Below are 288,358 nucleotides of genomic sequence, written 5' to 3' on the forward strand. Positions count from 1 at the left end.
TTATAAGCATACATGGATCAGATAACATATATAAAATAAATCTTCAAGAAACATTAGAACGCATCTGCTTGTTTATTTAACTAAACAAGCTAAGAGATTAGCTTGCTACCTAATTAACATTGTAACGCTTTGACACAAATTTCACGAATATTGTAATGTTACGGAATGCTGGCAATCGCACTGGACTGATTTCTCCACGGTAAAAGTGTGGCAGATCCTCACCCAGTCTGAACGTTCAGGCACCATTTTTAAATAAATAAAAATCAACACACTTCTATTACATATAACTATGGATCTATCAATCTGACAAGTTCAGCTTTCTATCTAAATATAATGAAAAGATTTGATTTTCCTGGCCTGCATTGCCTGGACTGTATGTGGTATCTGTGTTTTGTACAGTTTGCCTGTCACATCAGTCTTAATTCTGAATTTTTCAATATAGTTTTCAGATGCCCTGTTTCCTGAAAGTATGTAGCTGCAATGACAGTTTTCACATTTTGATCAACCAGCTAACTCATATTAATCCACTTTCCCCCCAAAACAAATGATTTTCTGTGACATTTTAATTTTTTGTTGGAAATGAAATGTTTGGAAATATAAAATATTTTTGTACTGACTGAATAATGCAGACGTCATCAAATAAACATGTAAAACAAAATTTGTACTAAAAATAGGATATCTAAGACTTAGACAGTACTGTAACATCAGTACTGAAACCTGCACTCATGACTCACAGTCCTCAGGATTTAGTCATCATATTTTATAAAAAGAAAGAGCGAGCTCACAAACACGGTGAGTGGATTTTTTCTCAGCTTTTTACTAAAACATGTAGAATGAGTGTGTATGTGTGTATGATATGCAGTATAATTTATTCTGTTGTATTTGCTTGTTTGGTTTTTATAAAGAATGGTCATGCTCTCATTCTGTCTAGTGTGTGTGCAGGAGACTAAATACCTAAAAATAATCGAATTTACAAATAAAAAAAATTCTTACATTTGTCTGGTCAAGCCTAAACTTGTTTGTTTAGGGGGTGAAAGCAAAATGCGTTATCCACCATGTTATTTTAATAATTTAACAATGCTTCAGATCATTTTGATCCAAAAAAAAAAATGAATGTTTATGGCTTAAGAGTTATTGGATCATACTTCATTGTGGACAAAATAAGGCTAAATTGCATTCTAAAAAAATAATATTAAAAGTTTTAGCAATACGTGTTAGCAGATGTGTGTCCTTACACATACCTGTACTTAAATACATTTAAAAGATATGATATAGCCAGTATTAAAAATCCTTAATTGCCAAAATTGCCAAGAAATTAGGAATTTGGAATGACATTCAGGCATAGACAATGAACCACAGCTGCCAAGGCCTCTTGTTTCTATGGCAACCAGTGGCACTGTCTTTCAAAAGGCCATCATGTATGTGTGCTTTGTTCTGTCATCTAGAATGAATCATTCAAGAACCAGAGAGAGAGAGCGAGAGAGAGAGAGAGAGAGAGAGAGAGGTTACGCATTAGGGGTTTCTAATGCTGTAAATGGAGTCTTGACAAATCTGTCATCTTCTCCCTTCGGTTCACAACTGCAGCACCTTTTCTCACATGAACTGCTTATCTACTGTAAACACGAGGGGTGTCGAGGAAATGAAATGTGACTTGTTATTGTGATACATTGCATAATATGCTCACATATACAATTCACTGGGACCTGTGTGCAGGTAAACACACATGCACATCCACCCACCCAACCATCCACACACACACACACACACACACACACACACACAGAGAGTCTATTTAGCGTATTAATTGGTGTCTATTGCTGTCAGCAGTGCAGTTGTAAAACCATTATCTTCAACACTACTGAAAAGGACAAGGCTGGTTGCCAGGAAACAACATGTCCCTGCTTTTCTCGAGTGACACTGGGTCAGCATTACTGATGCACCAACTGCTTGCTAAGAACATTTGTATTATTGCAACACAGGGTGTTACTGAGAACTTAAGATTTCACTCAGTACTAAAGCTTCTTGACATTCATAGATAGTGAATATCTCACAATTTCAGAGAATCAAGAGAAATGAAATATGTACACGATTGCACTGCGTACTTGCTCATAAAACTCATTGACAATGCCCTCTGTCCACTGCAGGTGAAGATCTTTGTGCTTCAGCGGCCCGTTAACATCAGCTAGCTTGATACACATCTGGCAGACCAGAAGTCGGTCATTCTCATGGGACCAGTCAATACCTGAGCAACCTTCATGCCCCACCTGCATGCAAATGACAAGTTTAAGTTAAAATGTAGTATATTATTTATGATTAATCTGTGTTATGGAAGTAAGATATCACCTTAGCGTTGAACTCAGCCAAAAAGTCAAAGTGCTTTTTCAGGTCAGTGGCTAGAATGGCCTCGATAACCAAAAAGCGAAAGCGCTTGAAATCCACGTGGTCTAGGTTGGCCAGAAAGTTGTACTCAGGCTGGGACATGAATAGATTCCAGGCAGAGGCAGCATGGTGATTCTCCAGAACTGAGCGGTCGTTGTACAGCACCGCCTGCAGAAGCATTCATACGAGCAGTTAACTGCAAGAGCATTTAAACATAACTGGTCCATGCAGTTATTACTAGTAGGGAAGCAGTGTGAGTTTTATGTTTAATGCAATAGGATATAATTAACAGATCATCAGGTTACAGCATGATAGTAATGTTTGTTTAATGGTAAATAAAAGTGTCACTAAAAATGTTATTAATGTGTTAATTTTTCAGGTTTCATAATGATGCTTTGTTTTTATTTTTCTTTATAAAGTTGCTGACCTTAATAAGAAATTGTTTATAAAATAATTTAAAAATTGAAATCTTAGGTGATATACTGTATACATACAGTGGGTTTGGAATGTATTTAGACCCCTTCAGTTTTTGCACTCTTTAATGTTAAGGATTTAATTTAAAATTACATTTATTTTTTTGCCCATCAGTCTCCATACTGTATCCCATAATGACAAAGAGAAAACAAGTTTTTAGAAACCAAAGCTCAAAACCTGACATCTCTCTTTTAGATAATATTTCTGATCCTTTATTCAGTACTTTGTAGAAGCACCTCTGGCAGCAATTACAGCTTTGAATCTTCTTGGAAAGTCTCTACAAGCTTTGCACACATGGATTTGGGCAGTTTCTCCCTTTACTCCAGTCTGAGGTCACGTGCAGGTTCAAGGACCTCTCTGTATTTTGCTGCATTCTTCCTTTCCTCAATTCTGACCAGTCTCCCTGTCCCTGCCTCTGAGGAGCATCATCACAGCATGATGCTGCCATCACCATGCTTCACCATAGGGATGATATAACCAGTTGATGAACAGTACCTGGTTTTTGCCAGACATAACGCTTGGAGTTCAGCCCAAACAGTTCAATTCTTGTTTCATTAGGGCAGAGAATTTTTTTTTGCTTTCAGAGTCCTTTAAGTGCCTGCTGTCTGCCTTTTACTCAGCAGTGGCTTGTGTCTAGCCACTCTACCATAAAGGCCTGACTGACTGAGTATCTCTGAGATGGTTGTCCTTCTGGCAAATTCTCTGTTGAGGACTTCTGAAGCTCTGTTAGAGTGGCCATTGTGTTCTTGGTCACTTCCCTCACTACGTCCATGCTGAAAGGCTGGAATCGCATAATTGCAAGTTGCAACTGATTTTGATTTTATTTTCCATTTAATTTTTTAATTTGCAGTTTGTCAGATATGTAGCCCAATGTTATAAAAAAGAAGAGATAAAGTATGTATTGCATTTTCATTTTAATTTTGGCACTCATTTTGCAGTTCATCAAGAAAATGAAAAGCCCAAATGTACCTTGTCTTTTCTGTTTCTTATTAGCATTTCAATTATAATTATGGCCACAAAATAGCAATATTATTAAGAAGAAAGAAAAGAAAAGGCAAATTGGGCATTGCATTTTAATATTTCAGTTTTAATTTTAACTGAACAGACTACATTCATGCTTGCTGTCATGCCTAACACCCACACCCATGATAAAAAGTGCCTTTGTCTTTTGCACACACAGTATTCTATACAGGAAATGTGTAATACATTTAAATACTAATGTGTATATCTATTATGATTTAGAAATTCATTGTGCTCAGGAAAAAAAAAATTGTTTCTCAATTTTAATAATACTCAGTCTAATAAGAATCAATCTATAATACACACAGATAGTAGATAGATAGAAATAGACTGCACCAGTTGCTGTGACGTACTGTAACTATTAATATTTTCCTTCACTGAGCAGTTCTACCTGTGGAGCACTGGTGGCCACCAGAAAGGCGTTGGTTCTGCCAGGATGGTCGTAGTCATGCATGGCTGCTGCCACATACAGTGCCATCAGCTCCAAGGCAGGAATAAGCCCTGAAAGACAGCCATAGCCATCCTCCATTTTTGGGTAGGTTTTAGAGAACAGATAATCTGTATTACCGTGACTGATCCCACTGACAGCGTCTACACAAATAAGGAGAAAGAAAAGACCATTAAAAGGTAAAGCCACACATACACACAATAGGCCTCATTTATCAAGCTGGATATAAATGGATTTTTTCATAAATCACTTGTAAAATCTTTACAGAAGAAATTTGGTATTCATGAAAATCTCATAAATTCAGAAAAAATGTTCATATCCTACTCATGCTGGATCATTGGATCATTTTTTATGTTTACAGCATTTAGCCGATGTCCTTTTCCAGAGCGACATATACAAGTGCTTCGGAGTCTCTACACAAAAACACATCCTCGTACTAGTTCACGAGGAACACCAGCCTTTAACCTCAGTGTTCATTTTGTGCTCCGCCTGCCTGTGAGCTTGAACTTTTATGGAGTTTTGTGGGCGTCACTAAACGCAAATGAGCTGCGTTGGGAACGCACTTGCACTTTATGGGTGATCGACACATGCACGCAAAAGTATGAAGAAAATCAGCGTTTGTAAATCCAGCCCGAAAAATTTGTTCAGTTTGGGTTACACAAACATTTACACACAACTTTAAACGATTGTTAAATGAGGCCCAATATTCCTAAATATATGGCTTTAAAGCATTGAAAGTTGATGTTTCCAAAATGTCCTGTACAGGGAACTTGCTCTACTTTGCCTTAAAATGGCATTAACAAGTCACATCATGCTAAAGTACTAATTATTCTTACCTGAGTCACTGACTGATATAGAGCCGTGAGCCAGCAAAGGTAAGCCTGGCACAGGCTGTGTGGTAAGATACCAGACAGCATGGAGGACATCTGTTGCATGGATCCTGTTATGATCTGAAGTGAAAGAGAGACACAGTACTGAAAAAAGCTACTGGTGGGCAATACAGTGGTTCAGCAGAAGAAAAGCTGTAGCTTGCAAAAACACAATATTTTCTTATGGACAAGAGTCTATACATCATCTGCTGTTGAAATACTAGAAATATACACTGAAGGTAATTCAGTTCCACTTATTTTCCTAATATTATTAATAATAACAACAAAATTAAATTTGCTATAATCAGCTCTAGAATGACAGTTCATGCTAAATGAACCAACCAATGGACCTAACTCATGCAGATTCCTGTATTGCTCTCCATACTTACATGGGATGTCCCTGTAACCATTCTCCAAGGCATGGAAGTAATTCATGAATTCCTTCACTGGGATCTTGAAGAGTTTGAAGAGGCCAGTGTCTTCAAATAGCCTGTAAGACATCTAGATAATGCAGTTGGAGATTAGAGACTTCAACAAATCATAAACAGCTATTGTTGTTGATATAAATATTAGAGGATAATTTGATATGATTTTAATGCCAAGATAGACAAATAAAGAGCACTGAAAGCTTAAGGTATTGAGCTTACGTTATACCCTTAACAGAAAAAACTGATACATGAAAAACTTGTGTTATTAAATTTTTTTATATCAAGGTTGATGACTCTATCTAAGAATGACACATTGATGAAATGGTTCCTTTCCCACATGCATCATATCTCCCACCTCCTAAATACAAATTTACTGAACTGTACAATAACACTACCACTGACAAGGTATTACTTGGGTAGTATGCTATTTTCAGCACATCTGTGGCATTGCAGTGAGTGCCATGCTGATATCTGTGTATCAGAAACAGCACGTTTGTTGTTTTTTTACACTGTGTGCAATTAATGGCACACACAACTACCTTGTTAGTGCACACTGTAGGGGTACGGTAATAATAGCACTTTTCCATCAGAAGGCGCAGCATGGCATGGCTCTCTAACAAAGCTGAGGCCAGAACTATCACAATATCCATCTATCCACAAGATCTGCAAGTGCATGTTGTGTCTCAAGGACAGTTATTAGATGCTCATGCTCAGCAACACATTTCTTTCATCATGTAAAAACTCTACTTTTTTGGCTAGCAATCTACATACTATATCCCATAATGACAAAGAGAAAACGAGTTTTTAGAAACCAAAAAATCTGAAACCTGAAATCTCTCTTTTAGATAATATTTCTGATCCTTTATTCAGTACTTTGTAGAAGCACCTCTGGCAGCAATTACAGCTTTGAATCTTCTTGGAAAGTCTCTACAAGCTTTGCACACATGGATTTGGGCAGTTTCTCCCTTTACTCCAGTCTGAGGTCACGTGCAGGTTCAAGGACCTCTCTGTATTTTGCTGCATTCTTCCTTTCCTTAATTCTGACCAGTCTCCCTGTCCCTGCCTCTGAGGAGCACCATCACAGCATGATGCTGCCATCACCATGCTTCACCATAGGGATGATATAACCAGTTGATGAACAGTACCTGGTTTTTGCCAGACATAACGCTTGGAGTTCAGCCCAAACAGTTCAATTCTTGTTTCATTAGGGCAGAGAATTTTTTTTTGCTTTCAGAGTCCTTTAAGTGCCTGCTGTCTGCCTTTTACTCAGCAGTGGCTTGTGTCTAGCCACTCTACCATAAAGGCCTGACTGACTGAGTATCTCTGAGATGGTTGTCCTTCTGGCAAATTCTCTGTTGAGGACTTCTGAAGCTCTGTTAGAGTGGCCACTGTGTTCTTGGTCACTTCTCTCACTACGTCCATGCTGAAACGCTGGAATCGCATACTTGCAAGTTGCAACTGATTTTGATTTTATTTTCCATTTAATTTTTTGTCAGATATGTAGCCCAGTGTCATGAAAAAGAAAAGACCTGTCACCTGTCAGTGGTTTTAATGTTATGGCTAATCAGTGTGCGTGTGTATATATATATATATATATATATGTATTAGATCTAAGTTTATGTAGTTTATCTCTATAGTAATGAAATGTGTGTTTTAAATGCTACTCACAAATTATGTAGCTCCTGATACTAGCCACCTCTTTGCCTTCACTACTGCATCAAAATCAGATGACGAGCCCTGAGCAGTTGACAATTTCATTATGTCACTTAAGTGCTTGTGTGTGAGTCTGGAACACAGTTTTGTTTTGTTGATGTTCATTACAGAGAAACCTTGTTCACAAAGATATGTAGTTCTGAACAGGCATAAATCCTTTCCAGCCAAGGCTGTCAGTTTGTGGTATGCAGACATACCACAGCATACCAAAGCATATTAAATATGCTCACATTCACCGAGGGAAATTTGTTTCTCAACTCTAACTCACACTGCAAATCAATAATATTGAGTTGCAATTCCACGGACGATTTGCAATTTATGGACATTCCCTCTCATCCTGTCTATGCTCAGCTCTGAGGCGGCTTAGGAGCACGTTCACCCACAGATTCATCCAGCCATGTCTGGGGGGCTCTTTCACCATCAGCCATCAGACTCCACAGTACAACAGTACCTAGTACCTCCTACTCCACTGAGTCTCAATAAACACACACTCAACAGCTGATTGTCATTCCACAGATATTGCACACGTATCTATACAAATAAAACTTTAGCATTTGTATATACTGATGAACAGGTATTTATAGAAATTCTTTTCTTTTCTTTGATGTTACTCCTCATACTTGTACTGCGGTATCAACTGAATTTCCCATACAGGGGATCAATAAAGGTACATCTTATCTTATCTTATCTTATCAAGTATAAATCTGAAGCCTTGACGGTGAAAGACGATTGAAAAATGGGAATCTCTGTTCACAAAAAAAAAAATGAAATTGTTGGCAAAATTAATATTGTATCCCCGCAGTTTTATCTTTGTTTTGACTCCAGTCAGCATTTTGGTTAGCATGCACATCATTCGGACAGAGAAAATTAGCAGCATCACTGTTTAACAGCTGTGACTCCCTCAAAGCTAACTTCACCTTGAAGGCACAAATGGCATCATAATACTGGCTGATAACATTGTTCTGGCCTTGCATGATTTTGTTCAGAACATTCGGATAATATGTAATTACGCATTTGGTGGTGTTCTGTCGGTCATTAGTACCAGCCTGACCAATCCTTCAGGGGTCAATCTGGCTTCAATAGCTACTAAAAAGCAATAAATGACTTAAGGTTGTCCTTCAACTGGTTGTTAATGTTTTCAGAGACAGTTGAAATTCTCTCTTCAGACTGATGTTGGTGAAAGCTTGCCGCATGTCAGAGAGCATGATTTTGATGCTTTGCTATTTCATTAGCAATGCAGTAGCTAGCTTTAACAGCTGCATCACTGGTGCCTTGGCTACAATTAAAAAGTGACCGCTTATTTTATCCTTTCTCAGTTGCCCTTGCGTATCATTGTATGTTTGAACATGATGAGACTGATAATGGTGCCAAAATATTATATTCTTTCAGGGGTGCTACTAGCTTTGAACAAAGCAAACACGTTTGTTTTCCACTTGAAGAAGTGGCCTGTTTCTCTTGGAAAACTCGACACTCTGTGTGTACTTTTCTTCTTTTTGAAAGAGCCATGTTTACAGTATCATTTTGTAGCTTGCTAATGGACAGTTACATTCATTATCACATAATATCAGCAGGGGCATTTATTGCTCTATTCTGCCCCCTAGTGGAATAAAAGAAACTAGCTCTTTTTCAAATATTTCAATTCAATCATAGTCCACAAGATGATTGTAATTTATAACATGGCTTCTGCAATCGTTTGGTTGGCCAGATTAGAACATTCACTGGGCTGTGTTTGATACACCTGCTCTGTTCTCTGTGCAAGTTCTTCATCTACTTATCAGGGATGTGCACATGATAAGGCTGGTTATATCACTGCTAACCAGAAGAGTGCTCACATGTGATCCATAATGATCCATTAACTTTCAGAGAGTTCGGAACGGAATTTCGAGAAGACACCCTGTCTCTGGAAAAGATGCAGGTGAGAGAAAACTTATACAGTGGACACACACTGCTCAACTCTGGACATTCTGGAACATGACACACATAATGTAAAAGTGAGCAACGAATTCTAGCACCCTTCCTGCTGTTTCATGCCTCTGCCAGAGCCCCCTATGGAAGGCCTTTTATCAACAACTTAACAGTCTGTCATCACGTTATCGCCCTCAGTGCAATGGGCAAGTGGAACTTCTGAAACAAGAAATTGGAAAATTTCTCAGGTCCTACTGCAGCAGCAATCAGCAAGGCTGGAAAAGTAACCTCCCCTGGGATAAAAATGCACAAAACGTCCTCACACACTCTTCCACCGAACTCACCCCAATTCAGTGCATTCTTTGATATCAACCTCTGCTGTTTCCACAAACTGGAGAGCCCACAGGAGTCCCATCAGTCAGTTAGTAGATGAAAAGAAGTGAGCACACCTGGGAAGCTGAGCAAGGTCACTTGCAGAGACAGAAAATCCAGGCTAACAAGCACTGCTGTCCAAACTCAGAGGCATGCCCTATCACTAGGGTGGGTAGGTTTCAGGAGCTGCCCATGGGGTAGATTTTTTTGTTAAATAAAAAACAATGACACAGTAGAAACTGTTATGTTGCATTTATTACAGATGATTTCTTTGAGATTCTGGTCCATGTTGACATGATTGCATCACACCATTGCTGCAGGTTTATCAACCACACATTCATAATGTGAATCTCTCTCGCAGCAGAAACTGAGATTCATCAATCTTCATGTCTGATGTCCAGTTTTGGTGATCCTGTGCCCACTGTAGTCTCAGATTCAATTACAGTGTGCAGTGGTGATGGCAGTGGCAGCTTCACCATCAATTGCAGACATACTGGCTACAGCAGTGGTGGGCTCTGGCATCACTGCACAGGAATTTCAGCAGGCCCAGAAAAATGACAGTGAGCTGGTGCAGCTGCTCATTCAGCTCCATGGGGCCAGAGGCTGGACCTGTCAGTTATTGTCATTCATGGGCCACTCAGAAGCAGAAGGTACACAACTTGGTAGTCTGAGACAGCCTTGTGGATTGCTGCTGGGAAGATGCTGTTCCTGGTCCTGTGTTTTGTCGTCTGTCCCACTCCAGACCGTCAGAGGTGCACCATCAAACCCCCGGCCAAAGACCTGACCCATGACAGAGGGCTTAGGCAGGGCCTCTCAATGCGATTACTGGTCAGTCCAGCTGCACAGTAGTGGGTCAGTGTTATGGTCACTGTTTTGTTATGAGGAGTGTTGTGCTATGAAGGTGCTTGCCTTGCCTCTGCTGTAGGCTGTAAGTGCAAGACGCCTAAATAAAGAACAGCCAGAATAGCCATATTCCCTTTCTCAGGGAACAACTCCACTAATTTGACAACGCAATATTTTTACCTGTCAAATAGTGCATTTTGAGATGGCAATACTGAGATGGCAATGTTGATGGCAAAGATAAGCATACACAAGATGACCATCCGAAAAAAAATAAACAATAAATAAGGTAAATTAATTTATAAAATAGCGTATACAGAATAAGCAGTAAAAGGTAAAGAAAATAAGAAGATAAAAATGACATAAAATAAGCATAATAAAAACAGAATTAAGACAGTTAAGACAATTAAGACAATTAATTAATTTAAAACCTCACTAATATATTCTGGGGCAAGACCATGTAATGTTTTGTAAGTTATTAAAAGAAGTTTCGAATCAAGTCTATAGCTCACAATTAGCCAATGTAAGGAGGCCAAATTACTGAAGCCCACGGGAGAAGACAAGATCAAAAGTTTATTCCCTGTTATGAATTATGAGAACTAGATTACACAACTCAGGTGCATTATGTAATGTTTATTTTACACAATCTTGAAATGTGGCAATAATTCTAGTGTTTTGTTTTCATTTTTAGAAATCTCTTTACCCAGTGTCTTCTGCGATGATTCATTATGGCCCATTTAAATATTTTAAAAATATTTGCCCATGTTTTTTGCCAAAAGCCTAATAACCTATTACTTTTATTGTGGTTATTCAGTTTTTCCTTGCATATCTTTTCCTTTATAATGGTAATGTAATAGACTTTGTAGGATGAATAGTGTCTTTCTGCATTATATTTCCCCTTTGCAGGGCAGTGTACCTCTACTGTTCCAGTCCCTCACCTGGCTTAGGATGCGTCCACACTTTCCCTCAGTTTTCTCCACCAGGCTGAATATTGGGAAGTTCCAATTGTTGATCTGACTCATTAGAGGCTCCAGGCCCTCCATCACCAGCGGTTCAGGGGCTAGAATAGGTTTGTTCTTAAAAAGGGAAGAGAGTTTTTGGGTTATTCATTCAACACTCTTATAACAGTCGTAAGCTGTAAGTAAACAACAATTATTTATCTTTGGGCTAATTTAAGAAATGTGTTCAAAATGTGATCATTAGCACAAATTGCACAGATGTAAAGGAAAAAGCTAAAAACGCTGTATTTTGTGTTCTCTAAAAACGTTATATAAGAATATATATACATGTGTGTGTTTTACACAAGCTAGCTTTTCCAAGAGTCACCTCTGATGGTAGTAAGGGATGTAAGAGAAGGGTATCTGCTTGCAATGTCCTGCAAAGCTCCTGCATGTTGTAGGGCTGTCTTCGAGCCCCTCCATCCTCCTCATTCTGTGCAAAATCACTGCTGTCACTGTGATTTGTTTCATAGGTACTGTCGCAGTCAGAAGACACCAGCACTGGATCATCTGATTAATGACAACACCAAGAGAAATCACTGTTTTTAAAGAGATTACTGGTTATGTAACGGCATATCAGCATTATGAACAGAATTAAGTACAAGCACTTATTGTTGGCGGACTCTTGTTTTTAATGGGACTTTTAGGCATCCAATCACATGTAAGAAGAAAATGTCCAGAAATGTCCAGAAATTATTAGAATTGTTCCACAAGGGCTGTACACACACTAACCCAGTTGATTGCTAGGGTGTAGCTATACTGTAGTTGGTAGCTAGTCAGTTGCTAAGGAAACTCAGCTGGTTGCTAAGGTGTTGCTAGGTGGCTGGGGTCCCAGGTGTTTGCTATAGTGTTTCTGTAAGGTTTTAATATGATCCCAGTTGGATGCAAGGTTGTAGCTAGTCGGTTGCTAAGGAAACTCAGCCGGTTGCTAGGGTGTCAATTGGTTGCTATCATGGTCCGGCTGGTTGCAAGGGTGTTGTTAGGTGGCTGTTATGGGACTAGGATGTTGCTATGGCGTTTCTAGGAGGTTTCAATATGATCCCAGTTGGTTGCAAGGTTGTAGCTAGTCGGTTGCTAAGGAAGCTCATCCGGTCGCTAGGGTGTCATTTGGTGGAACAATGCCAGGTGGATGCTAGCGTTTCAGGAGCTGGAACAATGCCGTTTTATTTGTCTTCAGTATAGCTGAATGAAGAAAGGCTTAAATCCTGTGAAAGCATGATCAGCAAAACATTTTCAATGTATTCCTGTGGGGGGAAAATGTGATTTGGAGGATTGCTGCATGGCAACTGTTCCGATCCTTCCTAAGTCCGATCCTTCCCAAAAGCACAAGCACTCTATTCCCGTATAAGATCTACAATCCTGCGGAATTTTGTGGCTCTACTTCATAAATTGCGATCCATGAAAAGGGAAGAAATTTGCAGAGAGAAGAAGAAGAAGAAGAAGAAGATGAAGAAGAAGAAGAAGAATAGGATGTTGTCTGTCAACTAAACATAATTATGAAGCCCAGTAAGCGTACGTATCATGAAAAGTGCAGCATCAGAGTGAACAGTTTATTTTCATTTTATTCTAATTTTTTGGTAGAGTACTAATAAAGAGAAACAGTTAAACTTTTGGAATTTTTTAAAATATATAACAATTTGATGTTATACAGGATAAAATATTTATTTTAATTATTATTATTTTCTTTTCTGTAATTCTCAAATGTTTGCAAAAAAAAAACTAAGAAAAAAGTAGAACTCAACACCAAAGGCACTGACAGTGATCCTTCAAACAGGAAGGAAGCTATTGAAGAAAAAATGATTTCAGATGTTTGACCTTGCTGAACCTTTTGGATCACTTCCAAAAGCTGTTCATCTGCTGGTTACAATGATAATTCCATATAAGTGCTACAAACGTTCAACTACCTGTTCTTGAGCTATCGCGCTAGAAAAAAATGTAGCTACTACACATGTGTTTCTCTATAACAAGTGGGGTAAGGGCTTGGTGACACCATCTTTCTTTTATGACGGCATGGTGATCGTCAGACCAGAAAATAGGATGCGTCCCAAATGGCATCCTGCTTCATATATACATACATGCACTACACGGGGAACACTCTGTGTAGCGCGCTATATGGCTGATAGGAAGCCATAGCCCCATAGCTAGCTCCCCTAAACGTTAGCTAATCTTGCGTTTACAATTTATTTCCATTAGAATTCACAAATGAATCCTTTCTCAACAAGAAAATTGGCTCTTTTTTTATCAAAGGATGGGACTCATAGAATACAGCCAACACATGCTGCCCCATTGATATTTTAACCCCTGAACTATCTCTACTCGTACAGTAGGTAACTGTACTGAGTGTGGAAGAAATGTGCAGGTAGGATGGATTAGCGATGTAGGTATTCACAGAGTGGTTCTATATTCACGTCAGTACCTGATCCAATATCACACTTCCTATTCCAGTGCATAGTAAAACTGCCTATTACTTCCTTTCAACACACTTAGTACTGTTTGCCTTATCTCTTTATAACTGTATGCTGTAATGCACAGAATTTAGCATCTAGTGTCACCCAGAAGACGGATTCCCTTTCGAGTCTGGTTTCTCTCAAGGTTTTTTTTCCCTCATGTCTTCTCAAGGAGTTCTTCCTTGACACTGTCACCATTGGCTTCTTCATTAGGACTCTATATCTACTTCTGGATATCTGTAAAGCTGCTTTGCGACAATGTTTATTTGTTAGAAATACTCCAGAAATAAAATCACATTTTATTAAACTCTGTTATCAGGGTTAGCATGTATAAAACTACTCCGACTAAAATTTTGGTCTTCGGTGATCAAAAATTCTTAGAAATCCTTATGTCTTAGAATGGGAGCTATGTACAAAAATACTTTAGCCTTTTATAAATGGCTGAGTATTTAGGAGCCACTGAAAGGTTTATTAGACTATTAAGTGGCAGCACTGAGAAAAGACATGCACTAATTTCTGCACTAGTAATGATGTATTGCAGTTGACACAGTTGCTCTTTTCATTGATCTAAAAAGCAAGACATAATCTAATATGAGTATTGTAAATACGAATAAGTTCATAGCTGATTACTTAGTGTTAACCTGCATGCTAACCACATAACGATATATCATACAGTAGCACTAGCTTTAGTTGTTATACTTTCTGGAGTGATTAGTTGTTAGAATGTGTGTGTTTTATGTATGGGTTTTAATACAGTCAGTTGTTACATGTGGAAATAATTTCTCACACTCTTAGTTGGCATCACAGACATATCCCGAGAATCAGTCTCAAGATCCACTCCCTAACCAAATATGTGGTTTCAGGTACCATTACACTAAACCAGGGAACAAGATGGCCTTGGCTCCTGAGGCCAAATCAAAAACTGCCTTCACTACTGGCTCTGTACTTTATGCTAGTCATGTTGTGTAGTGTACCAGATACATTCCGAGGGCAATGGAGTGAGTTCTTCAGGGCATTTCTAAAGATGTGTGATTGGTATATCTGGATAATGTATTGGTACATGATCCAAAGTTCCAGGCTACACTCACTCCACTTCATGACACTGTCATGTTACGGGAAGCTGAGTCCAGATAGAATTTACACCTAGAAAGGGAGTGGCCACTGAGGACAGCTGCAGGGGAGAGAAACTGACCAGTTTCAGCTCCAGGAGTTTCAGTTTGAGATCCAACATCATAAAGAAGTGGGTCATTAAAATGCTCATGGGCTGCCACGTCAAGCTACCATAAGCCTCAGAGATGCAGGGAACCGAACCTCTGGGAAAGCAAATAAATTCATAGAGACCTCACTTAAAAGGAATTAATATCTTTAATTTACCTCAAATGTGCTGATGTGTATGATACATATTATACGTCTCACACACACCACGGACATTTCACCACCACGCCACGAGAGGGCACCCTCTCCCAACTTACAGAACTCTTCCTCACTGGTTCCTCATTTGCTGTTTCATACATACATAAAGAACATGGACATGTAGTCACATTGCGAAGTCTTTCCATCTGTGTGTATTTGAGTAAGGTCTGAGCTTTTGTTAACCAGATTGATCTTTACCTACGACCGGTCTTTTTTTTCTGGGTTTCTTGTCTGGGATTTTGCTGTATTCTGGTTACTCTGTGTTACGACCCCTGCGACTTTGGATTGTGCGATATTGTGCTTATTCTGTGTATGACCCCTGACTGTCTCAGCTTTATGATCTTTGGTTTGTGGAAATATTTGTTCACATTTAATGTCATATGGATCCTAATTATCCCTCTGAGTCCTGTTAGATACAATAAGAAATAAAAAAGCTTTTATCTTGAACAATGATCTACAGCTTTTACTGCTGCAGTAAAATAGTTGTCTGCTGCAAAAAAAAAATTATTATTATTATTAGTAATATAATAATAATAATAATAATAATAATAATAGTTGTTGTTTCTTTCGTTCTTTCATATTATACTAACTTATAATAATAATAATAATAATAATAACAACAACAATAGTTGTTGTATCTTGTATCTTTAGTTGTATAGTAGTATCTTTCTTTCTTTTCAATTTTTTTGGACTAAGCCCTGGAGATTTTCAAATCCTATGAATCCTATGTGCCTCTGACAACAACTGTGTTTTTGTTAAAATAAACTTAATTACTGATGCATGTTGGTTTTTTTGTATTTATGTGTTATAATGACTGATAAAATATATATATATATATATATATATATATATATATATATATATATATATATATATATATATAACATGCTACTATGTTAACAGTGGCACAATGTTAGCAACACTGCTGTAAATCATGAAGACTTTGTGTGATTATCATAGAACATTTTGACCAAGTCAAGTGTCTATGACAAATCATAGCAGATTTCCACTGTTAGTGTTATAATTACGAAAAACTATCAGCCTTTACACCACCGTTTATAAAGAATACCTTGCCCTTGTTCAGTCACTTCTAGATAATGTGCCTTTATCTGACTTTAGCCACTAGATGACACTATTAACTAAACACCTACATGTACATCATGTTCAGTCTCTACAAACACCAACCTTTACACACTTCTCTGTATGCTTCTTAAGAAACTAACAGAGTTTGGTAGATTTACAGCGGACCATAATGTTGGTATGTAATTCTATTTAACATCGCCAAGTTATAAATACAAATGCACTGTATGTTCTCTCCAAAATAACAAAGTATTATTAACGGTCTAATGATGGAATGAACTAATTTTAACTTAATTTTAAATGAATTTTAATTTTAACTTTAGACTTCTTAAAAAATGTAACAAAGAAACACAGAAAAACAAAATATAAATATATAATATTTAATATATAAATGCAAATACCTAGCCAGAGATGCAGGCAACGTTACATGTGAAATACTTCACTTCATTAAGTACCTACATTAATACCTTGTATTACTTCAGAAAATTCACATTTGTAACATTTTTCTGTATGGGTGTTGTAATAATGCACAAGAAAGGTTATTAAAAAAAAAAAAGACTACCTGATAGCTGTGTTTTGTCAACTTTGTCTGGAGAATCCTGTCCATGCCACGTTTTGCTATATGGCCTTCCACAGCTGTAAGAGAGCATAACAGATACATAGGTGGATTGTAATAGCACAAAGACACATTTTGGAGGAATAAAAGCAAACACCAAATCGAGCACATTTATTTATACATTGTGGTCTATTAATAAATGATCATTAATGCTTGCTAAGTAATATTTTGCACTGAAACTTAGCTATATCCTCTCTGGCTAACTGATCACATTCTTTTCTCCTGTGACATGTTGTACTCCTCTTATCTGCACTAGGCATTGCCACTGCTCATTAGGTCTGCTATGTAAATCAGCAGCGCTGACAGAACTGTTCCTTTGTACCCAAGATTCATTACAGGTCAAGGGCACTGATATCTTTAAACAAACACAGGCACACACAAAGAAGAGAGAGAGAGAGAGAGAAAGAAAGAAAGAAAGAAATGGGAGATGAGAGATGAACTTATTCACTCGTGATTAACAGTGTGAAATATTTACATTAAGTACAGTCTTATAAATAATTATAAGACTGCTTATTAGAATGCTTCCTACTTTATATATAGTTGATGTAATTATGTTCAATCACTTTCAGGAGAATGAGGTAGACCTCAGTTTTGTCTCTCACTGGAGTGTTCTGGTGATCTTACCTGCTACAGAGTAATGGGAGAGCCCAGTGTGAGGTTCTGGAACTGGGGGAGTTGCAGGTTAAGGCTCGGGGAGACGACCCTGGTGAGAGGTAATTGCCCTGAAGGGCCCCAGAATCGGGCAGGTCCATTGAGGGCACCTTACTGGTGGGGCTGTTCACTGAGGTTCCCTGGACTGGAGGCGAGTGGCAAGGTGAGGCCATTGGTGAGTTGCTGAAGGGATGGTAACCTACTGATCAAATGAACACACTGTCTTAAATATAACACACACCCACACACACACATGCACACATACACAATGGTTACCTTGCCTGACTTTGTTGTAGAGGTAGTTGGGGGCTGAGGTGATGTGGGAAGCAGACATGGACCTGCAATCGGAGACAGTGAGCAACACACAAGAGTTCCACAAATGACTGTTCACCGTATTACTGACCGAGGAACACAAAATCAAGACTGACAATCAGACACACATATACATAGTACCCAATGAATTAATTGTTATAACACGCAATTTATAGTGCCCAAGATTACAGAATATGAGTAACTTCAACCTGTGACAGTGTCACACATTGTCACACACTCACAAACATCAACACATACCGTAGATGAGCTCTGTTTATACTGAAAAACTGCTCTGCTCTAGACATTTTTTTATTGAGAGAATGATCACACACACACACACGCACACACACACGCACACACACACACACACACACACACACACACACTCAAACAATAAAAACAGCCTGAACATGGAGCTTTCATTTTCCTCCAGGCTTTTATTCTGCAAGCAGCGAGACAAGTACCAATAACCCCCAAATCTCTGACTCCATGTTTTGCCTTCACACTAATTGTAGTATTATTGAATAGAGCATCATTGATTCATCCTTCTACGTGAGGGCAGAGGAAAGAAAGAAGGTTGTAGAGAAATAGCACATAATAAAATGAGTTAAGCTTATTTTTTAATGAATAGTCTTGTCTGACATTCCATGCAGTGGAATAAAACTCAGACAAATAAAAATACAAACTTGCTTAGAAAAAAATCAGTACAGAAGTTTATAAGCTCTATTTTCGTGCAGGTGTAACCTAGTGGCATATCTGCAGTGTATTGCTAATTTGGTTGGGTGAAAACGGTGTCCCTGGTCTTACTCAGTTACTATTTTTGTGGTCAAAAATGAATGTTGATGTGGGTGGTTTGGCACTCAGAATCTGCCAGTGCAGAACTCAGGTTCTGAAACTGCCTTTATGTTGGTGCCTCTGTTAGTGTAGATGCAAGGCCAAATGGTATTTTCTGACCTCAGACCATGTCCCATTTCTTACAACCCACTTTTGTGGCTGTAAAGTATTTATGTCACCACACTTCAATATAAATAACTACTTCAACAAGCCATATTTTCATAACAAATTAGAACGTACATCTCTTTAGTAGCTACTGCACTAAACTACCAGCACATGCTTGGTTTGCTGAAGGGAATGAGAGGAGCTGATTTGACCGGATATCACAGCAGCATGGCTAAGCTAACCCAACTCCTTCTGACAAGAAGGCTGTTCTTGTCAGGTTAGCACCTCCATTAATGGCCATGAAAATATAAAGAGTGTACACAGATTGGACCTTTAGCAGATTAGCAGATCCACCATGGAATAGAAGAATGGCCTTTGACTTAGGACATGTGTCTGGAGTTTGACTTTGGCACATTTGAAATAAAACCTGGACTTGGATCCAATTCCTGGATCTAAATCTTAGTCACAACTGTTTAGGATGGTCTTCCTACAAATTGCAGATTTCCCTATTTCCCTTAACTTGGCGACTTTAGCCATTAATATAAACACTTTAAGGTATGAGTCTCGTCTGTATCATCAATTTGGTAGACATTCTTATTTTTTTTTTGTAAACATTGGGAATATTTTCCACCTTAGGTTTGCCTAGTAGTCTTAGTAGCCCTTTATGGTCAGTAAAGACCAAAGGAAGTTGCAAGCAGAAGTCTTATATGATAGTAACATATAGGAGAACAAGGCTGGAAAAGTTAAGGTTGATTCAGTAGGAGATAATGAGGGTAATGTCAAATGCGATTGTCAGCAAAACTATGTCCACAATGCACCAACGAGTAAGGCTATGTGACTGAAGATAATGGCAAGAAACACTCCTGATCAGACATATGGAATGATCAGACATGTCTTGGATTCCTCCAGGCAGTCAGTCAAACCTCTCCACCTGGGAAATACAAGATGCCTGAATAGGCACAGTGCTTGGGAAAAGACACTTTGGATCATATCTGTTTTCCAAGAGCACAAGGTGAAAGGCAGAGAACATGAACTAAAACCACCACACAGACTTCAAGTGAGAGAATTCAAGGTGTACTGAAGTTCCTGGGTGAAGCCCATTGCATTTACCAGAGCAGGAGAGCAGACCAAGCATGTGGTATTGAGGCTTTAGTTGTATAGTAAAAGGAGCTTTTACTTGTTTTATATATAAAACAAGTGAATGTTGTGAACTGTAACAAGAAACAAGAGTCATATTCACATTTAAGGCATCTCTTTTGCTGAAGACTGCAACAGGACATTTCATATAGGTACATTTACAGTAACTTTGCCTGCACGGCTGTCAAAGGACTTTTGTCTGAAACATCTTGCTTTAAATGAAATGTTGCGTAACATGCATTGCATTGTAAATTCTATATCTGTACTGTATACATTTTGCCTCATATTGTCTCACTGCCACACTACCAGTGAGCCACTTTCTGCTAAATAACATCTTAATTCGTGAACTGTACTCAGTGTAGTACCTGCAGGAGGGATTGTCATGAACGGGTTTGTTGATGGTGGAATTGTGGTCTCGCCTGACCAGGCTTGGCTCAATGGTGGGAAGCCCTGTGGCAGAGGTGGTAGTTGTCCAGGAAGAGGAAATGCGCCGAAGAGGCCCAGAAGGCAAACTCCGTCGCAAACGGTGCTGGAAGAGAAACAAGTCAAACTTATCCAGCAGTTGCTTGGTACATGTAACAAAGTTCTTAACCTCTGACCTGCTCCTGTTCCTCCAGGGAGGTTAATGAACAAATTAAAGCCTGAATGAAAAAAAAGAAAAGTATACGTAGGATGCATTTTACACAACAAACTTATTTTAGAGCAAGAAATTCCGGTTATGGAGGGTATGTTTCTCCTCATCTAACACACTGAATTTAAACCACAACACCAGTTGTGTGAAATGAGGTAGAACACTAAAATGTGTATGCAAAACATAAGACTCTCCACAACTGGGGTCTAACACACTTAAGCAGAATTAAAAGATGGCCATACAAATGATTTTTATCCTTTTAACAAATCAGTTTTTTAAATGTGCATTCATTATATTGCTATTAACTTTCCTAAATGGTGATTTTATCTTTCTCGTTGCTACCTTGCCAAGGTTTTGATGCTCCTCACACACTGAATATTGTTCATGAACAGACTTTTGGACATTAAGTTGTAGCTATAAGAGTATACCCCTTCGCTGTTATAATGAGCTCCACTCTTCTGGGAAGCTTTCCACTAGATGTTGGAGCGTGGCTGTGGGGATTTGTGTTCATTCAGCTACAAGAGCATTAGTGAGATCAGGCGCTGATGTTGGGATGTCGAGGAGGTCTGGAGTGCAGTCGGTGTTCCAGTTCATCCCAAAGATGTTCAGTGAGGTTGATGCCAGAGCTCTGCCTGATCCAACCTGATATTATTTATACTCGCACTATCCAGTGTCACCCAGATGAGGATGGGTTCCCTTTTGAGTCTGGTTCTTCTCAAGGTTTCTTCCTCTTGTCATCTCAGGGAGTTTTTCCATGCCACCGTCGCCTCTGGTTTACTCAGTAGGGATATATATATTAAATTTTATTCATTTCAAATGTTTAATTTTATTTTACTGGATTTCTGTGAAGCTGCTTTGTTACAATGTGTATTGTTAAAAGTGCTATATAAATACATTATTTAGACTATATATACTAATACTAATACACTTAAACTAATACACTGTTAAAGGACCTTTTGATTATATACACCACTCAGTCTTTCTGGCTAAGAGTCTATCAGCGTGTCTTGACTTGGCAATATTTTCTCACTCTTTCTTGCAACAACATTCTAGATCCATCAAATTGTAAGGGCATCTCCTGTGCACAGGTCACTTCAGGTCACCCCACAGATTTTTAGTTGGATTCAGGTCTGAGCTCTGGCTCGGCCATACAGAAACACTGATCTTCTTTTGGTTAAGCCGTTCCTTTGTTGATTTGGATGTATGATTTGGGCCATTGTCGTGCTAAAAGGGGAAATTCCTTTTCATCTTCAGCTTATTAGTGGACACTAGAAAGATTTTGCACTAAAATTGACTGGTATTTGTAGCTATTCATGATTCCCTCCACCTTGATAAAAGCCCCAGTTCTCCACCTTGGGGATGGTGTTCTTGTGGTGATGTGCTTTTCTTTGCACCAAACATATCTTTTGGAATTATGGAATTATTATACCTTTTGGAATTGGTCTCATCAGACCATAACACATTTTGCCACATGGTTTGGGGTGATTTAGTTGAGCTTGGATGTTTTTTGTGAGAAAGGGCTTCTGTCTAGCCGCCCTACCCCACAGCCCAGACATGAAGAATATGAGAGATTGTTGTCACATGCAGAGAGTAATCAGTACTTGTCAGATATTCCTGCAGCTCCTTTAATGTTGCCGTAGGTCTCTTGGCAGCTTCCCTGTAACGTTTTTGTCTTGTCCTTTTGTAAGTTTTGGAGGGACGTCCTGTTCTTGGTGATGTCACTGTGGTGCTCCATTTTCTCCACTTGTTGATGATGGCCTTCACTGTGTTCCATGGTACATCCAATGTTTTGGAAATTCTTTGTACCTCTTTCCTGATCTATATCTTTCCACAGTAAGACCCTGTACAGGCTTTGTAAGCTCTTTGGCTACAGCAGTCAGATGAAACCAAAAAGATGTGAAGAACATCTTACAGAAACAGCTGGTCTTTATTTGGGGTTAATCAGAGTAATGATAATTACTTTTGAACATGAGATTGAATGTGATTGGTTCATTCTGAACACAGCCATATCCCCGATTATAACAGGGTGTACATACTTATGCAACCAGGTAAGGGTTTTTTTTCCCTATTTTCCCCTAAAATGTTTCTGACTGTTTTTCACTTAATTATACATTGTAATTTCACATTCTGACATCATTTATCTTGGTTTCATTTTTTTACTTCACAAAAACCTGCCATTTTAACAGGAGTGTGTATATATACATACACACACACACACAGTCAGGTCCATAAGTATTTGAACAGTGATACAATTTTGGTAATTTTGCCTCTGTACACCACCACAATGGATTTGAAATGAAGAAACCAAGATTCAAAGGGTTTAACAACAATATTGCATTAACCGTTTAGGAATTACTGCCATCTTTTACAGAGTCCCTCCATACAGGCTCAAAAGTAAGTGGACAAACTAACAATCATAAATATTAAGATAATATCATCCTTACTGTGTTTAACAGAAACGTGGATTAAACCAAATGAGTATGTAGCATTAAATGAAGCTAGTCCTCCCGGATACAGTTATAGACATCAGCCCCGTCTAACTGGCAGAGGAGGTTATTTATAATGATAATCTAGAAGTCACACAAAAACCTAGTCATAAATTCAATGCATTTGAAGTTCTTTATACTAAAATAATAAATGTAGCCACAAAAAATGTCTACCCAGTCGATTCCACAAACTATTATTTACAGACCCCCAGGGCCATATTCAGAATTTCTATGTGAATTTGCGGATTTCAGCTCAAACCTGGTTGTTTCTTTAGACAAAGCATTAATTGTTGGAGACTTTAATATTCATTTTGATAACCCAGATGACCTTCTAAGAACAGCACTTGTGTCCATTCTAGATTCAGTAGGGGTTAATCAGAACGTTATAGGACCCACTCATAGTGGTGGTCACACTCTTGATCTAATACTAACATTTGGATTAAATATAGAAAATATAGTCACATTTCCACAGTCTGAAGCTATCTCAGATCATTACCTCATCTCATTAAAATGTGTCTTAATCATAATATATGCACCTTGCCACGTCACCGTGTCAAACGTACTTTCACGTCAACAACTGCACAGAGTTTTATCAGTAATCTCCCAGATTTATCAACCATGAACCAGAACTTGACCAGGGAACTGAATGCTTAGAATCAATGTTCTGCAACTCACTAGATAAGGGAGCTCCACTTAAAAGAAAAATAATTAGGGAGAAAAGGCTAGCACCCTGGTATAGCGATCACACACGAACTTTAAAACAGACCACTCGAAAACTAGAACGTAAATGGCGTCAAACTAAATCGGTAGTATTTCAAATAGTATGGAAGGAGAGCCTCCTGAGCTATAGGAAAGCTCTTAGTGCTGCTTGATCAGTGTATCTCTCCATCCTAATAGAAGATCATAAAAATAATCCTAGATTTTTATTTAATACTGTAGCAAAATTAACTAGGGATAAGACCACAACAGAAGCATACACACCATCAATATGTAGTAGCAAAATTTAAAATATCAGGCAAAAAAATCTGACTATAAATATAAAACTAGACAATTTGATAACTAACCCTGTAAATAATAATGTAACAGTATCAGATCAGCCATTAGAATCTTTTACTCCCCCTCGAGAGACCGAAATAATTTCATTAATAATAATAAATCATTAATTTCCTCATCGAAATCATCAACTTGTGTACTAGATTCCTTACCTACATGTTTCTTCAAACAGATAATTCCAGAAGCAATCAAACCTCTTCTAAAAATAACTATATTCCAACTACAGGCCAATATCAAACCTCCCCTTTATCTCCAAGATCCTAGAAAAGGTTGTAGCACAGCAGTTATGCTCATACCTACATAGGAATAATATTCATGAAATGTATCAGTCAGGATTTAGAGCTCATTATAGCACAGAGACAGCGCTGGTTAAAGTGGTAAATGACCTACTACTGGCCTCTGATCAGGGTTGTGTCTCCTTGCTTGTGTTGCTTGACCTTAGTGCAGCTTTTGATACCATTGATCATGCGATTCTCCTCAACAGACTAGAAAATATTGTTGGCGTTCCGGGAATGGCACTTTCCTATCAGGTCTTATTTGACTGATCGTTATCAGTTTGTAGATGTAAATGGTGACTTCTCTTCTCATACTAAGGTAAAGTTTAGTGTTCCACAAGGCTCTGGGTAAAATTATTCATAAACATGGTATTAGCTTCCACTGTTACGCTGATGACACACAGTTGTATGTTTCAGCAAAGCCAGATGACAGACATCAGTTTACTAAAGTTGAGGAATGTATCTTTCATTTGAAGCTCATGTAGATAATATTACTAGGATAACCTGCTTTCATCTCAGAAATATTGCTACAATAAGAAATATGTCAGTACACAATGCAGAAAAACTAGTTCATGCTTTTGTTACCTCTATGTTGGATTATTGTAATGCCTTACTGTCTGGATGCTCCAGTAGGAGCATAAACAAGCTCCAGTTAGTCCAGAATGCAGCAGCGAGAGTCCTTACTAGAACCAGAAGATATGACCACATCACCCCTATCTTATCCCCACTGCACTGGCTCCCAATCAAATTTCACACTGATTATAAAATACTACTATTGAGCTATAAAGCACTGAATGGTCTCGCATGCCTACTTCAATCAAAAGGTGCAAGCTCTTTGCTGGTATCTCGAATAGTGAAGGCTACAGCAGGGGGTAGAGCTTTCTCTTACAAAGTCCCTTCCAATTAGTGTTCGGAACTCAGTATTTAAGTCTAGGCTGAAAACATATTTGTTTATTTAAGCCTTTTGTGAATAGTGTTTTCTTAGATAAAGTAGGAGATCTGGAGGGTTCACAGGCATAGAGTGTTGTGGGGAACTGGGATGTTTGGATGCTGTTTGGATTACCTTCTGGCTCTCCTTTTTAGTTATGCTGTCATAGCTAGTCTTCTGGAGTCCCTGCTTGCACTCTGCACACAATGTACATTGTCCTTAACCATTTCGTCACAATTAGCATACCTAACAATATCTCTCTCTCTCTCCCCCCTCCCTCCCTCTCTGGCTCTCTCTCTGTCAAGCTACACATCCATCCTGATGCCCTATTTCTGGTTGGAGTTCTCATCATTTGGAAACCACTCTCAGCTGCTGAGGATGGCCCCACACATACAGTCTGAAGATCATTGAGATTACTGTGGACAGTGCCATTTAGAGACCATGAAGATGGCTTTGGACCGCAATTGATACGAACAGTTTTGCTATGATGGCTTTAGGACTGCAATTCCCACGAGGTTTTGCACTCAAGTCTCCATCAGTGAACAGTTGATCACTTCAACAAAATAGACTTCATGTGAAAACTATAATGAATTTTCCTGGTTAAGCAATTGCATGATTTGCCCATGTAGTACACAGTTACAGAAGGGATTTATTTATAATTGCACTATCCGGTGTCACCCAGATGAGGATGGTTCCCTTCTGAGTCTCTCATGGTTTCTTCTTCATATCGTCCTAGGTGAGTTTTTTCCTCACCGCCATCTCCTCTGGCTTCCTCATTAGGGATAAATTTATACATTTACAATTTATTTCCTGAATTTATATATTTCTGTAAAGCCGCTCTGTGACAATGTCCGTTGTTAAAAGCACTATACAAATAAAATTGAATTGAATTTTATGCATTTTTAAAAATTTCTTATTTGTCACATTTAGGTCTCCAATCCCAGTTCCAGACTCCCAATATCCTCATCATACATTAATAATACAGATATTATAGCAAGGATATTATTTTGATTCCTATACATTCAGTAGTTTAGTAATTTTGATGCGTTCTTCGTCTAGTAGGCGTACTGATCTAGAATGGCAGAATGAAAATTAGCTAAAGTAGTTAGAGATGAATATTTACAGCAGTGCTCCTATTGTTGAATACATGCTGACATAATGTGGGACAACAATAGATGCAGATCATTTTACAGGACAGATTGCTCCAGAACTGAGGTCAAATGTCATGCCTCCCATACATCTAAAGTTTACAGAGATTGAAACTTTCACTTAGCAACACTTTCACTTCCGACATGCTGCTTGTGCTCGTAGCTAGGAGACCTAGGTTGTGAGATATAACAAAAGCTATGTATATTATACAGACTATTAGTATTCTATAAGAAGTATCCCATAAAATAACAGCGGAATACTATGCATGTAGTAGAACTGACTGATATTAATCCAGTTTAAACTACTGTCATGTGTTCCTGCTCCCTGGCTCTCAAAGACTGTAAGCAGTTCTGAATTCGAATCCATTTTTTTCAAAACGTTGAGGCAGTGGATAGAAGAGTTTTAAGCCTTGAGATGCATTATATACAGTATACAGAGAAATTTCAGCGAGTTTCTTTAAAATCCAATTCATGCCTTTAATACTTCTGTTTTCCAGAGGCATTAGTATGATTCCACTCTCGCTGCAGTGAGAAAGCCAACAAGGATGCCAAATTTCTATAGTCTGTCACATTTGTAATTACGGGCGAATTGAACTTTTATGTTGATATAAATGTGAAATTAAATGCAAAAATAAGTTTTCCCCACCCCATTGGATTAGCTTTATCAATAGCTACTACAGTACAGGAACATTCATTTCATTACATTCCATTTTAAAGTACATTTTGAAGTACATATATGTATATGTATCTAATAAGCAATTTTAATGGAAAAAGGAATAAATAAAATTATCACTAGTAATTTATTATATCAAGTGTATTTTTTAATGACAGTCAAGTGTAATTTATTATCTTTTATTAATTTATTATCTGTTTTAGTAGCAGAAAAAAGATCAGATGTATAATAATGATGATAATGATAATAATGTATATAATGATATAAGCACTCATGTTAAATATAACCCATAACTACAAACTATAATAATTTGGCATCCTTGTTGGCTTTTGCACTGCAGATTGGATTCATACTAATACCCCTGGAAATAGACAACTGGCAGGACAGCACTAAAGTCCTAATATAATACGTGCAAATGTCTTGGCACCTTTTTTTTTTTAGTACAAACTTTGTTATAGATTTTTATTTTCTGACTTCTACATTATCGACTCAGTACAAAAACATTTTAGATTCCAGACATTAGTTTTCCAGCAAAAAATTAAATGTAACAGCAAAATATTTGTATGTCAGTAAAGAAAGCAGCAGATTACGTAAGAGACACTTTTCAGATAAAAACATAATGAAGGCTGCTGGGTTTCACTGCAAAAATAAGAAGCGTCAAAGTCTCCAGAAGAACTGTGGCTGCTTCTGCAAGATGCTCAGTAAAATGTACCAGCTTTACTGGTAAATATTGAATTTGTTTAATTTATTACTTGTTTACTGCCCTTTATAGTATTTTTAATACAGAATATAATAATAATAATAATTATTTTAACGTCATCTCTCATCTCTCTGTCGTCGTGCGCCATCAACGTTACTTTTTTCAGTATATTTGTTGGTCAGTGTGAAAATGTTGAGTAGTAGGCCAATGTACTACGAGACAATTCAATATTATTTTTTTGAAATTATTTGCTGGAATGAATAAACCCTTCCAATATGCAGCTCAACAAACACTTCTTTCGTAGTGCTACCTGCATTTCACATTTCAAGCTGTAAGCCACACAGGTCTGTAACTGGAGTGTAAAAACAGCTTCTGCTCTTTGCAACGTTTTGTGAATTGTGTTAGCATTACTGTAGTTTTCAAGTACACCGATTCCAAATTTTCACCCTGTCTCCTTCCAAGATGTCCATGTTGACACAGCTGCAGAGATGACAGATAAAACAGTTCTTAGGAAACCAGGCTTGTTCATGTTTTTCTTCACTTCGACTGCCAAAACATCACCTTAAATTCATCCTAGATTTAAAAGCTCAACTGTCGGAGGACTCTGGGAAGCCGGATGACTAGCAGTGGTCTGTTTAAGATCAGTGTTCCGTGTTGTGTGACACACTTAAAGGCCTGGTTTAATGAAAGGGGTTTAATAAACATCTTTGTTTGCTAATTTTACTGTAGCATGGGACCAGAGCTTGAGAGCCGTTTGGTCACGCTGTACTTCATGTGTGTTTTTCCTGGTAAAATCTTTTTAAGGGTCTGAATTCTTTTCTACACACCAGCTCTAGCTTCTCTGAGAATGTATGTCACTGTCTGCTTCATTAGAGACTATATTATTTCTCTGATGAGAAATGGGACGTGTGTGTGTGTGTGTGTGTGTGTGTGTGCATGTGCTTGTCTGAGAGAGGTGGTGTAAGTTAGCTGTAGCTGTGTTTTTTTTCCCCCCATTTTGCTCCAATTTGGTCATCTTCAAATTCCCAACCACCAGCCAGCTCTCCCCTATCACACGACAGCTACCAGTCAGGGAGGGTGAAGGCTAATCCGTGCTTCCTCAGAGACACGTGAAGCCAGCCAACCGCTTCTTTTCAAAGTGCTGATCAGAGGAAAGCACCAACTGCCCTCTTCTGGGCTTCATGAGCTCACAGATGCCCGTGACTGGCCAATGTTGCTGTGATGACAGGGCAATCACTGTTCATTTTCAGGCACTCAGGAGCCCCCAGCTGTAAACACTGTAACTATTTCCACCAAGATGGAAACTATCATTTACAAAATAAATGCAGTGCAGTAGAAAAACAGCGTTTCAGATTCTTTGATGCATACACAGCTCGGCCACTTCAAGATGCTGCATTTACTAAAGTACAGAATGAGGCCCTACCTTAGGGATAGCCAGTCTATCACTCTTCTCAAGACCCTCCTCGAAGTCAGTGCAGGGGTATCCATCGGTGGAAACCAGCAGAGGGTTGATGCGTGCCCGGTGGTGCAGGGGCTGAAATGTGAGTTGGGTATTGAGCAGTTTACTAACAGCTCTCAATGAGCTGCAGGTGTTGGGAGGCAGTGATGGGTCAGCTAGGAGGTCTGAGATTAGTCCATGGGCTTCACCCATCACTGCAATGTCCACCATAACACTGGTGCCTGAGGACTGCAGAGAGAGAGAGAGAGAGAGAGAGAGAGAGAGAGAGAACAAAAGAACAATGTGTGAGCTAAACAACTCCTTAGTGTTAATCAGCACCTCAGTTGTGATGCATTTCAGGGCTGATGCAAACGCTGATTGATGCAGCATAATGTTAAGTGAGAAAGTAAGAAAAAGAGAAAGAGAAATCACTTATGCCACGGTTCATAAAAAAGGAGACAAGGAAGCAACTTCTGAGTCTAAATCAGGGAAAGAACTCCACTGCTGAATATGCTTTCTGGCCACTGAAAGCTGAGAGAAAACACCATGAAAAAATGTTTATTGCCATTGTATCAACACTTCCCTCGAGTCAGAACTCACCTGAGGGTCTCTCTCTCTCTCTCTCTCTCAACCAGTACATCCAACAATCCATTAAAACTGACAACCTGCTCTGGGCCCAACTGTCATGACCCTCAGTCAGATTTCTATCATCTGTCTCCTGGGGTATCAGCCACCCCTGGTGAACCGTCCATGGTCCTGGTGGTGGATAAGTGAATGCAGAGGAGTAAACACACAGGGGAAACCATTCATCACCAAAATATCAATTTACCAGGCATCACAGCCCAAACCCACATTTGGCTGTCGACCTCTGACCTCTGACAAGGACTTCCTTTGAAAAAGCCAAGTCTGAGGTTTATTAGCCCTTTCAGGATATTAGGACAGTTAAACCATGTATCATGTACACTACAGTGCCCACACCAGTTAAGAGCAGTACTCCTCCCAGCCACTAGAGGTCTCAGTCTCCTGAATATCTCCTGATTTTCCCTGAATCTTGATTGTGTGTCTTGAATCTTTTGTGTGTGACCCTTGCCTGTTTCCTGATTTCAAGCGTTGGATAACGTTAATGAGTTTTCAAATAAACTCCAGTACATGAATCCGTACCTAAACCCTCAGTCTTGCTCCTTGTTACAAATGCTTTCTTCTTGTCTATTATATGTATATACAGTTAAAAAAAAAAGTTTGGTTATAATGGGCCATACAAAACAACAACAACAACAACAACAATATATCACACCGCAGCACCACAGAAATACACACGGGTCCTATTGTCCCTTCTATCAGCACTCAGCCACATGGGCTTCCTAATGCCTGATGTCTGTCTGACTCTGATACGCTCTGTCCGAACCTATTCCTCCTGACAGCTGAAAGACATCCTGATAAAGAGGTTTAGCTTAATGCATATGCTCTGGCCTACAGTAGGCTCTTGGTCTTTATCTTCTACAGTGGCTAGCATTTTATATCCAAATGATGCCATATTTGCATGTGCTACATACATACATATATACATACATAATATCCAGTATGAAAAATAAATTAGGGCAAGCCCTGTTATGGTAATTTTTAGGCCAAAACATCAATTAAATAAAATCATTAATATTAAACTAAGATTAAGAGAGAAAGACAGAAGAAGATTTTCGAAGAGAATCCCCCTCCACACACACACACACACACACCATCCAAAGCATTATCATAAGTTATACATATCCATGTATCTCAGTAAAAAATGGAGGAAGGAGCACACACGTAGTGTCTGAGCTATCTAGAGCAACTTTTGACCTGTGCTGCAATGTTGAAATAACTTCACACCAATAACGTCACAGCAACATCAATGAGAAAGAGGAAAGCTGGCACGGGAGCTTATCCTAACAACATTTTTCTCCGCTTGAACCAAGTAAGTGCAGTAATAAATATTTTATCTGTAATATTTGTGTTGATATAGCCAGTCTCAGACCTGTCAGTTCACTGGAACGCTATGTGACCTGGTACTGTCAGCCAGCGCTGTAGCCAAATAGCTGCAATTGGAAAACAAATGAACCAAATAACACATGCACCACTGGGTTGCTTGTGCACAACACACACAGCCCTCTAATACGGCATAACAGAGGGCAGATTATAACAAAAAAATAGTTTACTGAAACTGCCAATGCTGATAAAAAGTGAGTTGACTGTCATAAATAATTCATTTATACAAGATAAGGCTGATCCTTATTTTCTCCCGTGATTTTTTTCTGGATCAGGACTCCACCAACAGGGCCTTACCACCTTATATTACATAATCCTTCACATCTGTCAGCCAAACTCTATCAGCTACATAATGCAAACTCAGTAATACACAGAGAAAGCACTGTATTCTGCCTTCGAACTGTAGCGCCCCCTATTGGTCTTGGTCGGATCTTTTCTACACCTCCTTTTATGCAATAATGCATGTCTCTTACTGTCTCTTGCTTTTTTGTCATCATTATCTGCCGCTAGTCTCTAATTCATACAGCCACTACTGTGGAATCATTGTTTTCTAGCAAATCACTGCTACAGTGGTTGTGTTCAAAAAATAAACACAGGATTCATGTAGTTTGCTAAATGTTACCCAGTTCTCTTTAATATCCATTTTTATCTGAGAAAGTTAGACAGCTAACAAAGTACACATCTCAGCTAAATAATGCTAACACCACTGGTCAAGGGGTTCACAGGTAATGGCGAAATAGTCGACTCTTAAAAGTTTTTCGCTAAAAGCAGAGAAAGCCTAAACGAGACAGTGAGGAACATGTTGAGATCACGGAGACATTTCATCCTGGTCCATCTGTAAAGAAGCAGAAATGTTGTACATTTGAGAACATGTGCTGCAAGGTAACGTTTGGGTGCTTGTTTAAATATATCACATTAAAACAAAGAGGAAGAAAATGTTATTAGCAGCCATGTCATAAAGTAATATTTTTCGTTAATGGTAAATTGTGGCACATGGTCAGCAACAATACTCAAATAGTCTGTGGCATTCAAGCCGTGATTGATTGGTATTAACAGGCCCAAAGAGTGCCAATAAAAAAAAACATTCCCCACACCATCACACCACCTCCACCAGCCTGGACTGCTGACACAAGGCAGGTTGGGGTCATGGATTCATGCTGTTGGTGCCAAATTCTGACCCTACATCTGTGTTCCTCAGCAGAAATGGAGATTCATCAGACCAGGCTACGGTTCTCCAGTCTTCAGCTGTCTAGTGTTGGTGAGCCCGTGCCCACTGCAGCCTCAGCTGTTCTTGGCTGACAGAAGTGGAACCCAACATGGTCTTCTGCTGCTGTAGCCCATCCACCTCAAGGTTCAATGTGTTGTGCATTCTGAGACAGTTACACAGAGAACAATAAACAATGAACTGCGCTGCAATCATCTCCAGCCCTACACCTCACGCAAATCTCCTCTGCTAAAAGCACAGAGATCTAAAAGTAATGAAGAAGTAAATAGTGATAATAATTGACATGTGGCAAGTGATCATAATAAAATGACAGTCAGTAAAATGTGCGTCAGTGAGGACATGGCAGATGACAAAGGGGGCAGGAACTTGAGCACAGACAGTACGGCTATACTTCTACTAGCAGGCGTTTTAATGTCATACCTTCCTAAGTACCTTTGCAACTTTCCCATTACCTTTCTCAATTTTGTTTTGAATGATTAAAAAGCATAGTGATGCTTTTCATTCTGATGCTTTTTGCATGCTTTATATAAGGGCGGCACAAAAACACCTTATCGTCTTTGAGGAAAAGCCTTTCGCTTTGCCACAATCCTGCAACGTAATCTCTGGTATTGGTGTAGAGGACAATCAGCATCTCGCCTTGTGTACAGTCGTTTCCGAATACGTTCCAAAGCCATACCTAAAGCTAGCTAAGAGTCATAGGCATACTGACTGGCTTTGATCTAATGATTTATGGCCCAACTGTAGTGACAACTACAGGTTTCACTTAAACAGATTAGTTTTCTGTTTTAGTTTGTTTACAGTTTCATTTTTTGAGCAAAAGAAGCACAAGCCTTTATTCTTCTTCGTCTTATTATTATTATTGTATCTGGTATTTATGACAATAAAAATGAAAAATAACTTTCAACTTTTTTTTGTTTCTCCTGCCTTGATTTTGAAACAGTAATGAAATAACCATTCATGTTTATTTTTAAATTTCTGTTACTGACATGAAAATGGAATGACAAGTACAAGAACAAGGACCACTTCTTTTCCTCTCTATGTGATGCTCTAAAGCGTGCTACTAAAAATCTTGCAATTTAGTTTCACATTTTATTATTATCATTATTATTATTATTCATACTTTTTAATGTTATATCACTGTTAACATTTAACATCTGTGAGAAACACCCAGGAACATAAATAAAGATAAGCTTCACTGATATAATGTCTGAGTGAACTGATGCTGGAGTAAACAAAGACCATTTACAGACCATGAACAGATCCATATTTCACACTAAGGCAGTACGCCTCTCTGAATGCTTTTACATGGTATTTTGAAGAATAATTTCTTCCTTAAAGAAACCCCTGATCGTACATGACTGGATTGGTTTAAACGACTGAACGCTGACTGACTCTATTGCTTGAAAACTTTCAAAATACATCACATACTGTGTTTTCTGATACAGTATATAGTCCTCGTAATGTCATATGATGAAATGCTGCTTTAATTTTGGATGAATGAGACGCTGCCATTGGCCCTGCTTCCACCACTGCTACTGTCTCTTAATCTCAGTCAGTTGATAGATCTGGGTGATCTTGGTTAGCTTATAGTCATTCATCCTTGACTACCTGACTGGCTGGTCAGGGTCGTGGTGGTTTTTAAGTAGGCTACTTGTTTATTTAGGCCTACATTTTGGGAAATAGGACCAAATAAATTTGTTTAAAAATGTCATTGGAGAGTTACAAAAAAAATAATAACTGTGAAAGGATTTTAAAAAATAGTCCTACTCACATCTCTGTTTCAAAAAAACAAAAAAAAAACATATATAGATAGATAGATAGAGAGATAGATAGATAGATAGATTGTGGTACACCCTTGTTGCACGCTTCCACTATATGGCCAAAAATACGTGGATGCCTGACCATGACCCCCATATGTGGTCCTTCCCCAATCATTTGTCACAAAGTTGGAGGCACACAATTGTCTAGGATGTCTTTGTATGCTGTTGCATTATGACTTCCCTTCACTGGAACTAATGGACCTAGCCCAAACCTGTTCCAGCATGACAATGCCTCTGTCCATAAAGACATGGTTTGCCAAGATTGGTCTGGAAGCACTCAAGTGGCCTGCACAGAGCCCTAACCTGAGCACCTTTGAGTTGGCATGATGGAATGCTGACTGCATGCCAGGCCTCCTTGCCTGACTTCAGTGCCCAACCTCACTAATGCGCTTGTGGCTGAATGGGCACAAATCCCCACAGCCACCTTCCAAAATCTAGTGGAAAGCCATCCAGATGTCCACATACTTTTGACCATATATATCGGCCAATCAGGTGGCGTAAGTCATAAAATCCTGCAGATACACGTCCAGAACTTCAGTTCATGCTCACATTAAGTATCAGAATGGAGAAAAAATGTGATTTCAGTGACTTTGACCTTAGTATGGCTGTTAGTGCCAGACAGATTGGCTTGAGTATTTCAGAAATTGCTGACCTTCCGGAATTTTCATGCAATCAACATTCCCTAGAGTTTACGTAGAATGGTGTGAAAAAAACATCCAGTGTAGGTGGAAATGCCTTGTTGGTGAGAGAGGTCACAGGAGAATGGAAAGACTGGCTCAGGCTGACAGGAAGGGTACAGTAGCTTACATAGCTACTCTTTAAACCTGTGGTGACAAGAAAACCTCAAAGCAGATGGGCTACAAGGGCAGAAGACCACACTGGGCTCTTCTCCTGTCAGCCAAGAACAGGAATCTGAAGCTATTCTACTGTCCAATTTTGGTGAATCTGTGCTCACTGTAGATGCAGATTCCTATATACAGTATACAGTATAACTAGTTTTGCATTGTGTATACAGTCTACATATACACACTGAAAATTAGTGGGCTCCTGGTAGCCTGGTTTTAAACAGTTTTATAACAATTTATTTCAGTTAATTGTTAGTGAATGGCTGATGTTTGACTTTTTTCCTGATCGGTTCGTTCAACTGCTATACCTCTAGCGTCCTGCAGGAGGAGGTGTTCTCATGAGAAGCACACTGGTGTGGGTCTGAATCCTGCTGCAGCTGTAATGCAGGCAAAGCATGAAGTATCTTTAGGGCTACACTTTTCATCTGTTCAGTAGTAAAAACTGTGACACAATTATTCCTTCCTGTTTTGATTAACTTTACTAAAAACAACAAGGAATCAAGCAGCATGTCTATTACATCTAAAAGACTATGAACGAAGACTCATCCTTTAATACAACATTAAAATATTAATCATTTTGCTACAGTACTATGTAATACAATAGAAAACATGGCCAAACACATTACATAAATTAACAGCTAGAACACACGACCCAAAACACTAAAAAATGAATCAATAAACAAAACTAAGAGTGTTTAATTGAATAAATGTAAAACATTGGGCCTTGTTTCATTTTAGACTTGCTCTAACACCTTTTGGTCGTTGTTTTGAACTTGGTTACTCTGATTTTCCTTTGCATTGAAAAATGGGTCTGCTAAAGATCTCCATTAGGAATAGGAAATCCATGCCTGACATGTCCACAACCTTTGACTTGCTTAGCTGAGCCATTGTTTTCACCGAGCTTGAACAGAGCAGCGCAGACCATACCATCTGGTGTGCATATGCAAGGGTAACAAGTAGAATAAGGCTCTTAGCACCCTTAGCGGTCATTATGAATATTTAGTGATATTTGGCTTGTCCGACAGTCCTATAGTTTTTCATGCTGTTGTGCATGGTTTTGATAGACACTATCAACAGAATTTTGTTTTTGTATATCTCAATCATCAAACATCTTGATTTTTTTTTTCTAAGAGCCTCCAGGAGCACATCCCACATGTCTGCTGCATGCTGCACTGGCTGAATGTCAAGGGAGAGAAGTGCTCCAGAGCTCAAACACCTTTTCAAATCTCCCCTGAGGAGGTGTCTTTGGATCCAGAGACAGGGTTGAGCTTCACAGTTAAATTGTGATGTAGGGGACAGGGAACTACTCGCCATCAAGCTGGTATTGAAAGAGTGGAGACACTGGGAGCAGCCAATCCATTTCAAGCACCTCCTGTATCTAACACACAGCAAGGCACATGGGCTCTGTTTTTCAATTAGTTTCATCTGACCAGCACTTACTGTCATGGGTAAAAAAATAAATAAAAACTGGTGCTCTTTCAGGCCTCGGATGCATATACATGCACACACGTACCACTCGTGCAACTCCATTCTCTTCCAGTCCTCTACAGGCCCTGGCCTCACATAGCAGTGGACATGCTTGCCAGTCTCCAAAGGTAACCCTTGATACTGATGCTAGTAGATTGTAGATGATAGTAGTTTTTCCAAAGCTCTTACACTGTCCTGAAGACGACCCTGGTGGTAGTCCCGATCGGTAAATGGTAGTCCATTTAATTTATAAAGGTCAGTTTACAGAGGTATATACTTGAGCCATAAATTTGATTGAGGGATTGATGATTTTGGCTCTAAAATACCACAGAATTTCAGCACCACAATCATGAAAATTGTATTCTGACCATAGTCTCGCACACTTTAAATTGATATGTGCTGGTTTCACGGACTACAAATTTGAAAGGATAATTTTAGAGGTATAAATTGAGTTGAATGATTTTATGATTTTTTGGCGCATCTGTTTTTTTTTTTTTCTCTTTTAAGTGCTATAGTAAAACCACTTATTTTACTACTTTGTATAAGAACATGGAGTGCATTTGTATGTGACATATTCAGAAAGGGGAAATTCTTAACAGTAGTGGTATTCTCAACCCCAGGTTAGGATTTTATTTTATTACAATCTAAATTAGTATTGGTTGCTAATTATCATTGGTGTAAATTGCAATCACATAATGACAGTGCTGTTGTGACTTTCAAATGAAAGCATTTTAATAATCATTACACCATAATACAACAGCATGTGTATGTTAATATCATCAAACTGTGGCGAAATTGAAATTCTTCAAATTTTTAGCATGGATGACAGACAGGAAGCGATAATGTGCTAGATGGGACAAAAACTAAAACAGACCCAGTAGATCTTTTCCCCCAGTAGTTCCTGTTAGACAGCTAGCGTAGCCATGAATGGGTCAGGGTGAACCTGTGCCACCTAAAGCTGCATCTGACACGCCCAAATCTGTGCCTGACAAAAATACAGTTTTGACCAAAATTACTTTTTACCGTTCATGAAATTACATTATTTTACATACGAACATTTAAAATATTACCGTCAATGCACTGACACACACACACTGGGCTTAGTAGAAAAATCACCAAAATTTTCAAGATGTTTCCCAGCCGTTTGTAGCCTTAAGCACTAAAATCTCACATTTTATTTGTCATGGTGAGCAAAACAAATGGTTTAACAGGATAAGTATTTTTCTTGAACTGATCTGGTTACCTGCAGAGAGTCCTGATTTAGTCATTAGGTTTTAAAAGTATGTGGCACACTCATGAGTGAATAGAAAGGGGATGCAACATAGAGCGCAACAGGCTTAATGCCTTTATATATATGTGTGTGTGTGTGTGTGTGTGTGTGTGTATATATATATATATATATATATATATATATATATTTTTCTCATGTGGTAGCAGTGTGAATAGTCAACGATTTTAGGCTTGGGCTTTAAACCTAATTTGGTTGTTCTACTTGTATCTTTGTGCTACAGTTCGAGCACATCTTGTTTTTCTATAGAAACAAATATATAATACTGACTACACTACACTTGCTTTAGAGGCAGTACAAACATAAAAATAAAAATGCCTTTAATCTTAATACGAGGTGTACATTGTAGGACTGGGTGATATTTAAAACTAATTGTATTGATATATTTTTGTAAAAATAAATTGCAATAACTGATGACATCATCCATGCCCCTCCATACAGCCATCTGTATGTGTAAGAGAGTTTACAGCAGGATTTTCACAGTAACCTGCTTCTCACTGATATCACTACTATTTTTTTTTCCTGCCACAAAAGCTGTGCCCCAATATAACACACTATATATAAGTGGCTTTAAAACTAGAAAAGCCAGAAGTCCACAATCAGAACACCCCCACCCCATTGAGTCCTATGATTTCTTGTTATTGATGAAAATGGACCTTTTTTCACAATGTCTGTGTTGTCATATGGGGTAATAAATAGGTGCCACTGTAAACACTGTTTAGAATGAAATGGATGAATGAGAGCGAATTTGAACAGTCCATTAATGGTAGGAGCTGGTCCCACACACACACACACACACACACACACACACTGCTGGCTTTTCTGAGTTTGTCAAAAACATTTTGCTGGACAACAGATCTGTCCATTTGAATCAAAAGGGTGTAGCCCCATGTTTAGATGTTTACAGCCAGTGGTTTTCAAGTAGTCAGACTGAAATTCTGGCTACAGAGTGTGTGCTGCCTCTTAAAATGCTCACCCTCATCCCGGCGAATAGCGCAAAGCCATTACGTTCTCACAAGTATATTGGTGAAATTAGTAGAAGCTAATTATTTGCAGTGCAGTGATTGCAAGCTGTATTTGCTGGCAGTATTCACTACCACATCGGAGGTTTTGAAACACTGCCGCCTTCGTAAACACAGATATGTGAAACAGAAAGCAGAGAAGACGCTGATGAGGAACTACACAGTTCAACTATTTTCATATTGTTACATTTTACTGGTCAACAAATTAAAACCACTTTGTCTTGTTTTTTTTTAATTTTTTATATGTAAGCACTTTGTGCAGAATGTATTTAAACTATTTTATTACGCCAATCTCTAGCTTTTAGTTTTCTGATTTGTAGGACAAGTAAATGTAAGTAAACTGTAATATTTTTGATATTTGATATTTAATATGTTTGCTATTGGCAATATATGATCACATCGTCCTAGTGTTCAGTCCTAGTGCATTGGTGCAAAATATTGTATAAAATAAACTATAAAATATAATAGTGACGTTTCTCTCAAAAGAGATAATACATGCGGTTAGTCATGTACTCTGGCAAGAATGTAGCAGTATTTGTCAGGCATTTAACTGCCTTTAGCTAGACTACACATTCATACTGAGCATATTATAAATACAGTCAGCTATTAAATAAAAATCTTCTACTTCTTACTTCCCAGTATTCTCTGCACTTCTTTGCTGGTTTGGGGAAAGATGTTAGCAAAGTTTAAAGAAACCACCGGAAATTTTATTGCTAAAAAGTAAAAAGTTTAGACAAAGACCTTAAAAGGTTGCAAACATCCACAAGCCAATGAATATTAAGAGTGATGAAACCTTGTGAAGGTGAGAGCAGAGCTAAAGCAAAACCAGTCACACGGGGCTATTGACTTCCATACAACTGTCTTTTCTCACCCCTTCACACAGTCCTAGGTGAACATATGGTCGTAAACATTCTTTTAAAACTGCTGGCTCTCTCAAACCCATGCTGGACCACCCAGCATTGTATATCGACATCACTACGATCTCAGACCATAAATATGGCAGGCTACGTTGACACGTTTGCTTCATGCTTGTGAAAAGGTGAATTGTTGGAGCTTCAGCTCCTTGTGTTTCCATGTGTGCCCATTTAAGACTCTTTAATCTAAACAACTCCAACACCTCCCTTCACTTGGCTTGCTATTAAAATGTCAAGAAAAACAGCAATTCCTTCAAGCTGGACAAGGGTAGACCAGAACCTATCAAATAATGCATCACATTTATTCTTTCCCTAACAACATGACCCTTTACAAATCAAGTAAGGACAACATGTTCAGTCAAACTGCTCTTAGTCTATTAAAAGACTTTGCCTCTTTTCTTTCACTCTTACTCACTCTGTGCCTCAATAGTTCTCTCTCTCTCCCCTCCCTCCCCTTGCCCTTGTTTCTCTCTAGGCTGCTTTGAGGTGGTGAGTGAGAGGGGGCGTGGACAACAGCATCAACTCATGCAGTGTACATGCTCCTGCAGCAGGGCCTTGTAAGGAATAGAAGCTTTGGAGAGCCTGGATGAGAAGAGACTGCCAGTCACATTAGAGTCATGTTTGACAACTAAGTGGCTGTGGGGCAAGCAAGTGCAGTCTGTGGATCTAAAGAAGGTCCTGACCTTATTAGTATAATAAAAGCCATGCACAGTGTTTTAATCAACCCCAAAACCAACAACCAGGCAGTCTTACACAACACTGCACATTTGCATGATCCAATATTTAAACAACCATACACTCACGCCTTATGTGTAAAGGGGTACATCATATTGTCGATTAAATTCGGTAGAATTTTGACTAGTTTCTGTCAACAAAGATAAACTCATCATATTTTTGTCCATTTTAGTCAATTACCACATGCAACAAACAAATGTTTCTTCAGGAAGTTTTTAAGATTTTCATTCAACCAGTGCACCCTACCTTCACATCTCGCCAATCAACACAGGATAACCTGTGAAACATGCTAGTGAAACGCTCTGCTTCTTCTGTGCTTCATCTCTCCTGTTTCATTTCTCAGGCTGCACAAAGGCAGCTCAAATGAACCATATTATTTCTGAAATGATCTAAAATATCAGAGGTGAAAAATTATAGAAATAAAGAATTATTTCAATTTCTCTAAAAACATATTCATAATGTTTTTGTCACGTTGCAGAGTTTGTCATTTCCATATTGCTGATTACTGACTTACCGTCTAGCAGGAAGGGTGTACTTGCATTTCTTGAAAAGTCAGGACTTGCTGTTGAAAGGTCACATCTCTTTCCGCTGTCACGTCCAGCTTTGAACGATAACTAAAAAATACAGTCTAGGAGACTGTGACTAGACTGTAGTAGTGTAGAGGGTACAGATGAAACCAAGTTCAGGGATGACCTTTTCCACAGCTGCGCAAGGAATAAAACAGGCTGGGGCATGTTGTTAAAGGAAAATAATCCACACCAGGGTGGTGTGACACACAAGACGTGAAGCAGAGCAGCCTGGTTTATACTTGATGCTTGACACTGTGTGTGCTTGCAGAAACAGTGGCAATGCAAGTGGCATTTTTGACACACTCGCATCCCTGTCCATCAGCTTTCCAAGTCAAACTGTTAAATGTTTGGTGATTTTATGCACTGTGAAACTGACTGACAAGCTGTTTCTCTTTAAAACCTTCCACCGTTGTCATGACTGTTGTCATGAGCTGCATCTAAAATCTAAAACTCCTTACATTCAAAAGTATTTACTAATCTAGAAAATCCAGAAGACTAATACACAAACCAGATATTTCAGTAGGGTTGAAGGCTGAAGGTTTGAAGTTGAAGCTTGCTAAATCTTCAAGACACATTTGACAAGAGATCATGTTTCTAAATCCAGAATTTATTTAATCTCAAACACAAAAGTTTCTGGCTTTGATCTTCCTTTGGAGAACACAAGGAGAAAACACTTTGAAAAGATCAGTGGGTCAAAGCTGAATTTGAGTAAACTTTAAGCACAGTGCCACACTGTGGCAAAGCAGTACTGCTCTCTCCACAGGGAAACGACTTCGCCAGCAGTTTTGCAGATGACCATCTGCAGCCTAATTGTAATAGGAAAGTCGGTTACTGTTAATGCTCAATAACGATTTGATATGGGACTCAGAGCTAGGTTATCACAGGTAGATGGACAGGGATTTTGTCTATTTTTATTGCTCAATTCCTACACTAGTACAGTGTGTCCAGATAGTGAAAAGACTAAAACTCTTCATTTAAATGTGGCTTGTTTGAATGTGACTCTCAGTAACATTTCAAAACAGTACCACACAAAATCTGACTTCATAGTAAGATATTTCTAATATAATTTGGAAAATAATGAAGAAAACAAAAGAGGAGATTATGAGTCTCTCTCGTGACCCCATTTGTAAATCAAGATGCTCTCTTTCTCCCTCTGAAGCATTGCAGACTCCAAGGGATCGGAGTGTCTATCCCTGAAGGATCGCGGATGCTCTTTCTCCCCCTTGGAAGCATAGAAGATGCTCTTTCTCCATCTGTAGGATCACAGATGCTCTCTCTCTCTTCCTCTGAAGCATTAGAAACTCTCTCTCTCTCACTCACTCACTCTCTCGTCCTCTGAACGATCGCAGATGTTCTCTTTCTTATTCTGAAGCATCATAGAATCCTGTCTCTCTCTGCAGCATCTCAGACACTTTTGTCCTCTGTAGCATTGCAGACACTGTCTCTCCCTGTGAAGCATCACAGATGCTCTCTCCCAAGGATCACAGATACTCTCTCTCTCCTCAGGATCACAGACACTCTCACTCAGACTTACTCAAAGTCTGTGGACACTCCCAATCAGACTCTCTCCCTTTTCTGAAAACAACCTTTTACTTACGCTGTCCAGGTTACCACACACTCTCCTATTCATCCCAACCCCCTTCCCCTAATCATTCTAAACCCCTCCCTCATTCACCTATTCCTCTTCACTCATCCCAACGTCATCCATCATTCATCTCAAACCTCAAAACATATGAATTATTAAATGTATTGGAAAATTACACATCTGCAGATAGACAGTGCTCCTCGCAGCTCTGTGTGGCTCTCCAGTCAGTCATCCTTCCTTCGCAGGGAAAAGGATAAATAAGGGCCTCACTCCGGAGGCCTTGAAATCCCTTCTGCAGCAGCATCAAATGCAGGGATTCCCAAGAAGCACTCATTTAGAAAATTAGAACACCATTTGCAATGTTGTATGACCCATTCATGACCCACATGACACAAGTAATATTAATTTTCTTAGCTTTTTTTATACCATGGACCACTATCTGCTAGCTGAATATCTGCCTTCTCTGCCATTAATTCCATAAGAAAAAAGTTACCAATAACTTTGCTGTGATTTGTGTGACTTTTTTAACTTGGTCCACAGGATAAGACAAGAAAAAGCACAGTCTAAGACAGTAGAAGGGCATTACAGAAATTTTAACTGTATTGGATCAAGAGAAGAAAATGCTGGACAGTACACGGCAGGAAAGGAATTTGTACTCCAGTGTCACACAGAAGTGTGTACCACTTCATTTTGGATGAATAGTAAATACTTGGCTTGTGTACTAGGGGCCTGGCACGAATAAGTGGCAGTGAAGGAATCCTGCTGTTTGTTTCCATTGGAGAGATGGCCACTGGCAGCATTTCCCAAACCCCATAGCCACAACACAAGGAGCTAACACTGATTTCCCCTACTTTTGTGAGTATCAAATAAACTATATGCATGGAACTACCAGTTAAGTGTTGTAGCAGGACAGTAATGTCTGCATGAGGTATGATTACAACAGATGAGGGTGCAAAAAGACAAAAACAGTTTCTGTCTATCGAAAACTATCTACACTAAGTTTATTTTCCACTGTCACTGTAAGCTGTTGCTATTTTAAACTGATATACACAATTACTCAGACTAATCTAGGGCTGCTCTTGGCCTATATTGAACATGCTACACATAGTCTTTTGTGCTGCTGGGAATATCAAAGGGCCTCAAAGTTAGACAGATGACTTCTGTCTTTCATAAATGGATATAGGTCCCATCAGTCATGTGTGTCACTGCTAATTAGACAATCCGCCATAGCATTTGGCAATATGGGGGAAAATGTGTTAGAACACACCTCACCGATAAATGACACCAATAATTAGGATAAATTCACGTGTTTACATATGAAATAAACATAGAAATTAAACATATTACATTTTTTTGCAATGGTGAAGAGGATTTTCTAGTATTGAGCTAACTTTTTCAAAACCTTTCACACAGTTACTACAACAGTGCTCTATGTGGGGTACACAATAAATATGTTTTTCATCATGTTAACACAAAAGTTCACACAGTGGACACAGATTTGAGAATTTTTGTATTAGTTTCTCAGTTGGGCTCTGCCACCAGCTATGTAGATCAATGTACTTGATGGATAGACATTTCCCAACTAACAAATGCTATACTGATTTACAGTAAAAAAAAAAAAAAAGAAAATCATGTTCAGAGAGACAATAAGACAGTAAGGGCCTCACTAACCGAGTGCCACATGCCTTGCTCCCACCTCTGGTTACTCACTGAATAATGAGGACAGCAGCTTATTTCATTTATGGATTATCTCTATACAACATGAAAAATTTTCCATTTCTCTTATATTGTAGTCAGCCTTTTGTCATGTACTTTACATTTGTCCATGTTTACATCCAAATGACCACTAAAGACACATTTGTAACACCTGAAAACACCATGTTTTAAATGGCAGTGGCAAATGGCCATCAGTCTCAGCTAGCCATTTGTGATTAGGAAACCCGGAATGGATCTTATACCAACTCAGAGAGAGAGAGAGAGAGAGAGAGAGAGAGAGAGAAGAAATCAGAGAGGAAGAAAGTCAGAGACAGGAGTGTGTGTATGTGTGTGTGTGCATTGTGAGAGAGAGAGAGAGAGAGAGAGATTGATGTACAAAGAATAATCAAATCAAGAAATATGTATCTTTTTATTAAAATCTAATATGCTCGCCAAACAAATAAAGATATGCTGTGTTCTTTAGCATTCTTGTAAAGACAAAAACCAATCTGAAACATACCTAGACACATACCTAACCACAGTTAAGTGTTTTTTTTTTTCAAATATAGGAAACTTGTAAAAAAAAAAAAAAAAAAAAAAAAAAAACTGCACAAGCCACACACTATTTAGGTGAATGAGTCTTTGGCCTGGTGTGCAGTTTTCCCCCATACCTCAAAAACAGCTGAAACTGGGTTAATTTCTCAGGCCCATATATAAGCATATTTAGCATACTAGTGTCTAAATGATGCTTGCGAAAATCCAGAATATGAGATCTTAACTCACAGAATAATCATCTCAGGATTGAGCTGAGTCATAGTACAAAATAGACCTCAAATGATTAGATGTAACAGTGTACATCGAAACATAAATCAGGGTGAATAATGGCTGTATACTTTTCCAGGGCCACACAGAGTTCTGCCAATGAGGTGAATGAGTGGTGTTTTTTCCACTCGTCTTAGTGAGGGTGACATCAGTGCCAGGCTAAGTGGGAGCTCTGGCCAGGATGTGATTGGGTTATAGAGCTTTAATGGCCTGGCCTGTGGAGAGGCTACATTAACCCCACATGCTGCAATCCACACAGCCACAGGGCTTATTATATCCCCAGCACTAATAAGAGCGTGTCTGGTGTCCCAAAGCAGGATAATAGAGAACACCAGAAACCCAAGCAGAGATGTGTTCATACAAAGCAAACATATACAAATGTTATAATTGGCTTACATTGCTATCCAGATTTACACTACAAGACAGTAAACTAACTAACTAACTAATGTACATTCTCAAAATACAGCAATTCAAATGATATCACCATCTGGGAGCAAGTCCCATGTATGAAAATAATGATTTGCTATGGATACATTTATAATACATTATGATGAAAACCCTGCGCAGCTTCTAAGTAGTTCTAAATAGCTTTTTCAGTCACCTGAAGAAATTATAGACAAGCGTTTCTCAACACAGTCCTCAGAGTGAGAACATGCTCGCTCTCGTCTAATGCTTAACATACCTGTATCAGGAAGCATCTCGTATTCTTGATTGCTTGGTACAGATGTGTTAGGAGCTGAGAGTAAGCAAAAATGTGGACTGTTTGAAGTCTCTGAATAATTGGCTGAGAAACACTGTCATAGATCATTTTAAATCAAAGTAACATTTTCATAGTAATTAATACGGTATCAGAAAATACTGAAATTCAACTGATCCATGAATAAAGGAATGGACACCAATATGTGTTTAAGGTTAGAGGGAACACTTTGGGGCCTATAATACGTGCCAGCTGTGCTTTAACCAAATCCTGCTGAAAATCATGCAGGAAAAGCTTACCCTCTCATGCAGCTGCTCCAGTCCAAAGATCTCAACATATGGGTTTCAGTTTAAAAATTAAAGTTGATGATAGTAAAGAAGTTATAAAATAAAAATAATAAGAAGAATTTTATATATATATATATATTTATATATATATATATATATATATATATATATATATATATATATATATATATAAATATATATAAGTTATGTAGTGAAATATGGCTAATTAAATACTGTTTAGGTCTCTTTTTGTTTGGGATTGAGGAAAGAGCTGGATTGTCCATCTTCATGCATCTGTGCAGAAACTGTGTCCTGCTAGAATTCATCTGCCTGACTGCTGTCCGGTGTAACCATGGAGACATGAAAAGGTAATGACGCAGTTGAGCACTCCTTCAGGTATTGCTAAGCGCATAGACGTTGCATTATTTACTGGTGTTATTTCATTTAATTTCTGTCTATCAAATTTGGTGGGTAGTATCGGCTATAATGGTTGGCTCACGGAAAATCTGAACAACATAATCCTATTTGCAGGAACATCAGAGCTTACATCAACCTACTGTATAGGTGATTGACTATCTCTCTACTCCTGTGAATTAAGGATTGTTTGACCCCAATACTTATTAACTCATGTATGGCCTTGATAGCATGGGAAACACACATGCTGAGAATGGCCAGTAAAGAGATTACTTCAATACTCTTCTATAAAACAATGATAAACATTAAAAAGTAAAACTGCCTATCATAAATTAAAAAGTTGTGTGTGTGTGTGTATATACAGACAGAGTTGGCATTTTTTTTAGGTACAGCTTTCATGGGCCGTATTCATTTATACCTCAAACATAACTATGGACTTCAGCGCATTTTTCTTGTGCAATATCAGCTTGAGCGAGGAACAGTATTAAGTCCAGCACCACTGTCTGACAGTTTGAATTTTTATGGATACGTTTTTATGGATAAAATTAGGAGCAACCCATAAAGTGTGTTGTCACTGTAGTAGATGAGTGCTTGATCAGATTATCCATCAAACGGCCTGCATATTTTTTTTTTCAAATTAACATCAAATTAATTAATTGGGCAAATCAAAACAAATTAAAAGCTTGATAAAATATATTGTGTCTTGCAAACACATTACCATTTCATGACCTCGATTTGGTATCTTGTGGCTTCATTAAGTGCGCAGTAACTTTTGGAGCATGATAGCTATAAAAAAAAAAAAAAAATCAAATCAAGTGCTATTTTGTAAGCATTCAAATAATGAGGGTGGATTTTTTCTCACATCATATTACATTTGACAGGAAAGAAAACAAAACTTAAGCCAGTGCATAGCCAAAGTCTAAATACGTGCAAATTTCTCCGCATAAATATTGACATAACATTTAGACTTAAGTCATCAATTCTCAGTATGGCCCCGTGTACATGGAGCATTTTAGAATGTACCTCTCATTTGGAGCTTAACTGTTGCTATGGACAGTTTGCCAGACTCCTTTTACCCTGTCCATCCATGGAAAGGAACCACCAGCACAATATCACCGCTGAGCAGATAATATTTGGGAGGTGGATCTTTCTCATTACAGCTGACATAGTAGTGACACTTACAGTACATAGTGTTGATACAGGAATGAAGGTATCAGGTGCCATGTGACCATCTACACATACACCAACCTTATTAGACACACTTGTCATGTTGCTGTACCTTGTAGGTGGATGGGTAGGGACTATAGCTTTAACTTTTTCTATGTACAGTGTTAATTGTTTTCAACGCTGTCAGAGACAGTGGCCAGTTTCTCACCACTGCACTGCTGTTGGCGGGATATTTTTAGTTAGCAGTCGACATTGAAATGTTTAAAAATGCAAGCGACACTGCACATGATTCGCTTTTACCAGCACCACACACTACCATGCCCATGTCACTGCTGTGACTTGGACACCAGTGTGACATTTTACATATAATATAATGTATGATCGAACAAGATAATGCTTTGGCAGTCAACAATAGGTGGTAAACATTATAGTAGATTGTGACATAGCAAGGACATGGTTATATAATAGTTATGCAACAGTGAGCACTGAAATGGATAGTGCTGAATAACACCCGTTTTTCTAAGCAGATGAGATTATGAGATAATAATAATAATAATAATAATGATAATAATTCTACAGCCTTGTACTACAGTCTTCTGAGTAGGGTGACTATCTTAACCTTCTTTGTTGAGCTGAAAAGTGAAATTATGTGTTTTTTTTTTTTTTTTTTTTTTTTTTGGTTTACCAGGCTACATTGCGTATGCATTTCTGTGGATATGTAGCTCAACATTCCATGGCTTTGTGCCCGTTCACAAACTTCTTTTTGCTTAAGTTACTCATGTTGCTTTTGGCTCCCACAGTATCGGGCCGATTCAAATGGCCTGCATCACTGCTCTCATAAATACTCTGTAATCTGTACTGTCTGCTCATTTATACATATATAAGCGATTTTATAATTAGATTTTGAATATATACTACGATGGGATCAAGTCTCAGACCTTAGTTTAAACCCTATGTGTAGTTTTCCAAGTCACAATGCTGTTGTCTGTATGTAGAGATTTTAACATACAGTCTCCTCCGAAAGTATTGGAATGGCAAGGCCAATTCAAAAGTTGGATGTTTCTGCCACCAAAGGTGCCATGTTCTAAGATGGTTAACACATCTAGATGTAAATATCCGGACATGAAAGATGAAACTCATTTTCTCATATTCATATTTTAATCTCACACCCAACCTGTTTACTGCAAAAACAAAAGATTTGGCCTTGCTGTTCCAATACTTTCAGAGTGGACTGTACGTCATCCAGTTTCCATAAATGCTAGACAAACTATCTTTCTAAAAACTTTATTGATTACTGATTCATTTTTATTAGGATATTAGGATTCGAACCTATTTATGCAGACTCTCAAAAACAAAACATAAAAAAAATACCTCATTGCAAAACAAAAATTATAAAATTATCTGTAAAATGGAATGCTCAAGTCATTTTTATAAAAAAGCACTGCAAGCTATAAACTCATGTCTCATATTAGGACATCAGCTATTCACTGGCAAAGGAGTTGTACTGAAATAACAAATTTATCAGTCTCCTTCCTGCACTGTATTTTCGAAGAATGTGATTTACGGTGCTGATTTTTATACACAGCATGCTTACAATATGTGAGCAGATTTATTGGATTTATTGGAATAGTTCAATTTGAGCTTTTTTTATACACAACATATGTATAGGTTATGTATGCCAAATCAAATTCCGTCACCAGAACATGTACCAGAAATGCTTTTTTTTGGTTTTAATATTTATATGTATAACCATACAGTTACAAAGTAAAGAAAAATATCATACATGATGACACATTAGTGTCTTCCACATTTGTTAACATTGCTGTGACCTTGACCTTTGCTGTGGATCACATCCAGAATCTAATCAGTTCATCTGGTGGTTAGAAGGATAATTCCTTTTACATCCTGCAATCATGTAACCGCTCGTTCTTGAGATATCATGCTACTGAGAATCTCAGACAGACATCAGACGGACAACCCAAAAACATAATGCCTCCACCCCCTAGTGGTTTAAACATAAAAATAGGAAGACAACAATTTATTGGATATCATCCATTAATGGGTACATATTGTATTCTATGCTGTATGTCCAAAAGTACATGGACACCTGATCATCACACCCATATCTGAGTCTTCCTCAAACTGTTGCCACAAAGTTAGAAGCACACAATTGTCTAGAATGTCTTTGTTCCCTTCACTGGAACTAAGAGGCTCAAACCTGTTCTAGCATGACAATGCCCCTGTGCACAAAGCGAGCTCCATGAAGACATGGTGTGTGAAGGTTGGAGTGGAAGAACTCGAGTGTCCTGCACAGAGCCCTGACCTCAACCCCACTGAACACCTTTGGGATAAACTGGAACACCGACTGAACCCCAGACCTCCTCGACATCCCAACATCAGCGCCTGACCTCACTAATGCTCTTGTAGCTGAATGAACACAAATCCTCACAGCCACGCTCCAACATCTAGTGGAAAGCTTCCCAGAAGAGTGGAGCTCATTATAACAGCAAACACACGGGGAATAAATCTGGAATGGGATGTTCAACACGAACATATGGCTGTGCTTGGTCAGGTGTCCACATACTTTTGGCCACATAGTCTATAATTGTATGTTTAGTTACAGCATGTCTTTATTTTATCTATGTATTTAGTAGAGTAAATATATCCATATGGCTTTCTATATGAGTCTATTGTATTCATATGTCAGTCTCCCATATTAATGTGTGTAGTGTACTCAGATGCACACAAGGACTGATCTGTTCTCTAAATTCACTCCCCTGAACAATAAGCTAAGTTTTAAAGAACACAAATTTCTGTTGCACTGACTCAGTATGTGGTTCAGTCACATTGTGAAACACCACAGTCCTCACACAGCCTGCTGCAGCCTTTGTGTACTTAGCTTACATAAAGATGTATGAAGTACTGGGGGCTGTTTTAAGCCAAAACCCTGGTCGCCTCTGTCTCAAGGTTAAGATTTGGATTTTGAGGATTTTAAACAAATATGAACATGAAACTCAGCACAGAAACGGATCCAAGAACCCAAAAATCAGTGTTTTGTCATGGCCATCTCAGGCTCCAGATTTGTAGCCTATTTAATTCTGAACTGAACTGAAGCAGACAGTCCACATGCACAAACCTAGAATATAAAGGAGCTTGAAATATTCGGCATGAAGGAGTTGGAGATTATTAGACATTGCAGAAAGAGGCTCAGTGCTGTTATTCTCTCCATGGGAGGATTCACCAAAGACTGATTGTGCAAATATTTCTTTATGAAATATTGCATTAAATCTCTTTGGCCCTCTGGATATAGCAAAGTGATCAAATTACTGACATGGGTGATAACAGAAGTTTGGCTCAGGGTTACTTTATACTAGACTGTGTGCTGGTAAGGAAATGCTTCCTCCAGTACAATTGGTGATGTTTTTTTTTTGTTTTTAATTGGTAATAAAAATCACTCACGGTAATACAGGCCATATGGGAGGTGAGAAGACCTATAACTATGTTTTGTGCCATTTTTACTGACCCAGTTTAAAACAAAACATTCAGTATACATTAAGACTTGCCATACACGTCAGTCAGAACCTCAGAATTTGTCAGTTTATGTGGATGGGTTTGGCCAATAAACAATAAGCTGGATATTTGGCTTGTTGTACTGCTCCCAGGGGAAAATGAAACGTTTGCTCGGTCATCATGCTAAACATCATACTTTTAGCCCTGGAGATCAAGTTTTGTTTTTTTTTTGACAGTGGTAAATTCTGTCATGTAAATTTGATAAAGCCCTAGGCTAAGACCATGGCTTTGCTAGTTTGGTTAAGTTGGGGATGCTAGCCCACATCTCTGTGCTAACCACAGAGGCACTGCATGTTATGGATATTCCACTGAAAATGCGATGCACCAGCACGCAGGTTTCTCTGCAGCCTGCCCTCTTTCCCTCTTTCCCCCTCTCTCTCTTTCTTTCCCTCTCTCTTCCAAATGAGGCCGTATTTTTTGGAGTCGTAAGAGTTGATGGAGGTCCTGAGCGAATCTCTGTTCGCTTAACTTGTTATTATTCTGGACGTCTTGGATTCCTTGCTCAAATGGTTTACAAAAAGTTTTAGCAGTTTGATGCAGACATATACAACAATTCTGGCTGTGAACTCCCCTCATTGCCTCCCTTCTTTGTTCATGAACTGGTTGAAAGTCATTTCATAACAAAAGTATATAGCATCTCCATATTTTCATATTCAAAATTGCATCTATAATTCATTTTATATATCATTTTTGCTCTTTTTCTATGAATGATGCCAATAGTAATGGAGCTGATTGTATGTACCAGTGGTTCACTCTATACATTTATTCTTTCTGTTCTTTTGGTAAATTTCCTGATCTTCTTTCTGTCCAATCTGAATGAAATCTCTGCATCATCACTGTATTTTTTGGCCCCCAGTCTTCTGGGACATTTTCAGTGTTGTCTTTATTTCTGCTGTTGAAGTCTCTGATAAACAGTAGATTATTCGTGCAACTTGAAGGCTGACAGTGATTTCAGCCATTGCTTTCTAACACTGACCACAGCTGTCCTCAGCCAAGGTACACACACACATAAATACATATATACATATATACATATAGTCTTCATAATGTCTTCACAATTCCACTTTTTCTCTTTGTAACAAAAAGGTGTTTAAGTCATTTATTAGGCTTAAATTATGTAGCATGCTCATACAAGTTACTTAACTGAAACAACAACATATTAGAACGAGTACATTGTTAAAATCCTTGCAGCCAGCACTATTGTCACAGCTGTACTGTTATGGAAAGTGAAGGAGGAAGGAGTGCAAAAAGAATAAAAAGACGAAATCACAGACGTGAATTTCCTGGAGTGAGACGAGAACCTAGTTATTCTGTTCTTCTGAGCAAAATCACATCAGCAACTGCTTAGGGCTGAATGAACACAGCTTAGACAGAACAGGGCCAATCTGACGTTAAAACACTTAATGAGATTTAGGGCTCCATTTTTGTGCAGTGCAATTTAGTGGTACAACAACAGTATGTGTCTAATTTGACTGGGTGTAAGCCATTTTTTTTCCCTAGTTCTTGGTCTTCTGTTTTCACGGTCAGGCATGAACACACTAATGCTGATGTGGGCGGAGCAGCACAAGAGGGGGTCGGACAAAATTCAGGATTATGGAGGGATTTTTTGAACCAACTATGGTCCAAAATTGTGCAAACTACATTACAGCTGCCCTGGACACCCTTTAACCCAGATGCAAGGCTAAAACATAAAGTAAGAAAACAAAATAAAACAAAACAAAGCAAAAAACCTCAGTCCTGGCTGCTAAAAGTGAATCAGACAGTTGATTAAAATTAAATATGAACCTCACTAGGATTATTGCTATTATAGTGAAAAGAATACTGTGTGCTAGAGTGCTTGCACATAAGTGAACACCAAGAAGGGCACCCAAGACAGAAAATGCATTTGTTGAAAGTTTTGAAAGTTTTGTCACTTAAATATATCAACATCTGTATGTGAAATCTAGTTTTGGTTGTTAAAGATCATTTTTCCTGTTGTCACACCCCTGTGTTTGAAGGCCATATGCTGTTGTGACCCTGATATTATCCAGTAGAATCTATATAGAGAAGTCACAAGTTAAATACTTAACAGACAAAATGAGCGAGTCTATTAATTCCCAGGGGCTGAACACAACAAAAGCCAGTTGTGTTTGCATCCTCAACAAACCTTAATGGCAGACTTAGGCTCTTATCTGTATAACACAGACCCCCAATTACAATCGCACTCATTTCAGTTTGGTTACTGCCTGCAACAATGGACACCAAAATAGAAAGAATATATTCCCATACATGCCCATGCAGCCCTTTTGTGCATTAATTACTTTATGCATTTGTGTTAGGATCATGGAAATGTGATTGATAAAAATGTCAATAAATTTGAAGCCAATTAATAAATGTGTTTGTGTGACAAGATTATCTGCTGTGCGAGCTCCCATGTTTGTATGAAATGTCAGCTGTTCAGTTACAACAGAGGCATGAACCGGGGAAATGGAGGTGGGGCAAACAGTGGGGGATGGGGTCAGCCCCCAGCATATTTTTAAATGGAACACAAAGCCCACAGCTGGAAAGACTGCATACTTCTGCTGGCTTTCTCATGAATTTCACAGAGCGCTTGTAGCTCTTCATTAGTTACGAATATGACGTCACCAACTTAACTAAGCACATACATTAACTAATTTAAACACAAATGAGAAACAAAACAACAAGACTAGTAAAGCAGAAGAAAGAATGAAGAAAAGAGGATAAAATTCTATTTTTTTCTATTATCAAACTATAGACATAATCAATAAATATATCATTACATGTGACAAGGATGTCTTAGGGCTCCATTGACAACATGACAACAAAATTCTCAAATGCAAATATATATTTGGGTTGAAGACAAGAATGCTTGCTTAAAAATGCATAATAAGACATAATACATACACAATATTGCCAAAAGTTTGTGGACAACTGACCATCACACTGACCATATATATGATTGTTGAACATCCCATTACAGATTTATTCCCTGTGTCTGCTGTTATAATGAGCTCCACTCTTCTGAGAAGGCTTTCCACTAGATGTTGGAGCGTGGCTGTGGGGATTTGTGTTCATTCAGCCACAAGAGCATTAGTGAGGTCAGGCGCTGATGTTGAGTGAGGGGTTGAACGAGGTTGAGGTGAGTGAGGGGTTGAACGGGGTTGAGGTGTTCAGTGGGGTTGAGGTCAGGGCTCTGTGCAGGCCAATCAAGTTGTGGTAAGAATCATACACCCACATTTATTAGAAGATTCAAAATATCTGATCAATGGTGCAGTTCTTAAAACTTATTTGAAACTTACTGAAATTTGGAAACTTTCACCTTTTTAAGTACTGTTCTGTAGTAATACATATGGCTGTCATGTGGTATGACCTGAAGAAAACAATAAAAAATTAAATTGTTTTTGTAAATCTATATTTACATTCTATATATTATTATTATATTATTATAAATGGTATAAAGATATTTGGTGACATGAAGACCTGTTTGCTTTGGTGCTTAGTTCTGTTCCTGTTAAATTTGAGTGAACTTAAAAATATCATATGGTGCAACCACAGTCTGTGATAGTTACATGTCTACAATTGGCTATTTCTGTGCTTTTATACTCTATTCATGATATATATACGTACAGTTCTTCATTACAGTTTAATGACTTGTACACTGCCTGATTGTATTTCTAATTAAGAATTTGTTTAACATGCTTAAAGTGGTCATATTCTACATTTTCCCCTAACATCCACATATAATGCATTAGTGTGTGGTTTTATAAACCAACAACAGTTGTAATTCCTTTTACATGACCATTTTCCAATCTCTCTTTATCCCATGGCCTGTACTACACTTCATTAAAATTAGTCTCATGATGATGAACCATTCCTTATCACTTGGGTGGGTCTAAACTGAATAGTGGTGATATGTAAATGTGAGTCACAACTGTGAATAATCAAAAGGCTGTTTTTTTTCAGCTGTGGACTGTCTGGATTAGGAGTGAACGAAACTTTTGACAGTGTTTCCATGGTACAACCTCTTATTTCAAAAAGCAAGAAAAAAAATTGGTTTTCCATCACACGGGCACTTTAACCTTCTGTTCTTATCTATCATATATCTTTCATCGTGCATTTAAAATTTCCTATTTACAATCTATTGTTTATCAATGGAGAAAAGAGCCAGGCAAGATGACATATGTCTTCAATTGACCTACTAAAGACAGACAGAAAGAAACAAAGAAATGGAAGGCTGTGTTATAGCTCCATCCATGTCAAGTTTTGTACAAAGAAATTTTAACATGCATTGCATGCTTTATAAAACATTTTAAAGAAAGGATTAATAAGTTCTGTAAAAATTTGACTGCAAGCAAACTGTTAAGATTTTAAGCATTTATGCAATATTATAGCTTTTATGCAATGCCATAATATAATACTGGGACAGAAACTGCAGATAGCAAGAGTGCTGTTCCAGCTACTGTATGATAGCTATCAGAGAAGAGCAGTGAGCAAGAAACAGGTAATCTCTAATTTATCCTATTTGTTTGCATGAAAAAAACATGAGCCCAGTATGCAATTTCAGAGTTTTTTTATTGGTGGTGTGTGGTTTGTAGCTTCCCTTACACTTTCGCTTTGGCAGAACTATCCATCGCACATTACTCTCTATGTCTCATAGGCAAGCACATTTGAGAAATGTTCATCTCATCTTACATGCAATAGTCTATAACATACCGGCTCACATTACTCTCTACCGCCCAGAAGAAACCAGTATTTAAAGATTTCCATAGAATTTTAGCACTTTGTTGCGTGCTGCCTTTTATCCCTGCATGATCAGATAACTTCCATGTATGACCACATTCATCCTGCTCCACTCATGATTACAACTAATATGAATTGTAGGTCTATACTGTAGGCTGGGTTGCACATAGAGCAGCAGTTATCCATACAACTTTAGGTAAATGTGTGATGGTGGTTCCGTGTAGGTTCAGTGGAAAGGACACATCTGGTCCCTTTCCGGCCTGGAAAACAACTACCGAAGCTGTCCCTGCTTGCCAGTGTCCACTGCACTTTTTGTTTCTTACATTTCTTTGCTTTCCTTATAACAACAAACTCAGCAGATTAATGGATATGTCTGTGCAAAATGACGTCCTACATTTTACAGTTCAGCTTATCTTCATAAACCATTTATACAGATAGTGACTAATGACTGTGTTATACATAGCAAAGACAAAAAAAAAAAAAAAGACTCAGTAAAAACATTGTGCATACATTTTTTTCTGATGGTATCACCAGGGTTTTTGGACACATACAATAATTGGTTAAATGGTTTTATAATACATTTAACACACAATGAGTGCTAATAGGGCTTATATATAAAGCACACCCTTGGCTGGCACACTTGTTAAATTGCATAGAACTATTTCCAGCCTAGAGGTTAAGTGTAGCTCTGGAGTCAGTCGTAGTGGTATGCAATGGTAACAATTTAAACCACAGACATAATTCTCATTCAGAGATTAGACTGAGTCGGTGTCCAAGCACTTATTCAAGCCTAGTCAAGTACTGTACACTGTATTTATTCTACATGTGTGTGAAGGCATTCAAATAATTTTTTTATTTATATTTTTATGTCATAAAGGAAAAAAAATCACATCTACTGCATTGAGTAGGGAAAATATAGAGAAAGCTCTGTAAGACAACTCTGTAAGACAAAGTCCACACTATTCCTCCTACTAAGTTCCTATGCATAACACACAACTGACAATAGGATCTGGTCTTAAAGTTAGCTTAGTTAGCTGTATCACACAGGGAATGGCTTTTTTTTTTTTTTTTGGCCTTTTCTGTTTCTATTAACATGTAGAAGGGGGAGCAGTTTGCTATTCTGGTTCTTCTAGTAGAAATAGTCTGATTTACTGGTTGTGGTTTGTGGGTGTCTTTGGGGAGTATCACTGGGGTTGAATCACCGAGCGCTCCTTTACTTCCTCGCACTATTCAGTGCTCCTAGATCACACGAGCTGCACTATCACACACCGGGCAAAATCCCCAATGTATAATTAACACCTTGCGTCAGGGTGCTATTTGTTAACAAAACAGAGGGGAGGACATTTTCGGAATTTTAATGACACTGATATTTATATCATATCAATTTATATCATATCAAAATGAACCTAAGACCTAAGATAAAATGCCATTTTCCTCATTACTAGCAACATATTTTATTCATTTTCAGTGGAAATGTCATAAAGGTATTTTATGGCAACATTATTCATATGTCAATGTTGGTTGATGGTAGATTGTGCCTTAAATGATTAACATAACATATTTGCATCCTCATCGCTCCTTCTACTGTGTGAGAGCCACTAGAACACATCAGCACATCACACTTATCAATAAAATAGTACAGATCACGTGGTGACTTTATTTAGTATATTTCCTTATCCCACCCTGAAATTAATTCTTTGCTAGACTATTGACTTAAGGAGCGGGGGTGAACTGGGAAAAAAATTCAGAGCTGGCATTTAATGCTCCGGGGAACGTTGCATTTTGCTTCATTTCAAATTGAACAAAATACAATAGAAAAAAATGACAGGCTCACTCACCTAATTTGTGGCTGGTGTGGGTGGGGTTGCTAGTGCTTCGGAGTATGCTAGCATCATCACTGCTAGGTTTTAGGCAAACATATATCTGTCACCTTTACACAACTAGATGTGTCTGCCTCAATTCTTTTCTGTTTCTTTTCTCATAGTTTTTGGGCACCACCTTTTCTTTTTATTGTGAAAATCTCTCATCGAACAGTAGGTTTCTATGCCTAGGATCTCACAGAACTCTGAGCGTTCATTTTGAAGGCATACAAGTCTCTTGATGCTTACAGCTTTCAAGTTTAATGTTGTAAAACGACAACATCGAGGATATAGTGGCACTGAGAGCCAAGGTGCTGCCCAACCAAATGCCATTTGTATGCTGACCAAAGTTAACTAGCTAAACGTGTCCATTACAGGCAATTCCTCAGTAACGATGTGACCTAGCTATGTAGTGTTAGCTAGCTACTTTCTTGACTTAGATTTTAGGTGAGCTACGTAAGTTTATTGAAGCAATAAGAATTAGGTATGAGCTAACTAGCAAGTCTGTTAAATTCTTGTATAGAAAGCCAACTTTACTATTTAATTAACTTAACTGTTTAACTGAGATCACTGCAAAGACAGATAAATGTGTTTACAAACATTTTCTGACACAAAACAGCACCGCATGACATTTAAAAACCTAATTCTGGCTTGTTCTTAAAAAAATCACTATAGGCAGCCATGAGGGGCAGCTGATGTTCAAACTACAATACAATGTGCTACTACTGTAAACATATTACAGTAATTACCTGGCAAATCTGCTGTGCTACGAACGTACTGCAAATTTCCCAGATATTCTTTACAGTGCACTGTAAGAGTTAATCGGGGATATTGTTGTGCGTTGTTAGGTATTCAGATAGCCCTATTGACCTACTTACCATTAAGAAGTAAAGATTACATGACTCTCAGGACCTTCACCACACCACCATTATTCATATATGAGAAAGGTATACATAATACATTCTAAGTTCTGCTCAGAGTATAATGTAATAGTATGACTTAATAATGAGCCCCTTAAATAATCCAATTGAACTTCCATTTAAGGCCCTTTCTCATATGAAATAACCTAACACAAATCTTAACAGTTAGCACTCTTCTTCTTAAATATGCTCTTTCAAATAAAAGGTATTGCACATAGGCTGAGTAAATGACTGAGAAAAAATTGCACTATGACAAATTCTAAACAAACACATGCACCTCTGTGCCAACTTACACACCATGTCTGACAGTTTTGCCAGTGTGTAATTTTAACAATTAAACCATGTTCATTCTCTGCATTTTAAAGATGCATTAATAACTCACTGACAATAAAAAAACAGGATAATCACATGATCTTCAGTTAAAAATCGGAGTCTAAAGTTTCCTTGCAGTTTCCTTTTTCTCTAAGGTGGGGTGCCAGCATTTTCGGCAGCAATGCAGATTGTTCTACTGACATACAGAAAAGTGTCAGCCAAGTCTAAGCTTTTAAATGAGCAGATGGAATTCACCACACTTGCTTCTGTGCTCCAAAATTGGGTGGGACCAGTAACAGCATTTTCTCCTTCTTTAACATTCTGACGTTATATTTTCAGGGATCTGTTGTGTAGTTTTTTTTCTGAATGACATCCTTGCATACCATATCGCATGTATTTTTCACAAGGTTTGCACATCTGTTGGTGCGTGAAGTCTCTACACTTTAAAAATTAAAAACTTTCCCTTCTGTGAAATTAAAGAAAGAAAATAAACCATCCGTCAACCATTTAAACCCTTTTAAACAGTGAAGCAGAGAGCCACTTATAGACAAATGTACAGACATACTTTTTGCTTTTGGCTAGACCTCGAACCCGCTCCCTGGCCCCCTCTTCATCTGCCTGATATATTCTTGAAAGTAAAACACACCATTGAGTGGCGTAACAAGACGGGCCTTGTCTAGGGAATGGAGCTCATATGGACAGCTAGCAGGGGACCTATGAGAGAAAGGCATGCTGGGCCAAAGCCAGCCCAGGTTAAAATAACAAGCTCCCTCTCAGCAGCCATGGGCCATGGAGCTTACATGTGGCACACATGCACACACACACTTACACATACACACATATTCCAGCTGAGTATGCAGTATGCACATGCAAACATGAATTGAAACACAGTTAAGTTAGGTTAATGATTTACTTGTGCTTAACGTAGTGGAAAAACTGTGCATCTTGCCTATTTCTTTAAGAAACTGAAGTGCCAGTAGCTGTTAGTGAGGAAAAAGGGAACTGGAGGATTAGGACAGTAGCTGTAAAACTTATCTGTGAGTTGGTCTGACCAGCACGTCGGATTTTTTTTATTGATTTGATTGAATTAACGTCACTGAATCAGCTGTACTGCTGGTTCTTGGCTTTCTATGACCAGGCGTACCTGTGAAATTACAGGTTTAGAGAGGTTCTGGCTGGATGAGGTTTTTGGCAGGCAGCTGGCCGTGCACGCAAGACAGCTGAAGCTACATATTCCAAGCTAGGCACGGTCTGGCTAGCCGAAGACCCCTTACAAAACACTGAGAGTAAAAAACACTGAGTGTTGGCTCTCTGTTGGCATCTCTGTCTTTCGCAACAATGTAAATAAGGCCAATTAAACAGTAGGGGTGAGAAACCGAGAAAGTGCAAATGAAAAGCAAGCAAGAGACAGAGTGAGCGAGTGAGAGAGAGCGAGAAAGAAAGAGAGAGAGATGAAAAAACGTAGTCCTGCATCTCTTTTTAAAACATTTATAAGGAGACCTTATAAAACGTGTCACCGAAATATACCCAGTCTCCATGGATCTCCATTTGCGTCAATGAGAGAATATTGTTCTTCCTCATTTTTCCTCAAATAGATCTAGGCACACCCTCATGTCTCCTTAAAACCGTAATCCATTATCTTTTCCAAAGCACAATCTAAAAGAACCTGAAGGTACTGCCAATTCCATGGTCCTTTTGCTAGGAAAAAACAACTTCAGGCACACATTAGGGAAAATAGGTAATGAATGTAAAATCAGCAATAGAGTCAACTCTTTAAAAACAGTCTGAAGCTTAGTGCTTAGTTCAAAAGTTTGGATTAGGATGATTTGTTGCCTCTCCTGGGACAATCACAAAAGCTAAAGGCAGAGAGGAGCTGGGATTGAAGATGGCCCTTTCGTCCAGTACAGAAGAGGTTCTATCAAAAAACACTCGTTTTTTTTCAACAGAAACAACTGAAATATGTAGTAGTGTCTTTCCAGCTAAACACTCCTACTAATCTTAGGAAACCATCTAAGTTAGCTGTTGAACCGAGGTCAAGAAAGACCATTGACAAATACAAAATACAAAGAAAGAAAGAAAGAAAGAAAGAAAGAAAGTCTTTTTTTTCAGTACTGTTTTTTGGCACAGGGTTCATTCAAAGAGGCTTATGTAATGCACATCACGTGGCTGCAATGTTCATAACAGACCAATTTTATCTCTGTCATTGACAGAGGCATGTGTTCTGCAGAGTGGGTGACAGATAATGTCCCAGTCAGCGCAGCTATATTCCCGAGTTAATTTCCTCATCTCCTGAGCACCAGGTTAATGAAGAACTGAGCAGCTCAAAACGAGATGGTCACTCATGCACGCTGCTCGTCACACACAGAAAAACTAACCTCCAACATCTGTATTAACCACATACCACAGTGTGTGTGTGTGTGTGTGTGTGTGTGTGTGTGTGTGTGTGTGTGTGTGGTGGTGTACTTTGCAACTCCATTGAGCAGCACTGGAAAAGCTCAGAGCCAGAGAAGAATGACTCATACATGGGTTATACTATGATGTATTTACCTGGCTAGACTTCACACACACGAGACCAACTAAACATGCATGTATTATATAAGCGTATCATATATAATATTAATGTTCGAAATAGTCAGTCACTAGAGGGCGCAACTTCTACAACAAGCTGTCAAGAAAAATAGAGACAACTAGTAACTACATATTACTCATCAATTAAAACAAAATCTTATAAACAAAGTAAACCTTGAATTATATACCTCACTGACACATAAAGAATGATCAGTGTTGTGGCCACTGAAACACACGGACACATGAGTGCAGGTTTTACAGTATGATCATTTGTGCCTTTACTGTAAAACCAAAAGACTCGGCAAAAGATTTGTCCAATATCCGGAAAAGAAATCAATACTCTAATAACATAAACCAGAATACAGTTCAAAACATATTATAACTTTCTGCCATATTACTGTTATAGTTACTGCCATACGCAGTGCAGTGTGGATCATGATCGGAAAACAATCTTTGGAAGTTATTGTTTTTATCTGAGTATTTTAGATTTGAGTAAATGTAAAGCCATAGGAATGAATGGCTTTTGTGAATTATGTGAATAAGGTTTGAATACTAAAAAATCCTGTTTGCTGTATAATTCACTTTTCACCACTGATCCAAATGATGTTTTTACAATTCAGATACTTGCTTCATATGATCATTTTTCTTTTGGTGCATAGAAGGAAAAATGAAAGCCATCTGAGTTGCCTCAGCTAGGTGAACATTTCACAAAGAGTATTAAATAAATAAGTGCCAGGAGGCAATGTGGAAATGGTGGAACACACTGGAACAATTTCCTAATCATTCTGAAAACACACACACACACACACACAGTGAGAGAGAGAGAGAGAGAGAGAGAGAGAGAGAAAGGAGTAAAACATTCCCTTTAATTCTTCTCTGCAGACAAACACACCTTTTTAGTAAGAGACATAATAATTTGTTGTAATGTGAGTAGTAATATTCAGGGGCTGCTAGGCCACTGAGTTCTGTTTGACATCAATATAGTGGACAGATTATTATTATTATTATTATTATTGTTATTATTATTATTGTTATTATTTTGCCTGCCACCACTCCATGAGAAGCATCGCGCTCTTGAGGTGCTATTAATGCAGAAGAGAAGTTGTACCTGGTCTTTCCGGATGCATGGCAGGGAGGTTCTCCTGTGCGACTTGCTGCTGGCCTCGAAGCCGTGCTGTGCCATGTCTGAAGATACGACGGAGCTGGATCTCCTGCGCCTTTTAAACACGAGAAGGTCCTCTCTAGACCCTGTCACGGAGGTGCAGCCCTCCAGTTGGCTTGCCTGATTCGGAAGCAGCCTGTCAGCATACCTCGCCAGCAGGACGCCCAGGACCCCCACCAGGTACGCCAAGTAGGGTCTCCAGCTCGCGCGCACTCTGTGCAGAGAAATAAGCGAGGCGGCTCTGATGATGCTGATGAAGACGATGACGGAGATGCCCTGGCCCAGTCGCATCACCATGAGTGCCCCGCTTGCCAAGCAGCCGAGCACCACCACGCTAGCCGTCAGAGAGTGCAGCTGCTCGTCCGAGCCATGCAAGAACGCCTGCGCCGCCGCTTCTCCCAAGTGACACAGGGTGAGCAGGAAGACGATGGTTCGGTCCAGCACTCCGCAGCGGATCAAGTAAAGGCCGGCCCAGAAGAAGGCACTCACCAGTGTGAAAATAGGTGCGATCAGATGCCACAAGGCGAAGGAGAACTCCACCACACCTCTGTTCACGAAGAGGAAAGAAGATCCCGAGTCAGCCTGGAGAGCACTGTTACAGCTGGAGCTGGGCTCCACATCCCAGTCAACAAATCTAAGCAGCAAGGCAAGACAAAACGACACGGAGCCGACGCACGCCGCAGACGACAGTTTACCACACCTCCAGCTTGCGTTCGGACAAAACCACTGGCAACCGCTGTCCTGATACAGAGGGGACACACACGCTTTCACATAGGCGCTGCGCTCCCCAGCGCGCGGGTTACTCTCGTGCACAGCTCTCGATATTCCTCTACAGATGTCTGACTCTGCCCCCGCTGCCATCAGTCAACGAAAGATGTGCAGTGGAAAAAAAAAAAAAAACAGAAGTTGCTTAGGCTATGCATTGATGTGAAGGGTGTACATGGAAGGCTGCGCGTGATTTATGGCAGAAGAACGAGCGCCGCCGGAATCACATGCTTAAGTCAACAGAAAGTAAGGCTGAGTGGTAAAGAGAGCAGGGGAGAGTCGGAATCCGCTGCTTTTCAGCGCACAAACCTCAGTCAGTTCCATTCCCCTCGCCCGCCATCCCGTGCTGTGTGTGTGTGTGTGTGTGTGTGTGTGGAGGCAGGCTTACGCGCACTGAGGCAGAAAGAAAGGCTCCTGACGTTCTTCACAAGGCCATTGCTTCCTTCCACAGCGCGAATCCTTCTTCCTCCCTCTCTCCACCTCTCTGTTTACAACCGAGCTAGTATTTTCTCTCATTTACACTTTCTTTGCCTCCACTAGCCCTCACATAGCCGTCATCCCTGCTCATGAAAACAGCCATCATTCCCGCCTTGCAGTTCGGCAGGCTTGCTGAGCTCCAGGCCAGGGGTCCGCTGCTCGCGAGGCGGGCCGTAACGCAGGCGCAGGGCCGAGCCGAGCCGAGCCGAGCCAGACCCTGTCACACACGCGAACAATGCAGCTTCTAGGCTTTTACCTTACTCCAGCTGCTCATTCTTAGCTCTTGCACTTGGATCTTCTGAACCCAACTTTTGCATTGGTCTGGAGAAAGAAATATGTGCAAGAATGTACAAGAAACACTCATAAACTCCTATCGAAACACAAGGTTGTTTCTGCTGACTTGTATTTAAAGTTTTAAAAAAGCAAACAGACACTTTATTAGGAGGTGTACAAAAACTCTCATTGGAATAAGTTGATGCCTTCTCACAACCCTTGCCTTTGTATTATGTGCCATATTGATGAGAAGCCTTTTTCTGTCAATACCATGAGCACTGGCTGTGTACACACAGACACATTAGTCTTTCTGCATGACACCATAAATCAGCACTCTTACACACAGTGGCAAAAGACTTTCTGATCCACACAGTTGTGTGAATCCTAAGTTCTCTACACTTCTTCAGGCTTTCCTACACAAATTTCATGTGTGCATTATGTTTCTTGTATTTCCACAAGTGAAACTATCCACTTGGTTATTAAATCAAGTAGATAATTTCCTAAGTAACAAATCATCTGCTCAACTACAATCAAAATCCTGAAAAAAAAAAAAAAGTTATAATAGTTACAGAGAAAGGAAATGTAATTTCCAGGCCGGAGGGTGTGCGCCAATATCATCCAATGGATTGCTGTAACGCAAATACCAAATCAGGCTACGCGGTACCCAGTGTCTAATTTCATATTGGGTGACCTCTATAGAAGGGTTGAGCTTGTTAGAAAAGGAGGCATATGGGGGCAATTCATGAAGAAGTTTGTAACCGCATGGGAAAATGTGGCATCTTGCCTCTTCATCAGTGCCAAAGAAGAACTTTCTTGCTCATGGAGTCAAACATTTAAAAACAGATTGGTCTCTTGGGTGGTCAGTTAAAGTTTGATGCCACTGATGAGGCGTTGATGCTAAGAGACGATATAAGGTATGATGTTTAAGAGAACATGTAACCTGATAAAATACATTAGGTAGACTAAAGAAATTACAAATAAATACTGTAGCTCTGAGTATTTCACATGAAATTCCTTCTTGCTGTTATATGGACAGTGCTGCATTCTATACAGTAAAGATGTGCTGTCCAGTAAACTAAAATGATAATTAAAATAAATTGAAAGTGTTTTCATTAAAAAAGTGTATCTCCTGTAATCCTACCTGTTGTTTGTGGTTCTTATAGGGCCTGCAATTTGGACATTAAAAATTAAATGTTGTTAATTAAGCGTAAAATAAAAAAAAAACTGATCCAAATCAAGCTAATAATAAACATTGTAATAATGTTCATATTAATTGAATTAATCATCAACAGTGCTTTTCAATTGTATTATTTAATTTAATTATTTAAACCTATATAAACATAAATCCCATTTTTAACATATACATTTACACTGATCAGCCATAACATTAAAACCACCTGCCTAATATTGTGTTGGTCCCCCTTTTGCTGCCAAAACAGCTCTGACCCATCGAGGCCTGGACCCACTGACCTCTGAAGGTGTGTGTGGTATCTGGCACAAAGACATTAGCAGCAGATCCTTTAAATCCTGTAAGTTGTGAGGTGGAGCTTCCATGGATCGGACTTGATGGCCAGCACACCCCACAGATGTTCGATTGGATTGAGATCTGGGGAATTTGGAGGCCAAGTCAACACCTTGAACTCTTTGTCATGTTCCCCGAACCATTCCTGAACAGTTTCTGCAGTGTGGCAGGGAGCATTATCCTGCTGAAAGAGGTCACTTCCATTAGGGAACATCGTTGCCATGAAGGCGTGTACCTGGTCTGCAACAATGTTTAGGTAGGTGGTGCGTGTCAAAGTAACATCCACATGAAGGCCAGGACCTAAAGTTTCCCAGCAGAACATTGTCCAGAGCATCACACTGCCTCCACCGGCTTGCCTTCTTCCCATAGTGCATCCTGGTGCCATCTCTTCCCCAGGTAAGTGACGCATGATGTAAAAGAAAATGTGATTTATCGGACCAGGCCACCTTCTTCCATTGTTCCATGGTGCAGTTCTGATGCTCACCTGTCCATTGTAGGCACTTTTGGCAGTGGACAGGGTCAGCATGGGCTCTCTGACCGGTCTGTGGCTACGCAGCCCCATAAGCAGCAAGCTGCGCTGCACTGTGTGTCTGATACCTTTCTGTCATAGCCAGCTTTAACTTTTCAGCAATTTGTGCTACAGTAGCTCTTCTGTGGGATCAGACCAGACGGCCTAGCCTTCACTCCCCACGCACATCAGTGAGCCTTGGGCGTCCATGACCCTGTCGCTGGTCACTGGTTGTCCTTCCTTGGACCACTTTTGGTAGGTACTAACCACTGTCAGATGCTCTGACCCAGTCGTCTAGCCGTCACAATTTGGCCGTTGTCAAAGTCTCTCTAATCCTTACTCTTGCCCATTTTTCCTTTTTCCAACACATCAACTTCGAGAACTGACTGGTCACTTGCTGCCTAATATATCTCAACCCTTGACAGGTGCTATTGTAACGAGATAATCAATATTATTCACTTCACCTGTCAGTGGTCATAATGTTATAGCTGATCGGTGTACATATTACAAGTAATTTTTTAAAATAATAATTTTCCAAATTGCATACTTACATTGTCATTAAAGCTTACATAATAATGTGTTATCCATATAACAATACTTAACCAACTCATCCTCCTACAGAATTTCAACATTAGATAACTTATTATATTAATTAATATTTATTACATGTAAATGTTTTTGTTTTTTTTTACCAAATGTAAGTTATTTGGAAATTGATAATGTTATTTACATTTATTTATACACACACAGAGAGAGAGAGAGATGTTAAAATATCTTAAAGTAGATGTGATACTGCTGTGTTTTCTCTCTCAAGCCACAATCACACTAGATTTTCACCTTGTGAATTCCTTCTCTAGATTGGAGCAAAATCAGGTGATTAAGGGCCGTCCTGATGTGACGTGTTTCTGCGAAAGTAGTGGTTCGGCGAACAGCTAACCATAGCCAGCTAGCTTGTTGCTAGCGATGCTGTGTTGAATCTACAGACTGCTAAGTGCTGCTAGTGTGTTAAGCAGATAAATAGAATAGTATTAGCAGGTTCAGAGGTAGCATGTTAGGTCCTGCTAAAGAATGATGAAAATACATGCTAAAGTACATACTGCTGTTGTATTAACAGGGAGTTCTGAAACCATAATAGCAAGCAGGTGCGCCATGTTGAGTCTTCAAGAAAGATGTGACCCCAGCCCATCTTGTTTTCTGTTGGCCTGTGCTTCATCAGTTGGCAGATTTGTGAGGTTACAGTTAATCTAGATTAATTTGGTGTGAAGCAAAGTCTGAGAAGGGAAATGTGAAATTAACCACTGTTATTGCGTACTGTCAGGTTCACGTGGACCACGTTTCATGAACATTGTTCCGGATTTGTTTGGCAGCTTCATTAATAAAACTTCTAACTGCATTTGCATCTGTCTTTGCCTCCCTCTCATGACACATACATGCTTTTTCACCCATTTTATTTGCATACAGTGTGACTGCAGCTTCATAGTGAAAGCTAGCATGAAACACAGTGAGTTGTTTTAATAGCAGTATGGGAATATGACAGTGCACTGTTTAGTGTAAATAAAGAGGAGAAAAATTCACTTAATGACTACCCTCACATCCAACCACACGTGTGCCAATACGTTAATCTTTAGTGAAATACAGAGGCGTTTGCATGCAAACCTTAGCTACCAAATGATGCTGAAACACACACATACTCTCTCTCTCTTACACACACACACACACACACACACACATACCCACATGCGCACCCGCACACACACACACACACACACACACAGGCACACATGCAGGCACATACACACACACACACACACACACAGAAAGCCTGGGACTGGGAGTAAATCATTCTCCTTAATTCTTCCCTGCAGACAAACACACCTTTTTAGTAAGAGACATAATACTTTGTTGTAATGTGAGTAGTAATATTCAGGGGCTGCTAGGCCACTGAGTTCTGTTTGATATCGATATAGTGGACAGATTATTATTATTATTATTATTATTATTATTATTATTAATACACACACACTCAGCAGCTCCATTATGATATCCTATTTAGGGTGCAAATTAAGTGAAGAAAAAATTTCAGTGATCTGACACATTCAATTTCTGTTTAAGATTGTTACATCAATTTAATTACTGGCCTCTCAAATCTCATATATACTTTTTTAAGGTGTGAAAAACATTTTGCAGACAATAGACTAGCCGACTACTGAACATTTTTGTGCTGGTAAAGAAACAATTCCATTCAGAGACATTAATCAGGATGTCTGTGACTGTGTTCAGTCGATGGTCTGCACTACTGGATTGGCTTGGAAGGACGGTAACTAGATTCATCATGGATACTTAAGTATAATACCATTTGTATGAAAAGTGCTATAAGAACACTCTCACTTCAGGGCCTCTCTTCAACAAAGAAAACTACAGCCAACATTTCAACAGTCTACCCATTTTTACACATTCTCAAGTTATTCAAGCTCATGTTTGGAAATCTGCAAATGGCAGAAACTCGTTTTGGGTTGTGTAAAGAACAGAAGCAAAAAAAATAAAATATATAAAACAGATATCACCCATAAGAGCAAACAAAATGTTAGGTTCTCAGCCTTCTGGTCCTCTATTGTGAGTAAATATTGTTGCTGGTCTCCAACTATTATAGAGAACTGGCTGATTCTGAGTACATTCTTTTGCTTGTACTGTGTTCGCACTAGTTAATGGAGTCATGCCATCACTTTAGGGTCATTCAGTCGAGTCAACACCCACAAAACAACCGGGCCAGATGGCATCCCTGGCCGTTTGCTTTGAGCATGCACAGATCAGTCAGCTGGTGTACTGACAGATATTTTCTGTCTCTCATTCTGTCTACCATTCCTGCCTGCTTCAAGAAGTCTACCATTGTGCTTGTTTCTAAGCATAACAAGGCAACATGTCTTAATGAGTGGAGACCTGTAGAAGTGTTAACCTTGAGCATGTCAGAAACCTGATCTACAAAATGCTTCCTACCACCTTAGACCCTCTGCAATATGCCTAACATTACAGTGTATTTCTTTTGCAATCTGCATCACCCTCACATGGAAAAGATGAAGGCCTATGTGAGAATGTTGTGTGTAGATTACAGCTTAGCGTTCAACACCATACAGCCCCCTGGACTGGATGCCAAGCTCAGACTTGGGCCTGAACCTATCATTGTGCAGCTGGATCTTCAGCTTCCTGACAGGGCCACACCAGGTGGTGGGGATACGTTCAAACACTTCCTCACCAGTAACATGCAGCACACTTGCACCCCATAGATGCATGTTAAGCCCTCCCCTCGACTCACTGTACACCTGTGTGTCCGTCTGGCCACAAGAAGCTCAACATCAAATTTGTGGATGACACAACATTACAGGATTTATATCCAACTATGATTAGGAGGCCTACAGAGAAGATGTCAGAACCCTAGGACTGTGAAGCCAGGAAAACAACTTCTCCCTGAATGTGGACAAGACCAAGGAACTGACTGTGGACTACAGAAAACAGGCAGGACCACGCACATTGCTCACCCTAAACGGAGATGCAAGGGAGAAGGTCAGCAGCATCAAATTCCTTGGTGTTCACATCACTGAGGATATCTTTAGTGCTGGGTTTATTTTCATGTCAAGGCTGGAAATGGTGTCCAACTACAACATCCAGAACACAACGCAGCCTACAAACGTGGGTGCTAAGGACTACAACACCCCACTGTCATGTTCATATTCACTGGCTTAATGACCACACACGCCTGAACACTATCACTCAGTCAGTCATACAGTATATAAGGACTCTCAGAACAACTATTCAAAGCAAAGCATACGCTCTGTGTTGCATACCAGTCAATACCAAAGAAATTGTGCTATTACTGTGGCAGCCCTCGGCATCAGCTAGCACTCTGCTCCTCTAGGCCAGCAACCAAGGCACCACAGCTGAATCTTGAGCGAGCACCCTCTACCTCTCGGTTCCACATGGTGAGTCACTCCAAATTCTACTTTCTTGAAAATTTTGTACTCGCCATTCAGATTACGCACTCAGAGAATGTCTGTTAAGTTACAGTGATGAATGACTCTGGTGCTGCTATAAACTTCATAGACAGCACCCTCACCAAGAAGCTCCAGCTACCCATTCAGCCACTGGAACACCACCTCTACATCCAAGCACTGGACGGAGACCGAGCTGAGGGGGGTCCATCACCCACTGCACGGAACTCACAACCCTCCACGTCAGCACAATGCACCAGGAACGGATATCCCTCTTTGCCACAGTCACTACCAGAATCTCTGTGGTGCTCGTGTTCCCCTAGATACAGATCCATGACCCACAAATTTCCTGGAAGGAGCAGATCACACACTGGTCAGTGTAAGAGAAGTGTCTCCAAGTTCCTTCACTCTGCGTCCACAACCAATGAAAGCCTTGAAACCCAGTCCCAAGTGGAAAATCCCCCGAATACCACAAATTCAAGGAGATCTTCAGCAAGACCAAAGCTAGTGGACTACCACTACACTACGATACACTAAGATTGTGCCATCAAGCTCCTGGCCAGAGCCACATCATCGCATAACTGCATTTATCCCTTGTCAGCCAAAGAAACTCAAACCATGAAAGAGTGCCTCGAGGAGGCTCTGAAACAGGGCTACCTTTGCGAAGTGACCAGCATCTGTTGGTTTCTTTTTCATGGAGAAGAAAGGGGGTGGACTACAACTATGTATTTACTATTAAGGTACTATTATTGTATGGTATTTTATTCTATCTTACCTTTTAGAGTTGTTGTGTAAGGGTCTTTTATTGTATTGGTCTTGTTATAATGTGTTGTGAAGCCAAAGACAAATTTCCATTTGTGGAATATAAAGGAAAGTAAGTAAGTAAGTAAGGCCTCAACCAAGTCACAGTAAAATATTGCTAGCCTCTGCCACTAGTTCCCTCGGCACTCGAACAGCTACAGGAGGCCAAAATCTTCATGAAGTTGGATGTGAGGAGTGTATACAACCTGGTACAGATCCGCGAAGGGGACGAGTGGCCTTTAGCACCACCTCTGGCCACTTTGAATACTGCGTCATGTCGTATGGGCTATCTTCAGCGCCAGCAGTGTTCCAATGTTTGATTAACGACATCCTAAGGGATATGCTTGGGAAATTCGTCATCGCCTACATAGATGGCATCCTCATCTATTCCCCAGACAAGTTGACACATTAATTATGTCAAACAGGGTACATGGGCATAGAGTGTTTTGGTAAACTGGGATGTTTGGATGTCCCCCACACTCATGAATTCACTCAGGTTTATTGACGTGGCTGGCTGCTTTATTTCCCAGGGCGCACTCATGTCTGTGTTACCTTCTGGCTCTCCCTTTTAGTTGCACTGTCATAGCTAGTCCCTGCTTAAGAATCTGTGTTTTCTCTCTCTCTCCCCAACATGGTCCCACATGGCTAGCCTAATGTGTGCCATGAGATTGCTGTGTATAATACGGATATTCTACAGCTGTAGATGTTCTTACTTGGGTAGACTGCACTTGCTAAAAACAATTTATGCTCAAGACCCAATCATTGAACAGTGGATTACTTCACTCTGATACCATAGAAGTTAAAACTCTAATGAAATCAGAAATGTCCCTGATGCTTGTTCTCAAGATCATTTCAACATACTAACTCGATAGTATATAGCTGTGGTTGAGAAAGGACTCATAATTGCACTATTTGGTGTCATTCAGAAGAGGATGGGTTCCCTTTTGAGTCTGGCTCCTCTCATGTCATCTCAGTGAGCTTTCCTTGCTCACTGGGGACATATTTAAATCTATATACAGATTTGTGTAAAGCTGCTTTGTTGCAGTGTCAATTGTTAAAAGCGCTATATATATAAAAAAAAATTTAATTGCATTTAATATAGTGTATAGTATAGTATTATAATGCACAGACTCAATTTACACAAATGTTTATGTTTGCTGGTGCTAACCTAGGGTTTACATTGCTATTATGCACATACTTGATTGTATCTTCAGTGGAATAAATAATTATATATAGTTTATATTAGTGATATAGCATCTTGTTCTAATAGATATAGTCCTTTTAAGTAATCTACCTAAAATTGATATTGAACTATTGTGAATCAAATCACAATAGTTAAAAAAATTAAAACAACTAAGACTAATTAAAACTATGACATAGTATTCAGCAGATAAGCTTATCCCATATATTGACATAGCGGTTATTGGGGTTGCGTGGGGTCACCTACAATGCTGGTGGCTTGCGATCCGAGATGGTGCAATTTTCAAACCAGGCAGTGATGCAGCTGCTCAGGATGCTCTCAATAGTCCCTCTGTAGAATGTGGTGAGGATGGGGGTGTGGGAGATGGGCTTTTCTCAGCCTTTGCAGAAAGTAGAGACACTGCTGGGCCAGGTGAAAACCAAGGAATTTGATGCTCTCGACGATCTCCACAGAGGAGCCGTCGATGTTCAGCAGAGAGTGGTCGCTCCGTGCTCTCCTGAAGTCAACAACCATGTCTTTAGTTTTGTCCACATTCTGAAACAGATTTGTAGGCTCTGCACCAGTCTGTTAGCTGCTGCACCTCCTCTCTGTATGCTAACTTGTCATTCTTGCTGATGAGACCCACCATGTTCGTGTTATCGGCAAACTTGAAGATGTGGTTCGAGCTGTGCATTGCGACACAGTTGTGAGTCAGCAGAGTGAAGAGCAGTGGAGTGAGCACACAGCCCTGGGGGCCCCATTGCTCAGTGTGGTGGTGTTGGAGATGCTGTTCCCAATCCGGACTGACTGAAGTCAGGAAGTACAGGATCCAGTTGCAGAGGGAGGTGTTCAGGCCCAGCAGGTTCAGCTTTCCAATCAGGTGGTGAGGAATGATTATGTCGAATGCTGAACTGAAGTCTATGAACAGCATTTGAACATATGTGTCCTTTTTGTCTAGATGGGTGATGGAGGGTGGTGGTGAAGTCATCATCTGTTGAGCAGTTGGGACGATACACGAATTTCAGGGGATACAGTGAGGGGAGCAGCAGGGTCTTGATGTGCCTAATGATGAGTCTCTTGAAGCACTTCATGATGATGGGTGTGAGTGCAATGGGATGGTAGTTGTTGAGGCAGGACACTGAAGACTTATTTGGCATGGGGACCATGGTAGTGGCCTTGAAGCACATTGGAATGGCATTGCTGCTCAGGAAGATGTCAGGGAAAACATCCACCAGCTGGTCTGTACATCCTCTGATCACGCTGCCAGGAATGTCTGGTCCAGCAGCCTTCTGTGGGTTAACTCTGTGTAGAGTTTTTCTCACATCAGCCGTGGTTAGACACAGCACCTGGTCGTTGGCAGGGGGGTGGTCTTCCTCACCGCCACGTCATTCTTAGCCTCAAACCAAGCGTAGAAGTTATTCAGCGCATCTGGAAGGGAGGCATCACTGTCACAGGCAGGTGATGTTTTCCTGTAGTTGGTGATGGCCTGGATGCCCTGCCACATGCGCTGCGGGTTGGTGCTGTAATGGAAGTGGCTGTGGATTCTCTGTGCGTGTGCGTGCTTTGCCTCTCTGATGGTCTGGGACAGTTCGACCGTCGCTGTTGTTGCCTGCTCTGAAGGCAGAGTCTCGGTTGATCAACAGTGCACACGCCTCTGCGGACATCCGCCATCTTGTATATGTACCAGTTGGGAGACAAAGTATGTCAAGACAATGTCTGAAAGAAAAATGCAACCATATGTAAACTGGAAAATGAGTTAAATACGTTAAATTAAATCACAGTGGTGGTGCAGTGGGTAAAGTTGCTGTCTCATAGCTCCTCAGAGTCTTGGATTGGATTCTGAAATCAGATTATTATTGGTGTGAAGTTTCCACTGTGGTCCTGATCTTTAGTTATCGCTCAAGTATTAGAATAAAATGTGAATGTTTAACATGGAAAGTGATTCAGACAGTGATGCATTCACTTTTTTCCCTCTAATTTATTCTGTGGCATCATTGGAATTTGAACTCGCAATCTCTGGATGATATAATGAACATTTTTCTGTTGTGCCCCTCGGGAGTCAAGACAGTGATGCATCTGCATTTTTATTTACAGCATTTATCAGATGTCCTTATCCAGAGCAATTTACAAAAGTGCTTTGTGGTCTCCATCAAAAACATGTCCTCAGTCTAGGACAAATATTTCAGAGTGTAAGTATACAATCAAGTTTACCCCAGTTAGGGAAGAGTAAGTGCACATTTAAGTGCTTAGTGAAGCAGTAGGTCTTCAGTCATCATTTGAAGAAGGGTAGTTCATTCCACCACCTGGATTCCAGGACAGAGAAGAGCCTCAATGCAGGTTTTCATTGTATCTTGAGGATTGAGTGGAGCCATGTCAGAGGCTCAAAGGGAACGAGGCTGCAGGTTTGGGTTTGTCCGGGTAGGTGGTGTCTGGTCCATTTTTACCATTGTAGGCAAGCATACGTGTTTTAAATCTACAGGAAGCCAGTGAAGGAAACGCAGCAATGGGGTGATGTGGGAGGACTTGGGGAGGTTGAACACAAGTCAGCTGTGCAGCTGTATTCTGGATCACTTACAGGGGGCTGATGGCATGCAGGAGAAGACCTGCCAGGAGTGAGTTTCAGTAGTCCAAACTCAAGATGACAATGTACTGAACAAGTGAAAAATAGACAGATCCTCCTGATGCTGAAATCTGGCTGGAAGAATTAGTGGAAGAACCCACATTAAAAGCAGTCTATGATAGGCGACTAAATAAAACACAAACAGCTTACTCTATCCCAATTTATTCAACTCTCTTTCTCACACATATCACTTGTCAAGGGGTGGGATATATTAGGCAGCAAATGACCAGTCAGTTCTCGAAGTTGATGTGTTGGAAGCAGGAAAAATGGGCAAGCGTAAGGATCCGAGCAACTTTGACAAGGGCCAAGTTGTGATAGCTAGACGAGTGGGTCAGAGCATCTCCAAAACAGCCAGTCTTGTGGGGTGTTCCCGGTGTGCAGTGGTTAGTAGCTACCAAAAGTGGTCCAAGGAAGGACTACTGGTGTACCCAAGGCACTGTGATGTTCTGGGCAATGTTCTGCTGGGAAACCTTGGATCCTGGCATTCATGTGGATTCATCTGTCATGTTCCACCTACCTATTGTTGCAGACCAAGTACACCCCTTCAGTGGGACGGTATTCCTGTCATGGTCCGGGCCAAGGATCCTGTTTATTTCCCTGTTTCCTTGTGTTTCTCTATTTTCCCCTTTCCTTGTGTTTTCTGTGTTTGTCTCTCCCTCAGTTCCTGTTTGTGTGTATTTGTGTGGATAGAGTATCTGGTTCCTATGCCACCGGCATGAGTTCAAGCCCCATCCTTGACAGTAACACCAGCCATGCTTGCACTCCGCAACTCCCAGCCTTGCTTCACCTTCCCCATGGCTCCCGGACAGAGCATCTGACTCCCACACCACTGACCTGAGTTTGAGCCCCATCTTTGCCAATGACACTAAGCTAAGCTAAGACACTAAGTTTGTCTTTAAACAGGATAATTTGTCATGTTCATCAAACCATTCCTGAATACTTTTTGCACCCTGCCACACTGCAATAATTATTCAGGAATGATTTGATGAATATGACAAAGACTTCAAGGTGTTGAACTGGCCTTCAAATTCACAAGATCTCAATCTGATTGAGCATTTGTGGACAAATAAGTCTGATCAGTGGAGGCCCCACCTCACAACTTACAGTACTTAAAGGATCTGCTGCAAATGTCTTGGTGCCAGATACCACAGCACAACTTCAGAAGTCTTGTCGAGTCATGCCTCGACGGGTCAGAGCTGTTTTGGCGGCTCAAGGAGGACCTACATAATATTAGGCAGGTGGTTTTAATGTTATGGCTGATTGGTGTACATGTCTTTCAGCACTGATTGACTCATCAGCAGCAAGTGGTTCTGTTGACCTTTATCCAGCCAAGCATCTGTTGGAAAAATCACTGAAATAAATGATATCTTAGCAAATGAAGGTATCTTATATAAAGGAAAAGTTATCTAATATTTCTCACTATGAGATTACATAAAATATGATCATTAAGGCTTTTTCTAGGCATATTTACTAATTTCAAGCTTAAAATTATCCTACTGAAAGATAACTTTGCTTCTTTATAGGAATAAAGCTTGAGAATAGAATAAGACAATTTAAATCTTGAAATCAGTAAAAATATTTAGATATTGCCTTAATAATTTTATATTTGTTCAAATCAAATATAATAAAGAGGAATATTAGCTGAATTTGCTTATATTTAAGATATATATACTTGATAAAATATCATCTTTGGCAGTGCACTCTCCCAGTGCGCACTGGTTAATATCATACTGAGACCATTTCCCTTCTGTTCACTCAGTCCCCTGACAGTCTCATAATATTAAGCTCCGTAACCCCATCTTCTCTTGATATAAAGTCACATTAGAATCCTGGACTCCTTGATGTCATTTTCTGTGTTTAACTGTGTTTCCCTGTTGTACCACACATAAAATGCTACAGAGAAATCTCTCAGAGGTATGAACTGCACACAGCTAATGTATATAATCTAAATGGGCCACCCAGAAAATCAGCTTAAGCAACTGCATTCGAATTCATTTATGCTCCTTATATCCATGTATGCTGTGTATTTATTATACAACTTTTAGTTCCAGTCCACTAATGTAATTGGTTGAGCAGTATTCCAAGAGTGCCTATATTTCCTCTAACCTCACTGGGATGTTCCACTGTGTGTATCACTCGGCTCATCTGTGTTTGCCATATAAATTTCCACTTCCTAGTTCTAAATGGTTACTACAGTTGTCATCAGCAGACATGGCAAACAATACTTTTCAGGAACATACTGCAACTTTTGGCTTGAAACATGAAAGCTCGTCAGATGAAGAAGAAAAAGAAGAAGGGAAGCCAATTTCATCGGAAGCACTTTTAACGGGAATGTACATATCATTGGGTGATTTCACCCTGGATAGACGCCAGTCCATCTCAGTTAGCTCCTGCTATCGCTTATGTTATAGCAGCTAAACAGTTGTTTCCTCACGAGCCTTAAACACCTCATTTTCACTGCTGGGTTGAACGAACATGGACAATCATCAGCGGTTCAGCTGACACTGATGAAGGACTAGGGGTGGATTAATGCAAATCTAAAAGTCAAAACCCACAAGATACACCAACAAGGTAGGTTTGTTTAATAAAGTAGTCATTAACCATGTCTAAAAACCGGGCACCACACACGCTGCCGTGTCACCACCATGTCAGTGTCACTGCTGAGCTGAGAATTCTCCATCACCAGCTAATATCTGGTCAATGGTGGGCTTCAGTCTTTATATTTTTTCACCTATGTGGTAGTTTTACCTTATACTTTACTTACCACTAGAGTCTTCAGAGTCAAATGAGAATGTTCGAAAACAGCCTCTGATATTGTTGATGATCAGTTTTTGGTTCCCACTAATTTGCATGATTCATACTCATAATGTTTCATTGAGGGTCAATAAGTAGCGTACTTTGAATAAGGCCTTTATTACTTTCTGGGTGCTGAACCACACACTCACTGTGGGGAGAACAGGGAAATGAGTAAAACACACGTTTTAACTAACCAATCCCTGCTCTCCATTGTTTTATGGGACAAGATGGCCTCTGACACAGACTCTGGACACATGGGCCACAGCTGTTGACCTAACCAACTCAGGCTCAGTGTCCTAGCTGCTATCCATGGAAACAAAAAACAATCCTCATTTATGAAGTTAAAAATAAATCACTGAATAATTAGAAGTAAACTCTGGGGAAAACACTGCAAAAAAAATGAGCTCCCTAGAATTCAACAAGTGCTTTTTCAATTTGATTTGTGAATATACTCTCATTTGGGCTTGCCTGTGGTATGGAAAGTGTGGCATTGCTGTTTTTAAAATGGATAAGCAAAAAACACTTTATTTAAATCTTAAATGGACTTAAAGGGAGAGGAGCCCCCTGTACCATATTTACCTTGGAGCTCGGAGGTCTGACCTCAGCTACCTATTGCCCATAACAAGCGAGAAAATGCAAACTTATTATCAGAAATGTAAACTAATAATAAACAGACCTGAAATATTACAGCAAAAAAGTATTAGGACTTCAATAAAGTAGTTGGAGTCATATAATGAAAGTCATTAACCAATAATTCTTATATCAAATGTTTTGTCTCCATAAACAGCCCATTAAAAAAAAAAAAAAAAAGCAAATAACCCATAAGGAATAATGCAGTGTATTAGTATCCATCCTAAATGGTGAGTATTGTATCCTAAACTCTAACTAATTTTAGATGGATATAACCTTTCTAATTCATGATAATAGTATGCTTTTCATATCCTTTAAAGTATGATTAAATGTGCCCATAAAAGTATCATTTTCCAGTTCACTTCCATTTGTTTCCCTTCATTCTATTCTTTGACTAGCACTTCTTTTATCTAATTGATCTGACACACCTTTAAAAAATAACAAACAGTCTATAGACTTCCCCACATTATGTTTGTCAGCTATTAAGAACGATGCAGAACAGCTGGAGTACAGGCTGTTTGCTTTAAGGCCACATCGCACATACCCTTAAAAATGATTTACTCATTCATCGTTCACTTCCCCTTTTTGGGCCCCAACAGAATGGCTATTTATTTCCGTAATTTTAGCTGATAATACCAAATAAAGCTATGCATCATACATTTTGATGCAGGGGTTAGTGTGCAATGTAATTGCTTTATGTTTGTCTAAGGGCTGCCAGAAAAAACAGTCTGGATCCACTTCAGCACGAGGAACAGGAGCTCAAGCACAAAAGTGTGCTTTCACATGGCTAAGCCTGAGGGGAAGCACACAGCCCAGGGCCGGGAGGATGACTACTCACTTTCAGCTCTTCCTCATACCTTATGGACATAACTTTGTAAAACACCAGGAATGTTGGTAAAAGTTGAAAAATGACAGGCAGCACTAGGAGAATTCCAGTGTATGAGTGCATCATGTACAGGGAAGTGCAGCAGGAAAACGCTTTGTTACTCAATTAGTAAATAACATGTCGATAGTTATTAACGATTCATTCATAAACCTGGCTGGACTATTTTATGTGCAGTTATGTATATTAACTATTAGTCACGCTTTACATTAAGTTTTCATTTAACTGACATTATTTAACACGACATTATTAACATGAACAAACCATGTACTTTAAAAAAGTAAGACAAAAGTAACACTTTTTTTTTTTTCAAAATAATAAACCAAATAATAAACCATTTTAACCTGGTTTCTGAGTTGCTCTCTCTCTCTCTCTGTGTGTGTGTGTGTGTGTGTGTTCCTGATGGATGGCAATACATATTAAAAACTATATCCAGCAAACTATTGAAAACCAAAGAAGAACTAAACATGTCACAAAGTATTTAATTGTGATTGAATGCCAGTTTCCAGGGCATCTATTTAACATCTATTCAGTGTTAAAAATAAATAAATAAATAAATAAAAAGGCTGCATGCACCTCTCCCGAGTTAGTCTATACCATTTCAAAAGGAATGGTGGATGATGCGTAATTAAGTGGCAGGTTTGGAAGTAAGCTAAGAAATATCACTAACATTAAAGCTAATCCCGCTTCTGCAGCTCTTGCTAATTTGCCCAGCTGTTTTTTGTCACATTAGGCAAACCTCATTGTGGTGTCTTGTTTCCATGTAACAGACTCGTCCCCTGAGCATTGGTTTTCCTCTCTGTCTCCAGTCAAGAGGTTCTCAGACCAGCCAATCTTGTTCCCCAATCTAATCTGCAAGTCCAGGAAGTCCATCAGAAATGTGCTATTCCCTCCATGTGAAAACACACTCCATCCAACTCCTTTTGCATCGGCATGCTGATAAGCTTAAAGCTGCTAGCCTTTCAGGAATTTACAGTTCAGGATTTTTTTTTCTTTAAATTTCCAGGTGAATACTAGCCCACTCAGCATTAAGCTATTTTCCATTATCCCTTCCAGGTGTGAGAGACTGATTGTTCAAGCAGTACTCAGGCCACTTGAAAGAACAGGGGTTTTCTAACCTATAAGAGAAGAATTTAAAAATATGTAAAGAACTGAAATAAAACCATACGGAGAAGACAAACACTAAACTCAAGCACAGTAGGTTATTAAAGGTTCACATTCCCTACGGAGAAGATAAAGACTGCCAACAAAGCAAATCAAATTAAAACCATGTGTATGGGTTTGTAATGAGTTGGCAAAGGTTTGAGAAATAACAGTGTAATGAATTTTTAGCACCTTCAAATGGCAAATTCCATCTAGGATTTGTTGTGGAATGCTGGATTATCACTGAATAGCAAGCTCCAGCATTCTGAGTTTATTAATGGAGACAGTATTAAGCATTAAGGTGGACAATCTTGTGTAATGATTGCTCTATTAAATCGGTATATATTAAGTACTGTACTTTAAATATGGCTTGGTATATTCACAGTTCTCATACTAAAGAAAAGAAATTTAAAAAATGCATACTCTTATGAAAACAAAACATATTTTTAAATGCATAAATAGCATGGAAAGAATAATAAAAGTACAGCTTTAATTTCATGTACTTTCTGGAAATACACCTAAAATATGCTTTTCTGGATTTTTAAATTAGTATCTTTTAAGTAACATACTTTTTAAAATTATACCACTATGCCATAAGGCACTACACATTAATAAATGTATTTCTTCATATACTGTAGCATACTTAAGCAAAAGGATATTTCATTGTTTTTTTTTTTTTTTTATCCTGAAAGCATCTCATCAGATCAGAGACTAACTGCAGGGCTAGACACATTAGGCCAGAAAAAAAAGAAGGTTTACACATACTTTAGCAGATTTTTCATTTTAATTACCCTTTACTGTCATAGCGAACTGACGACATGGATTGTTTTTTTTTTAAAGAAAAATTGACAAGGAGACAGAATTGATAGGTACATATGTGTTTTTGGTAACATGAAGCACTACAGTAAACCAAAACATAACCACTACAAATTGTCTTATTTATAGCCTTAAACCATTAACAGTCATTTAATTGTGCATCAAGTTCAGTGTAATATGGAAAAGAGCTCGAGAATACACTGTAAGTACTATATGTACTGTATATTTTAGGATACCTTCAAAAAATATGCTTCAGTGAGATTATTTTAACATACTTAAATAAAAGTATGAATGATTATGAAATTAAGCCTATTATATTACTAAAAGGTTTTTTAAAGCCATGGAATATTAATTCCTGCTTCAATAAACATATTCTTGGTAATCTCTTTTTAAAACTTTTGCATTTTTCTGATGTTGGCACCAGTATAGTGACTTTGTTTACTGACTGAGTGATTTTCAGACATTCACAGCTTTCATCTAAGTGTGTATTGGTGCTATTATTGTGATGTGTAAATATCATTGTACTGTATATCCATGCATTTTAGTTTAACTCAAATACATAACTCAAACTACGTGGCAAGTTAGTGTATCAAATATGAGTAAGTGTATTAGAATGTGTGTCTTAGTTATGCATACTGAACTGCTCCAGAACAGAGCACACGTCAGCAATGTTGGCTCGGTATACAATCCTCGGTCGCCATGTTCCACTCAGTTTGGGGAAGTGGAGCTCAGTGGATAATGCTTTGTGTTACTGATCTGAACGTTGTGATTCGTGCTTTTTAGAAAAGTACACTTAAATGCATGTTTGGATTTGATTAAATGTATTCAGGTCTATTTAGTGGCATTGAAATACATTTTAAAATGTACTTAAGCACATTTTATTTACACTACTGAAGTACACGTGACATATGCATCAGTACATCCAGTAGTATATTTATAAATGTACTTCAAGTGTAATAACAATTGTGTCTATGAATTACACTCTTAAATCTACTGGAGTACATTCAAAAGCACAACCAAATACATTTAAGATATATTTAAACATAGCTGACTTAATTACTATTTAAATAGAGTTGTCGTAAGTTGTTCCAAAATAATACATTTAGTATGTTTTAAAGAGATACAGTAAGTCTAAAGGTAGGAACTTTTCATATTAATTATATTTTTTAAAAGTACACTAAAATACACTTTTCTTTTACAAGGGTACAAACAACAGTGGTCTGCTGAGGTCACCCTCGACCCAAATAGCAGGCAACTCTTGCTACCCACAAGGAAATACTTCATTTTTCAAATCTCCACTATCAACTTGGTGAAGTGCGGGGGAAAGAGTTGAGGGAGTCCATGAACATGAGAAAAGCCAGACATTTCGTATGTGAGTTTTGGAGTGGGTAGTTTGTCACTTCTCCGACAGGGTTAGGCTGACTTTAAGCTCAGATCTCATTTGTTTTCCTTCGCATAAGACCAAGAAAGGTCACAATTATAATGTTCATATATTTGAAATCACACAGCAGAGAAAAAACAGTAGCTTTTTTTTTTAAACAGTCTACTCCATGTCTAGTAAATACTTAAGTACATAAAATCTTTCGCAAAAACCATTTGAAAAGGTTTAGCCATATTATCATTTAAATCTCTTATTTGTTATTTGTGGATAGGTATTATCTGTGTTTCATCTACGTGTCGCTAGTTACGCCTCTGTTCTGCATACAGAAAACAATGATCAAATAATCACAGCTTCCAAGGAATCTTAAAGAATTCTTCCATCCTGTAATTGGTCACATCTATGTACAAGACAGTATAAAGGTTTACAACATCAAACAGCTGAGATCCAGCTCAATCCAGCTCCATAACAACAGACATTTACAGCTGTGACTTATTTTACAGGAGGTCAGATACAGAGTAAGCAAAGACACCTTGACAAAATATGCCCATAAAATTTCAATGACACTAAGAGTCTACACATAGGCAAATCCTTTAGTAAGTTTACTCTTTAGACAATAAGACAAATGTAAGAATAATATTGATGAGGTGTCTGTAATGTGTTTAATGTGTTACTATCTTTATGGAAAATAAAATATATTCCAGAGTTTAGAGAAATGCAAAAAAGGAGGAAGTTATTAACCATGCAGTGTGAGTACAAAGAGGACCATAAAACAATGTTTGTGTTTCACGAGCCATCAAGTTCCCACGAGGTCACCAACTTATGTATCATATACAAGAAGAAATAATAATAATTATTATAATAATAATAATAATAATAATAATAATCTGCACTCAGGATAATTTCTGTATCCATCAATGCTAAAACTATGCCATCAGGTAGTTTCAGTCTACTAGAATTAATAGTCTCATGTTTAGGTATCTCCATGGCAACAATAATCAAGAAGCAACTGAATGGATTGCATGCGATTGACATCACATTAACAAGTTTTATTATATATTCTGACAGCCAAATGATAACGTGATTTAGGGGTTAATTAATAAAATTGATGAAATAGTACACTGCATATATTTAGAATATTTTATTTACAGGTGGGTTATATGATGTTGAGATCCATCTTTTCACACTGAGGACAACTGAGGGACTCATACACTGATGCAAACATTCACCGATGCTCAAGAGGGCAACATGATACATTAAGAGCCAGGGGGGGGGTGTAAACTTTTGAACAGGATGATCATTGTAATTATAATTTTTTTAAAGATCTTATTTTTTTCATTTAGTATTGACTTTCAGAAGCTACGTAAGATATTTACATGTTTCCCAGAAGACAAAATAATAACATTTTACACTTATCATCCTGTTCATGTTGCCTTCTTGAGCATCAGTGAATGTTTGCACCTTTTGCAAGGTGCAAATCAATGCAATCAATCTATCTCTCCACCCTAAATGAAGATAACAAAAATGATCCTAAATTCTTATTTAAGACTGTACTAAAATTAACTAGGAATAAGATCACTACAAAAATATGCACATAATCATTATATAGCAGTGATGACATCATGAATTTTTTCAATGCCAAAATTGAAGATATCAGGCAAAAAAATCAGACTATTAATTTAAAAGCAGACAGTTTTATAACTAGCCATGTAGATAATAATATAATGATATCAGATCAACCATTAGAATGTTTTACTCCCCTTCGAGAGACCGAACTACTTTGACTAATTTCCTTATCAAAATCAACTTGTATACTAGATCCCTTACCTACATGTTTCTTCAAACAGATAATTCCAGAAACAATCAAACCTCTTCTAAAGATAATCATTTCTTCCCTTAGCACTGGCTATGTACCTAAATCCTTTGAACTAGCAGTTATCAAACCCCTGGTTAAAAAACTGACCTTGACCCCTGTCAATTGTCCAAGTATAGGCCAATATCAAACCTCCCCTTTATCTCGTAAAAACCTAGAAAAGGTTGTAGCACAGCAGTTATGCTCACACCTACATACTATTCTCCTGGATAAACTAGCAAACGTAGTAGGCGTTAAGGGAATGGCCCTCTCCTGGCTCAGTTCTTATTTGACTGATCGTTATCAGTTTGTAAACGTAAATGGTGACTTCTCTACGGATACTAAGGTAAAGTTTGGTGTTCCGCAAGGTTCTGTTTTAGGCCCACTGCTCTTTTCTTTATATATGCTACCTCTGGGCAAAATTTTTCGTAAACATGGTATTAGCTTCCACTGTTATGCTGATGACACACAGTTGTATGTTTCAGCAAAGCCAGATGACAGACACCAGCTTAATAAAGTTGAGGAATGTGTAAAAGACATCAGAAACTGGATGTTTATTAACTTTCTAACTTAATTCTGACAAGACAGAAGTGCTTGTACTAGGACCACATGCAGCTAGAAGTAAGCTTTTTCATTACATAGTAACTCTGGATGGCCTTTCTGTTTCATCATGTGCAGCAGTAAAAGACCTTGGTGTGATTATTGACTCCAGTCTCTCATTTGAAGCTCATGTAGATAATATTACTAGGATAACCTGCTTTCATCTCAGAAATATTGCCAAGATATAAAATATAAATGTCACTACACGATGCAGAAAAATTAGTTCATGCTTTTTTTTTTTTTTTTTACCTCTATGTTGGATTATTGTAATTCCTTACTGTCTGGATGTTCCAGTAGATGCATAAACAAGCTCCAGTTAGTCCAGAATGCAGCAGCAAGAGTCCTTACTAGAACCAGAAGATATGACCACATCACCCCTATCTTATCCACACTGCACTGGCTCCCAATCAAATTTCACACTGATTATAAAATACTACTATTGAGCTATAAAGCACTGAATGGTCTCGTGCCGCAGTACCTGAGTGAACTTTTGGATTTTTATGATCCTTCACGCCTACTTTGATCAAAAGGTGCAGGCTCTTTGTTGGTACCTCAAATAGTGAAAGCTGCAGCAGGGGGTAGAGCTTTCTCTTACAAATCTGTACAGTTATGGAACAGCCTTCCAATTAGTATTCGGGAGCCAGACACAGTCTCAGTGTTTAAGTCTAGGCTGAAAACATATTTGTTTAGTTAAGCCTTTTGTAAATAGCTTTTTATTAGGTAAAGGAGCAGATCTGGAGGGTTCACAGGCATAGAGTGTTGTGGGGAACTGAGATGTTTGGATTCTGTCGCCCCCTCGCTCTCATGCGTTCACTCAGGTTTCTCTACGGTGGAGTGGCTGGCCGCTTTATGTCCCAGGACGCCCTCATGTCTGTGTTACCTTCTGGCTCTCCCTTTCAGTTATGCTGTCATAGCTAGTCTTCTGGAGTCCCTGTTTGCACTCTGCATGCAAAGTACATTGTCCTTAACCATTACGGGACAAAAAGCATACCTAAAAATCTCTCCCTCTCTCTTTCTCTCTCTCCCTCTCTCTCTGTCAAGCTACACATACTACCCCTGAGATACCAGTGATCCTGACACCTTCTGCTCTCCGGCCATTCCTGATCCATCCTGATGCCCTACTTCTGGTTGGAGCTCTCATCATTTGGAGATTGCTCAGTGCTGCTGAGGATGGCCCCACATGGACAGTCTGAAGATCATTGGGATTGCAGGGGATGGTGCCACTTCCGGACTGTGGAGATGGCTTTGGACTGCGGTTCATGTGGGCAGTTGTACTGTGATGGCTTGGGACTGCGATTGCTCTGGTGGGTTTGGTGCTGTGGTTCCTGTGAGCAGTTTTGCACTCAGGTCTTCATCAGTGTACAGTGGATAGGTTAACAAACCAGACTTCATGTGAAAACTGTAATCAATTTCCTGGTTACACAATTGCATATTTGTCCATGTAGTACACAGCTATAGAAGGGAATTATTTATAATCGCACTATCCGTTATCACCCAGATGAGGATGGGTTCCCTTTTGAGTCTAGTTCCTCTCAAGGTTTCTTCCTCATATCATCTCAGGGAGTTTTTCCTCACCACTGTCACCTCTGGCTTGCTCATTAGGGATAAATTCAAAAATTTAAAATGTATGTCCTGAATTTATATATTTCTGTAAAGCTGCTTTTTGACCATGTCCAAAAGCGTAAAATAATTTTGCTGGTCTAAATAGTGCTCGTGAATACTTTTAATGATTTGCTATCAAGATACTGCCCCATATCAATATCACATTAATAACATGGTGCTAGCCTTCTACCAATGCCAATATTTCGTTAAAAAGTTTTGGCTAAGATTTGTTAAAAAAATTTCTTTGGAATTTTCTTGCTTCTAATGTACAGGAGAAATTTTCAGTCTTTATATTTTGATTAAAAGCACATTTTTAAAATTAAGCATGTAGGTAAATCATGGTTAGTGTTCATTTTACTACAAAATCTCAGATAATACTACACTCATAGGTGCAGAGTTGGTTAGGTCATAGAGCATTGACGCTACCGAGAGATTGGAACTGTCGACTTTCCATTCACACTTGATCACTCAAGATGGTTAAGAGATTGATGGTGAGCTGCTGATGTCCCTATGGCCTGTTTGCTCTTGACTCCTCCCTTTTATTGAAGCTGTACTAGTAAGGTTTGTCTGAGTATCCTGTTGCACTTAAAGGCACAAGCCCCAGCTAACCATTATATGCTAATTTACTCATTTATGTTATTGATGCATTTTGCTTCACATTTTTATTGGGCCTATTCTGGAACATGTTCCCGAGGAAGGACCTCCAGAGCATTGCACTACACTACATCACGGCAACACTTAGGTGTTGGCCAGAAAAGCAGCACTACCAGTTAAAGACAATCGTAAAGGGGTCCAAAATCAATTGTCCGAACTGTCATATGTTTTATGTGACACAGCAACAAAATTTAGCATATTTGACAGGGTGATAATGTCAGAACCCGAAATTATAAAGCAGCCTTACTTGCCCTATTTTCTTCAACTTTCCAAATTGATATGGCAAGCATACACAGATCTTAACTAATCTTTAAACTCTTAATACTACAATCATAATTTCAAAAGGCAGTGTTATATAGTTATTAAAAACCTACATTTGAAGCATTTGAAATCAACTGTTAACAGGAAACCCAATCTTATCCAAACAGGAACTGCACCCTAAAAATAACTTAGGGTTGTGTACCTTGCTTATGGGACCAAAGGCTCACGCAGAGCTTGTTGTATATATTGAGGTTTCAGTGTCTGGATATGATGAACACAGATTCTTCTCATGCCCTATTGGACTTTGGGTCATCCATTATTTTAGACATGTGGACACAGTACCATCTAAATAGTAGAACAAATCCCAGAAGCCACCATGGTGTCAGTGACAGATGTTTACAACAGGGTCATAAAATAGAAAAATCAGGAACATTCTCAGAGCATATCACATTCAGAAACCCTAAATCTCCTTGCTGGCCAGATGAACAATTGCAGTCTATGACACAGGGAGGCACAGGATGAAAAAAAAAAAGAAAAAAAAAAAGAAAATGTTTCCTCAGTACCTTGTTAGGTCAAAGCTTCCCCAAGGCTCTGCACTATGACCAGACTAAGCATACTACATGACACTAATCTTATTTATTTATTTAGCTATTTATTTAGCTATTTATTTATTTAGCTATTTATTTACCTATTTATTTACCTATTTTATGTCTACTGAAAGATGTCATATTTGTGGAGACCTTTCGACAAACGAATCTTACCATAACTGATAGGTCGATTTCTTAGTTTCTTAGTCCTATTTACCACGCCTGTCTCTACCCACTGACCTCTCTTTGTCAACATCATGCCTCTAACAGCATCTTTTTATGTGTGGCAGTCTGACTCCCTCTCTCGCTGTTTACACATCTCTTCTTTTTTCCATAGCACCGTGCTCTGAAACTCTCAAAAACAGAAGAGCCAGACAGAAACAGACTGAGACCAAGCAAGCACACGAGAGAGGCAGCAGCTGAATCAAATCTAAACAAGAAGCCAGGCCACTGTTTACAACACACGCATACAGTAGCGCTCCACCCCATTAGTGAGGCTGTTGTGACGCAGGCACTCAGCTGAATTGGCCTGGCCTGATTGCATTAAGTGCAGTAAACAGCGGGTTCAAACAGGGTTAGCCTCTGTGCTGCTGCCAAACGTGGTGATGAAGTGTGCAATCACATTCTGGGGCAGCACATTAACTGTAACTCTGCACACTGTGCAGATGTAAATCAAGGTCCTCCTGAGGCATTTCAACAAAAGGAGGGAGGTGGTCTGTGTCTCAAGTAGTCTCAAGATACTAACAAATCCATCAACAGTCTAGCAAGATCAGTAATCAAAGAACAATTAACCACAAAAGTTTAAAAGTCTAAAACAAAAAAAGAATTAAAATACTTAAGGCAATCTTTACTGCACACCTCTGCTAGGTCTTAAATATTGCATTTCAGAATGGAAGAACTATAACCCAAAACTTTTATAGTTTTAAATGCACTATATGGCCACAAATATGTGGATACCTGATCATCACACCCAGATGTGCTTGTTGAACATCTCAATCCAGATTTATTCCCGTGTGTTTGCTGTTATAATGAGCTCCACTCTTCTGGGAAGCTTTCCACTAGATGTTGGAGCGTGGCTGTGGGGATTTGTGTTCATTCAGCTACAAGAGCATTAGTGAGATCAGGCGCTGATGTTGGGTAAGGAGTCTCCAGTTCCAGTTCATCCCAAAGGTGTTCAGTGGGGTTGAGGTCAGGGCTCTGTGCAGGACACTCGAGTTCTTCCACTCCAACCTTCACACACCATGTCTTCATGGAGCTCGCTTTGTGCACAGGGGCATTGTCATGCTGGAGCAGGTTTGAGTCTCTTAGTTCCAGTGAAGGGAAACTGTAATGTCCATGTACTTTTGGCCATACAGTGTAGTATATTGAATCATCCATACAGGAGAAAATAACAACACTCAGTCTCTTCCTGTATTGTCTAACTAGGTTGCACATTAGACAATATTTCCTGTAGATTTTGAAGCTATCCACGCTGCCACATGTGCCTGATGTCATCAAATGTGTGTGGTGCTGAGGTGTTATATCACATAGGCTGTGGGTATGGTGAACATTTCTTTGATATAAAACATTTGCCTATGAAGATGAATGAATGAATGAATGAATAGGCTCACCAAAACTGGACAATTGTAGATTGGATTAATGTCTCCTGGTCTTTTTCCAATCTTCATCTGTCCAGTTTCAGTGAGTCTGTGCACACTCAGCTTCCTGTACTTGGCTGACAGGAGAGGAACCTGATGTGGTCTTCTGCTGTTGTAACCCTACTGCCCCAAGGATGGATGTGTTGTGAGATGCTTTTCTGTTCACCACTTTGGTAAAGAGTAAAGGTTATTTGCATTACCGTGGGTTTCAGCCTTCATGTCAGCTCACGGCAGTCTGGGGTGCAGAATGATGGACGTGATTATGATACATATGATAATTAAATGTCTGTATAAAGTGATTTTTTTTACATTCCTGCATAGGGAACACTTTTTATTGTCTTGTGTTTGATTTGGTCAGCCATAACATGCACACTGATGGAAGTAAATATGAGACAATTCAGTAGAAATGATCACTTCATTAACCATGACAAATAAAGTTTATTATATAAAGAGAGCAAATATATTATCTCTACACATGGATACAGGGCTGGATTAGCTGTAAAAGCAGCAGTTATTAAGTGTTTTTGGACACTTATGCTCTGACTGAAGTGTTCCTGTTAAAAGAAACAATTGTTAGTGTTTTCTAAGAGTTTTTAAGAGTTTATTTTGAAATGTTTTATAGTGTTTTGGTAGTTTCAGTGCATTTTGGACATTGAACTGTGTTTGTAAAGAGAGACTGAAGAGATTTAAGAAAGGAGCTTTGTGAATAATGTTTGTTAGCAGTTATAAAAATTGTAATGGATCCTGATGTTGGCTTCACTCTGATAGAACCGCTCATGCTCTGCACATTGCTTGGTGTAGCCTACAATCCGATTTTTAAAAGCTTGGAACAGTCCTTTTTAGTGTGTGGGTGTGAACATGAGTTCATGTGCATACATGTTGCATAGACTAGATGAATAATACATCCACTAGCTGTCTCGGTGTGGAGCTGTCAACTCCTCGGGGCAGTGCAAAAATCAGTAGTGAGGCAGAAGGTCAATAAATGCAGGCTAAATGTACTTTCGACAGGAAATATTCAGTTCTACAGTCAGTCAATATTACAGCATGTTGTGTAGGACTATGCTTTTATTATAATGCATGTCATCACTTTCCTATGAGTTTTATGGTTAAGTATTCCCTTTTCAAGTGTCTAAATCTACACACGGTTGTTATTTTGCACATTTATTACACTGATTTATCCATTGTCTTGTAACCTAAAAAGGTACCAAAGCTGGAAATTAACATTAATTTTAATTTGGATTTTGCAATTGACCTGACAGCTAACAGGAATAGCTTGCATTTATTCTGAGCATGGAGATCATTCGCAGCTGTGGAATCTACTGGGGTGGCTTCTGCAGAATTGACTGAATAAAGATAAGTAAAAAAGATTCGAAGGTGGCTTTGATAGAATGGGATGCAGCACGAAGTCACCTGATGCGTACACTTCTGTGCTGGGAATCATCTCGTCTTATCTCCATATTCATAGCAGGAACTGCAAGAGTGCTAGGCATCAGTTGTAATGAGGTCAAACTCAGCTTGCAGATCACGACAGCGCTTGAGCGGATTGGGGGATGGGATAACAGCACACATTCAGGGATATTAAACATACGAGACGTGAACCCTCTCCTGGCATTACACACGTTTGTTTGTGAGTAGTCAGTTATTTGTGCTGATAGATACGCTTTAAGCAGATCCTACAGTGATGGGGATGCAACTGTATTGTTGTTATTAACAACAACACGATTGTCAGTGGAGGAAGAAATAAAATCATTAAATTTATCATCAGCCAGAAAGAAAGAGTTAAACCTCCAGGGCAGTGAGTATTGAGGCCGGACAGATAATTGGATGTCTACGCTGTGGGGAACTTGTTCAGAAATAACAACTGGGTGTTACTTTAGGAACAAGAGCATTGTGTATAAAGAAATAATAAATCTTTTCGTAAGAGTGATGTGCTGTTGGAAAAAAAAAAACTTTGACCATTAGTGGTCATAAAATTAAACTTGGATGATCAGAATTAGAATCACTTCATTCGTCAAGTGTACACTGAATAATTGTATATATAAATATTATGTAATTATTCATTCATTCATTCTTTCAGTAAGTGCTTTATCCTGCTCGGAGTCACAGTGGATCCGCACTCTGGATGGGATGCCAGTACATTGCAAGGATCCACGTTCACACCTAGGGGAGAATTAGGTTACAATTTAGCATAGCCACTCCACCTACATGTATATTTTTGAAAGGTGGGAGGAAACCCGTAACCCAGGAGGAAACCCACGGTGATGCGGGGAGAGCACATGAAACTCCACACACAGTAATTTAGCTCAAGACAGAACTGAGAACCCTGGAGCTGTGAGGCCACAACAATACCTGCTGCCCATAAGATAATTATATAAGCATGTAACTGTAACTATGCACAACTGTTATGCCTACTACATATTCTTTTTCCAAATACAGTCTCTGAAATGGGACTAAAAGATTCGATGAGTCTTTTTTGATACTTTCTCAACATACAGGCGATTCCAGAATTATTGCCACCTTGTGCCAAATATTATCATTTTTGTCCCCTTGCTACAGAGACAACGGAAAACGATGCTGTTCTGCTTTCTTAGCTAAACCAATGATCACACCAAACTAGGATAAATTTGGCCTAGTGGAAAAGCCAGTTCCTTGAAGGGGAAAGGGCAGGGGACATGAAAATCCCTGTTTGGACAGGATTAAAGTTACCCATTACCCATTTCCACAGAGGTGCTTCCTTGTGATTTTATTTCTGTCTTCAGTGTCAGTGTTTTTCTCCCTCCTCTCATTAAACCAAATTAGTGACTATTTTTGACCAATTCTGCAGTTGTCTGATCTTTATACACTCACTGTCCACTTTAATAGGAACACCTGTACACCTGCTCAGTTAATGTTCACATCAAACATCAGAACGAGGAAAAAGTGTGATGGGCTGGTTTGAGTTTTTCAGAAACTGCTGATCTCCTGGGATTTTTACACACAACAGTCTCTAGAGTTTACACAGAATGGTCCGAAAAACAAAGAACATCCTGTGAGCTGAGGGTCTGCAGACTGAAACACCTTGTTGATGAGAGATCAGAGGAGAATGACAGACTGGTCTGAGCTGACAGGAAGTCTATAGTAACTCAAATAATCACTCTTTACAACCGTGGTGAGCAGAAAAGCATCTCAGAACACACAACACATCAAACCTTGAAGTTGATGAGCTACAACAGCAGAAGACCACATCAGGTTCTGCTCCTGTCAGCCAAGAACAGGAATCTGAAACTATCATGGGCACAGACTCACCCAAACTGGACAGCTGACTGAAAAAAGACCAGGAGATTTTTTTTTCCTAATCTTCAACTGTTCAGTTTCAGTGAGTCTGTGCCCATGATTCCACAGAGGAACCTGATGTGGTCTTCTGCTGTTGTAGCTCATCATCCACCTCAAGGTTTAATGTGTTGTGTGTGAAAATCCCACAACATCAGCAGTTTCTGAAAAACTCAAACCAGCCCATCTGGCACCAACAACCAGGCCACAGTTAAAGTCACAGAGATCACACTTTTTCCTCATTCTGATGTTTGATGTGAACATTAACTGAAGCTCTTGACCTGTATCTGCGTTGTGCTCCTGCCACATGATTGGCTGATTAGATAACTGCATGAATGTGCAGGTGTACAGGTGTTCCTATTAAAGTGGACGGTGAGCGTGTATAAACAGCTATTTTATATTTCTGTGTTGATAGATGAAGAGTGGCCTTAATATACTGTTGTATACTGATTGGCAAGTATTTGTGCGTTTGTGTTGTGTTTTTCTTTCAGTAGCAAAAGTGTAAAGGCAGTTTCTGGGTCTGTGTACTGATGTCCAGTTAAACAATAGTAATTACTCTCTTTCACTAGATTATCATGTGCAATATCTGACATGGATTGGATTGCAGATTGGACATGCACTTGTGTTAAATTTGTAACACTTGTATTAAATAAGCTTATACACTCTGCTGGTTGGTTATAAAGATTGTAGTTAAATAGCAGCATTTCTTTTGTATCCTTTTTGAGCTGAACCATCCAACGACATACACCAGGGTGGTATAATTCCCTCTCTCTCTCTCTCTCTCTCTCTCTCTCTCTCTCTCTCATTACTACAGTTACCTAAACAGTAAAAATGAGTTGGCAGATTTGTTGGAAAAGTCAGTAGCTCCTCTTTCAGCTGAACTAGCAAGCAATCTAGACTTTATAAGCAACACACAAACACAGTGGAGAACAACACTAAAAAAGAACTAATAAATATAATAAATACACAGTATTTATTACAAAATAAACATGCTGAACTGTAGCCGACTACACTCATTCATTCATTTATTCATTAAAATAGTTACAGTCTTTGCAAACTTTGGTTTAGAATGAAATTTTACACTGTATTTAGCATGAAGTTTTGCGAAATCAGAGGAACATCTGGTATTTTTCTGTGCAAAGTTTCACATGTTCTCCTTGTGGGTTTCCTCTGGGTTCTCTGGTTTCCTCCCAGGATAAAGTGAGTACTGAAGATGAATGAATGAATGAATGAATGAATATTTAGGATTTTATGTTGGAATTAAAATAGTAATGGCTTTGTATTTATGAAAAGTGAATGCTTCACAATAATCAGCCATTCTAGATATTGGTTTCACGCATTTCAATAATACATGCCGCATCTCTGAGCGAAGACCGTCACACTGCGTAGTAGATGTGTGTATATATGTATGTTCCACTGGACAAGGAGGACAAAAAAAGAATCAGGGCCCTAAGACTCAGATATTATTAGGTTACGGAATACTAGTAGGTTACGGAAGCCTGATAATCATATCACAGCCGAGGAGAAGTGGGATCGAACGATCAGCTGTTACACATTTTGCTCTTTCAATATTTGTTTTTTACTCTCTGGACATATAAAATATTATATTACATATTAAATACTAAATATATGCAGTAGATTAATCAAACTTTGAAATGAGATGTACAGCTTAATTAGACCATTTTCATGTAAAAAATTCTCAACAACATTGACAAACAGCCAACTTACTGCTAAAGTACATGCAGGTGCATGAGTTGAATATAGGACTTTTTCTGTGAGTATTTCATGTTGTGTGTCTTTCCAGAAATCAAATTGGAAAGATTTTCTAAAAAAAAGAAATTTAATGAAATATTTTGAATTTCAGGTAAGGTGGCCTGTCAGCATGACAGGACCAACCCATTAGGTATTTTGCTAGGGAATCAAAATGGCCATGTAGTTACACGTGTTGCATTGTGGGTAATTCCCCTAGAACACAGTGATGTCTGATTGCACTATCATTAAAAAGTAACCTGATCTAACCTATTGTTGGACATGAAGTAGTTTCATCCTCTTCTTCTTCAGCTGGCATATACACTCATCATCTAGGGTTAATTTGAAATATTAAACGTATAACTTTGGCCCATTACTGAGGTGTTTAACAGCTTATTAAAACATACACCAAGTTTAAGTAGACTATGTATGTTCACTAACTGCATCAGGTTTTGTGACTTTTATTTTGAAAATGATGTCTGTTTCATCCGTTGGCATTAATGTTACTCTAATTTTGAATGGAAGAGCTTTTTGCTATTTATTTGATAAATGGCAGGCTTATTAAATACAGATTCTATATTAACATGCATTTCTTTTATTTCTAGCCTGCGAATGTTTTACATGTTAACACGTTAAGTTATGTAAGTTAAGTGTATATAGTCACTGATCTGGATCTTGCCATTTTGTGGCTGAGGGAACGCTTGGTGAACAGTAGTGCGTTACTGCCCTCTGATGGTGTGGCACTGTGTCACTGCTGCTCCTTCACAGTCAGTCCTGTGTGTCTGTAACTGAAAGATATCTGTGAATCACAGACTCAACCACAATCTGCTGGAAGTGTGTATGAGAGAGGTGTATAGTGTGTTCTCTCTGCTCCTTCTGTAAATCAGCCTTGAATTTAAGAAAGAAAAGCTTTTCGTAGCAGGTAGCACTGCAGGTAGTGGTGGTGGTGTACGGGTGCAGGGTTGAGCTCTGCATGTTCTCCTGCTGTCTGAGTGGGTTTCCTCCCACATCAAAAAAACACTGGCACTCGTCTGCTCGAAATGTACTCTATTCTGACCAAGATAAAGTAGGTTATTGCTGTTTAAAGTCAATATTTATTGAGTTAGTAAGGTGTTGCACCTTGGCATTGATTCTACAAGTCTCTGGAACCTGGTACAGGTCTCTGGAGGGATGAACACCATGCATCTAACAGAGGTGCTGTAGAGCGCTCCAAAATCTGCCATAGGGGTTCAACTGGGTTGAGCATCCATGATGAGTGTGAAGCCTGTGGTTTACATCAAGTTCATCCTCATCATACCCTATGGGCGTGGGCAGGATCATCCGGGAAGAGACCACTCCCATCAGGATAGAAATGTTTTATCACTGATACAGGTGATCAGACAGAAGAACTGTGCATTTGTAGCGACTCTTCTCTCTTAGTGGACAAGTGCACACAAATCATCCCAGTAAAAGTGGCAAAATGGAGCCACCAGATCTTCCAGATTTTGCCTTTGACTCCTTTACAAGTGGCTGGTGGGTAAACAGACTACATGCTGTATCTTTGCTTGTGTTGTGCAAATTAGAAACCAATTTCGTTCCTCTCATGCCTAATTCCTGTTACTAGGCTTAACACCAGCTCTCATTTGATCATTAAAACTTTCAAATGTTGATTACTATAGAGTTATTGCATGCAGCAAATTTGATCTTTGCATTAGCTTTAGCTTTGTAGCAAATACTGATTTGGACATGCATACCTATGGCTCTGTTTGGGAAGAGTCATGTTTAAGAACAATGTTTAACGTTTGTTTTATACCGCAGCTAGGTTAAATTAACTCAGGATTCATCACTGTTATATTGAATCGCGCTTTATTCAGTGTACGCTGTACATGCGCTCGCAAGCAGGTGACTGCTGTGTGGATGTGCGGAGACAAACACAGGAATAAAGACAAGACGAGGCTTTTGCATTGTTTTCTGTTTTTACTACAAAGACAGAGTTAGGATCCAGCAGTACATTGGGTTGAGTTACTCCATATACTACAGAGCACGACCATTATCGATCAAAAAAACCTTTTCTATACAAGTCTAAAATGCTAGTGTTTACTGTAGCACCATTTCTTTGAGATGTCTTTAGGGTCCTTGGCTCATATATAAGTAGAGTAAGGTCACTATCAAAGAGCGCACACGTTAACATTAACATCATTCTCATCTATTGTAAAGCACACTGTAGCAGTACTCGACAAACATCGCAGTGAGAAAGGGGTCACTACATCTAGTCTTTGACTAAAAAAACATGTTGGAACAGTCACATAGTTCCAAGCTAAATAACTATCCCATTCTATCTCTCTGTGCAGTAATATTTCCTGAAGTTTGTGGAATATTACAGGTATCTACAGTACAGTAAAATTCTTCAGTACAAAAATATATTACAAATCTCCAGGCATATTTACATGGGCACTTTCTCAACAAATACATCTATATGATTTCTATAAAGCTAGCGAGGAAAGCTGTGGACAAAGCGAGAGCAGGTCAACTTTAACTTTATAGTGGTATTAAGAAAAATGAAGCATTTCAAAGTCTAGCACCAGTCAGAGTCTGATATTGTGCAATGTCTTCCTCTTCATAGATTGAAAACACATTTAAAATTTTGGGCAATAAAAAAGAACAGTAATAAGAATTTGAACTCCTGCCTCTACAGATCCAAGTCCAAGTCCACTTGAGTTTTGAAACATCAGCAGGCAATGATACTCCCCATGTCCTAGAAAAACATCCTAAAAACAAACAAATTCACATTCAGTAGGAAAGACAGACACATTTAAGCACCAGTGCATGAGGTAAGGAGCACAGCTCATGAGCTCTGTACTAAACTAAGATAAGTCTCTACAGAGTCCCATATGAGATCCAGGTCTTTACATTTAAAAACTACATTCTTTCTCCTTATCCATTTGCATCATCGAGATTTTGCGTGATCCGTTCAGACTCTTAGCAGCGTAGAAAGAAACCAAAGCTGCATGTTAGAACGGAACAACATTAATCATGGCTAGCGTTCAGTCAGACATGGCTAGCGCATGTCTGAAGCACAGGGCTTCGTTACTCAGCTGCTAGCTAGCTGGTGTAGCTCTCTGTAGCACCAGCCGTGTTTCTGAAGCCTGCGTTCTCCACTGACTGATATACATTACTGCAGTAGCCTGGACTGAATCAGCCAAGAACGGCTCCCTGAATGCAGCAGAGAGTTTACTGTGCACACGTGTGTGCTGTGTGTGTGTGTGTGTGTGTGTGTGTGTTTTAGGGGTGTAACTGAATATGAACACACTATTCGGATTGAACAGATAATGCACTGTGCAGCTTTTTACTTTAATGTGGAGCTCAGAGAATGTCTTGCAGAAGCTCACGGGTGGCCAGGTTTCAGAAAAACTCCTACCAAACTAAACCTCAAAAGCCAAACAAAAAGACATAAAAGTAGCCCAAAGTGTTTCCTTTTATAAGGAAAAAGAAAAAAAGAAAAACTAGTTCCACTTTTTTCTCAGTCATTTCAGAGAAACAAGTTAACAGTGGTGCACATTTCTGATTTGCAGTATATTTCTACATGTGGAGATTCTACAATAAAAAAAAAACAAAAAAAAAACTGGCAACCTTGCTCACAGAACAGAAGTTCATTAACATTATATGAATGGGAGATGCACTGATCGGTTTTAACCTGACCTGAAAGCTGCCTCACTGAGCTCTAAAATGCTTTCTTCTATTGATCCGCTGTTCCATATAGCTCACACACACACACACACACACACACACACCACACGCCGTGCACAGAGCAGCATATCTCTACCAGGTTCTCCAAAAAATCAAATGTTTTGTAAAACGTCTACATTCATTCATTCTTTTGTCGCCCTTAAATGCTGGTTCTCTATCATTATTAAATGAAAATCTTCTCAGAAAATCGTACGGTCTTTATAACGAAATGCTAAAACCCGAAGTAAATCTGCTTGAATATTAGTAGATGGATACTGCTGCCAACTGCAGCCTAAATAATAGTTTCTCAGTTGGGGAAAGACATCACTGCTTTGAAACAGCTTGATTACTAACATTCCACAGAACATTAGACAAAAGAAAGCTTTCTAGAAAGTTCCACAGGGCGAATAAAGTTAGGTTCTGAAAATTGCTATTTGTTGTCATAATTTGTGAATGACTTCTTTTTTCTGTTTCAGTGTTTTCTACTGTTTCCGGGACACAGTGGTAGGGTTAATATAAAAAAATTAATTAATAAATAAATTAAAAAACTGGTACAGCCAACTGGTACTGGTACTTCTGATTTATATCTGAGCACAAAAACAGACAGGAATATTTTGAGCAGTATACAGATACTAATGCAGACATTCTGTATGTGTATGTCGTATTAGATGTATACTTGTGGTGTTAGTGTTTTAAATGTTTATTACTCCTTACATAATATAAGTGGTATTTTATCCTCACAGGCAGAGAGCAGCAGGTGAAGCTGGGAAATTCATCCCCCACCAGGATGTGTGCTTCCCCTCTGCTCTGCTCACTGTACACTAACCACTGCACCTCCATGGACCCCTCTGTCAAAATCCTGAAGTTTGCAGACGACACTACATTCATCAGTCTCATCTGTGATGGTGACGAGTCTGCTTACAGACAGGTGGTTGAACAGGTGGCCCACTGGAGCAGTCACAACAACCTGGAGCTGAACACGCTCAAAGCAGTGGAGATGTTGGCAGATTTCAGAACAAGCCCCCTCAACCCTGCCAGCACTCATCATCCTCGACGGAACCGTGACGAGTCCTTCAGGTTCCTGGGAACTACAATCACCAGGGACTTGAAGTGGGACAGTAACATCAGCTCCATCACTAAGACAGCCCAGCAGAGGATGTGCTTCCTGCACCAGCTGGAGAAGTTCAACCTGCCTCGGGAGCTGATGGAGCAGTTCTACACAGCCGTCACAGAGTCTGTCATCACCTCCATCACAGTCTGGTGCAGCTCAGCCACCATATGACATTCACAAACTACAGCACCTCATCAGGCCTGCAGAAAAGACCACCGGAGTAAAACTAAACCACCCCATCCGCCCCACCCCCAACAACCCCGCCTCCACCCCAGAAACCCCACCCCAACATCCACTGGATCTGCACACCTCCAGAACTAGGAAGCCTGCAGAGAAAATCAGCAGTGACCCATCACACCCTGGCCATCACCTGCTCCAGCTCCTTCCCACACACTCATGAACAACTGAACATAAGAATTTCCCAAAACTTTTTCATTCCTTTCCCCTCATTTTTATTATATTTACTCATATTTATCTTAATTTAATCTACTCTCGTACCTCCCTGCTGCACTCAGCACCATTTAAACAATCTCATCACATTATGCATGTGCAAGTTTTACAGGACTGAGTGTGTGTGTGTGTGTGTGTGCAGTTAAACTCAGGCAGGAACGTGTACTACTATGTAATGTTTATTATCACGTATGCATACTGTGAGCTACTGTGTAAGCAAAGAGAAATTCCTTGTATCTGTAAGCCAAATAGGCTTATTTATTATGCAGTCTGTTGAATGTATTTTCGATGCACAGATGCGTATCCAAATCGCAAACAAAACAATGTGACACGCCGTGTTGTTACACTCCTACTAGTCAGTTTATCTTCTGCGTATCTAGTCGCACACTTTCGTTCTTTGGGAGAGTTGCTTTGCTATCATGGTGCCACAATAAACTGTATAGCCTATTTAATACGGACTAAATGATCAGGATGAAACTGTACTGTGCATCTCACCTGTAGATATTCGGGTCCAGTAGCACGGCTGTATCCTGAGGCAGCTGGGAGAGATGTACCACTTTGGTCTTCATCTGCGGTCGGTCACTCTCACTCACCCACGAGTCTGGCAGTCTGAGACAGAAAGGTAGAGAAGCACTTCACACTTCCTGAATGTTTTTAAGAATCAACAGCAATCTGGATTTACAATATTTGTAATCCTTCTCTGAAACTCTCCTCTTCCACCTCTACACTGATGTCTGCCATCATAATAGCACTGATCCCTCTTCACCATCAGCAATCCAGTGGAACATCTGCTAGTAATACCCTAGTTACTCACTCTGTACACATGATAAAGTCTGGAGTTTTTAGTTCAATGAGTAAACAAATGGAAACCTTTCACCCTTAAAAACCATGTATAGCAATACTACAGTAAGGACTTTAGTAAGGACTGTACAAACATAATGCCATGCCAAAACAAATGAAAGCAACATTAAAAAAAACACCAAAATAACATCATAACATCAAGGCTGTGTGCCTTTAAAACATGACATTAGAGGTGGAAGAGAAGCAGTGCATTTCTGATGGAGGTTTGGTGAACTGTACTCACATGTCCTCTGGAGTCCAGTGGAGCAGCACCTTCACCTTCCCTGAATCCTCCTTCCGTCTTGCAATGACCTGTTAAATTGAAATACATACAAAATATTTTGGGGGTTTTATAGAGCTGAGGATATTTCAGGAAGACCTTGAAAACGTAGTGCTCTGGTCAGTATAAAGAAAGCGACTAGTTCATTAGTGAATTTTAAGTTTTTGGGAAGGATGGGGTCCTGATCCACAGCCGTGAGTGTGTGCTTCAGGAACACGACTTTAATATATATATATATATATATATATATATATATATATATATATATATATATAATATTTACATCCATTAGGATGGTACAGTTTACCTGCTATAACATCAGCTAATGAAGGTTTGTCTCAATCCTGCTAAATGATCTGTGACGATTGGCTGACTCCACTGACCTATCCAACAATTATTTACTCTCTGCCATCTCAGTTAACATTACATGCAACTTGACTAAAAAAATTACCACGCCGTTCAGCACGGTACGCAGGTCTGAGACTCAGCTCATGTATTCCTGAGTAGCCTCCTCAGGACTGCAGACGTGTTATGAAAAGAAACGTTTTTTTTGTGAACAAGACCGTTACAGTTATAGTAGCAATACAGTCACAGTGTCAGTATACAAGTTGCAGGCGATAATTTAAGTTAAGAGAGCAGCAGGTCAATGTAGGCAGCCATCTGAGCAGTTAGCTGAGAAGAGATGCAAGTTCAGAAAGAGGAGAAAGATGGTAGCATGAGAATCTGTAAATAATAACTAGCTAATTTGTATTCATAGAGATATGACACGCCATTTACAAACTAAGCAAGTAACACTCGCTCTCTAGCTAAAACACCGCAGAGGACAAAAACGCAAACAAATCTGATATCATAATGTAAGAGCAGGTGGTTAAATTGACTAGCTCCTGCCCAAAGCCCCGAGTTTTAAGAGGAAACACACCAAACCCACACCATTAACTGGCTAAATTACTTTCGCAACTGGCGTAAGTTGGATGGTTATCATTCATTGGCTAGCTAAGTAATTACAGAACAAATAAACTGCATTACCACATTCAGGAAGAAAAAGCCAATTAACATTAATAATTTTCCTTTCCGTCTCTCATAATCATGGATCAGACTCTCTCACTCCTCCATTTCTTTGGGTGCTTTTACAGCTATTTAAAATTAACACTTTTGGCGTGTTTTCTTTTCGGACTGGTTTGGTTTCACACTACATTCCTGGACAAAAAAAAAATGGGCCAAAATGGCAAAATATTAAGCTTTTAATAAATAAATAAATAAAATAATAAATTCTTAACAACAAGTAATTGGTGAGGAAATTAGCAAGAATTAAACAAACAGATAAATTAGGGGTCCCTGGAGGACTAGTGCTTAGGTCTCGGTGCTCTCACTGCCGCGGCCCGGGTTTGATTCGCAGCCAGGGAACTACAGTGCCGGTCCCGAGCCCGGATAAAATTGGGGAGGGTTTTATCAGGAAGGGCGTCCGGCATTAAAAGCTGTGCCAAATCAAATGTGCGGACCAATGATCTGCTGTGGCGACCCCTAACGGGAGCAGCCAAAAGAACAACCACCAAATAGATAAAGGAAATTTTTCCCTTTGATTTCTTTAAATGTTTAAGCCTTGTGGTAAACTTGCAGACAGTTTTTTTACAGAAAGAAGAGTCAATGTTGTTTCATTCGCTGTCGATGGCTTCAAACAGCGGAGGAGCTGAAAGATGTTTCCTGGTTAGTTCGTGTCTTTCTTAGAAATAAATATTCTCTATAGGGCTCAAATCTGCCTCTGATCAGGCCACACCACGAGCCTGGTGGACTTCTCAAGCCACTTTTTGGTGGTGTTTGCAGTGTGGGCAGGAGCATTGTCTTGTTGAAAAATAACATCTGATCATTCCTCTTTAGAAAACAACTTTTCAGTTGTGGGAATCGTGTCTTTCTGCATCATTCTTCTGTATTCCAGAGCATTAACTGGCTTTTGCCAGAGAAGCAGCTCACCAGTAGCGGCAGCTGAAGAGGCTCCCACACCATGACACCTCTTCCTCCAGGCTTCACTGTGGTGGAGATGCATTCACTATTACTCACCGGATCTTCAGCAGACACCTCTCTGGAGCATCACCATGCAACTCAAATCGTGATTCATCACTGCACACAATTCTGCTGGACCACTCTGAATCATACTTTCCATATTCTGCCAAAAACTTCATTCTGCATTAGATAACTTTCTGGTTATTGTTCTTCTTGAAAGAGTCTTGTTTTCTGAGGTCTTGAATTCTGCTGACAGTTTTTGTAGGCTTTTTTTTTTCTTGTCTTGGGGAATTTAAGGCTTGATGAGGCTTTGGGGCTTCCAGATCCTTTCTTTCTGGCGACATTACCTGTTGTTTCAGAGCGCTGACCTGCTCTCTTAATAGCGGATAGAGAAATAGAGATTTCATCTGCTTTTAGGGTCTAAATTTCAGAACAGCTACAGTTAGCCTGACGAAGACCAGCTATACGGTTTCTGACAGCAACTCCTGCATGATATTCGCTTTATAGTGGGACTCTCAAAATCTCTCGCTGCTCTATCAACACTGGCTCCTTTTACGAGCTTATCATCAGGCCCTTGAGGGGCTGCATCGGGTGCGGCAGATAATCAAAAAATTATCCCAAAAAGATATTTTGTGAAAATTTTGTATACTCAGACATTTGTTAGTTTGAATTTTACATCAGTTCACTGCAGCAAAAGTAAAGGAGCAAATGGAGGCCCAGGAGCTCTCAGGAGTGTTTCATTCTTGCACATTTTCTGACTATTGATTTGCTGTTAAGACAATTAAAAGCTTATTATTTTGCCATTTTGGGTTTGGCCCATTTTTTTTTTGCCCAGGAGTATATACATAATTAAACAAACCACATGACAAGGGAAAGAGGTAAAGAAAACTGCACGTGCATAGAGAAATCATCTTAATCTTCCCTGATCATAGGGAACATGGAGCTGTCGCTAAATAAATGATAAGATAATTATAAACAATAAATAACTAGTTTTAAAGTGGTGATGTGATGCGCATCAAGCTTTTATTTCATTTTTAACTTGGCAGTCCAAATATCCTGAACACACAGCATTTCTGCAGCACTACAGCTCTGTCTTTTGGCTCAGTTTGTGCCCTGTGGCTCACTCGCATGAAGGAAACGCTGCCTGTAATCCATAACGCACGTCATGTCTGGTTCACTTCCTGCACGTCATGTCTGGTTCACTTCCTGCAGTCGGGTCAATTCAGGATCGAATCGCTTTCTCACAATCTAACCACATTAGAGTTCGGCTGGAACCAGACCAAGATCATGTCACTCAGACGGTCTGAACTCCCAACAAACCTGACCCAAGCAGCAAAGGCGACTTGGATCAGCTGAGAAATATCATGTTTAAGAGCATTTATCCCACTGACGCAGTAATGACTCATATTTCACTTGCAGCTTAAGGATATTTCCTTAGGGATGAATGGAAAAGTAACTGTTTACATGTTTGTTCTGTCATGTACTGCAGACTCACCGTGCTGTGAAACACCACACTGTGGCCCTTGCCCTGGCTCTCAATGTGGGTTGCCAGATTGAGACAGATGGCACGATGACGGATGGCATCCATCGTTTGTGCGTCAAAGAAGTCATGTGGCCGAGCTGGAACAGGCAGTTTGAGTTAGAAGAGACGTACATAAAAGATAAACCCTTAAAAAACAACAACGACAAAAAAGTCACTGGGACACCGATACATACGCAATGACCTCCGGCATTTGTTCTTCAGCTTCCTGCGTTTGCTGATGCCCGCCTTGGAAGGCGACTCTTCCTTAAGCTTGGCCTGGCTGGACAGCTTGGATGAGTTCTGTGAGCTGAAGTGGGTGGGTACGTGACGCGCTAGTCCTCCCTGAGAGGCAAAGGTGGCATTGCAACCACCTACTACACACTGAAAAAACAAGGAATGATTGAATGAATCCAGATGAAGGAAAGAAATAACAGAATGCCAATTTTTAAGGAACTGTTTCGGCTCTGTAGATTATACCACGGTATAGAGCTGAATCATACCTTGAAAGGCTTATCGCCACTGTGGGAAAGCATGTGTCTCTGGAGCCAGCTCTGGCTAGTGGATGGTGTGTTGTACACCTTACAGCCCTTCCACAGACACACAAACACCTACCACAGAGAAATACACACATTTAGCATGTAGACAGTAAGGCTGGGCAACATGATGATATAATATTAATATCGTGATGAAGGATATCATGATACACATATATATATATATCACGATTTTTTTTCTTCTGTAACTGCAACACTACAGTTTTGCTGGCATAGATTTTTAGCATCATGATGTTATCGTTACATAGACAAGTGCTATACGTGATACAGAAATGCATCCCTGACACCAGTGCTGATGGAATTTTATAGATTTATAATGTACCTCAGACATAAACAGAGATGTTAAACAGAGATGTACTTCTATGATTTTCTCAAACTCTAGCAGCATAAACAGCTCCATAGATAAATATAAAGTACTTCTATCGTTAAATGAACATGTCAGTCACAGGTCTCAGCGAACACTGAATCCTCGAACGTAATAGAAGGATGTTCTGTAAAGTCTCCTGAGAGACACAACTGTCTGTTGTTCAGTCCTGATGATGCTACAGCCATCCAAAAGAGCTTAACCACACCTTACAATACCATATAATAAAACACAATGTTTAAAATAGCATTACATTCATAAATTTATTTTCCTACATAATAGTTAACCTCTGTTGTTTATTGGCCCATTTATCTCCAAAGCCAGTAAGGCACATGAATCACAATATCGGCCAACTGGTATATGGGTCAGGCCCTAGCGGTAACGGAATTACTACCTATAGCTCAAGCTCCCTTTTCAAGCAGAAATAAAGAGATGAGACAAAGACTAAAAAGACAAACGAATCTGAGACATGGAAAGGAAAAGAAAAGGGCAAAAACAAGCAGTAACAGTATTAAAATGAACATAAATAATAGTATTACAATGAAAATAAAAATTCCCAACTGACCATGGACACACATTTACAGTGGGTTAAAAAGTGCTGATCCCATTTGTGTGACATCATCTATAGCAGTATGATCACTGGATAACATTTTCCCCTCATTTCTTTATCATTCTATAACATCAGACTGGCATACGGTCACACTCCTACTGTCTGCATATTCCACAACCAAGTGTTCTGAGTCCATATTTTTACACAAACCAACAATGCATTGCTTAATTTACTAAATTTGTGTACTTTTTTTTTTCCCACTGGGAACACTGTGTGTCTCTAAAACTGACTTCACTTAGGGTCAGAGCCACACAGATAGTAGAGTCTGGATGTCAAATTGAACAAAACAGTGTATTGAACTAAATCAAATACCCCAAAGACAAATAGGAGAGGGCCACAGTGAATGTTCTGGGTGAGAGGAGTATACGCGATATCTACCTGAAAACCTTCACTTGGAAGAGTCAATGAACAAGAGTTTATCACTCCTGATTTAAATATTCAAGACAGAACTGCCATGAAGAGAATTCTGCAGGTTATGATTAACTAAACAACATAAGATGATTGTTACTAATTGTGGTCGGTTATTTTAATCACTTCACATCCTTAATATTCATCACAGTAGTAATGTAGTGTGATACCGACCCCTCCGCGTTGACCGTCAACGTGGACTGAGCGTATGTGCTCGGCCAGGTCCGGGCTGCTGGTGAAGAGCAGAGGGCACTGATCCCAACAGCAGGGATATGATGAACCTTTGGTAGATGCTGGAGCTGCTCCTCCGTGGCCGTTCATCATGGCCGGCGTGGAGCGTCCACTGGACGCTGTGCTCTCCATGTCCATCAGGGTGCTGCTGATACTAAACACACACACGCGCACACACACATCATATAAGCAGTTCCCACTGTATTTTACAGTTTAGATGAATTAACCTGTGTTCCCACTAGCTAGCAACAAAAAGACAGACAGCCGTTCATTTTCTCTGAACATCTGTGTCACATAGTCGCAATTCCGGTGACTGCGCTAAGTGACATTTGATTTGAGATTTTCTCAATTCTGTGCAAATTAGGTATGACGCAGTAAATTGACAAATCTAAACAACTGGCTTGAATGATTTTTCTGACCAATCCTTTACTGCGAGTGGCCTCATACTAATTCAGTCCCCACTCACAACTTTAGTTCCCATCAGCATTAATTTTCTATTTACTGTCTGACAAGAAAAAAATGGAAGAAAAAGGTATAACGCTAGTCACTTCGGATCCTGGAACCTACCACAGTTACGTTCATAACTAGAATTCTATTTCACCCCTTATCCTTGGGGATAACCCTACGCCACAGACTCATGAGACCCTGACTCAGACGTGGTAGTTGGTGGGGAGGCCAATTTTGTCTTATTGAATCTGGAAAAAGTGCAAGGTGATGCCAAGTTAGAGTGGCACCCCCCACAGCAGTGCCCATGAGGACGACACACTCCTCGTAGAATGGCACGTCAACATAGAGGCTGGATGTCCAGCCTGTTTGTAGGCCATGGTGATGCCTTCCATCATCCAGTGGGCCAGTGTTTGCCTAGGGGCATACTGGACACAAAAGAGGACGTTCTGATGGTTGGCCCTCGTGAGAATGCTGAGAGGTTCACTGCCTGCCTCACAAACTTGGGCAATGACTTTAGGCAGAAATGCAGGTTGGGTGTGGGAGGCCTTGAGGTCTTGGCTAGCTAGTCCTTATCGCTGGGTGTAACGGACCTGCAAGCTGACGGTTGCGTTCTGTAAATGGTCAAAACCGAGACATGTGGTACAGAGCTGATGGTTGTCCTTTGGCTCTAGGACATTTGGGCACTGGCTGCATGAGTGTAGTGGGGTTTAGCGGGATTCATAACCTCAAGTCTGCAAGCCAAAAGGTGGCGTATGAGCATATGGTGTTTTCACCCAGTGAAAAGGCACAGCTAGCAGCTTTGGCGATGAAGGGAGGACCTTCCGGTGTGTTACCACAGTTGTGAGAGAAAAGGGCAGGAAGCACCACTGTGAATCGTGCCTTCTTGCCCCTCCCTAAGACAAAGCAATGCCAAAGAACAATGAGGCCGTGTGAATGGGTGAATAGGCTTTTAGGGGAGGCTGTGCCTCTGTCCATCTTTTATTCACTCACATACACACGTTTAAACAGAGGGAGGGATAAAAACCCTATACAGTTCCTGAAGCTAGCCCTCACCCAAAACCACAGGGTTTACAAAGACTATAGGGCTTCTGGTTTATACACACGCACTACAACTCCCTGCATGTTTTTCTGGAGCTTAAAACAGTACTAACTGTGATACCAATCACCCACCAATACGGGTGTTACAAAACCCTAAGCATGCTGGTCTCACACGCTAATACTCTAGCGTGCTAGCTTGAGAAAATGGAAATGGCTTCAGTCAGCAGCAGGCAGCAGCTGGACGATTCCCACACGTCTGTGAGAGCCGGTGTATGGGAGCACTTCTGTAAGTCATGATGCTTATGGTCAGCGAGTGGTGAACCAAAACATTACAGTTTTCTGATATTTCCTTTTCCTGTTAAAAAAAAAAATAGAATTGCACACTGACTGAGTGGCAGGCGGCGGCCATCTTCTTTACAAATGTCAGCATGGCTTTCATCAGCATTATTACAGACAGACGCTTAGGAGTAATCCGACACCACATTCCTGAAGATATAGCAAACATCCTAGGAATGGTTTGCAAAAGTAGGTTTGCATATTATGCAAATGATCATAAATTTGAGTGGGTTAGGAAGAAGGTAGTTATATTGTTGCATGAGCTAATGAATCAGGAGAAAAGGGAATCTTCACTGTACACTTCACACAAGATAGTCCTGGTTTAAGTGAAAAAGCATGAAGAGCGCGCAGGTGCAGGATATATCACATTTCAGCTCAATGAGACTTACAGTCACTGAGAAACAGCTCTGGCCACGCTGTTCAGAAAGCTCAACATCTTTCTCACCATTACTGAGGGGTAGCCTCTGCTGAGTCGTTTTCCCCCAATGTCCTGAAAATTGGACAAAAATCCTAGGAATAGTTAGCAAAAGTTTGGCATATTATCCAAACTAGCTCAATATCTAAGTAGGCGGAGCTAAATGGTGCAGATTGGTTCAGAATTAGCCAGCACGTCACAAGTGTGTTGCTCAGCGTCTCCAAGAGTTTGGGAAATTTTCATAATTAAGGTGACACTGATCCGATACACAGTATCACCAGCAAAACAAAAAATAAAGCTGATTGGATAACAGAGGAAACATATTGGATATCAGATCCTGCAACAAATGGCAAAGATTGCAATTGGATTTGGAAAAGAAATTTGTTTTTAGACCTGGAAATGTCTATATAGAGATATTTAACTGTTTTTTCCTTTGTTAGGATTAGTTTTATTATATTTATACTTTATTATGTAAGTGATGAAGAGTTTAACTGTGAAGTTCTTCGATTAAAAAAAATAAAGCGCAGTAGCTTTTAACGAAGAAACTGGAAGGGTTTAGAATCGTGCCGTCTCTAGTCATGATTCAGGTATATACCAAATCTGTGAAGTTGGCACTCAGCTGAAAAGCAACTGAATGAAACGTTTTATTTGTGCTGGTTTGATATCTGAGATATACTATATGACCAAAAGTATGTGGACACTTGACCATCACACACATATGAGCTTGCTGAACATCTCATTCCAGATTTATTCCCCTGCAGTTCATCCCAAAGGTGTTCAGTGGGGTTGAGGTCAGGGCTCTGTGCAGGACACTCGAGTTCTTCCACTCCAACCTTCACACACCATGTCTGATCCATGCCGGTGATCCAGACCTCCCCCCCCTTCACTCTGGACCTGTCCACCGGCAATGCTTCATACTGCCACGAAAACGCTTCAGCTGTTTTCCATGGACTACACCAACACACATTGTGCTCACACACACGCACACTACAGTGTAAACCCATATGAGGATGGGTTCTCTGTTGAGCCTGGTTCCTCTCAAGGTTTCTTCCTATCACCATCTCAGGGAGTTTTTCCTTGCCACCGTCGCCCTGCTTGCTCATCAGAGACGGCACACACACACACTTCACTTTACTTTTGTTTGTGTAAAGCTGCTTTGAGACAATGACCTTTGTAAAAAGCGCTATACAAATAAAAATGAATTGAATTGAATTGAATGTCTTCATGGAGCTCGCTTTGGGCACAGGGGCATTGTCATGCTGGAACAGGTCTGTTAGTTCCAGTGAAGGGAAATTGTAATGTAATGCTACAGCACACAGAGACATTCTACACAACTGTGTCTGGGGAAGAACCACATATGGTCAGGTGTCCACATACTTTTGGCCATGAAGTACATCATCACAGCTGTGTAGCTGAGAGACAGGCCAAAGTGCAACAGCCCACATTCCACTCAAAACGAAACCAAAACTCCAGTCCACTTTGTAGGAGTTCTGTATAAATTGTTTGTGTCTTTTTTTTTTTCTTTTTACACATATTACGAGTTGAAGTCAGTGGTTTATGACTTAGCGGTGCTGGAATTTGAGCTCACTGAGACGCCACTTCAGCACTGCCTTAAAACCCAAACTGGCACAAACTATTTATACAGCACTAACAGAATGCCATGTCTCTTCAGAGAGATGTCCATGTCTGGTGCGGTGCTTTACAGTTTCCCCCGAACTCTTTATCTGAGGATACATTTCAGAACGGTACAGCTGGCTAAGAAAAATGTGTCTGAAAGAAAACAGGACCCTAAGGGGGAGAGAGGGAAAAAACCACGATAATGAAACAGGCCTGACACTGATGTACAGCCCTGAGGTACAGTACTGATTTAAAGCACTGGTGTACAGCCCTGAGGTACAGTACTGATTTAAAGTACTGGTGTACAGTAATGATTTAAAGTACTGATGTACAGTAATGATTTAAAGTACTGATGTACAGTAATGATTTAAAGTACTGATTAAAAGTACTGAGGTACAGTACTGATTTAAAGTACTGATTAAAAGTACTGAGGTACAGTACTGATTAAAAGTACTGAGGTACAGTACTGATTTAAAGTACTGATTAAAAGTACTGAGGTACAGTACTGATTTAAAGTACTGATTTAAAGTACTGATTTAAAGTAGTGATGTACAGTACTGATTTAAAGTACTGAGGTACAGTACTGATTTAAAGTAGTGATGTACAGTACTGATTTAAAGTACTGATTTAAAGTACTGATTTAAAGTAGTGATGTACAGTACTGATTTAAAGTACTGAGGTACAGTACTGATTTAAAGTACTGAGGTACAGTACTGATTAAAAGTACTGAGGTACAGTACTGATTTAAAGTACTGACTAAAAGTACTGAGGTACAGTACTGATTTAAAGTACTGATTTAAAGTACTGAGGTACAGTACTGATTTAAAGTACTGAGGTACAGTACTGAATGCCCTGCAGTGGTCCTGCACCCTGAGCACACAGACAGGTGTGAATAAACAGGTTGGGTGAGAGGTCAGTGTGTGTGAGTCACACAGCCTGCTGATGAGGAGAGTGTGTGTGTGTGTGTGTGTGTGTGTGTGTTACTCCGGGGTAAGAGACTCCTAGGTTGTGTAGTGAGCTGTGGAAGGGACAGCACTGTAAAATGGACAAACCTGTCCTCGGAGTCGATGCGACTGAGCGGCTCTCCGTCGGAGGAGGAGATCTCCACGCTGGCCCTGCGCTTCATGTCGGTGCTCGCCTTGTCTTCGCCCTTCCTCACGGCGCAGTGCAGCGGCGAGGACACGCTCTCCTCCTCCCTTTGTTCTGGCCTCAGCTCCCCCGTCACCTCAGCCGAGCTCTCCGCGCTTCCGACGCCCTTCTGCGCCAGCACGTCCGCCTCCGTGTCCATCTCCTTCTCCTCCTCGCCGTCTCTGCTCAGTCCCTCGTCGTTGGAAGGGGTTTCCTCGGACTCGTCGGAAGCCGCGCGTTTGTCCTCGTCGAGCTCGCCATTCTCGTCCATCTTTACACACTCGCTCTCCGCCGGTTCCTGATCCGGAGCGCGCAGGCCCTCGGGGTGAGCCGGGCCGTTCTGCTCCTCGCTGGGGGTCGGGGAGTCTTGTTCGGATGTGTCGGAGGTCGCGGAAGCCATCCCGGGCGTGGAAGGAGTGTCGTGTAACTCAAAGCGGAAAGTTTCGAGGACAGGCTAGAGAAAGGAAATCGGCTCTCTTCGGGCCGCTAGCAGGCGAGCACACAGCGCAGGGACGTGAGGGGCGGAGCCTCCGCCGTGACGCAAGCGCTCCGAGCCTCCACGTGGTGAGAACGCTGCTGCCTCGCGCGCTCAGAAAGTTGCAGCAAAATAATCCGCTGCGTTCATGACGGAGTGGAACAGAGACGCTTCCGACTTCCCTGTAGGAAAGATCCGTCTGAACCGGAAAAACTCCCACTGCTCGGCGTGACGAGCCCGTGACGTCACTTCAACATGGCGGCGCTCATGGTGAAGAGTGGGAAGCAGCGCTAACAGCGCGAGTCGAGGTTTATATGGCGAAATACTGGGTGATACCTTGATAACTGAAATGTTAATTAGCTTTCTTGTAATGAAACTGCCCTTTTATATAATTTCGGCGCCATTAACAGTGAATTATTTACATACTTTAAAAAGAAATAAAACACTAACCAAACACCTTTTAAATGTAATCCACTGTTTGTAGGCAGACGGAAGGAGGAGACACTTGATTTGACGTCACTTGCTGAACTCGGAGTTGAGGAGACCTCCCCGGGGTCCGGAGCAGGAATTCCGCTTTGATGGAGTGTTTTCTTTGGTTTTTCCTGGTCGGAAGTCGGGAATTACGAGTTACAGCCTTTGGTTGAATGCAGCACTTGAGCAGTAGCAGTAGTATTGACAGTGAGGTTATTGTAGCATTATTGCAGGCCATATGACACTAAAATGTGCTGGAAATCCAATATGCAAAACATTTTTACCTTCTTAAGTTCACAGCTGTCCATGCAGTTACACGGGATCACAGCCATGCCAGGTCAGCCGTGCCGTCAACCTTTCACTCAAGATGGAAAGAAGTGTGGGGAAACGGGGATCTGGCTGGAGGGTATTGTGGTATTTGTGAGGAAAGTGAGGAAAACCTCTCAGCTATTTGAGTGAAAAAGGAAATGTAGAAAACCCCAAAAGGAAAAAAGAGAGCAAGTTTTTGCCATTATTGCTGAGTGTAAGAAAAGCACAGTTGCTTGAACAATGACCTTTTTAAGAATACACAATACAAGAATGTTGTGGAGAAGTGTTCCTATGGGTGCTGAGGGGAATCGGCTCCGTTTACTCAGCCATACAAATACAGTCCAAATTATTTTCACTGGTTATTCCAATGTCAGAGTCTTAGTTTAGTCCAGTTAACAGCAGAAATGTGCAGGAAAGTCTACGAGGCTGGAAAGCCGCAGCATTGTTAGACGTGAAGCACCTCACGGACTGGCTATTTGCTTACTAACTCATGTTTAGCAGGTTGAACATCTTCCACAAGGGGGAGCTTTTGGACCTTCAGTAACCTTTAGCCTCAGTTCCACTGCAGGGACAAATTTACTGCAGTTTTGATGAGGACTTTGTGGTTATACACAATATGGTGAGATGTATGTGGACACGTGACCATCACACCCACATGTGCTCGCTGAACATCCTGCTCCCAAGTTGGTCCCCTCTTTGCTGTTATAATAAGCTCCACTCTTCTACATTTACATTTATGGCATTTTGACAGACGCTCTTATCCAGCACGACTTACATTTATCTCTTTTATATAACAGGAACAAGTCCAGCAGGTGGGGCAATTAACCTACAGAACAGGAACAAGTCCAGCAGGTGGGGCAATTAATCTACAGAACAGGAACAAGTCCAGCAGGTGGGGCAATTAACCTACAGAACAGGAACAAGTCCAGCAGGCGGGGCAATTAATCTACAGAACAGGAACAAGTCCAGCAGGTGGGGCAATTAACCTACAGAACAGGAACAAGTCCAGCAGGCGGGGCAGTTAACCTACAGAACAGGAACAAGTCCAGCAGGCGGGGCAGTCAACCTACAGAACAGGAACGAGTCCAGCAGGTGGGGCAATTAACCTACAGAACAGGAACAAGTCCAGCAGTTGGGGCAATAAACCTACAGAACAGGAACAAGTCCAGCAGGCGGGGCAGTTAACCTACAGAACAGGAACAAGTCCAGCAGGTGGGGCAATTAACCTACAGAACAGGAACAAGTCCAGCAGTTGGGGCAATAAACCTACAGAACAGGAACAAGTCCAGCAGGCGGGGCAGTTAACCTACAGAACAGGAACGAGTCCAGCAGGTGGGGCAATAAACCCAAAGAACAGGATGAAGTCCAGCAGGTGGGGCAATAGATGTAAAAATCTTGAGTCTGGTGTAATGTAGGATCTGCTGAATCAAGGTTATTTATCTGCTTGATACAATAAAGGACAGAAAATTATTTGTAAAATTTATCACAACCCTTAGTATGTTTAGCAGCTTTTAAAAAAAAAAAAATCAGTGAGGCCGTCGATGATTCTTTGTCGATGATTACCATGGTTTAAAAAAAAAAAAAAAAAAAGATTTTTGACCTATGAGACAGAACTTTGATAAAACTTTGATTAACAGATACACTAATAAGTGACTAATAATAGTTGTTGCATTTTCTTGCAAATTACTTGATTATAGTATGTGTGATAATATCTGTGAAGCTGATGAGGTTTCAGGACACCGTTACTGGCAGGGTAAGAGTGCCTGCTTACTGCGGGGCCAATGTTAACCAAACGTCTCTCTCTCACCGTGTGCGAACGAGCACTGAATGTCTGTAGGCACTAATGTGCGTAAGCTGGCTGAATTTCGTTAAGCACTGGTCTGATTAGATTGGACTGGTTAGAGGTAGCCAGATAAAGCTAATGATGTGCAATGAAGTGACACTGGCACTGAGTTCCTTCTTCTTATATCAACACTAAATGTAACTGCAGGTCACTTTTTAATGTCAGATACAGAGCAAGTTAAATAAAAAAAAAGACATCACAGAAACCTTTTATAACAACATTTATTTCACATGATATAAAACAGATGAGATTTGCATATTGACTCCTTAGATAAGCTTTTATAATTTTATTGTATGGTGTACATTATATACAATATGATCTTTACATCTTCTACAATAAAGTTAACACCAAAACCCTGGTTATTGCTTTTTACCTTTACATGTGCTATACTTCTCTAGAGCTGGACCCCAATATGGACAGAGACCACACTAAACCAAATCTTTTTTTAATACTCTCTTTAATACTTTAGTTAAATATATCTCAGCCATAGAAATATAAAATGAATGTTGATGAATGTTCTGTTGGGGAACAGTGCTGCAGGAAATCACAGACTATCTAAACTTTCTTTACAAAGCTAAAATAATATATTTTCATCTGCAGTGGTATAGCAGTGCTGTAATGAAATCATCTTTCACACGGTATGTGTTCTGTACAGATAATCTGATATCCACATGTTACTACTTTAAAAAAAAAATCAGTGAGGTGTTATACAGTGCAAAAGGTATGAATGCTAAAACCGGAGTGTTTTCACCAGCAGTAAAAGAGCCAGACTTTTTAAATAAAGATACAAGCAGATTCTGTGCATAACTCCTGGATATGTGAAGTAAAATGGTGTGTGCGTGTGGGCGTGTGTGTGAGAGAGAGAATGTAGCTGTAACGCTGAAGAGACCGTGGCTGCTCTTAAACCTGTAAATCAGTAGACCCTCCTCACAGCACTGCTCATATCCTTTTATACAAAATGCCTACTCGAACACTGAATAAAACTCGCAATCGTAATAAACACAAGAAAACATGAAAATAAGAACAATATTATAAATAATAACATTAATAACTCTAAGGTAACCTGTTTGTCTAATTCTTCTGTGGCAGTTGGTAAATAGAGCAATGGCATGAGCTGCGACTGGGTTGTCGGTGCGGCCTCTCGCTGCTCTACAAGGCTGCGTTTTTGGTTCTCCGTTAGGACTTCCTTCACGTGTCAGTGTTTAGGGATGTTGGTGGCAATGCTGGCTGGGAAAGAGCACAAACAATTAGCCGTCACTTCAGCTGAAAATGTTATTTTCCATAGCCTTAGCAAGCATAACACACTACCAGTTTTGAGTAAACCAACTTTTATAATAATGTAAGCTTTAAACCTGCCTATGTAACCTTAATTCTTCTTTATATTGTAATGAAAGTGATTAAAATGAATGGATTTCAGGCTGAAAGGCTTGAATAGATTGAATCTTGCATTAGAAGACTTAATACGAACTTAATAGTGATCTTTAATGTTAAAAAATCTAGCAAGTGCAACGTAACTTCTGCTTTGGATGGTTTATTAACTTCAGTACATCTGTGTTCAGCTAAGTGATACAGGTGCTCATCTTCCTAAATAAAACAAACCCCCAACATAATACCCCCCTTAGCTGGATCTGCTATGCCTTTTAGCACCACATGTTGTATTATTTTCAGAAGGTTTGTTATTGGCTTTCAGGTGATGAAGCCCAACTCTCAGGCTAATTACTGTTTCGTGCCCATCACTGCCATGTGAGGAAATAAAAACTAAATCATGGACACACAATAGTAAAAGATATTATTTTAAAACAAAAAGGCAAGAAGAGAAGACCTAAAGAGAAAGAAAACATAGGAACCATGACATTCATGTAGCATGCTGAAGCTATAGTCAGGTCCAAAAGTATTTGGACAGTGACAGTATTTGTAATTTTGCCTCTGTACATCACCACATTGGATTTGAAATGCAGCAATCAAGAATTCAACGTAATTGAAGGGTAGACTTTCAGCTTTAATTAAAGGGGTTTAACAAAAATATTGCATGAAGCTCAACTCTTGTTAAAGCCCTTTTTTTTTTTTTTTTTTTAACAGTCCCTCCATTTTCACAGGCCCGACAGTAATTGGACAAACTAACAAATCATAAATATAAGGATTATTTTTAATACTTGGATGTAAATCATTTTCAGTCAATGACTGCCTGAAGTGTTGAACCTATGGACATCACCAAATGCTGAGGATTGAGGTCAGGTGACTGACTCGGCCATTAAGAACCTTCCATTTCCAACCTCTTGGGTTGCTTTCACTATATGTTTTGGGTCTTTATCCATCTGTACTGTGAAGCGCTGTCCTATCAGTTTTGCAGCATTTGACTGAATGTGAGCAGAAAGTAGCTCTATACACTTCAGAATTCATCCTGCTGCTTCTATCAGCAGTCACATCATCAATAAACACCAGTGACCCAGTTCCACTGGCAGCCATACATGCCCATGCCATAACACTGCCTCCACATGTTGGACAGATGATGTGGTACGCTTTGGATCATGAGCCCTTCCTTTCCTTCTCCATAATCTTCTCTTCACATCATTCTGGTACAAGTTAATCTTACATCGGAACTGGTCAGACTTTTTTTTTTTTTTTAGCAAAAAGTGAGTGTGACTAGTGGTTTGCATCTTGAGCTAAACCATCTGTATTTACATTCAATAAGGTGTCTCTTGAGTGTAGACTTTGACAATGAGCCGACCTCCCGCAGAGTGTTCATGACTTGGCTAGATGTTGTGAAAGAATTCTGCAGTCATCCACTTTAGTTGTCTTCTGTGGTCTTCCAGGCCTTTGGTGTTGCTGAGTTCGCCATTGCATTCCTTCTTTTTAAAAATGTACCAAATTGTTGATTTGTTTTTTCAGCCTAATGATGGCCTCCTTCACTCCTTTCTCTTTGGACTGTATATTGAGATTTCCAATGAACAATCTACCAAATGCAAATTCAACGCTTGGAATCAACTCCAGACCTTTTACCTTAATTTATCATGAAATAGCGAGGGAACAGACCACATCTGGCCATTAAACTGGTTATCAGTCAATTGTCCAATTACTTTAGAGACTATGAAAATAGAGGGACTCTGTAAAAAATGGCTGTAATTCCTAAATGGTTAATGCAATATTTTTGTTAAACCCCTTGAGTTAAAGCTGAAACTCTACATTTTAATCACATCTTGACTGCTTCATTTCAAATCCATTGTGGTGGTACACAGAGGCAAGATTACAAAAAATTTTTCACTGTCCAAATACTTATGGATCCGACTGTATATATGTAATTATTCTGTGATACTACTACTACTAGTAATAATAATTAGTCTTATTATGACCTATTTTACTTTTTTTTTTGGTGTGTTTAACATGCAAAACCACAAAGTGACTGCTCAATGCTCAATGCTCAAGTCACAAGATCCTGCTAGCCAACAAGCCTTTGTGCTGTCGAATGCCTCCTTCTCTCAGGAGCTTGTGAAACTATAATCACAAGATCGACAGAGATGTGGATTTGAATCAGAAATGCATCCCCTCTTAAATATGGCTCGATTGTTGCTACATCTATCATCATCAATGCATAATGATTAATGAATCAATGCATGACCTTTTGACACACAGTGGTAATCTCTAAACAAAGACATACCGTTTTATTTTCCCCTCAGTGTTTTATGGTTCTTTCACTTTACGTGCATTATCTTTTCCCATTAAGCAGTCAAACACTACATTTTAGCTACTGATTTTCCCTAAGTGATTAGTAAATCTATTAATTAAACACTGTATTCATTCATCAGAATGACTCTCATATTATAGTAAAATTCTACTTTGTGTACTTATCCAATCATGAATGTTTCCTATAGTAACTGTAAAGTATGGATAGTTATAGAAGATGAATTATAACAGGACAGTAAACCCTTACTGTACTTTTTTCTCCACTACACACACATGAAGTGGGAACCATCAGGGAGGTGAGGAGGGGAGGAAGGAAGAGGAGAGGAGCTTGGAGACTGAGGCGAACTGGAAAGGCTGTTCACTGCAAACCATTTGACAAAACAAGACCATAAACAGGCACCATAAAGCAAAATGTTAATCATACAGATTAAGAACATGCATTAATGCATTAGACATAAAAACACACTGATGGTCAGTGAGACAAACAGATACATACAGTTTAGCAGTAAAATAACTAAGGAATAAAACACGATAGTTTGGGGCGATGACAGCACGTCCCAAAGTGTTTTATTCCTCTTATACTACAGCAATTTTTCAATGCCATCAGTCAGCAAAATGCCACCGTGCTTTAACAAGAGCGCACTTCCTCTCACCTGAAGCTGTCGTGCTGTGTTTGGAGGACGTCAGATTGTAGGAGTCCTTGATGATCCGATCTTGACTTTGTCCAGAGAGATCCTCGTCGTCATCATTTTCCTCTGTGTCCACTCGTACCATCACTGCAGTCTGCAGACTAACATGCAACAGAGCAAACCGTATCCACTTGCAAAATTGCAGAACACAGATGGACATGTACGTGTATACACACACGCGCTCACACACACACACACGCGCACACACACACACACACACACTTGAAACCCCTACCTGTCCTCAGTGCCCAGGGGTTTGCCCTGCTCTGGGCTTCTGCTGGCTACAGAGACCTTTTCACCAAACTCAGACCCTGACACTTTCCCCAGCTCCTGCTGATTGGAGAGGAACAGGAAAAGAGCACAAGGTACTATGGGTTCAGACAAAAGGTGCAAAGTGAATTATTTAAACACACGAGAGCTTTCTGCTATCCCAGCTCTTGCTGAGTTACCTCCATTGCTTTGCAGTTTTCTTTGAACGTAGTGGCTCTGATCTGGTTTGAGTCTCCACCTGACATCTCCCTTCTTTTTGTGCTCATCTAACACACACACACACACACACACACACACACAGAAAAGAAATGAATACTGGGCAAATGGAAAAAATCTAACATAAACTAAAGTCTTTTTTTCACCTAATACTGCGGGCTGGAATTTAAACTGAAGGTCTGTAAGTATGTCTCTATGAAGTCATTATATAGCAATAAGTAATTAGAACCATTTATCTTCCATAAAAGCCAGCATGCTACCAGAACAGTCAGAATGGCATGAGTACCATAAAACACTAACAAATCAGAATATTACACTTAGCCCTATGCGAAAATCATATAATTTCACTGATTAAGCCGCAGCATCTGCTAGAAGGCAACAAATCACAGCATTAAATAGTCTGCAAGAGCCAGGAATTTCTGAAAAAGATGCAGGAGAATTTAATACTATAATTCATTACAGTTAATGATTTTGCTGCATCATGCTGAGTGTGGAGAGGGGAGGCGGTGTATGGATGATGCATATGGATGATGTTGCTACCTGCAGGGTGTAGTAATAGGGGGTGTCTTTGGTGAAGGAAAGACTGCGGGAAAGAGAACCGTCTTCCCTCCTTCTCTCTCGCAGCGCACCCTGCTGGTGCCTCCGAATCCGCTCCATTTGCTCCTCGACACTCATGCGCTGACGAACTCCCTCTACACTGCTGCTAATGTGCTCCACTGTACTGTTTGGACGGTTCTGAGGAAGACATGCGTAAACACACACAAAAAGACTTAACCAAAAAGACTGAGTGCCATATTACAAGCAAAAGGGGTTTTAAAAACCTATTAGTTCCAGGCTTTTGTAAGTTTTCTCATTGTCCTTTTTTTCCCCTAAAATATGTATTATCTAGCTGTGTATGCATGTTCCCATTATTGCTAGCCTTGGTGAAGGTGGGTAAAAAGAACTTTAATGAGAGTGTTAATGGAAGTGTTGGACTGTCGGTTTATAATGCAGCTGGGCTCCGTGGCACGTGCTTTAGCTAACATGACAGATTAACAGGCAGATCAGTCTAGGCCACCTGCCTACCACTGATACTTCTATCGTGTCGCTGGACGTTGCCTTGCGTATGAGGCACACAGGCAGTTTGTTAACCATTCTACTGCTTGGTTTGGACTGTATGACTGTCTCATCAACCCTGTGTAAATCAACCCGGCAAGATCTGCTGTGTGTGTGCCAGGGTTGCTTTTTGGGCCCGCTGTCAAAGAAGCCCTGGAGAGATGCTTTACATCTGAAAACATTGCTCAATGGGCTACAACTACACACAGAACAGTGGGCGCAGAACACAATATTGCAGGGGTCCAAACTTCAGTTCTGCCATCAGCCCCCTTTTTGGAACATCGGACTCCATCAAATTTGCTACTCTGACCCAAGAGTTTGAGTCCACTTGGATAGAGACATGATGTAAAAAGGAAAGCCTCTGATGGCCAGAGGACTCGGCTCTATTTGGATGACTGCCTCCTATATGCCCCCAGGCAGCAGGCCACCCGGGACATGTCCACCCTTCTTGCACACACTGTGGCACTTTGTCTCACGGTGAACTCGGGAAAGAGCTATGGCATGAAACTAGATTATTTGAGAACGGCAGACACCCTGTAGGGACATGTGGATGACATACACCTGGGAAAGTGATGTCTGCACCAGGGGTGGTGTCTCAAGAGTACTTCCAAAAGTAGTATCCTTCCTGCTTACTACGTTTAGAGTAGTAAGCTATTGTTACTTCTCTAAAAGCGTATGTGGTGGCAACTGCAGAGTATCACAGTGCTCTGGGTGGCATGTTGCTGGGGGCAAGTGACCTTTGTCCATCACACTCCACCAAGTGCCTGGCATTGGGGTCTTCTGGATGTGCTGGAGCCCCATAAGCCCTCTCCTTATGAGTCCATGACTGAAATGAGAGTGTGAGTGTGTTGGTCATCTCTGAACACCCTTCCACTAAGTCTTAAGGTGGAGTGGTTCCTTGTGACTTTGTGGCCAGGTGACATTCATCGCCCCAGGCGGTTATGAGAGGTGGAATAGAAGGTATGTAACTGTGGGTCTATGACATTGTGTAACTACCAGCTGTCATTCGGAACTCAAGGGAAAGATGGCTGTATGACACTGGTATTTATTGTAAATACTATGTCATACAGTCACATGGGGAATTCGCTGGGAGGTCTTGGCATGCATGTGCACACAAGAAGCTTTCTGGGTGATATTCACACCACCCCTGGTGACTATCCGGTGCTCACAGATCCACAGTTACACAACTACCAAACTGAATTTATTAAACAAATGCTGGTTAATATTGAAGCATGCCCATTTGGCTTCAGAAACGTGTCTGGTGTGAACTGGTCTTTAAACGGTTTGACGCAGGCTAGCCACAGAAGTATACAGGTCATTGAAAGGGACCTACTGTTTTTGGTTCAGGTTTCTTGGCCTTCCTCAAAGTCACATAAGAAGCAATAGTGGAGGACACTGGCATAGGCGACTTTGTCCTTGAGCTCACTACTCCCACAGGATAGGACACTGAAAAGAGGAATTGTTGAAAAATGAGGTTTGAAGGATGAAACTAGTTTCGTACTCTAATTTGGTGTGGTAAAAAGTGCTTCAGTGCACCTTTCGTACTAGAGGGCTCCTTCTCAGCAGCCTGATCAGATTTGTCCTCTCCATTGCTCTCGTCTACTTCAGCCACTGTTGTCAGCTCCGGCTCACTCTTATACAGCCTGTAGTCTGGACCCTGGGGAGGATTAGTCATTCAAGTCATCCTATTACTCACACATCATCGTCGTGTCATATATATGAATGATGTAGGGAGATATGATGAGGTGAACAATATTAATAGTCTAATCTATCTAAAATCTTAAATAAATCCTCATCTGAGCTCAAAGTTCAAACGAGAATCAAAATTAGAGGAAACAAATAAACAACATGTTTTTTTCCCAAGAAAAGAATTAATGAGGATACTGGGGCCAAAAAAAAAAAAAACATTAAAAAGTAAAGAATGGAAAGGTCAGAGGACACTGATGGTGAAGGAGCATGGATATGATGGGGGTATGGGATGAGATGACGGTTCAGCAGCCTCTTACGCTGTGACTGCCATTGCGCTGGGCGGCTTTGCGGTCCTCGGGCTGGTGAGGGCCTGTGCGAGGTGGGTGAAGCTGGCTGGGGCTGGGCAGGTGGGGCACACACAGCCGCCCTCTGCCCTCATAAAGGTGGGGAAGCGGAGGACGTGGGGGCACTGAATCTGACTCCTACAGATCGAAAATATTCCCAAGATAGAGGTAAAATTTTGGCCACTGTCTGGAGGTGAATCACATTTTGGACCCTGACTGTAACACTGAGATTTAACTCGTGTGTGCGTGTGTGTGTGTGTGTGTGAAAGGAAATCAGAGCTTTGCTGAGCAATATCTACATACCTCCTTTTTCTGAAGACCAGAAGGTGGAAAGCCTGTGGGGAAAAAAGGTCATGCAAACATTAAATCTAGACCATTTGTACTTGGAACAGATAGTTTTAATTTAGGTTTTAATCACGTTTAATTTAAAATGTGTGTTAGATAGAGAGGGAGAGAAAGAGTGTAAGTCTCACTTGGCTCAGCGTTTCTCTTTGGCTTATTTTTGTTCAGTGCATCCATCACGTCCTGAATCCTCCACAGCTCCTTTTGAATCTGCACATGCTGCTGACTAGGGGGTTCTGTCTGTGAACCCACACACACACACACACACACACTTCTTACCAGCTTGTCTTATATGTATGCTGATAGCTGACAGCGTTTATTTTCAGTAATGGAGAATTTGAAGGTTTGCAGTGCACAGCTACCTGTGGACTGCCGAGAACCTCCAGCTGATCGAGCAGGTTCCTCTTAGCCAAACTCACGTCAGCCTCCAGTTTATCGTACTCTTTCCAACTTCTATCCAGCTCCTAGAAAACAAGCAAACAAACACAAAACGCACAATGAGGTGCTTACTTGCTTTCTGACCTTCAAAATACAAGCAAGAGATTTATGGAGAATGGCTTCCAGAGGATTGCGACTTTCAAATACTAAACAGTACGTATTTTTCTAAGCCTTAAAGGAGTAAAGGTTTTGAGTCACATATACCTCTCACGTGTGCTCTCACTCTTTTACTGTGTATTCTTGTGTTCTTGTGTACGCTTTTGACACCACCATTAATCAGTGCTTTAGTTGATGTGAAAACCACTCGCTGCTGAGGACGGCCCCATACGGACAGCCTGAAGCTTAAAGAATGAGGTGACTGTGGATGGTACCTCTTAGAAAACATAAAGATGGCTTACGACTGCAACTGAACAGTTTTGCACTCAAGTCTCCATCACTGAACAGCTGATAACTTCAGCCAAACAGACTTCATGTTAAAACTATAATGAATTCAGAAATAGCTCTGATGCTCATATTCATAAGTTGCTCCTAAGCTCATAGGTTCCTGGTTACACAATTGCACTTTTTGTCCATATAGTACACAGTTACAGAAGAGATTTATTTATAATCGCACTATCCGTTATCACCCAGATGAGGATGAGTTCCCTTTTGAGTCTGGTTCCTCTCAAGGTTTCTTCCTCATATCGTCTCAGGGAGTTTTTCCTCACCACCGTCTCCTCTGGCTCGCTCATTAGAGATAAATTTATACATGTAAAATTTATATCTTGAATGTATTTATTTCTGTAAAGCTTTTTTGTGATAATGTCCATAGTTAAAAGCGCTATACAAATAAAAGTGAATAGAATTAATGATGTATTCATGGCTATCGGGAACAAGTAACGTGGAAAACACTCATTTAATTATTCTTTTATTCATCTGCTTTGCATGTCAGAGCTTAGGCAATCATTTTTAGTAAATCACATAACAACAGCTTTATTAGGGCTGTTGGTAAATCAGGGCCTGAATGTGTGCCTCACTCATGGGACTTTTGGTCCTGAGTTTTCCCTTTTTTAATTTATATGCTTATAGTGTGATTATTATTAATTATTATTTGTATAAGTACTGTATCAATCAGAATTTTTAGGAGCTGTTCTGGAAAGACTGTTACAGAGTCTATAAGATTTTCATGAAGTCAGGCGATTGAGACCCAAAACATGACAAACAGCGCGTGTGTGTGTGCGCCTGTGTGTGGACTGACTCACAGTGCTGACGCGGGATAGTTCTCGGCAGGAGCTCAAAAGGCCGCTCTGCAGTACGTCCCTCTGCTGCATGAGGCTCTGCACAGCCACTGGGTTATCTGCGCTCATCTCAAGCTCCTGACTCGCTGATAAAAGGGCTGTTTCTAGGGTGTGCTACACACACAGGCGATACAACCCCACATAAACACAACATCTTTAAACTAAAAATCCAAACAGCACTTCCATGTGTGCCCATCAGGCTCGAACCGATAATGATCATTTTTAAAACAAATAAATATCATAGAATGCTCAGTTAGAGGATAGTAAAGATTCAGATCTACCTTCTCTCTGTGGAGCTGCTGAAGCTTCTCCTCTTGTGTCCGCACCACTTTGCCTTGTTCACACAATCTGCTTAACTTAGTCTAAAGAAAGAGGCAGGAGTAAAACTCTCATGTCAGGAAGATACAGCATTACAGAATATCGAACAGTCCACACAGGACCACCGCTGAGCAGGTCTTATTTGTGTAGTAGCTCATTCTCAGTATAGCAGTACTATAAACTAATATATAGTGTAAACTAGAAAAGTTTACATGCAGGAAAGAAGAAAACTTCACAACAAAAAAGTTTCTTTCTTCCTATTCCAGGAAAAAAAAACGTTACATACAGTAAGTAATAAGAATGCATGTAAACCTTTCTGAACTCAAACAGATGAGCGGCAACTTTTTCCCCCAAGCACCTGGTGGTTACTGTACAACCCTCTATACACACACACACACACACACACACACACACACACACACACTCCAGCTTCTACAGCGTTAACTAATGTTATACTTGTCTAATGTCAGCTTAGTCAAACATACATTGATAGATTTTATTTCACACTAATGAACTTAAAACCTTCTCTACTGGCTTTGAGAGAAAGCAGGGAAGTATGTATGTGTAATAATATGTATACATTATATTATTGAGTGATAACTCGTAGCAGTGTATGCAGATGTTAAAATGCTGAGTTCCTACACAAAATCAGAAGCGCTCGCCGCTCAAATAATATGTATATGCGGTCGGTGGAGGTCCAGTGGTCGATCCATTCCATAGACTGATTAACAAATTCTGCAGAGCAACAGCTGGATTACAAGTCAGTAATTTTACACCTACAAAGTGACCCTACATGGTGGTGTACTGAATAAAATGGTCAGTAATTATAGGGACAGGTGAAGTGGCAGGTGTATCTGTCTGTGTTTTATGTAAGTATCATGTGTATCTATTAAGGGCCAGTGTTACCTGGGCATCCAGAAACACACAAGGGTAATTATTGCATTAAGAATGAAGTGTTTGTGTACGGAGACTGTATTTACACATTCATACACAGAAATCCAACATCAGCATGCAATACATCTGTTCCATCTATAAATCACTGGAAGCTTTATTAAGAATATATATGCAGTAATCGACTTACATCAACATCCAGTTCTTCAGGTCTGTAGCCATATATGCTCTCGCTGTATGCCTCAGGACTCATCTGCAATAATAAGCATCAGTCAGTTGCAGGTCTGAAAAAACCTGTAAGTGTGCAACCATGGAGCTACAACTACCCTTATCCTGCAGTAATGACACAAAACCCAAGCAAGACTGATGCAGATAAGTCAAAAGAGCATTAGTGCTACTGTTTCAACCCTCCCTTTTACTAAGGAAGTGTCCCTTGGGTTAAAATACAAGTATCAGGACTAAAGCAAGGCATTCGTCATCGTTTAAGAAAAGAATGTTCTAGTGCTGCAGGAGGACTATGTAATGCATTGTACCCCCTATGTGTAGATCAAGTTTACTGTAGCAGAAATATCTTCTGACTCCAAAATTGGTAACATTATCCATTCTCTCTCACACACACCCACACACACACACACTCACACTCACACACTCACACACACTTCGAGCTGATGAAAAAGGAAGCAGGGGAGTGAGGATGAAAGGTCGCAGCAGCACTTTTATAAGCATTTATGTTCTAAAAGTGGCAAAGGTGTGGTGTGTCACCGGCACACGACATGTTTGTGAAACATTCATAACTTGTATTACACGACACCAGGAGCAGAGAGGGACATACATACGGAAAGACAAGATTCCATATGGAGCAAAAAAACTTGCATGAACTGTTCCACAGAATGCAGTAGGAAGATGAATTCTCAAGTCAGGCTTATGATGGAAATTACAGGAAAAATAAGCATGTCTCCCTGATTCCTACTCATTTTTAATAAACAGTGCTGGGAAATGCTAGGCTAGTCTGAGTCATATCAGCTGACCCCCGCTGGCCATGGCAGATCCTCTCAGGTAATGAAAAGCAGGATGCAGCAAGGGTGGCTGAGAGGACGTTCTCCATGAGCTGTACAGGAGCTACAGAGCTGATAGGCTCAATTATTATCATTCCCTTCAATCTGTTTTCTCAATTCTAGAGTAGATATAAGTAATAAACATACAGCAGAAATTCCACCACTAACTGGGGGGAATGAGAGGCTCCAGCTCCTTTTACTCACAAAGAGCACAAAGGAAACATAAAATGTTGGCTGTGTCCAGATAAGTCACCTTCCTTTTTCTTTTTATATAAATATATATATATATATATAACAAACATGGCAGCCAGCATGAATGGGCGTTGCAAATGACTTTCAATGGGGTGATCAGGCCAGCATCTGTCGGGGAGTTTGCATGGCACTGGAGAGAACACAATACATTCAAGCCATGCTAACACCATTTGCAAGAAAGTAACAATCACCAAAAAGAACAATGGAATGTGCTTTAATAGACCCAACACTGGATGAGACCGTGAGGGAGGAGTAACAGGAGGTCCTGTGATACGAGAGACGGGTGTAAAGCTGGGTGTACATCAAGACCTTACTTGCTGGTATAGTTGAGGCCTCGGTGCCGAGCTCTCAATCATAGTGTGAATCATGAAGATTATAGGCTCATTCTGCTTCATCTGGTATAGTGAGGAGGAGGAGGAGGAGGAGGAAGAGCATTCAGCATAGAATAGAACTGCTAAAGATTACAAAGGTGTGTGTGCATGTGCGTGTGTGTGTATTCATGTCTTTGCTATACTGTGTGTGAGAACTGGCAAAAAAACTTGAATTCTCAGAAAGTAAGGAATAACACACTGCAGATCATGCAGTTAGACAAAACGAATCCACGCCGGGGTGGTGTGATGCGGCATGACGTGAAGCAGAGTAACTGCTACCTCCCTGCAGTGGATCATTTACGTATAACTGCGCCATCTGGAGTGCGTTATTCCGCTTATACCACAGCTATTACCATGTTTAATTTATTCCTGAACAACACGTCACACAACGCTTTCTAGTTAAATTTAATGTGGTGGAAACATGCGAGTGTCATGTGTTATATCCATGATATTCCCTCACCTGCATCTCTCTCTCTCGACAAAAAACGCAGCTTGTCATGTTACTGAGGAACTGGAAAGCGTAAACTCCTCTGTCCTGAAGACTTTCCTACGTTGGGAAACTTCGCAAAATACCGTGACTGTTACAAAGAGCTGACACTTCAGACTCAACAACATATAATACTATCATGTTTTTTTAAACTCATTTATTATTAGTCTTTGGTTATGTGGAGTGTCTGCTGTACAAGTCCCTGTGTATGAGCTGTTACTATAGAAACAATAACATATTAGAGCGCGTTAAAGAGCGCGTTAATATAAAGCTGTTGTTCATGTTACAGCTGGAACTACTGTCTGAGCCTGCAGTTATACAAAAATAATGCACACCTTCTGACCAATCAGATTGAAGAATTCAACTGCACTGTGGTATAAAAAAATAAAGAAAACGGCCTCTTGTGTGATGCTTTGTTATTTCTGAAAGATCACAGAGGAAAAATGTAATTATTATGAATTATGTACAGTAGTAAATTATTTGGTGACTCAATAAACTTGCAATGCATTTAAAAAAAAAACAACCCTAGGTCTACCTTTATAAAAATTGCACCAACCAGAAACGGACGTGACAGATGATGGGGCAATGATTTAATGATTTAATTAATTAAATCACTGAGTCTCAGACTCGTTACTAACATGTTAAGTATAATAAAGAATCTCAGTCGAAGGTCACTGTGGAAACGTTGAACAAGCAATGGAGAACACGAAATTAACAAGATGTTAAGAACAAGAAACAAAAGGCTCATATAATAATAATAATAATAATAATATGCTCATTTAGGATAATTCTATAATATAATCACATTTAATAAAACTGGGAGCCGTGTTTTTTTCCCCCTCTCTTAACAATACATGAAGCTTCTGGGATATTTGTCTCTAAAACAAGATAATAGAAAAGGCAAAATAAGACACGTATATAATCATTTCGAAATCAACAGAACTAAAATATGCCTGTGCTCAAAGTGTGGAATGGGTACAATCCATGGTAATTTTATGTTATAGACGTGATTTACCCTTATGACCTTCTGTTATGTCTTCTCTTTTCTATATTCATTTCCCATAATTTATGGGTGCTTCCCAGTACTCTAACTGATGCCTCCCTGATTCTACATCCTTAAGCCTGGAATGTGGAAATTGATCAAAGCCAGTCAGGGATGGATGAATCGTTTACATGCACTCGGAGGAACGGAGGAGAGAGAGAGAGAGAGAGAGAGGACAGGAGGCTTCCAGGGTGAGGGTTACACGGACGCTTTCTACGCAGATAAGCCTATGGTACAAATGCTCCACTTCCCCCACAAAACAAAGTCCAATAAATCACTTAATATTAAGAAGCACAAAAAGAACATTAATAATAATCATTATTTGTGAAACAAGTGGTACAAATAAAAAGCATGGCTAAAAGTAATTGGCTTAAAAAAATGGGCTTGGTTTTAAAAAAAAAATACCCAGAAGTGAGGAGTCAGAGAATGAGTTTCTTAATCCCAAAAGAAATTCTTGCAAACTTAGTGTGTAATCACACAGATGTTGTACGCCCAGTGACAGGAAATAAGGCTCCACAATGTGATACCAAAAAGTGTTTTTCTTTACAGTGACACGTCAGTGAGCGAGGACGTCTCATTTGGCAAATATGTTTGACCTCAAATACTCTGTCCTTGTTTCCTTCCCCAGTATCTTTTCCTCACATCCTCACTGGGAGATCAGTCAATTAGTCAATTATTTCTAGCCTTCTGCTTGTCATGCGGTTGTGAACTCATGTATTTATCATGGCACTGTTAAGCTAAATCTTTGTTTCCAAGTTTGTTTGTTTTTTTAATGTGGAATTTTATGTGGAACCCATTATATTAATGAGTTTACCTTTGAGGACTATGAAACTGGGTTTTAGCCTTTAGTGATTCATGGAAAAGTCGTAAAATTGTGCGTGGACCAAGTGCCTCTGGCTACAGAAAACTTCCCAGCCATGGACGTAGCTTCTGTACAGGAGGCAAGCAGAGCTTCTGGCAGTAATCTGAGAAGCAGCAGTAGGATTTTGAGTGGCACCACTCAGTCCGCCAGCTAACCTGCCTGCATCAGCCAGCAAACATGATGGGACCCCTGGGTGTCTAAAATGGGGTTTTGTATAAGTGCTTGCTACACTTTGAGTATATGGTTGGCATGCCCCTGTCTGAGCCAATCAAAATGGCAATTATGATCTCATGGTCCACTGGGAATGACTTCCATTTAGGATACTGAGAGAGAGAGTGTGGGAGGGATTACAGGACGAGGGGCTGCTTGGCCCATGCTGGTGGGTATTACTGCCTGGCTAAAGCTTCTCCAGTGCCTCAGCTCATGGCTACAGAAACCCTGCTTCACTGTCCACCAGCTACTGTACCAGCACCCATGGCCTCTGCTTCAGGACCCACATTAGTGCCTAGTCTAACCTAGGCTAGTAAAGCTGTGCCTGCTGAAAAATGCATATAGAGCTCCAAGATTTCATGAATCTAAATAACAAATGTTGTGTATCATAATCAAGTGTGTGGGAAGTAGATCAAGACCCGACTTTCAGGATTACTTTAACTGCAAATTCAAATGCAACCATGAAATAAACAAACTTTAAATGTGAGCATTTTTGATGGTTTTTCAGTTTGTATGGCAACGATTCCTCTTATTCCATAGCCATTTGTCAATGATTACAAAATTTAATTTATGAGTTTTTAAAAATAATTTAATCATTTATTAATACGACACACTGCACTTTTTGATTGTTCATAGTTACATTTAATGTTGAACATCCATGAGACTCGAGTCTTCAGGACAGAGGAGTTTACGTTTCGCAGTTTCTCTGTAACATGACAAGCTGCATGTTTTGCCTCATTAACTTCAAGAAAGAGAAAAATGAGATTCTGGTGAGGGAACGATGTTTATAGCTGCTATTACTAACTCCTGGAACCTTACTGTTACTGTTACAAAGCTCTGAAACTGGAGACTCCTTCCATAAACAGTAAACAAACATCACCTTAGAGAAAACTTCACCATATCTACGATTATACGTATGTCTTTCTATGTTATGTAATAGATTTGTAATCTAATTATTATTAAATTATGTGGAGCATCTGCCACCGTGAATGAGCTGTTATAGAAACAATAAAGTATTAGATTTATTGCATTAATATTAACCTATCATTAATGTTACAGTCATAAATATTCAGATCTGTGCTGCTATAGAAAATGAATCAACCCCTTCGGATTTGAGAATCCAACTGTGCTGTGGTATAAGTATTGCAATCAACACACATCTGTTAAAAGAAGAAAAAAAAAATCATTCAGGCATGATGTCACAGCTCACAACACATGCATGCTGCTTAAAATTCCAGCACCCTCAATGTGCAATACCTCCCCGATCATATTCTCTGGAATATTCTTAATCACCGCTACAGACAGAGTCACGCCTCCTGACGGTACGGTTAACCCATCCAGCCAGGACCTCAAGCTTTGACCCGTTTCTGCTTTCTCAGGATCTGTACCTGTTTCTAGCGCTGCCATTTCTCTGCTCAATATGCTCATGTGTCTTCTTCCATTTCTACTCTACCAGACATCTGTAACATTTCTTTTTTTTTATGACACTGATGGTGTTTAAGGGTGTATTTTCTGTTTATGTATCTTATATTTTATTACCTGAGGGCTCAACAACCCCTCTGTCTGATTTGTGTTGAAGGTTCTTTAGCTTTCTGTGTTGTGAGGCATGACAGAAGCATTGTACATGTTTAAACCTCATTTAAACAACACTGATGTTCCAGGAGACTATACATTTTTACAACATCTGTTTTAGAAAATACTATCCACCCGTTACGACAAGGTGTTTGGATGGGGTGTATGAAAAAAAAAGAAAAACACCTTTGACCTGAGAGCGAAAAATCACAGCACTGGAGTGAGAGTGAGATTGTAGCTCCGAGTGATAAATAGGATGTGCCAGATCGAGTGTTATTGTACGAGCTGGGTGGAAGCCATACCGTTAAATTAGGACAAATTTGCAGTGATTAATGTGATAATTACAACTAGGACTATTCATGCAGCAATACAATGGCAACTTATTATCTGTTTATTTCAAATCCTTCCATCTTCTCTTTTATATCATCATATTAGTGTTTCTTTTTATTGGCTTCTTTTTAAATCGTTTCTTGATTTTATGTAACATCATATTGCATTTGGCAGCAAAGCTAAAAAATAAAAAAGATCGGCCTCTTCGGTCCACATTTTCTATCTCCTGAGTGTTTTGGGGGCTTAAAGGCAAATGGTTCTGTTTAAAAACATTAGTCTAGACACTCCTTAGCTCAGGAGAATCAGGCAACCTGTGTAAAGTGACTCTCAATAGGTAAATATTAACACATTCTTCAAGCTTAAGTCAGCAACTAAGATAAGAAGTATTACCGCACCGTGTGTACTCATTTACTAGATGTTTGTGTGCTATCCAAGAACCTGTAAGAATTTCAGTGCCCTTGTTTCTGTTCCTGGATCTGACCATTTCAGTTCTTGACTTAAATTCACTGATGGGAATTTAATGGGAATGGAATCTGAACCCTCTAAGAAACAAAGAATGTGGTGAAGAATTTAATCTAATTAATAGCGAGGTAAACTGCAGTTACATCCTATATATCCGGAAATAGTCCATTTAAAAACTGAATTTAAAAAAGGCACATGTACACGGTACTTTTTTCTATGCAGAAATTATGGCTGAGGTTTTTGATGATAAAAAAAAAGTATGATAAATTTATCATGGATTGTATTTTCTTCATACAAAAATGTCATTAGCTAGAAATTACATTTTTAAATATTAAGACTGATCTAAGCTTTGTATAGGCTGAATGGTCAGAACTCCTGGCTTTATCCAAAAAAACCTAATTACACATCGTGTACAAAATCCCTCTCTACAGCGGTTACTGAACATGAATGAATGAATAAATGAATGAATGATGTACAAAAGATTAGATATGCTCCATAATTAATTATGGCCATAACAATCTCCCTTGATGTCTTTTGTGGTTTATTACTGTGTGTTGAAATACATTTAAACAAGTATAAGTTCATATTTACCAGAGAAAGCAAATAGTAGTAGAAAGGAGTAATGAGAGAGAGAGAGAGAGAGAGCTCACCCAAGAGTGCCCTCACCTGGCTGTCCAGATACATGAGATTCCTCTGCAGGTGATGAGAAAGCACCTTATTCTAGTGAAGGCAGTGAAAAAAGAGAAAGAAGAGTGCTAAGGAGAAGAGTAGTGAGAAACAGAGGACCCCTCAAAGCAGGCAAGAGATTCACACCTGAATTAAAAAAAAAAAAAAATACATCGACTAAGAAGCCATTCACAACTGAAAAAAGGATTCAAGCGGTTGTCTGGTGGGACGAGTGCAGTGCAGGGTCTTAGTAAATTCATCATGCACTAGTGGGTCATAGAAAATACGTACAAGCAGACTTAAGGGAAGCATCCAAAAAGAATACTGATTGTCATGGTTGTAAAAGAAAGATACACAAGTGTCTGTGCGCAACTGTCTTTGGAGCCAGTCCCCAGGAAGAACACGCTTACAGTCACACACATTATCACACATACACAACACTGTAAGCTGTGTGTGTAGATGAGTCGAATAGGATCAAAAAATCTAATTGTGTCAATCAGGCTGGAGCTCCTGGCTGTCAGAGGCGCCTGGGAACTGGCCCCAGCAGCCTGGTCCATCAAATGCCCCAGGACACAGTGCTCAAGCAGGAATAACAGTCTATTAACACGACAATGCATCTGCATGAAGCTACGGACTTTACCACCGTTAGTATGGGGTAAGATGGACCAACCAATGAATAAAAAGTAACACACAGCAGCATGCTGTAAAATGAGAAAAAAAAAAGAAAACAAAACTAGCATTCCTTCACAGGCGAGCGCAGATAATCTTCCGAGGCTAACCTTCGGGTTGGCGGCATCAACGTTTAGCTGCATTAGCTGAGTGAGAGTCTGTTCTCGGATGCTGTTGAGCTCAGCCTGCTGCCGTCGCAGCTTGATAAGCAACAGGGTCAGCTCTTCTGGCTGGGGTCACAGGAAACAATATGTACAGGAATCACAGTTAGAAAACCTTCCTAAATGCTGGAAATGCCCTTACGATGGCTCAGGAGTGATAAAGGGATGGACTGCTGGAATTGATGTACGGGGTAGGAGTGTGTAAACGCTAGAGACTGCTGTGTGTGAAAATCCCAGGAGATCAGCAGTTTCTGAAAAACTCAAACCAGCCCACCTGGTAGCAACAACCAGGCCACAGTTAAAGTCACAGAGATCACACTTTTTCTTCATTCTGATGTTTGATGTGAACATTAACTGAAGCGCTTGCATGAATTTACGCATTGTGCTGCTGCCACGTGATTGGCTGATTAGATAACTGCATGAATGAGCAGGTGTATAGGGGTTCCTATTAAAGTGGACGGTACGTGTATAGCCTTTGTAGTCAATCTGTCTAATATCTAATCTAGTGCTGTAGTGTTTCTCTAACATATTCCTTCCCCTTTACTTTCAGAAATGAGCTGCGTAAAGGGAAATATTTAAGCTCCATTAAATTACTTGAACATTACACTTCACAGTAAAAAAAATGTTTTTCTCTAAACTTAAAACTAGCATATCAGCATTCTGAGCCCTGTATCCAGTGAAGTTCTGGCAGTGTGTTTTCAGAAGATGGCTCCTGGATTATTGTCGTTTCCACCCCTGTGATTTAGCGCTGAATTGCACATGAGCTCACATGGGGTATATTTCTGTTGGTCAACAGAAATCAGTCGGTTTATAGTAGTAATCCAGGAAAAATTGTCCAGATGACACTAAAGCCAGGCATTCGTTGTTGGATGATGGGAAACCCATCTCATAAGCTGAATTCAAATAATATTCAGGAAGAGTTAGACTTCTTCAAACTCTGTGGGGAAGGTGAAGTAGGTAAATGATTACTATTCAATTATATATTAGAAATTATTACATTACGGTTATTTAGCAAAAATCATAGATCAGCAAAAATAAAAAGGTGTTGAGTTCCTAAGCATGAACGTGGAAGTAACGTTTGACAAACAGGGAGGAGGCTGATGAAGAAAACTACTTCAGACATTTGACCTTGCTGTGACCTTAACCCTATTTAGATCAATACCAAAATCTAATCAGTTCATCTGCTAGTTACAAGGATAATTCCATACAGATCCTTCAAACCACCTGTTTTTGAGATACGGCACTGACAACAATCTCAGACAGATGCAACCCAAAAATATAATAAATATAATATAAATATTATATAAAACTATAATACAGTGCAATTATATAATATGGCATCAATCTACATGCCATACCCTATAATGACAAAGCAAAGAAACAGATTTGTGATAATTTTGAAAATTTATTAAAAAGAAAAAACTGAAATATCACACTGACAAACATTCAGACTCCTAACGCAGTACTATTTGCAGCACCTTTGGCAGAGATTCTAGCCTCTTGTCTTTTTGGGTATGATGCCACAAGCTTTGCACACCTGGATGTGGGAATTTTATGTCATTCGTCTCTGCAGATCCTCTCAAGCTCTGTCAGGTTGGATGGGGACCGTCAGTGGACAGCCATTTTCAGTTATCTCCAGAGATTGTTTGATTGGGTTTGAGTCTGGGCTCTGACTGGGCCATTCGAGGACATTCACAGAGTTGTCCCTAAGCCACTCTTGCGTAGGCTTGGCTGTGTGCTTAGGGCCATTGTCTTGTTGGAAGGTGAACCTTCAGCCCAGTCTGAGGTCCTGAGGGCTCTTGAACAGGTTTTCATAAAGGATATTTCTGTATTTTGCTGCAATCAGGTTTCCTTCTACCCAGACCAGTGCCCCAGTCCATGCCGCTGAAAAACACCCCGACAGCATGATGCTACCACCACCATGCTTCACCACTGGGACGGTATTGCGCAGGTGACGAGCGCTGCCTGGTTTCCTCCAGACGTGATGCTTGGAATTGAGGCCAAAGAGTTCAGTCTTCATCTCATCAGACCTGAGAATCTTGTTTCTCACAGTCTGAGAGTCCTTTCTGCTTTTTTCTTTCATGTGTCTTGCACTGACGAGAGGCTTCCGTCTCGCCACTCTGCCATAAAGCCCAGATTGGTGGAGTGTTGCAGTGATGGGTGACCTTGTGCAAGTTTCTCTCTTCTCCACACATGATCTCTGGAGCTCAACCAGAGTGACCATTGGGTTCTTCGTCACATCTCTTACCAAGGCCCTTCTCCCCTGATTGCTCAGTTTGGCCAGGCGGCCAGCTCTAGTAAGAGTCCTGGTTGCTCCAAACTTCTTCCATTTAAGAGTTATGGAGGCCACTGTGCTCTTGGGGACCTTCAATGTAGCAGAAATTTTTTTGTAGCCTTCACCAGATCTGTTCCTCAACACAATCCTGTCTCTGAGCTCTGCAGGCAGCTCCTCTGACCTCATGGCTTGGTTTTTGCTCTGATACACATTTTCAGCTGGTAGACATTATATAGACAGGTGTGTGCCTTTCCAAATCATGTCCAATCAATTGAATTTGCCACAAGTGGACTCCAATCAACATGTAGAAACATCTCAAAGATGAGCCACAGAAATGGGATGCACCTGAGCACCTTTCAAGTGTCACAGCAAAGGGTCTCAATACAGCAAAGGGTCAATGTGATATTTCAGTTTCTTCTTTTTAATAAATCTAATACATTATCACAAATTTGGTTTTTGCTTTGTCATTATGGGGTATGGAATGTAGATTGATATAAAAAAAATTATTTTCAAGCATTTTGGCATAATGTGGAAAAAAATGAAGGGGTCTGAATACTTTCTGAATGCACTGTATTAAGAATTTATTATTATTATTATTATTATTAATAATAATAATAATAATAATAATAATAATAATAAAATGCCTAGTGGTGGAGGCATAAAAATGACTGATCAGTCTTTCTTCCTCAGATGAGTTGAAGTGTACGAGGGCGAGTAAATAACGCGTGACGTGGAAGCGCATGTTTTATTGTTGTCCAATTCAAATAAAGTGCTGGCACTTCAGCTGAGATGAGGAAGTTACAGTACCGCTGTGGCCAAAAAAAGGTGATAGAGTCATGATGACTAAGCATTTTTGAAACAGATTTTACTCATGCACTTGACTAAAGTGGAATGCTTCTTTCTCATCTCTTTCACTCATTGTGTAACCTGATTTAAAAATGTAAGTAAGCTAAGTTGATCTAATTCCTGAACACCCATTCCATATTAAATATATCAGAAAAGTGGCTTCAACTAACCAAAATGTGTTATTTTATTTTGAGAAATTCCACCATGTTTTCTAGATTAATCCAAACTAATTCTAGTTCAAACCTGTTACAAGCTACTTGATTTAAAAATCCACCAAGTGCCATTAAGCATATAGACTCAACACAAGCCAACCTTCGGTGTTAAACCTGTTTGATAAGGAGAGGGTGTTGATAAGGGAGATTTTCGTCCCCCATTCGTCTCTAGTAGCCAGTCACTGAGGGGATGGGCAGGCAGTTCAGACGCTTCAGTCTGGAGAAACAATATTGGAAACAATACACAAGGTGCTAAAAGCCGGTTCAGAAGGAAGCATAAGTCAGGCTTAATAAGGCTGCTTCCACATCTTTGAAAGCCTTCTGATATACGCCTGTACATCTTCACCATTTTGCGTTATTTAGCCGTGTGTGTGAACTTAAAAGGTATAATGTACATGTTCCAATAAAGACAGTTTGCACTAAAATGACCACTTTTAGATTGTTGGCTAAAAGGATTCAAAACGTACTTTGTATAATCTTTGCTCAATGGATCCCTTAAATGTTTTTTTTTTTTTAAAGTTCGGATTTGCAGTCCAACCTCAATGTAATGTTCGCAAACAAAATAAAAAACGTAGTGTCTAGTATAATAAAATAGCATCTTTGGAAAGCTATTGCACCCAGCAGCTGTGTTTCTATAGATAAGGACATGTCTATACACACACAGGTTATGGAATTTTACTGTTTGTGCTCCAACATATAGCTATGAAATCGTCCACAAGGATTCACATCGTTTACAATGAGTTAGCAAACCCCGTGTTTCAAAATACATAGACCTGCGAACTAGTTAAACGCTCAACCTTAGTCTGTGTTAGATAAGTAAGCTGGTTTTTCTCTCATTCTCATGAGTGCAGTTCCAAAACAAACAGGCCTGCTTATCTGCATAATGCATAGTTTAACATTCAGGGTAAATGATAAGAACACTTTCTAGTAAGTTTAATTTACCTTGTATAACTTAAGGCATGTAATATTATAGGCTATGCTACATTGGGTTACTGAATGAAATCATATGTTACATGATGCTCATCTAAAAACATTCAGGATTCTGGAGGTAAAATATAAATAATATACTAGTAGGCTACATAGAATGAAAAAAAATAATAATGTTACTTAGCAGTAACAGAAATTTCAAATGAACATTTCTGTCTCAGAACAGTTAAAGAGTAAACATTATACAGTTAAATATTTTCAGTTGGATCTTTGTTCCTAGCAAAATATTGTCAGTTTCTGGTTTTCATTTTGTACATCGGACCAGTTTGGAGCTCAGGCTCTATGTCCCTGTCTAGACCAGCCATATTCAATTTCCTTTTTCCTGTTAGATTTTATTTCCTATTATTTCATATTTCAGCTACCAGCCGGGGAGGGTGAAGTCTGACACACACTGGGAGGAAGCGCTATATGCCCTCTTCCGCATACACGAGCTCACAGACGCTCCTGACCGGCTGAGTCACTGTGATTAACAGGGGAGAGAGTATGCCTCTCCCTCCCAGAGGGCACGGCCCATTTCTCTCACTTGACTCTTGGCCATGGATGGCTGTGGCATTCTTGTGGCATTCAAACTTGATCTCTCAACAATAGGGTGAATGCTGAAAACACTTGGGTCTGAGATTAAAAGATGAGGTGACAGTTCAGAATTTCAGCTCTCATTTCCTGATATTTACATCTAGATGTGTTGAACAGCTTAGCAACATGGCAAATTTGGTGGCAGACCACCCAGTTTGTAGGTGAACAAAAGTATAGGAACAGACAGCATTAAAATAAATGAAAGTAAATAACACAATATTTCATTGCATATCCCCTGCATTCTTCTTTTGTGATGCTTTTCCCGGCTTGTATCACAGCTAGATGTTGTTAGTTTTGGGGGGTTTCTCACTTCAGTCTCCTCTTCAGGAGGTGAAATGCTGCTCAGTTGGGTTAAGGTCTGCTGATTGACTTGGCCAGTTTAAAACCTTCCACTTTTCCCCTGATGAAGTGCTTTGCTGTGTTGCGTTGTGTTGTGGATCGTTGTCTTGCTGCATGATGAAGTTCCTCCCAATTAGATTGGATGCATTTCTCTGTAAATTAGCAGACAGAATGTTTCTGTAGCTTCTGAATTCATTCTGCTGCTACCATCATGAGTTCAATCATCAGTAAAGATTAGTGAGTCTGTTTCAGAAGCAGCCATGCAAGCCCAAGCCATGACACTACCTCCACCATGCTTGACCAGTGAGCATGTATGCTTTGTATCATGAGCAGATCCTTTCTTTCTCCACACTTTGGCCTTTCCTTCACTTTGGTAGAGTTTCATCTTGGTTCCAGAGTTTTTGTAGCTCATTTCTGTATTTCTTTGTGAATTCCAATCTGGCCTTCTGATTCTTACTGCTGATGAGAGGTTTGCATCTTGTGGTATGGATTCTATATTTCTGCTCTCGAAGTCTTCTTTGAACGGTGGATTGTGATACCTTCACTCCTGCCCTGTGGAGGTTGTTGATGTCACTGGCTGTTGTTTTTGGGTTTTTCTTCACATCTCTCACAATGTTTTTGTCATCAACTGTGTTGTTTTCGTTGGCTGACCTGTTCCATGTCTGGTTGTTAGTACACCAGTGATTTCTTTCTTTTTCAGGACATTCCAAATTGTTGTATTGGCTATGCCCAATGCTGATCAAATTTCCCTCTTTTCTCAGCTTCAGAATGACTTGCTTTTCTCCCACAAACAACCCACTGGCCTTTACGTTGGTTTATCCTTTTTATTAACAAATGCAGTTTTCACAGGCAAAACCCAGGGCTCAAACCAACAGTAGACATTAAGCTATTAACTGTTAAACAATCAATCTACCAGGTCACATCTGGGCAACAAGAAACAACTGCCAGTCACATGTTCCAATATTTTTGATCAAGTTAAAAATGGATGGGTTCAAACAAAAGATGCCATGTTCTAAGTTGTTTAACACATCTAGATGTAAATATCAGGAAATGAAATTCTGATCTATTGTCTCATATTCATCTTTCAAATCTCAAACCCAGATGTCTTCGGTATATAGCAAAAATAACAGAATTGGCCTTGCTGTTCCAATACTTTTGGAGGAGATTTATTTAAATAAATCAATCAATAAATCAGCAGCTATGCACTAACAGAATGCTCCCTATTTTGGCTTTGCAAAATGACATTAAAGTCCATCATAAATAGGTATTATATTTGAACATGAAACCTTTTTTCTGTGGATGGCGTAGCCTTCACAAGCACAAAAGCACTGGAGTACAGAAAATCCTCTGCCCATCCACTCATTACTTGTATTGTAATCGGAGCGCGGAGAGTGTTTTAATGCGACAATACAAAAGCAGACAGGAAAAGTAGCGTACCGTTTTACCCTGCAGAGACTGCGGTGTGATGCTCTGAGCTGCTGGGACCCTGCAATCAGGTGGGTATGCATACTGACAGAGAGCAGAGCAAAGAAAAGAGCAAGAACCCAGTGAGGAAAAGAAAAAAAGGCCATAAACAAAAAAGTGCCTGAGATTAAGAGTTATATAACTATACTTGTTTAGATGGCGTTTAGATCAGCGCCTACCTTCGCACGGTGTGCTCTGTGGCGCCGGTCAATGCTGACATCTCCACGGAACACAGGTGAGGAAACTTCAGACATTGTGCTGGGATTGTAGGGCCGGTTAGGGGAGACGGAGTGGTACAGAGCCAGGGAGCCGTGCGAGGGCGATGAGGGGATGGACTCGGCAATGTGGCTCAGAGTCTTGGGGCTGGGCAGTGTGCTGTAGCCCATACGGCTGTAGGCCTGCCTCTGCTGCCACTCATACAGCTGCCACAAAGTGTCATCTCGCATAGAGCGCCTCTTCTCTGCTGCCACGGGCTGCAGCGCACAGTCGTACACCGAACCTGCCACACTGCAGATGCTGTCCGGCCGCAGCATGTTACGTGGAAGCGTGCGGTACCCCTCGGGATAGCGCGGCACCACCTGTGTCCGATGGCTAGGCATGTTCCTGGGCAGAGTCTGATATGAAGTGATGCTGAAATAGAAATGAAATATCAGCATCATGTGATAAGTGATGTCTTCCTGGCTAAAATGCTCTAAATTAGTCACTATTCAGGTCATTCCTTGTTTGTGGTGTCTTTTCTGTGTCTGAAAAAAACAATTCATTACATCCAAAACATAAATCTTTAGTTAATGCATTTTGGTTAGTTATATGTGTTTTCTCTATATGCCCAGCCAATTCTTGGCATTTTTTAAGGTGCTGAAAATGAAGGACTGAAAGGACTGCAATCTGCCCTCACCGCCATCCCGTTACAGCCCCATGTGCCCTGGATCAGACCAACTGTAACTCTGCCTTTTGGATCCCATTTTGGACTCTGACCATCCTGTTCTGAGTATCTTTTTGAATTGCCTTCATTAAAACACTTTGTAAAACAAATAAATGTAGTAAAACAGAACACACAATACTCAACATAAAATGTTGGTATCCGAAATACAGTCCCTTCAAAACAATGCTAATTCTATACTCACATAAATAAGGCAAATTAAACCTCGTATACAGAAAAGCAAAAGTGACATGGTTTGGCTGCTGTTTAGTTCTAATACCCTTTAAAAATCTGAAACTATCCAGCTGAAACATGACCTTCAATCTTCAAATAAGCAAGCAAAATTGGACAAGAGCACCTGGAAGCGGTACATCTCCTCTACACAGCTTATTCTTAGGCAGGGTTATAGAGGTTATTCAGAGTAAAAAGCACCTGTAGGGCGCAGGGAAAGCGCTTATACAGTAACACGACCTACGGCCAAAGTGAGCATAGAGAACAGAGAAGATCCCCAGTGGCCAAAGGCGTCAGTACACTGAGAGAAAAACATGTGGTCAGTCAGAGTTAAGAGAAAACGTCATTTGTGCTTTACATGAGTTACTCTTCAAAATGTGATTTCATTGCTTACACTAAATTTAATTTAAACAAAAATCTAATCAACTTATGTAATTATGCAGAGTGAGTGCCATCCATTGACCTAGAATTATGATTCAATCATGTTTTCAAATCTCGTGAGAAGACGAGAAGGCAACTAGCATTAAATCAGCTTAATAATATCATGTGTGGCATGATGGTGCAGTGGGTAGCATTGCCATCTCACAGCTTCAGGGGCCTGGCTTGGATCCTGAGCTCGGGTGACTGTCTGTCTGGAATTTCACATCGAAAGCTTTCACGCTATCGTCCAGAGACTGCGACGTTGCCATAGCCACCTGTGGCCAGGAGTCCAAGAGACTGGGAGGGGTGTGAGGGCATACTCTCTCCCCTCTCAATCACAGCTACACTAGCCAATCATGGGCGTCTATGAGCTCATGACTCTATCAGCTAACGCATGTGGAAGGGGGTGGATAGCGTTTTCCTCAGAGTCTGTGACGCAGCACCAAATGATGCAGTTGGCTGGCTTCAGTGTCTCGGAGGAAGCATTTGATAGCTGTTGTGTGATGAGGAGAGCTGACTGGTGGGTGGGAATTAACCAAGATTAAATTAGAGAGAAAATCAAGGGAAAAAAAATGAATTTATTCCAGGGCTTTAAATACCTGATCAAATAGGCACTGGCTGTAGAAAAACAACTATAAAAAAGTAAACTGCATTTAAAACTGTGGTAATGTAAATTAATTCATTCCGTTTTATTATCTGATAATTTTGTCTCTTAAACTTTACTTATATTAAAATAATAGATTTCATCATATTTATAATTCATTGAACTCTTTGTTTTCAGTGTATGGAGCTGGAGTGAAAATGGAAGGGCTCTGTCATTGGGGTATGTTATTAAACAAGTGATTACAAACCGTACCTCTTAGTGTCGTCGTCCTGGACCTTGGTGCGGTGTGTCCTAAAATACTGCTCCAGCTGAATGGAGTTAGACCTGCTTAAGCTCCGCTCTGGCTCTGCAGGCTGCTGAGGCTGTACGGCTGTCCTTTGTGGAATGGAGTTACCCATTTCTCCTGGGCTCTGCTCTCCTCCTGAGCCATTCACTTGTGTAGCTTTATACTGAGCTGAGCCTCCTCTGCTCTGCAGCTGCCATGATGGAGACACAGCCGTGACGTCGGTGGCTGCCTGCACAGGCTGCAGCTTGACGCTGTCCACTTTGGAGAGGGGCTGCTCCACATTCCCATCCTTCTGCAAGCTGTACTTCTCGTCTTCTCGCTGAAGCCTGGACCTCTCTGCTTCTTTCTGCACTGTGGTCTTCTGTGTAGGTCGTCCTCCATCTTTCTGGAGATATTTCTCACCGTCTTTGTGCACACTATGTATCTCATTGTCCTTTGGAAGCACATGCTTGTCACTGTCTTTGTGCAGAGTGTATCTTTGCATTTCTTTTTGCAGCAGATTTATTTCTTCATCTCTCTGGAGGGCATGCCGTTTACTATCCTTCTGCAGAGTAGAGGCATACTTTTCTCCATCTTTCTGTACACCAAATGTTTCCACATCTTTCTGTAGCATGTATCTATAGCCACTCTTCTGAAGAGGATACTTCTGTCCATCTTTCTCTAGAGCAAACTTTTCACCTTCCTTTTGAACTTGGTACTTTTCTGAGTCTTTCTGAACGGCACATCGTTCTTTCTCTCTGTGGATCCTGGGCTGTTTCTCCAGCTGTTTCTGCTTTTTGTCCTCAAGGTGAAGACTCTCACGGTTCCTCTCATTATTCTGGATCTCAGGTTGAGTCAGAACCCAGTGATTTAACATGTTGTTCATCTCCAGTGGGCTGCGTGAATCTACCTTTACATTTTCCAGTCTGACATAGAAAAACAGACAAATACACAGAATACACTAAATACATAAGGACAACAAATACAAACAGATATACTGCAAAACAAAAATGATAAGAGCAAGAATTAGACATTGTATAATAAAGCAATAAATGCATGGCCCAGAACCTTCTACCTAGGTTTTGTATTGTTTATAGCAAAATCACCAATTTTACTCGATTTAATGTTAGAATACTTGCTGGCATTAGTTAGACTCAAAACCTTAGCTGGTTTATTATTTGTTTGCTTTGAATTTACTAGTTGAATTATTTGAAAATCTTAAGTCATTTTTAGGGGTGCTATAGCTATAAGAAAGGCTTCCATCTAGCTAAAGCTCTTAAGCAGCTATCCATGACTTCTGGTTTCACTGGAGTATAAATATGAAGTGACAGAAGCCAAATTCCCTTACCCATTCATCAACATGGGCTATTCCTCAAAAGCTACAACTGGCACGTGGTTGGATCTTCCAGCAGGACCATGTGCCAAAACATGCATCCAAATCCATTCAAAAATGTTCAGTGACCACAAAATCAAGCTTTTGATATGGCCCTCCCAGTCCACTGCCCTAAAATCCTCAGAATCTCAGCACACATTATTGGCACTATGGGCATGATTTTGCATAAAATGTTTCTGATCAGGGGTTTTAGTAATGTCTTAGAATAAATCAGCCATAACATTAAAACCACTGACAGGTGAAGTGAATAACATTGATTATCTTGTTACAATGGCACCTGTCAAAGAGGGGATATATTAGGCAGCAAGTGAACAGTTCTCGAAGTTGATGTGTTGGAAACAGGAAGAATGGCCATGCGTAAGGAGCGATTTTGACAATGGCGAAATTGTGACGGCTAGACGACTGGGTCAGAGCATCTCCATAACCGCAGCTCTTGTGGGGCGTTCCCAGTATGCAGTGGTTAGTCCCTACCAAAAGTGGTCCAAGGAAGAACAACTGGTGAACCAGCGACAGGGTCATGGACGCCCAAGGCTCACTGATTTCATGGGGAGTGAAGGCTAGCCCGTCTGGTCCGATCCCACAGAAGGGCTACTGTAGCACAAACTCCTAAAAAAGTTAATGCTGGCTCTGACAGAAAGGTGTCAGAACACACAGTGCATCGCAGCTTGCTGCATATGGGGCTGCGTAGCCACAGACCAGTCAGAGTGCCCATGCTGACTGCTGTCCACTCCCGAAAGCGCCTACACTGGGCACGTGAGCATCAGAACTGCGTCACTTACCTGGGGAAGAGATGGCACCAGGATGCACTATGGGAAGAAGGCAAGCTGGCGGAGGCAGTGTGATGCTCTGGACAAACTTCTGCTGGGAAACTTTGGGTCCTGGCCTTCATGTGGATGTTACTTTGAAACGTACCACCTACCTAAACATTGTTGTAGACCAAGTACACCCCTTCATGGCAACGGTATTCCCTAATGGCAGTGGCCTCTTTCAGCAGGATAATGCTCCCTGCCACACTGCCACAATTCAGGAATGGTTTGAGGAACATGACAAAGAGTTCAAGGTGTTGACTTGGCCTCCAAATTCCCCAGATCTCAATCCGATCGAGTATCTGTGGGACGTGCTGGACAAACAAGTCCGATCCGATCCATGGAGGCCCCACCTCACAACTTAAGGTGGTACAGTGGTCAAGCAGGTGGTTTTAATGTTATGCCTGACTGGTGTATGTGTATGTATACTATAAATAAATAAATACATATGTGTATGTATATACATATATATAGATTTTTTATATATGAAGTGTATACATAGAAATCGTTGTGTAATATATTGAAAGCAACATGCATGTTTAACCTCGTTATACATAGAAACCAACAAAGACCAAAAAAACCTTCCTCCTCTTAATTTTAGTGCCCGCTGTTTGCTTGATTCTCACTGGAACCCGATTGGATTGAAGACAAAACAGTCTAGCACTGCATTAAATGTGAAAATTTATATATATAAATATATATATATATATATATATATATATATATGTATATATATATATATATATATATATATATATATATATATATATATATATATATATATATATATATATATATATATATATATATGCCACTGTTACTCCAGGAACTCTAGCTGATGCTTTGGCAAACAAATTGTTCTCGGGGTCTGATTTGTTCAAACGCTCACTGAAACACCTTGCTTTACCACCTTGCTGGGGTGTTAATTAATTCACTGGCAGTTCATAGCTGATAAATGATTCATCTGCTATACTGTTACCCTTGAAGGTATTTTCACATTTAATGCAGTGCTAGACTGTTTTGTCTTCAATCCAATCGGGTTCCAGTGAGAATCAAGCAAACAGCGGGCACTAAAATTAAGAGGAGGAAGGTTTTTTTGGTCTTTGTTGGTTTCTATGTATTACGAGGTTAAACATACATGTTGCTTTCAATATATTACACAACGATTTCTATGTATACACTTCATGCTTAATAGAAAACAATTATTTTCATCATGATCACATGAATTAGACATTCTCTACCTGGAACAGGAAACCTTGTTATTTCATTTTATACAGTAGATGTACTTAAAGCAACACTAAAAGCCCTTTGTAGTGACAGACATTTTTGTATGTCTGAGTGACAAGCATAATTGTAATAATAAGAACAAGAAGTTTGTAACTCAAAAACAGCAAACATTTTGTAGTGGAAACATTTTGTAGCCTCCTTTAATGCTAGAGTTTTTAGCACAAAGTGCATGGCACGTGCATGCGCGCACACACACACGCACACACACACACACACACACATACACATACACACCACAAACCAGTGAAGATCATTAGGAAGGCTCTTCGGGGAACACAAGTTCCTGTCACCACTTCCCAAATACCTTCAGGCAGAACGTCTTCAAAATGATTTCACAGTAAAAAATCTAGAAGCTGCTTAACTGATAAGTACTCACCCCCTCAGGGTGAATTGTCCCTTTGCAGCAGTTAAAAATCTGAGTTGTCTCAGATGTGTCTCTATGAGCTTTGCACAGTTAATTTTGCCATTTTCTTCCATTCCTCAATGCATATTTTCTCCAACTCTTCCAAATTAGATGGAAAGTGTTGGTTGAAAGCACTTTTCAGGTCATGCCACAGATTCACAATCGGATTTAAGTCTGGGCTTTGACTTGGCCATTCCAAAACACAAAAAACATTCCTTTTTTAACGAAACAGCAGCTTGTTGATAAGGGAAGTCAGAGGAAAATAACCAGATTGGCTCGAGCTGCCGGGAAAGATATATTAACTCAAATAATCACTCTTTACAGCTGTGGTGAGCAGAAAAGCATCTCAGCATGCACAAAACATTGAACATTGCGGTAGATGTATTAGAACAGCAGAAGACCACATCAGGTTCCCCTCCTGTCAGCCAAGAACAAGAATCTGAGGCTGTCATGGGCACAGACTCACCCAAGCTGGACAGTTGAAGATTAGAAAAAAAATCATCTGGTCTTTTTCCAGTCCTCAACTGTCCAGTTTCAGTGAGTCTGTGCCCATGACAGCCTCAGATTCCTGTTCTTGGATGACAAGAGTGGAACCTGATGTGGTCTTCTGCTGTCGTAGCTCATCCACCTCGAGGTGATTCAGCCTGCAGACCCTCCGCTCACAGGCTGTTTTTTTGTTTTTTTGCACCATTCTGTGTAAACTCTAGAGACTGCTGTGTGTGAAAATCCCAGGGGATCAACAGTTTCTGAAAAACTCAAACCAGCCCATCTGGTACCACCAATCATGCCAAAGTCACAGAGTTAAAGTCACAGAGATCACATTTTTCCTTCATTCTGATGTCTGATGCCCCAAAACTCTTGCCCCAAAACTCGGTTTGGCCTGATCTTGGTACTGTGCCACATTTTTTCTACTTTGTTATAATGGATTTCACAGTGCTCCTATGAAGGTTCAAAGCTTTGCTGATGTTTTAATAACCTTCTCCATCTTGTTTCCTCCTAACAACTTTGTCTTGAAGCTTCACGGTCAGTTTCTTGGACCTCATGACAGCAGGAATAATCTGTGTGACATCCTAATGTCAGAGATATTTATTGTGCAAGCACAGAGTTGGATACAGGTGGATTTAAAATGAACACAGATGTACCCTGTTTAACATGTTTAGAGTGAGCTCAAAAACATGCTGTGATATCTAAGCTTCCAATACGACTCCACATCCAGGTCAGAAGTGCTGTGATGCCTCTTGCACACAAAGGTGAAGTAAAAATAAATAAATTGTGGTTTAATATCTCTTTGATTAGCATCTTTTTACCTTTTGATTGGCTCAGTGTGGACAAGTGTAGCATCGGTCATCACTTTTATCCAAGACTCCATTTCTTTGGCTGTGTCAGTGCAAAAGTAGTATGTCCGCATGTTTGGGTGTGTGGCCTGCTCAAGGGAAGACAAGATAAACAGAATGGCCTGGAAGAGGAAAAGACAAAAAGAAAAACTCATTTGAAAGCAGACCTGAATTGAAATGACTTTTGTGAATGTGATTGTTGGGTGACATGGAGAAACATATACTTTTGGTCATCGCTTATGGCCAAGAGCTTTCAGTAGTCAACTAACTCAGACATAACTGCCTCCTACAGACATGACTGGATTTATTATAACTGTTATACATTGCTCTGATCTTTTTCAGAACTATATATGGTAGAAAACATCCAAATGTCACCATGTAAAGGGTTTTCCCAGGCCACCACACATACAAGGCCATGGACTCCCAAATGACAGTGATGTGTTTAAAATGTCTCCTGAGAACTCACCATGTTGGTTGATCTCTTTTACAGAATTGTTCCAGTATATGCAACCTCAAGAAACACAAATAGAAACATTGAGCGATGCAACAAGGGAACAGAGACTTTAATGAATTAACACAATAATAGAATAAACAGGAAAAGCCCACTCATGCCAAATGTTCCTCCGTTGCAGATTTGTTATAATGCGAATGACAAGATTGCTGTACTGCATAATACAATGCTTTAAAAAATGATATATAAAATGGGTATATTAAAATACATGTTACATAAACTTCATCTTAAACTCTGTGTTTATTGTTTGAGAAGGTAGAAAGAAAAATATGAGCAACAGACTCAGACCTTGAAGGCGTATTTCTTGCTTATGTGGTCATCCACAGATAACAGAGAGATATGGAAGCTCGGTAAAAGGATGCTCCCAAGGATTCCTTCTTCCTTTTCATCTGAGGAGAGTAAATTCAGGAAACTGTAGGAATTCTCAGTAAAGTCATGGCTATGATATCTGTGAAATCATCACACACAATTGCTGTCCTTCTGATGGGCATCTCGCGTAGCACCTTACAGCCTACGGTGGAACCAAAAGTGCTAGGTGGAAACACTCACAATATTCCTCATGGGTGTTTGGTTCTGCCAGTGTAAGTGGCTCTCCATCTGGCATGCTATCTAACTACACAAATTCTTGTTTTGATACCACTAATAATTATCTGCTATGGATCCAAACATAATATACATGATCTTCTCATACATCTTTAGGAGTCTAGATACCCCACGATTCCCATCACTGCTTGTTGTAGCAATATTGAATATTTAGTCTTTGGTGAAGACAGAAGGGTCTTTAACCCTGCGTTCACATTAGCGAGTGATAAGTCGCTTGTGTCACTTGTAGTTTGTCTCTTGTGGGGGTGTACTGTCCGTCCAGTGTCTTTAGCTCCGATGAGAAAGAGAAGTGGCCAAAATGTAAAGCCTACAGCATACAATTTATTACAGTACATTATTTGTCTTTAAAATAAATTGGTCGTTTGATGTATGTTCATATTAGCCAGGCTTCATATTTGTTTTGTTAGCACATCAGCAGTGCAAGCTAAGTGTACTAGCTATGTACACTCACCAGAGGCACCATTATATGCCTATATTTCTTCTTCTAACTACTTAAACACAAATTTAAAAAAATTTTGAAAACTGGTTGTTGATTTCCATGTTATGTGCCAGGTTTCATATTAGCTAATAACAGATTAGCAGCGTAAGTATACTAGCTACAAATGCTCTACAGAGACACCAGTGATCTCTGCTACTTTCTTTCCCAGCTTTATTTTTCTTCTTAATGTCTCTATACACATTTAATGAGAGGCTGTATATGACAGGATAAGATGAAACCACAGTTATAAACGTTTCTTCTAAGCAATGCATCGGAACTAATTGTAGGTAGGAGCTAATGTTGTGAGAGGAGTCATATGATTGGTCTGAGGAATCATTCGAGCTAATCGTTTGTATTTATCACTTTACTGCTTCATATCTAATTTGCACAAGGTCGAGAAACTCTCAACTCACACGTCACTTTGTTGCTCGCTGCTGAAATCGCGGCTCTGTGTCACACTCGAACATAGAAACTGAATGCTCGCACGTTGCTTTCTCACTCTCTAGTGTGAACGCAGCTGAAGGCAGACAGATAGATAGATAAAAAGCTCACCTTTATAGTAGAAGAGGCACATGTCAGACAACACAAACCACCTCTTCTTCCACATCTTCATTCCTGTGCTGTCCTGTGGGAGTACACAGTCATGCCATTTCTTTCTTCTCTTAATTAGGCCTTTCTTTTTACTCTTAATTAAAACATATTCAATGCTATTTCCAAATGCTCATCTTTATACATCTTTGCATACATTCCTTATGTTTGTGTGTATCTGTTACTAGGGATGTAACTGCACAGAAGCTGCACAGAAAAAGCCCATAAAGAAAACTTTCATTGTAAAATAATGCTGATGAGACGTGTCAGCTGTACCTGTTTATAAAGCCAGCTGCGCTTGACTACTGGAGCATTTGGGTTTCTCTTTATGGAGTGTGACCGCTTGCCAAAATTGTGGACTTTTTTAGATGACCTTGATTGCTAGAAAAAAGAGGGAAAAATACTATAAATACAGTCCATTTAAGCAAGAATATTGCTTTATGTTTTTCTGTTCCGGCATTTTAATACTGTTACACCTTGTTGAGTTTTCACCTCCACTGGAGAGTGCACATTATCTACATCACAAGTGGCCACTTGCAGTACAGAATGAGGAAGGGGCGACATGCACAATGTACTTCGCAATTTCCCTGACTATTTTAACTGAATATCAGAGAGAGAGAGAGAGAGAGAGAGAGAGAGAGAGAGAGAGAGAACTCACTCTGGTTGTTGGACTGCTTGGGTGTGTCATGTAGTCTGAGCCTCCCGTGTAGTTGGATGCCTCACTCATGATGCTCGTGGGTCGTTCCTTCTTCTCAGTAGCTGGTGCTTTAGCTGCTGGCCTGAGGAAAAAGAGCAAAAAAGAAGAGGATTTATATGGAAAAAGGGGTGGAGGATGGGGTCCATCCATGAGCATGTCGGTATTACTCAGACAAATTAACAGAAATTTAAAGATGCAGCAGAAGCTGAGTGAAAGTTCTTTAGAAAGTATAGAAGCAGTGTAGCTCTGTCCTTGGCCAATTCAGCTAGACTACTTTAGTGACAAAATACATCAATCAGATCTATCTGAGACAGAGAGAGAGAGAGAGAGAGAGCGAGAGAGATTTCCACACTCAGTCCACATAACAGACTTACCTCATGCATGACAACCCATAGTCATAGAATATATAGCATGAGAGGCCAGTATAACAGGAATCCTGACCTACTACACAGCTATTCGGATCGAGTTTGAACTGAAATCTTATCTATACACATAATTACAAAAATATGGAAAACAAGTAGAACTCAACAATGTCTAGTCCTTCTTGTTACTAAAGTGTGTGCCCTTAAAATATACTTCAAACAGGAAGGAAGCTATTGAAGAAAAACTATTCCAGATATTTGACATTGCTGTGACCTTGACGCTGTTTGGGTCAATTCCCAAATCTAATCAGTTCGTCTGGTGGTTACACTGATAATTCCATATAAATCCTAAAAACATTCAACAACTCGTTCTATAGTGCACAAGAGAAGGAAAAATAGCAATACGCATGATTCCTGTATAGGACTTTAAGAATTTTTTAATTATAGACAGATCTGAAGGATTCGGATCTGGAGATCTACTGGAAGGCTGGAGCATCATTCTTCCACAAGATATGCTGCAGTTGACTTACCTCAGAAATAGGAAGTCGGAACAATGTCAGTCATGTTCATGCTAACGGCCATGTTGGTTTGACGTCATTCACGATGTCAAATCAACATGGCTGCTTTCAGCATTACCTTTAAACACAGCAGCACTTCTTACCTTTAAATGACTTATATCAACATACATTGTCAAATCTATAACACTGACTGTACAGTTCACTGTTCTGAGGAGGAAAATATACATCGCTTATCACAGTTAGATAGCTATAGCTTGTTGTTAAAACACATGACAGTCAAAAATGATGTAATCCTGAGCCGACTTCCCACCATTCCAACCTTCACACACCATGTCTTCATGGAGCTCGCTTTGTGCACAGGGGCATTGTCATGCTGGAACAGGTTTGGGCCTCTTAGCTCCAGTGAAGGGAAACTGTAGTGCTACAGCACACAGAGACGTTCTATACAACTGCGTGCTTCAGACTTTTAGCAACAGTTTGGGGAAGAAGCACATGTGGGTGTGATGGTCAGGTGTCCACATACTTTTGGCCATAAAGTGTATTTCCAAAGAAATACAACAATTTGTTTTGTGCAATCTCAACTTCCTGTTGACAGTGTGTGTCTGGTGGTTAAGTTCAGCGATTAACAAAAGCAATAAATTTGAAGAGTCCCTGGACTAAGAGCAGCAGAACAGCTCCAGAGAATCTCTGACTTCCCACCATATTTTAAAGTGGCTTTTCCCATAGAGACAACTAATTAAGGCACTTTAGATGTACAACCATATTTCTTCAGGAATAGAGCAAATGAGACCATAGAGAGAGACCAGAGAGTTCATGTCATCTGAGAGCAATGTGGAAAAAACAAAAAACAACAGAATGTTGAACAAAGCACTTTCTGATCTTTTGGGAAATGAGCAGTGTCATTATGGAGAAGGTTGCCATGATGGTTCAGCAGGCTCAGAGTGCTCTAACCCTGTTTTTAAAGCGTTCCCACCAAATCTGAGTGAATGTACTTGTAATAGCTTGGGGTGAAATTCATACCATGTGTTTGGTAATCACTTCTTATCAGCTGTATTCCCCAAATCATTTCTCTTTTAGCTATGTTTTGTCTTTTCACATATTTTGTGCAACTTTTGAAAGCACCATTGATGAAAGGCTTAGACACAAGAAGGGGAATGGGTGGATATTGAGTGTTTTTCCCCTTTCCTCCACAAACGGGAGAATATCATCCCCTACCAATTTTTCTTTTTCTGCAATTATTTTAGTGCAGAAAATCATAATGCCTCCAGAAAATAGGAGAAACTACTTATTTTTGTTCTAATTTTAAATTACATCTAAAATACTTTAAATGAACGCAAATTCTAATTTTGTCATTTTTGAAAATTAATTTTCATTCGCTCTCGGTTCTCAGGAACACTTTTGTCTTTGCTTTTAACCGTACCCTGTTTCCTCAAGGTATAAATATGAGGCTGCGCACATGCTGCAACTTTCAACACAAAAGCGACAAAAGCGATTGTTGTTGCACAAATCAGGTAACAAATATAAAAATACACAAACAGTAAAAAACAGTGAAGGCCACAACACAATATTTCATGTCTGAAACATTTTTCTTTCAGATCTCTGTCTTTCTGTCGAGCTCTTCAAAGATCTTCACGTCTCCTTGGAAATATAATACCCTGCTATCAATCTGGAGGGTAACCATGTGAAATATTATATGATGTATAACAAGTATAATTATACCTCATGCTTAGTGGATATTAGTTTGATGACTGAAGTAGGTACATCTGCTCTTTTCACAGCAAACACTTTGCATTTAACAACATCCACTGTATTAAAATCAAGTTTCTTGAAAGTAATAATCTGGTCATAAACATTGGATATTTGTCTTAGATGGTATGAAGTTTGAACACATTTGAGACTGCATTATAAAAGAACATGAAAGGGATGTTAATGAGAAGAAACAGGTACTCTTTCTCTCAGCTTCAGTTTGCAGAGGATTAGCTGTTCACAACAGGATGGACAAGTTTCCCACAATTCAAACAGAAAACTAAATATTCATATTGTTAAATAAAACATAATTGAAACGTCAGACATGCAGGAAAAACTTGACCTTCAACCTGTAGAGTAGAGAAAAATAGAGAGAAGTTGCAGGAAGTTGAAATAAAAGTCATGAATTAAAGATTGGCATACTGCAAAATTATTGCTCATTGGATCAAATGTACAAGCCTGAAGCAATTACTCCCTCCATAGCTACAGTAAGATGACTGATCGTTTGCTCAGATGTGTATCTTTAATTCGGTGTGCTTGCTCAGACAGCTGCAAATCTACTGAACATCTCCTCTGTGTTAGAAAGTTCTAATGACATTACTCAGCTCCTCCTGGACAGGCACCCAGCAGCATCATCGTGCTGATTAACACATGTAGATGCTGCAGGACTGCATAAACGCTGCGCCTCTTTGTGTTAGGAGTCTGTAATACATTTCCAGCACTGTGGTGCTCAGAAAGGTCCAGACTGGTTCCAGCTATTCAACACCAAAGAAAGCTATTAGTGTGCCACTGTTCCAGACTCATACATCACAAGTGTCCGACAAAATTATAAAACAACTGAATAGGAGAAAGAAGCCAAATGTAATAAGTGGGCAATTTGTCAAGTTACTACACGGAGGCTAAAATACTAGGCCACTGCTGCCTGAGAGTAGCAGACATGCACAATGCTACAAAGTGTGGAAAACACACAGACACCTCCATGCTCATGTTTTGTTAGCAACAAGCTAGCCAGCTAACTGTACTGAACTGTATAGTCAGTATTATAGATTTAGCAAGTGTATATGTCTGTATGTTGATTGCTCAAAAGTAAATACTTGTATATAAAGTGTAACTCAAGGCAACTTAAAGGCAAGAAGTGCTACGTCTTGCCACTCTGCCATGAAGGCCCGATTTACTGCTGAAGGCCCGAGTGCTGCAGAGAAGGTTGTCCATCTAACAGGTTCTCCCATCTCTTTTAGAGTGACTGTTGGGTTCTTTCTTACCTCCCTGACAAAGGCCTGTCTTTCCCAGAGGCCTAATTTGGCTAGATGGCAAACTTTAGGAAGGGTCAGTGTTGTGCCAACGTCTTCCATTTCAAAACTATTGAGGCCACTGTGGTCCTGGGAACACTCAAAGTCTTAGAAATTGGTTTATATCCCTGTCCTGATCAATGCCTTGCTACAATTTGATCACGAAGCTCCACAGACAGCTCCTAGGACTTGGTTTTTGTCCTGACAATGCAGTGTAAGTTGTGGGCCCTTAGTGACTCTGAAGTGTGCCGTTCCAAACTCTGTCCAATCAATTCACAGTGCAACAGGTAGACTCCAAATGAGTTCTAGACACGTCTCAAGGATAATTAAAACAAATAGGATGCATCTGACTACAGTTTGGAGTGCCACAGCAATGGGTCTGCATACTTTTGCAAATAAGACATTTCAGTTTTTGATTTTTAATTAATTTTCAAAAATCTCTAAAAACATGTTTTCACTTTGTCATTATGAGCGATTAACTTTAGACTAATGGGTAAGAATGGCAATTATAATGAGTTAGAATGGCAATTATAACAAGTAAAGGGGTCTGAATACTTTCTGAATCCACTGTGATTATACATACATACACATACACACATACACACACACACACACACAGTGTATATACACACTCACTGGCCAGTGTAATAGAAACACCTGTACACCTGCTCATTTAGTTATCTAATCAGCCAATCATGTGGCAGCAGCACAATGCCTAAACTCATGCAGATACAGGTCAAGAGCTTCAGTTAATGTTCATATCAAACATCAGAAAAAGGAAAAAGTGTGATCGTGGCATGGATGTTCCTCTGTAAACTCTAGAGACTGTAGTGTGTGAAAAAACCCAGGAGATCAGCAGTTTCTGAAATACTCAAACCAGCCCATCTGCACCAACAACCATGCAACGATCAAAGTCACAGAGATCACACTTTTCCTTCATGCTGATGTTTGATGTGACATTAACTGAAGCTCATGATCTGTATCTGCATGTGCTGCTGCCACGTGATTGGCTGATTAGATAACTGCATAAACAAGCAGGCGTACAGGTGTTACCCTTAAACACACACACACACACACACACACACACACTATTTTTTCATGTGTATCAGTTTTAAAAATCTGTATAAGATCCATTTTCTCCTATTAAATACTCTAAATATTAAATATAGAAGCTAAAAGCTCAGATGCTATTGATTCTGCATCTCTCGCTTAGCTCATCTCTTTAGTAAAACCGTGTCACTCTCTCTCCTGTAAAATGTGACACGACTGAATTACACTGTCATGTTTCTTTTTCACATCCTCTAACAGCAAAGTGAGAATAATGAGTGTTAATCTCACTTGCACGTTTGCACACGAGTCTCTACTGCGTTCATAAGTGGAGCTCAGTTTGGACTAGAGGAAAACAAGAAACGTGTATTTAAACCTTAGAAACACTGGGAATTGTTGAACTGTATTAAATTCAGTGACCAACACTGCACTTATTGCAGTTTATTGTATTGGGAATAATGTGTCAAACCTGTCAAAACTTAATATAATACTCATACATTACGATTATTCGGGGAAAAAAACCATCATGGTTCATTAAGTTTTGCTGTTTTGCTGAATAGACAACTTTAGTACCATATCTTTGGTTTTTAAGGAAAGCTGTTACAGACCCGGTGCCAAAGTAATGAATATTAATGTTGCTCTTCTGTATCCCACATGAGCATACAGCCATCACCAGACAACACACACACACACACACACACACACAGAGACACACACTGAAAATAATAACAGCTTTATACTCTTAAGAGTCATCTGTGAATGTTTTTCAGCTACTGTGCCCTCCAGGTGCTTCTCTTATGATCAGCATGTGATAGTTTTACAGAAACAGATGCTGAGAGCTATCACCTCTATTGACCTATATAAAATTTAAGACAGAATGTAAAGACAATGTCAAGATACAGTAAAGAATAACCCAGTGAACACCCTAATTTATCTACAGACTAAAGTGTTTAATCAGCTATACCCACACCACACCACACTAATGCTGTAACATTACCTCTAATTACTGTAGAATACTAATTTTAAGATTAAGTTACCTTTAACACCTTTAAGTTTTGTTGTAATAATTCAATAAATATGAGTGGTAGATGATTTAATAAAAAAAGGCTCTTATGTGGGATATAACCACATTTCAAGCCCTTTCCAAAATCTAAGTGTACAGTTCTGTATGACGGCGTTTTATGGGCCACTGTTTAAAAAATAAAAACACATGATTTTGAGAATAAATTCATTACACACTGAGGAAAAAAAAAAGTCAATATCTGATATTATGAAAAGAAATTGTAATATTCTGAGAATAAAGTCATAATACTATGAGAGAATGGTACATATCAGAGCAACGTTGTGTTAAAATGAGGGACGATGAGGATTTGGTGAAGTTATACATTAATATTGATTTCTTCTTTCTTTCTTCTGTTGCTTCGGCACCGGATTATTGTTAGCATTACAACTTTGAAACGACTGTACAAGAAATTGGGTTTATTTACAAGAAAGAACCACAAAATAAAAATACAAGATTTCGAGAATAAAGTTATAATATTACTAGAAAAAAAGTTGTGATGTAGTGAGAGTACACTTATAATTCTAGGACAAATTGGTATGTATAACGTTCACCTGTTAAAATGACGTAAGTTGAGGATTTGGTGAAGAAACTGCCTGATGGTTATAACTCCGGCCACTCGGTACAGCTCCAAGTGTGTTACAGCATTCCGTCTCAGCATGAGGCTGAAGCTTATTGTCATAGAGTCCATATGACATAACGCGTTGGGGAGTTGAGAACGAGCGCACCACAGTCCCACTGCTTCAGGAACTAAAACTTTGATTATCATTCTCATTGTCTCCTGTGAAACTACACACCCTGCTTGAACAGTATGCAGGTATAACCACTGATATCCTTGAAAGTGACCACTGCCTGAGATCTTTCCTTCAACAGTGTGAGTGTAGGTGCTGGTGTCGGTCTTGTCCCAAACCCAGTGCTACTAAATATACCCTGATCCAACAATCATTTGCTTGATGCACAGCAGAGTGGATTCGCATGACGCATAGTTGAGATTCTGGAGATGTGCATGTCAGCTTACCCATAAACCCCTTCTCTGTGTCTAAATCAGACGCATCTTGATTTTGTGCAAATTCTGGTATTACACACACTTTACTACATGCACTTCAGTCAATTTGGAATACAGCCTAAATGCACACACATACACACTTGGCTAAAGATAAATGAGAGAATTCTAGTCAGACTTCAACACAACAGAAAGAAATAGAGAGGGAGAAGGTAAGAGAGGAAAGAGAGATGGAGAGAGAAAACACTTACTGTTCGTTGACGACAAAGATGCAGTTGTCTTGTGATGGTGCACCAGAGACCGGATGTTTGCAGGTCACTTTCCGCTCATTGTGACTGTGGGAGGGACAGAGACAGAGAGAGAGAGAGAGAGAGGGAGGCAAACATAAAAGTGTTGCTATGTGTTTTATATGTTTTGTTCTTCATTCATACACCTCCAGTAGGCACTTGATCCTGGTTAGGGTTGATCCTGAGCCTATCCAGGGAATGCACTCTATCCATTGAGTCGTAATCAGTTTTTGGAGGATTCTCTACAGACAGATCTTCCTCAAAAAAATAATAAAGAGCAAATAAAATTTCCTTTCTCTGCTCTGCATATCACCAGTGAATCACCATTCAACTGAGCCGACCTGATGGTTGAGCACAGTGCATACCACAACCTGTGTAAAATCAGCTTAATTTTGAGATTCTGGCTGAATTCTGGCCAGGTCAAGTTTTGGTGAGTTTTCTGCCTGAGAGACTGGTGATAAATTAAAGAAAAAAAAAAAAAAAAAAAACGAAAAAGTGTGTTAGCAAGGTGTTGCCAGAACAGCTTAAATGCACCAAGTCTCTGGAACTGTACCACAGGGATGAATACTGTTCTTCCAACATATATTCCCTTAGCTGGTGTTTAATGGTGACGGTGGTCGAGAGCGCTGTCTATCATGTCACTCCAAAATCTCTCATAGGTGTTCATCTGGGTTGAGATCTGGTGAGTGTCAAGGCCACAGAATATGATTTACATTACTTTCATACTCATCAAACTGTTCAGTGATTCCTCCTATCCTGTCGATGGGGAGGAGTCTTCCTGGAAGAGACCACTCCAGGAAGACATGAAGACATGATTAGACAAGTTTCATCACAGTGTAAAGACTACAAGTCAGAATAACTTTGTTATGTGTATCACACAGCCTAAAGATAGCTGTGGATAAACCACACGGATACCCTAAAGATGGCCGTTCATGGTATAACACAGATACTTTAATAATTGCTGTGGATTAACCACATGGATACCCTAAAGATGGCATTGGATGGACCACACGGATAGCCTAAAGATTCATTATCCAGTGGATAACTTCACTTGGATACTATACATTATAGAAGCTAAAATCCAAAAAGACCCTATAAAGTCAAAGTAGTGTTTGACTCTATAGCATACAGTTGTGGAAAAGTTCACAGATCAGTGCGTCATGTCTATAGAAAGCTCAGCGGAGCACGAGGAAAGGCAGCTGTGAGAGTAGCGAGGTCTTATTGGACCAGATGCCACTGACATTCAAGGTGACCTGACATAGCGCTCCAGGCTGGAGTCTCACTGTCACAACGCATCCTGCCTCAAACACTGATATGAAACTGCAACATTTATAGTTACCATGGTTTCTGGTGTTTGGCTGACTCTGTGAAGTGAACTGTGAAGGCACCGTTTTGTGCTCGATCCTATAAAAAAAACTACTGCAAAGAAAATAGTGCAAGTAAGGTGTGCAAATATAAACTGCCATCAGAGCCACACAGCAACAGTGGAAGGCATATACTGGAATTAGTCACAAAACGAATAATGCAAATGATGAGAATTTTCTTAACTATAGCTGCTCTTACAGGTCCACTAAGACTAAATCTGAAAACGCAACTAAAATCAGTTAAACGATTTGGATACAATTAACTTTATTTCTTATTGTACTAATGGTTACAATGCAGCAAAGTGTAACGCTCCCTATTCTTTAAAATGCAAACAGTGTTTTGTATTTAGCTTTCACCTGACCTTTGAGAGGTCACCTCCCTGTGGTGCTGCTGTCATTTACACCAGCTCTGTGTGTGTGTGTGACCTGAACACTAAACTTCCTTCAGCTCTAAATCAGCTGATAAATTAGACCTTTAAAGCATTAACAAACTGGCGCTCTGATTAAAGTACTAAAATAATCTCTATCTTTAACAATAATAATAATAATGATAATAATAATAAATAATAATCTCTGTTAAAAACAATACAGAAAGTTGATTATAAACAATGAGAGAGAAAATATGAGTGGGGCAGCATTAATATTACTTTATGGCTGGTGTTAAACTGTAAAGCTCAGCCATTCGGAAAATGACTCAGTCCTTACTATAACACTGCAATACTGCTATAATGCAAAAAATGTCATCTTAGCAAGTGAAAATATCTAGAATATAGTCAAATTTATCTTATATTTCAATTAAACCCTTAAGTAGATTACAATAAGCCAAAAATACGATTTTTAAACCTAAATCTACCCAGCTTTAAGTTTTCGTATTCTATTGGCAGAAATAAATGTTAAAAATTAGCAAAATTACCTGCCAATAGAACAAGACTACTGCAAGCTTGAAATTACATTTGACTATTTTCAATATATTTTCACTTGCCAAGATTAGTTTAGCTGTAGAGTGTTGGTTAAGGACCACACAGATCGTGCTTTTTAACAGAAATAAAGATAAAGAGCAGAAATAAAGATAAAGCAGGGATCTGCACCTGTAATGTACAATCATTTTATAATTCCTTTCAAGGCAGTTTTATTCAAATGTCACAGAATGTTCATGTCTTAAGCAGATTAATAAAGAGGTCAGCATGCAGAACACTGAAATCCTCCCACTTTACCTGCAGTGTTGCTACCTATGGTTGGAGACGAAGCACTGCAATAGCTTTTGTAAAGCTTGAATTTGCAAAAGTCTGGCTCCATCAACTCGTCAGTTAATCATGAGCTTGAGAGTGAACGTGTTGAGCTGAACTACGCTGTTATTGTACTGTAAGCCTGCACACTGCCTTCACTATATCATCTTAAAATCATGCATTTTTGCCTTTTTTTTCCCCATAGCTTGAGCCCTCGAAAATAAAATGAGTGAATATTTGAATTCCTGTGTGAGGGTTTGATCTTGCACTTTACACGTTGGTTTCATCTGGGTTCTCCGTTTTTTTCCCCCACCTCCATAAAGTATGCAGGTGTGTGAATTTGTGACTCTAGACTGCCCCTAACTGTGAAGGACTATATGAAAGATGCACTGCAATGGACTGGTGTCCCATCCAGGGTGTATTCCTGATTCACACCCAGTGCTCCTGGGTTACACTGTGGAACATCAGCGAGACAAGTTAGTCCCTGTTCTCACTTACGTTATAGCAGACAGACAGGTAAGAGAGCAGGATAGCATCAGCATTGCCTCCCTCTGTGGCCATGGCTCAATTCCCTTCTGGTAATTTTGCCTCGCTCTCCACCACCAACAGAATATTTACTCCGCTATTGTGTAATGTCACAATTACACAACCTGCGCTACACACTGTGGAGGTTTGTGATGTCCCCCCATACACACATCTAAGAACATCAACCTCCTCTAAAAGGTACAACAGAGAGAGAGAGAGAGAGAGAGAGAGAGAGAGAGCGGCCCGAGAGCTTCTGATGAGTTTATGGAGTGTGTATGATGGCGCAGCACTGAAGCACACACTCCTGTCTTTCGCTTCAAAACTCAGAGCTGTGCCAAACCTCTTGTTAACCGAAGCTTGCCTGTGAGTGTGACAAGAGTTATCCAATGGACTCCTACATGCACAAATGTGTTTACAAGCATGGATAAACACACAAAAGGGACATTTCACATGTGGAAATAAACATGGTTCTTAGTATTTTTCTTTACGTGAGTGACTAAACATAGTTTTCCTTTACTGTGTTGACTTGCAATGTTACAGTAGTAAAAGGAAAGAATATCGAAATTTCAAATTTCAAACTGCAAATTAAGAAACATGGATGTAAAAGTATGGAAATCAGCCTCCTCACACGGTGGTCTGTATTCTCTCAGCTGTCCACTTGTAAACACCTGCTTTATTTCAAAGCACTACAGGATCTATCTGTTCAACACCGATTCAACAATAAGGGCTGATGGTTTGCTGCAGTCCTTAACTTGTCCACAAGATGGCACAACAAACTGAGCAGAATCAACCAGAATTTTCTGTCTGGAATGTAACGAAGTGGTCCTGTTGTCAACCATTTGAGTCCTGCGATGAAAACAGGGCATTAATGAAACTGCAGACAGAGACGCAACTAAAGCTAAATGGGTTTCTTAGCATCCCTGAGCCAAAAAATTTATTTGCTGGATTATGGATTATGATTCACAATCTTATCATAATTATTACTTTCATGTTGGTTTTCAAGACTGTTCAGCAAAGTTTCTGAACAGAGCAATCAAACTAATTTCCCTATTGATGATTCCCTATTGCCAATCATGTGGCAGCAGCACGATGCATAAAATCATGCAGATGCAGGTCAAGAGCTTCAGTTAACGTTCACATCAAACATCAGAATGAAGATAAAGTGTGATCTCTGTGACTTTAACCGTGGCCTGGATGTTGCCAGATGTGCTGGTTTGAGTTTTTCAGAAACTGATGATCTTGTGGGATTTTTACACACAACAGTCTCTAGAGTTTACACAGAATGGTGCGAAAAACAAAGAACATCCTGTGAGCGGAGGATCTGCAGGCTGAAACACCTTGTTGATGAGAGATCAGAGGAGAATGACAGACTGGTCTGAGCTGACAGGAAGTCAATAGTAACTCAAATAATCACTCTTTACAACTGTGTTGAAAAGAAAAGCATCTCAGAACGCACAACACATTGAACACTGATGAGCTACAACAGCAGAAGACCACATCAGGCTCCACTCCACTTCTGTCAGCCAAGAACAGGAATCTGAGCTGACAGGAGAGGAACCTGATGTGGTCTTCTGCTGTTGTAGCTCATCCACCTCAAGGTTCAATGTTTTGTGCATGCTGAGATGTTTTTCTGCTCACCACAGTTGTAGTGCACTTCTCTCAGCATTCTGTATACAGCTGACGAACGACAGTGTTAGAAGGATATTTGCAACTCAGTAAATCATAACAAGCATCGATTATTTTTAAAAGTCACTTAAAATCCTCGGGTTTGACCATTTTCGTGCCTTTATCAAATGAAGTTGTTATTGTTTGCACAACAAAACGAGGAGAAAGCATAAGATAAAGAACCCCCTACTCTCGGTTATTATTGGTTTGTTCGTGTGTTTGTCAGGGAGAGAGTGAGGTGGACTAGCAAACCAAGTGAAGTCTGGTTCATAAAAACAGTTTAGGACACCATAAGCGTCTAAGCATTTTCAAGTGCAACTGACAAAATTTGTTTAGTATCATGATACTTGTGATTTCTCTTACTTATGATACTTATGATAGTAGACTGTTACAATGCACTAAGACTCAAAACTCAATCCATAAATGTTACATAAATGTCTCCCAAAAAAAAAAAACAACAATTACATGATTTTCTTTGTTAAACAATACATTTTTTAAAATCTATTTATTATTAGTCTTAGATCATGTGGAGCAACCGCTGTTTATAAGCTGTTACTATGGAAACAATAACATATGAGAACAAGAGCATTAATATAAACCATGATACTAAACTAATTTTCTTCTGTTGCGCTTGAAAACGCTCGGACGTGGCGTCCCAAACTATTTTTATAAAATCACTATAATCGACTACTGTCCAAGCTGTGCACTTTTTACAAAAATAACGTACACCTTCTAACCAATCATATTTAAGAATTCATCTGCACTCTGGTATAAGTATGTAACACATTCTGGTCAATTTCTAATAGCATTATCTCCAGGCAACTGAACTCGTTTTATTTAACGTTAGAGATGTTTTTCCTTTATGTTAGCTGCGTAGGTGCACTTGGCCTACTTGTATAGGTGACTCCCATGCCACAGCTCTTGGATGTCCAGTTTCAGTTTGAGTGGGACATACATCCTTCTTCTTCTCTTATACACCCACACAGAGCAGCTCACTCATACCTCTCAGAGAGCATACGGCATGATTCACACTCTCCAAGCCTGCCATGTTTTTCATGCAGTCCTGATACTGTACTCAGCATGATGCATGGAACTGAATTTCTGGTGTTACAATCTTTTTTGGTGGTTGTGTACACATGGAATTTAACATCCAAACCTTCCGTTTTGTTCAACTTTAAAATCAGATGAAGCTGGTCAGTCATGCAGTATGCTATCAAACGAATGTGCTATTAATTTTAATATCTTTCTCATGCCTTTTGGGTATTTCCAGTCCAGTGCCAATATTTTTCTAGGCAGAGCACTCAGTTCTCCTCGGTTGTTTTCTCAGCCTAGTTTTAGAGCTGTCATATTACACATGAACTCCCAGCTCCGTGATGACGCAGAAAGACGAGTCTGTGGTTAGCTCAAAGGACGGGGTTGTTGTTGTTTTTTTTTTCAAAGAAATTAAAGCTGCCCACTCTTTATACTTCCTGATGGTCAGTAGGAGAAGCGAGTGGCCACAGTCCAGAAGTCAGTCACCACCTCTTTGCTTCTGCAGATATTCTGACGCTTGAGGGACTTAAAGGGTGAATATTTCTATAAACTGAGCGGTTATATGAAGTCTGCTCCAGAGCCGTCATGTCATCAGCATGGTCAGACATTCTGATTATGAAACGCACTTATATAACTGCAGGTACAAACGCTGAGTTATAATACACAGAGAGAACACATGCTTCAGGTAGCTTCAGGATGGAAAGGAGACACTTCTTAATATCTAACCATGTAGGCGAGTAAGATTCGATTAGATGTTAGATTTCTTATCTTATATAAGACTTTAAGATGGTAGCTGAAAGGCTGCCTTGATGTTTTGGTGCTTTGTGGGTTTTTCCTTTTCCATTTTCTAGGGGGTGGGGGTGGGACGCTTCCATGTTCATGGACGCCTCCATGTTCATGTTTTGTTAGCAACAAGCTAACTGTGATAAGTGATATATATTTACCACCTCAAAACAGTGAACAGTATAGTCAGTGTTACAGATTTAACAAATGAGTATGTCTGTATGTTGACTAATCTAAAGTAAATACCTGTATATACAGTATAACTCATTTAAAAGTACAAAGTGCTACATTATGCTACTACTGCGAGCAGCCATTTGATTTGATGTGGCCTTCACTGTTTGAGGAAAATCCATCCAAATCCATCTGCTGTGTGTATCCAAATGCTGCTGTAGAGCTACCACTCATTAGAGTTGACTATCACTGAAGCTTGTCAGAAACCCAAACCACAGACACCTCAGTCTGGGATGGTGGTGCAGGAATGTATCTGTAGTAGTCAGTTCATATTCCTGTCACTCCCCAACTATAGTACTGAGACAGATAGACATTTCCCCAGCACCACAGGCCAATCATGTAGCATATACTAACCTCAGTGTGGAATCCCTGAAATACGAACAGGGAAAAAAAAACATCAAAGATGCTTCGCAGGCAATCATCCGAGCTCTACTCGGTAGAGGTTTTCTTATCCATTTCAACCCTCCATATAGGCAAAAACTAAAAGTGGCCAAATATGAGAAGAAACTTGGGATATTGTGGTCTGTTCAGAACACTTACCAAGACATTTTTCCAAATAGGTTATTAAATAGGGGTTTGAATGACCGATACAGTCATTTCTTTATGAGTTTTCATAAAGACAGCTGATTCCAACAAGGTCTAGCTACAGATATAACAATGACAAAGCCTGATATTCTGTTCAGCTTAGGCCACTAACTCAAAGGCCAAATATGCATCTACAAAAACACTATGAGCTCTGCAACTGGGTGATGAATGATGGAGGCCTTTCCTTTAAGCAAGAAAAGGAAAACAACATAAGATGACTTCATCTGACAGGGCTTGATTAGATTTTAATCAGTACACATGTCTAAATTATTAATGGGTCTCTTCAACAAATTATGCCTTTAAAAGCCTTAAATGGAGAACCACTATTCCTAACTGTGCAGATGTGGTTTCAAAGCTAACAGTAAATGATACAGATGTTGTTATCTGCACTTAATCCAAAGATGGCAAATTCTGTCCTCTGACACAACACCTGAGCAAAACCGGAGCATTAATTTCTCTTAAACCTTAGCTTCTATGTATCTATTTATGCATATTTATTTATTAGTTTATTAGATTAGTCTCTCTGACCAAAGAAAATGCATACTTTTATTCTTGAAGACGGAACCCATTTCAGTATAACACTGATAAAAGCAATATAACACATTTCCAAACCAAGCTATTAATTGAGATAATGGCCTTTTTTTTTTCTCTATCAAGTCTCAGTCTGACTCTGCATCCTATTCCTTTCTCCAAACAGACTCTTTTAGTTGGACCACATCAATACACATTTGTCATTTATTTTCTTGGCATCACAGCCGAGAGCTAGAAACCAAGTCAACACTGATACAAAAATACAGGCCACTTAAATGACTTTATTTCACTGTAAATTAAGCAAAATGATCTAATTCAATAAAGACAGAATGTTAAAGGAATTATCTGTCTAATGGTCCACATAACAATTTATCACGTATTAAATTAGCAATATTATTATGCTGGATAGTTTGTGAACTTTAGAGATCATAATTATTAATTCATTAGTCCCTACAACTCTGTATTGCTCATGTATTGTGTCTTTTTTTTTCTTTATTTCTCTTTTTTTAACCATTACACACAACACTACTGTTGCAGGTATATAACATGTCAAGAAAGTGTCATATAACTCCTGATCAGATAACCACATTTCAGACAGACACAGCACACAGATTTTGATCTGTCATCCAATTAAATCAGTTTCAGTTACAGTAAAATGGAAAAAATCACAGATTCCCTGATCTACACTGGCAAATATGCCAGCATGGATCTGATTACTGTCTTGACAGCAAGGTGAAGGATGCTGAACAGAAATGACTGAAAGCTAAACTGAGCACATTCCCTTGATATACTGCATGTCCTGGATGAGAGAAGAGGAGACCTTCATGATTTGTAACCAAGGTCCAAGTAAATAGACTAAAGAGTAAAAAGTACATTTTTGTCTTGCAATACAAGTACTCAATTTCAATAATACTCAAGTAAAAATACTCCAAACCAATGGAGTATCACACCCTGGCTATCTTAACAAACACCTATTTATGGATGCGCTTACATGAGAGCTGATCAGGGCCTACTACAAAAATCAGAGAATATATTGTACTCATTCACCCTTGGACAAGCCTCCGAACCTGGAATGAGACTCATAGCTTTTATAACTGTTAAGAATCCCAAGGAGTTGATCAGTAATGAGCCGGGGGAGTGACTCCCGCTGTTCTCCATCTCATTCCGCGGCCCACTGGGGCTTTTTAGAACGTACGACACTAATAGACTAAAATCTTCAACTGCAGTACAAAACGGAACAAAGAAACGAAAGATAGAAGATTGAAAGTGTTTCTATTCACAGCGAAGCTGGGGTTTTTTCTCTTTTAGTTCCCTGTATCAAACAAATTCACACCAACCTAAGGACGTTATAAAACCTATGAATATAAAGCAGTGAAAACAATCGCTAAACATGTCACTATGCCGGAACAGATTACTGCAGCTACCTGATTTGACTGAATTAGGTAAAGTAAATATCAAGGTGTAAGGTGCAGTGAGAGGCGTAGTGAGGTCCAGGTCTGTTTCAACCACATTTCCGCTCATGATACTGCTCAGGGTGTGTGTGCGCAGCTAGAGATTCATCACATCAACTAAACCTTGAAAAATGCTAAAGCTTGGGGACAATTTGAGGTTGGACAGCTTCTAAGCCGAGGAAAAACACCAGGCTTCTGATCTAAATTAAAAACCATAAGATGTGTTGGTCTCTGTGTTTCTAAGCAGTTCCCTCAGGATCAAATCACAGTTTTGAGATGGATATGAGGCGCAGCCTACGAGCTGCAGGTGGCTTAGCATTCATTCATCATAAAGTGACAGCCACTGGCACACTTTCAGTTCGTTCTCTATCCAGGTCTGCTGTAAACCCTGCTGAAACGTTAAATCCGAAGACTAGACCACAACGAGGAGAGATTTCATCAGTGGTCTAATTCTGTCTGTCTGTCTACAAACATCAGATAAAGCTCATGCCCTGACCCAAATGACGCACTTGCAGTCTTTAAGAACATATTTGTTTCCATAGGGTCCACAAGCAGTATGGCTAGAGCTCGGAGCGATCTCAGAAGTGACACACACTTATGCAACTCTGAATAGCAGCACAGGCTTTAGGGGCTGCTGTGTGTGGATCTGCAGTAGGTTTGTGCAGCTCGCTGTTAACGTCCTCGTGTAAATTAAAGTAAGTTCAGCCTGTAACGTGGAACGCAAAATTAATGTTCAAGACAATTCAATTGGTTTTGTATAGCACTTTTAATTATGGACATTGTCACAAAGTAGCTTTAGAGAAATATATAAATTCCCAGTTTATTTTCACAGACATAAATAGTTTTAGCAATAAAAAGAAAATCTAATTGCTTTCCTATTTGCCAACTGTCAAATGAATAAATTAAAATGTAAATCATTTTTGTAATGGAGTGTGTGTTGCTCATGTTAAATTATGAAAGTAGATTATACACATATTCTTACTATAAATAATTAGAAGTAATAATTAAATAACTCTAACCCTGTAGTCCTTATTTGAGATTGTGTTTGTGGGAGGCAAAGGCTCTGGAATTTACTTAGGGTCATATCTTGAGCAACATAGTTTTAATACATAGATAAATATATGCATTTAAATATATGTCGAAAAAAAAAGTCAAACTTCCACAATGACTGGTAGAACATGCATCAGTTCCTGACAATTTGTGGCACGTAAACTTAGTAATAATGGCTTTTTTAAATCCACAGAGAATAGTTAAATCATTAGCTAGCGTACCTTAGGCTTGCGCGACAAATAAATGTAATCATTCTTACACAATATTACACTACCACGATGTCCAGTGACAGTTACTCCGATTATATAATAATAACGATAGTAATAATTGTGTAAGCGTTCCATTTAACTCGTGAATTTACCCTTTTTAAATGATAGAAATGCACATGATATTACTCTCAATTTATTTATTTTTTTTAAATTTTGCATTTGCTATTAATTTTCTTGACAAAATACCTTTTCATATATGCTCTACGACCTCATCATGACCTCGTTCGTTGTGACCGTAATTGAACGTGGTTAAGCAAGCTGCTCTCTGCTAAACCACGGTTAATCTATCTGCACGTAGCATTTAGGAGCGCAGCGTTTAGACACTTAGCGGGAGTAGTCTTACATGCTAAAAAAAAAAAAAAAAAAAACTATGAAGGAAGAAAATGGAGATTGTTGTGCACAAAAACAACCTGCTTCAATCCGGAAAAAAAAAACTGCTTCAGTTTGTTTTTATGAACAGTGTCGACTGCTCAGTCTGAATGAAATGACATGCAAGTCGTCACAAACAACAGGAACACTACGAATCTTCACAAACACCTAGAAAAGGTTCCTCGACAGGGTTCCTGAGCTTACTCTATATGAGCTGCACTACAGAAACTTGCTGTCCGAGGCTTTTAAACCTAATGACACGCAGCAGTGTCACTCCATGGCTTTAGGTGTGTCAGTATTTATTTCTTAAAATATAAATTCATCTACTGATTGCAAATCATTTGTTAAAATAAAAAATTTGATTTAGAATAAGATTTCTCAAATCTGAGAAAAATTAATAATTGCCCAAGTCTAGCATCCCTGCAGTAGCCATTAGCTTGCATCAAAATACACCAATCATGCTAGTCAGCTAACTGCCATGTAGCACTAAAATAACATGCATACCAAACACTTTTAATTAATAGGCAAAAATAGTCAGAGCTAGCAACTAAACTGAGTCCTCCAACTTGATGCACAGTGCTTTCTGCAGTGGCTTAGCATTTTAACTGCGGCTAGTCATAGTCATGAAGATATGATGACTTTGTTTTCAATTCCTGTACACTGAGTCTGCATTGGAAGAATAAGTATGCAACTTACCACATTGACCACTTGCTGAACAGTAGCCTTAGCATTGATTCTTTTTTCACACATCAATAACTGGGTATTTTTCTTAAGTGAATATAATTTCTACTCAGCAATTTCCAAGGGAGAACGGTGGATAGTAAGCATGTGAACATTCAGGCCTTCATCTACTCATGCAAATTTAAGACGTGGTTAGTCAGGTATGAAAGGCAGTGCAGTTTAGATTCTGGCCTGAATTCAGAGAGTATGTTTTGAAAGAATAGTCAAAGCGTCTGCGTCTCCTACAATCACAGAGGATCAGCTTCTTGGCCTGTACACAAACATCGGTCTGTGGCTTCATGCAGGTACAGTTCAAGAGCTTCAGTTAATGTTCTGAAACTGGAAATTTCACCTGTGATGTTTTTCAAATTTTGCTCAATTTTGTTGAGTCTGTGCCCACGTTAGCCTCGGTTTCCTGTCCTTAGCTGACAGGAGTGGAACCTGATGTGATCTGCTATTCTGCCTCAAGGCTCAACTTGTGGTGAGATGCTTTTCTGCTCAGCATGGTTGTAAAGAGTGATTATACGAGTTACCTGTCTGCTCAAACCAGTCTGGCCATTCTCCTCTGACCTCTCTCACCAACACACATTTCCACCCAGGTGTACAGGTGATCCTGAGTGTGTATATTAGAACATGGTGAATGCTGCGGTCCTACTGAAGTGACTGATGTTGCTGGACTGAATGAAAATATAATTAACGCTTTCCTCTTCTTATAATCACTAAGCGCTAAGGGATTGTTCAGCTAGGGCTGAAATGAAGAAGATGGTTATATAACAGCCTCCTGGTCTTATAGTGTGTGTGTGTGTGTGTGTGTGTGTGTGTTGTCCTGCATATAGCTTCCTGTAGGGGCTTATCACGCATCAGCATTGTGCAAAAGTGTGTGGGAGGGCATCTACCTGCATGTAAGTGTGTTTATATAAAAGAGTGTTCCTGTAAAGGAGTTTGATGTCAATCAATGGCACAAGCTTCACAAGATATGTTCCCGCCAAAGCACATGTTTTTGTCTACAGTACAAGTCTATATAAGTGTCTGCATTTACCTGAGGAGTATGAATAAAGAAAAATCTACTTTTTTAAGCATATACTTAGCAGAAATTATTCAAATGGTATGTGTATCATGTGTAATATTTTGCTAAAGAATAGAGAGCTCATTTTTATCCCAGTATTTGAAGAGAAAAGTAGAGCATCGTAAATCATCATCATCATAAATGTACAAATAAATAGCATTAAAAATAAGCTAGACTGAAAAAAAAATCCATTCGTACATCCAATCTTAATTACGTGAGCTCCGTCAAACCAGAAGCAACGAGAGGAAAAAAGGAGCATTCTGTTTCCTTCTATCTGCGTGTGCACGTGAACGTGCGCATCTAAATTAGCCTGCTCTCCGTCTGCTCCGTCACGTCTATTCATTCAGCGTAAACACCACAAGCATCTGGCAGACTTTATCTTCAAACACAATGGCAGCATAAAGAGAGAGAGAGAGAGAGAGAGAGAGAGTGAGAGAGTGAGACTCACAGATCGAAGAAGTGATAGAAATGCTGCTGCTTCCAGAGCTTCTCCAAGCTGCATCTCGCATGCGTCTCTGTGGTGTGAGGCTCACACTGAGCATGCCCAGAACACTACACACAGGTTTATACACAGCCACATGACTGAGGTTATGGGTAATACCTCATTCACCACCGCACAGGTTTCTGCTCACACTCATCAAACCTTATTACAAAACCCACTGAAAGCCAAATCCTATTCTATCAATTCAAAATGGCTATGAGTTTGTGATAGATTATGCTGGTGTGTCAATTACTGTGTGTGTGTGTGTGTGTCTCCTGCTGTGCTTTTTTTTTTTTTTTTGTAACCATCCTGTGGTAACGGACCTAAGCACAGCCTTTGTGAAACTAACTAGGTCACTGGTTTAAGTACAAGAAACAGAGAGGAGAAGAGAGATGGACAGAATGAGAATCACAATATCGCTTTAATCACCTGATTGTTTTTTTTTGTTTTTTTTTTTAAATAAGAAATAACTAAAACTCTGACTGGAAGCAGCTTGTCTCATGTTAAAATTTTGTAACGTTAATTTTTACAGAAATGTTGCAGTTGTTTCTCTTTAGTTTTTGTGTGGGTTGGTTTATTTTTAAAGATATTGAATAAAGGTATCGTTGAGCTTTTTTTCCACAGCTATTATTTTAAATACAACATGACTGTTTCGCTGGCAGTTGTTTTTTTTTTTTTTAACAAATTATGTAAATAGTATAAATATAATAAAATCAATCTTAACAAAAGAAACATCAGTCAATGTTCATATGTAAACATTTCCAGTTCCAAGATAAATTTCTTTTCCAAATCCAATTCCAATATTTGCCGTTTGTTCTACAATCTGATATCCTTTGGGCCAAACAAGCTACAACATGGTGTCACAAACATTTCACATTGATAATAATAATAATAATAATAATAACATTAGTTTATACACTCACCGATTACTTTGTTAGGAACACTATAGAAATCCTGGGTAGGGCTCTCAGTCCCTTTGCTCTCAGCCTCAGTTCTTCATGGCATGGATTCCACAAGATGTCGGAAACATTCCTTTGAAATTCTGCTCCATGTTGACGTGATGGAGCAGAATTTTCATCATGTTCATGAAATGAGTTTGAGACGACTTTTGCTTTGTGACACGGTGCATCATCATGATGGAATGATAAGCCATTAGAAGATGGTAAATGGTGGCCATGAAGGGATGCCCATGTTCAGCAACAATACTCAGGTAGACAGTGGCATTCTAGCCATGATTGACTGGTATCAGCTTTCTGTTCTTGGCTGTCAGGAGTGGAACCTGACGTGGTCTTCTGCTGTTGTAGCACATCCGCCTCAAGGTTCGAAGTGTTGAGCATTCGGAGATGCTTTTCAGCTCACCACAATTGTACAGAGTTGTTATGTGAGTTGCTGTAGCCTTTCTGTCAGCTTAAACCTGTCTGTTCATTCTCCGTTGATCTCGTTCATCGACAAAGTGTTTCTGTCTGCAGAACTGCTGCTCACTGGGTGGTTTTTTTTTTTTTTTTGGAAACTGTTGTGAGTGAAAATCTCAAGAGATCAGCAGTTATAGAAATACTCAGACCAGCCTGTCTGGCACCAACAATCATGCCACGGTCAAAATCACTGAGATCACATTTTTTTCCCCCCTTACTGATGGTTGATGTGAACATTAACTCAAGCTCTTGACCTGTAGCTGCATGACGTTATGCATTGCACTGCTGATTAGATTACTGCATGAATGTGTAGGTGTACAGGTGTTCCTAATAAAGTGCACAGTATATGTATATTACCTTTCATACATAAAATGGGGCTCAAATGGGGCTTCGCAATTAAAGAGCAAAATGCATTCTATACAAACATTTAAACCAAGAAAGATTAAAATAGTAGGAGAAATATAAAAGGAGAAAAATAAGAACAATCAGAAGAAAACAACCCATGAAATGAGAGAAAAAAGTGAGAGAAATGAGAGAAGAAATAAACACAAATAAGCAATAATAATAATAATTGAAACAGTGCAGAAGGAGACGGAAAAGGCAGATCCAGGTGTGAATATGAGATGAGAGACTCTCAGGCTAACTGGAAAGAACACTGTTAAACCAGTGATTAGTAACCTTCTCCTGGGTGAACACTGCCCCCTTCCTTTAGAGGACGAGAAAAAAAAAATCCTATTTTTTATCACTATGGAAGCCTCAATCCATTTCCTGTTTCCATTCATTACCATGTAGAACAAGGAAAAGCAAAAGGAAAAATCTTCTGGACTTGTATAAGTCTGGTACAGGTGCATAAAAATGCTTAAACAGTTAAAACTTGCGTATTTGAAAAGCATGTGTATTTGCAATGTGTCATTCGATATGTGAGTTTTTAAATCTTTTATAACACTGACCCATGGTGGGCTCATGACTTGGGTGGTGGTGTTTTGAGATGAGATTTGTAAATGTGAAATGTCTTATTTCATGAGATGTGATTCGTATGATTTGAGGATAAATGTACTTTCTAGCTGGATAACGCTAGCTGACTTCACATTCGGCATACATTTAGCACACTGGTACTTTGTGACCTTGACCGTGATTGAAATACCATAAATTTCGGAATTTCTGAATAAAGTGACATTCGTCATATGCTCATCTCAGTGGATGAACTGAGACAGAAACCTCTTTATTGCTTTTTATCTAACATTAACCCTGTATCTACAGTTCTAGGAAGAAAACAGGAATAAATGAGAAAGGAAGACTGACAGAGATTGCAGAAAAGAGAGAGAGAGAGCGAGAGAAAGAAAGAGAGAGAGAGATATTATGAACCGCAAACCATCAATGCCATTTCTGCACTACCTCTGTCTAGTTGCCATGGCTACCATCTGTCTCTAACGCACACACACACACACACCCACATGCTGTTGGCAAAGGGCAGCACACTGTGACAAAGGAACACACTCCCCTAGTGCCTCGCTGTTCTTCAGTGACACGAGTACCACAGGGCATCAAGATAAAGCGTGTCAGGGTCCCGAGGCTGAGAGAGTCGAGTCCCGAAGCCGAGAGAGGCGAGTCCCGAGGCTGAAAGAGGCCGTGGTTTATTCCACTACTTGACATGTTGCAGAGCCCGTTGCTACACTCGTTGCTGACCAGCACCCACCTCAACTTCTATCACTGATCTAATCACATCAGTGCCACGGTTTATCATCATCACGCACAGATTTTCCCCTGAAACATGTGACTGTATCCCGTCATACCTCAGTGTATCTCATTAAATGTGAATAGAGACGTTAGGAAGAAAAATAAAGCTTGGAGGGAAGTAGCAGAGATCGCCGGATCGTTGGTGCTTCTGGTGAGTGTACGCAGCTAGTACATTTAGCTTTACTAAGAATTACAACGTTACTAAGAAGCCAAGCATGCAACATGTAAATCAAACAACAGCTTGTCAAATTGATTAATGTGTTATCTAAGTTATGTTTAATGAGTTAACTTTAGCAGCTATATATAGCTACTAATGTTTCTCAACAGAACTTGAAAAACAACAACAACAACAGCATTGCTGGACAGGCCACGCCCACAAGTGACGATAGGAAACATCAGAGACTTTCTAGTGTGAATACAGGGTTATACCAGGATATTTTTGGGATGAAATACCCTGGAACACAACAGAATTCACAACGCCATCAGTCTTCACCAGAGCCCCTGAACCACCAGCACACAAAAAAGCACCAAAGCATCATGCCCAGATTTCAATATCGAGCATTTCTGCACTACTAAACCCTTCGGTCTTCCTGAAAGATAAAGTCTGTGGCCTGGTTGAGGTACATACAAATTTATCAAATGGTGACAATCAAATTTCAGACAATAACTACAGAAACCTACATACAGAATATGGAACAGGAAAAAAAGCTTACCTGTTCAGGTGTTCACAAAATCAAGCAGGACATGAAACAGAAAAAGAGATGAGAGTTATTTGGTTAGTACTGGAGATATTACAGCCTCAAACATCTCAGTGTTGGTTTAAACAGCTTGTTAAAGATGTCAGAATGGTGATTATGTGATGTTCAGTGAAAGACCAGCACTCAAGAACACAGTGAGGCTGATTGGCTGGTGTTCCTTCCCTGCACTGAAAATGTCAGCATTTCACTGAAAAAAGCTGACAGCTGAAACACATCCTGCAAAAATACACAATTTACACATTATTTTATGACATGCCATATGAGTGTGTCCATGGAAAGGTTTTATTTCAATGCTCTAAAAGTCACTCAGCCCTTCATTTTACCTGGCTCATCAGACTAACTAGCCAATTCTTTTCTCTTTAAAGATGAACGTAGCTGAATATTAACGGTTCACTCCTAGCAGGCTTGTTTTCCCCATAAAGCACTAAAAATGACAGCTATTGGACAGCAGTGGAGGCATAAACATGTTTCAAACGTGTCCTCAGTTTTCTAAGAAGCGTCAGACTGACATCATAAGAATCTTTGCCTAACTTTCTTTCGATCGCAGAACAACAGGCTGTGTGATAGAAAGGGCTTTAAAGCGAAATTACACAGGAATACTCCCGGCTTAGCTAAAACAACAGCTAAACCTGAAGAAAAGAATTCTGGATGCTTCCATACTAAACAACTACAAATCTGCACAGCCACTCAGAAAGTTAACTTCCACAAACTCGGCAACGTCTTGAAAAATGGATATTTTTGACACTTTAGACAGGTTGGAACACTGTGTAGGACTTTCTGGATCAGGTTTTATTCAGAGCCTGGGGTTGCTTCGTCTCTGTTAGCAGTTACGAATCTGATATGATCTTGTGCCTGTTATTCAGCTTTTATAGGAATAAACACATCAGGATCAAGCCGACAGTACAACCCAAACTGCTTCCCATAGTCATGCTCGGCTTTCTCACCACACGATTACAGCCCAGTACACACTGTGTACGATAAGTCAACACTTTCTTCAATGAAATATTAAAGCACAAAATATTAATTATCAATTAGTCCAGTTTTGATTCCATGCCTCTAAAACAGTTACGCAACTACTATTTATTTACTAATTGGTTACACATGGTATCTTTTTATATTTACCTCTAATTATTCTTATTTTAAGGAACTGCTTTGTTGTAGGACATGTGAAACTTAAAAATTTCATTCTCTTTTTATGCTTTTTATCTCTGCGTAGACTGTAAAGTGAACACTGTGTAAAGAGAGATGCGAGACTAAATCTAAGTGATTTACTTAGTTACTATTACAGCCTCAGCATATCAGGAGCTGGAATGTATTTCTGTATTTTATTCTCCCTGGACTCAATAATGTCTATTTTTAATTATTATTATTTTTAAACACAGAGATAGTATGCACTGCATACTCCACATCTGGTTGAAATTAAATGTTTGGAGAAAAAAAAGTATATAACATACTGCTGTATTAATGCTGCTATTTTACTCAGCGGTTTACTACAGAAGCTGAATAAAGTAGTGCTGAATTGAAGATGAATAAGGAACCAGTTCCCCCTGCTGGACTCCAGCAGCTATCACACACATCAAACCCACCTCCAACAGAGTGTCTGACATTAAAAAGATCTTCCATCTTCACCATGAGGGTTTTGGTGAGAGCTTTTGCACACTGATATCACAAGGTTACATGAAGAGTGAATGAATGAATAAATGAATAATAATTTTTTAAAAAAAACTTGCCTATGCTTATTTCAAGTCCAGTTTGAGGGTAGACATTTTATATCACAGTACTGCAAGAAGCCTTGAACAGTCATATTTATTAGCTAAAATATAGCTTGTGATGAATATTCCCCTAGATCAGTGATTTCGAACCAAGAACACAGTGACCATCAGAACCTTAACCCTGTGTTCACATTAGCGACTTGCGTCACTTGTAGTTTGTCTCTTGTGAGTGTGTACCGTCCGTCCAGCATTAAGTCTGATGACAAAGAGAAGTGACCAAAATATAGACTACAGCACATAATTTAATTTAAAAGGTATTAATATTTTAATAAAGTGAAAAAGCAGTAAAAATTGTTTCATGCATGTATATTTATATTAGCCAGGCTTCGTATTAGCATTGTTAGCAGTTTAGCAGTGCAAGCTAACTGTACTACCTACATACTCTCACCAGAGTCACCACCATATACCTATATATCTTCTACTAACTAGTTAGAGAAACGGAGAACTTGTGAAGGGGTTCCATACATCTCGTCTGAGGAACATTCACGCCAATTTGGGTTGTCACTCGGATTTCTCACGTTATTGCGTGATGTCTGATTTGCATACAGTTGAGAAAATCTAAAGTCACATGTTGCCTTGTTGCTTTGATACTGAATAGAAAATCCCCACTGAACACCTTTGGGATGAACTGGAACAGCGACTGCACCCCAGACCTCCTCATCCAACATCAGTGTCTAACTTCACTAATGCTCTTGTAGCTGAATGAACACAAATCCCCACAGCCACGCTCCAACATCTAGTGGAAAGCCTTTCCAGGAGAGTGGAGCTCATTATAACAGCAAAGTGGGAATAAATCTGCTGATGCACTACACTCACTGTCCACTTTAATAGGAACATCTGCACGCCTGCTCATTTTGGCTGACAGGAGTGGAACCTGATGTGGTCTTCTCCTGTTGTAGCTCATCCACCTCAAGGTTCGATGTTTTGTGCATGCTGAGATGCTTTTCTGCTCACCATGGTTGTAAAGAGTGATTACTTGAGTTACTATATCCTTCCTGGCATTTAGGGATAAATTCATAAATTTTATATCCGAAAATTACAAATTTCTGTAAAGCTGCTTTGTGGCAATGTCCATTGTTAAAAGTGCTATACAAATTGAATTGAATTAAATGAGCAGCTGTACAGATGTTCCTATTAAAGTGGATGGTGAGTGCATGTTGGCCATATAGTGTGTTGTACTTTCATTCATCAGTAAGGGCTTTATCTCGGTCGCAGTAAAGTCTGGAGTAGACAATGGGCATGAGGAGGGGATACACGCTGGATGAGTCGATCGCAGGCCACCATGCACACAAACAAACAGCAAGACTCCACCTTCCATACTAAATAGTACATCAAAATAATACTCTGCATACTATTCTGATATTCTGTTCTATTTTATTACTATTACTCCATTTACAGCCTGGTATTACGCAATTTTAGCCTCAGTCCAGACTTATGCAGGCTATAATTAGCGGGTGGTGTCAGGGTGGAGCAGGAAATGCTTATCAAACTGAAATCAGTGTGTGGTCCTGGGGTCATAAACATACACACAGTTGAAGTGCTGATCTAAGACCAGCTGCACTTTAAATAGAGCCTTTCATATGGTTGAAGCAACACTTCCACCACCATGTCAGAGCTACAAGGCCACATTTAGCATAACGCAATCTTTTTGGCTCTTCTTTTAAAGTTCTTCTTTTCTCTGTTAGCAGTTTGTTATAGCTTGTAGACTTCTATAAGGAAAACTCTAACCAGGAATGTTTTAAAGCAAATATGTTTAAAGGAAAAAAAGCAAAAGGTGGAAATTTATACAAGGCCAATTACAGCCTGCAGAGGATTCAAGGCCTCCTTCTCAGAAGTTTCACAAAATTAATTTTAACACATCAGTCTTCCTCGTTGGCCTTTATGGGACATTTGTTTGCTCAGAGATGCTATTTGCCTTCCTCAAACAGACGAGCAAACGCAATATGAATTATCAAGTGAATAATTCAGACGAGTGTATTGTGATTGCTTGGTGGTGAAGGTATGAACTGGAGGGAGGGTTTTTCTTTCTCTCCATCCCCCTGTGTCTCTGTATTCCTGCATGCAGCCAGGATTACCATTATTAACAAGATTTAAAGTCAGAGCACATTTCAATTACGCTACACATTAGCATGAACAGACTGGGAGGCCCAGGAGAAAAGTGTGTGGGCTGATTTCTGCAGCCCCAGAGGAAGGAGAAACAGTGACATGAATAACAGAGTGCAAGACACTTCAACTTTATCAGCAGAAATCACATTTTGTTCTTTTTCATTAATGCCAAAACAAGTGAATCATTGAGCAGAGTTTCAACTCACTGTTGTTCTGCAAACCCAGATGACTAGAGTCTTATGCTGCAATCCACTGAATCAGAACTCAACAATTTCCAAGTCATTTTTCCCCAAGTCCAATCTAAACGCATTCCAGTGCTTTCAGGAAAAACAAAGCAAGGTGATATTTGTAGGGCTAGTCTCTGAATTTGCTAGACATATAAAGAAGGCAACATATAAGAAGAGTCAACTGTCTTGTTCATCTTTGCTAATAAAAATTCTGTCACAACCTTCATAAAAATTGGGCCGAAATCAATGTAATTATGTTACAAATCTAAACTTACGAAGCTGTTAAAATATCTTCACAAGACAAAAGCTAAATATCAAGTAAAATTTAGTTTTACCAAGTAGTAAATGATGCAAAGCCAAATCCTGTCGATACTGTTTTGACATTGCGTGTATATTGCATAAAATTTGGGCTAGGTGGATGTTGAACTTTTGAGTTGCACTTTTCCCTGTTGGAGTACAACAGATTGAAGTGTTCCACTCAGTGTAAGTCATGTTCCCCTCTCTCCCTCGTCACCATAAAAAAAGAAGACAAAAACGGGCTGAAGACTTAATCTCATCAGCCAGGTATAGGTAGGTCCTTCAGGTAGCTGCTGTCAGTACACAGCTGCTGAAGCTATGGAATCAGGTATCAAAAAAAAGTTGCATCTCAGCAGTTTAGTGTCAGAAATATGCTGTCTTATTCAAATTCCATATTCAACAGCAACAACAATTCTCCTGAAATAGAGCACCATCCTCACAGGAAGTGCCACAGGAACACTGAGACTGTTTATATGTACGGCAGACAGTTACTAGACAAGTCATTAAAATTCAACGAGAGGTAAGAAAAACAGACTAAGTAGCCGGTCATACTTACAATATTTTCTGTAGAGCAAGACGACTGAGAGAGGAGTGGACAGTCTAACACATTCCAGAAGTGTCTCATCTGATCTACTCAGAAATATCCTTTGTGTCTCTCTCCATCTCTCTCATTCATATTAAATACCACAGTTCTGCGCTACAACATATGTAAATGTGGGTGTGGGCCATTACATTACAGAGTTTGCAGTCTGTGTGTTTCAGTGGGCTTCTTACAGAACAAATCTACACACCTGGAACTACACATCTGGAACGCTGGCCAACAGTGCAACAGCTTCATGATTTCAGGGTTTAGTAAAGGGCAAAACAATGAGACTGAAAGAACATGGAGGATTTTTTTTTTATTTTTTGGTGATGCAGTGGTGCCTCAGTGGTTGAAGTTCTGATTAGAAGGTACTGATCGCAGTGGAAATCGGAACTCAGCTTGGAATTATGCCATTTTCGACCAAGCTAACTGTGATGACTGATGTATATTTTCCTCCTCAAAACAGTGAACTGTATAGTCAGTGTTACATATTTAACAAGTGAATATGTCTGTATGTTGATTGCTCAAAAGTAAAACACTTGTATATACAGTATAACTCATTTAAAGGTAAGAAATGCTACTGTGTTTACTGTGTTTCATGCTGTGAGCGGCCATGTTGATTTGACGTCACCTGCTGAACTTGAAGTTGAGGAGACCATCAGTTCCTTACTGAGTTCCTTAGTAGGAATTATTTCTTTGCCTTAATAACAAATTGGCACTCACACATTAGCTTTTCCTACATTCTATGGCATGTAGCTTGTTCCTTCCATCTTTGGAATAAAAAAAAATCTGAATTTGAGAGAGAAATACAGAAACAGCGCGAGCGAGTGAGCAAGAGTGTTGGAGAGAGAGAGAGAGAGAGAGAGAGAGAGAGACAGAATATACCATAGTGCCAAATATATCTAAACATTGTTAAATGATTACGGCTATTATGCTTCTCATAGGTAGTTTAATAGCTGCATTCTTTTACAAAACAAATATGAAAGCTTAAGAATAAATAAACCCATGAGTGAATGGCAGTGGCACTGTCTGTTTTGCAGCATTTGACTGAATGTGAGCAGAAAGTAGCTCTACACACTTCAGAATTCATGCTACCACTTCTCTCAGCAGTCACATCATCAATAAACACCAGTGACCCAGTTCCACTGGCAGCCAAACATGCCCATGCCATAACACTGCCTCCACATGTCCACAGATGATGAGGAACGCTTTGGATCATGAGCCCTTCCTTTCCTTCTCCATACTCTTCACATCATTCTGAACAAGTTAATCTTGGTTTCATCTGTCCAAACAATCTTGTTGCAGAACTTGGCAGGCTTTTTTAGACATTTTCTAACAATTTCTAATCTGGCCTTTCTGTTCTTGAACGTTACCAGTGGTTTGCAACTTGAGGTAAACCGTCTGTATTTACTTTCATGAAGGCGTCTCTTGATTGTAGACTTTGTTAATGATACGCCGACCACCTCGAGAGTGTTTTTGACTTGGCTAGATGTTGTGAAGGGGTTTTTCTTCACCAAGAAAAGAATTCTGCATTAGTTGTCTTCTGTGGCCTTCCAGGCCTTTTGGTGTTGCTGAGCTCGCCATTGGATTCCTTCTTTTTAAGAATAACCAAATTTTTGATTTGGCTGCTCCTAAAGTTTCTGCTATCTCTCTGATGGGTCTTTGTTTTTTCAGCCTAATGATGGCCTCCTTCACTTTTGGTGACACCTCTTTGGACAGCATATTGGGAGTTCCCATGAACAGCTACCAAATGCAAATTCAATGCCTGGAATCAACATGTCTCTTGATGCTTACACCTTTGTTGTTTGTGGGTATGTTCAAGACATAATGCAACATCAAGAACTTTGTGGCACTGAAAGCCGAGGTGCTGCCCAAACATATGACATAAAATCATTTGGTGGCTGAACAAAGATAGCTAGATAAATGTGTCCATTATAGGCAACTCCTCAGTAAGAACAGCTATCTAGTGATAGCTAGCTAGCAGATTTTAGGTGAGCTATACCGGTTCCTTAAAGCAATATAAATTAGACATGTTGGCTAACTAGCAAGCTAAGCCTGTGCTTGCTTAAATTCTTAGTTGGCAGGACAACCTCACTGATATAACAGTTAGTTACTTTGTTGAAATGAAGTGGGCACTGCAAAGATGGAGCTCCTGAGACCAATTATCTTTCCTAATTGCCTGCAACCACAACTGTCTTCTGTTGGCTTGGAAAGGTGTCTGATTCGATAGTATGCATTAAAAATGAATGTGTTTGTGACACTCTTCTGATTTCGACACCTAACAGCTTTTCATTTTAGAAAACAAATTCTGGCTCGCTCTTAAAGATCACTACAGTCTCCCACTATGTTTTTGCAACCAGGAAACGTGGCTGACAACTGAGTGATGTGTCTCACTCAGATGCCTTTTTTTTTTCTCCAAGATTATATAAATCGTGTACTTTAGACCAGGCATAGGATGTTTTATTTTTTACCAATCTTCATAGACTTTCTGTCACATTTCTACTGTGCTTTCTACTAACCAGCAAACACTCTTTAGCTTGCCCACAAACTCACAGCATGGTCTTGTCCTGATCCTGATCTTTCGAGTCAGACATCTTAAAGAACTGCAGTAACTACTGTGATTTTTATGAAGCTTAAAGCATAGCATCTCAATGGGGTTTAAGCCAGGACTTTTTACTAGGCCACTCCAAAACCTAAAATTTGGTTTCTTCCGAGCCATTCAGAGGTGGACTTGCTCTTGTGCTTCAGACTGACGACCAGACATTCTCCTTCAGAATTCATGGTTCTGTCAATTAAGGCATGTCACCATACAAACAGAAAAGCATCCCCACACCATCACACAACCACCACCATGTTTAAATGATGATATGATGTTCTTATTGTGGAATGCTGTGTTAGCTTTATGACAAATATAATGGGAGCCATATCTTCCAGAAAATTCCACTTTCAATTTATCAGTCCATAGAATATTATCCCAAAAGGCTTGGGGGTCATGGGTGAGATGAGCCTTTATGTTCCTCTTGATTAGCAGTGGTTTTCACCTTGCAACTCTCCCATCGATATCATTTTCCCCCAGTCTCTTTCTAATGCGTGAATCATCAATGCTTACCTTATCTGAGGCAATCAAGGCCTGCAGTTCCTTAAATGCTCATCTGGGTTCTTTTGTGACTTCCTGGATGAATCGTCTGTGCAGTATTGGAGGAATTATGGTAGGCCGGCCATTTCTGGGGAGATTAACCACTGTTCCAAGTTTTCCCCCTTTGGAGATAATGGCTCACTGTGGTTCACCATTGTCCCAGAGCCTTAGAAATGACTTTGTATCCTTTTCCAGACTGATATTTTTCAATAATTTACTTTCCCATTTATTCCAGAGTCTCTGTTGATCACAGCGTAGTGTGCTACTTGTTGAGACCTTTTAGCCTACTTCACATTGCTGGAAAGTTCTATTTAAGTGATGTTCTATTTAGGTTCTATTTAAGTGACATTTTGATTCAACGGGGCTGGCAGAAACTCAAACCAGGGAGTGTCTAATCTCATTGAACCCAGTTATCAAGCAAATTTGGTTAATTGAAGCACATTAAGTTTCAACATGCACAGCAATTGAAAACTTATCTTGTGAAAGTCAACAGGGAGAAGGATTTTTTTTGTGTGTTTTTCTTTTTTCATCTACTTGTCTGCTGGGCAACTATGAATAAAAAAAAGCCTTTGGACACGAAATATGCATTTCCTGAGCACCCGAGCTACTGATTTGTCTAACCCTGAATCACACATGTAAGGCATACATTTATAATTTCCCCCCAAAAATATAAATAAATAAACAAACAAATTAATAAAATTCCTGCTTGTAAATTTGTTGTGAACAGCGATATATGTGCTTAGCATCAAAGATCCAAACCACCCAAAATGGCACCATTCCCATAGCCTGGGAGCATAGGCTAACAAACAAGCCCAAACCCAGATTACTCTTTACACCAGGGAAAACACCACAGTAAACATACAAAGAAAACTGACTTGTGCAGCTCACACAGTGCTTCCTGAAATTATAGGTTGTGAGGTTTGTGGTTGCACAGTATTACAATACTGCCCTGGTATCCTCCAGAAAATACGCAGAGGCTGAAATGTGAAATGTCTTTGCGGATTTGTGCCCTCTCTCTGTCCCTCAGACAGCTGCTGACCTTGAGATGAAGACAGGAAGATGAAAGTAGGCTGTATGCAAGAAGGAAAACACGGCCTCCTCAGGATCAGTGCAGGAGAATAAGCCAAAATACCAAGAGAATACTTTAACCAGCAGAGGGCTCTTTTAAAAACGCAGCAGTTGACTGTTTAAATCAGGGGAATCTGTTCTGGTGCTTGCAGGACAGCAAATTTAAAGAATTACTAAATATTTAACAGAACAACAGAAATAATAAATTTTTACAATTATATGTTCAATCTAACCACAGGTTTAGACAAACAGCTAATTTTCTTTTCTAGCTCACCTCTTTGTCTTTTGGTCTCATTTTTCAGACTCTTTCAGATTTCTGTATTACCTTCCTCCCTCTCACGCTCTTCGACACACAATGCAATTTATTTTTCCAGAGAGAATGACAAGTGACTGAGGGTCTTGTAACAGCTATCAAGCTGAAGCACAAGGAGGTCGTTTAGAAACTCCCACACAGGCAGTGTGAATAAGAGTTGATGGAGAAGCAATCATCTACTCCTACTAACACTAACACACACAGACATACACACACACACATATCTCTTTATTCCTGTGACAAACATTTCTACATATTGGTGGTGCCCTTGAAAATTCCACAGCTGTTTTTCACTTTGGTTAGTTGGGCACTACCCACAATGCCGTCTGACTACCTGCTGATCATGGCGCAGTGGGATTTAGCCCTCACTTCATCTTTACCTAAAGACAGTGATGCAGCGGGGCTTTAGTCCTTTAATTTGTCCAGAATCGGTAAACTTGTTATAAATAATTTCAATATAAAGATATTTTATGTGTTTCTGGGTAGAAGTTTCCTATGAGAATATTGTGAGCAAATTCGCTGCTTCTTTACCAGAGCAGGCATGGTCACGTGTAACTTCATCTAACCTGGCTTTAACAAAAACATGAGATAATGGAGAGGGATTGGTTCAATTCTTTAAAACTACACTTCTTAAAGGTGAAACCCAAGTGATGTGGTTATAGTCCTGTACCATGACTGAGCCTTTCATTGACTACTGAGGTATAGCTACATTTTCCAAAGCCAACAGGTATCTTGTGTCCTGAAGACTGAGCACTGTGTAATTCTCAGCTGTTACAGTTGATGCTGAACAAGCTTTGCTTAAACTACAGTTGAGGCCAAAAGTTTACAGAGACCTAGGCTAAACTCACTCAACTCCACACATTTCATGCTAGAATACATTTCCTTTGTGAAGTCAATTAGATCATTTGTTGTTGTTTTTTTTTAGTTATTTAACCCTTACCTAACCCTAAGTCATTTTAAAATGTTCTAAAAAGAAGATATCAGAAATGTAATAACTTTTAAAAGCTTCTGATTGGCCAATTGTCATAATTAGAAGTTAATTGGCAGAGCACATGTGGCTGTATTTAAGGGCCTAACTTTCGAGACAGCGCCTTTATGCCCTTGATACCATGGGAAAATCCAAGCGACTCAGCCAAGACCTCAGAAAAAAAAAGGAAAAAAAAAAATTGGACCTCCAAGTCCAGTTCCTCCTTAGGAACAACTGAAAGTTAGACTAGCATCCATACCACATAGTTCAGGAAGAAACTTGGAGTTGGAGGCATCAGGTACCAAAGTACAACAAAGCCCCTTCTCTAAGTCTTTTGGAGGAGTGTTCTCCGGTCAGATGAAACAAAAATTGAACTGTTGGCCATTACTTGCCATAATGATCAGTGAGGCTTTGAATGTAAAGAACACTATCCCAGCTGTGAAACATGGCAGTGGCAGCATTGTGTTGTAGGCAATGTGTTTTGCATATTCTTGCATGACTTGTGTGTTAAAATTCAAGCTTGGGCCTGATGTTTAGTTATTCATCAGGTGACAATCAGGCCCAAGCTTGAATCTTCAATCAAAACAAACAAACAAACAAAAAAAAACACCCTGAATCAAAAACTGGGGATATGATTACTTACAGTTGAGACCAAAAGTTTACATTTCCAGCAAAACTGCCTCCATTACACACACAGCAACTCAGTTCTCATAAGTAATAAGTCGTCTTCTGTTCAGATACAAGCACCAACACCTACAGGTTCTACACTAACTTATACTCACTATCTCTGCTACACACAAAATTCAACTAATAATTTAATTAACAGACTTAACTACAAGGCTAATAAATTTTTTTTTTTTTTTATAAAATAACCTGTGCACTGATCGTGATTATATTCAGTGCATGTTACAAATCCTACATATACTAGCGAGGGCTGCCATGGTCGCAAAGCAGTGATGAATCATGTTCCTAATGACACAAAGGAGGGGGAACAGTCAGGTTTGTGATTCAGAGACAGACCGGTCCTGCCGGGTGAGATTTATGATGTTTCTGCATGTCGGTGCCAGCTAAGAGAGGCTCCATCTCTTACTGAACACAACTAGCAGAGCTAAATATCCAAAGCACAGAACTACAGTGACAGGGCTTAAAAAGTGACCTGAACCTTTGAGCAAACATTGCAGTGTTTACCTTCAGCATACATACATTGACTTATGGAAAGAGCAATGTATTCCAGTCTAATCCCAGAAAAAAGTTAATAACTTATCTGTACTAGGATTCACTGTAGCTGTAACTGTAAGAAATGAATGATCTTTAAGGCAGCCAACTGATGGTGCAATGAGAGCAGGTCTAAGCTAATAGAGCACATTGCTCAAAGCTCTTCCAATGTTGAAGTAATCTGTGGTCAGGGGTTGAGTTTGCGCAACATCAGAGCTACATCACTACAAAACTGTAGAACTGTTCCAAATTACATACCTCGTATTTTACCATCAAGCGCTTGCAATCAGTAATTAAAAGTATTAAAATTAAATAGAAAAATACATCACAATACCAACAATATCTCTCAAAAGTGTGCTGTGACATAATTTATCATAATATCGATATTATATCATCATATCTTCCAGCCCTAACTCATACATATTCAAATGTATTCAATGTATCCAGTTTTTTGCAGAATAAAATAAAAAAGAAAATGTTAGTATGCTGTTACTAGGTAGGTGCTGTTAAGTGAAACAAATCATTTCACATGTTTTTCAGACTGTTTACTATAAATATTAAGTAACGGAGAACTCTTCAGTGGTACGCTATAATGCAATTAGCATACTACAGTCCCACACCCACACACACAGATTTACACACAGGGAATAATCATCAAGATGAAAGCTGCCCATTATTAATGCACGTGTTAGCCTCCTCATCCTGCCAGGACTATTCGGTTAGCAGTGTGTGATCAGGAGGATTGATTCATAAAACCTGAAAGGTTTCATTCTCACAGCTTTGGTCCGAGCTAAATAATTAGAGTTGGTCTAATAAATAAAGATGCCTTCCTAAGATGGGATGAAATGAGAAAAGGAGCATGAGATGGAACAGAAATCCACAGGTTGCGAGCTGCAGATGGTAAAGCAAATTATTTTGGAACCATACAATTGAGTGCCTACAACTTTGTGGCAACAGTTAGGGAAAGAGCCACATATGGGTGTGATGGTCAGGTGTCCACATACTTTTGGCCATATAGTGTATAATGACAACAGTTTGCTAACAATTTGCCAGCAAAAGGTTCTGGAAGCAATATTAACCTCTACCAAAGTGATGGAAAGGCCAAAGTGTGGAGAAAGAAAGGATGATCCAAATGCTTGTGATCCAAAACACAGTGTCGCTAGAAAGTTTGTGAACCCTTTACAATCTTCTGCATAAATTTGACCAGAAATGTGATCAGATCTTCATCTAAGCCCTAAAACTAGATAAAGAAAACCCAATTAAACAAATGACGCAAAAACATTATAGGTTTTATCTGTATTTATTGAGCAAAATTATGCAACATTAAATATCATCATCAAGAAAAGTATGAGAACCTTTGCTTTCAGTAACTGGTGTGACCCCTGTGAGCAGCTTCAACCAAACGTTTCCAGTAACTGGTGATCAATCCTGAACAACTTACAAAACTGCTTCAACTGCTTCAAAGGTTATCTGTCCATAAACTGAAGCTTAACTGAAAGTGGGTCATGCAGCAAGACAATGACCCTAAGCACACAAGTAAGTCTACAAAGAAATGGTTCAAGCAGGTGAAATTGGAATGACCAAGTCAAAGTCCAGACCTTAACCAAACAGAAATGTTGTGGAAGGACCTAAAAAGCAGTGTTTGTCTGATGGTAGACTCATGAACTCTTAGACTCTTAGATGTTACCCTGGGGTTCTTTGTGACTTCCTGTAATATTATTTGCCATGCCCATGGAATGATTTTTGCTGGACAATCATTGCTTGGGAGAGTAACTGTGGTGCTGAATTTCCTCCATTTCTATATCATCCGCCTCAGAGTGGATTGGTGGAGGCCAACTCTATACAGAAGAGTGTTTTGTAACCTTTTCCAGCCTGGTGAGCATTGATATCTCTTTTTCTGAGGTCTTCAGGAATCTTCTTTGATTGAAACACGGTTCACTTCCATAAACCTGTGCGGTGAAGACCAGACTTTGATAGTGAAGACCCAAGTTTATGTTCTTGAAACATGGAAGGGCCTGCTAAACCCACGTCTGATTGCCATCCCCTTGACTGAACCACCTGACTTCAATTACCCTGTTAAATTAACTCATACTCCTAAAGGTTCACATACTTTTCTGACAAAGATATTGAATGTTGGATAACTTTGCTCAATAAATAAATGTAAAAACTATAATGTTTTGCATCACATGTTCAATTTTGTTCTCTTCATCTAGTTTTAGGACTTAGATTAAGATTGATCAGATTTTAGGTCAAATTTATTCAGAAATACAGAAAATTGTAAAGGGTTCACAAATGCACCATATGAGCTCATAGGTCAAGCATGGTGGAGGTAGTGTCATGACTTGGGCTTGCATGGCTGCTTCTGGAACAGACTCACTAATCTTTACTGATGATGGAACTCATGATGGTAGCAGCAGAATGAATTCAGAAGTCTACAGAAACATTCTGTCTGCCAATTTACAGAGAAATGCATCCAATCTAATTGGGAGGAACTTCATCATGCAGCAAGACAATGATCCACAACACACTGCAACACAACAAAGAACTTCATCAGGGGAAAAAGTGGAAGGTTTTAAAGTCAATCACCAGACCTTATCCCAACTGAGCAGCATTTCACCTCCTGAAGAGGAGACTGAAGGGAGAAACCCCCAAAACTAACAACATCTAGCTGTGATACAAGCCGGGAAAAGCATCACAAAAGAAGAATGTAACAGTTTGGTGATGTCAGTGAGTCGCCGGCTTGATGCAGTTATTGCAAGCAAGGGATATGCAACCAAATATTAAGTATTATGTTATTTACTTTAGGACTATCTGTTATACACACTAGCATGTGCATGTGTTGTGTGCAGATTTGTGCAGTGGTCTCTGCCAACACACTCGCTTGTGCGCCCGAGGGCATGCAGCACATAAGAACACGCAGAAGAAGTAAAAAGAATCTGTAAAATGTGTGTAGACTGCTGACATGGAAATCCATCAGTATATATCTTTTGTCGAAATGTTAAAAGAAAAACTCTGAACAATGTTGAAATGACTTATTAGATCCTATTTGGTAGCACTGAGTTATATTTCTAATATCGTAAAAAGCAGAGCCGAAATAACTGTTGGAGAAGTCGTGTCTGGTTTGGGGGGAAAAAAATAAAAATGTACAGAAAATTGACTCGGATTGACACAAAGCGTTGTTGAGATTCTGGAGGTGTGCACGTCTCCTCCTCTGTAAGCTACACTATCTTCAGCGATTAACTAAAGCACAGCCATGTACATACACATGCCCACAGCTGTCCCACAATGCACCACAGTAACAGCCAGATGTCAGACAGCTCTCTCCTGAGAAAATAGATAAGAAGAGGACACAAGGACACAAAGCCGTGGGAACTTACATTCTGTTATGATTGGACTGTGCTGAACACACACACACACATACACACACACACACACACACATACACACACACGCATACGAGACGTTCTCGGTTAAATGTGAAAAAGCAGCCCAGACAACATGACGCATAATGGCACTTCCCCTTCACCCGCCTTCATATATCTTCATGGACCAGCGATTCACATTTCAAAAGGATGTAAATGTAGGGGTGGGCGATACGACAAAAATATAATAACAATAAACATTAAGATGATATGTGACATATTGTAATATATAATTTTGCTCACAAACTTCCACTAGTGTTATATTCAAGAAAAAAAAAAAAAACTTCCAAAATTTATGTCTACAAAAATTTGACAGTAAGTCTACACACCCCTGTTAAAATGACATTAAAATGGTTTTTGTGCTGGGTTAACTTGGTTTCAGAACCTTTTTCACCTCTATTGTTGTATTAACTGCTACATATAAAAATGAAATGACAAACAACCAAAAATGTTTTGGTGAAAAAAGAAAAAACAAAAAAACGTCCAATCCCCAGCTTGCATAAGTGTGCACATCCTTTTATAATGGTGAATGTGGCAGTGTTCTGAATCAACCAATCACATTCAAACTTGTCAAATACTAATTAGTACACACCTGCCATCAATTAAAGTGACTGATTAACCCCATATAAAGTACAGCTGTTCCTTTGGGATTTTCCAGACATCTCTTTGGTAACATGCAACTGGAAAAGCTGTAAAGGGCTTTCAGAGCAGGTACGGGATCTCACTGGTGAAAAATATCAATCAGGAGAGGGTTACAAAAAAAATTTCCAAGGCATTGGATATACCATGGAACAATAATCAACGAGTGGAGAATATATGGCACGCAGTAAGAAAAGAATGTCCCTCTAAAATGGATGAGAAGACCAGGAGAAAACTGGTCAGGGAGGCTGTCAGGAGGCCCGACAGCAACGTAAAAGAATTGCAGCAATTTCTCGCATTTACCGGTTGCTCCCTACATGTGACGACAAATGTCTGGGCTAAGATGGAAGCCTTTTTTTAACCAAAAAAACATCCAAGCCCGGCTAAAGTTTGCAAAAAACAATCTCCCAAAACCATGTGGAATAATACCTTATGGTCTGATGAGACCAAAGTTGAACCTTTTGGCCACAATACCAAAAAATATGTTTGGCGCAACAAAGAAATAAATAAATAAAAAAAACACAGTATATCACCAAAAGAACACCATTCACCACAGTGAAGCATGGTGGCGGTAGCATCATTCTTTGGGGTGGAGTCATGAATAGCTTGGGTGAATTTTGGCACACAATCTTAAGGCTTCTGCTAAAACACTTAAAACGAAGAGGAATTTCACCTTTCAGCACGACAACGACCAGAAGCACACCTCCAAATCAACAAAGGAATGGCTTCACCAGAAAAAATCAAGGCTTTGGAACGGCCCAGCCAGAGCCCAGATCTACATCCAATCAAAAATCTGTGGAGTGACCTGAAGACGGCTGTGCACAGGAGATGCCCAACCAATCTGATAGAGTTAAAATGCTTTCGCAAAGAAAAATGGCAAAATGTTCCTACGCGAAGACGTGCCAACTGAGTGACTCTTACCCAAAAAGACTGAATGCTCTGATAAAATCTAAAGGTGCCTCAAATAAGTATTAGTTGCAGAAGTACACTTACACAACCAGGTTACTGAACATTTTTCTTTTTCTTTTTAATACCCTAAAACGGTTCTTATTGTTTTTCACTTTACTTTATATGTTGCAATTTTGCTATTTCACAAAAAAGGTAGAAAAGGTTCTAACATGATTTATCATGGTTTCATTTTTTTTTTACCTCACAAAAACCTGCCATTTTAACAGGGGTGTGTAAATTAATTTTTTTATATCCACTGTATGTATATATATATATATTAATCATAAGTCATAATATATATAAATAAATTCACATATTTACAATATATTTTGAATCGCTATATGTTAAAATCGCTATACAAATAAAATTTAATTGAATATAAATAATAAATATAAATAATAGTCATATTTTATACATATATACACACACACACATCTTTTTTTTTTTTTTTAAATCTGTTACGATTTTAAAGATTAAGCACACAACATCAAATCAGCTTCTTCCAGATGATTTGTAATTAAATTTATTATTATTTTTTTTTTAATGTAAAAGAGTACTGAAATGAAAAAAATGATCACAATATTGATATGTTGCCCAGGACAACATAAATGCACTGACACACTTTGAGATTAAAGCGCAATTAGGTGTTGGTGATGTGACGATGTTTAGATCGTGAACAATTAAAATGTCTCCATAATCTGTCTTTACAGAGAGCTCACATGTACCGTGATACTAAACACAGTTCTGCTGGTTGTGCTGAAATCACATGGCACCACAAGTTGTTTTATGAACCAGACTTTACTCTGTTCGCTAATCCACCTTGTGTTGTCCCGGGCAAACACATGAACAAACCAATGATAAACAAGAGCAGGCGATCCCTTAGCCTACACTTCCTCCTCGACAAAGCAGCATACACACACACCATCAGTTATATGGAGCTGTTGGATTTTTCACACAGCCCAAACAACGGCTGTTTGCAAAATATGCAAAGGCAAGACTGGCATGTCGAGGAGGCACGACGAATTTGTTTAACCACCACAAAGCACGTAAAGAGTGTGCTGAAATCCAGAGAACACAGCGAGTGCATGTGAACAGAAACCAGCCAGAAACACAGCTGAAGTAACCACGATAACAAATTCATTTGAAAAAGGCACTCCTTATCAGAAAACAAGGATATAATACCCATCGATACATTCAAAAACAAGGGGTTTAAGTGACTTCTAAAATAGTTAATGACTTATTAACCAAGTCGCAAGTTATTTTCTAACACCGTCACTCCTCGGCTGTATACAGAATGCAGACAGAAGTGCAATAAAAATCAACACAACGAGACACACAAATCACTTATTTAAAAAATGTTAAACCAAGTCAACGCTAATATATTCAGTATTCACGCATGTTTAAATACTGCCCTGTCAATCACCTTTCCATTTATACTTAATACTGAAGACATTAATAGAGGTGATTTTCATTTTAGAAATAATTCTTGACATTTTGTTATGTTTTATTAAGTTTCCTTGTAAAGCTACAGTGTATTTTTTCAATAGGGAAATTAGTTTGGCTGCTCTGTTCAGTAAATTTGCAAAATTGTCTTAAAAACCAACATGGAAAAAAAAATAAACAATATAACGGATCGTGACAATAAAAAATAATTTTAAAAAATCACATGATATGATATTTTTGCCAGATTGCCCACCCCCAAACCTATCACTAATACGTGCACACAGAGTCGAGGTCAGGAGCTCTTGGATTATTCAGGGCATCGTGAAGAAGCCTCGTCTCTCCCACTGCTGTCAGACTGTAAGCTTGGCAGTGACAACAGCACTTCAGCAATAGAGCTAAAAGCGTTTTAAAGCCTAGGTGGGACAGAGAGGCCTCTCTAATGCCTCTGTTCACCTTTTGAACTTAATGTTTGCACAGTCGACCGCACAAGCTGTAGAACGGCGCTTTATAAAATCTTCACATGCTCCATGTTACAACCTAGTAAAAAAATGATATCACTGTATTAGGGCTCGTATGACGATATAACATTAACTTCATGATAAATTATGTTGCAATAAGCTTTATTGGGATATTGTGATATCTTTTTATATATTGTTTTCATTAAAACTGGAAGCAGCTGATTTTGTACTTAATTTAATTTTCTAATTTTCTACTTAATTTTGATTTTAAATTGTACATTTTTACTCCTCAAATATTTTATAAATATATATTATAAATAAATATATTATTTTTTTAAACAAAATGCAGGCATTAAATCTACATCATAAAACATTTTTTTAAAATGCAATGCTAGTATTTTACTGGCAGTTTATATATATATATATATATGTGTAGCTAGATAGAACGGTTAACGCAGCCAGTAAGTAAATGATTAATTAATAATATAAAATTTTTAAAAGTGTCAGTCATTTTGAGACCTGTATACACATATGGCATTTCTCTTCCTCTTTCGCTTGTCACTTGGACTTGAACACAGCATTTGTGCTTGAACTCTGCCGCTTTGGTCTTTGGCTCAGTTAGATTCGAGCAGGCTAAATGCTGCACATGTGCTGAATCCACGCGTGCAGCAGTGGTACATGCATCACCACCGTCAGAGCCGAGCAGGAAGCCAACGGCTGTTCCAAGTGACTGGGGGTTATCATTACTGTAAGGCCTAGAAACACACCAACAACGGAGCCACAAGGACACACAATCATCAAATTCAGTCTCAGTCATTAAAAAAGGGAAGCAAACATTGCTAATTAAAACACAATCAATTAACAATTAGTATTATTAAACAATTAAAAAAACAATAAGAGCATTACCAAATGCACCAATGTTAAAAAAAAAAACAAAACGCTGATATGGGAGATTATTAAATAACTAAAGGCCTGATGTAATTTTGTGATTTAAAAAGTAGTGCAGAGGTGAACATGAGCATAAGGTGTAACAGTAAAGTGTTTGTTGTATATCATTAGGACATAGCAAGGTCAAATAAGCCAATGGCATGTGTGTCTGGGAGTCCAGGGTAGCAGAACCAGCTGTGTTTCAGGCTGAGAGGAACGGTCTTCATCCCTCTGCTGTCTATTACAGCACCACTACATACCTATTCAGAGTTAAGACCTTTAGTCAAATGCAGCATTATAACGGTACGTAGGGAAGGTAAAGAGATGGAGTAGGAAGCGATGCATGGAAGCTGTAAGTATAGAAACTACTGTAAAAAGAAACGTGATACAAAATTACAGGCACTCTCATTGTATTTGGGATTACTGGTGGATATGACCCTTTTTGACCTCTGCCGGTCTTTTTTGTTCACAATCAGTTAGTTTGATTGATTACATATGACCCTGGGTCAGCTGGACCCCCTGCTCCCTCAGACATGTTGACGGTTTAAAAACGTGCAAACTGACGCAACAGCAGCGGAAGCAAGAAGAACTCCCTCCTGAGAGATCTGATCATTGTGAGTGAGACTTTCACTGCAAGCGCTCAAAACAACCCACAAATCTGTGACATCATACAACCGTAACAACCATATCCCAGTCAGGGGTTAACTTTATACTGCCTGAGGCTCTGCTACTTTCACAAAGCCAATAATTGCTCACTGCCAATAAATCTTATTCAGTCAGTGACAATTAAAAGACAGCACGAATAGACCCCACGCATCCCGAGACCCCCCACCGCCACCACCACGCGGTTTTAATTTAAATCAAAGCAGTCTTGAACACAGTGGCTGCTTCTTCCTGAAACATTGCATTTCTTCATTATCAAATTCTATTTAACAAATTTATAATTAAATTCTCATAAAAGAGACTTTCTTCAGATTCATATGAGTAGTTTGGATTAGTGCTCTATATTCTATCTGTAATCACATATTTGCATGTTTCCTCTAGTATAAAACCGGCATCCAGACACACGACACATACTTTTCAGCAGCTTTCAGTCCAATATTTTTGTGCTTTTAACTATCATCGTTTTGCCTGATGTTGCCAGCTGCGTCTCGAACCGCATACCAGCACACTAAAAACTGTAGTACAATGGATATAAAAGTCTACACTCCCCAGTTAAAATGGCAGGTTTTTGTGATGTAAAAACACAAAAAGAAACTAAGATAAATCATGTGAGAACTTTTTCCACTCTCGATGTGAAATTACAACGTATAAAAATTAACTGGAAAACAATCAGAAACTAACAGGGGTTAAAGACATATGACCATACGAGCATATCCCAGCTATCCTTGATTACAATAATGAGCTGAAGCCCTTCGGGTCCTGTTCAGGTCACTCTTGGCCAGAATCCTCGATCCCGAACACTGGAGACTGAGGTGATAATCTGTTAGCATTAGCACTGCCAGTGCAGCAAGCTTGCCCTTAGCCACTACAGTTAGCATAATGTACAATTTGCAGAAAGGGGACAAGCTAGGAATGAGGACAAGACAGGAAGAATAATGTTGGTGAAGAGAGAATTAGCAACAGATGTTAGCCTGTCAGTTCCCTCAAAATGGTGTCACTGTGGACACGCAGGGATCCGTGCAATGACAAATGATAAATAAAATGATAAACACCCCGTCTCAGCTAAAGACATGACAGAAGCCTGTTCAGCAAAAGGAGGAGTATGGTTTGGCACTGATGAGGTCATTTCCTCTGCTGGCTCCCTAATGTATGTCACTGCACAGACATACATCAGCAGGAGCCTTGAGCGCTACACTAACTAGACAGAGGTGAGAACTGAGAGAGGTGCATTACAGCTGAATCACTTCTCACAGGCTCAATCAAGTGATCTGTAGGAAACAACACAGAACAGCAACCCTACAAGTAACCTTCACTTTCATTTGGACAGTTTTCTGAGGAAGATCGCATAAAAATATCTTAAAACTATTCACTATTAAACAACCATATAACTAAAGAGGTTTCAGCTCTTTACTTACATCCACTTCAGTGTTTCCAAACTAACACAAACGGCGTCACGAGAGAAACTCACAATCTTCATTTATTTTACAAATTAATATTAAAAATATCAAAGATGGATTTTGTGCTAATATTTTAATCTTACCAAGAGTTGCATTTAGACAAGCCAAGTTCACATTAACTGTAAATGTAAAACATTGCATTTAATCCTGCAGATGTACATAAGCTACGCAGGCGAGTGTGTGAACAATGTCGCTCGAGTTGCTGCTGCTTCTGGAAGCACACACAATGTCATGCATCAAGTATGAACTAAGCCGCTCTGTGTCAGGACATATCACACCACCCCGGCATTGATTATTTTCCTATAACAGCACACTTCCCACTGGACTGGTAAATCAGTCCAAGGAATATTCCTTTGGTTTTTAGTTACTTATGTCACACATACATATGTTACTAAAATAATAAAATGTTCAAATGTTACAGTAGTCCTAAATTATAAATTACAAAATTATGAGGTCATTTAGCCTAAACGTTTAGGAACCCCTGGTTTACTTAATCGCTGGAACACACTATGGATACAAGTAATTATACATTTTTTTGTAACAGATTTTTAATTTTTTAAATAATCAGTTGATCTAGTTTTCCCTATTTTAATTAAAATAACGAGTGTAAGAAATAATAAATACATATGTAATGCAAAATCTTTAGAGGAATTTTGTTAAAAATGAGAAAAAAAAAAAACAATCAATCAGGGGACGAAATCCTCTATAACCTAAAATCAGCAGTACTGCTGCTGGATCAGACGGTCATGCTGATGTGAACAATGAAGTTTTTATTCTCATTATGCTTTCTAAATGATCTGTACAGGGAGAGAGATGAGTGGTAAACACACACAGACTCTGAGGCCTGAGGCCTGAGGAGCTCTCCTGTCACACACTGCTTTTCTACACACTCTGTTTTTCAAGACTATTTCCACTCTTGGTGAGTACAGCTGATTACAAGCCGGTTTAACAAGATGAAATGAGCATTAAACGACAGGAACTCACACAGGAGGGAAGAAGTCTAAACTGTGAAAGCAAACATGCTGAAAAATTACTAAGAGGCTGATGTGTGTCTTACCACTGACTCAAGCAGAGCTCCAGCTGCTAGCAAGCGGGGTTAAAAACTAATGACTCGAGAATGTCATGTGTACTATTAAACAAGATTTCCCTACAAAAAAAGATTAGTGTTTGAAGAACAGACGTATCATTTACAAACCCACGTAAAAGTATGTTGTACATCCTAATCTTGTCCTAATCCACATCAGTGCTTTGAGTCAAAGTGGTTCCAGAAGAAAGTCTTCAAGGCAGAGAGGAGCTACATTTCTGAGAGAGAAAAAAAGAGAGGCTGATGAGGAAATGACTGTTAAACCATGTTCATGAGCCACACTGCCCTCATGCATATAATTCCAATTTTTTTTTTTTTTTAGGATTTTTTTCAGTAACGGAAGTGGAACTGTGTGAGTTACTAGAAGCTCCTGGGAGTCGGAGGGGTTCAACTTAATCACACAGCCTACCTTATGATCTGCCCAGAAATCAGTGATCATCCCTGTAGCCTTACACAAGATCACAGACATGATTTACAGACATCCTGTCAGGCTATTTATTCCCTGTAGTTGCTCATCTTCACTGCACATATACAGAGACCATCTTAGAGAGAGAAAAAAAAAGGACAACATCCATTTATAGACACAAGCAAGAGATATCCAGGCTAAGAGGAACTTTCTGACTCAAAGCACCGTCTTACAAGGGAGAGAGAGAGAGAGAAACGAAGATAGAGAGAGAAATAGAGTAAGAGAGAACCAAAGCGAGAGAGAGAGACAGAAAAACAAAGACAGAGAGAGAGAGAACAAACATGATCAAGAGAGAGAGATTGCACATTCGATTTCTCTAAGAATGAACAGAAAGTAAAGCCATTATTCTAACAGATGTTTTCTTTTTTGAGAAGAAGAAAGAGGAAAAACACTTTAAAATGACTAAAAAATGAATTAAAAATGAATTTGTCTATTCATCTCCAGAAGACAAAACCTCCCCCTGTGCCCACACCTAACAGAATTCTGGCAACCTGTGAGTCATCTTAACGAAAGCAAATTCAACTTTTAGTCTGGTTTTTACTAGAGTACAGTACAGTAGAGAGAGAGAGAGGAGGAATGTGTGTGTGTGTGTGTGTGTGTGTAAGGGAGTATATTTCCCACCATGTAAGGGCAGGTCATGGCAGAAAGGACGAGGACAGCAGCTTTGGGATGAGACGCAGGCACAGATATTACTGATCCTATTTCTTGAAAATAAATATCAAATCCACAGCCATGGGGCACACTCTCAGCTCATCCACGCCATTTAAAATTACACTGCAGCATTTACTGTAAAACTCCACTCTGTCCATTTTATTAGGCTATAGTATTAGAAGCTGTCCAGATCTAAATTTAGTTCGTTTTTCTGCCTGTGGCTTCATCCGTATTTATTTCACAGCACCAATCTCCTTGTAGACATCACAAAAATCCAGCTAATGATCCCTACTAAACTGAATCGCAGTGGTGCTTCCATGCGAACAGTTTCAACTGATAGGTTGCGGAGTTTCTCAGGCTTTTTTTTTTTTTTCAGCAAGCCCCAACATGCTAGTGTAAATACACAGTCACGCAGCAAAAATGACACTTTATTAAACACAGATAGCTCGTGCACTCATAGCACTTATACACACCCTCATGCACATACACACAGCCACATAGGCACGACTGCGTTATATTATGGTAGTGTTTTTTGTTTGTTTCTTGCTTGTACAAATAATGTGGAAAAATCTGTAGAACATGATAAAAAAATAATTGTTTAAGCCATGACCTCAGTACAAGTATATTACATAACTGAGGAAACCTGTTCGGAAAACCAGTCGGGAATGCTCATTTGTCTTTACATGGGCCTCTTGCCAGTCATTTTATAATCATTTTACTCCACCCCCACCTCCGTCTGAAATCATTAGGCACCCAGCGCAGCCAGATAATTCTCCTATGAGCAGAAAATCACTGCATACTCTGAAAAAAGCTAACAAGAAAGACAGTAAAGACAGAATAGTTATTTATTGCTGGTGGGATCAAGTTGGATGCAGCAATCCTGAAAGTGATGTCATGACAATCCTTGCTAATGCTAACTCTAGTTGTACTGGTAAACTGTTTTTAAAGTGTCGGATAACCTTATTACAGCCAATAAATCTCTTAGCATTGTCCTAAAAAGGATTAAACAAGGATTGGAATGGAAACTTTATGATTAGCAAGACACAGTAGCAAAAAAAAAAAAAACAGTCAAGCAATGTATAATTGTCTTAGAAAACATTTAGTGTGACTAAAGCAATGACTATGTTCATATGCACATCAATATTACAATATTAATCGGAATTTGGCAATATTCTGATTAGTACTGAATCATGTAAATGCCAAAATCCGATTGCCCGATCCAGATTAAGACAATATTCTGATTCCCCAAATTCCGATTCCCATGCCTTGAATATGCCTGTTTTATTCGGAAATTTGTTGAATGTAAACACCTTATTCAGAAAAAGTAGTAATAAAACTAATAGCCGAGTATACTCTATAACCTACGGCAGCATGTTGAATCTCCCGGGGAATAACAGCGGGAAAGAAAATCTCATGTGTAGGTTGGCATACTTACAACAACCATGTGTACAGGAATATTCTGATCATCGTATTGGGAATATGGCTGCAACCCGAATATAGACCGTAAACGGAATTTGATGTGCATGTAAATGTAATCAATGTGATTTTTTTTATAGCACATACAGAATTATCATGATGTTAATTTTATACACACACGTACATGCACACACACACACACAATATCACAGAATATGACTGCCCGCTTGCAATACACCATTCAAATTTTTTTGGCTGCTTAATTTTGCACACAGGATTGGAGATTCCTTCACATTTAATCCAATCCCTCACATGCCACACTTTTCAGTCAGTATTGTGTTTCTGCACTATATTGCATTGCTTGTGCATTCCAAATGGAGAGTGGCCTATTATCTGTTCTGAGAAACAGAGGAAGGATGGCATGCTGAGAGAAGGCACTGCTGAAACTGATAGCAGTGGTTAGAACGGACCCCCCAAAGAGCTTCTTTGAGGACCCTGGTGGAATGAATCCTTAACCCTAAATCCCTGAATATCACACTACAAAGGGACTGGACAGAATTGTTCAGAATGTTCTTCAAAACGCCCATCCTCTCTTCCGTCACTGACTTCAATAAATTGAGACTGAGTTCTGTGATAGCACTGACCTTCAAGACCAGATTAATGAAGCGCTTGGCATTCTGTGCAGCGATAAGTGGCCTGTCGATCACGAATGCTGCATTTGTCTTACCTTGGAAGTGAGAAGTTGGAACTTGGAATTACGTCATTTCAACCTCCATACATTCGAGCTACCAGGTAGGAAGAAAACCATGGATGGGTTGTGTCCATAACACCCTAAACTGGCTGACCAACCAGAATGCTTTGCCAAGGTTACTGTCCAATCAGTTTTGAAGTTTCTCAGAATTTTTACAGATTTTTAAGAAACATCAACAATCCACCAGCATATTGTGCAGTGGGCTATCAGGTGCTTTTCGTTCTATGCAGTCACCTCTTTTTTTGTTTTTACCAAACATTCTGGTGTACATGGGCTAGAAGTCAGTAACTACTGATGTTTGCTGGAATGGAGACAATATTTAAAAGAAAATTACTATGCAGATGAAAGTTGAACTTTATTGTACTCTCATGACAAACGTTGCAGTTATTACAGCCCATTTTAAACTAAATGAAGTAAACATATTTTGCAGCGGCACCACATTTAATATGCTTCCATGTTAATCAGTGTGGCCTTTTACACCTCAGACGTGCGGCTGACGCACGCACAAAGCGTGTGCATGACTTCTAACTAGAAAAACTATAATCATCATATAATTATAGAGTGCTTCTTTCCATGTTCTGTAATGCTACAATACTAAACTGATTGGTATTGCATTTCCGATGGCACAGAATAGTATACACAGTACTTTAGAAGGCTTTCCAACACACACACAGTAAATGTTCCGTTTATGTAATATATATATATATATATATATATATGTATATATATATATATATATATGTATATATATATATATATATATATATATATATATATATATATATATATATATATATGTATATATACATACACATACGTACATACATACATACGTACATACATACATACATACATATATATATATATATATATATATATACATATATATACACACACACACACACACACACACACATACACCACACTCACTCTCCACTTTAATAGGAATGCCTGTACACCTGCTCATTTATGCTGTTATCCAGTCAGCAATCAGATACAGGTCAAGAGCTTCAGTTAATGTTCACATCAAACATCAGAATGAAGAAAAAGTGTGATCTCTGTGGTCTGGTTGCTGGTACCAGATGGGCTGGTTTGAGTTTTTCAGAAACTGCTGATCTCCTGGGATTTTCACACACTACAATCTCTAGAGTTTACACAGAATGGTGCGAAAAACAAACATTGCGTGAGTGACAGTTCTGTGGATGAAAACACCTTGTTGATAAGAGAGGTCAGAGAGAAATGGCAACCATGCCACAGTTAAAGTCACAGATCACAGTTTTCCCCATTCTGATGTTTGATGTGAACATGAACTGAAGCGCCTGACCTGTATCTGCATTATTTTATGCGTTGGCTGACTGGATAACTGCATAAATGAGCGGGTGTACAGGTGTTCCTATTAAAGTGGACAGTGAGTGTATATAGCAAGTCCACTGGGGAAACGAACACTCCGATGTTCTGCCTAGTCCCATGTTTCACCTAGAAACCTGACTGGCTGGGCTAAAAAATCTTAGATGATGGAATGTAATAACATATGGCCAAATAGCTAGCTAGCGAGTTAAGTGCATTAAGTAAGGAATAACACACAACAGACCATCTGGGTCATCACTAAGCAGCTGGTCCAGGTTCTACAGAGTTAACTTCACAGTGGTACGAGTGCAGCATCATTTCCAAACACCTTTCCACCAGATCAAAGGTGGGTGACACTGTGACATACAGTCCCCTCCAAAAATATTGGAACAGCAAGGCTAATTCTTTTGTTTTTCTTTTCTGAGTCTTTTAGCCCATAGACAGCTCTTTGGTCTACATGTTGGTTTATCCTTTTTTTAACAGCAAGAGTAGACATTCAGAGCTATTAACTGTTTAATCAGTCAATATAACAAAACACATATGGGCAACAAGAAACACCTGTCAGTCATGTTCCAATTTTATAATCACTTATTATCACAAAATGGGTGGGTTCAAACAAAATGTGCCATGTTGTAAGTTGTTTAACACATCTAGATGTAAAAATCAGAAAATGAAAGCTGAAATTCTGATCTCATGTCTCAGTCATATTTTGACCTCAAACCCAAATGTCTCTAGTGTATAGCAAAAAAAAAAAAGAAAAGAAAAAGCGAGAGAATTGAGCTTTGTGTTCCAATACTTTTGCAGGAGACTGTAGGTTATCCAGGTACTAGCGGTATTTCTATTTAAAAAATTAAAATAACCAATTTGTGACTAAGTTCTCTGGAAGTGTGAGGGTGTCCAGATTCTTACCACCTGTTAGTCATACAGAGTTCAACGAACCAGCTACAGTATATACTTAACTTGTGTTTCTCTTTATGACAAATTCATTCACTGCCATGTTCAGTATAGCTCCATGTTATCCACTGGAACTGTAGCTGGAGAGAAGGAGCGAAAGTAGTAAATCTTCAGTCAACAATTATAAACATCTCCTCTGTGTACCTGGATTAAGTGAGTAATCCAGCAAATCTCTGCATAGCTTTTTACCATCATATATATTCCGTCACCACGCTCTGAACTCTTCATCAATACTGTCAGCTACGCTGTCAGCTAAAACAACAATTAGTTCATCAGCCAAAGGAATCCATCAGCAACAGCTGCTTATGCTCGGGTTCTGAGGCCAAACGCCCCAGGTCCAAAGCCGGTTGCGTGTTCAGAATTCTGTACATCACAGAGGAGGAAAACACTTCCACACACACAGCAGTGCTGAGCATCAGTGCAACCTACACACAGGTTTTTGGCATGATATAGGTTTCATTGTTGAATATTTTGTTTTTTTTCTAGGACTTACGTGTTCATGCTGGGTGAAATCATTCAAAGGACCACATTCGTGAATCATACTGGAATGAGAATATATCAAAGTAAATGCACTGATAGCTTTCCTTCTCAGTTGCTTAATCCTATTATATACAGGGTGGTATGCATACAGAATACAGGTCCTATTAAAGGCAGCATCCCTACAAAAAAAAAAAAAAAACCTGCTCTGCCAAATCCATACGCCTCTCAGTCCAGATCATCCCAAAACCTCACATTATATTCAATAGCTATTTATCTTCACCCTGCCTGCCACATTCAGCATCTGCAAAAGCATACAACATTAAAATCCACAGCAGCCTCAGACTATGAAAATCAGTGGTTCAGGAAAGTTCTGGTCTCACATAGATGACTGCAGCACACATCACTGAGGGCATCATCCCCACTAATGGGCATCCTTGTGTAGAAGTCTAGCCAGAGCATGGGAGGAGCCCATGAAAAGCTGCAGTTAGCTTCTCCTGCAGTGGCAGCAGGGTTCCAGACAGGAGTCAGTGGGGATTACTGGAAGTGCAGACTATATGGAAAGTGTAGCTATAGCCAAAGATCAGCAGGATAATACTAGACACAGAATCCTGTCCAAATAGAGTTAGACTGCATCAGCTGTTTGCTATGGAGGGCTTGAACACTCTACGCACATGGACTTGTTTTGGCTGTCCAATGTGGCTTGGACAGACATTTCCATTCCATGGCTAAAATTAGTCTATGAACACGACCTGATGTAGGCTAAGCGACTGTATTTAAATAATTCTGTTTTAAATGAACATTATAAAAATGCAAGAAAAGGTAATAAAGAGGAAGCAGAACACGTGCAAGTGTTAAGAGAAATTAATTCAGGATGGCAACTCGAAGTCAGTAGTGCAGCAGTGAGGATGACAATGATTTCTTTCTTTGGCAAATAATAGCAGTGGAGAACACGTCCGTATGATTATATGAAGCACATGTGTGAGAGAAAATGAAGCAAGACGAGCAGTCACGTATTCTGAGATACAGGGATGTGTTTGTGTAGGATGTGTTTTGGGTCTTCCAGAAAGCATGTTTCTCAGTACAGTGTTACGTCACTGATGCATTTGTTAACCCTTTCATCAATACATTATATAAAAATATGTCCAGTTTCTTTAGATGGTTTTTAAAATTATTTTTTACTTATATTTTGACTTTCAGCACAAATAGTAAAAAGCCTATACGTAGGACTTCATTTCAGTTAGTATACACTCAGTTTCCAGATTATTAGGTACACCTGCCTCGTTCCCACGCTCCCTGTCCCTTTCATTAAGACCTCCCACGTAGGTGACGTTGCACATATACAATTACTGAGTGCAGATGTGTAGATTTGGACAGACTTCAGATTCTGTAACTGTTGTACTCCCAGGATTAAAACTTTAACTAGTAATAAGTCTAATATACTAAACATTATTTACCACTAATATATCCACAGCAGAAATGCTGGATAAACTCTACATTTTTTTCAAGGTGAGAGTGTGACTGGACTGTATAGTTGTAGGAAAGCATCGCTTTAGGTAAGATACATATTCTACGGCTCTAAAATACATCTTCTGTGTAACAGAAGATCAAGAGCCACCACACCGTCTACAACCGCTTCTGTTTACACCTGCAACTCCATGTGGAGAATCTCTGATCAGACACACTCCCGTTACGTGAGACGCATTAACCAACCAGACGTACTTTAAACTGATCCAACTCCGTTTCTCACAGTCATGCCATGTGTTTCTTCCACCATTTCACTGCTCTCTGAAAGAGTGTGTGTGTGTGTGTGTGTTTGTGTGTGTGTGTGCACGCTGACCTCTCAGGTTGCTAATTACTAGCAACAAGAAAATGAGCAAATATACTAATATAGAAAATGAATAAAATATGCAGCTTAGTTCCTTTGAACTTGCATTTTCTGAATTATCGGCAGCCCACACAAGTGATTTTAGTCTTGGGACCAGTTTTGTTAAACAGACTTTTCACCATTCATTTTCATGATTCATTCATTCGCAATAACTTCAATTCATTGAATTTTTTGTTGGTTCTTTAACATGCTTTATCCTAAACGCTTTGTTTTCACATTGGACCTTTTGTATGTAAATCATTTTGAGATTTTGAACTTAAAACAAAATATTATTTGACCTTTTCATATTTCATATTCAGTACAGTCTAATCTGATCCCTGACTCACTGCAGCTACACCAGGCTCGTACATATAGCCAAAGAGTAAAAGCCGCAGGGAAAGCCATAGTGCTGGGTTAATGGACGTAGTACACTGAATACAAATACAATACACCATCTCATATTTATCCACAATGAATGTATATATAGTCACAACAAAAGCAGAAGGGATCGTGGAATGGCAAGAGGCAAACATGGAGAACAGCTGGTTCAACTTCATGCAATCTAGAAAAGGCACAGCGCTGACCAATCACAATCTGTAGGGAAGAGTGCAAATAATAGTCCACACAGACTGTTCTACCCAAACAATTTCTTTATAGCATTATCTCAGCCTAGTAATGTATCACCTAGGCTTGTGAGATACAAACTTTACCCTTGTCACGATTTTCCATTTTAAAATATCATCACAAATTATTTAAAAATAAAAAAGCACTTCAACCATTTCAGATTTACAGAATGTAGGCAAGGGTGTTATAATTTTACTGTTGACAAAGTGCATTTAATCACTTTTAATTATCTCCATTAACATTATTTGTAAAGTGTTAAATTTGACACTTTTTGTATTGCTATTTAATCATTTAAGGTCAAAATCATTGTCCTTGTTCCTCTTTCAGATAAAAACTGTCCACTATAGGTAAGCTTTTCCAACAAATTTAAGCCCAAAATACACAGATAGACTTTATTTCATATTAACGAGCTCAAAACATTCTCCATTTTCGTTACACAAAGTGAGGATGCCACTTGAGTTCAGTTGAGAGCATCTGAGTTTGGGGAAGGGGGGCGGGGCTTCCATGTTGCATCCGTTATTATTGGAGAGTTCAAAATGCCTAAACAGATCACGTGCGCAGATTCACATGTTCACTCGCTCATCTCTCATTTTATTGGGAGAAGAAGACTTCCTCTTTTGGCATATTGTTTGAGTGATAACTTGTACTCCTGTACTCCGATGTTAAAGTTGGAAGGTCTGATAATATATATAACATCGCCATATATCGTGGAAGCGTAGGGACGATAAAATCATTATATCGCACAAGCTTAGTATGACCCCAATAATGCTACGTGATTGCAAAGATAAAAATAAATAAATGTCGCCAAGCTGTCGGGGCTCTTGGTGAGTTAAAAATCTGCTGTTTAGTAGCTCACACATTTAGGCAGCCAGAAATGAATATATATCTGAAATCCACACTTTCATAATGAAAAGCTTTGTTTGTAACCTTCATTGTAGACAGACATGCCTCTACGTGGTAAACGCCGAGGGCCGTGTGCATGTACCCTTACACACCCAAGTGTCTTCACTTTGTACCATCTCACTTTCTTGCACAAGTTGCTTATTTCCTGTTAATCATTAGAGATACAGGTCTCGTTGTTCACCTGGCCAATGTAAACAAATGTTCATGTCACACTAGCGTGGACAGAGACTTCATACAATTACAAAACAGTCGTTTGAGTGTTTGACGCCGATTATTTTTTTAATGAAGCAATGTGGCCACCATCTGAAAACAGAGATCAGTGGCACTGAAATACGTGTTAGGTGGGTGGAGGTGTGGTGCATAAATTCCGAGCTGATGGTGTAAAAATCAGGACCTCTAACATTAAAAATTACATCAGCAGAGCTTTTTTTTTTTTAAGTAAAACCGTTAAAAGAGAAGCATGGCAGCAAGAAATTAAACCATGATTGCCTTCAACTCGCACAGAGGAAGCTATTCAAGCGAACTGCAGGGAGGGTCATGAGTGGACGAAAAGAGAGAGAGAGCTGTGGCGAGTCCTAGCGGTAGGTCACAACTCTGTGAATCACACACATAAACAGAGCAGAGACTCCCTGCACATTTCTCCTGCACAATAATGAATCCAACAAGTTAACATACTGTGAAATTTTAAAAATAGCCTACGAAAACAATGTCCCTGTTCACCCGAGCTGTGTACACTCTAATGTGATCATAAATCAGCAATTTCTAGCATATCAATCAGTGTCTGGCTAAAGTGTGTGTAAATTTGTGCTTAACATTTTAACAGCGGTCACTATGCTTTGCAAAGTCTACAGGACACAGGAGCTTATGCTTTCTGGTTTCTCAGTAAAATAACAAGCTCCGTTGTTTGAGAGAGAGAGAAAGAGAGAGAGAGATGCAGGCGAGGGAACGACTGTTTATCGCAGCTCTAACGTAAGTGAGAAGGATCAGGATCTAACTGATCGGACGTTCCACAACATTAAATGTAACTATGAACCATAAAAACGTGCGACATGTTGCTCATTGATAAATGAAACGTTGTAGTCATTGGCAAATCACTGTGGTATGAGTGGAATAACACACTCCAGACCATGCGGTTATACCAAAATAATCCAGTAGCAGTAACTACACCTCATCTGCCACATCACCCCGGCGTGCATTATTTTCATATAACTGCACGAGCTGTCGTGTGTTACATTATCGAGATCAATTTCATCATTAATTACAGCAATTACACTAAGTAGAGTACAAATAACACATGACTCTCTTACTAAACAATGGCAGACATGGAGCTTTATCAGCTCAGTTGAGTAAATAGGCGCGTTCGTCTACGAAAGGCACTGAGTTCTGACCTGGATGTGAAGTGGTTTTGGGCGGACGGCCTGTTAAGAGACACTTAGAACATGTTTTTGAGATTATTACCTAATTTCACATCAACAATAAAACACAACAGACTGCAGTTATATTCATTTTGGCTTGATTAATTTCTTTCAGCATTTTGTTTATATGAAATAAGGATTGCTTATGTTGTTCAGAAAGGAAACTTGGCTCATATGCATTTATAAATGAAAATTTAATGAAATTTCACTTCAGCTAAATCAGACCTATTAGAGAACTGAAATAAAAGATATTTAGCTGTAAATAAAGTTCACATAATTACCAGTAGATAAGGCTGTAAAATGGTTTAGTTTTCTTCCTGATTTTGACCTCAAACAGCTCTATAGAAAACAGAGCACACATCCATAACTGTCTAGATACGCCTACAACATTTCAGCTACACTGAAATTAATTTCTCCCACTTTCCTCGGATCTTGGATAATTGTAGTCTGCTGAATGCTTGCCATTTTTTGGCTCAGGATCATAATACCTGCATAAATTACATGAAATTGTATTTCATGTAAATTAGATGTATATGCAGGGCGTGTCATATGCATATGACGTCTAAATATGTGGATGAATTTTCCAAATAGCTTTTTTTTTTTTAAATAGCTTATAGCCACACAACTGAAGCTGATTTATCAATTGTCCTCAGATAACTCGTTCACCAGTTATTACAGCTCATACATCATTGCGTTGCTCAAATCTAGATCATTTCTACACAACTCTGATGAATATGTATCTCAGAAGCAGTCTGACCAGAGCTGACTATATTACTAAAGGATGTGGATGGGTCACGTGACAGTGTGGCTGGTGAGCACTCCTGAAGCGGATACCCACTCAAAAGAGCAACGGCGTGGAAATAACTCAATACTTATCTTGACCTTCTCACTGCAGCCACACATAAATCAGTTGCAATCAGACAGACCAGCATCAGCAAAACACACTCCTCTGAGCAAACCCAGCTCTCACACACATTAAGAGGAGAGCATCAAATTAATCAGCACTTCATCATCTCTCATGCTGGTTGTTGAGCTATTTAGTGAAAACTAATCATCATGACAAAACAATAAATAACATCATTAGAAGTGGATAACGTCAGGGGAAGTGCTGCTACTTATCTTACTACCACAGCGCTCACCCTGCATTCACACGTGATTTCAGCGACCGACAAAGCGTCAGCGTGACCAATGACATGCGAGCAGTGATTTTCTCAACTAAAATAAAGCGACAAATCCAAACAATCACCTCGACTGACTCAGACAAATCGCATAGTGCACACGGTAAATTTTTTCAATACCCCTCTCACAACTGTAGTTCCTACCTGCAAATAGTTCCTACGGTGTGTACTGCGTGATTAAACTCAATGGAGAAATTTATAACTGTGGTTTCATCCTGACATATACGACCTCTCATTAAATGTGTATACAGAAATTATGAAGAAATCTCTTTCTTCAATCTCTCAAAAACCTCTGGAGAGTGTTTTTGTAGCTAGTACAGTTAGCTAATATGAAGCCTGGCACGTAACATGTTCACAGTTCTTCACAACTGTTTAGTGCGTAATATATATATATATATATATATATATATATATATATATATATATATATATATATATATATATATATAAACACACACACACACAGTACACGTAGATATATAGGTATATGGTGGTGCCTCTGGTGAATGTTTTTTTGTAGCTAGTACAGCTAGCTGGCACTGTTGATCTGTTAACAAAGCTAATTTTTTCCCCACTGTATTAAAATATTAGAATTAATTTTAAATACATTTTAAAAGATGTGTGCTGTAGGCTATATATTTTTTTCCGGATTTACTCATCCGAACTAAAATGCTTAGCCGGTACACACCCGCAATATTAGGGCTTGAGCCACGCCTAAAAGAGACAAGCTACAAGTAACATAATGTTAAACCATCAAGACCTCTGGCTTTTTTTTTTTCACTCTGAATAAACACATTGTACTGAAAATGCACCGTCACCACCGAGTCATCTGACAAACTTACCAGCACATTCTTGAAGATAAGTCTCAGTAATGCACAGAAAACAGGCAATTACCCCACATGTGAAGTGTAATTTGCAGTCAGGGGAGTACAGCACATTACAGATCTTGTGCATAACACAGTGCAAATACAGATGCAGCACTTGGCTTCAGGATGGAAAAAGAAAAATGTACAAATCCATGTAAGAGTTAAAAATGAAATGTGGGTATAATACAGTTCTTTTGAATAGTAAAATATTCTGCTCCGTTTGAATAACTCACCGTTACTATTATGAAACCATTATAGTTGAGTCAGAAAACTGTAAAACTATTCTGCATACACATAAGAAGACTCTCAGTGAAAGACAGATTGGCAGCACCATTTGTGATTGCTAGTTCTTTAAGTCAATGCCGTGTTTCTTCCAAACTGCAAGCACGGTAAACAGAAAAGCTGCTCTTGCCATTAGCCAGCTCGTTCCTTCCAACCACACAAAATGTACAATTCTGTCATTTTTGCCTTCATGTAGTTTGTACGTTGAATGCACAGTGTTTGCTTAGTTAGGGCATTTTCATACTCAGTCCCAATACTCGAGTCCACACTCAGGACTGCTTCTCTTTTGGAGGTGGGGCTCATAAATGCAGGTGAACACATGAAATAATTTTTGTGGATGCAGGTTTGCAAAGATGAAAGCACTAGATGAACCAATAGCATTACTTGGCATGTGGCCCCGAGTGTAAACTGCTTCCACACCTAATGTGGACTGTGTTGTGTTTTGGTTGAACTGAAACAAAGACCACCATTTTCAAGAAGGCCAGGGACCGGATCTCTGGCCCACTCCTGCTCTCGAAAACAGTGCTCACACTTCACCAGTCGTACCGAACCTGGGGCTCAAACAGCTCAGAGCGCTGAAAAAAAAACCAAGCATGAAAATGACCTAAGTCTATTTACTTCTAGTTTCTGTTTCAAAGGTATTTAGAAAAATTAACGATCAAGAAAGTAATCTACCTCAATTGATTTTATTACACCTGCTGTTGTATTCCAGGTGCACTTTTTTTCAATCACTGCTGTTGACTTACATAAATTAACCCCAATGCACATGAGATCTAGCAGGAGTTTAACCAAGTGTAATCACTTGAACAGTGATTACACGTGAACAGAACAGGCAAAGACAAATATTACAACTAAGGGGACTGACAAAGCTTCTCAGAGGATATGAAGTCAGTCAAGGTTGGAGTCAGTTATAGAGGTGAGAGTGGGTTTACAAGTTCTTAGTCAATATTCTTGTCACATTCAGAAAAAGAAATGTTTTTCATTATTATTATTATACACTATTTGACCTCTTGTCTGTGAAACCTAACAGGATATGCAAACGTTTGCGATAAACTGCATGCAAATACACTTCTCTAATTACTCAGCCATTTGGCAAATAGCAAGGCTGCCTATTACACCGACACTTAGCAACACATTGCTAGCTTCCTGGCACTTGTTTTTACCCTTTTGATTCATAGCACAGTTATTTGGTTTGAATCGTATCATCAGCATATTATACTAACATTAAAGAGGAGTTTTACACAGACTGTCACGCTTGATGTGCGTTTAGTAATAATCCTGTCATTTTCCATCTTTGAAGGGAAGAATACTAATATTTTCCTTCTTAGAAATCTTCAGCTAGAGGCTAGTACTTGCATATTTTTCTTATTAAAGCCTGATCCATGTACAAAACTCACCTACCATGGCTACGCAATAAGCGAAAAAGACTGTGTGGAAATTCCCAAGTCTGTAATGACTGAATTGTTCAGCACGACACTTTTTTTTTTGTTTATATTACATTTTCCTTACATGCATAATTCACACATTAAAGCAATATTTCAATATAAAAATGGATTTACTTGCAAATTTCAGTGTATTCTAATGCAGTAGTTTTTTTCTCCATAATGTGTAGATGAGTAATATTATAACTACATTAGTTTATCCAAAAAGCAGCATGGAATTAACAGGTGCGTATTTCCAATTTTCCCTTTTATGACCAAATATAGACCATATATTCTAAGTGTATCAGTTATTCCCATTATGTCATATTCATCTATACATGTGACGATATTCAGTAAGACTGACTCAGACTATGTCTCTGATTATTACACGCCCACATTTGCCATACACCTGAATTTTCCCTGTTGAGAATACATGCTATAGAAGGTATAGAAGCAAATAAACACTGCCTTGCCAAGCAACGAAGTTTCTTGTAATGTGAGTTTGTATTCCTGTGGCATTTCAACATCTTACAAAAAAGTGGGCGCTCAATATTTACACTAAGAATAAAATATCTCCACACCATGATCTCTCACTCCTTCTGAATTTCTACCAGTTACTGACAATATTTTGAAGGTGTTTCTGAATACAATAATAATTATATAATTCTATATAATCCTCCTCTTGTCTGGACAGATGATCCCAGAATCAATGGCTGTCTCTCTGTCTCTCTCTTTCTCTGTCTGTCTCATCCTCTGTCTCTCTCTTTCTCCCATAGAGCTCTTAACCCTGATTTTCTATCTCATCTGAATAATATTGGTAACTATTAGAGGGTTAAAATACATGTCATGTTTGTTTGCTAATTATGTTTCACACTCATAAGTGCAAGAGGAATATGGGATTAAATTTGGGGGATTTAGTACTTTTTATTTTATTTGTTATTTTGTTTTTCATTTGTTACTTGTTTATTATTATTGCTGCTGCTATATTTTTTCCATTTATTTTGCTTGCTTTTTTAATTGAATGCTAATGGGACTGTGTCACTTCACTTCTCTGTTTGTGCTGGTGTACTGTGCCAGATCCACTGCTATTATACTTTCATTCTAAGCACCATTACTGCAGGCTGATGAACTCAGTCTGGCCCCATCCACACGTATAAAGATATTTTTTTGTGTCATGACAATGAGGTGGAACTATTGCTTAAGGTTACACTTGTACACTTGTAAGTTTGTAGTGCCGGAGTGGTGGATTCAGGAGCAGTACAGCGCATATCATATTCAGGCACCTCCACATGAGGGTGTAATAACAGAACAAAATTACAGACATTATGGAGTAAGAAATTACAGACCACAACATAACAACCTGATCAGCTGCCATAAAAACAGAGTCCTAGCACATTCACAACATGCACAAAACTGCAACGGGTTAGCATCAGAATGGGCTAGGTTAGCATCAGAATGGGGGTTAGCATCAGAATGGGCTAGGTTAGCATCAGAATGGGGGTTAGCATCGGAATGGGCTAGGTTAGCATCGGAATGGGCTAGGTTAGCATCGGAATGGGCTAGGTTAGCATCAGAATGGGCTAGGTTAGCACTGGAATGGGCTAGGTTAGCATCGGAATGGGCTAGGTTAGCATCAGAATGGGCTAGGTTAGCATCAGAATGGATTAGGATGAAGTTGTGGTGTCAGCGTTTTCAAAAACGTACATCCTCCCGTTCAAATGAAAGCAGTGAAAATGGAGTTTTAACATTTCTCCATTTTGGAAGGTGGTTTTGAAAAGCTTCATTTTCAGTGACCAAAAATGCTGTTTTGTGTGGATGGGCAGACTAAACACAGAATAAATAAATAAATAAATAAATAAATAAATAAATGTGGACAGGGTCTGTATCTTGTGCTCAATAGACACTTTATGAGGTATACAAGCAACAAAACCACAGCAAAGAATATTTTCCATGTTTTTTTCTCAGTCAGACCAAAAATTTTTTTTAAGAATTTTAATTTGTATTTCACTAAACAGTTAGGTCATTATCTAGCGAGTATGCAATAAGGCAACTGCTCATGCTCAGCACTACTATCCAAGTAGCCATATATTCCAGTTAACAATCTTAACTCTATGCTTTCAGCTCTGCAACATCACGTCATGTAATTAATGTGTCTTTAGACTTAACCACTTCCTGACAAGTAGTGATCAAATAAGGGCTGAATCGTATTTGTAGTAGTGCAATTACTTTTGACCTCATCCAATGGAGAGGAATCAACCAAATGAGTTGCGCACACACACACACACACGCACGTACACACATGCGCACACACACACACGCACAGCATTGCAAAGATGGCATGGCTCAGTATGTTCAGGTTCTTTAGAGGTGGGCAATCTGACAAAAATATGAGATTATGATACTTGAAGGCATTTTTACATTCCATGCGGTTTATCACCATATTTAAGTTTGGTAACCAACTGCCAGAAAAACAGTAGTGTTTCATTAAAAAAAAAAAGCTTTTATAAAGAAACTTTTATGTCTACAATATCTAGGAAAATAAGGTTTCAGTACAAATTTATAACATCAAATCAGCTGCTTCCAATCAAGCAAAAGATATCACAAAACCTGTGATATCTCATGATAATTTATTACGATATCAATATTATATTGCCACATTGCCCGTCCTTACTGATTCCACTTCACCACAAATAAGGCAGCTACGTCTCAGTGCAAGAAAGGTGGATGTGGATTTCAGTTTTTCCTCCAAACCCGTGGCATCTGATGCAACTGGTGAAGCCCTCCCTCATCCCCTACTGCAGTCAGTCACAGGTCACATACACACTTCCATCAAGCTCTACATCCTCTTTTCCTATGACCAGAGGGGAGAGAACAACAGGGACAGAAGGAATCACATATGAGCTCCTGCTGCATAGCAGCTGCTGTGAAGACAATCTCTGAATCACAATACTCTTCCTAGGTGACATTGAAAAAGCAGATCCTCAGACTGCAGCATAATGAATATGCATCTGCAGTGTGCTTTTCAGGGCATATTACAGAATAGTCATAAAAAGAGATGGCTTTTGAGTATAACAGTGGATTAGAGATTAGTGCTCGGTTTTAGGGAGTGAGCAGCAGACACAGACAGACAGCACGTCTGAAAGCACAGCAATGTCCTGTGTGTGCAAAACTGAGAGTGACTAAGATACAGAAATCCACTTGTTCATGAGCCTTTTTTTTTTCTTCTCGCTGGAGTAATGAATGGTCTCATATCGTTCTCAATCTCTGGCTGTCTGCCATCTACTGCTGCTGTAATTGAAGGAATTCTGCGGTGCACACAGCCACCGGTCAAAGGGCGCTGGCAGGAACTAGGCTTTTATGCTGAGCTAAGATCTGGCTTGTCATTCCTCTTGTCATTGGTTTTAGAGTCACTTCTAGATCAGCATAAAGCCTTATTCTTTCGTGTAACTGACAGAAATGCTTCTGAGGAAGCAACAGTCAGCCTGGTGGAATCTGTACATGCTTTGTGGTTAGGCATTCGCAGATAATCCACATCGCAAAACGGGACGAAAGTGCAGTCAAGCGAATGCGTAATGCACAGCCCTGAGAGTCTTTGCTATTGATGTTGATATGAAATCACGGGGGAATACAGAACATGTCTCTATTGTGTACACAACTTCTATGGACTTACGGTCTCTTATCTCATGGAGTACTGAGGGAGGAAGAGACACAGGCTAGGACTTCATTGCCCGACCTGGAAAAGTACATTAAAGTGATTGTTTGCTGTCATCCGAACCCAATCGTTCCACTCAAGCATTTAGTACTTGCAGGGGGTTGCATGGGAAAAGGACAGACCACAAATCACGCTCATCACTTATTGATTTAAACACACAGGAAAAGGAAGTGGGTGTAAATTAAACAGGCTGCCATATGCAAGCTTTAGTTCACACAAAATCAACAAAGTGGTGAAAATGGATGTGACCGATCCAGCATCAATCCAAAAATTCCTCAAGAGAAGTATATATTTATTAAGCTATATAATAAATCACTGAATAAAAAGCTTGTTTGAACAAAGCAAGGAATAAAACATGACCGGCTATGCTATAGGAAAATAATCAAAGACAGGGTGGTGTGATGCAGCATGACACGTAGCTGATTAACATTAAGTGTTTTATTTCTCTTATACCACAGAGATTTTTCATTGATTACACTGATTTTTTTTTATTTTATTAATGAATGACAGTTCATACTTTTTAACCATTTATAATATTGAACATGAAACAAGCTTCTGTTATAACTCACATGACAGCAGCTATTCACAGTCATTCCCTCACCAGCCTCTTTCTCCTTTCTCTTGAACGTAATAAGACAAAGATCTGCAGCTTAGAGAAACTGCAAAGTGTAAACTCCTCTGTCCTGAAAATTCTCCCAATGATTATAGATTTATATTCATATTTATTTATATTAAACTTTGTTTTTTGATTATGTGGAGCGTCCACCTTGTGAATTAGTTACACAGTGACCAATCAGATTCAAAAATTCAACAACGCTGTGGTCATTTCATTAATTATCAAAAATGATAATGATGCATTGCCACCAGTGATTAGGAAACCGTAGTCCAGGAAGCAAGCTCCAGTGCTGCCGAATTTGGCTAATTTGTCATCAAGTTTAGAAATGTTTTGTCACTGAAAAATATTTTTGCTACTGGAGCTATTTTAGCTATTTTAAAACATATCTGAGGATTTATTTCATTCAGTGGGTTACACTTTCATGTCTTATCATAAGCATATTTGTTGATCCCCTATAGTAAGGGTCATCAACTGCTGGACTGTGGTCAAGATGCAGAAAGTATTTCAGTGGCATCAGAACTTTGCAACTAAAATCAACTAAAAAAGTTGATAACAAAAACAGAATGTTTAAAGATAAATGGACAGAGACGTATGTGTTTACTCTCCCCACATATGTCTCATCTGTTTTCAGTTTTTTATTATTATTATTATTATTATTATTATTATTGTTATTACTATTATGTTAGCTATACAGTCATGTGAGTTTCGGTCTGGTTCATCTGCAGTGATAAAGTGACTTGATCCTGAAACAACTCAACCTCAGAAAGTGAACCAAATATGCCATGTATGTTGGGTCATGTACAGACTTTTCCTGTAGATGCGAGCAGCTAAACTGGGCTGCAAGGCACAAAACAAGGCAAAGAACAGAGCTGTAGAGCTGCAGAAATATCATGTGCTCTGGATATTTGGACCAACAAACAAAATGAAAAAATAAATGCTGGATTCATATTCAAAATGTTTTACATTACTATACAATATCTAGCAATCATTTAGATAATTATCTAAATTGCATTTATCTAAATTGTACATAATTATATAATTATACAGTAATTCATAATATAAATATATTTAGTAATATTATATAATTAAACATATTATATCATTCTCTGTGCTTGGGAGAATTTTGAGTTCAGTGCACACTTAGTGAAGATTGTTTAGTTTTTTTGTTTCCCCCATTTGCAATGATTTATGAGTATGTTTTCATTTGTATATGTCCTTCGGCCAATTTTTTTTTTTTTGCTATTGGTTTGTTTAAGTATGTGCAGTGTGAAACCAAACCAAATAGCAAACAAATCCAAAAGTAACAATTTCACTCTGATTCAGTAAACGGTCTAAAAAAGCCCTCTTATGCAACTGAATTCTCGTGCTTTATACAAACCTGCCCCCAGACAATCAGTGTCATTTTATATTCCACCAATGACTGAGTAGTCCTGAACTGCGATGACTCTCAGGTTATTCTCTGTGTAGGCCAGAGCTGATGAATTTTTACACTTTCTCAGCAGACATTAGAGACTGTCCTGCACTCAATACGGCTGTCCAGTTCACAACACAGCTGCAGGTTATACGAGGTGAGACAGCAGGTTCACTCAATTCACCACCGAGTGAGTAAAGCTTGACTGAGTTTCATTCGCATGAGCCTTGTGTCCCAACAACCAATCACTGGTCACCACTGTTACCAATGACCAATCACTGATCAGTATTGTTCCCAACAACCAATCACTGATCACCGTTGTTTGTAAATATTTAAATAGACCAAAGAATTCTTTAATAATAAAATAGGAAAATAAGTTATGACTTGTTAGTTACATTATATCTGCTTGCAAATCAGTCTCTCATGTCAGCTGCTGGCTTCTAGCCACTTTTTGAGCATGCATGAGCTACTTTCCCCTGAAATGAGCTGTCAGTGCTCACTGTGTGTAGGCCACACGTGCAGTAAAAAATGACTTGAAAGAATATGAGCGAGGTTTTTGCTGAAAGCAAGGTTTTACAACACCATTTTGTGATCAGAGGCAGGTGGATATGGACTCATTTACATTTTTTATGGCATTTGGTAGACGCCCTTATCCAGAGCGACGTACAATTATACACATTTATACACCTGAGCAGTTGAGGGTTAAGGGCCTTGCTCAAGGACCCAGTAGTGGCAGCTTGGTGGTGTTGGGATTTGAACTCTCAACCTTCTGATGAGGAGACCAACATCTTAACCACTGAGCTACCACTTCCCACTTCATTTGCACTGCAGAGATGATAGTCTGGTGCAGACTTTAAAAACTGGCTGTGCACAAGTCTGCAAAGTGAATATTAATAACGTTTAGGTCCTCAGGGACAGAAGGACTGACAAGAAGAACCTGTTTAGCCAAACCCAGAACTAAGTCACCGGGAGGAACACTGATGTCTGCTTTTGCTCAGCAAAGGAAACGCAAGTTATCCCGAGTGCTTCCAGTGCGCGATGGGACACGACTGGAACACAAGGGCGGGGGTGTGAGAGAGAGAAAAAGAGAGACGGAGTTTGTGTGTGTGTGTGTGTGTGCATGTGTGTGTGTTTGTGTAGGCGCGGTGATCTGAAATCACAGCTGCTAATCAGGCAGAAAAAAGCAACATGAGATGAGAAGATCTGTGAATGGCTAAAAAAAAAAAAAAAAATCTAACTCACTTGATAAAGCAGCGCGCTCCCTCGAACGTATATCCTTCCTCCCATCCAGTTGGTAAATCTAAAGGGATGAAAAAAAAAACAACAAAAAAAATTAGCCTGGTTTTGTCTTGGTCTAGGCTTTTGTGTGTGTAGAAGAGCTAGGAGGAAGAGAGCAACAGATCTGCAGTGCTTGTGCTCCAGATCAGGGCTCTTCTCTTTAGCTGTGCTTCAGGCGACTCTTAGACTCAGCATTTACACACCAACACTAACACCAACACTAACACCAACACCAGGGTCTGGCAGATGAATGGAGCTGAATTGACTTGCACTGTTTACAAACACAGCATGCGGCTCAGATGAATGGCTGATCTGCTGAGGAAGGCAGCTGAAGCTTTCCTGCCTTAGTTATAAACCTGATAAGAGTGGCTGGGGTTTTGCAACGCGCAGGCCACATTAAAAGTGTGTGTGTGTGTGTGTGTGTGTGTGTGGAGTGGGCTGTCAGCTGAATCCACGCTGTGATTAAATCAAAGCAGGCACAGCGACTATTCAGCGTGAACGTGAGCGGGTGCCAGAGATGTGGAAGTGCTGTGAGAGTGTGTGTGTGTGTGTGTGTGTGTGTGTGTGCATGCAGAACTGGCGCACATCGCCACTGCTGCTGTGACTGCTGCAGAATTCCGTCATGACTTCTTTTTTTCCTGCCTGCGTCTCCCTCCGTCTTCCACACACAAGCGTTCCCTCTCGCAGAACACACACACACACACACACACACACACACACACACACACACGGATCATTACCTGGAGTTTTCCTGTGCCCTGTAATCACCGCTTCACCAGTGACAGGATGAAGCCAAGTCGTACTCTTTGCTTCTTCGCTGTTGGGTGAAAAAGAAATAAGAGCACGTAAAAAAAAAGAAAAAGAAACACTCGTACGCCACCGAGGGAGGCTTGCATTCAAGCCCAAAAAGCCATATCCAAAGGTTTTTTTTTTTAAATCCACATGATATTTACTTGATGAAGAACACTCTCCCGTCCTGGATCACCCCATAACTCCAAGAAGAAGGTAAGCAAGAGAGCCAGTCGGGGTTTAGATCCGCCGCCATGTCTACACTACACTACACTACAACCGAGGAGCAGCCAGCAGCACCGTGCACGAGCCGCGCGCGTCCGCTGCTGACGCGCGTGCACGGCCAGCCTGAGCAACGGGGCTGTGCGCGCGCACGCGCCACAACAACTTTTTATTTTAAAATAATAATAATAATAATAATGAAGGAATATCACTGCAGGCCAGTGACACTCATACAGCAGTGACAGCTGCGGCTGGAGATGTGCTGTAACATACAACATAATAAATAAAACACAACAAAATAAATAAATAAATAAATAAAAGAAAGGGGGTTTTATGAGTGTTGTGCAAAGAGAACTTTTTCTAACCTTATTCTTTAAAGGTATTTTTAATGAATGAGTCCTGCATAAACGTTCGGGCCATGTGGAGCATTAAGGTTCACACTGAGGTTCACACTTATCACATTATTCACCACCAACAAACTGGGCACTTGTTCAGCTAACTTCCTTACAAAACTGCACAAACTGTTCCTGAGACTGCTGATGGGTTTGTTGGTTGGTTGGTTTGTTTGTTTGTTAAAAACAAAGTGTTGTCGCACCAAATGTTGACTTCATGATCTTTATAATTTTTCTGTTAATGTAGACATATTTAATTTCTCAGCATTAATCCACCATATGTAACATTAACACTTGCATGAATTGATGTTCTTTTAATAATAAACTAAATAAGCCAAATGATCAACATCTGCATAACTGCATTAATGAGCAAGATTAAACCCATATGTTTGTCTACTGGTTAAACACTGCAAAAATGTCATCATAGGAAGTGAATATACATTGAATATTGTCAAATTTATCTAGCATTTTCTCATATAATATTACATTAAACCAATTATAAGAGTATTTAATTTATTTCTAGATATTTTGACTCATTTCAAGCTTAAAACAGAAATAAATGCATAAAATGAGCAAAAAATATCTGACAACAGAGCAAGACTTTTTCAAGCTTGAAATTAGTCAAAATGTTTTATTATCTAATATTTGGTTTATTGTAATCTTATAATAGGAAACACTAAAAAAAAGACAATATTCAAGATATTTTCACTCACTAAAGTGTTTTTTATTGCGCTTAATTCATAACTGAGCTGAATATCAACTTCCAATGCTTTCAAGACCAGAGTGCATTTGATTGTCAACATGTAACAAGGTGTACTTTAATTGTTGCTCATTTAGGTGGACATTTTTTATTCATGGATCAAATAAACATTAGATAATGCTGGTGTATTTCATTAACATAAAAAATCAATTAATAAATTACTTTGTTAACATTACGTATGGTTTATTAATGCTGAAGTTTGTTAATTGTTTGTTAATGTTAACTAGTCATGTTAGTTAAGGGAACCGAGTGTTACCAATATTGCTGAATAAATCATAGTTAACATCACTTACAGCCTGTTCTCTGTGCTGTGATTAATGTGTGAGTTCTAATGGGCCTGCTTTAAAAAGTACATGAATTGGAGCTGTTTGTCATCATAAAGGGATAAACTACTGTCACATTATCATAGAACTTTTTTTTATTCAGCTATGATTCACACGCCGCAGTCATTTATTTTACTGAGAAATGCAGTCACACAGCTTGATATTCATTATATATAAAAAGAAATAATTGAAAAGCATTCTGGCGGCACGGTGGTGTAGCAGGTAGTGTTGGTGCTTATAGAGCCCCATAATTTGATCCTGAACGCTGTTTGGAGTTTCTTATGCTTCCCCCTGTTTCCATGTGGCTTTCCATCTGGTACTCTGATTTCCTCACAGCTCCAAAAGCATGCCAGTAGGTGGATTGGCTGCTCGGAATTGACCACTTGGTGTGAACACGTGTGTGTTTATGTGTGTGATGACCTGCAGTGGAGTGACATCCTGTCTCGATTGTATGCTGCATTCAACTAGAGGCTCTAACTTGTAATTCCTCAGCTCTGACTAGGAAAAAACAAAGAAAATGTCCCCACAATTCCTACTCGGAAACTCGGGGTGGTCTCCACAGCTCCCAGTTCCTCGAAGTTCAGCAAGTGACATCAAATCCACATGGCTGCCAACAGCATGAACAGTAAACGAGGTTTCACTTTAAATAAGTTATGCTATATATACAAATATTTGCTTGTTAGCTGGCTAGCTTGTTGCTAACAGAAGATGAACACGAAGGCATACACGGTTTTTTCCGATTTTGGATCTCAAATGTGCAGAGGACGAAAATTACGATTCCGAGGTAAGTCAAATGCAGCATTATTCCTGCCTTGCGCCCATTGCACTCAGTAGCAGCACAGTATATAGAAATTCATGACATATTTCTACATATTATTAAAGCTGCAACATTGTCTAACTTTATTTTTTTAAATCAACATATACTGAGCTTGGGTCAGATTCTTCATCTCAGAGGGTGCCATTTACTTAATATTGCCTAACTGCCTCTCCTTTTTTCACCAGTGTCTCTACGGTCTGTTTGTCCAGAGAATTGTTGTATGTGTGTGTGTGTGTGTGTGTGTGTGAGCGTGTGTGTTTGTTCTCGCTCCCTGCTGGCTGGTAAAGGATCATTAGGTCAGAGGGGAGTGGAAAAGGAGAAGGGAGCTGGAGTTAACTCTTCATTCAGTCAAGCTGTGCTTCTTTCATCACATCCTTCAGTCTTTGGCAAGCCGTCGCTTCAGTCTCGATTTTTTCATATTTAAAATGTGAATTTTCAATGACTGTTGTAATCCAAATGTATTCTGGGCTCCTGTGACATTCAACATGCTTTTCAAAAATCAATACTTTCCATTGCTGGGCCATAAATGTTTGTTTGAGTCAAACTTAACAATCTGAACTGAGATTGAGGTACTGAAAAAGTATTGTGGTTCCATCTTACTAAAAAATGGTATGATAATACGATTTTTCATTACCTGGCATAAGTTAACACGGTGCTGTTCCTATGGAGCAATATGGACACATCATTTTAAGCTGATAAGAGAAGGCAGGTTTTTTGTATTTTTTTTTTTTTTTTTTGCAGAACTTGTTTGTAGAGTGTCACAATGGTGGCAATGGAATATGGACATGATTCAATTCAACAATCAGCTGACTTATAAACAGGGGTGGGTGGTACTTGAGTAATTGTACTTCATTACTACACTTAAGTATTATTTTATATTATATTTATACTTTACTTGAGTATTACTGAAAGCAAATACTTGCTCTCTAACTTACTTACTGTAATTACTCCTTACATTTTTAGTTAGACATTCAAAGTACTCATTACAAATCACAAAGGTCTATTCTTCTCTCATATAGCAAATAACTGTATGCAATACATCATTTTCCTTGTTAAAGCCAGGTTAGACTAGTAACAATTACAGTAGCTAACATAATTGCTAGGTCAAATTCTAACTAAATGGTGAATACTACAAACTTACAGAGACTGAATGATGTTTTCAAGTAAAATGGTATAGTTTCTATAGAACAAAAATGTCTATCTAACAGTTTTAAATAAATAATAAAATTTACTTTTAATAAAATGAAAATATGAAATTATTTTAATTTCATCAGGTAAAAACGTTTAATTTTTTCTTTTAATACTTGAGTACACAGATGTTGATCTGAGAATGTTGTCCACAAATGTCACATAAGCTCACCAATGTTGACAAAGGGCCTATACATGTGATCGCCTGTGAACCTAAATAATTTAAACCTCATTATATTGTTGTTGTTCTTTCAGATGCTTCTGTCAGGGGTCGCTACAGTGGATCACTGGTCTGTATATTTGGTTTGGCACAGGTTTTACGCCAGATACCCTTCCTGATGCAACCCTCCGATTTTATATTGGGAATGACACTGAGAGTACACTCCCAGTGGCTGGGTTGGTTCCCTGCCCGGGTATCAAAACCAGGCCGCGGTGGTGTGATCGGAGGATCCTTGGCCGCTAGACCACCAGGGACATCCTGCCCTCATCATATAGGTTATCAAAATAAACACTGCCATCTTTTTACTCCAGTTTTAAGTCCTTTCCCTGATTAGAAATGATGTGATTATCATGTTTAATCTATCCTATTATTTAGCTATCTACAGTACCTAACTAGCTAGGATGTTAATGTGTCTTTGGAGTGCAATCATCAACAACCAGAAACCATCGTAATTGCACCAATTGCTTATAAAAGTGTAATGTCTGATTTCAATAATGCTGTACTTGATAAATCTGCACCATCTGAAAGATTGACAAGATAAATTTCATTTACAAATTAAACAGTGAGTTGGCAGTGTTATGTCGGAGATGTTTGGATCGATCAAGTAAAGGTATTGTATTGTTTTACTTTTCTTAGTGCTGGGAGTTCTGGCTTTAGAGATCTTTCTGTTCATTGAAAATTGGTGTACAGAGAGAGTCAAGTATTGTCAAGTCGACTTTCAACATCCTATTATGGGGTTACTCGAAAAATTCACTAGATAGTAGCTTACAGTATACATCAAGTGTGATTTTGTTTGAAGTGTTATAAATGTGGTTGTTGTTAATGTCATCATTATTAATGTTGTTGCTATTAATGTCACTGTTATTAATGTTGTTGCTATTAATGTCATCCTACCCCATGAAAATTTATGGTTACAAGCCGCTCCTAGCGTTAGACCAAAATTAAACACCACTAGGCAAGTAGTGAGAAAAGAGAAGAAAGAAAGGCAACAGGCTTGTGTGATCCAGGTTAAGCATCTGGCACCTCTGTAGGATTACCAAAGCACGTCACCTTCCTCAGTTGTGTGGCATGACTCTGAGCCATTGTCCAGCCCAAGATCCTTTTCCAACAAGCCAAATTGCTAGTTCAGCTCCTATATATTTGGATCAGGAAAACAGTGCAGAGTGATAGGATTACTGTAAGGCACAGTATTTTGCATTTTTATTCATATTAACAATATTTAAAACATTTATTTTACAGTTATTATACAGTTCTAATATTCTGCAACAATAATTTTTTTGTGTAAGTAGAGGGTCAAATCTAAAAATTGGAGCTGTTTATGGTTTAATTTTCACGATGTGTTTTAATTTTGCCTGCAACACATTACTTTATAATAATTTCTTAAAAATCATTAGATTCCACACATGCATTCACATGTATACATGCTTATTATTTCAATATTAACCATTATATATTTAATAATATTACCTATAACTGTTTTTTTCATTTACTATCTATATAGTGGTACTTAATGTGGTTTCACTGTTGAGCTCATTTTATAAGCATAATTTAAGCTGTCAAAGAAGGAAGCATTAGGCGTATTTTTCTTAGCTGTATATACAGTATTTTACAGAACACCTATCACCTATCTAGATCTAAAATAGACAGTATAGTCATTTTACATAGCAATGGAAGGAGACATTTTATGGAGTCTTCAGGGCAGAGGACTTTGCATATTACCCATAACATAAAAAAAGCAGTGAAATAAGAGAGGCTGGTACAGGAACATCTGTTTATAACTGCTATAATGCAAGTGATAACAGGAACTAACTTCCACAACATTAAATGCAACTATAATCAGGTAAATGTACAACATACTGTTCTATAATTAAATACAATTTTTAATCCTTCACTATAGGAGACAATGAATTTCTAGTAAATAAACAAGCAAACAAAAAATCCATACACACATGCATTTAAATTCATAAAAGTGCTTAAATTCTTTCTCACACATAAACATCTCCTGGCAAAATAAGAAACACAACGATCTCCACTATAAACTTAATGTATTCATATTAACACATCAACCCCTTTAGCAAACAGCATGTTTTGGACCTCAGGCACATGAATGAGTTTTAGTCTTCATTCAGTAAGCATATTGACTTACCTTCTGTTTGGAAAAGCTTTGTGTTTGTCATACTATACCAATCTTTTGTCTATGCTGATAAAAAGAAGGTATTTTTTCCCCCTGTTTTCTACCTATTATTCCACTGCTGTTTGTTTGTTTTCAAATAAAAGAGTTGGTGTTTGTCTCTGAAAAAAATCACATGATACTTTCTCTCTACCTGACCTGGGTGCCACTATTCGGGCATTAAAAATCTCTCAGTGCATTAATTTATAATTTTGCAGATACCTTTAAAGAACAAAATGCATTTGAGAGATCATACAGAGATCTCTCTGATCATACACAGATCATATCATGCAAGTGTAATGTCCCAGCACTGGACCTCTGGTAGTCCTGAGATCTGAATCACAACATTCCAGTCACTGGCAGTGGTAGGATACAAATCTGTGCTCACGAAGAGACTGGAGGAGTGCTTCCTGTTGGAAGCCAGTTTCTCTGGAAGTTATGGTCTAAACAACTCTATCTATTCATAAGTGTGATAACGCTATTCGTAATGGGGGTATTGAATGAAGTGGCAGGGGATCATCATATATCCACATGCACTTTGGAGATCTGTCTAACCTGAGCACTTTTTATCTCAAAATAAACCCATTCATTTTTGATAATACACTGTGCAATAGCCTGAACTGCACTGAGATACAGCAGTACAACTAAAATATAACTAAATATATTAATAACATGAAATAAACTGTCACACGGAAAATGAGTTATTATTTCTGAAGACCCAAGCAGAGACTGTGTGGACAAAGGACCCTCAGCACATCTGGTTCTGCATAACCACCAATCAGCACACCCATCAATCCAACAGCAGTCAAAACACCATTAACTCAGGAGATAGAGAATATTATCCTGCAGTGCTCTTAACCAATTTGTTTCCTGCTAAAATGTGACTGTGCACCTGTCTCATCTTCAGAATCCTAGCTTCACTGCAACAGTTACACCTGATATCTGTGCACTGGAGTAATAATCCCTGACTCCTTTTGTCCTTTTCTTATACAGACTGCAGCCACTAGAGGTGTAATGCAATGTCATTTTGTCTATCTGTTTTCATGTTTAAACTTGAAGTGGGTACCGGAAGTTTGCAATTTGCAGAATAAAACTTTATTAACTCCCGAATTGAGATGCGCTGTGGAACTTTCTATCTTCTATTCAATGTAACAGATTAAGCAGGCTAATTATTTCAAAAGAACATATTTCCCATTTCAAGAAATTTTTGGCTACTTTGGCTACAGTTGACAACTATAGAATATATAATAATACTTAATAATACAGGTGTGTTACAATCCAGAAAGATCAGAAAGGTTTGCTGAACATACTATTAGAATGTACTATAAAATCTAGACATACTTGCAGTGCTTCTCTGAGTAAAAATGGGATCTTTTAAGCAGCATTTCATTATAATAACTGTATGAGAAGATTTTCTTTACATACCGATCGAGGGTGACCATTACAAAAGACGAAAAACATGCGCAACGAATGTACATGATTTACAATGTCTTTCAAATTAATTAACTAATTATTTTTTTGGAGAACCGCGCAGATATATGCCGTTCTGTGCATACGCAGGTCTGCATGAGCTACACTTTATGGCTAAAAGTATGTGGACACCTGACCATCACAGCCATATATGGTTCTTTCCCAAACTATTGCCCCAAAGTTAGAAGCACACAATTGTATAGAATGTCTTTGTATGCTGTAGGATTACAATTTCCCTTCACTGGAACTAAGAGGCCCAAACCTGTTCCAGCATGACAATGTCCCTGTGCACAAAGCGAGCTCCATGAAGACATGGTGTGTGAAGGTTGGAGTGGAAGAACTCGAGTGTCCTGCACAGAGCCCTGACCTCAACCCCACTGAACACCTTTGGGATGAACTGGAACACCGACTGCACCCCAGGCCTCCTCACCCAACATCAGTAAGGCAGTGTTTAGGATGGGTTAAGACTGAACAATGCATCTTCCGTTTGTATAATATTAACGTACATGGAATTGGTTTCATTACCAGGGTTGCCATTTTCCTACATCAGGTAAAAAGACCTATCTAGACAAAATGTTCAGAAAACTCGTGTTCTGATTTGTGTTAGACTTGTGTTAGACAACTAAAAGTAAAAAAGTAAAAGGTCTTAGATATTCCTTTTTTCTGCATTGGATAAAGACCATAATGTTTTTAGGTAGATTTAAAGAATAAGAAAAAAATATCCTCTACATCGAGACAAACAGCAGTAAAGTATAGTTCTTCACAAAGGCAGGGGAAATCATGGATAGTTTTGTGCATACTCTCTACCAGGATGTCAACCCTGAATTTCCTCATGTTTGATGCTTATAGGCAGTACAAAACAGGGGAGCTGATACCATATACCAGAAATATGAAGTTATGGCTGATCCCTTAAGAACAAGAAATACAAATGATGTATTGGTAGCACTGCCAGTGGTGGCTCAACAGTTAAGGCTCTGGGTTACTGATCAGATGGTTGGGGGTTCAAGCCCCAGTGCCACCCATTGGCTACTGTTGGGCCCTTGAGTATGGCCCTTGACCCTCTCTACTCCAGGGGGGCCCTATCATGGCTGTCCCTGTGCTCTGATGCCAGCTTCCTAACAAGCTGGGATATGTGAAAAAGGAATTTCACTGTAATGAATATGTGACAAATAAAGACTTCTTCTTCAAACCATTTTTACCATGATTTTCAAGGAATAGTGTGTGTGTTTATATCATTGTATGCTGGTATGTGTTCTCCGCACTAGAACTAGGTGAGTTGCTCAGTGGACTCACTGAGAAAGCCAATATTCATGTAGGGTCCATGTACGAATGAGACTGTAACATGAACCCTACAAATTCCCACACCAACTCTGAGCTAGTTATTTGTCATGCTCTCAAGAGTATGTAGTGACTAAAATAAGACTCTCACCAGTATGCAAAGCTCTCTCTCTCTCTTTCTCTCTCTCTCTCTCTCTCTCTCTCTCTCTCTTTCTTTGCCATGTAAACAGGAATAAAGCAGTGAGCATATGGTGCTCCTCTGAGCCTGGCACTGGCCCTAAAGGAGTTTTTGCACAAGTCACACAGTGTGTGTGGGTTGCTGACCAGACCCAGTCATTAGCTTTATCAGTGATGTTTAGCCAGTATTCCAGCTCAACTCAGATATGCAGAAAATTCAAAAAATGTGGAAATTATTGCTGCTGACACAAGAAACTCAAGAAAAACTTTCTTTCATCTATGCATGGATCAATAAAGATAACATGTAAAACAGCAGGCCAAGTAGTAAATAATTTCTGACAAATTTCACTGATAATGTAATTCAGTAACAGAGCAAATATTTCATATTATATGAAATATTACCAATATATAACCATTATTACCAATAATTCTCAGTGTGTTTTGTGTTTTTAAAGATTTACTGACACAATCACGAAGAAATCAGTGAAAGAGTGCAGTCCTGTGGTTCATCAAGCAAAATTATCTGCCAATAAATTAAGAAAATGTAAATCTTGAAATGAGTAAAAATGTCTAGAAATACGTTTAATAATCTCATATTTGGATTATTGTAATTTGAGTGTAGGACATACTAGATAAACTTGACTATATTCAAAATATTTTCACTTGCTAAGATGGGTTTTTTGCAGTGCAACAAAATTGTTGTTCCTTATTCAGCTGCTCCCATTAGGGGTCGCCACAGCGAATCATTGGTCTGCATATTTGATTTGGACCAGTTTCTTACGCCGGATGCCCTTCCTGGCACAACCCTCCCCAGTTTTATCTGGGCTTGGGACCAGCACTGAGAGCGCACTGTTGCACGCAACCCCAGTGGCTGGGGCTGGTTACCGAACCCGGGCCGTAAGTGGTAAGAATGCTGTGGCCTTACCGCTAGTCCTCCAGGGTCCCAGTATGATAAAATTAAATAGTGAAATGAATTTTGGCAGTACTCAATTTCAGATGAAAAGAATCACACAATGTTTCTGACTGTTCTAAATTTACCCAGCAGTTTCCACTTGTGAACTTTCTGATATACTGATATTTATTGGATGATTTGCACCTTACTCTCTCCCTCTCTCTGTGGAGGTTATAAGTATGCTTACTGTTAGATCGGAGAGATATTATTTGCCACATGCCAGCTGTCTGTTGTGTTTAAGCCTCTAGCAGTGAAGAGCAGCCAACCGTTTAACAAACAAAAGACAGCCATCTTGAAACACACCCGGCACATGCTGTGAAACCTCTCATGCCCCTGCAGAGAGGACCATTCGCTAATGCTGGCACTATGGACTCATAATCAATATACACACACTGACAGCTTTGCCAACATGGCTCAGTGCTTATTTATTCAGCATGTGGAACTGTATGCAGCTTATTTTCTTATTTCGGACACTGTCCTATGAGGATCAGACATAGGAAAAAAGCATGATGAGTCTGATGATTTGTCTGTAGTCTACATGGAGTCCTGATCAGGGTACTGGCATCACTTCAAGCGCTATTCAGAGCAATTCAAAGTAAACACGGGATACAAGAACATATTGTTGGACATGAAACATTACTCCACTGTCACCCGTCTGAAGCAACAGGGAATTTTAGGCAATTTTAACCACAGGGAAAAGGCATGTTAGGAGTGTGAGATATGTAATACAATTTTGACCCACAGATAGGTCCTGGGAGTTTAGGGTTAAATGATCTATTTTCATTTTTTCAAATCATCTCGATATTTTTTAAAGCCATAGATTATGAATGCTTGCCAGTCTTTTCTTAACTGTTGAGTTGTCCACAGAAATGATGAGTCTTGAAAATGCGGTTTTCTTGACAGAGTATTAAATATTTGTATATTTCAATTTCAAGTATGTAAATTATCTGTCAAAAGAAATATGTAGAATCTTTAGGAATCAGTTAAAATCTAGTGAGAATCCAAAGTTTTACTCCAGATATTATAAATCAAATATAAGATTATTCAGATTATTCAGCCTGTTTTTAGCTTTTATTCTGTTGGCAGATACTTTCTAGAAATAAATGCTAAAAATGAGAAACATTATCATTTGAAACATTACTGTAATCAAGAAAACAAGTGGAATGTTGTGTTATGGGATAACTTTCAGCCTCTAGACAAAATGCATTACAAAGGGACAGGAAGTAGTCCAGGTGACTATTTATAGAACACTGTCTGGAGTGACCTAGTCTCTGAGAATAGTCCAACTGCAGACTATTGAAGTTAATATGAACACAGAATTTCAATAATTCATGCTCTTTTTTTATGTTAGGTAATAATTTGGCTCTCCATTTCCTTTTTTGTCTCCATTTACAAGTATTAACTTCTGAAAAGTGAAAATAAATTGACTGATGGGTCCAGTGTGGGTACATAATAAGGGCATTTTCTTTGCTCAAGCTTAAACATTCAAATAATATTTTTTAAAAGCAGCATCCCAGATAGATAGATACACTGAAGAATGTTCAGACTGTACTCAAAATGAATGTTTCTTGGACTTTCACTTCAAATGCCCTAGAGTTTGTGTAAAGAGTCCAGTTTGGTTAAAGGCCATGATTTCTCATCTTTGTCCCACCACATATTGCTAAATGTAGATCAAATCTGAATCCATGCCTGCTGCCCATGCCAAGCATAACATTCAAATTTTGATTCAGCAGAACTGTACACTGCACTGACAGAGACCTCACTGCAGGGGGGGCACTAAAACATGACATCTTGGGAAGTGAAAGTGAATTTATGTAATTTCTTATTATAAATGCATGAACTACACTAATCAATTATTATAAATAAAATATTTTTCTCATTTATGCATTTATGCACTGCAAAAATGATATCCTAGCAAGTGGAAATATCTTGAATATAGTGAAATCTCTCTAGTATTTCCTATTATAAGATAAACCAAATATAAGATTATTAACCCTATTGAATTTTGGTCCAACTAGGCCTAGTCCAGTTTTCAGTTTTTAGAGTCAAAGAGGGCTTGGTGTGAGTGTCAATTACTCTCCCTACATACAATCTGCCTGTGGTGCCTAGCGTCATTAGTTTAAAATGTATGTGTACAGCATTACACTAATGTATTGAATGATTAATTACACTGAGCCATTGTTCGAGATCGATCAGTCTGCCAGGTTCAGAAATATGCACTAGCAAGTCTGCTGCAAGTCCCTGTCTGCAGAAAAATTGATTTTTTTTTTTTCTTTATTATATCTTTTTCATCACCCTACAATACTGGTTAACCTGAGATGTGTTAACCGGTATTGTAGGGTGGAATCCCCAAACAACTACTTTCTCAGGTCACATATCAGTCTGCCATTTTCATGCTTTCACTTACCACTGATATTCCCCAGGTTGTGTCTCCACTAAGAAAAGAGTATTGATGAAAGCATTTGCCAATTTAATGAAAGTGGATTCAAAGTGCATGCCATGCAAGCAGATATTACTCATTCCCCAAGATTACTATCAACATGTTTGGTGTGCAAAAGCATAGTCAGTGATTTTTGTGAAACATAAAATATAATCAAATATGGTCTCTCCCTTCCAGTGGCGTAGCCAGGAATTCATTTCAGGGAGGAGGATTAAACATGATAAATAAAATCACTGTGTGATTTGTACAGTTAAATTGATTAGTGTGGTTCATGCCTTTCAGAATTTGACTTTTAATTATTTTAATTGTTTGATCTATCATCAAGTAATCTTGCCACAATGTTCAAGAATCCTGTAATCTTAGCTAGAAACAATTACGTACAAACATTTTATAGACTTTTAAAAACAGGAATATTGTGCACTGATTTTGGACTGGACTTTGCCACGCAATAATGGCAAATCAATATAATACAAAAGTATGAGAGTCATTTCTTCTTCAATAGTCTAATAAATTTGCAGTAATCAATTTGAGTCAAGTTTAATATATGGTACATTAGAACTAAATGGCCACTTTCAAGATTTGGCCATCCCATTATTCTAATTTCCTACAGCATAGTCATGTTATGAGTATCTGTGCAAGTCCTCTTCAAGAAACCTGTGGAGTTTACTACCTATTGTAATTTTTAAAATAATAATAAAAAAATTCCCAGCATATTATGGACTTTTCTATGCAATGAGCAAAAATATATACAGTGGATATGAAAAATCTACATACCCCTTTTAAAATTGCAGGTTTCTATGATCTAAAATCCAAGATAAATCATGTCAGATCTTTTCTATCTTTAATGTGATATAGCAACCAACAAAATTCAAGTGAAGAACAAATAGACATGTTTTAGGGAAAAAAAGAAACAAAAAAACTTATAATAACCTGGTTTCAAAAGTGTGCACACTCTTTTATAATGAGGTATGTTACTGTACTCAGAACTAACTAATCACATTCAAACTCATGTTCAACTGTAATTCTCATACCCCTGTACAAAAGAATTTCCAAAACATTAGATGTACAGTGCCATGGAACACTGTGCCATCATTAACACATGACAAATAAACACTGGCAAGTAAACATAGGACGATACTTTGCAGTGAGTGTGTGCTGTGAAAGTGCTTAAATAGTGTGAGTGCGTGAGTGTGTGAGCGTGTGTGTGTGAACTCAGGTGTGCGTGATCAGTAATCGGGTGACTGTGAATGTGACAATGGGGTGCAAGTGACAGGAGTTGCAGTCCATGATGGCCATGTTTGTAGGCTATGGTGTTGTGGCCTTTTAAATGTGTCCGATGCCACTTCCGGTTCTGACATGACTCTATCACTATTGCAGACCAACTTCAAACCTTCCGTTTATATCTAAAATATTAGAAAAAGTTGTGTCTGCTCAATTAGATCCTACCTGTCTGATCGATACTATTTTGTAGATTTAAATGGAGAACTATCCAGAGTAATGCCAGTGAAATATGGGGTTCCACAAGGATCAGTTTTAGGACCTCTGCTGTTCTCAATTTACATGCTTCCCTTGGGTAACATCATTAGAAGACATGGGATTAGTTTCCATTGTTAAGCTTTATCATACCCAGTTATACATCTCATCAAAACCAGATGAAATAAATAAATTGTCTAGATTAACTGAGTGTGTTAAAGATATAAAAGATTGGATGACTGATAATTTTCTATTACTAAATCCTGATAAGACAGAAATATTACTTATTGGTCCAAAAACCAGTACACAAAAGCTCTCTCAATTCAACTTGCGTTTAGAAGGATGTTCTATTACTACTAGCTCGAAAGTGAAAGACTTGGGCGTAATATTAGACAGCAACTTGTCTTTTGAAAATCATATTTCCAATATTACTAAAACAGCCTTCTTCCACCTTAGAAACATTGCCAAGCTTAGGAACATTTTATCTGTATCTGATGCAGAAAAGCTAGTTCATGCATTCATGACCTCCAGACTGGACTACTGTAATGCATTACTCGGTGGTTGTCCTGCAGCTTCAATAAACAAGCTACAGTTAGTCCAGAGTTCTTACTAGGTCAACAAAGGATGTCACATAGCCCCAATATTATCATCCCTGCACTGGCTACCTGTTAAGTTTAGAATTTATTATAAACTAGCACTACTTACATACATGGCTCTAAATGGTTTAGCTCCCATGTATCTAGCCAGTCTTCTAACACGTCACAATCCACCATGGGGGTAGAGTGTTTTCGTATTTAGCTCCTAAACTTTGGAATAGACTTCCTGACAGTGTTCAGGGCTCAGACACAGTCTCCCAGTTCAAACGTAGATTAAAGACATATATCTTTAGCCAGGCATACACTCAATACATACCTTGTACTTCAGTACATCTGATTAATTGCACATTATGATTTAGTGCTTTCTAATATTATGAACAACAGCTACGCTAATTCCTTTCCACTTGTTTCCCTTCTTCTACCCATCCCGAGGCACATAGAGATTGTGCCAGCTCCAGTAGACAAGGCCAACCCTACGAGGATCCTGAGGCATCCAGATATGGACCAGCTCCAGCTGGTTTCTGCCTCGTGAGGATTTGGGTATTCAAAGCAACGCTGCCAACCCTATTTGGACTTTGAGGAAGACAACAACCTCCAAATTAATATACAAATAAAATTCTACATAACTATACATAAATACAGAAAGGACATTGTTCATATCACACTCTCCAGTGTCACCCAAATGAGGATGGGCTCCCTTTTGGGTCTGGTTCCTCTCAAGGTTTCTTCCTCATATCATCTAAGGGAGTTTTTCCTTGCCACAGTCGCCTCAGTCGCCTCAGGCTTGCTCACTAGGGAGAAATTTTGTCTAACATCTAGGACTGTTTGCATGTTTTTGTTTCTGTTTGCATGTTTTTTTTGTTTCTTATGTTCTGTAAAGCTGCTTTGAGACAATGTTCATTGTTAAAAGCGCTATACAAATAAAATTGAATTGAATTGAACTATGCCCTGGAAACACTGGAAAACACTGGAAAACAGGGCTGCTGGAACAAAGAAGTCATTTTCATTCACAAATTATAACAAAAAGTAGCAATTTGTGGATCTCCCCCCACCATCTGCCCCAAAACCCCCAAAGGCTGTGGGATGACTGAGTAATAGTATGAGTCTGCTTAGGGAGACTGGGAGGTCAGTGATAAAATCTATGGGTGGGTGGGACCATAGTCGCTGAAGTGTGGGAGGGGTACCATCTTGCCTGCTAGAAGAGTTCTTTGAACCTTGGCCTGGGCACAGGAAGAGCATGAGGAGATGAAGGTCTGGATGTCTGAAAGCATGTTTGGCCATCTATATTTTCTTTGGAGGTTTTTTGGACCCTTGGGTTTCCCATAGTGGGGGAGGGATGTGCCCAAGTAATGCCTTTGCTTCTTTGGGCAGCGAGCACATAGGTCTTGCCTGCAGAGCATGCTGTAGGCACCCCGTGGAGTGGGGTTTGAGCTAGCTGTTCTTCAATGTCCTGAGTTAGTGCTCCCATGAAACAAGAGGGAGGAAGGATTAATTTGTCTGTGCATTCCTTGGGGGAACAGGGAAAAGACGTGACAGGGAGTCTGCTTCGATGTCTTTTGATCCAGGATGGTAGGACAGAGTGAAATGGAACCTGGCAAAAAAAATCCCCAGCGTACTTGATGTGAGTTCAGTGTTTTGGCTGTCTTGAGATAATTGTGGTTCTTGCTATCAGTGAAAATAGTGAAGCCAATGATGCCATTCTTCAAGCACCAACTTTACTGCAGGAAGTTCGCAGTTGCCAATACCATAGTTTCACTCAGCAGGCTTGAGTTCTTTGGAGAAAAAGGCCACGGAATGGAGTTTGGATTTCTCGTCAAAAGGCTGCAATATGGCCCTGACCCCTGTCTCGGATACATCGACCTCCAAAATGAAAGGACCTTGTGAGTCTGGATGCTTGAGAATGGGCAACATGATGATTGCCTCTTTGAGTTGGGTGAAGGCCTTTTACACGGCCAGGTTCCATCTAAGTCTCTTAGAACCCTTCTTCAGCAATGACATGAGTGGGATTGCAAATTCAAATTTTATTTGTCACATGCATAACCATACACAGTACCACTTGAACTGAAATGCTTTATACAACTGTTCCGACATAAAATAAGAAAATATAGAAAAATATATACATAAAAAAATATGAAGGGATTAAAAAAAAGTGTATAAGAATATATATATATATATATATATATATATATGGATGGTGGCAGCAGCAGTCTGACAGTACAGATATAAAGTGTGGATATGTGCAGTTTTGTGCAATATGTGCTGTTTGTGCGATGTAATGTGCAATAATGTGCAATAAGTGCAATACTAAATATTAAATTGCAATACTAAAATAAATCAGTTATGTTATGTAATGTAGATGTAAATGGAGGTTGGGTGTTTGAAGGAGATATATGGTTAGAGATTCTTAGTCCTTGGTGTTGTACTGGTTGAGAGCCCGAATGGCCTGCAGGAAGAAGCTCCTCCTCATCCTCTCTGTATTGGCCTTTAGGGAGCGGAAGTGCTTCCCTGACTGCAACAGAGAGAAGAGTCCATTGTTTGGACTATTTTCCTGGCCTTTTTCCAGCACTGCTTGCCGTAGCTAGAGTGTAGGTCACGGAGCTCTGTACGGACGGTATGCTCAGCTGATTGCACCACCCTCTGTAGAGCCCTCCTGTCCTGCTGGGTGCGGTTCCCAAACCAGGCTGTGATGCTTCCTGTAAGGATGCTCTCAATGGTGCAGGTGTAAAAGTTCCTTAGAACCTTAGAGGGCAGTCGAAAGTCTAATGTGGTATAGACGCTGCCAGGCCTGCTTCACCAAGGTGTAACATGGCAAGACCATGACAGGTCCTGCGTGACGTGAACGCCAAGGTACCGGAAACTATCCACTCCCTCCACTGGGGTCCCGTTGATCGTGAGGGGTTGGTAGCTCCTCTCTCTTCTCCTGCCTCTCCTGTCTGAGTCCTCCACCTTTCCGTTCCACCCTGCCAATGAAGGAGAAGTGGATGGTCAGATGTATCCCTGTTTGGGAGCTTCTTCAATATATTCCTCCATAGCTTTATTCTCTGGGGTGGACAGTGGATAAACTCTATGACATGAAGATGCGGTGCCAGCCATGAGTTCAATAGTGCAGTCATATAGTCTATGAAGGGGTAGGCCACTGGCTTTGACTTTGCAAAAAACATCTAAAATTCTTGATATGCAGAGGGTATTTTGACCTCTGAGTCATTTTTGGTGCTCTCCAAAGATGCTGAGGGACTAGGAGCTTGGGGACCTTAAGAAAATGAGCATAACAACGTGCTTATAACTGGGTGATTGCTCTCTCCACCCAGCATATGTGTGGGTCGTGGGTTTGCTTCCACAGGAAGCTGATCACTATGAGGTACTTGGAGGTGATGGTGACCAGGAATGATATAATTTCATGATGGAGGGTGTTGACCTGGAGCATGATACTTCAAAATGAGTGAGTGCTGTGAAAATGCTTAAATAGTGTGAGTGTGTGAGCATGCGCATGTGACTGAACTCAGGTGTGCATGCAGCTCTGTGAACTTGAGTCCGATGCCGATTCCAGTGTTGACATGACTCTATCACTATGCCCTGGAAACACTGGAATACACTGAAAAAGCCTCTGAACCAGACACCCTGTGGAACTTCCTATCTTCTATCTAATGTGAGTAAGCAAGCTAACTATTTCAAAGCAACAATTCCTTCTTTAGAGTTGTTCTTTAGAGTTGACAACAATAGGCACCTAATAATATTTTAGAGATTTACTTCAGTTTTTAGTTTTGTTACATGGCAGAAAGATCAGAAGTTTGCTGGACACGTTATCAGAATCTCCTATAAAGCTGAGACACTCTAGGAGTGTTTCTGTGACTCAAACTAGGGTCCTTTAAGCAGCATAATAATGACCATATGACTTCTGAGAAGATTTGTAGAACAAAAGAGAACAATCATTTAAGAACAATCAAAAACATACACAATGAACACACAGTAGAAGTTAATATAGATTAGAGATATGCTGTCTGCACTGTCTGCATGGGCTATATGGAGCAACTGCTCAAAACAGCTGAAAGCAGATTTCTTTTGTTTGTACAGAAATGTGGTAGAAATACGGTTTGATTTTGATTTTTGATTTCGATTCTCAGTGTTTAGGTCAGGCTACTGGAGTAAACCACTGATGAAAAAACAAATATGCTGTAAAAGTAAATGTTAATTTTCTCCACTTGTTTCTGTGCTCTACAAGCAACAAATAACTAATATTAAAATACGGCCTGCATCTTATTATGACTGATGATAGCTGTGTGTCAGGTATCGAACTCCTACAAACCTACAAACACCTACAAACATGGCCGCCCTGGACTACACTTCCCAAAAAACATGAACTCTGTCATGTTCACAGTCACCGCACTTCTGATCATGCACACCTTTTGCCAGTCACACCCAGCACATAAATAGGACTCATAAACATTCACTCGATGCAAAGTAATACTCAGTGTGTACTTACCTGACCTTACCAAGCCATTAATTTTGTGTATTGATATTCTTGCTTTGCTACCAGGATTTTGGATTCGACCTGTTATTGTGTTTTGCTAATCGCCTGACTATTGCCTGCTTCCTGTTCACATCTATTGCCTCACGATTTGGATTTGTTTATCAGTTTTTTTTTTTAATAAACTCTAACTGCATTTGCATTCGCTTCAGTCTACCCATCATGGAAAACTGCCACTGTGACCTCAGGGGGCTAATAATATTTTTTTTCTTAGGAAGGGAGAATTTATGAATTGTTTGCAGGAAAGCTGTATCAGGGTCACTTGGGTCTCTCCAGACAATGCTCTGGGTCATAGCCAATTGTCCCCAGCAGATGGGTGCACAGTGTCTGCTGACCATTGTCTGGAGGGTCTGTCCAATAGGAGAGGTCTGTACAGATGCAGTTTAAACCAGGAATTGGCCATGTCTCTACATTCTTTTTCCCTGAGGCTCTGTGGGTTGGCAGATGCTGGCTGCCATGTAGCCTTTCTCTGTGATAGAAATTAAGCCAGAATGAAATGGCAGTGCTAATGAGCCACCTTATGCTAACCAGAACACAGTGAACATTTAGTGCTCTCTCTCTCTCTCTCTCTCTCTCTCTCACACACACACACACACACACACACACAAACACACACACACACACATAAAATCCTCCTAAATAATCCTATTCGCACCCTTCACTCTCTGCATTAAGCAGCTGCCAGCATCCAAGGTCTCATCCAACACTTGAATTCACATTTGAGGCCTCTGTACTTAGTGCAGTAAGCACTGTTTATGATGCTTGTAATCGCTTCAGATGCCATTTTCCTCTCTGTTTAATAGATTTTATTCCTAATGGAGCACTAACAAGCATTCCACCAGAGAGGTGATCAAGTGGCGCTTAAAAAGTGCCCAAGTGCTCTGCAAAAGCATATTCTTATCATGGAGCAGTCTTTTTATGACTCGTTTCTGTGGACACTTCAAAGTTTCACTGAATAAAACACTGCAATTCAGAATTCATTAAGGAGCCTTTTTTTTACACTCACAGGTCCAGCTGTGAGCTTTCTCCTACAGATGCATTTTACACCACATTGGTGTCTCAGTAATCTCCGTAATCACCATAACTCAAATGAAACATATGTGTGTTTTTCCACAGCTCTGGTATTTAATATCTGGTCAAATGAACAAGGACACATGGACCTGTGCTTTCACAGGCTCAGCTAATATGATAATTACTGATGCATATCACTGTGGCAGTTGTAATGAAGTGTTATAGTCTGGAGATCTGATGTGTGTGTGAAAGAAGGATGAATTTATTGGTTGCACAATTGCACTATTTGTCCATATAGTACACAATAATAGAAGGGATTTATTTATAATTGCACTATCCGTTGTGCCCAGATGAGGATGGGTTCCCTTTTGAGTCTGGTTCCTCTCAAGGTTTCTTCCTCGTATCATCTCAGGGAGTTTTTCCTTGCCACCGTCACCTCTGGCTCGCTCATTAGGGATAAATTCACATATTTACAATATATTTTTTGTGAATCCATTTATTTCTGTAAAGCTGCATTGTGACAATGTCTATTGTTGAACGTGCTATACAAATAAAATTGAATTGAATTGAATTGAAAGAAGGAGAGAATATGAATGTATTGTAAATAATGAAGGAAAATCACTATAAAGCATGTTTTGCTGAGAAGTTCTTGTAGGTTTTGTTTTACATTAGTTATGCTCTCAATTCATGAGTAACAATCTAATTCTTTGACTTCCCTGGTTGTGGTTTTGCTGCATATACAGTTTTTCTGTGTATACATAAGAAAAATACTTGCAAGTTCTTGTACTTTTTTATTGTTATTATATTAAGATCTTGGACAGATAAGGTTATAATCTTACATTTTTAAGCTGAAAATGAGGTAATCGTATAAGTAAGGACTAAAACATGACTGCACTGTAAAAAATTACAATACACCAAATATAAGATTATTAAACATATTTCTAGCCAATTTTAAAAAACTCTTTTCAAGACTGGTTCCATTGGCAGATAATTTTGCTAATTTATAGTAGTTATTTCTAGAAAGCAGCACAATTATCTGCCAATAAAATAAGAAAATGTAAAGTGGGAAATTAGTAAACATGTCTAAAAATAGACTTAATAATCTTATATTTGGTTTATTGTAGGTTTATTGTAGTTATCAATTTAACTATATTCAAGATGTTTTCACCTTCTAAGATGACAATGGGTGTGATATCACCTTGAACTGGATCATTTTTTATGACAGCACAGCCTGAACTGTTTTATTCCTCTTATACCGCAGGGATTTGCCAAGGATTACAATTTGTGTTTTATTAATGAATAACACATTTATGTGTTATAACATAACATTTATGTTATGGAATACCTGTGAGACAGGTAAGTTCCTGTTACAACCTAGTTAAAACAGCTATTAAACAGTCATTCCCTCACCATCCTCTCATTTCCCTTCTTGAAGTTAATATAGCTTGTTATCAAAAAAAAAAAAAAAACCTCTGCTGTTCTGAAGACTCTCTTGTGGTGGAAAACTTACTGACCATAACAAAAAACTGACACCAAGACTCCATCCTTAAATATTAAAAGTTTTTTCAACAGCAAACTTTTTCTTTGTTAGATAATGTGTTTTTTAATCCATTTATCATTAGACATAGATAATGCGGAGCATACTCCATACAAATCTCTGTGAATGAGCTGCTACTATAGAACAGGACAACATATTAGATCAAGTGCAATAATATAATCATATCATTTGATTTACAGCTGGAACTACTGTTGGAGCCATGCTGTTATAGAAAATTAACCCACACCTTCTGACCAATCAGATTTGATCATTCAAAAATGCTGAGATATAAATGTGAGAAATTTTACACCTAAAAAGTAAATATGAAAAATATCTACAAAAATATGCCTAAAAAGTATAAAAATGCATCTTGTTAAGAGTCAAAATTTTATGCAGCAATATCTAAAACTCACAGAACTGTCAGATAGACTATCATAATTCCAAGGGTTTCAGGCAGCAGATACGGACGCAGATGAAGGTAAACAAGGTCAGAGAACAAGCAATGGTCAGGCAATGTGCAAACAGCATAAGCTGGGCTAGGCAAAGAGCAAAAATAAGAAAATGATGATTAGTGATCAGGTGAGTTGGAACATGCATGATGAGAGTTGGAGTCCATAGCAGCCATGTATGTAGGCCGTGTCGGGTAATGCGTGTTGTAGTTGGACGCCGATTCCAGTGTTGCCATGACAAAGGCCTTTATATGTATTATTAAATTATTATTTTTGTTTCCACATCTGAGACATTACACTACAAAAAATGACATTTTTTGTCAGTGAAAATATCTTGAGTATAGTCAAATTGATCTAGTATTTCTGATTATAAAATTAAAATAAACACAATGTAAGATTATTAAACCTATTTCTTTAAGTTATCTTATTTTATTATCAGATAATTTTGCTTCTTTCTAGAAATTAACAAAATTAGCAAAATCATCTGCCAATAGAACAAGACTATTTCAAGCTTGAAATTAGCAAGAATGTCTAGAAATATTAATAATCTTACATATGGTATAACCTTATTATAGGAATTATTAGATCACTATTCAAAATAGTTTCTCTGGCTACGGCTTTTTTGTGTGTGTGTGTGTGTGTGTGTGTGTGTGTGGTGTGCTATCTTTTTGGAAGGGATTATTGATGCACTGCAAAAAAATGATATCTCAGAAAGTAAAAATATCTTCAATATAGGGAAATTTATCTAACATTTTTGTGTAATAGATTTAAACAAATATAAGATCATTGAACCTATTTGTAGACATATTTTCTAATTTCAAGCTTTAAATTTTCTTGTTCTGTTGGCAGATACTTTTGCTTATTTCAAGTGTTTATTTCTAGAAAGAAGCAAAATTATCTGCCAATAGAATAAAAATTAAAATTTTTATCGTGAAATTAGTAAATATGGCAAGAATGGTCTTATATTTGTTATATAATAATTTTGTTATGAGAAATATTAGATTTATTAGTGAGAGAGATTTATTCGAGATTTTATTTGAGTTTTTCTTTATTCAAGATATCTTCACTTGATAAGATACCATTTTTTACAGTGTGCTACCTGATCCTGTGATCATGTACTGCCTTTTATTTTCAGTCCTGTTGACAATATACATGTCTGTACTGACATCCCTGGAAAATTAAGTTGGCATTTGCTTTTCTGTCTCACATTAGCATGTATTGATCCACTCATACCTACTAGAATAAAATCAACCTACACAGTGCATGCAGATTCACACAGTATCAGTAATAAAGTAAAATCCTTTGTCAGTATTGCCTTTGAGTGAATATGAGTGAGAAGAACAGCCTGAAGAACTGTACTTCATCACACAATTAATCATGTGTATAGATGTATGAATACAAAGGTTACTTTGTAATCTATTGGTGTATATTTGAGATAAGCCTACTGCTTTAAACAACTATCTGCAGTCACACTGAAATTTTTGTACACTTTTCTTAGTAAAACCCCATAATTTTAGTCTTTAGAGTCTGCAGAACATGTAGTGTGAATTAGGCTTTGACCAGTTTCTTGTGCAGTCATGAAATTTAAGTTCTGCCTTCATCAGTTCCTATTCGGTCTATAGATATAAAGTCTCTCCACTTGGCAGCCATCTTGGCAATGCTTTCAGGCATTTATTTTCAGTCATACAAGACCAGGCTTATATCTCCCTGAATGAGGAGAGAGCCATATTCCATATATGGATCAATATGGTCATGTTTCAAGCAAGTATCTGAAATCATCATTAATATCTGGCAAAGAAAATGTTGAAGTGTGAGGTATTCTTATTTTTCCAGGTTGCTCCAACTACTGCACATACATTTCTTCATTACAAATAGGCCAGGGGTGATTTGCACCAGCTGAGTATAAGTTTGATCATTCAGGGTGTAAAGTCAATCCTAAATCATACATTCAGAATATTTAGTTTAAAACTAACATGGTGTAGAATTTTGGCTGACAGTTTATTACCATACACTTTTGTTCAGAGGGAATAATAGGGTAATTTCCTGACTTTTTACTATTTTAATTAAGGTCTTCCTGTTCAATATTATATAATATAAACAATATAATATAAACAAACAAGCACATAATTTCACAGTCTTTTAAAAAAAGACTAAGAACAGTATATGTAGTTAATATTACCATTTTGTAGAATATTCTTGTATTTCACCTTTACTTGTTCCCAAGTTCGAGTGGTCCCATGGTGGCTCTAATATAAAAGATTAAAGTAATTATGAAAATTAAAAAAAAAGAAAAGTACATAATATATACTGTAATAAGTGATAAAAACATCTCGTCACTACTTACGCATTAAATCTGTCTGCACCTTTTTGCCAACCCTCTCTCCTGGCTTTTGCAGCCTTTGAGGTGTTCCCTGATGTTTTTATTAAATTTTGGAACTCGCCATAGCCCTCCATTAAGAGTTCTTGTTCCGTCGGTGAGAAAAAGTGGGCACGCTCTTTGGCCATTGTGGTCAACCAATGGCAGTGTTGCTGATCAGTGTTTCTACTATCGATACATAGCCCCTTTTAAACCAGCACATTAGTCCAAATTTGTTTGGACTAATAAGTCTCAATCTTCGAAGACTCTTTTCCTGAGCCTGGCGTAGGCTCCACTGGCAGAACTCAGGCAATGGTTAACCTCAGAGTCTATGCCTCTCCACTACGACAAGGTGGCAATCCCCCAGAGTGGACAGGCTACAGTACACTGTAAAGTGTTGATAGATCAAAACTTTGCCACACAGAGTGATGTATTTCACCATCACCAGTGCTTTAAATGGCAACTCAGTTTATCTAGCTCATGTTTTGTACTAGTATGGGCTCATTCTGTTCTGCTACTTGGGCTTTCATGTCAATTTTAATGGCATTTTTGTGAACCATAACAATGAAAAGTAACCAGTGCCTGCAAACTTAATCCATATTTGAATATGCTAAACAACAATATAATATTATTGTGGCAGGTGGGGGCGGGGTTTAATGGGAGTCTGCAGTGGGAGTGTGGGGGAATGAGCAAATTAAAAACAAAAATAAATTGGATTTATAGGTGAAAATGCTCCTTTTGCTCTGTGGCATGGTTCACTATGGTCAGAATCAGAGATCAGAAAAGTTTTATTTACGGCAAACTTGCACCTAATAGGGGGTAGGTGTAAATTTTAAATTATAACTTAAGGCTATGCTGAAACTCCTTCAGCTGGTGCAACCGTTAATTTTTTAGTAATTCATGAACTGAAACATAGTGACCATTTAGGTTTAAGCTAGGCTACAATAGAGCTTTCGTTATGCTGTGCAACTAGCTTTTTTTTTTTTTTTTTTTTTGCTAACGTCTTTACCAACAAAAAATGGCTCTTTTTACTGAGGGGCGGTGCTTACGTACAACTGTCATGCTGGCCATTACATGCCAACACATTCATATTTCAAGCAGTGGCCTGTCTCTACATCAGTATGAATCAGTATTGGAAGTCAAAGAGAGGGAGTTCTGTGATCAGCCAAGCAAATCAGGACATGAGAAGAGAAACTTAAGGCCATGACACACCAAGTGAGCTGTTGTTGAGTGATTGTGGGCAAGTAAAGCCATAATTTCTACAGCTTGTGTTAATTCAGAATAAATTTGAGTTTAAAAATGAGTTTTCTTGATGGTGGCTAGATTTACTTTTACAATGAAATGATAATTGTAAGCAGATTTTACATATACTATTTTTAATATACTGTATATATTTTTAAATTAATAAATGCTTCTATTATAAGTGGCCTGGTGAGCTTCTGAAGTCAACATTCACTATTTATAAATGGAATTCACAAAGCAAATACAATTCTGGCCTCACCACCCTTTTTTATGTATGTTACTTGCAGATCTAGGCCTGGACATTTTATTACAGTTTAGATCATATATATTTTAGGAAGTTAATCACAAATTTCATCAGAATTTGCAGGTCTATAAAAAAAGCCAGGTATTAAAAAAGCCTTCTATGTGTCTGTCTAAGCTAGCTGGTCAAACATAGAAAACATTTTGATTCTAGATCATGTTGTCCCACTTTTAAAATCATATTTGATAAAGTGGAACAGTAAAACATTATACAAATAAAAAAAATCTGAAACATATTTTCACCACTTTAATACATATTTGGTCATACAAATGAATCACAAAGATAATCCAATAAATTAAGCAGTATTTTTATTTATAAAAATATATATATGCCTCACAGCTCCAGGGCCTTACATTTGATCCTGAGCTCGTGTTACTGTCTGTGTGGAGTTATATTTGCCATATGTTGTGCGGGTTTCTTTTGGGTTCTCCTGTTTCCTCCTACTGTCCAATGATAGTTGTGTTACCACCCAGAATTCCTCCCACCCCTTCTCCCCCATCTCACACACACACATACACACACACACACACAGAAATACTCATTAAGTCATCTAAATTTAATCATGTGACAATAATAATAATAAACAATAAATAATTTTGTAGCAATCGTGTGGGCAGAGTTTAGGTGTCCCACATATCTGCGATTGTGAACCTTCATTTGTGCTGTATGCCTGTGCCATTTGTTGAATTTTATATAATCATAGTGTGTGTCAAAAAAAAGACAAGCAAGCATATCACGGCAGGAACAGCATTCTTTTCTCTAAAGGTGATTTTTAGCAGAGATTTAAAAAAAATCCTACTGCACTCTGCACTTTTTATGCTTATTTTTTAGATGCCCTGTTGAAATACTGTAAAAAATACATTTTTTTCATTCATTTTATTCTTGTGTACAGGTCCTTCTGTGCCCATGAACTGTTGATTACATGCAAGACCTAAGACATATTCAGACATTCATTATGGTACAGTTTTGTATTGCATTGTTTATGGCATTACGTAACCAAAGAACTAAAAAAAAATTTCACCCAAATTCAGAAATCACATTTAGTTCATTCGTTCTTGATGATTAAGCCACAGGTTCTTATCTACATCGCATTTGATGTTTTCCCTTGCAATACACAGAGGGAAAAACCTCCTTGCATGGCATATCCATCCCTGGCAGTCCTTTGCACCTATTGCCAGGGGCCTCTTTGGACTCTTTGATCCATGCTTGCTCCATCTTCTATAGATGAATAAGAACTAATTGCTGAGTTAGTAGCTGTGCAAAGGAGTTTCACACAGGTGCACTGGAGTATCATAATTATGCAAGTAATTGCTTTAACTGTCAATAAAGTCTTTCCTTTTGTTTGACGCAATTAATCCAATAGAGTGTTTTGTATTTGGATGAAACGTGTGTTACCTGTTTCTAAAGAGAGTGTGAAAAATCTTTGAAACCAATGAAAAAGTAGCTACGTTTACATGGACACTAATAATCCGATCGTAATTGGACTAGAAGCGCAATCAGATCTAAAAAGTCACATGTAAACACATCAATCGGAATGAATTGGCCAAAACCGATTAAAATTTCATTCGGATTGTAAGGGGTGGTTTAAACCTTTTCTAATCCGATGGAGAGGACATATAAACACTTCATCGGGTTGAAAATGAAACCAGATAGTTCTGCGCATGTGCAATGACATACAAATCACGTAATGATGTATGACGCACGGCTGTCGGCGGTATTGGGGCTCTGACCGTAGCCTCACCAGGTGCCATGTTCCCCTCCACCACTGAGCAGAGTGTCATAAATGACTGTCGTGTCATCCTAAAATTCTCCTTCCACTCCTCGTCTGTGAAGTGGTGCAAGACGACGTTGTCCCACCAGTCCTTGCTTCGGACCCTCATCCACAGACGCCTTGTTCTGGGCTCGGGAAGGGGCATTTTAATTGCTTGATAAATACACGCAGTACTGCACAAAACATCACATGCTCATCGTCTTCTAATTAGCAGCTGAAACAGGCAAATGTTAAGTCTGCTTTTTAAAACGAAAAAAAGAAGCAATGGCAAGAGAGTGGCTGCTAGTATCTGCGTGCTGGAACGGTGGGAAATGTGTATTCGTGCACTGTGCGCATGTCAGAAGATTCTGTCATGTAAACGCGCACATCAACCCGAATACTTTATTCAGCGTTCTTGTAAACACTGCGATCGGATTAATCAATCTGATTGATTTCATTCTGATTGAAACAAAAAGTGTCCATGTAAACGTGACTAGTGTTAACAAATTTGCAAGAAAAGACTTCTACTGTGCTAAGAAAATGATGAAGAACAAGTGGATCCCAAGTTCATTAAGCGTGTCTTAGCAATCGAGAAAGACTGTAAATGGAAATCATTTACAACTAGGAAGACATTTATATGTGTACAGTCAGGTGCATAAGTATTTGGACAGTGACACAATTTTTTTAAACTTTTTTAGCTTTAATTCAAGGGGCTTAATAAAAAATATTGCATTAACCGTTCAGGAACTGCAGCCATTTTGTTTTTACATAGTCCCTCCATTTTCACAGGCTCAAATTAATTGGACAAACTAACATAACTAAAATACAAGGATTATTTTTAATACTTGGATGCAAATCCATAGCAGCCAATGACATTACTTTTATTATTATCACAAACACATTATTATCATACATTATTGCTCTAAGCTAGAGGCAAAAGCAAAGAAATACTGTGTATGCTTATTAAAAAGGTAGAGCATAGGATGCTTTTGAGTTACTGTGTGACACATTTACCTTGTTCATATCTCGATGTCTAGTCTGTGTGCACTAGTCTTTACTTTGTCAGTGTGGTTCTGTGTTTTTGTTCAGCCACTGTGTTCAGGTAATCTGCCACAGATAGCACTGCATTTTACTCTGTGCTTGTGTTTGAATTTGCCAATGTAGTTTTGTTATTGGAATGTCATAATTTGGTTTACTTCATTCTGAGGTTTGGCTGGTTCAGATGCACAGCACTGTTAGTGCATGTTAGTGCAGCTTTTTGCAGTGTTAGTGTAGTGTTGGTATGTGTTGATGTGGTGTTAATGTGAAGTTGGTGTGTGTTAGTATAGTGTCCATGTTTGTTAGTGTGGTGCTGGTGTGTGCTAGTGCAGTTTTGGTGTGTGCTAGTGCGATGTTGGTGTGTTTGGCTGGGTGTATGCCCCATTGGGTGAAGTTTTGGTTATTGAGTTGGCCCTACACCTCACTACCACATATAACGATAGGTTCTATGACAGATTTGAGTAATTCGAGCCAAATTTGAATCGGTATTGGAATATGGATTTGTCGCTTAATTGCGTAGAGTACCCTGTGTGCTTTTTCTGTCAGCTCGCTGACTGCCGGAGTGAAAATTACATTTAAAAAACATCCAAAACCTAGATAATTATATTCTTTTAAGTTTTGATTTTGTGTGTTCCTGATATGAAGTGTGGTGTGTGTCTCTGAGATCTGGCTTTTTTCTGGAATATTAGAGTTTTGGTCTTTTTGAGGTTACCTCTCAGGGCCCAGGTCCGAAAGTACTGCTGCTGCAGGTCCAGTTTCTGATGTAGACCCTGAATGGTGGGGGGAAAGCAGGACCAGGTCATCTGTATACAGCAGGGATTTGACCTCTGGATCCTGTAGAGTAAGACCAGGGGCTGCAGACTGCTTTAAATAAATGGCCAATTGATGTAGTTATTAAGTATTGTCGGGTTAACCAGCAGCCCTGTCTCACTCCACTCTTCTGAGGAAAGAATTTAGTCCTTTTGCTGATTATTTTTTATTCTGTAATTGTTATTTGAGGACAATTATTTGATTATATCATATCTTTTACCTCTACACCACTTTTGAGAATTTTATAAAAATGGGCCTTCGGAATCAAAACCTTTTTGGAAATCTATGGAACATGCAAATTTTGGTTTTGTTCTGTTTTGTTAACATGTAGGTCAGTTAGGATATAAATATAATCACTGGTATGAATCCAATCTGCCTCTTACTCAAGACACTGTGTTCAGTAAGGAAGTTTATCACTCTTGAGTTAATTATAATATAGAATATCTTTCCCAGGTTTCTGTACACACAGATGCCTCAGTAATGATCAGGGTCAAATTTATCTCCACATTTGAAAATAGGATTATAAGACTAAAAGACTCATTCATGAAATGAAATCTCTGCTTCCCCAAGAGCATTGTTGTGGCAAGAAGGGATCTAAATTGCCAAACAACCTATAAAAATATAAATGATGTTAAATATTAGACAATGTCTTTACATTATGAGTCATGTTATCACTCCACAAATAAAGTTCAACCATTTTAATAATCCATTTAAATGCTTCACATAAAACACTACATAAAAATCCACTCAGCTGTCAGTTTCACTGTTGCCTCACATGATGTGGGGGAGTGGAGATATAGTTTTGACTGGCACTTCTGGCAGCCAATGGACACACTAGTTAAACAAACAGTTTTTCAGTGGACTGTGTAATAATGGTAACAATAAAAAACACAACACTACACATTTTAATAGGCAAGTAGCTGTTTTGTTTCTTCTTCATATTTTGTGCAGTTAGCATGTTCCAAATTTAGGCTAGAGAAGTTTATGTCATTTTGCTGTCATGTCTTATCTTTTTGCAATATTGTATCTTCTGGGTTTCTTTTTTTTTCTTTAAAAAAAAAGAAAAAAAAACAAAACAAAACAAAACAACAACAACTATACTCTACTGCCACCTCCTGGTATGGAGAGCTGTTTTCCCCACACAGACAAAGAACGTACACTCCTTGGCCAGTTCAAAAGGAACTTTATTTATTATTCAATTATAATTTTTTGTGGTGCTTGCTATACAATGCAAGCATCACTATTATAACTGCTCATACTTATTATTATTATTATTATTATTATTAGGGGGCCAAGTACAGAAGGTGCATAGGTACCCTATTGTTGTTGTTGTTCTCCTTCTTCTTCTTCTGGCTAGGTTGTCTATGGCAGCCCATAGAACCGTCTTCTAAAAAGTTGTGAAATTTGGCACACTGATTGGGGAGGGTCTAAGGAACATTCTTGGGACCAAAGTTGGGCAAAGTGCTGCCAGTGCTCTAGCACCACCACTGCATCAAATTTTGGCCTAATTTGAAAGTACTTTTATGGTTATAACTTTTGAACTGTGTGTCTCTATGGATTCCCTGGGTCAAAAGATCTTCAGTGCAACCTATGACATCAATTTCTGCTTAATTAGAGTATCCACCACCTTGGATTTTTCAAAAAGTTTTTTTCACTACTCATCCTACAAATTTTGTTCAATCATCACCAAATTGGGCACACATCATCTTCAGAGTAAGCCTCACAAAAATTATCAAAGGTATTTTAATTATTCCAAACACTTTGCCCATAAGGGGCCAATGAATCTGATGGCAACGCTGCCAAAGAGGAAGTGAGGCTGTATCTCAGCAATGACTTTACACACTGACACAAAACTTGGTAGGCACCTTCAGGACCACAACCTGAGGCTATGCAACAAATTTCATGACAGCGCCACCTACTGGCCAAATGTTACCATAACATTAAAAATGCTTACATCTAACTGCCATTTTTGCTACTCCTCCTACAAATTTTGTCCAATCTTCACCAAATTTGAGGAATTTTGATATTCAAACCCAATCTCCTGTAGCGCGCTGGCAAATGCAAAAAATAGGATGTGAGGCTGTATCTCCTCAATGCATCTATGTATCATGAAACTTGATAAGTATCTTCAGGACCATGCCCTGAATGTACCCAAGACGTTTCGTGACTGCGCCACCTTGTAGTGAAGAACAAGTAACATCTTTCATTTTTTTCCTCACATAATTTGAAGAATTTGTGCTAAATTCACAAAATTAAAGTCTACTTCCTGTTGACCATCTTGGAGTTTGTTAAAAACTATTTTTTCACTACTCCTCCTATAAATTTTGTCCAATCATCACCAAATTTGGGAAATGTCATCTTCAGAGTAAGCCTCACAAAAATTGTCGAAAGAATTTTGAATATTCCAAATGGTTTGTCTGTAATGGGCCACTAAATTTGGCTCACATCATATTGAGACCTGTCTAAAACTTGCATGAAGTGGGGAAAAAAGGCCCAGCCTGATGAGACAACAAATAAATAACTTAGATGTTTTTAAATTGCAAGAAAAAAAAATTTAGGTCAGAGCAGTAGCAATCATGACCACAGGTAAAGTAGCAACAGACAACTCCACAGGTCACAGCAGTAGCGGCAGCTGCAGCAGCAATGCCACCCTGCTGCCCATTTGTTCATCTAGACCTTTCTTCCTACAGTCAGAGAATTCCACCACTGTCTGTGGTCGAAACATACACATCATGAGTGAAACTACAAATCACTCTTGAATACCTTCGCCTAAAGTTATGGCTCTGCTTTCCTGTGATTGCTTAGGCAACAACTGTAGCGTGTCTGTGAATGTGCAGCTCACAGAGTCTGGGTGCTTGGCACCCTGAAAATGCTGCCTGCAGCTTTAATTTTTCTTCTTCTTCCGCTTTTGATGTCTATGGCAGCCAATAGAACCGTGCATAGGAAAGTTATGAAATTTGGCACACAGATAGGGGACAGTCTGAAATGTTACCACAGCAAATTTGGAGTAACTACCTCAAACCCTCTAGTGCCACCAACAGCTCAAATTTGCACTCATGTTTTTGCTAATAACTTTTGAACTGTAAGGGCTAGAAACAAAGTTCTTTTTTCCTCTGATTCCTTGGCTCATGTCGGGTCCGACTAGATTTTCCGCCGTTTAGAATTTTGTGAAAAAAATCTACTTTTTCTAACATGTCCTAGACAGTTGGTCGGATCTTCACCAAATTTGATTTCATCATTAGACCATGCTGGCAAAAAGTTATTAAAAGCTTTTTGATAGACCAAACAGTTCTCAAATAATGAATTTGACAGCGCGCATGCACAGCGAAATGGACTTGAGGCTATATCTCTGTAAGACTTTAGCATATTCAGACCAAACTTAGGATATATAACTTAGAACACTGATATTCAAAACTGTTCTACCATAAATTTTATGTGAAAATGCTCTGATGCTTGCTTAGCTCCTTACTTTGCCTCTGTTGTGCTTAGCCCTGTAATTGCTGCTTGGAGCTATATTTATCATTATTATTAATTTTTTTTTTTTTTTTTTTTTATTCCAGACACTTTTTTGGCACAGAACTAGTCTGTTTGTAGTCTGTTGTTGTGTCGCTGTTACAAAACATATCTCAAAATCTTCGGCCCCATTGGGACGGATATACTATTACTTTTCTCAATGTTCCCATGTGCACTTTTCACGCACGTGGCAAAATTTTTTTTCTTCACTTTTTCGGCCCATAGAGAATGAATAGGGAATAAAACACGGGTGTCACAGCTCAGATGTTTTTTGGCTGACATGCTTGTGTAGCCAAGCCACTAGGAGGCACTGTTGTATCTACGATAGTAGGCAGGATTCCCTTTAAATACGCACTTCCGATTAGCAGACGATCTGCGTTTCAATTGTTTGGCATGCAGGTGGTTGTCTGTCGCTGGAAGAACATTTTCGGTTGACTTTTGGATGTGTGCCTCAGACATTTTCATGCTGGTTATTCTAAATTGAATAATTGGTGTATACTGAATGATCGACACTGCATATTGCATTTGATTGTAGATGTCTTAAATTCTCCCATGCTGGTTATCTTGGGCTGGATGAGTGGCAGACGCTGAACGAATGGTACAGCATACTGCACGACGTATATGGTGATGATTGTAGCCCTTTAATGGTGTGTGATCAGCTAAAAGCTTCAAAGAGTTGTTCCTGTCTAGCTTAGTTGATCACTGTTTTCCCTGCCTTGATTTTGTTTTTGTTTTTCATTGTTTTTCGTGAATTGTCTATTTTGTTTTTCCCTTTTGTTGTTGTTGGCCCATGACTACTGTATGTCAACTAGGCTATTACTGGCAGCCTTACTTATTGTAACTATATAGGGAGGAAGCAAATTCACTCTCATTCATATGTGTGAAGTGGTTTGGTTTATTTTATGCTTTGAGGTGCTGTGTGTGAAAATTGAAGTTTGTTTTTTTTTGGGTTAATTGTATTAATCTATTTTTTTGTGTTAATTTCCTTTTCATTTTCTTGAGAGTGATATCCTCCGTAGTTATGTGTTTCCATTTTGTATAAGTAAATTGAGCCAGGTTTTAAGTGAAACTACTTGAGATTAATAAAATTGAAATTATGTTTATAGTAATTTTGCCATAAGGATATTCATTGATTTGAATAGGCGTGTGGGAAAACCCTTTACATGGCCTGGGATCTCCCACCCAAATAAAATCGGAGTGGCGTAGTCAAGAGTACTTACTGTGCATCATCACACTTGTATCACATCTCCTCTAACTCCCCCTAACTCCCACAACATTAGACATGAATGACATGTCCAATTGTTCGGCTTGGTCCAGAGAATCAGGGAATCCCATTTGTACATCACATGGAATTTCCCATTGGGATTCTCAATACACACTAAAGTAAAACGAGTCTAGAGGAGCAAACAGGCAAACAAAGACCCTTTTTACATTTACTATCTCCATAGGAAATGTTTGGCACCTTACTAGTACAGCACAGTTTGACTCACAGACATGGATCATACCTCAAATTGCTCAGAACTCTCGGGAGATGTGTGAGATTACTTTTCTTGCCATTCCCACGTACATATCATGTGAAATTCCCAATGAAATTTACCCCATACACACTCACTGAAAAATAAGTAGCAGGATCCAACAGGCCATAAACGTAGTGTAACCACCAAACTAATGCAGCCATGTCATGTGACCTCCCATGCACGTTAACCCCCAAAATAAGTGGAATCACAAAACTACCACAACAAAGACATGTGACATATCAAAATGCTTGGCTCAATGAGGAGAATTGCATTATGGGTATTCTAGTAACGTCACATCCATGCGAGTGGACTGCCATAAGGCCTATTATGTTAAAAAATCAAGTAAAATACAATATTAAGGCTACTGATATTGGTCAGATTAGTTATACTTCAACAAATGCATAGACATATGTAGCTCCCTTCACTGACCGGCATGTGCAGCTACTGGCAGTATCGAATTTTGCAAGCACCACTCACATTTTCTTCAGGAAATTCTATTTATTATTATTATTATTATTATTATTATTATTATTGTTGTTGTTAAAATGTAAATTATTTTTTTCCTGCCAAAAATTTGTCCACTATGTAGTCCCACAGTTTTCGAGATCTTGAAATGGGACCAATGCCAAATTGTTCTATCTAATTGGGAAAGGTGTGCTTCTATACAGATTTTTGATTGGCCATGTGGCTCCTGCCTAGCAGCCATTTGAAATCTGTTTTTTCCCACAGGAATGAATGGAAAAAAACATTTGGAAGGACATGCAGACCAAACCGCACTTGCTGCAGTCCTGAAATTTGGCAAGTATGTAGTACTCACTCCCTTTACTCGGGTAATAGAGATGAGCCTGATCGGCCGAATGGTGGCGCTATAGCGCAGCGTAGCACACCATTTCACATTTTAGGCCATATCTCAAAGCCATGAGTACTAGAGACAAAATTCTTTTTTTCTCCACTTGAAAGAAACTTGAAAGAAACCTGAAAGGGCCATTAAGGACAAAGATGGAGCAGAGCTAAGTTCAGAAAACTGTTTCTCAAGAACTGTAAGTTTGACTGAGCTGACACTTGGTATTCTGCATCTTCATCCTAATTGGTGGGTGTACATTCCTGGGCAAAAAAAGGGGCCAAGTCCAAAATGGCAAAATATTAAGCTTGTAATGGTCTTAACAAATCATTGGTCAGGAAATGAGCAAGAATTAAATAAATAGTTAAAGAAACTTAGTATTGGATAGCTTTTCCCTTTGATTTCTTTAAATGTTTAAGCCTTATGGCCCTTGAGGGGCTGCATCAGGTGAGGCAGATAACCAAATAATGACTAATCTTTTAAGAAAAAAAAAAACATCCTAGAAGATATTTTTGGAAAATTTTGTACACCCAGACATGTGTTAGTTTGAATTTTACATCAAACATTTTAATCATTATCATGATTTTACCTTTGCATACAAGAAGACTATATAAGTGAATTTCTCTGTTTCTAGTTTTTCCCGAAACAGTTCACTGCAGCAAAAGTAAAGGAGCAAATGTTGACACAGGAGGTCTCAGGAGTGCATTTGTTTAATTCTTGCTAATTTTATGACCAATGATTTGTTGTTAAAAGTGTAATATTTTGGGCTTGGCCCCCTTTTTTTCCCCAGGAGTATATTGTTAATGACAACCTGGCCAATCAACTTTCAGCAGGCATTTGATAGGGTTAAAAATGAGCAGTCGTTATGAAACTTGAATGGTAAGTCCCTCTAGCAACCCAGAAAGCTCAAATTAGCCATTGGGTGGGGCTGTATTCATTATTCATTTTTCACTTATAAACAAGCATATCTCATGTAAAATACACTCCTATGTAGAAAGAAAATATGCCTTTTACTCCTGATTCAGATACTTACGCAACAAAAATGTGCTTTTTGGATAATTTAGCCCTGTCCAATCAAATTTTCTATAGTATTCGAACCAAACTTTGCAATGTTAAATTGATCAATAAAGACTGTCCTTCAGTAAGTATTAAAAATCTCCAAACATTTTTAAAGAATATGGCTGCATCCCTGCAAAAAATCATTCCAAGGCATGGCTTATTTTATTCAAACAGCTATAACGCATAATATATTAGATAGATATGCACAAACTATGAAAGGCATTTTGGGGCTAGATTCTGAGGCTGTGTGCTAAAGTTGGGGTGTGGTCACCCTCAGGGAGCATGGCTAAATTCAAATGCACATCGAACATCAGAATTAGTAAAAAATGTGATCTTAATGACTTGTTGGTGCCATATGGGCTGGATTGAGTATTTTAGAAACTAGAATTTCAGTCTCTATAGTATAAACAAAATGGTTCAAAAAACAAAGAGGAAGCTCTGCAAATAAAACTGCCTTTTTGATGAGACATGAATGCCCAGAATGGTTCAAGCTGACAGGAAGGCTACTGTAACTACAATAATCACATAAATATATATATTTTTTCATATAATCTTAGAATGCATGCTGAACCTTGAGGTGGATAGGCTACAACAGTAGATGATCACATCAGGTTCTGCTCCTGTCAACCAAGAACAGAAATCTGAGGCACAGGTTTACTGAGGTTTCAGTGAGCCTGTGCCTCAGATTCCTGTTCTTGGCTGGGGAGTGTATGTGCCTGTCCATCTCCATGGGGGTGATAGAGCAAATGCACATAAATTTTGGGAACACTTTGTGCTTTTGACGGAGAATGTAACCAACTCCTGCCCAGTACAATGGGCAAGATATTAGGAGGTCCCCATAGAAATGAAATGTTGATATTACTTCAGACTTTGCTCTCAGTAGTAGATTGTTTTGGGTTTCCATGAAGACCCTCCTGCTGTTCTCAATGCCTCAGCAGTTGGTGATCTGAGCTTTGTTATTGGTTCACTTAGTTCAGTAGATGGACTTCAGTTAATGACAGACGGTTCAATAGATTTGTCTGTGTAGGTGTTTTTATTGTGTTCACACGGCAGTCTGCTTGGACAGCAAACATTATGTTCCAGGTAGTAAGCATGGCAGTAAGAGGGCAGACAGATTTTCTCTCACAGTCACAAAAAGATGAGTCAAACATCACCTCTCTACCCAGCTAAACTTCTCTGTGATGCAAATATCAATTCTCTGTAGGAAAGGAACACAAAAGGTAGTTATTTCTGTGGCAGACTGATTTTAAATCAATGCCTTTAAATTCATTGTCATCCCCACAGCCCACAATACAACACAGCAACACCCTTTTAATGCCAGTGCAGCAAGCTGATATTACACAAGCTAGACATAGACTCCACATAAGCAGTGACTAGACTAAATAAGCAGTGATTGGGCTGAGGAGCAGAATCAATAAGATGGTCTGAGGGCTCAGGAATTGGAGAAAAAAGTTCTCTCAGATGTAATTTTTTTTAATAGATATGCCTCTCATTTGTTTAATATGTTTCTAAATCTGAGGTTGGATACCTCTTGTATATTTACATCAGCTTGCACACAGCCACAGAAGTAGACATAATATAAACAGTAGACAAAACTGAATTAGAAAATATCATATAAATTAAATAAAAAAAATTTAAACAACATTTTAATACTGTCACTGAGAAAAAAACAAACTCTTTTGTGCTGGAGGGTGGTTTCTTGAGTACAAGCCTTGAATGCACACTGTTATATCCACTGTAATGGATATTAGAGAGTAAAAGGAATGATGACGTGTCTGTCCAATTAGAATTTTTGCCATTACTGATGCAGGTAGGTATGGCAGTGGGCTCCTGCTGGGCTGCAATGGACTTCTGTGGAGAGCAGAAAGTGACAGATCCTATTTGTCTAGATTTGCAGAGGTAGAGGAAACCGGCATCACTGTGCCATGTTTCATAAGAGACTGGTGATAATGATGCAGGTAAGATTTGAGGTGAAAGTGGTGGAGTACTATGAAGGTGGCCTGTAAATGTAGTAAATGTATAAACATCACAAATGCAGAAGCTTCCATAATACAATTAAATACAATTAAATAGATACAATACAATACAATTAAATACAATACAATACAATACAATTAAATAGCTGACATACTACCATGCTCTGTGGTACAGTATGTATAAACATGCCCGGTTCATGCCGATTTTGGATCAGTATGGCAAGGAAACGATTCTAAGATATGACTTTGAAAGATTGCTCATTATTGGGGCATGGATGGCAGGAACTTCAGTCACCAAATCCGTGTTTCAATAGGTTTCAACGTGAGTGACATCTGAGTGACATCTGCATTAAGATTTATGGGAAAGAGATGAAGAAATTTAGAAATCGTGGTGAAATCACACATTCATTCGGTGATGTTTGTGTATTAATGCAATATCTATCGACCATCGACGTCTACACAGAGAGAAATACTCTAGTATAGTTGTATAGCGTAAATCTGTCATTACAAAGATGAATGCACATTTGAGAGTTCAGTGGTGCAGAAACCACAGGCACAATGCTACACACTTTAATTTTAGCTCTCCTTTAATACAAGTCTTAGGCACACATACAGAAAATCTGTGAAGCAAAGATGTTTTCAAAATAGCTAAATGAGAAGTTTTGGTATATCAAATTATAAACAGAAGTAAAAATGAAATGAGGAAATTAGCTGGTAAGCTCTGCCTGCAGAACTGCCGCTTACTGGATGTTTTTTGTTTTTTGCACCATTCTGTGTAAACTCTAGAGAGTGTTGTGCATGAAAACCACAGGGACTCAGGTGTGTCTAAAATGACAGGTGAGTGTATTATGCTACTAATAGATGTGTAATTGGATATATGTCAGTGTAAGAATATGGATAATAATTACATTTCATTAACATTGGCCTCAAGCTGCATTCTATGTTTTATATATACATATATGTATATACTGTAATGCATTTCTGATCATGGCAAATTCACTAAATTTCTCAGGCAGACCTCTAGGCAGCTCAGTTCAAATTGGTTGTTAGTAACCAATTTTTGGCACATATCACACTTGGTACTGCATTCATTACACCCAGAGTTTAATTCATGCAATTTCACCCCATTTAGTTTTGCATTTAATGAGAGATAGGAAAAGTATATCTACAAATCTACTGATTTACTCATGATTATTTAATTCTTTATCTGACCACATCTCTCTTTCTTGCACTGAAGCAAAACATTTGTGTGTGTCTGTTTAATGTGTGCATTAATGTAGTCAGCAATAGTTACTTGTGCAGTGATGTGACACAGATGGTTTCTGAATTGTTCTGTCCTTTTGTGTGTTGTATGTGCCTTCAACACCCCAAGGCCGATATTTCCATTGAGAAAGCATTCGTGGCTGTCAGAAACTTGTTACTTGCATGTATGGTTATACTTGTTATGACAACTTTAAAATGCAAAGCATGAGAGGTTAATAGTTACAAAAGGTTTGTGGTTTTGTTTTGTTCTTTTCTGAGTTGCACTTTATCTTCATCTGTTCCCATCTAGCTCCATCGGTTCCCTAGATACATGAAAGTACAGGTCATGCAAAATGTAGCACTAAAAGTGACAGTATCATTTTAGATATGGAAAACATTTCTGATTTAGTGATTTAAGTCTGTTTACTTTGAAAGCTAATCTGAATGAAAAAATTGACTATGTGTGAATGGATATGAAATACTGATTAGCAGTGTTTGATTTTGTGGGTTTGTTTTAGTGCTTGTGTTTGATTTTACTAGTGTGCATGTGTATACTCTTCTTGAACATGTCTATTTTTGGGGTGTCTTCACAGGAATGAAAAATAGCAAGGGCGAGTTTGAAACCTAGAATGACTCTGCAGTTGAAGATCTGTATTTTAGAGCATGACCTAGATCTCAACACTAAGAAAAAAGAGCTCTCACATTCTTTCTGAAGAAAATGAGATTATATCTAGACCCCTAATGTTGATGTTCATGTTTGCTGTATAAAATCTGCTAGGTTAAATCTATAATATTAAACACTGTCTTTATAAAACATCATCATTGTAAAACTTTGTTTTATTCACCCCAACCCTAATCTCCTCTCTTTTCCACCATTTTGGTGTCAGAAATGGGCTGTTTTTTTTTTAATTCTCAGTCATGCTTGAGTGCAGTAGTCCTTCCATTAAATTCAATATTGTCTCTTTTCATGTATACTTTGACTTTCAGGATCAGGAATGTAACTTCATCCCAAAGCCTGGTGTGATGAGAGCTCACTCATTCTATCTGCACTGGCCACCTAGGGAAGGAAGTCAGCAGAGGATCTGTCAATATAATGGCACTGTGGCTAAGTATCCTTTTTCTGTTCCATACCTTGGTGGCCCATTGCGGGCTTTGGGATGATCCATGAAATATTTATATTCTTGATCAGTATACAGTATGTTCATCTAACCAGGGCTCAAATAATCAACCTCCCAGAATAAATGAAACCATGGGTATAGAACCTGGAAATCCCTAGAAGAGTGTGACTGATGGTTGAGGGAGGGGCTGTGTTTATACCCTGCTGTCCACCAGTGCTTCATAAATGAGTCCTCAGATTTTAGTTTTATGCCTGACAACTCTTGTCAATATTTGTTTAGTTTTACTCTTAAGAACCACTGTTCTGTCAATGACTTAATACTGAAATCTGGCAGCAGGGCACGATTTGAGGAGGTTCTGTACCCTGCACCAACACACTAACCACTAGGATATTTGCAGGCCAAGTGAGCTGTGAGCAGAGTGCACCAAAGGGAGTGGTAAGCCGCCACCAAATCCCTGGCACATGCTCTGGGTGTCTTGCAGCGAGACGGACAGCAATCTCCGTGCTGACCATATAAATACCCGGAACAAACAGTCGTGAAAGCAAGGGAGCTGCCTTCCCTTGTCACGACTCTAATAAGCGTTCAGTGTGGACTATTCCTCACTGAATCGCGATGCATCATCTAGAGAGATGAACGCATAGTGGTTCAATGTCTCACGGAGAGCCTCATTTACAAACCACTGGAAGACCACGTGGTCATTCATCAGGCCAAATGGCATCATGAGGTACTCATAATGCCCCAAGGGTGTGATAAACGCGGTTTTCCATTCATCCCCTTCGCTGATGTGGACCAACTTATACGCACTGCATAAATCTAATTTAGGAAAAATGCAATTTAGAAGAAATGCAGATGATTGAAGGCTGAATTCATCAGGGGCAGGTGGTGTCGGTCCTTCTGTGTAACCACGTTCAGGTAGTCTATGCATGGGCGCAGGCCTCCATCTTTTTTCTTCACAAAGAAAAGCCCATGCCCGCCGGTGAGGTTGTAATTTCACATTGAGGGTGGAAAAGGTTCTGACATGATTTATCTTGGTTTCATTTTTTTTCATTTTCTCATCACAAAAACCTGCCATTTTAACAGGGGTTTTTAGATTTTTTGTATCCTCTGTATAAGCTACACTGTATATTTCCGTGTTTCACCCTCATGCGGTGTGTCTCTCCTCAGGTCTGTCTTTCCAGGACTTCTGCAAGACACTGCCCATCTGCTCTATATGACCTAGGGTTAGCTCTTTTGCTCTATGGATCACCAGCATATGCAAAGAGAGCCCTCTTGAAAGGGAGACAGCTTCACTATCTGGTGGACACCAACCTAATCGCCCAGCCCCATATAAGTGTGGTCAACTATCTACTAATGGCTCTGTTATGTTAGTAGCAGCTCCTAAGATGTGATGTCTGTGACAAGCCTTTCTATTTTAGTCTTACTCAACATTGGAAAAGCACGCAGAGATCTGTCTTACCCAAGTATTGACAAATGCGGCTTATTTCTGTGGCTAGAACTCTCTGTCATTCACTTGTCACACAGCATTACACTGTCCATGTGTGCTAGCTCTGTCATAATCCCAGCATAGTTCGTAGTCTATGTGCTCTAAGTAATTGTTTAGCTAGTGGTATTGTTGTCTTAGCGTTGCTCCTGTTTCTTGCTCTCTGGTTAATCTTCACCCCGCACAGATATATGTAGTTTACTTCCAGGTTTCTTGTCTCATCTTGTTTATATCCTCACTTTTGTTTACATCTGGTTTTAATATATGTATCATTGAAACTGTTATCTCAGGACTTGAGGCTGCCTATTACAGGGTTGCGCTAAAAATACACTAAATAGTAGCCTATACTACAAGTCAAGTATGATAGCCTCTTAATTTTGTTTGAGGCATAATTAATGCTGCCCTGCCACACCAAAATCTTTTGTCATAAGCTGCTGCTGGTGGAAGGGATCATAAGGGTCAAGATGCGGTTTCTTAATGAGAAGCTTAAGAATGGCTAGCTTGAAAAACTTGTGGCCCAAGCTGAGTGATGAATTTATATTTTATAATACTCTCTCTGACTGCACAGCAACTCAATTTAGGAGGTAAGAAACCTGGCCATTATCCCTTGCATAGATTTTGAATTTCTGTGCTGTCAACTATAACTGTCCCAAAAAGCTGCAGGTTATGCCTGACCAGACAGACAAAGCCCAATTGTGAAATGTGGTGATAATCAAGGTCTTTTAACATTAACCTGGCTGTTTATACCTAGTTAGCCAGTCTAGATAGGTTTCTCATTCTGGGCTCAGAGTGCTTAGAGAAGCCCATGCTTAGCTATTCTTCTCATCTTCACCTCTAATGACACAGTCACCCCTAGATTACTGTAGACCCTGACAGTAACACTCGGGTATTAATCAATGCCTATTGATTTTCCACTTAGATAAGTCATAAAGGGGTCAATGCATTGGCATTGTGCCTCCTCACATAATGCCATAATAGAGGGAGGACTGAGCTTTACAAAGTCCAGCTCACTGTACTCTGCTTCAATTGCATTACTTGTTAGGAAGAAGTTTATTGCCTTCTTTCAATATGTAGTGACAAAATCAATAATCCATTAAGAACAAATTGGCCTCTTGGTAGACTCTGGATGGTAGATCATTATATAATGCTGGCTGTCCATGTGGAAGGAAAAATTTTAAACCTGGACTGAAAAGCTTATACAATGGGATAATATATCTAAAATGTCATCACACAAAACTGAGGCTCAGCTGTATATAATTTTTCAGTTACACCGCTAAGAGGTAGAAATCTACAACACAAGTTTATAACTCATATCATCACTTAAGTTTTTAAGACCAATCATAACTGGTCTCAACTACGGGTACTTTTTTCAATTCCATTCGTGAAGTTATTATTTTTATTTGTATCTACCCATGACATTTTCTAACAAAATTTAGTTGTACTGTGTACTAGTAGGCAAACTAAAACCAGCATGACCCTGACCAGTAGTTAGTGAGGACTGCCACAAGTTCATGTTCATGATTCTTTATTTGTCCAGCAAGCTATATGCTTGCGCACTTTGTGCTTGAGCCTGCATCAAGTCCTGATGGGATATATTCTGTCCTTTTATGACAGACAGCTATTGGTAAGCCTGTTGTGGTGTGGTCATCTGAAATCTCCCAGCCCCAATGATGGTAAGAGAAAATCCAAGGAGGCAAGAGGCAAGAGGAAAGAGTCTGTACCAAACTACACCAAAAGCACTTTCTGTTTGAACCCCAAGTACCCCTATCAAATTCTAATAACAAAGTAGTTTTAGTTGCATGGAAAAAGGCTAACACCCACTAGCACCTTACTTACATGTTAAGACTCTCCTATGCTTGCTGGCTCATGGAAAAGTCTGTGGTTAGATGTTTGCAATGTCATATAAAGAGCTACTTCCTGTCACTGCAAAACGTGACAGTGGAAATGACTAAATGAAATGAGTAATCACAAATCAAATATGTTTTAATGTCATATTTAATTAGTTGAATTAAGTTATGAGAACTCAGTAAATGAATATTTGAAGTTTGAAGAACTTAATCTGGGTAGTGTTGCAACCTCACAGCTCCAGGGTCCCTGGTTCAATCCTGGACTCAGGTGACTGTCTGTGTGGAGTAAGCAGTCTGGCTAGGATAAATTGACTCCAAGATAACACAGTTAATGAGAGTAAGTGAACTGTTTTATTTTTACCATAGCTTTATAAACAAATGAGCATCTCAAAATTGACTTAATTAGTTCTTCACACTTAATTTAGTGGATTTTAATAAAGAATATGTAAACTTACATCTTTATAAGTACTCAAGCAATCAATAAAAAAAACTTAAATAATTTAAAGCAGTTTTCTTAATTCATTTAAGTAAACTTAACTCCTCAGGTTTTATAGTGTAGGCAGTTCTTAACCACTTTACATGAATGTGCTCACTCTGCTAATGTAATGTTAATTAATCTGAGATGGTTTTTTTTAAACTATTAACTATGGTGTCTTATTCTACGAAGAAGGAAAAATGTGGGCCTACTGACAAGAGAAAATTGGGGTCTCGGTGCTTGGCATTGTGTTTCCTATGGTAGAGATTTATAGAAAAATAGAAACACCATGGATATAAACCTGTTACCATGACAACAAGGCAACCTACAGGAGATTTATTGTTTTTTGTTGTTATGAAATATTTGTTATTGAAATATTCAGGATTTATTTTATATTATGTTTTTTTTTTTTTTTATTACATATATTTGCACAATTAATCATAACATTTGCACTTGCTTAATGATCTTGCACCATGAAATACAATCTGAGCTACTCCACTCACAGTGACTCTTCTGCTCTGCATGGGGTGTTATCCAGATGAAATGTGGCTCACACGCTAGCAAGAGCTAATTACAGTGTTACACTGTCAGTGGAACATTAGTTTTAACTTTTAGCCTTCTCGACACTTTGACTAACATTCACAAAGACATTGGGTTTGCACACAAAACATATATTATTTAACAAGGAGGTTCAACAGAATGATATTATGGGTTACTGAACTTTGGATTTAACTCAGAATTATCTGTCATCCCAGCTAAATGGGGTTCTCGTGGAAAGGGTGCTTAATTGCTCGCTATATCAGCAGTAGACTATGGTGATTTGTGGTGATTGGATTAGATTCCACTTTGCTCCTTAACTGCTTTTACATGGAAGCATCTGGCAGATGAATAAATGTAATACATTTTTCACACAAAGCCCTCTTTGAAACAGTTTTTGACCATGAGTGATCAACAGATAAACAGGTCTTAATACAGAGATATTCAATGTTTTCAGTAGTTTGGTTTTATTCTTATAATTTGGTTATATTTTGACAACACAATATTTTGAAATGACAGTTAATTTGTGCTATTTCAGCTCATATCTCACATCAAATAAAATGTAATTTAATGAAAGTTAACTTTGTTTACTTTTCTGTCAGTACCATTTTCTATTAGTTCTAAAAGAAAAGATACAATTATAGCAGCTATATCATCCTGTTTAATGACCAGTGTTGCATATGCAGCTTACAAATTTGACAAGACACCATTTTCAAATAGGTTTGGTCACTGTTGTCTGTGCTACATTCAAGATCATAACTAGACATTGCTCTTATTTGAAAATATAAAATATAGTGTGATTTATCTAGTATTTCTTAATATTATATATATTAGGAAATACTAGATATATTATACATAATAATAAATTATTAAACCTATTTCTACACATTTAATTTCTAGGCAGATAATTTTGTGTCTTTCTAGAAATAAATGCTAAGAATTAGCAAAATTATCTGCCAAAAGAACAAGACTAATTCAAGTTTGAAATTAGTAAAAAAAAAAAAAAACTAAAATAAAAACTAAAAAAAGCTAAAAAACTAAAAAAAGCTAATGCTAATAATGTAACCACAGAGGATTTAGGAGCAAAGCTGTCATGGTAAACATAAGAACTTACACTATGTACAATGCACATTCAAATGCTTTGTGTATTGAGCTGCTTTCCTTGTGCAGTTGATGAGCTGTGGAAATAAGAAACAGGTGTCAGTACTCAGGGGAGAACGAGTGTGGGGTCAGCCCTGCTGGGGATGGATTCTTATTTTAATTATTTTCATTTAAGTAAATGTATTTATGTATTATTTATATTAAGGTTAATATAAAGTACTAAATAAATGGTACATAATTGTTGCAATTCCGTGTGCAATTAATCTCATTAGATTTGGTGACCTACCAGTTCTCCTTTCTTACATTTGATCTGCTAGGCTCAAAATGGTCTGCCCTGACAAAGTATTGTGCCTCATGGTAAGGTTGATGCACTACATAAATGAGGGTAATTATGCTGTCTGACTTATTTCAGGATGCCTCTGATAGCAATATGTGAGGCTAAGGCAAAACGTGTTTAGAAGGATGGGTGGATGGATGAATGGATGGATAGATGGATGGACTTTTTTGATCCCAGAGGGGAAATCTGGGTGCTATGACAGCAAATGACATTGATGCACTAGACAAAGTTATACAGTCACCACATATTAGATATCAGATAACACAGTGCAAAATCAGTGATACACTGCAAAAATACAGGTGCAGAAGAACAGCAGCAGACATTCACAACAATAAAGTGGTGGGATTGGTTTTGTAAGTATGAGACTTTTTGTCATAAACATTATTGGCATGTTTGAGAAAAATGGGGACCATATACAAGGAAAGCATCTGAAATTATAGTGGTGAATCGTTAGTGTTTCTTTTTTTGACGTGGTGGCCAAGGTGCAGAAGATTGGCATCATGAGCCAGGCCAAGTCAGTGCTCTCAAAACGATTAACACAGCCAATAAAAACATGCTTAACTGTGCAGAATAGGGCAATTCCCATGCAATATGAAATACTTTCTTCTTATTTAAAAAAAAAACCAGTATATACTATATACATAGTTTATACACAGTACTTTACAAGTCTTAGGCAGCCTAATTTTTTAGTTTTATTTACAGCATTTCTTTATGTGCCTTTTGCACAGTACTGTATATACTGTATCTATAAACTCCCTGTCTATTCCTCCTGCACCTGCAGTTATCCAATTAATTCAAATATATAGTCAGTCCAAATAGGTACTGCGTGAAACCTTTGGATTTCACAATGCTGAAAAAGTCTGGAAACTTCTTTATGTCAAATCATTTCCGAAATCGCCATCACACCACGATTACCAACCTGGCCACTGCAAACCACAACACCCAACACACAAAAACTCTTCACAGTCACCATCATTGTAATCACGCACACCCGTACACAATCACAGCCACAGTATTTACGGACTTCCAAACCACCACATCACCACAAAGTATATGCTCTGTGTCACTGTTGCCAGTCACTACCAAGCCTTGTATTTTGTTGTGCTGACTCTCTAGTATTTTGATCTTGTTTTTGGTTAACCTGGTTTTTGATTCTTGTTTTGCTCTGTCTATACTATTTGCCAGTCACCTCTGTTGCCTGCCTTTTCTTCCAGTCTTATGAATGGGATTTATCTGAAACCTTTTTAAATGAAGCCTTTGTGTACCTGCACTTGTGTCCGTCTATAACAGTCTAAACAGTCTACCACAGTTTGACCAATGAGCAAAGTTTACGCATGGGAATAGATGTGATAACCTCTAATTCTGGGGGCCTATTTTTCAAAGGGATTTGAAATATCTGAAGCTAGCTTTTAGCTGTCTCTTTATGAACATGCTCTTCTTGCCTGTTGTGATAATCTTAACAGATCCTTCATCCTTTGAGAATTATCACCAGATTGTCTTCTGCTGTGTCGTCAGCATATTTTTAATGTGTGCTGAATATGAAGGTTTCTGGTTTCCTGCTACATGGGGAAGGGCATGGGTAAATAGTATTGGTAATTAGTATCGGCTTTCATGCCTAAATTATTAAGGGGAGTTGAGATAAGTGTAAACTTTGGCTTCAGAAAACAAACATTGCTTCTTTTTTTTTTTTAAAAAAGGTCAAGAAAGTCAAAGAAATCTCAAGCTGAAAAAGGTACAGTGTCAGTTGCTTAGCCTGGCTTCAGAACAATAAACCACAACCATTCATTCCAGTGAAAGGATGGCTCAGAATGAGAATTCACCAGACAGCAATGGATTCATGGACCGTCCTGCAGGTCTCTTCCTTTGGTAGGGTTTTCTGCTACCTCTGTGTTGGTCGGAAAAGTATGAGGATTATGCATGCCGTTCAGCCGGTGGGTGGGAGGATTTGGAAAAGAGGTTCACCATCTTATGCTGCTGTGGAGTCAGAAGATGGCAAGGAGGATAAAGGAAAGGGCTAGGCAGTGGTCCAGGGAACTGCACACAGCCTGGATCGATGGATACCAGGGGCAGCTCAGCAATGCTAGTGAGGCCCTCCATGAAACCATGCTCTCCCTGAATACTGATGTATCCCCTGGTGGGGAAGGCTTACCAGTCGAGTGGTATCGGACCTTCTGGTCACTGGTTGGCCCAGACTTGGTGGCTGTCTATAGGGAGGCTTTGGAGCATAGTATTCTACCTCCAGTCACAAGGGTAGGACACATCACCCTTCTGCACAAGAAGCAGGATAGAACCGACTTGACAAACTGGAGGCCGATCACTTTGCTGAGAGCCGATTATAAAATCCTAGCCAAGGTAATAGTTCTGCACTTCAGGAGGGTGATAGCCCTAGCCAGTCACACTGACCAGACCTACAGGGTGCCTGGACGTATGTCCGGCATGAACCTGGCTCCGATCAGAGATGTGGGCTGAGCAGCACCAGGTACCATTGATCGCATGTTGCACACATTCCTGTTCATGGTATTGGAGCGAAAGGACTTTGGTCCAGACTTTGTCACCATGGTGCACCTGTTGTACACAGGGGCAGTCAGCCAAGTTGTTATCATTGGGCATTTCTCTGGGCTAATTGAGCAGGAAGGGCGGGTCAGGCAGGGGTGTCCACTGCCACCAATGCTCTACATGCTATACTTAGAACCCCTGGTGAAACAACTGAGGAAGGAGCCTGCCTTTCAGGGACTTCCCATCCCTGGTGTAGGAGGGGCTAGGGCAAAGATGTCGGTGTATGAGGATGATGCAACAATCTTCCTTGTTCACGATGTATTCTTGGATGCCATCAGGGCACGCATCATCTACAGCAAGTCTGCAGTCTTATACGCAGGAGTGCGGGCAGGGAGGACAGAGGTCCTGGGTGGGGGGTTCTTTGTGCCAGGATGGGCTCAGAATTTTGAGTGTGGACTTCTGGAGGGAGGACAGTGCTCAAAAGACCTGGGACATTGCCCTAAGGAAGCTGCGAGCCAGGGCCAAACTCTGGGGCAAAAGGGACCTCTCCCTCACTGGGAGACTACTGGCAGTGAACTCACACCTGCTGCTTTGTGGTTGTGCCCCTTTGGAGTGGTGTGTGAGATGTGTATCAGAGTGGTGGTCTGCTGAAGTATGGCAAGTCATATCACTGGCATAGTGCGTCTTGTTGGGCATGAGTTGAGAATGCAGCCGGAGCCTATCCCCACAGGTCAACCAGGGAAGCCTGTTCTGTGCCTTCAGGGCTAGGCTTAGCGAGGTAAGGCAGAAAGAGAACAGCAGGGATGGGTTTTTGAGGGTAGGAGTGTAAGGTCCAGAGGGTGAGGGCTTCTCAGGAAGTATGATGGTAGGGTTTCCCTGGTGGCCTCAGCAATGAGAGGCAGTGGAGAGAGTAGTAGTCTTTCTTTACTTTTTTTTTTCCTTTCTTCATTTTCTCTTTTGTTTTCCTTTTATTTTCCACACAGATCTCCATAAGTATTTGGACAGTGACACAATTTTTGTAATTTTGCCTCTGTGCACCACCACAATGGATTTGAAATGAAGCAATCAAGATGTCATTGAAGTATGATTGAAGTATTGAAGATTTTCAACTTTAATTCAAGAGGTTTAACAAAAATATTGCATTAACTGTTTAGGAATTACAGCCATTTTTACACAGTCCCTCCATTTTCACAGCCTCAAAAGTAATTGGACAATTAACTGACAAGCAGTTTCATGGTCAGTTGTGGCCCATTTCCTCATTATTTCATGACAAATTAAAGGTCAGGAGTTGATTCCAGGCATTGAATTTGAATTTAGTAGCTGTTCATGGGAACATGTGGTCCAAAGAGGTGTCAATGCAACTGAAGGAGGCTGTCATTAGGCTAAAAAAACAAAACAGACCTATCAGAGAGACAGCAGGAACTTTAGGAGTGGTCAAATCAACAATGTGGTACATCCTTAAAAAAGAAGGAATGAACTGGTGAGCTCAGCAACACCAAAAGGCCTGGAAGGCCATGGAAGACAAGTAAAGTGTATGATTGCAGAATTATTTATTATTATTATTCTTTATTATTAATAGTATTATTCTTCTTTAACTAAATTTTGTATTTTTACAGAACAATAAGCTAGATGATATATAATATACAGTCAGGTCTGGAAGTATTTGGACAATGAAGGAGTTTTTGTGATTTTGCCTTTATACACAACCACAATGGATTTGAAATAAAACAATCAAGATGTGATCGAAGTGTAGACTTTCAGCTTTATCTTAAGAGATTCCACAAAAAATATGGAATTACAGCCATTTTAACCAAAGTACTTCCATTTTCAGGCACTCAAAGGTATTTGGACAATTGACTGACAAGGAGTTAATTGACCAGGTGCGGTCCATTCCCTTGTTACTTCAACACAAATGAAGCAGATACAAGGTCTGGAGTTGATATCAGGTATTGAGTTGGCATTTGGCAGCTGGAGCTACCAATATGAAGTCCAAGGAGATCTCAATGCAAGTGAAGGAGGCCATCATTAAGCTGAAAAAAAAACAACATAAATCTATAAGAGAGATAGCTAAAACCTTAGGCCAAATCAACAGTTGGGTACAGTTGGGTTCTTAAAAAGAAAGAAAGCACTGGTGAGCTCAACAACATCAAAAGGCCTGGAAGACCATGGAAGACAAGTAAAGTGGATGATCACAGAATCCTTTCCTTGGTTAAGAAAAACCCCTTCACAACATCAACAGAGGTCAAGAATACTCTGGAGAAGGTAGGCTTATCATTGTCAAAATCTACAATCAAGACACCCCTTCATGAATGTAAATACAGAGGGTTTACAACAAGGTGCAAACCACTGGTAACATTCAAGAACACGAAAGCCAGATTACACTTTGCCAGAAAACATCTAAAAAAGCCTCCCATGTTCTGGAATAAGATTCTTTGGACTGATGAAACCAAGATTAACTTGTACCAGAATGATGGGAAGAGAAAAGTATGGTGAAAGAAAGGCACAGCTCATGATCCAAAGTATACCACATCATGTAACAAACGTGGTGGAGGCAGTGTTATGTCATGGGCATGTATGGCTGCCAATGGAATGGGCTCAGTGGTGTTTATTGATGATGTGACTGCTGACAGAAGTAGCAAGATGAATTCTGAGATGTGTAGGGCTATACTCTCTGCTCACATTCAGCCAAATGCTACAAAACTGATAGGACGCCGCTTCACAGTGCAGGTGGATAATGACCCTAAACATACTGCGAAAGCAACTCAAGACTTTTTTAAGGCAAAGAAATGGAATATTCTTCAATGGCCAAGTCAGTCGCCTGATCTCGACCCAATAGAGCATGCTTTTCAGTTACTGAAGACAAGACTGAAGGCAGAAAGACCCACAAACAAGCAGCAACTGAAGGTGGCTGCAGTGAAGGCCTGGCAAAGCATCTCCAGGGAGGAAACTCCATTTGGTGATGTCCATGGGCTCCAGACTTAAAGCAGTCATCCAAGTATTAAAATTAGGGTTATATTTACAATTATGTCACTTTGTCCAAATCCCTTAGAGCCCCTGAAAATGTCATTGTCACTGTCATTGTCCAAATACTTCCGGACCTGACTGTATATCATGTTTAATGAACCCAAACATCAAAACCACACATACCCCCCCCCCCCCCCCCCCCCCCAACAACTTCTGCCGAGCCAATCCAGCTCACTGAGTTCCCCATCACCTCCCCCAGTAATACAGTATATCATGAATAATAAAAAAAGAAGACAAAAAATAAACCAAACACAAAACCAAACCAAACAAAGAATACAAGCAAAACCATCCACTATAAAGGAGCCAACCCCAAACTATCACCCCAAGAGAAACCCCTTCCAACCATTCTGCTATTCACTCATAGCATGCATGGTGCCAATCCCTTCTCCTCTAAAGCCCCTGTGTGGGCATATGGCTTGAAGGTCTCCCTTCCTACACTGGAGCTGGAAAGGGGGCGCCAACACGTTCCCAGGAACATACAACTCCCCATATGAGATCCCCATGGCATCTCCACGACCCCTAAGTGGCACCATCCCAAGCAATCCCAGTGATCTTCAGCCCGTCCATGTGGGGCCACCCCCAGCAGCAGCGAGTGAACTCAACCAAAGAGAACTCCAACCAGAAGTAGGGCATCAGGATGGATCAGTCAGAAATGGAGAGCAGAAGGGGTCAGGATCACTGGTATCTCAGAAGTAGCATGTGTAGCTTGAAAGCGACAGAGAGAGGGGGAGAGATTTTTAGGTAAGCTTTTGTCTTGTAATGGTTAAGGACAATGTACTTTGCGTGCAGAGTGCAAGCAGGGGCTTTGGCAAGACTAACGGTGATAGCATAAATAAAAGGGAGAGCCAGAAGAGCAAGAAGACATGAGGGCACCCTGGGACATAAAGCGGCCAGCCACTCCATCGTCGACAAACCTGAGTGAATGCCTAGACTTGAACACTGAGATTGTATTTGAGCCCTGAACACTAACTGGAAGGATATTCCATAACTGTGGGGCTTTGTAAGAGAAAACTCTACCTACTGCTGTAGCCTTCACTATCAATAAATAGCCTGCACCTTTTTATTGAAGTAGGCGTGGCCGAACATAAAAGACAAGTTCGCTCAGATACTGCTGTGCGAGACTATTCCGTGCTTTATAGGTAAATAGTAGTATTTTATAATCAATACGAAATTTGATTGGGAGCCAGTGCAGTGTGGATAAGATAGGGGTAATGTGGTGATATCTTCTGGTTCTTATAAGGACCCTTGCTGCTGCATTCTGGACTAACAGGGGCTTGTTTATGCATCTACTGGAACATCCAGGCATTACAATAATCCAACCTAGAGATAACAAAACCATGAACTAATTTTTCTGCATTATGTAGTGACATTATATTTCTTATCTTAGCAATATTTCTGAGATTAAAGAATGCTATCCTAGTAATATTATCTACATGAGCTTCAAATGAAAGAATGGAATCAATACTCACACCAAGGTATTTTACTGCTGCACATGATGAATTAGAAAGGCCATCCAGAGTTATTATGTAATCAGAAAGCTTACTTCTAGCTGCATGTGATCATATTACAAGTACTTCTCTCTTGTCAGAATTAAGTAAGAGAAAGTTAATAAGCATCCAGTGTCTAATGTCCTTTACACATTCCTCAACTTTATTAAGCTGGTGTCTGGCTTTGCTGAAACATACAACTGTGTGTCATCAGCATAACAGTGGAAACCACTACCATGCTTATGAATAATTTTGGCCAGAGGTAGCATATATAAAGAAAAGTGCAGTGGGCCTAAACCAGAGCCTTGCGGAACACCAAACTTTACCTTAGTATGCGTAGAGAAGTCATCGTTTACATCTACAAACTGATAACGATAAGTCAAATAATACCTGAGCCAGGAGAGGGCCGTTCCCTTAACACCTACAAGATTTTCTAGTCTATCAAGGAGAATAGCATGATCAATGGTATCAAAAGCTGCACTAAGGTCAAGCAACACAAGCAAGTGCTAAGTGAAGAACTGATTATCTTTAGAAGAGGTTTGATTGTTTCTGGAATTATCTATTTGAAGAAACATGTAGATAAGGGATCTAGTATACAGGCTGATGATTTTGATGATGAAATTAGTGAAATTAGTTTGGTCTCTCGATTGGGAGTAAAACATTCTAATTGTTGATCTGATATTATTATATTATTATCTACTACAGGGTTAGTTATACAGCTGTCTGGTTTTAAATTAATAGTCTTAAAGTTCTCCAGGATCAGACGGTGACCAATCATTGTTGGTAACTCTGGGAGATTACTTATAAAACTCAGTGCTGTTGCTGATGTGAATGTACATTTGACGAGGTAGGATGGCAAGGTCATTATCTCAGATCATTATCTTATCTTAATCTTGTATCTTAATATTATGATTAAGATACAAGATTAAGATGAGATAATGATCTGAGATAGCTTCAGACTGCAGAAATGTGACTATATTTTCTATATCCGAATGTTATTATTAGATCAAGAGTATGACCACCACTATCAGTGGGTCCTATTTCATTCTGATTAACCCCTACTGAATCAAGAATGGACACAACTGCTGTTCTCAGAGGGTCTTCCAGATTATCCAAATGAATATTAAAGTCTCACCCTTGCCACTCACCCCTCTCTAATATAACATTATTGTGGACCCAGAGAAAGGTCTGAAATTGTGGGATACCTCTGGGCACAGGAAGATTAAGTGCACAAAAAAAATGGATGGTTAGATTTAAAAAAAAATTACTTATGGTTTACATAAAAATATGAAGTTTTTCATCAATTGCATTGCTTATGCTAAACCTAATTTAAACAAGTGTCTAAATACAAGATTGAATTATGTAAAGTGAGTGTGATCAGGTAACATAGGTACTATAACTATAGTATTTAAATTAATATAGCTAAACTATGTGTGGTAGAACAGCGCAGTGCTGTTGAATGCCAGCAATTCGTGTGTGCATGTATAAATATAGATGTTCTTCCTCAAAGTAGCGTTGAATTAATTCTATTTCTCCTTTCTTGCCAATGGAAACTTTTGCTCTTAGTTTTAAAGTTTCACTACTGAAAAAAAGTTTTAAAGTGAACACAGAAGTCCACCACTGAAAAAAAGGTCACTGAATTTACTTAATTCAAATGCGTACATCGGTTCCACGTGATGGAATTGAGTTATATTACATAATTTATTTTCGTACATCCATACTGTGACAAGCAGGAGGGAGGGGCCGGGCGGTGAGGACGCACGCCTGGCACTGAGTTGGCTAATCACTGGGAGAGAGGGATAAAGGAGCGGCTGGAGACGCCGAGGGGGAGAGAGAGATACACGCAGTAAATATTGTAATGTAAGTCAGTGTAATTCAAGTTTATTGTACAATATGTGTACTGCGCACATGCCGATAAAACATTAATAATTTGGATATTAATAATATTTTTACATGTTAGGCATGTGAATCTGATTTATATTAATTTAATTTACATTTGAAGTTTGATCATTGATGCATAAATACTCGCTTTATTGCGTTTAGACAGTTTTAGTCACAATTTTTGTCTTTTGACGAAACTAGATTATTTAAATTTTGTCGATATTTCATCATGCCATATTCAAGACTCAGTTTTACTCAAACTAAATGGCATCTAATTTTAGTCGAAAATAACATTTTATTTGACAAAAAAACTGCAACATAAAACCAAATATTCAAACATTTTAAGTATTAATTTAAACGTGGTAACATTTACCAAGTGTGTTGTTACAGAACGAGCATATTCACAACGTGACTTACACATCCTGACTTTCACGTATAGTTGTGCATCCGTGTCATTTTGTGCAGGATATGTAGGAGTTCAGCAGATCAGCTCAGAAGGGGACATTTTTGTAAACTTAATATTTTAATAGCTGATCAACTATTCGTCCAGTGATAAGTTTAAATGAATGTATTTATTAATTGCATATGGGATATTACCTCCGTGGCCACTGGCAATAATATCCTAAACACTATATTAAGAGCACAGTAACAAGATGGGCAGTTTAAGGCAGTAAATTATAAGCACAGAGACACAAGACACTGGCCTTTAAAAAGTCAGATGAGACTTTATTACTATTCTAAAACACAGAAACTAATCTAACACGCGCACACACACGAGTAAACAGGGGTGAAAATTGCTTTGAAAAGAGAGTGAATGAAATTCCGAGTTTCTAGCAGTTCTCAGACCATGACCTGAACGAACCATAAACTTATCATAAAATGCACCAGTTCAGCGAGAATCTGGAGGTACTATACTCGCTTTTATGTAGCCAGAGATTCCCCCGTTGCGTTGTTGTTTGGAAGGAGTTTCCGGCGATGTTGATTGGTCGGCGGTCTGGTTGGCCTTATGTAGCGTCTCGAAAGACCAATGGGGCTGATAAACAGAGTGAGGTGCAAACCCGGCGGAGGCTCGTAGGCGGGTTGCAAAACTTTGATGAATGGTTCACAGCGGTGGGAAGGTGAGAGTTGGAGGCTTCGCAGGAACCAGTCTGGATGCGGAGTCTCGGAGCCAGTGTGATCTACTCGTGATGACGAGGAGCAAGAACTTCTAAAGCTCTTGGTTGATGAGACTTCCTTCAGATGTGAATGGACACTCGCTTGAGCTGTTAGTTGAAGAGAACTCCTTGAAGATGTTGATAGAGACTCCCTGAAGATGGTGATGGACTCTTGTAAAGATGTGTTGGATGAGACTCAGAGTTTCCTTTGTGTCACGGGGTTTTAACCCTTTCCGGTTGGGCTGACCCCAGAGTGTTTGCTCCAATCAGCAGGATGTTGGGGCAGGGTGTAAACTGTATTCTCCTCCTCTCACACTAATTAACATTCTGGTCTGGAGTTATGTGCTTTGCAAACTTTGCACAAGGTTAAGTTAGAACTTTGGTCAGGAATTTTGGTAACATGCATGTAATACATTGTACTGAACTTCACGTTATACCAACCCTGAGGAAATTCAATAGCGATCACACACGTACCAACATGACATACCTGCTGTTACTGATACACTCACGAACACTATGATACCTGTTAAATGATCAAAAGCATCATAATGACCTGGTGGCTATAAGCATGATACATACATGGAATGACATTAAAAGAGGCAACAAGTTTTCAAAACTATGGTGCATCATCTTAAAAGTCATTGTCAGGAGATGTAAAGTAGCCTTATGTAGTCTGTTATCCCTCTGGGGTCTAAAGGTGTTTTGGGGCCCTGGACAAATTTTGACATGCCCTGACATTTGTGCTTTTTTCAGTTGCTTTTAAACATATTAATGGCTAAAGTCTGATAACACTGTAATCAGCACAAACTGGGCTACGATAATATGTGAGCAGCATGTTTATACATGATTGTGTTTTTGAGAAAACAGTGTTTATGTGTGGTTAGTGAAAAACTAAAATTTTTGAGTCACTGAAATAAGGCCATAAAACACATACAGAACACTGGTTCACAAGACTTTTGAGAACTGGATCTTGTAGCCTAGTGTTTTTGCATCAAAATGATGTGATCATCATCTTGTTCACTCATTCACAGAAAACAATATACTGATTTAAATTTTCTAAGACACTTTTTGTTTTGAAAGGGCATATGCAAGAGAGCATGAATGATCATGAATAATAATGTGATTGACACCTGAGAAGACAAAGGCCCACATAATGAACTGCATAATGAGCCTTTCAGTCAGGAATGTGGCTGAGAGGGAAGTGCTTTGAAAAAGCATGTGAGGACAAAAGAAATTTATATATTTTCTGTTTGTAGTTTATTTAGAATATAGTAAAAGTCTACTCTTACACCCTATGTATAACCTACTCTCTCACATAGTACACAGAATTGAATAGCTATACATCTTTGTGCCACTCTAGGAAACGGTTCCTTTTCAGCTGAACACACAAGTGAACATCACATGACTGGCATTTCCAAGGAGTGTACTGCCTCTTACCATGCTTTGCTTTGCAAAGCACACAGATCCAGCGACCAGCAGTGGCATCTGAGGCCTGCTCAGCTCCTGGAACTGGCACATGGTCAACACTGGTCCGTTTTGGTGTTATTTTCTGTGACACACCACAGATCTCTGCAATTAGTTCTTCCATAAACTCCTTGTGGCTCATGGTACCATAAAGCTCTTTGTGTAAAATAAAGGCATTGGTGGCAGCAATGTCCAAGAAGTGTAGAAATAGCTTTCTGTACCACTTCATTGTTTTGTGCTGTGTGGTGTACTGTAACGGCTGATCAGACAGGTCAACGCCCCCCCATGTGCTGGTTGTAGGCAGTCACAGGGGCAGGACATGGAAAACTCTTTGTCCTCCATCCATTTTGTGTTTTCACCCTCTCCTGTATGCGCAGCATAGATGGTGGAACACACAGACACCTCTCGTGTGTCCATCCATTTCACAAACACAAGATGTCCATCTCAAATCCACCTGATGGAGCCCCTCACAGATTTTTTGGTGAGTAAGTTAGCTGCATTCTGAGAGCAATCCTTCCTGTTGTTTCTGTAAGTCCCACATGCACCAAACTTCAAAGCAAACAAGTCTGTTAGAAGCTTGGGTACCCAGAACCCAAAACTCTACGGTCCAACAGAGATGTCACAGCATCATATGACAGTCCTGTGGGAAAGTTGTTCTTTCCTGTGTACACAGCAAAATCTACAGTATATCCATTTGATGAGTCCACAAGAACAAACAACTTGAAGCCCCACCTGGTTGGTTTGGCTTTCATGTACTGAGTCATTCCTGTGTTTGCTTTGCATGCCACCATTCTTTCATCCACTGCCAAATTTTGTCTTGGATGATAGATGGCCTTACATGCATGCCGGATAGTGTCCATGAGGGGTCTGACCCTGAAAAGACGGTCGTGTTCAGCTGTGCCCCTCTTTCGGTCATTGTCCTTGTCTGCATCTGGGTGACTCGTTTGCAGATTCCATGAAATGGTGCGGAATCTGTCCCTTGAAATGATTGTGGCAGGAAAAGGAACAGAGAAAAGACTATCCTGCCGCCAGTAGTCTCTGATGGACCTCAACTTCACCATGGCCATGTAGAAGAGTAGCCCAATGTAGCAGTACTGCTCACTGATGCTGACGTCTGTCCATTTATATTTATGGCCCTTTGCACGTGCCCTGCCCTGGTACCCTGAGCATTGGTGTTTCGACACAGCAGTTGCAGAAAAAAACATTTTGAAGAGACTCACTCTAGCTGTGGTCCAGGTTCCTGTGTGGGCAGGAATCTCAGAGCCTGTGGAGCCATGTCAACATCAGTCTCTGTGTTCCATGACAGAGTGGGCTGCTTATCTGCTTTGGCTCTCTTTGCCACAGGTTCTTTTTGCACTGCTTTTCTCACGTCTGAAATAAAAAAAGTAAGCGTTAAGTAAACACATAAACTACATTATTAACATTATTGTGATGTTCACTGATACTAGTACTAATTTATAGAAAAAAAGAACACAATTACCACTTAGCACACATTTTACCATACAGTAAATAAATCAAATTAACATCTGTAACATCTGTTAAATAGTGAATGCACACTTGCTGTATAAGATTCTGAATGGAGTTGAAAACTGAACAATACCTGCGTCCACTTCCTGTGCGAGATGCAGGTGAAGGCGAGAGTGGGGTATTCACAGTCCTAAAAGAATGTTGTAAACAAATGTTAGCATTTATTTTTCACAGTACCTTGGTATATGCATACTTGAGAAAACAGAATGCCAATAACAAAGAAACTATATTCTAACACTATCAACCACAAATAATATTACCATATAGGTAATCTTATATATATATATATATGTATATATAGCCGAGCAACATTTTAAATCATGAAGGTAATAATAAAGGGCTTACTCGTCAGGAATTATATACTCCGCTGGGTCCAGTCACTCTTCAAAATGCAAACGTTCGTCATCCGAGTCGCGTTCTTCCTCTGAGGAGAAACCCTGGCTCACCTCAGATCGTTTCCATATGAACAGCGCGCTCAGTGCGAGGCGGGATCACATTAGCTATAATGAGGTGAGACAGGAGAAACCATACAACTCCTTACTTTCATACGGATTACATAAAAAGAGATTATTTGTTTTCGACTTGAATTGTTTAATTTGAAAGTAGACATTTCTCATGTCTTTATACATATATTTCTCATGTCTTTGAGGCAAGTATTCGCTGAGATTCAGGGTGTTTTATTTACGTGTCTGTGAAGAGAGGTGACAGAGACAGAGAAGACAACACACCCTGTCTGTTTTCTTTATTCTACAAAAGCACAGCGTTCTGTTGTTATTATGAGTGTACAAATAAAAGTAGACCCGAATTAGATTCGAATGTAGATTCGAATGATGTATTGCTCTTATCTGTACAATCAAAACTGACAGAGTAATTTAAGTTGTTTTCGGTGTTATCAGGAGAAGATGCCACAGAACGCGCCAGCACGTTTGTTGACCCCAGAGGGTTAAGTCTGGGTTCTGTGGAATGTGTGAAGGGTGGTGAACTTTGTGTTCCTGAGCAGAACAAAGGTCTCAGTCCATGAGGGCTCTTGGGTGAGTCCCCCCCCCCCCCCCCTTTTCTGTAGTTATCAGTTTTGGGTGAGCCATCTGGTCTTGGCCAACCTCTCAGACAGAGGTTCCTCTTGGCTGAGAGGGTTCGTCCTCTGGTCAGGGATTGTCATTGCCAATTGTTCACAGGACAGTTGAAATCCAGCAATCAGTAAACAAGCGGTAATTAACTTGGCTCTACAAAGTCTGGGATTCCTAGTTTTATGGCTTCTTTGCTTTCTTTAGCTGTTTGCTTCAGATCCTACATAATCTTTATTTTATTTATTTATTTTTTTTGTCATTTTCATCAACAGTATTTTTAAATTAAAAACAAATAATTATAATCACGATGCACTTTTTTATATGGTCTTCGTTATCGTTGTGGAAAAAAACCTTCAATAATGAACATTTTCGTCATTTTGTTTTGACGAGATTAACACTGCAGTTCAATCTAAAGTCTTAACATGGTGTAGTGTAGCTACTAAAGACATCGACCAGGAATATAAAGCTAATTTTGTCACGTGTTCCTTGTCTTTTGCAATTTACCACCGAATATGACACCATAATCCAAGGATATAAAAATATTTTTATGTTAAGATTTTAATTTCCCATATAATCCTGTTAAAAATCTACTACGACAGACATTGAGCCAATAATTTAAAAGGAAAGTGTAAAGTATTAAGTTAAAATTTTCATACGTTGTAGATTTATATGGCCAAGGCTGTTTTTTTTCCCACCTCAGTACAGTGGTCTACTCACTGGTAATGCTTAGATGATGGATAATAACAAATGTACTGTAGCGCATTAACTGCAATTAATTAATTATTATTAATAGTATTTTAATTTATAATATATTAACAATTATTAGATAATTGTACGCTGTGTATCTTTTATTGCTATATTAATATTTCCGTCATTCAGATTTCTAGTCCTAATTACAGTCCCTCACGTTAAATCCACTGATTAGACTATGATACATAAATTCTGTCTAACAAATAAACAGCACAATGCATGCTACAGTATGGTGCAATAAGTAGAAAAGGTGAGTGAACCACCCCCACCTCTTCATCCCCACCACTTTTCAAAACAAAGAGTCGCCCATGTATTGCCTAAGGAAATAAATTACTGATCATTTTTCAATACAATTAAGCTTTTATTAAATATTATTTGCAAAGAGTATACAGTAAGTAGTTTCAGAATTATTTTAATCCAATGATTTTAGCAGTAACTGCAGTATGTTTGTTCCATGGATTTAAAAGATGGACCAAAGTCAGTCTTCTGTTTTGGAGAAGTTGGAAAAGTCAATTACTTTTCACGTTCCATTCATGGGGTGTGAGGTGGAATGACCTACCAACCGGTTTTGCTGGTTTCACTCACCCCAAATTGGGGGCTTTATTTCCCATAGTTGCAACTTGCTGCTGGAAGAACTTTAAACAGTCTATTTATGTACTTGTTGCATGCTGTTACTGTAAGTTCCTTGAACCAGAATTTATTTATGTTAGCAATTAAATCAGACTTTCAGAGCATGACACACCATCTCAATGGGATTCAGGTGGAGTCTTCCCCCAGTTTATAACCTCTGCAGCAATATCTCTGCAGTGTGTTTCGGGTGATTGTCCTGGAAAAAGTGATGATGGACCCCTGAGTTTTCCGTAATGTAGTAAGTGGTGGTTACTTAATAGCATCTTCAAAGAAAGTCCATTATCCATTCAGAGATTGCCAGTCCCAGTCCCAGTCTGGATATTGCTCCCCAAACATGAACTTTCAGTGGGTGTTTCAGCTTCGGTTTGGACACGCATCTGCCACTCTTACGAAATTACATGGTGGCAACGTGATCCAAAGCCACTGTGGTTTCATCAGTGAAAATGACATTGTGAAACGTCTCCTTCTCATCAATCCATATCTGGACTTGTTGGAGGTGTATCTCTTTATTTTTGTCTCTGATCATGGACCAGTGTTGAGTTTTCCTGTACTTCCACCCAAGTTTTTGCCTAATCCTCCAAATGGAATGCTCATTGATGTCCACTTCATTGTCACGCCAGAGCTGTTTTTTTCCACTGAACTTGCCAGCAGTTCATCATTATGGCTAGTGATGTTGTCTACGGCTGTGACAATGTCCCTAAAATCAAGAGCAAAACATTAAATAAATATTTGGCACTTAAGACACAACCAACACATGACATTGTTGCAACATATTTACATTTGTGATAGCCTCATACCGTATGAAGTGGGTAACTTTTTTATTTTGCAGTGATTACATATGCCTGATGTTCGTTCTTTGTAATGTCTTCTGATGGTGCTCAATTGTAGCGAGTACACCAATGGAACTCAGATGGTGGTGTATTTCTTGAGTGGAGCTTCCATCGGCTCTCATCATGATGTCTTCGGAATGCAGTTTGCTGAGAGAATGGGTTGTAGATACTGTAGCCTAGGCCTATCTATCAGGCCCATCTAAGCGCCTAACATGGTGAACGACCAGGAAGGTAAAACAAATTTTATCACCCGCTTCTTGTCTTATGCAGAATTTACCACAAACAATGACACCATAATCACCAAAACCACTGTCAGCTGACAAGGAAGCGGCATGTGACGTTATACATGCCACTGTTGCAAAGTTACAGTCTAAATACCCTGAAGCTTTTGTGGTAATTACTGGAGACTTTAATGTAAATCTCCATGTAAATCTGGGTTCCGCTCTCCCAATTTTCCACCAGTATATTGACTGCACTACACAGGACAACAGAACACTGGACCTTTTGTATGCAAATGGTAAAGAAGCATACAGAGCTACTACCCTACCCCCACTTGGTAGATCAGACCATAACCTCATCTTGTTAACAACTCAGTATGTTTCTGCAGTTCAAAGGCAGCCTGTCTCCACAAGCGTACTCAGGAGGCCAGTGTGTCCCTGCAGGACTGCTTGGAAACATTTATCCATTCAGATGTCAAGGTGTCATTGGGGAAATGGACAATAAGTGAGAATGTGTTGTAGATACTGTAGGCTAGGCAGGCCTATATCAGATGCGAATTGGGTAAATTCATGTGATGAACCAAAGTTTTGGTCATTAATTTTTAAACTGTAAAAACGCTGTCCCTAACTCAAAAAAGCAACTTTATAAAGCATATTTTTGAGCAACTATACTCTGTTGACTCAAGGTGCAAATGTTTTCATCTATGTTGATAACTACTGCAATTCTAAGAATGACTGGTAACTTGTTAAAAGTTCAAATACAGTTTTAGAAATCTTTGTAATCATCTCATTATTATGAAGGTAATTTTAAAGTGCATTGTTTTTAAATCCCATCTCATTATTATGAAGGGACTTTTAGTGCATTAAAAAAGCTAACTTTTTTCACACAAGAGAATAAAATGGTTAGGACAAATACCTGATAACTATTGCAGTTGCAGACAATGAACTGAGTAATAGTTAAATAATGTACACTATGAATTCAGAATACATGTGAATAAAAAAAGAAAACTCAGTGAGGACTATGAACTTTAAAAATATGGTAAACAAAATGGCAAGTAAATTGCACAGCAACTATATTTGCATTGGTTTTAATTCAACACATTTTACTCAGGAAAAAAAAAATAAATCGTGAGCTATAGTTGTGTTCATTGTGCATGTCTTTCCACATCTTTATCCACTGAATTCTTTGGGAGTTTTTCATTTCTATACATTTCTGTTCATTTTAATTACAGTTACTGTTTTATAAAAAAAAATACCATTCATTGCATAAATTTGATTTCTAACAACAAATATTTGATCAAAATACATGTTTTAGTCTACCTTCGTGTGCTCATTTCTCTCTTGCGCTCCATCAGTTTGACACGCATGCATGTGCATCTTTAAAGTTTAACAATGACTTATAAGTTATGACAATAAGTTATGACAAATTGTTTTGTGAAATGGAAAATTCTCATGAATTTTAATTCATAAAATTTACAGATTATATGAAATAAGAGTAAAATTTAAGTTATGTATTGGAGAAAAGCATTTCTAAAAGCACATTAAACAGCACTAGCATTTTGGATTTTCCAATGTTCATATTTTATTGTGGATATTTTTTGTGTGGTTTTCTTGAAATCACGACATTAAACTTGCAGTTAACAAATGATCAGACACTCTCAGATAATGATGTTAATTCTATGTTAAATATATAATGTAATAATTTTTAAGCCTAGGCATATTTAAAGATTGATTCAAGACTAATCATTGCCAAGTTGAAGTGGCCAAGAGCAGTCTGATCTGGTCTGTGGACTTCTGTGTATACTTTAAACTATTTTTCTCGATGGTGAAACCTTCAATCTAAGAAAGGAACAAAAGTTTCCATTGGCAAGAAAGGAGAAAATGGAATTCATTAGAAGGATAACCATGTTAATTTAAATACAATAGTTATAGTAGCCAAACTATGTATTATCTGTACTAATTCAGTATTGTAATTAGAAAGTTGTTTCAATTATGTTTAGCATAATCAATGAAATCATGTTTTGATGAGAAACTTAATATTTTTATGTAGACCATATGTAATATTTTTTCTTAAATCTAACTGAACACACATTCCAGTTTTTTCAGTGTACTGTATGTTGAGCAACAGTATGTTGTTCCATGCGCCACCTGGTGGATATTGTGTGAAGCATGACAAATGAATTTAAATTCTAAGAAGCGTGTCTTCAGGGTGCCACATGATTATGCGTGATGAATCGCGTGAAACCAAGTGAAAGAAAAATGCATTCTTAAAGGCAACAAAATTGCAAAATGGCTGTGCCTGTTTGCAATAACTATCAAAGCTATGGAGGGGGGAGAACAGAAAAATGCCTAGAAAACAAAAACCAACAAACAAAAAAACCAAAACAAACAGAAAATAGAAAAGTATATATGTAAATTGTAAATTTTTCAGCTCTACTTAGTGAAAGAGGAGGGGACATAACAGGCTTTAATACAAATTATAGCCCATACGTAACTCTAAACAAATCCTACATCTATAGCTATTGCTCTGCCTGTTTGCAATAGCAATAAAATCTATGAAGAAAAACAACTGAAAATTGCCTAGAAACGAAAAAAGACAAAATGGAACAGATGTAAATTGAAAAGGTTTCAGCTCTCCTTGGTGAAAAAGGAAGGGAAATAAAAGGTTTTAATACAAACTATACCTATATCTAACTCTAACTCTAAACAGATACTACATCTATAGCTATTGCCCTACCTGTTTGCAATAGCTATGAAAACTATCCCCCCCCCAAAAAAGAGGTAAAATGCCTAGAAACAAACAAACAAAAACAAACAAAAAAAAACCCCAGAAATTGGAAATGATGTAAATTGTTAAGGTTTCAGCACTATTTAGTGAAAAAGGAGAGAACATAACAGGTTGTAATATAAATTATAGTCCATATCTAACCCTAAACAAAGCCTACATTTATAGGTATTGGCCTGAAGAACATCAAGAACAGCACAGGAAAGGGGGCCAAAAAGGTCCTGGCTGGAGGAGAGGTGAGAATGAGACCTCTTCTGACTTGGAGAAGTCAGGAGAGCAGTAGGGTCGCTGAGCGTAGGGGAGGGGGTTCGAGGGGGAGGGGAATGACACCACCAGGGATAGACTAGGGGTAGGACAGTAGGTCCCAGGAGGAAGGGTGGACTCAGATGAGGAGGGAACAGGGGGTGAACAGGGAAGGGAAGGACAATGGGGACTTTTGAGGTGGAAAAACCCCAGCAGGGGGGTTCCAAGCAGGGTTTTGGTGGAGTATGGGCGGGATGGTGGAGGCGTGTGTAAGGGTGGAGGGAGAAAGGGGTAAGGGGCAGAGGAATAAGAGGAGAAGAACGGGAGGGGGGAGGTGGAATGGAGAGGATGAGTGGTGTTTTTTTGTGGACATTGGCGTTCTTGTGTCCCTTTGTGTAAAAAAAAATGGATGTAATTTCTGTTTTAATTTCATCCCTAAATGTACAGGGAATTAAGCAGCTTCTGAAGAAGGCTGCAGTGTTCCTGAGCTTACATTCTATTTCTTTTGATTTAATATTTTTACAGGAATGCCACTTGATTTCGGAGCCTGAGGGGGAAATATTTTCTAAGGGATGGGATTTGGGGCCTTCAGTTTGGGGGGTGGGAGATGGGGGGACGGGGTATGGATTTTGTTTAGGTCTTTTGATTTTGTGATAGAGGTGGTAG

General features: G+C 39.1%; 3 protein-coding genes across 27 annotated transcripts in view; all 3 read right to left on the reverse strand.

Moving 5' to 3' along the window:
• Positions 1-63,967, reverse strand: part of pde3a (phosphodiesterase 3A, cGMP-inhibited) — a 74,235-nt gene extending 10,268 nt beyond the window's left edge. The window contains exons 1-13 of one of the 3 annotated variants that reach the window (XM_026943468.3): positions 63,025-63,967; positions 29,359-29,622; positions 20,407-20,570; positions 17,930-17,991; positions 17,627-17,798; positions 16,949-17,022; positions 11,775-11,956; positions 11,387-11,524; positions 5,580-5,691; positions 5,158-5,271; positions 4,265-4,464; positions 2,344-2,547; positions 2,103-2,264 (exon numbers count right to left, since the gene is read on the reverse strand). In XM_026943468.3, the coding sequence (XP_026799269.2) occupies positions 2,103-2,264; positions 2,344-2,547; positions 4,265-4,464; positions 5,158-5,271; positions 5,580-5,691; positions 11,387-11,524; positions 11,775-11,956; positions 16,949-17,022; positions 17,627-17,798; positions 17,930-17,991; positions 20,407-20,570; positions 29,359-29,622; positions 63,025-63,939 (2,763 nt within the window). In that variant the 5' untranslated portion in view covers positions 63,940-63,967. Of the gene's footprint in view, positions 1-2,102; positions 2,265-2,343; positions 2,548-4,264; positions 4,465-5,157; positions 5,272-5,579; positions 5,692-11,386; positions 11,525-11,774; positions 11,957-16,948; positions 17,023-17,626; positions 17,856-17,929; positions 17,992-20,406; positions 20,571-29,358; positions 29,623-63,024 lie in introns of all 3 variants that reach the window. The other 2 variants (XM_026943467.3, XM_026943466.3) reach the window with 2 other exon arrangements.
• Positions 63,968-97,040: 33,073 nt separating this feature from the next.
• aebp2 (AE binding protein 2) lies at positions 97,041-112,732 on the reverse strand. The gene is made up of 8 exons (XM_026943445.3): positions 112,083-112,732; positions 107,121-107,331; positions 105,511-105,618; positions 105,205-105,391; positions 104,984-105,108; positions 101,455-101,522; positions 100,866-100,979; positions 97,041-97,851 (listed from the first exon to the last, which is right to left on the reverse strand). Exons 1-8 carry the CDS (start codon positions 112,556-112,558, stop codon positions 97,839-97,841), a joined length of 1,302 nt encoding a protein of 433 aa, XP_026799246.1. The 5' UTR covers positions 112,559-112,732; the 3' UTR covers positions 97,041-97,838.
• Positions 112,733-115,459: 2,727 nt separating this feature from the next.
• On the reverse strand, positions 115,460-221,901 carry plekha5 (pleckstrin homology domain containing, family A member 5). 23 transcript variants are annotated; one of them, XM_053241778.1, is made up of 31 exons: positions 221,761-221,901; positions 221,548-221,624; positions 220,772-220,829; positions 159,157-159,240; positions 151,842-151,962; positions 151,460-151,564; positions 151,148-151,220; positions 149,803-149,903; positions 148,977-149,092; positions 143,768-144,706; positions 141,521-141,971; positions 141,315-141,386; positions 138,079-138,195; positions 134,595-134,714; positions 133,816-133,869; positions 128,128-128,208; positions 126,697-126,759; positions 125,579-125,659; positions 125,262-125,411; positions 123,945-124,046; positions 123,714-123,822; positions 123,544-123,575; positions 123,214-123,378; positions 122,744-122,864; positions 122,541-122,653; positions 120,653-120,847; positions 120,076-120,162; positions 119,862-119,956; positions 119,591-119,727; positions 119,185-119,298; positions 115,460-116,483 (listed from the first exon to the last, which is right to left on the reverse strand). In XM_053241778.1, the coding sequence occupies exons 1-30, from the start codon at positions 221,850-221,852 to the stop codon at positions 119,201-119,203; spliced, it is 4,209 nt and encodes a 1,402-aa protein (XP_053097753.1). In that variant the 5' UTR covers positions 221,853-221,901; the 3' UTR covers positions 115,460-116,483; positions 119,185-119,200. The 23 variants fall into 23 exon arrangements, with proteins under 23 accessions (XP_053097753.1, XP_053097751.1, XP_053097750.1 ...); XM_053241776.1 differs by having other exon boundaries at positions 115,460-116,479; positions 119,190-119,298; positions 119,862-119,959; XM_053241775.1 differs by having other exon boundaries at positions 119,190-119,298; positions 119,862-119,959.
• Between the last annotated feature and the right edge of the window lie 66,457 nt (positions 221,902-288,358).

The sequence above is a fragment of the Pangasianodon hypophthalmus genome, chromosome 18 (genome assembly GCF_027358585.1).
Source record: "Pangasianodon hypophthalmus isolate fPanHyp1 chromosome 18, fPanHyp1.pri, whole genome shotgun sequence".
Classification (NCBI taxonomy): Eukaryota; Metazoa; Chordata; class Actinopteri; order Siluriformes; family Pangasiidae; genus Pangasianodon; species Pangasianodon hypophthalmus.

Coding starts and splice junctions, on each gene's coding strand:
- aebp2 (XM_026943445.3), bottom strand. CDS start 112,558: ATGGCTTCCGCGACCTCCGACACATCCGAACAAGACTCCCCGACCCCC. Junction 105,392..105,510: donor GTGGCGATAAGCCTTTCAAG/GTATGATTCAGC, acceptor TTGTTTTTTCAG/TGTGTAGTAGGTGGTTGCAA. Junction 101,523..104,983: donor GTGTGGTGTTTCACAGCACG/GTGAGTCTGCAG, acceptor TCAATTTAACAG/GTCATTGCAAGACGGAAGGA.
- plekha5 (XM_053241776.1), bottom strand. CDS start 221,852: ATGGCGGCGGATCTAAACCCCGACTGGCTCTCTTGCTTACCTTCTTCT. Junction 123,823..123,944: donor AGGTTCTCGGCAGTCCACAG/GTAGCTGTGCAC, acceptor GTGGGTTCACAG/ACAGAACCCCCTAGTCAGCA. Junction 120,848..122,540: donor AGAAACCTGAACCAAAAACA/GTAGGTCCCTTT, acceptor TGTCTTCCTCAG/AACCGTCCAAACAGTACAGT.